We start from the raw sequence: 284,312 nt of genomic DNA, 5'->3' as shown, positions 1-284,312 counted from the left end.
CCACCTGGGTGGCTTCCCTCCTGGCGTTTGTGTGGGTGAGGTGGTTGGGGCAGGGAACCTGGCTGCTTCATTCCCTGTGTGCCCAGCCCTGTGCCGTCGTGGCTGGCATACAGTAAGCACTGAGTGAAATCTGTGGGATGGGGGTAACGCAGGGCTCTCCTTCTCCAAAGCCCATTTTCCACCCTGTTTCCCCATCCTGCTCTTCTGTTTTCCCCAGGGGGGTTGTGGGCTCCTTTGACCAGAAGGAGCTGGAGGTGGCGAGCCTTGGTTGAAGAGGGAAGTGAGGAGCCTTGGTCTTGCGTTGCAGAAAAGGGGGATATGAATTGGGAGGGGAGGGGAGGGGAGGGGAGGGGAGGAATTTGCTCCTCAGACTGACATGGGAACTCCCATTGGAGCTGGCCCAGAAGCCTCCCAAACCTCCTGCAAGACATGCCCAGGCCAGGCCACATGCCTTTTGGATTACCTGCTGACACAGTGTACCCTCCTGCACTCTGCCACTCTGGGGCGGGCTGCCGGGGTCCCGGAGTTGAGGGCCTGTGCCCTGGGGATGTAACTGCCCAGTTACCTCTCTTGGGCTTTGGGGCAAGTGCCAATTTCCAGGGCTCTGTGGATCCAGGACAGGTACTCTGAATGGTCTTTACTGAGAATGTTTAATTATTAAGTAAAGTCAGTGTCCTCAGAAGTCCAAACTCTAGCCAAATTTCCTTGATCCTTAAATACACCCCTAGAGATAAGGTATATGTTTAAGGAGACACAGTTAACTTTCTGAGCCCCTCCACCCCAATCCAGTGGAATTAACTATTGAAGGCTAAAAGAGGACAGTTTTTTAGAGAATGCCAAGCAAATCTCTCAGGCTGAGGTTATTTCAAATTCTACTACATTATAATTATTAATAATGGTAATCTTTTTTTTTTTTTTTTTTTTTTTTGAGACAGAGTCTCACTCTGTTGCCCAGGCTAGAGTGAGTGCCGTGGCATCAGCCTAGCTCACAGCAACCTCAAACTCCTGGGCTCAAGCGATCCTCCTGCCTCAGCCTCCCGAGTAGCTGGGACTACAGGCATGCACCACCATGCCCGGCTAATTTTTTGTATATATGTTTTAGTTGTCCATATAATTTCTTTCTATTTTTAGTAGAGACGGGGTCTCACTCTTGCTCAGGCTGGTCTCGAACTCCTGACCTCGAGCGATCCACCCGCCTCGGCCTCCCAGAGTGCTAGGATTACAGGCGTGAGCCACCACGCCCGGCCTAATAATGGTAATCTTTATTGGGTCCCTAAACTAAGCTAAACTTTGTTTCAATAAATTTATTTTTTGCAGCAATCTATGTGGTAGATAATATTTTAATTCCCATGAGGGAGCTAAGGATCAGAGAAGGTTAGTCATTTTTCTGAAGTCACACAGCATGTTACGGAATCAGGAGTCAAACCTGGTTTGTCTGAATCTGAAGTCCATCTCCTTCATGAGCCTTTATAGTGTCTGTTTTTTTTCCTTTATTCCTAACTTGCTTCCATTCTGATTCCCACTGAGTAGGGGACAGGAGCCAGCCAAGTCTGCCTGACATCTGGTCCTGGCCCAGCTTGGCCCTTGCTTTTTTTTTTTTTTTTTGAGACAGAGTCTCACTCTGTTGCCCGGGCTAGAGTGAGTGCCGTGGCGTCAGTCTAGCTCACAGCAACCTCAAACTCCTGGGCTTAAGCGATCCTACTGCCTCAGCCTCCCGAGTAGCTGGGACTACAGGCATGCGCCACCACGCCCGGCTAATTTTTTGTATATATATATATATTTTAGTTGTCCATATAATTTCTTTCTAATTTTAGTAGAGACGGGGTCTCACTCTTGCTCAGGCTGGTCTCGAACTCCTGACCTTGAGCGATCCACCTGCCTCGGCCTCCCAGAGTGCTAGGATTACAGGCGTGAGCCACCGCGCCCGGCCGGCCCTTGCTTTGCTGTGTGCTTTGCTCTCAGTTTCCCAATATGTCCCACGCAGAGGTTAAAGGTGAGCTGCTTTCTGCAGCAGAGGCCTGGCTAGAAGGGCATATAGCCTGGTTTCACCAACGTGGCGGTGGCAAAGGTGGGCAAGAGAGAGGTGTGGGAGGTGGTCTTCAGCCCCACCCTCTGGTGACAGCACACAAGACACCTCCAGTAGCTAGAAGCTCCGCCCCTAGTGACCCTCACTTGTGGAAGTGCCACCCAGTGCTTGGCATCTGGTAAATTTGCCCAGTCCCACAGTAGAAGTCATCAGCCCCCAGGCTCGAGAGAAACCCCCAGGTACCCAGCACAATTTGGCAGGTTTGGAGGGGCTCCGTGGAGGTGTACTGGACTGCACTGGGCTGCTGGAACAGGCAGGGCCTGGCAGCCTGGTAGGTGCACTATTCGAGGCAGACTGCTCAGAGGACAACGAAAAGGGCAGAATAATACCTCGCAGGCAAGTGATGAGGCCTAACTGCAACAAGGCTATATAGAGTGAGCATACAGTAGACACTACATTTCAGTATAATTATTACTGGGAAAGGAATCCTTGGTCACATGAGCTTGGCAAATGTAGATTCAGCAGAGCTAAGCAGACTTTTTTTTTTTTTGGAGACAGAGTCTCGCTCTTTTTGCCCAGGCTAGAGTGCTGTGGCGTCAGCCTAGCTCTCAGCAACCTCAAACTCCTGGGCTCAAGCAATCCTCCTGCCTCAGCCTCCCGAGTAGCTGGGACCACAGGCATGCGCCACCATGCCCGGCTAATTTTTTGTATATATTTTTAGTTGTCCAGCTAATTTCTTTCTATTTTTTAGTTGAGATGGGATCTCGCTCTTGCTCAGGCTGGTCTCGAACTCCTGACCTCAAGCGATCCTCCCGCCTCGGCCTCCCAGAGTGCTAGGATTACAAGCGTGAGCCCTGTGCCCAGCCAGCAGACTTCTTTTCTGCAGGACTTCTCAGAGCCTTTAATGTGCTGTTATGCCTTGGACAGTTCCAAGAATGGGATATGGAGCATAGGACTGGACTTAACAGATCACAGGGACTCAGGAACTAGATGTCTACAGGGCACCATCGGGCTTCATCCTCCCCTGGTCTTTGTCCCCATGGTGGAATAGAAACCTTGCTGGGTTGGACAACTCTGGGAAAGGCCTTCCAATCTCTGGGCTCTGGTTTAATATAAAACAAGGAAGCTGCATGAGATGCTTTCAGAGCCTTTTCTGGCCCCCTGAGCTTCCGAGTAAGGAAGACAAACTTGTGGACAAGGGTGGAGGCTAGATGATGGAGGCCAAAGCCCAATCTCTTAGGGGGAGGAAGAAATCCAGCCCTGGCTCTCCCACCAGCAAGGCAGGCCAGGGGCATCTCATGCTCTGGACTGAAGTGGCCCCAACAGTTAGCCCCTCGGGAAGGTCTCCTTCCTTTTTTTTTTTTTTTTTTTTTTTGAGACAGAGTGTCGCTTTGTTGCCCAGGCTAGAGTGAGTGCCGTGGCGTCAGCCTAGCTCACAGCAACCTCAAACTCCTGGGCTCAAGCAATCCTACTGCCTCAGCCTCCCGAGTAGCTGGGTCTACAGGCATGCGCCACCATGCCCGGCTAATTTTTTTTTTCTATATATATTTTAGTTGTCCAGATAATTTCTTTCTATTTTTAGTAGAGACGAGGTCTCGCTCATTGCTCAGGCTGGTCTCGAACTCCTGACCTTGAGCGATCCACCCGCCTCGGCCTCCCAGAGTGCTAGGATTACAGGCGTGAGCCACCGCGCCCGGCCTGAAGGTCTCCTTCTTACACCTGCCCTGTGCCTGGCTCTCTGGGGAATAGGAAGTAGAAGAGTCCTGGACTCCCTGTTGCAAGTAGCACCCCTAGTGCAGTAGTGTGGTGACTTAGTAACTCCTGCTTCCCCAGTGGACCAGGACAGGCCAGGGCCAGAGCTGACTCCTAATGCGGCAGGAGCTGGGGGATGTAGGTCAGGCTGGAGAGAGTGCGGGCTGGGGGCGTCGATCATCTTGATGCTGCCTTTGCATAGCAAGCACCCTGCATTTACTTGGGTTGTGTGTGAGTTATTTGAGTGGGTTTGCAGGTGATCGCAGTGCTGCTGGTGGCAGAGAATGTGACTGCCTTATCTTGCCTGAATCTCTTGGTCTTGTACGGTGACTGGGGCAAAGGTGGTTACAGTGGATGGACCTGAACACTGGGTCCAATAAGCTTGTTGAGGGGATTTATTTGGTAGGGAAATTGTCCGACAGAGTTCTCATTAGATGTCTGAGTTAATGAGTGACACAATGAATGAAGATAAGCTTGAATTACGCAGCTGGTGCCATGCAAAACGGTGAAATGATGACAAGGCTTGCCACCTTGTCTTGCAAAGGGGCAGCTTAAGGTAGTGGTTAAGAGCGCGGACTGAGTTCAGAGCATGCCTCTGCCACTTCCTGGCTAAGGTGAGTGGGCAAAATACTTAACTTCTCTGTGCCTTAGTTTCCTTATCTGTAAAATGGGAATAATGATAGTATCTACCTCATAGTGTTGTTAGGAAGCTTATAGCAGGTGCTGTGTAAGCATTTTTGTTTTCCTTTCTGTAACTTCTGGCAGATGATGAGGTTTCTGAGGGCAGGGGTCAAATCCTTTTCCACTTTCACCTCCTCTCCCAATCTGGCACAGGGTATGAGGCAAAGAAGTGCTTAGTGTTTGCTAAACGAATGAATGAATGAATGTTTTAAAGGCTAAACTGTGTAACCCATCATAGGTAGGGGAAATTGGGGGCGGGGGAAGCAGTGAGGAGGCCCCCTGGAGGTGGCAGCTTGTACTGGCCTTAAAGGACTTCAGTGCAGCGACAAGAAAATGGCACAGGGTGTGATTTTGGGCTTACCTGGGAAATGAGGGCCTTGAATGCCAGGATGAGGGGTTAGATTGGATTTGTTTGGAATTAGCAACCATAGGTGGTGGGGCAGGGGCTGAGGAGGGGAACTTGAGAGTGGAGTGTGGCTAATCAGTGGTTAGCTGAGGACTTTCAGAAACAAAGTAGCTTTTTGAGTTGGGCCTTGAAGGGTATGCAGTGTTATCAGAATGCTGCTATATTGTTTTCATTCAGCAAACATTGAGTGCCAGCTACTTGCTAAGCACCAGAGGTTCACAAAATAATGAGACGAACTGCCTACCCTCCACGAGCTCACATGGACAATTTGAATGCCCATGAGAAGTGTTATAAGGGTCAAAGGAGGTCTGATGGCAGGCACTCAAATAGGGCGTCATCATAGGAGGTTCAGGGGACATGGGAAAGCATCACAGAAGAAATGATTTTGAGGGATGATTAGGAGTTTGCTTAGTACACAAGAGGAGGAAAACGTCTCAACACAGGAAACAGCTTGTGCAAAGCTACAGACATGGAAACAGCAGTCGGGGGGTTTGGTGAGGCTGTGACTGGATTTGAAGTGCTCTGTGGTTGAGCAAGATGCTGGAGAAGGCAGCAGGGACCAGAGCGTGTAGGGTGACAGAGGGTCAGTGGGAGACCTGGGCCACTCCGAAGGGGCTATCGGTAGAGGCAGTGGGTGTGTTAGCAAGGTCATTGTCACCACCAGGTGAACACTGATGGTGGCATGAACACAGGCTGAGAGAGCCTGTCCCTATCTCATGTGTTCCACATGTTCACGTGGCTGGATCTGTACTTTAGGAGAGAAAACAGCTGGGGCTACTGTGTGGAGCCTGGACTGGAAAGGAAATGACTGAGGCAGGCAGCCCTGTCAATTCGTGCATTCCTCAAACATTTGCTGAGCACCTGCCATGTGTCGGGCACTGTCCTAGGTACTTGGGATACATCAGGGAACAAAACAACGATCCTTGCTCTCACAAGGTCAGAGCTGAGCTCCTCCTTAGGATGACTCCTCTCCCCTTAAACCCAGAGTAGGGATGAGGGTGTGGGGAGGAGGGAGTAAGGCCTGGGCATCAGAGCCCCCCAGCTGCTGCTCATGGGGGTAAGGAGGACACCAGGCCTCTGACCTTGCTCTGGCCTCTCTCCCAGCACCCTGCCTAGGCCCACAGCCATGGCCATGGCCCTGGCCCAGAAGCTCAGCCACCTCCTGCCCGGTCTGCGGCAGGTCAGCCAGGAGCCTCAGCCATCTCTGCAGCCGGAGCCCGTCTTCACGGTGAACCGAGCAGAGGTGCCGCCGCTCTTCTGGAAGCCGTACATCTACGCAGGCTACCGGCCGCTGCATCAGACCTGGTGCTTCTACTTCCGCACACTTTTCCAGCAGCACAACGAGGCGGTGAACGTCTGGACCCACCTGCTGGCGGCCATGGTGCTGCTGGTGCGGCTGGCCATGTTTGCAAGGACCGTGGACTTCTGGGGAGACCCGCACGCCCTGCCCCTCTTCATCATCATCCTCACCTCCTTCGCCTACCTCTTCTTCAGTGCCTTGGCTCACCTCCTGCAGGCCAAGTCCGAGTTCTGGCATTACAGCTTCTTCTTCTTGGACTACGTGGGGGTGGCCATGTACCAGTACGGCAGTGCCCTGGTGCACTTCTACTACTCCATCGAGCCCGCCTGGCATGCCCAGGTACAGGCCATTTTCCTGCCCACGGCCGCCTTTCTCGCCTGGCTCTCCTGCACTGGCTCCTGCTGCAGCAAGTTCGTCCAGAAACTAGGCCTGCTGAGCCGCATTTGCCAGGAGATGCCCTCGGCGCTGGCCTATGTGCTGGACATCAGCCCCGTGGTGCACCGCATCTTGGTGTCCGCTGGCCCTGCCACGGATGACCCAGCCCTTCTCTACCACAAGTGCCAGGTGGTCTTCTTTCTGCTGGCTGCTGCTTTCTTCTCTGTCTTCGTGCCTGAGCGCTGGTTCCCTGGCAGCTGCCACGTCTTTGGGCAGAGCCACCAGGTGTTCCACGTCTTCTTGGTGCTGTGCACGTTTGCTCAGCTGGAGGCTGTGGCGCTGGACTATGAGTCCCGGCGGCCCATCTACGAGCCTCTGCACACCCGCTGGCCCCACAACTTCTCTGGCCTCTTCCTGCTCACTGCGGGCAGCAGTTTCCTCACTGCGTTCTTCCTGAGCCAGCTGGTGCGGCGCAGACTTGATCAGAAGACCAAGTGAAGGGGGTGGCAGCTGGTAGGGAGGGGGGCAGAGTGGGGGGACAGAGGTCCAGGCTTGGCTTCAGAGGGGAACAAGTCCTGGTAAAGTTGTTTGCGCCTGGCTGGTGCTGACTCTGTGTGTACACCTCAACTGCCAGGGGCAGCACTGGCCAATCCTTGGATTTGGAGATTGGCTGGGAGCTGCAGGGGTCCTCTCCTGGGCCTGCCCCAGCTTCCTGCCCTGAGAGAGGGAAAGAGATAAAGGCATTGGCCGCCCTGGCTTGCCTCTCCTCTCCACTTACTGGGGGTGGAGCTGGGGGTCACCTTGAGTCAGGACCCCAGTTTGGGGCTTCCAGATTGTCTAGGTGGGAGGTAAAACTTAGGTCAGAGTCAGATTTGAGCTGAGAGGCAGGGGAGGCCTCAGCAACCCACCTCTACTCAGATTTCATGGGTGGACGGGGAAGGGGCAGGACTCAAATACGTGTGGGATCTTGCCGTCCCTTGCCACGCAGCCTGCAGCGTTGGAGCTCCAGAGACCCCCAAAGGTAGAAGATTGTGCCAGACGTAAATGATCCCATCCAATGCCTCATACCCCTTCAGTCACTGTCCCAGACAATGAGCCCCCAAATCTCGTAGCTCTGGCCTCTGTGTCCCACACAGCCTGTTCCCAGCTTCTCTCCTGCTTCCCTTGTTCATGATTCAGTTATCTATTCAGTGTTTCCTGCACCTCTGCTCAGAGGCAGGCCGCTGGCTGGGCCCTGTGGATCAAAATGTAGGATGACAAAGGCTTTAATATCTGAATGAACTGTCAAGGGAAGCAGTGAGAGGGAATAATCAAGACTGTCAGGGACCCTCTGTGTCTTCGGTTGGGAAGGATGAATAGGAGTTTGCAGATGGAGGATAGGAAGGGTGTTCCAGGCAGAGGGGGAATCCTGTGCAAAGGCCCAGAGGTGTGGAAGGAGGAGCTCAGTGGGCTAGGGTGGTCTGGACTGTAATATGTCCTGGATGTAGTAAAGTGGTTGTGACAGTAGCTGCCTCTTTGCTCTTTGTCTCCTGTCCCAGGGAGGGGGCCCCCAGGTACAGTATTGGGGGAGGTTTTCTGGAGGAAGCTGGGTGGACACAGGGTGCAGAGGAGCAGTTCTTGTTTTATCTTTGCTTAGGGGTGGGGGTGGGGCCTTGTGTACTATATACATATAGGTGAAATGTGTTTGGCAAGGGTGTGGGGGACAGTTTTATTACTAAATAAATTTTAGGAATAAATGAATGAGTTAAAATATATATAATCCCACTTTATAATTTAATAAAGATTCCATTTTTTGGTTTTTTTTCTTCAATCAAGAAGGCTTTTATATGTTAACTTTTATAATATTGCTTTCTTTATACTATACAAGCAATGTATAGAAAATGAAGGAAAATTAGGAAGATAAGGAAAAAATCCAAATGAGTAAGAAATACCACTCCACTGTTAAATTATCCTGGGGGACCTCCTGAGATATATATGTGTATAATAATGCATATTTTGATATATATTATTAAAACTTATAGATACATATCCATATATTATTCCATTTATGGAGACGGTGGTTAGGGGTGGAAGGATGGTTGGGATGCCAGCATTTTTGGATTTCTGAGGGACTTTCCACACTTGATCGTCTTTCAAATCTAATTTCACACTTGGTGAAAACAGGACTAAAAGCTAGTTCCAAATTTTTACCTAACCTTTCAAAAGTCCTCTTCCATGTAGTTTGTAGTTACACTTAGATTTTCTTTTTTATTTACTAAAATAATTCACAAACTCGAGTGTTTGGTAAGCATTTAGGTCGAGGACCCCAGCTCGAGTCCACAGACCTGATCCTCCCTCCACTGCTTTGCTCTGGCATGATTGCAAAGATTCAGCCATGAGATGAGGAAAGCCTTGAGCTGAGGGTATTTACTATATTTGCTGTAGAACCTCAAATTCAGGCCCCTGTACCCCATGCTCAGCTAAAGCCAAACACTGTGACACTGGTGCTTGGAGATAAAAGTTTATTTAATTTGGCCAAAGCAAGAAGACAGGAGAGCAAGATTTGTCAGTTCCATCTTCTCGAAGAGATGAAGAGGGGAGGTTTTATGCAGGGTAAGAGAAGGGGTTCCAAGGGACCTAGGGTGAAGTCTGTTTCTTCAATCTCAGATGACATCTTGAGCAACTAGACTTCTGAGCTTCTGCAGCTAACTTGCTCAAAGGCATTCATTCCTTCTGCAAAACAAACATACATTTTTCTTGTGACTCTAGAGTTGTCTCTGTTAACTTAAAAAAAAAAAAAACAAACTGCGAGGTTTCTATTTTGTAAAAAGAAGAGCTTTGTATCTCGTGAAAGGTTCTCAACCTGTAGTGGCCATTCTAACAGGCTAGCAAACACTGCTCTGGCCCCAAGCCAGGAGCACAGGTTTCAAGGGAGAGACAAAGGGAACAGGATTTTATAGAGTAGGGAGGCTAAATATACATATTTAACAAGCTATAGGATCATGAATATTTATGAAGAGAGCGTGCATGTGTAATTGTGCTTTACACCTCCCATCCCTTCATGGCTGGGAATTCAGTTTTAAGCTTTTCTCTGGGGTCCCCTTGGCCGAGAGGGGTCCGTTCAGTTGCGGGGGTGGTTAGGATTTTATTTTTAGACCACCTCTACTGCTTGACAAAAACCAGCACACCGGCAGTTAATGATTACTGTGAGAACAAGTGGTACTGGGCAGCAGGAAGCGAATGGGTATCAGGTGCACGCAAATAAAGGCCTAGTCAGAATTTACATCGTGTCGGTCACCAAAAAATGCTGGGATACTAAAATCTCAAGGGGCTCGGTTACATATTTACAGCAAGAAATCTGCAATTCGGCAAAAAGATGCACATTCTTGTCAATGTGGAGAGCCGTTCACACAGCAGTTTCCGGAGTCCAGCTCCTGACCGAGCAGATCAGGAAGAACACCCACGCCCGGGCCGAGCCGGAGCCCCCCACGCGCGAAAGAACGAGCAGCGTTGTTGCTAACGCGGAGGCGTGGCTTAGAGGAGGGGGCGGGGCCCGCGCCAGCGCGGGGAGGCCGCGGCGTAGCTCCGCCCCCGGCGTTGGCGCGAGATCCAAACGGCTGTGGCGGCCGCTCTGGTTGCTCCCTGAGGCGTCGCGAGCCCGGCTGGCCCTCTTGCTGGCCTGGTCTCCTCGGCAGCCATGAGGCGGAGAGGCGCCGAGGAGGAGGCCTGCGGCGTGTGGCTGGACGCGGCGGCGCTGAAGAGGCGGAGAGTGCAGGTGGGACGCCGGCGGGTGGGAGGCCCTGGGGCGTTCACGGCGTGGAGAAGCGGGGGCCAGACTCGTGCAGAGCGCGGGAGAATGGTCACTGGAAAGGCCGGTACTGGGGCCCTGTTACGTCACTCCTGTCGCCTCTGTTTACCTCCATACTGATTGAAGCCCGCAGAACATTAAAGATCATTTAAGGTGGGGTGACAAACTGTGCTAGTGATAGTGGTATGTGTTGTTTGCTTCGTACAGGAAGTATATGTGAAGAAATTGAGCACAAATTGGAAAATTCTAGAGGTCATGAGTCCAAAATCCTCCTTTTACACAGTTTTGAACTGAGACTTGGAGGGGGGATATAAGTAGAGTGAGGTCACAGATGGGTTAGTGTAGGAGCCAAAGTATATCCCAGTTCTCTTTGGTGCTAAGGATGTTTTTATTTTTTAACCGTTGCTTATGAATCACATTTGCCGGCTTGATTTTGTAAGTATAACTAGGTTTGAAAAAAGATTATTTTCTTCTAGTATGGAAACACGAACATCTTAAAACTTCCTAAAACACTCATTCAGTAAAGACGTGTTGAGATCAGGCATGGGGGCTCAACGCCTGGAACCCCAGCGCTCTGGGAGGCCGGGGCGGGAGGATCTCTTGAACTCGGGAGTCCGGGACCAGCCTGAGCAAGAGTGACCCCGTCTCTACACAAATGGAAAAATTAGGTGGGTGTGGTGGTGTGCGCTTGTAGTCCCAGCTGTTTGGGAGGCTGAGGCGGGAGGATTACTGGAGCCCAGGAGTTTGAGATTGCAATCAGCTGTGGTAACGCCACTGCCTTCTACAGAGCTAGGGTTGAGTGTTGTCTCAACAAAACAAAGGGAACAGACCCTCTGACCCTCGGGGTGAGAATTCCTCAAATTTGCATATGCATCCACGTCCCAACATCTCAGCCTTTACTAGAAGCGTTTTGCAGAGACTTAAGCTCCCAAGGAGTCTGCTCAGTTGAACTCAGAGCAAACTTTCCACCCTCTCCCCATGCCTGGAAACCTTGCTTGTCCCTGTGTCTCCATATCCCTTTCAACCTAATTCTAAAAGAGTGGGGGAGGTTTTAAAGAGACAGCTTCTAATATATTTTGCCCTTTGGAATCACTGGAGCAAAGAATGTTATCTGTTTTTAAAATTAAGAATGTGAAATATATAACGTTGTTCAGTAAATACAGAATTCTTTCCCTTCTGTTTAGTAGTTAGAATTTGGGTCACATCAGGAATCTGAAACACATTCTCTACAATGTAGGTATTCCTCAGAGAGAATCTAGCAACTTGCTTTTGTCAAGTATTTTGGGTTAACTAAGCTTGTTAAATCAGCAATTTAAAGTTATCTTGCTTTCTTGGCAGTCTTTTTGTTCTTCTCTAGTTCCTGAGTTAGTATGCAAAAAAGTATGGGCTATATTGTATTACAGCACAGAATGGTAACCATTTTTTCCCTCAAATATAGGGGAAAGGGCTAATCTATGGATGGTAAGAAAATATATATATTTACCAAAAGTGGTCAAAATGTGCAATGGTTATTGAACTAGGAATAAACCTTTTTATGCCATTAGAATACATTCTTGAATGACAGGGGATCAGTGGGAAACCTGTATACCAGTTTAATTTAGAAAGAGGAGAGAAATGGAAGAGTTCAGGAGTTAGAAAAAGGGAATATCTCACAAAGGAGAGGAGAGCCAATATTTGTCTCTATGTCTGTAACTCTTATACCCCAAATCATGCCTTTTTTCCTAACAGTGTTACGGTGAAAACATTTGTCTTTTGATGTAGTGCACGACAGGTATGCAATCCTCTCTCCAGGATCTCCATGCCCTCTTCCTCCTCTGATTTCTGGAGGCCTGAACCTATGACCACGTTCACTAACACCATTTTCCCTTCTTGTTGATTCCCAGAGGCACTTGTTAAAAACTTTGGTTCCTGACTAGTATCTGTTACTCTGACTTTCAGACTTCCAGCTAAGGGTAATAAAGCTTCCCTTTCACAGGATGTAGAAACATGCCTCTTCCTAGAGTGGCTATCAAATAGGTATATAATCCTTTGAGTTTTAATGTTGGAGATGGATGGGCAATAGCTAGTGGCTAGTGATTTAGAAGACATGCCTCTTCCCACATCCCTGAACAGAACTGTCTACTATTTTGGGGAGAATGAGTGGTTTGTAGTTCAGCCAGTAGACGATAAAGGTCTATGTTTGGAGTTGAGTTTGCTTCTCTGCTGGTCTGATTACCCACAGGCATGGCATCTTTGACTTTATGGTATGGAGGATACTAGATTTGTTTTCATTTCTTTTTTATATTATGAAAGTAATATATGTTTGTTAAAAAAAAATCAAATAGTATAAAATTGTGTCAAGTAAAAAAAGGCCTCACTGGTGGTAGCTACTGTTAACAATTTGGTATCCTTTGAGATACTTTGTATATGTATATGAACATATACATATTTTTGTTTCCCCCACACATGGGGAAACACATCAAATATATTGTTCTGCTACTACTCACCTTTCACTAAATATATGGTGGAGAACTTCCCATGTGAGAATATAGGTTTTCATATAGGTTTGTTTTGTTTTGAGACAAGGTCTTGCTCTGTTGCTTGGGCTAGAGTGCAATGTCATCATCATAACTCACTGCAACCTTAAACTCCTGGGCTCAAGGAATCCTCCTGCCTCAGCCTCTCAAGTAGCTGGGACTACAGGTGTGTGCCACTATACCTAGCTAATTTTTTATTTTTTGTAGAGATGGGGTCTCGCCATATCGCTCAGGCTGGTCTTGAACTCCTGGCCTCAAGCAATCCTCCTACCTCCTCCCAAAGTGCTAGGAGTACGGGTATGAGCCGCCGCGTCCAGCCTAATGTGGGTTTTTTTAAAAAGCTATTTTAATTTACATGATTTTTAAATTTTATATTTTAACTTTGCTGCCTGTATATTTATCGAAAAATATTTCTAAGAGAGGTCTTTCTGCACATTAAAGAGGTAAAAAGATTTAGTATATGATTTGTATATTTGCTGTCTCTTGTATTATATTTTAAATGTCATAATTCAAAAAAAATTGCTATTTCTTCTTTACCTTTAATATGATTTAGTTTCATACCCTTGAAATATATAGCAGAGAAAGGAAAATGTAAAGATAACAGAAATTTTGGCTGAGTCACCAGTGGTTTCTGGAGCAGCCTTAGTGGAACGCTACATGCCACTCTGATATTCAGCAACTTTTTTTTTTTTGAGACAGGGTCTCACTCTGTCATCCGAGCTGTGTGCAGTAGCGTCGTCATAGCTCACAGCAACCTTGAACTCCTGGGCTCAAGTGATCCTGCTGCCTCAACCTTCCACGTAGCTGGGACTACAGGTGCATGCCCATAACGCCAGGCTAATTTTTCTATTTTTTATAGAGACAGGGTCTTGCTCTTGCTTGGGCTAGTCTAGAACTCCTGACCTCAAGGAATCCTCCAGCCTCAGCCTCCCAGAGTGCTGGGATTACAGGTGTGAGCCACTGCACCCAGACTTACAATTTTTTTTTTTTTGAGACAGAGTCTTGCTCTGTTGCCTCAGGTAGAGTTCAGTGGCGTCATCATAACTCACTTCAATCTCGAACTCCTGGGCTCAACGATCTTCCTGCCTCAGCCTTTAGAGTAGCTGGGACTACAGGTGTGTTCCATGACACCATGATGCCCGGCTAATTTTTCTATTTTTAGTAGAGATGGGGGTCTCACTCTTGCTCAGGCTGGTCTTGAACTCCTGAGCTCAAGCAGTCCTCCCACCTCAGCCTCCCAGAGTGCTAGGATTACAGGCGTGAGCCACTGTGCCCGGCCAGATATTCAGCAACTTTACTAACATTCAGTCCATCAGCAGAGTCTCTGAATTTTGCCTTCAAATGTATTCAGAATATTATTTCTTACTATTTACTGCCACCACGACCATCTTAGCCAGAGTGACTCTTAGCTTACTGTTAAGTTTAATCCTATCTCCCAGTGAAAAGCAATCTTTTTTTTTTTTTTCTTCTTTTTGAGACAGAGTCTCACTCTGTTGCCCAGGCTAGAGTGCTATGGCGTCAGCCTAGCTCACAGCAACCTCACACTCCTGGGCTCAAGCAATCCTCCTCCCTCAGCCTCCCGAGTAGCTGGGACTACAGGCATGTGCCACCACGCCCGGCTAATTTTTTTTATATATATATTTTTAGCTGTCCATATAATTTCTTTCTATTTTTAGTAGAGACTGGGTCTCGCTTTTGCTCAGGCTGCTCTCAAACTCCTGAGCTCAAACGATCCACCCGCCTCGGCTTCCCAGAGTGTTAGGATTACAGGCGTGAGCCACTGCGCCCAGCCGAAAAGCAATCTTTTTAAGGCCTATGAGACACCGTCTGGCCATATGTGCTCTCTTATACGTTTTAGACCTTGGCTAGTCCTCTTCTCTTTCACTGTGCTCCAGCCATACTGGATGTTCTTTAAGCCAAGTACGCCCCTGCTTGTGGCTTTCTTAACACCTCTGCTTGAAATACATAGGGATTAGATAGTCACATGGCTCATCCTTCATTTGTTCAAAAGTCAATTTATCAGTGAGTCTTCCCTTAACCACCATAAAATAGCAACCTTTCTTTTATCCCCATGCCCCATACTCCCTTACCACCTTATTATTGATTTATTTTTCCTCGTAGCACTTTTTGCTCTCAGATATACTATATACTGTATATTTACTTGTTCATTTATCGTCTTTTTTCTCCTACTAGAATGACAATTCCTTTAGGCAGTTCTTGAAACAGTGTCTGGCTCATAGTAGGTACTCAGTAAATATTTATTGCATGAGTAAATGAACAAATGAACTAATCTATCTGGCCTTTGCTTTCTCTATCTGTTAGATAGGGTTATAATTGCATATTCTTTCTTTCTTGCTCTGTTCAGAGTATAAGTGGGAGAACTTTGAGCTTTTTAGAGCAAAGATTGACCGAGGACCTTTAGGAGAATGGCAGTTAAAGTGTATACTTAACAACCCCCCCATACTTACTGAAATGATTTTCACAAAGATAGAGAAGAAAAGTTTATTTTCATTGGAACTGAAAAGTCTCAATAAAAATACTGAAGTCTAAAATAGCAGCACTATTAAGGTCTGTACTGTGGGACTAATAAAGTTTTGTAAATCTAACTTAAATGTTTATCAGTATGATCTTTCCTTTATGTAGTGGCTTATGGTTGTAAAACTTTTTTACATGTATTATTTCATTTAACCTTCTCAATAGCTTTGTGAGAGGGGTGAGATTATCCCTATTTTACAGATGAAGAAATTGAAGTTCAGAGATAATTGCTCAAGATCACATCAGAGTAAGCGTAGCTCTGAGGCTTAATTCCAGGTTTTGTGACTCCTGGTCCAGTGTGTTTTTTTCATAATGTGTAAGATGTCATCAGACAATAAAAAGATGAGTAAGATAGTTTCAACCCCTACCTAGCATCAGGGCATAAGATAAATAATTGTCAGATTATAAATGCCTTGAAGCATAATGAAATTGTTTTAGGGGCTTAGAGAAAGATGAAATTACATTTTATTATGAGTGGAAGAATGTGGTGGTTTTTAAATATGTCCACAAGTTCTTCAATATCCACTCTTTAAAAGATGGAGCCTAATTCTGCTCCCCTTGAGTATGGGCTGTATTTAGTGATTCTAATGAAAATGGAATGTGGTAGAAGCATAAGTGTTAGAATTCCAAGGCTAGGTCATAAATGACATTGCAGCTTTAGCTTTATTCTCTCTTTGAGGGAAGCCAGCTGTCATGTTGTGAAGACACTGAAGTTTCAAGCTCTATGGAGAGGTCTATGAAGTGAGGAACTGAGGCCTCTTGCCAGCAGTTGTATGAATGAGGAAGTCATCTTGAAAGAGGATACTGCAACCCTGGTTGATATTTTTTTTTAAATATAGAAGCAGGGTCTCACTCTGTTGCTGGAGTGCAGTGGCATAATCATACCTCAATATAGCCTTGAACTCCTGGGCTCAAGAGATCCTCCTGCCTCAGCCTCCCAAGTAGCTGGGATTACAGGCAGGAGCCACCACGCCTGGACCCATGTTGATATTGTGAATGCAACCTCATGAAACTGTGAGACAGAACCACCCAGCCAGGCATCCCAAATTCCTGATGCACAGAAGTTGTGAGATAATAAATGTTTGTTGTCTTAAGCTGCTAAGTTTTGTGGTAATTTGTTATGCAGCAATAGAAAACTAATACAGATTTTGGTCCTAAAGGTGGGATGTTGCCTAAAATGTGGGAGTGGCCTTGGAATAGGACAGTGGAAGGCAGCCAGAAGGGCTGTGAAGAGAAAGCTAGTGAAAGCATGAAGAGCTTTTAAGGAAACTTTCTAGCATTATGATGGCCTTTGAGGAGGCTGTGGGTGAGGATTTAAAGGAAAGTGGGAAAAATCTTACTGGAAACTGGAGGAAAGATCCTTGTTATGTAGTGACAGAAAGTTTAACAACATGGTTGGCTATAGTGAAGTGAAAGGTAGAAAATGTACCTAATGTTACCTAACTGGGTGAGCTAAGGAGATTTCCAGGTGGAGTGCTGAAGATGTTCTCTGGCTTCTTTTTGCTTATGATAACAAAAGCCAGAGGAGAGAGATAAGCTAAAGAGATTTTTGTGAAACAAAAACAGAACCTGGACTTGCTGGTTTTGAAAATTCTCAGCCTCTCCAGGTGGCATACAATGCTAAAGTTGAGAAATTGCTTCTGGGAAAAGATCAAATCCTGGGGACTGTCAGGAATATTTGATTAAAGATAAAGCCAAAATTGAGCCAAGATCTTCTGTTAAGACCTTAGAAAGTTAAAGTTCTGGCCCACGTGGTGGCTCACGCCTATAATCCTAGCACTCTGGGAGGCCGAGGCAGGTGGATCGCTCGAGTTCAGGAGTTCGAGACCAGCCTGAGCAAAAGCGAGACTCTGTCTCTACTTAAAAAAAAAAAAAAAAAAAAAAAAAAGAAAGAACTTAGCTGGACAACTAAAAATATATAGAAAAAAAAATTAGCCAGGCATAGTGGCGCATGCCTATAGTCCCAGCTACTCAGGAGGCTGAGGCAGAAGGATTGCTTGAGTCCAGGAGTTTTGAGGTTGCTGTGAGCTAGGCTGATGCCATGGCACTCTAGCCTGGGCAACAGAGCAAGACTCTGTCTCAAAAAAAAAAAAAAAAAAAAGAAAGTTAAAGTTCTAAGGTGATTACTTAGAGAACTATTTAGTCAAAGCACTGAGACTTATAAGAATCTTTTTTTTTTTTTTTTTTTTTTTTTTTTTTTGTTGAGACAGAGTCTCACTTTGTTGCCCAGGCTAGAGTGAGTGCCGTGGCGTCAGCTTAGCTCACAGCAACCTCAGACTCCTCGGCTCAAGCGATCCTACTGCCTCAGCCTCCCGAGTAGCTGGGACTACAGGCATGCGCCACTATGCCCGGCTAATTTTTTTTTTTTCTATATAGATTTTTTAGTTGTCCATATAATGTCATTCTATTTTTAGTAGAGACGGGGTCTCGCTCAGGCTGGTCTCGAACTCCTGACCTTGAGCAATCCACCCGCCTCGGCCTCCCAGAGTGCTAGGATTACAGGCGTGAGCCACCGCGCCCGGCCTATAAGAATCTTAAGGGTGTAGTTATTTAGTAGAAGCTGAAGGTAAAAGAAGGCTTATTTCTTAGAGGTTTGTGGGTATGACTTTTCATTAAGGAGTATACCCCAAATAAGATTCACAGAGTTTTAAAGAAATTGCAATAGCATTAACACTGCCAGCTTGGGTAGAAAAAGTGATAGGACAAATGAAGTCTTGGGAACTCCAAACTTCTACTGGAAGGAAGCAAACTGAAAAAATTACTCAGCTGCAAACATAGGATGACTTAGAGGACAGAACCAAGAGCTCAGAGGGAGAATTATTCTGTTGCAGGAGCAGGACTTAGTTCTAATCAAGGAACTTTTAGCATTTGCTTGGCTGGATTTGAGAATTGCCATTGACTGATGACCCATCTGTGCTGCTTTTTTCCTCCTTTTTGAACAGGAATGTCTATAGCAGTTATGCTATTCCTGTTCCACAAGTGTAAGTCAGGTATATTGAGGGAAGATACCTGTCTCTAGTTCACAGGCTTATAGATCTAAAGGAACTGTACTTAAACTACACTCACGGACTTCATCTGTACCTGTTTTAGATGCCAGTATCCTCCATTTTGGGCTGATGCTATAAAGAGATGAGACTTTGGTAGGGTTTGTGGAGAGAGTGAGTATATTTTGCATATGGGAGGAATGGAAATAGTTTGTGGTCAGAGGGTGCACTATGATGGTTTTAAAATATGTCTGCTCTCTTCTCTTTAACTTAATTCCCCTACCCTTAAGTTAGGACTGGATTTGGTAACTTCGCATGAATAGAATGTTGTCGGAAGTGACAGTGTGATTTCTAAGACTGTGTCATAAATGGCATTGTGACCTCCTTCAATTGCTCACTCTAGGGGAAGTTAGCTTCCATGTTGCCCTATGGAGAGGTCCATGTGAGGAACTCAGGCTGTCTGCTAACAGCCATGTTAGAGAGCCATCTTAGAAGTAGATCGTTCAGCCACAGTTAAGACTTCAGATGACTGTACCCTGAGCCAACATCCTGACTGCAACCTCATGAGAGACCCTGAGCCAGGACCCCCAAGCTAAGTAGCTCCTGTATTCCTGACCCTCAGAAACTGTGTGAGATAAATGTTTATTGCTTTAAGCTTCTAAGTTTTGTGGTAATTCATTACACAGCAGTAGGTAACTAATACAGATGATGTTAAGAAAGGCTTTGTGAATAACAGTTGGAGACTTAATTGCCCACTTTCAGTTATGGATAGAACAATTAGAGATTAACAAGGAAATAGAAGACTTGAACAACACTGTAAACCAAGTATACCTAACAGACATATGTATAGAATAGTCCACTCAACAACAGCAGAATACACAATCTTCTCAATTATACGTGAAGCATTCTTCACAAATGCTAGCCACAAAACAAACCTCAATACTTTTAGAAAGATTAAAATCATATAATGTATATTCTTCATCCATAATGGAATGCAGCTAGAAATCAGTAACAGAAGGAAAAGTGGAAAATTCATAAATATGTTGAAATTAAACAGCACACTCCTAAATAACCAATGGGTCAAAAAAGAAATGAAAAGGAAAATTAGAAAGTACTTTGAGATAAATGAAAACAAAAACACAATGTACTAAAATTTATGGGATGCAGCTAACATCATGCTTAGAGGGATATTTATAGTTGTAAACACCTATATTATAAAGAAGAATCTCCAATCAGTAACCTAATCTTCCACCTTAAGAAACTAGAAAAAAAAGAACAAACTAAACTCAAAGTGAGCAGAAGGAAGGAAATAAAATTCAGAGTGTAATAAACGAAATAGAGTAAAAAAATTGAGATCAAAAGTTGGTTCTTTGAAAAGATCAACTAACTTGTCAGACCTTTAGCTAGACCGATCAAGAGTAAGAGAGAGAATAATCAAATTATTGAAATCAGTAATGAAAGAAGGGGCATCACTACTGACCTTACTGAAATAAAAATTATATGGGAATACTATAAACAACTGTATGCTAACAAATTAAGAAAACCTAGATGAAATGGACAAGTTCCTGGAAAGTCACAAACTATCAAAGTTGACTCAAGAAGCAATAGATACCTTCCAATGAGAAGGCGGGTGCAAGATGGTTGCGGCGTGTCAGAGCGTGAGGGCTTGGTCGCAGTAATAACCGGAGGAGCCTCAGGCCTGGGCCTGGCCACAGCGGAGCGACTAGTGGGGCAGGGGGCCGCTGCTGTGCTGCTGGACCTGCCCAGCTCGGTTGGGGAGGCCCAAGCCCAGAAGTTAGGAAAGAGCTGTGTCTTCACCCCAGCCAATGTGACCTCTGAGAAGGACGTGCAAGCAGCCCTGACTCTAGCAAAAGAAAAATTCGGTCATGTGGATGTGGCTGTCAACTGTGCAGGTATTGCAGTGGCCATCAAAACATACAACTTAAAGAAGAGCCAAGCCCATACCTTGGAGGACTTTCAGCGAGTTCTCAATGTGAATCTCATGGGTACCTTCAATGTGATCCGCCTAGTGGCTGGTGAGATGGGCCAAAATGAACCAGACCAGGGAGGCCAACGTGGGGTCATCATCAACACTGCCAGCGTGGCTGCCTTCAAAGGCCAGGTTGGACAAGCTGCATACTCTGCTTCCAAGAGGGCCATAGTGGGCATGACACTGCCTATTGCTTGGGATCTGGCTCCCATAGGCATTTGGGTGATGACCATTGCTCCAGGCCTATTTGGCACCCCTCTGCTGACCACCCTCCCAGAGAAGGTACACAACTTCTTGACCAGCCAGGTTCCCCTCCCCAGCTGACTGGGTGACCCTCCTGAGTATGTTCACCTGGTACAGGCCATCATTGAGAACCCATTTCTCAATGGAGAGGTCATCCGGCTGGATGGGGCCATCCGCTTGCAACCTTGAAGGGAAAAGGCAGAGAAAACACGCTCCTCTGCCCTATCTTCCCCTGGGGTACTACTCTCCAGCTCAGGAAGTAGCCATTTTGTAACTGTTCACCAGTCACCCTCTGTGCCTAATAAAGTCTCTATTTGAAAAAAAAAAAAAAAAAGCAATAGATAATCTAAGCAGACTTCTAACAAGTAAGGAGACTGAATGAGTAATTTAAAAACTTTCTGCAATGAAAAGCCCAGATCCAAATGGCTTCACTGGTGAATTGTACCAGACATTTAAAGAACAGTTAATGCCAATTGGTCACAAACTCTTTCAAAAAAATAGAAGAGGAGAGAACACATTCCAGCTCATTCTAAGGCCAGTATTACCCTGATACTAAAACCAGATGAAGACATCACAAAAAAACTGTGCCAATATCCTTTCTGAATACAGACACAAAAATACTCAACAAAATACTAGCAAACCAAATCTAGCAACACATAAAAAGGATTATAAATCATGGCCAAGAGGAATTTATCCCAGGAATGCAAGGTTGGTATAAATTTGAAAACCAACTAATATACCATATTAATAAGCATAAAAGACAACCACATGATTATTTTAGTGGACACAGAAAAAGCATTTGACTAACACCATTTTATGATTAAAACATTCAACAAACTGGAAATAGAAGGGAACTTTTGCAACTTGATAAAAAGGCATCTATGAAAACCCATAGCTAACACCATCCTTAATGAGGGAAGACTGAATGTTTCCACCCTAAGATCAAGGACAAGAAAAGATCTTGCCCCTCTATTTACCATTGTACTAGAGGTTCTATCCAATTTGACAAATAAATGAATAAAAGGTAACCACATTGGAAAGGAAGAAGTAAAACCATTTCTATTTTCAGATGACATGATTTTATATATAGAAAACCCTAAGGATTCCACTTAAAAAAAAATACAATTAGAATAAATGAGTTTGGGCCGGGTGCAGTGGCTGACGCCTATACCACTAGCACTTTGGGAGGCCAAGGCAGGAGAATTGCTTGAGGCTAGGAGTTTGAGACCAGCCTGAGCAAGAGCGAGACCCCTGTCTCTACAAAAAAATAGAAAAATTAGCCAGGTGTGGTGGCGCACGCCCGTAAGTCCAGCTACATGGGAGGCTGAAGCCAGGAGGATTGCTTGAGCCTAGGAGTTTGAGGTTGCTGTGAGCTATGATGACTCCATTGCACTCTAGCCCAAGACAGAGCAAGACCCTGTCTCAAAAAACAAAACAAAGCAGGAAAAAAAAAAAAAAAAAAAACCCAAAAAAACTGTTCTAAAATTAGATTAGGTGATATTTACACAACTTTGTGAATATACTAAAAACCACTTAAATGTATACTTAAATGGTTGAATTTTATGATATCTGAATCATATCTTGATAAAGCAGTTAAAATGAAAAGAAAGAATGGCTTTGTGGAAGAGGTGTTATTTAAGGTGAACCTTAAAGCAAGGGTTAGATTTTGTTAGAAAGCAAGAGGTGGGGGTGGCATTCTAGGGACAGTATGAATAGTGCCACAAAGGCAGGAAATATAAGGGATGTTTGTGAAATAGGAAGTGAAAGGGAGTCCCCACACCATGCTCACTTCTGACACGAGCTGCAAGTTTGGGAGTCCCCACAACCACTCCCAGGTTTCATAATTGGCTACAAATACTTGCAGAATTCACTGAAAGCTGTTATAATTATGGTTCTAGTTTATCACAGTGAAGAGATACAGATGAAAATCAGCCAATGGCATGGGCATATAGGGCAAAGTCTAGGGGAATTCCAAGCCTGAAGCTTCCAGTGTCTTCTCCCAGTGAAGTATTAGACAACGCTAACTGCTCTCAGCAATGATTTGTGAGAGTACCCACAGAGTACTGCCAGCCACAGAAGCGTACCTGAGCCTAGGTGTCCAAGTTGTTATTGAGGCTTAGTCACGTAGACATGGTGGTTGATTCACCTGCTAGGCTGAGCTTTGTTTCCAGCCCTATGGAGGTCAAGCTGATAATGCGTGGCCCAAATCCCTCCCCATAAATCACATCGTTAGCATAGATGATCTGGTGTGGTCCAAGGCTTCCAGGTTAAAAATGACACTCCTATCCAGTGGGACATTCCAAAGATTTAGAGATTGCCTCTCAGGAGTGAAGGGCAAAGTCCAGGCCTTGTTTTGGGTAATACTCTTTACTATATAGAGAGAAATTCAGTTTGGCCAAACTGTAGGGTATATGTTGGGGACTTGATATGTGATTAGGAGAGTAAACTAGTGCCATGTTGTAGAGTTAACTAGTGCCATATTGGAAATTCATGGAAGGCATCTGACATAACGGGAGCTGTCTCTAAGAAGATTAACCCAATGGTGATTATATGAGAGTATGTGGTACTCGAAAGGTAGGCTAGAGAAATTTGGAGGATATTGCTGAAGTTGAGGCAAGAAATAACAAGGGCCTAATCCAGAATACTAGAAGTTGAAAGATATTTAATTTTGTTGGATTATTGGTCTCTATAATCATGTCTGAAAGTGTAGTAATGCTCAAGAAGGATCCTAAATGGGCTTAGTGGGGGATCTCCTAGATGTTTTTAAGCTGTGGCTTTGGTCCCATTTTCTGCATCTCTTAGTGTCTCTTCCCTTTTAAAGGCCCTTTGCATCTTCAGATCTGATTATATTTAGGAGCTAGAAATTGGTACCTGAGTAGTAGAGGATGATTATAGGAAAAAATATAAAAAATATAACTTGAAATAGTATTTGGAAATTGGGAGAATAGGTGTAGTATATATAGGCTGGTTGTATGTATACGTAGTAATACTTCTATTAACAAAGTGAATACTTTCCAGGGGAATTCGGGGATTTGTTCCAGAGTAGGGATTCCTCCTCCAGTGCATTTCCATTGAGGCATTTTCTTTTCCTTCAAAATGAGCACAGTGCTCTTCTTTTATGGGATTGTCATCTGTGCTATTGAGAGGGACACATGTGGCCATTGCTATAATGGAAGTAGCTAAAATAAGGAAGATTTAAACAGATCTTCAGGCTGGGTGCAGTGGCTCATGCCTGTAATCCCAGCACTTTGGGAGGCCATGGGAGGATCTCTTGAGGCCAGGAGTTTGAGACCAGCCTGGTCAACATAGTGAAACCCCATCTCTACAAAAAATACAAAAAGTCAGCCAGGCGTGGGTGGTGTGTGCCTGTAGGCCCAGCTACTTGGGAGGCTGAAGAAGGAGGATCCCCTGAGCCCAGGAGTTCGAGGCTGCGGTGAGCTATGATCATGCCACTGCATTCCAGCCTGGAGGACAGAGCGAGACTGTCTCTGTCTCTAAAAAAAGTCTTCAATAAGTAGTACTCATTAGGGCAAAACTGATGGTAAATGTACTAAAACACTGTACTACAATGACTTCTGACTTGGATGACATCGTTTAAATGAGAAAAATCTCATTAGTAAGGAGCCCCCTTTTATGAGACTTAATAATGCTAGGGGGTATGTATCAGGTCTCCAATTTAGGAGTTGGGGTAGCTAGAAGAAATTTGCTTTTCTCTTCTCCCTGTTGAGTTTTCATTAGGTTTAGATGAAAAACCAGTGCCAGGTGGTTCAAGAGAAAATTCTTGGAATAATTTTCTGTTAGATTACTTTGGGAGGAAAACATTCCCAGTTCTCCGTGGGTGCTTCCATCCCATCTGTGTTCTGGACCTTACGTGTGACATCAATTATAGTGACAGGTGCTTATCTTAGCTTTGATCACAGTACTAGAAAAGCCTTAGTGTTTTTTGACAGCTTTGTTGATGTACTGAAAATATAATGAGTAGATATACATAAAACAGAAACAGGAATCTATCCTTCCTGTATATCTATCTTCTTTCTAAAATATTTATTGAATCGAGTACCTATTATGTGTACTAAGCTATATTAAGTTCTGTGGAAGATAGGAAAAAAAAGTATATGAATCAAATGTTGATCTCAGGATTTTGTAGGATGCTAAATCTTGAGATAGCAAGTGACAAATGGCCATTTCAGAAGAGGAAGAGGCCACACATGGCTGTGGGAATCAGGAATGCTTGGGGGTAAGCTGAAGATTTTGCAGCATTTCGGGGTTAAGTGTGAAAAAGGTCCTTTTGTGTGAGGCACAGAAGGGAGGAAGGTGGAGGCCATGATTGGGGACTGGCATGTAGCTGAGTATCATGTTATAAGATGCGTGGAGGGTTTTGGGGAGTGGAGAGAAAGGTAAGTGGGACTCATGAATGTGCAATCTGAGTCTACACTTTATGCTACAGAAGTAGAGAAATTATTGACAGTTTTAGGGCAAGCTGATATGATCACAGCTGTACTTCAAGATTAATCTAGAAGCTAGGTGTGGAATTGGTTGAAATAGGTAATGAATGGAGGCCTGACTAGCTAAGGCTAGGCAAGAATTTAGGAGATCCTGAACTAAGGTAGTGTGCTATTACTTCTGTAGGTCTGGAGAGTTTTGAAGCAAGTTTTGAATTAATACTTTGTTACTAATTCAACAGAACTGACTTATGTTGTTGGAGATGCTCAATGATGAGAATCTGGACAGCCCTCTTGATAAGACTGCTTAATCCTCCTTAGGGGTGTTTATTAGATAGCATCATCCTTTCAGGCTGACTTGATGAAGCGTGAGAGTGCTGATTGGAAAGGTTTTTCATCCTAAAAGTCATCAAATTAATGCCATGAGTGACTAAGGAGGAAGCGGGGACTTGGTGATGATGCTGTGAGTGACTCCAAAAGTGGGAAGAGAATGATTATGGGCCCTGAGAAGCATAAAGGAAGAGGAAGGATGGCAAAAAATTAAATAGCACTTTCATGTTTTCAAGCTTTGTCAGTGAGTGTGGAAAATGAGACTTCATACACAAATTCAAGACCAGAGTGACCGTTATGAAAAAAGGAAGTTGAGCCAAATTATTTACTTGATTTGAAGGTCGTCATGAATCATAAAAGAAAGAGGGAATTATATTGGTTTGAACAAACTTGTAGATAAATTATCAGAAGAGAGAAAGATAAAATGAGGGCTAAACTGAATTTAAATGCTGCAGAACCATGAGAACATTTTACCAAGGGGGTTGGTCCTGTAGGAACCCCATGCCTCTTAGGCAGGCTTTCTTACACAGGTATACCTCAGAGATACTGCAGGTTCAGTTCTAGACCACCTCAATAAAGCGAGTCACACAATTTTGTTGGTTTCTCAGTGCATATGAAAGTTATGTTTATACTATACTGTAGTTTATTAAGTGTGCAATAGCATATGTCTAAAAAAACAATGTACATACCTTCATTAAAAATACTTTATTGCTAAAAATGCTAACTATTTGAGCTTTCAGCAAGTCGTAATCTTTTTGCTGGTGGAGGGTCTTGCCTCAGTGTTCATGGCTGCCCACTGATCAGGGTAGCGGTTGCTGAGGGTTGGGGTGGCTGTGGCAGTTTCTTAAGATAAGGCAACAATTACGTTTGCTGCATCGATTGACTCTTCCTTTCACAAAAGATTTCTCTGTAGCATGCAATGCTGTTTATAGCATTTTACCCATAGTAGAACTTCTTTCAAAATTGGAGTCAATCCTCTCAAACCCTGCTGCTGCTTTCTTAAGTAAAGTTATGTACTATTCTCTATTCTTTGTTGTCATTTCAACAATATTCACAGCATCTTCACCAGGAATAGATTACATCTCAAGAAACCACTTTGCTCATCCATTAGAAGCAACTCCTCATCCATTAAAGTTTTATTGTGAAAGTGCAGCAATTCAGTCACATCTTCATGGTCTACTTCTTTTTGAGACAGAGAGTCTTGCTCTGTTGCCAGGCCAGAGTGCTGTGGTGTCAGCCTAGCTCACAACAACCTCAAACTCCTGTACTCAAGCGGTTCTCCTGCCTCAGCTTCCCGAGTAGCTGGGACTACCGTGCACACCACCATGACTGGCTAATTATTTTTTTCCTATTTTTGGTTGCCCAGCTAATTTTTAGTAGAGATGGTGTCTTGCTCTTGCTCAGGCTGGTCCTTGAACTCCTGACCTCAAGTGATCCTCCTGCCTTAGCCTCCCAGAGTGCTAGGATTACAGGTATGAGCCACCATACCTGGCCCACGGTCTACTTCTAATTCAAGTTCTCTTGCTATTTCCACCACATCCACAGTTAGTTCCTCCCACTGAAGTCTTGAACACCTCCAAGTTTATCAATGAAGGTTGGAATCAACTTCTTCCAAACTCCTGTTGAGGCTGATATTTTGACCTCCTCCCATGAATCTACGAATGTTTGTTTTTTTCTGTCAAGAGATGGGGGTATCGCTGTGCTGCCCAGACTGGTCTCAAACTCTAGCCTCAGTCTCCCGAGTAGCTAGGACTGTAGGCGTGCATCCCTGTGCCCAGCTAACCATGAATGTTCTTAATAGCATCTAGAATGGTGAATCCTTTTCAGAAGGTTTTCAGTTAACTTTGCCCAAATCCATCAGAGGAATCATCCACAGCAGCTATAGCTTTATGAAATATATTTCTTAAATAATAATAAGACTTGAAAGTCATAATTACTCCTTGATCCATGGGCTACAGAATGGATATTTTGTTAGCAGGCATGAAAACATCTCCTTGTACATCTCCATCAGATGTATTGTCAATTGTCAGTGAGTAGTAGGTCTCAAGAATGGGCTTAAAATATTGTTAACCATGCTATAAACAGATGTACTGCCATCCAGGCTTTGTTGTTCTCATTTATAGAGTGCAGGCAAAGTAGATTTGGCATAATTCTTAAGAACCCTAGGATTTTCAGTATGGTAAATGAGCATTGGCTTCAACTTAAAGTCACCAGCTGCATTAGCCCCTAACAAGAGAGTCAGCCTATCTTTTGAAGCTAGGCATTGACTTCTCTCTAGCTATGAAAGTCCTAAATGGCATCTTCTTTATATATATTGTCATCTACATTGAAAATCTGTTGTTTACTGTAGCTACCTTCATCAGTTATCTCAGATCTTCTAGGAAATTGCTGTAGCTTCTTAAGCAGGACTTGCCACTTCACCTTGTACTTTCATGTTATGGAGACAGCTTCTTTCCTTGAACCTCATGGACCAACCTCTGCTAGCTTCAAACTTTTCTTCTACAGCTTCCTCACCTCTTTCAGCTTTCACAGAATTGAAATGTGTTAGAGTCTTGCTCTGGATTAGGCTTTGGCTTAAGGGAGTGTTGTAACTGGTTTGATCTTCTATACAGACCACTTAGACTTTCTGCTTATCAGCAATAAGGCTGTTTTGCTTTCTTATCATTTGTGTGTTCACTGGAGTAGCACTTTTAATTTCCTTCAAGAGCTTATTCTTTTCATTCATACCTTGGCTATTTTGGTGCAAGAAGCCTAGCTTTGACCTCTCAGCTTTTGACATGTCTTTCTCACTAAGCTTAATCATTTCTAGTTTTTGAATTAAAGTGAGAGACCTGTGACTCTTCCTTTTACTTGAACACTTAGAGGCCATTGTAGGATTATTAATTGGGCTAATTTCATTGTTGTGTCTCAGGAAATAGAGAAGCCCAAGGAGAAGGAGACTGGGGAACAGCCAGCCAGTGGAGCAGTCAGACACGTACATTTATTATTGCCATCATATACGGATGTGGTTAGTGGCACCCCAAAACAATTACAATAGTAACATCAAAGATCACTGATCACAGGTCACCATAACAGATATAATAATAAAGTTTGAAATACTATGAGAATTACCAAAATGTGACACACAGACACAAAGTGAGCACATGCTGTTGGAAAAATGGCACCGATAGATTTACTCAATGCAGGGTTGCCACAAACCTTCAATTTGTTAAAAAAAAAAAAAAATGCTGTATCTGTGAAGCACAGTAAAGTGAAGCTCAATAAAATGAGGTATGCCTGTACTGTATAAAGTACTCACAGATGCTACCTTTATTTTGAGGTATGGATCATTAGCTGAAGGACTTTGTACCTGGGTCCTTCTCAGTTCAGATGATCTGTCCTCACTCAGTCTTAACATTCCACTGAGATAAATAGAGATCCTTGAATCCCTGGGTCTTCTGAGAGAGCTATAACTGGGATATTGTCACTTCTGACATCACTCTGACCTAAGGAAGAAACATCCTTCAGCTAATTGAGGTCTGGTATCCTATAGTTTTCTGTGAAGCTTCTTTACAGTACTTAGCATACTTGTAGTAATTTAAATAATTATTATTGCTCTATTTTCTCTCTAAACTTTACTGGAGCAGTCTGTTTTGTTCATCACTAAATTCCCAGTACCTAGCATATAGGTGCTCAAATATTTGTTGGCATATTAACCCACATTATTTCACATAGCTAGGATATGGCTCTTATAAAATTTAGAGAACCATGTGCCAGCTTGGGCTTCCTTGTAATATGGTGGCCAGGTTCCAAGAGTGAGCATCTCAGGAGAGCAAGGCAGAAGTGCATGGCATTTTATGATCTAGTTTTGGAAATTGTATACTGTTTACTTCTGTCATATTTTATTGGTCAAGGTAGTCACAAAGTTCTTTCCAAATTCAAAGTAACGGAATATGGATTTTGCCACTTGATGGAAGACTGTCATGGTCACATAAGAAGAGTAGGTGAAATGGGAGATCTTGTGTTGGCTATCTTTGAAAAAGAATCTGTTAAAGTTTGTAGTTTTCATCAAATGCCCCAAGTGCAGTGGTGTCATTGTAGCTCACTGCAACCTCAAACTCCTGGGCTCAAGCAATCCTCCTGCCTCAGCCTCCCAAGTAGCTGGGACTACAGGAACAGGCCAAGACACCAGACTAATTTTTCTATTTTTAGTAGAGACGGTCTCGCTCTTGCTCAGGCTGGTCTCGAATTCCTGAGCTCAAGCAGTCTTCCCACCTTGGCCTCCCAGAGTGCTAGGATTACAGGCATGAGCAACCTCACCTGGCCCCTATTTTTCTCCTTACTATGTTCATATTTCCCTTTAAATCCTTGAGTATATTTAAGTTAGCTATTAACTTGTTTGCTAATTTTCTTATCCATGACATTTCTGGGTCTGTTTCTTTTTTTCTTTTTTAAATTTTTTTCAGACTGTAGCAGAAGAGATCTGGGTCTGTTTCTCTTAACAGACCCACCCCCCGCCCCATACACACACCACAATTGTAGATATTTTACTGCTTCACGTATCTAGTAGTTTTTTATTGCATGCTAGACATCATGAGTGCTATTGTTGAGTGTCTGGATATTATTGTCTTTAAAGAATACTGAATTTTGTTTTGGCAAGAAGTTACACCAATCAGTTTGATACTTTCAAAGCTTGCTTTTAAGCTTTGTTAAGAAAAAAAAAAAAGTTTTGTTAAGGCGGATTTGGAATAGTTTTTGCTCTAGGGCTAGTTTAGTTCTACTACTAAAGGATGATTCTTCATAGAGCTCTACTCAATGTTCCTGGTAGTCAAGGTCATTGTTCTACTCTGGCTAGTAGAACTCAAATTTATCTCCCAGTGTGTGTGAGCTCTGGGAATTGTTTAACTTGCAATTCCAGTTTGTAGTTTTCTTGCCTGGCCTCATGGGGTTTCACTTAACATGTGTAGCTTAGTATTCAGTAATGGACTTGAAGGGATCCCTATGCAGATTTCTGGAGGTCTTTCCCAGCCACCTCAGATTCCCCAAATTCCAGTCTCAATCTACTCATCAAAACTGCAGTGCTCTGCTTGGGTCTGGAAAGTGTACACACATTGTGGTCTGGAAAGTGCTTTCAGGCAGAAAGCTGAGGTGATCACAGGGCTCACCTCATTTGTTTCCCTTTTCTCAGGGATCTCAGTTATGTACTGCCTACTATCTGATTTTTTTCTTCATGCATCTTTGATCCAGTTTTCTGGTTGTGTATGGTGGGAGAGAAAGTTCTGTACCAGTACTGCAAGTCTAAGTATGAATTTTACATCCAGGATTTTGTTCTTTTAAGCACTTAAAGTATAACTTACTTTCCAAATGTAAAAATGAAATGAGGTCAACTTTGATCTAGAATTAATAATTTGGGTTCAAGTTTCAGGCCTACCTCCATCTTGCTGCATGAGTATTGGCAGATCTCACTTTTTCTTTGGCTGTAACAGCTAAATTGAGTCGAGTATAACACTATTCTCTGTACTTCTCAGGCATTCCATAACAAGCAAATGGAAGTAAAACAAATCACAATAAATGGATGAGGTTCTATTTATATATAGTTGACAAAACTCACTTCCTAAACTTCCCTTGCCTATCTCCCAGTACCACACTGTGAAGTATAAAAGGGCCTGAGATGAAAGTGTGGCAAGACTGGTGCTGTTCCATTGCCCCTCCTCTCAATAACAGTCAACTGTTACTGAATGCTTTCTATGTGCCAGGAACTGTAAGTCTTTGTATGTGAATTCACTAAATTTGCATAACTGCCATATGAGAGAGGTACTATTATTGTCCCGATTCCACACATGAGAATGAGCCAGAGATTAAGCAATTTGCAGATCATACAACTAATAAGTGGCAGTGGCAGAACCCAGATTGATTTGAACCCCAGCTGTGTGGCTCTGGAGCCATGCATGCTCTCAACCACGATGTGACTATTTGAAAACTACGAAAAATGCATTAACTGCTGCTGATATAGAATCATTAATTAACCTTAAATATAAAGGAAAGCACATCAGCTCTGGAATCCCTTTAACAAATTTTGCTTGTTTAGTCAGCCTGATTTCCATGGGGAAGCAGAAAGACTGGGCTATAGTTAGAATATGTGATTCCTTAAAAAAACAAACAAAAAACACTGTCCGGATGGCAGGAAATGGAAGATGATGTCCAGCACAAACTACCCGAAGAATAGAATATAAATGGAGTCCAAAGGGTCCGGTGTGGTTCCAAGAGGGTCATTGGTGTTTATTGAGTCTCTCTTGTCTGGCAGCTCTTCTAATATTAATAGGTTCTATTATTCCTTTCCCCCCCCTTCTCAGACACATTTAATCAAACCAGGCACCAAAATGCTAACACTCTTTCCTGGAGGAAGAAAGGCTAATACTTCTTTTACTCAAAGAAGAACTCCACCTACAAGCGTTCAACAGAGAAGCATAGCTTCCTTCTTCACCCTGCAGCCAGGTATGGTGACCTGTCTGGGAATACTCCCCGTCTGGGAATACTTCATTATCCAAGGGGCAAAAAAGGAGTATGTTTATTTTTCCGTATTGGAACATTTATGAGACATGGTTAAACTAATGGATTGTGTTAAACTTAACTGACCTGTTGGAAGAGGTTATAAAACACAAGAAATCGCCTTTTGAAAAGCAATGTATACATACTTCTACTTCTACAATCATACTTTTCTGGTTCCATTTTGCTCGGCTTAATATTAAATATTTGTATTTGCTGACAGAGCAGTGAGAAAAGGTGTACTTGGGAGTTGACCTGCCATTAGGTATATGTCTTGAGTTGGCCACAATGAGTAATTTGTATATGGTTAATTGATAATTATTATTTCTGTATGAAGCTTCTCAAATTATTCAAAGATTCAAGGCTGCTTTTTTCATAGAAAAGTTGGCATAAAGTTGAGTTTTGTCTCATTGTTTGGCAGGTTCTTTGCTTGCATGCCCCTGTTCAGGGGAGCAGCTGCCTCTGAGCAGGCTGGGCCTTCCAGAGCTGGTTCCTGCCAGTTGGAAAGTGCTGGGAGGAGTGCTTCGCATAAACCTGCAAAATGCACTCTCCCTCCTCTAAATGAAAACTTAAACACCCTTTTGCTTTATGTAACAAGGACAGATTTTTCTCAAAAACACTTTTCCTACTGACAAATTCTGGTATATTTTAGTCTACATTGAATTCTTAGGCGAAGTTGAGAATTCTCACAAAACACATAGTTTCTGTAGTATAATGCTTGTTGGAGAAGGAAAGAGAAAATCAGTTATTCTGCTTTGTTTGTAATTAGATTTTGGTATAATCTGGGGAGAGTTGGGAATTCCAGATCATTCATCCTTAAGGCAGAACAGGATCCACTCCATCCCTGATAAAATGGACAGGCTAGATACTAGTAGTTGGTTTATTACTGTCCTTCCTACTGGTTAGCATCCTAATTGTGTCTTTACTCCTTTTCCCATGAAACTCATGGGAAGAAGGGAACCTACATCCTTCGTACTATCACCAGAAAGTTTCTCAGAATTGGATAATGTGATCTTTGAGACCTTACAAAACTAGTGTGTTGAGCATGCTTTTTTTTTTTCCTCCCTGATCCCCCCGACACCTGAGCATGCTTCTTTAAGGGTAATATCCAGCAGTATATATTTGGTCAGGATAACTATTTAGTAGAAACCACATTTAAATAAAAAATAAAAGCAAAACTAATGTGTCCTATGTTAAACTCCACAAATGAAAACTCAGCTGGAAAAGTAGGCTATGGTCTGATGATACGCCATGTTTGACTTTATTAGGTAGTCATGGGAAGCATCCATATATTTGAGTAGGGGAATAGAAGATCTGTGTTTTAGAAGATCATTCAGGAGAGAACAGTGAGATTGAAAACCAGGAAGATCAGTTACAAAGTTATGTGAAGAGTCTGAGTAAGACTCTTGCACTAGGTAGTAATAGTAGCTGATATTGATTTCAGAAAAAGCCAACTAAATCCTGCTTGTTCAGGGCACGATTATTCCCATAGAATAATATTTGTTCATTCCTGTTTTCCTAGGAAAGACAAATGGTGGTGACCAGAGGAGTGTTTCATCTCATAGAGAAAGTCAGATCAACAAGGAGTCTAAGAAAGATGCAGCCCAGCTAGACCATCTGATCCAAGGTTTAGAGGATGGTTGCATGGCACCCTCTTTAGCCACTTCAATCCCTGCAGACATCCAAGAATCTGGACTTTCTCCTCAGTGCCTCCAGACTTCTGGCCACCCCAGAACGGGAACTCCATTTTTGTCTGTGTTATCTTTGCTCCAGCCTGATACCCTAAATTGTGCTGGAGAGAGTAATGCCTCACAGGCTTTTTCCTTCACTCAGGACTTGGAAAGTTCTTGTTTGCTGGACCAAAAGGAGGGAGAGAGGGATTCTGCCAGGAAAAGGGAATGGCTTCATGGATCTAAGAAGAACTATCAGGGCATGGAGAAACACTGTCAGCCCTTGGACAAGACTAAATTGGACAGGAAGGAGTCTGCCAAAGAAAACAGGCAGGCCCCTGTTCTTCAACCTTGCAGGGAATCCTGGAGTGGAAAAAACACAGAATCAGTGAAACAAAGCCCTTGTCCTGTTTCTGTGTTTTCCTGGGATGGTGAAAAGGACAAGGACTCCTGGAGTCAGCTTTTTACTGAAGATACTCAAGGCCAGCGAGTCATTGCCCACGACACTAGAACTCCTTTCCAAGATGTAACCAGTAACTGGAATCGGGGCTTAGGGCAGTTTCCTAACAGCCCTTGGCCTCAGCACCAGGATAGGGCAGCAGAGTTAAATCTGAAGCCTGATTCACTCTTTACCCAGGACTCTGAAGGTAACCAAGTTATCAGGCACCAATTCTAAATGTTTTTATGAGTTGTTAAGATTACCTTGAAATGGCAGATAATGTAGGGAATTATCTTATAGCTGGTGGGGATGGAGAGGGTAGTAGAGCGAGTTTGTTTAGGTGGGAAGGAGGGATGGAATGAAGCTGTTGTCATTATTGAGCATTTCTCTGTGTAAATAAAGCAGGTGGTGCCATTGTCAAGACAGTGTGATTGGCATGATGGCTCTGCCTTAAGAAGAAGGTGACTAGTAAATTCCCTGAAGGAGTCTTTGATGAGCGCTGAGAAGGTAGGGTGGGTATTTATCCCTCCGCTGAAGAGCTTGTTACTCAGCCTGCAGAGCCACCTCTTTGCCCTTTCAGTTGCCTGGCTGGGACTTTGCTTCTTGTGGATGTGTTCTTTTAATCTCTGGTTGTAATCTTACCCACTCAACCTAAGCTTGGGATGATTATCCCTGACCCCTTTTGGAATAAGGCAAATCTCCCCACAACCCAGATGTGTGGGAGCAAGTAGAGAGAGAGGTAGAATGGTGGTAGTTATTTTATTTTTTTTGGTAACTGTAGCATTTTAAATTTATGTACTCTATGTTTAAGTATCTCTCCCTAAGTTACTCTTTTCCCACAAGGTGGAACAGCGTAAACTTTTTAAAACTATGATTCTAAGTAAATGTTTCCAAAACTGGCTCTGGTGGTAATTAAAACATTACCAATTTTATTTTTGAAAAAATGACATTTTTTTTTTCCAGTCCAAAAAATAACATTTTAATAGTATATGCCGTCATTGCCCTGGGTCTGATCTGAACACCAGTCTGGTTTGACTTATGTTCTACGCAAGGCATTATCCTTGGCAGTTTCTCATGTTGCAGGTGTGGTATCTAAGAGGCTTAAAAAACCTCTAGGCGGCAAATCTGCAGGTTATAGGATAGAACTTTTTTTTTTTTAAGAGTTTAGGGCAAAACCTCTACAGAAAGGGGGAAGAAACCCCTTAGGGAAGTTTTCTCTTATAAGGTCAGGACCTTATAAGGAAAGAGAGGAAACCAGAAGCCTGTTTTAAAAAGTTTCTAAAATAAGAGGAATCCTGTGTCCCTGAGGGATACTGGGTAATCACAACTCAAGAGATGGACACAGTATATGCATTAAGCTCTCCAAATCCTTCCTTTAATGTCAGGTAGTACTTCAACCCAAACACACAGAGTATACATACCATAGAGAAAGGGACCTGAGGGCATCTGAGTCATGCATGGTGTGGTAGGTACAAACCGTGGCCCAACCCAAAGGAGCAGTCAGGGGCCTGGAAGAAAGATGGTATGTTCTTTCCCCTCCCTACCAGGCTTAAACTGAAGTCCATGGAAGAGAAAGTTTTTAGTCAGTGGAACCAATGAGACCCCCCCAAGGCCTTGGAGGGTAGATTTAGTTGTTCAGTATTATAAAATATGTTTAAGAACAAAACAGCCCAGGCCTCCCAGTGTAGCCCAAGTGTTGGCTGGTTCAGTGGTCCAACCTCTACATCTAGACAGGGAAGGAGAGAGGATGATTGCAGGGCATTGGTGTAGGTTTTTGATGGAGCAGCGTAAGATTTTCCCTGCCTTGCCCTGTGAACGTGTACACAAACATTTAAAGCCCCTTCCGCTCTATCCTGCTCTGCTGCAAGGAAGCCACTGAGAGTGAGTGACAGCTGGGCACAAAGTGTCCAATGAGACCACTCATGGGGTCTAATGCAGTGAAGTCATTCATTTAGGACCTATTTTCACACAGGGATGAGGAAAAAACAGAAACTTCTGTCTTACCCTTTAAAACTGAGACACTCCATTCTACACGATTACCTGTAATAAATCACAGGCCTTAGCTTCTAGGCTTTGAAGTATGGGAAACATATAATCCGGCTCTTCTCTTTCAGTCCAAGCTCTAGCTTGTCAGCAAGACTGTTGCAGAAGATTTCTCATTGAGAGGCAGAAACATCTGCGGTGAGGAAGGCAGCTATTAAAGGAATTCCAGGAGCATGAGACTGAGTTTGCAGGGCCGAGTGTTGTCAGTTTCCTTTTCTACTGGTATCTTCTTCCTTCAGAGCAAACTTCCTCCTTAGGACCTCAGAGATAAGCACAGCAGGGTCTTCCTCCTTCAATAAACTCCGGTTCCTGGAGATACAATAATAATAGCTTATCTTTATTGAGTACTTACTCTGTCCTGGGCAGTATTCTGAGTCTTTGCATACATTATCTCACTGAATCCTCACAGCAGCCTTAGGAGGTAGGTGCTATTACAGTTCCCTTTTATAGATGAGGAAACCAAAACACAGAGAGGGTATACAATTTGCCCAAAGTCACTAGTCACTCAGCAAGTAAATGGTGAATCCAGAGTTCCAAACCAAACTAGATGGTTCCAGATCTCCTCTCTTAACTAAAATGCTTTACTGTTTTCGAAAATGGCTATAAAGCATAGCCAAAGTAAATGACCATCAATCTGTTAAGAGTTGGTCTCTGATGGCTAAACTTTTGCCCCTACCTTTTAGCCCTATCTTAGGAGCATTTCCCCAGTCAGCAGGGGAGGTGACTGATGACACTTGGCCATTCTGACCCTTAATACTTCTGGGGAAAATGTATACTAAGGATTTCCTACTACGCTGTCTCCCGCTCAGCTGAAAGCTTTTTAAAATAAGAGATCCAGAATTATGGCAAAGTATTCAGAACAATAAGGAACTCGTGGGAAGAAAACCAACTCTATGGGGGTAGTCTCAAATTACCCGATACACCACATATAAGAGTCATGGATACCTGTAAAATAGATGCTTGAAATTCTAGTGAACTTACATACATACATCCCCCTGAAGGTGTTTTACTGGTCATTAGGCAAGATATAGGGCCAAGATTGTCTATTAAACCTTGAAAGCAAAAACAAGAGGAATTGCCTTTGGTCTGTTACATTTCTGAATCTATGCTGACTGGGCTACTTTCCCATTCTTAGTCATCAACCCAGCTCCTTCCAGTCCCAGGACACAAGCAAGAAGGGGTTGGCAACAAGGGTCTTTTTTTTTTGAGACACAGTCTCATTCTGTTGCCCAGGCTAGAGTGCCATGGCGTCAGCCTAGCTCACAGCAACCTCAGACTCCTGGGCTCAAGCAATCCTCCTGCCTCAGCCTCCCAAGTAGCTGGGACTACAGACATGTGCCACCACGCCTGCCTGATTTTTTCGATATATATTTTTAGTTGTCCAGCTAATTTCTTTCTATTTTTAGTAGAGACGGGGGTCTCACTCTTGCTCAGACTGCTCTCGAACTCCTGACCTCGAGCTATCCTCCCGCCTCGGCCTCCCAGAGTGCTAGGATTATAGGCGTGAGCCACCACGCCCAGCTATAACAAGGGTCTTGGATCTAATTTGGTCCAAGAGGCTAGTAAGAGAAAGTTTGAGAGTCAATCTATAAAACATTGTGACTGGAAGAAAATTCAGGGAAGACCATAAGCAGTAGCAACTGAATTTGGGAATGTAGGAGACCAAAGAGCTGCAGGTCAGTATGACCAACCTGGTTAGGGCCAGAGAAAGAAGGTAAGAGTGACTTCCTAAAGGAGGGAGCCACTTAGCCTGGTCTAGTTTTCAGTGGGAAATGGGGCCCAGGAAACAAAAATAGATCCTTGCACAGAGTACGTAATGTTCCCTTCAATAGGAACTTCATCAACTCAGGAGAAAAATTTCACCTCCCGGTACCTAGAACAGCTTTGTATCTGTATTAACAAATACACCCTGGGCACTGGCCATCAAGGTCTAGATCTCAAACTTAAATGCCCAAACCTACATTTGAACCAGCTCCTCTGGTGAGTCCTTTATAGCTGCTCAAGTCACACTTGGAGAAACACTGTGCAAGGGGGTGACTCCCTGAGACTTTTCTGCTAAATGAGTTTTTCCAGGTAGGTATTACCCAAATCCCCTCATATGCCATCAGAAAAACCTAGAGCTTCACTCCTTGGGGATTCTGTTTTAGTAAGTTCAAGGTATATTTTTAACGTATCTGAGCAATTCTGATAAGCAGCTAGGTTTAGGAACTACCCATGAGTCTCAAAAGCCTTGTTCTCAAATCCCGGAATTTGCAGAGTTGGTTTGCATAATGGACCACTATATTTTAAAGCAGACAGAAACTCCTAACTTTATGAAATTCTCCTTCTATGAAAAGTCTACCAATTTGAGATACCAAAACACATGTCATGCAACCCCCTACTCTGAAAGGTGGAACATGGGGACACTGTCACTAGCACTATGAGAACTGAAGTGGTAAAGCCACCTGAGGACAAAAGTTGGACTGGATGAGCCTTTTTGTAAAATCCCTACTAGTCTAATATTTGGTTGGGGTGACCTAACCCAACAAATGTAAAATGTTGCTCTTTTCTCAAACCGGGACCCCAGCACTAGCAGTAGGTAGTCAGCAAGCTTTGAGAACGATGTAACATGGCTACTACTGAGGACTTACTATGTAAGTATGTTGCATTAGATCACTGACCATGGGCAACTTAAAGAATAAATAGATCACCAGACCTCATCAAATACTTACAGATCTTGGCTCTGTTTCATCCGGTGAAAGTCCTTCAGGATACCCATCATGTCTGCAAAGCTGCTGGCTTTGGACAGAGAGACGCAGTCATCCTCTTCAGACGAGCTGCAGGTAGTTTTGTGTTCTGGTTTGCAACATTCAGGGCTGGCAGAACAAAGCAGGGGGACTGATGGAAGCTCAGGTACCTCTACCTCTGTCTCCTCGGTGATGTCACTAATGACAAAGGAAGTTGTAGAGTGGAATGAGGATCCAAAACAAGGTAAGGGAGAAGAGACATTTGAACTTCCTGGAGATAAGAAATCTGGCGTTAATGAAGCCGAAGCTGAAAGAGAAAACAACAGGCATGGATGGACATTGGGACTAAAATACAGTTAGCAATATCTTCTCCCCACAGCACTGTCTACCGAATATTCATTTCCTGGGCTGACACCATGACATTTTATAACAGCCAGGATAGTATCTGTAGCTACTACACTTCTCACTCAGGGCCTCAGAAAGATACAGAAATACTGGACATTTCCAGTGTTTCAAGAGGGCCGAAAAACCCAGCCCATAAAGGCCTTGGCTCCTAAAAGCTTCCATTCCACAGTAGGCAATGGAATGACAGCCCTGTCTTAGGCTGGGGCAATAGTGACAGAGTTAAGGCCTGATTTGTCCTTTTCTCTAACTGGGCTTAGTGCTTTTGACTATGCTCCCTTGAATCTTGCTATCTATGAACTAGAACAAGTGTTCTAAGCAAAACTAGAACGGTAACTAAGTCCTCTGAGTTTCCTAAATTTCAGTGGGGAGTATTTCCTTAATTTCTAAAGTTTAAAAAGCACTCTGGGCCGGGCGTGGTGGCTCACGCCTGTAATCCTAGCATTCTGGGAGGCCGAGGTGGGCGGATCGTTTGAGCTCAGGAGTTCGAGACCAGCCTGAGCAAGAGCGAGACCCCACCTCTACTAAAAAATAGAAAGAAATTATATGGAGAGCTAAAAATATATATAGAAAAAATTAGCCGGGCATGGTGGTGCATGCCTGTAGTCCCAACTACTCGGGAGGCTGAGACAGGAGGATCCCTTGAGCCCAGGAGTTTGAGGTTGCTGTGAGCTAGGCTGACGCCATGGCACTCACTCTAGCCTGGGCAACAAAGTGAGACTCTGTCTCAAAAAAAAAAAAAAAAAAAAAAAAAAAAACGCACTCTGATTTTTCATAAACTACTTCTGCTTATCTCTTCAATGACAAAGAAAAGTAGCCAAGAAGTATAAATGGAAAATTTGAGTGCAATTCTTCCATAAAACTTCCATGTGAGAATTAAATACATGAAGATTTCAAAGGGAACAGCATGGTTCTCATGTGCTATACCAAATGATAAGTTTGGAGGCTACTATATGACTTTAAGTCAATGAGGAGTGGAAAAAATGAGGATGGGGGTATATTAGGATAAACCCTGAGCATTTGGGAGAGATCCACCTGTTGGCTGTCCATGCCTCTGGTCAAGGCAGGCTCCCATCAATTTCCAGTGGTTCCACCTTAACAGCAGACAGAAAGCTGGAGGGATAGAGAGGTGATCTCTGGTAGAAAGGCCAAGGAAAGGGAAGATAGGTGTTTATAGGGAATATGTCTCTTAATGGTGGTAGTGGTGAATACTTATTTTTCACATCAAAAAGGAAAGCTGCTTTAGGCTTATGGAAGATATGATCTTAAAGACATTGGAAGAGGGTGTTGGTTTTTGTGGCTAAGGGAGGGAATCTGCCTGAGGCCATAGGTTAAGTGAAGATTTTTTTCCTAAGCAAACCATTCAGTCCAAAATGGCCGGTGGAAACCATCCAAGAGGCACAACAGGCTAGCTAAACCTCAGAAGTCTGGGCCTAAGTCTCTCTAAACCAGGGACCACCATTTTCCTTATCCTTATTCTTCCCAAAAGCCCGAGTTGAAGGGACAGCCTGCTAAACTCTGGCCCTGGCTCAGGCGCTCCTACCTGCATCAGCTGCTACTATCTTGGCAATCTGGCTGCGCAGGTGACTCAGTTCATCCTGCAACTCAGTGGTGCGGCTTAGGGCTGGCAGGGCTGGCTTCTTCAGGGCCAGGAGCCTCTCCTCTGACCCACGCAGGTTGGGCACTGAGGCATTGCGCTGCATGACAATCAGGGGGCTGGGCTTCCAGGTATGCCTCAAGGGGCGTGTATCACTCCTGCACCAGGGAAAGACAATTATGTTAGTCAGAGACAACTGACCACTGCACTCCTCTAAAATTCCTTCCCCCACTCCCAGAGTGAGACACTCAGGTTATGCGTCCCTCTGAGCCCACAGCTCTCATTCCTATTGCCCTCAGCCTCTCACAAGCACCCTCCCTGCTGCCTGCTGCCTGCCACCTATTCTGGAAAGAAGCTCCCCACTCCCCAGCAGACTGGCTAGTGCCTCAACTACCTGACCCGGGCATATGTCTCCTCTTCATCCGCAGCAATCCAAGCAATGTCAGCCAAGGTAGGGACTGGGGGCACATCTCTTAAACACAGGTCAGAGATGTTGGGCAGAGTCTACAGGGAAGCAAAATTCATCAACAAACATTTACTGACACCACGATGAGCCAATCAGAAACTGTGCATAATACATAGGAGGGCAACTTAATCCAGCACTGGGTGTCAGGAAAGCTTCCTAGAGGGGAGCAGAAGTGGTTCCTGGTCAGAAACAGATTGAATAAAAGGCCAGATGCACAAGAGTCTGTGGGATTACAAATAGCTCAGGGTCTTCAGTGGGACTGGCCTCACTTGCCTTTTAATGGAGATGGCCACTATCTAAAACCACCATGCCCTGGGTGAGAATATAGTGCAGTCATCAACAACCTGTTACAGCAACAGGAAATTTCTCCTGACTGGCTATTTAAAACACCTTTATAGCTAATTGGGATCTACATTGTTACAGGAATGTTGTTTTAAGCAAACCTGATAATTTGAATATATTTAGATAAAAGAAATGATTAATTATACAAAAGGAACCATAATAGGATTTCTTAAAATAGACTTCAACCCAAATGAACAACCAAGGAATAGAAATGCTGAATAAATGACACTGTGTTAATGGAAAAATTAGGAGGATTCAATCATACATTGACTGTGATTACAACGAAGTGATAAACATGCATCCAGAGAAAGAAAGGAACTGTATTAGGACATCAACAGTTATTTTGTAATGACTGTGATTATAGATAATTATTTTCCTTTTCAACTTTCTATAATTTTTTTATATGGATAAATTTTAAAAATGATTCCCTTAAATAATATTTAACATAATCTAATTTACAGCAGACATCTAGGGCTAATAATAATAGTTAGTAATAAATGCACACCTACACACGAGTTAAATTCATCTGTTTCTGCTACAAATTGGTAGATGGATCAGGGGTTGACAGCTCTTGCATTTAGTACGGAACCTGGGACTCACGGTAGTTAAGTGATACGCCAAGGTCACACAGAAGAGGACTTCCACTGGCCCAGGAGCTACTACTAAGATGGGCCACTTAGGAGAAGCCTCCATTTTCTTTTCTGGATTAGGTCTGAATGTTCCTTTATTCTTGGCAATTAAATGAGTTGACACATACAAAGTACTTAGCACAGTGCCTGACACAGTATGTGCTCAGTAAGTGTCAGCTAGTATTACAACTACTGCTCACACATACTCCTGGCTCTGTGGGAACCTGTGCCCTTCATTGTCTCTGTCTCTGACAATCTGGCCAAAGGACTGGAGAGGGTACAGGTGAGTGTGGGGGCAACCTCCACAGAGTCAGTCATACTCCCTAGCCAGCTTTCCCTTTGTTTCTGATGCTACTTAGGCAGCTAGGACCACATCCTACCCAGGCCCTTTGGGCAATTCTGGATAACTGGCAATCTGGGTCATGGGACAGGTCTCCCCAACCCTGTTCCCCAACACACACTTCCAAACCCATTCCTGACTCTAATACCAACCCTGACATCTTTTAACTCTAGATGCAGTTCCTACACATACTTTGGAGTTTAGCATCTGATACTCAAATGCAGCTCATTCATTTCTGTTTCTACCTCAGTCCATAGCCTTTCATGCATATATTTCTCTCTCCTTTGTGTAGACACACAGCAGAAGTATTTCTTTGTGTCCCAGCTCCCTAAATGCGGATACCTTAATCATCTAGCCTGGAGCTGGTCCTTAACCATTAGTTCCTAGGGGGAAGCAGCTGGCACTAATAAATGCTACTTAGTTTTCCATTAAGGAAGGGGGGTCTCAGAGACTTGGGCCAGGCAGGAATCTCTGCTGCTCATTGGGAGCTAAAGGATCCCTAGACACAGGTAAGACTGAAGTAGCCCAGTAACGGAGTAGCCAGAGTGGCCAGAAAGAGAAGGCTGAGGAATTATGGCCTCAGAGAAACTAAAAATAGCGGCTAAGTGACCAACTCTTAGGGCCGGTGAAGAAAAGTAGAGTTTAACTCAAGAGTCACAACATTCAGCGTCCCAGGTGGAGACCTGCCAGGTTGCAAGGAAACACCAGAGCACAGACAAACCTAGTATGAGATCTGGTTCAGCAAGGGCCTTTGGCCTGCTCTGATAAACTGGACTGCTACAGCCTGATGAAATCAGTCAATTAGAGGCAACAAAGACGCAAGATTATTAATTTGTGAGCAAATTGGAAATTTGACTTGTGGTCACAGGTTTATATGTGATCAGGAAGGCACAGTGACCAGGATCCATTATAAGCACTTAAATATTTCTTGACAAAATGATAAAGTGACCAGGAAACAACTTGTCTTGGCAATGCCAAGGGGTCCAGGGCACAGAAGCAGCACTATCCCCCCCATACTCTGAGCCTCTACTCCCCTTGCTCTTCCAGCATACTCACCTCGAAAGATGCCCGGGGACAGGGTTTCAGGGGTAGGTTGGTCCCGATTCTTCTCACTACACTTCGAGCAGCCCCATGTGGCTTGTTTTGCCAGATTGGGATAGTCTAGAGCAAAGAGAGACAAAGGCAGCCATAACCTGAGAGACAATGAGTCTAACTACCATCTTCCAGGGAAACTTAATTCCCTAACTAGGGGCAGGACACTCTGAGGTGGGGGGAGTAAGTCAAGTCTCAACTGTGAATGACGGCAGGTCCCCCACTTGCCAGCCTTCATGTTGGCCAGCCACCCAAGGGGACACCTGCTGCTACTAAGGCAGTCAATGTTGGGAGGGCCTCGTGAAAGGGTGAGGGATTAGGTAGGTGTAGGGATCGTTCAGGTTTTCCTCCCCTCTGTACAAAAAGGCTGAAACACACCGACTCCTAAAGTGCCCCAAGGTCATAGTTGGTTCTTCCTGTGGGGAGAGGATGGAAGGGCAGCCTCGCTGCAATTCCAGGCCTCGGGGGAAGGGAAGAAGTAACTGGAGAGTTTCAGAACCTCACAGAGTACACTTCAGCCGGACCAACCTTCCCCACCATACCCCTGCCCTGGGAATGCCCCTTACCACATTGGCTTCCATTCCTGACATTTCAACCAGCTCCTGCACTTGAAGGACAAGGCAGTTGCAGCTTGGGGAGGCGAGAGGTGTGACTCCTTCATATCAGGCCATCTAGAGGAACACCAGCTTTCCCTTCCTGTGAAACAATCCCCACAGTGGGGACTCAATGGTCACCACACAAGCCCCACAAAACCGGCCCCTGCAGAGCCATGACTAACATCAAGTATTCTCTGATGTTTTGCAGGGGAGAAAAACAGCCCAAGAGGCTGCCTTCACCCAACATTGGCTTCACCCAGTCCAGACCCTTAAAGGTTCTGTTCCAGACTTGCTGGGTGAGCTTGGCCAGCCCAGGGAGCCTTCATAGGTCCTAAGGTTTCCTGAGGCAAAATTTCTAAAGATGTAAACAGAACCCTTTGGTAGCTACAAAGCTCATGGCAGAGCCAAACTGTGGATACCCTCTAAGCTCGGGATTCATTCTTGAAGATAAGATGTAAAAGCACAGCATATGCCACCCAGCCTAGCACTGCTGGGCTCCTGCAAGGAGGAGAGATCAGAGAGAACAGGAGAACAAATAGCAGCTCATGCCATTCTCAGTCTACTGGGCTACAAGGAAAAAGAGCCAAAAATTTTTATCCTGGCTCAGCCACTAACTAGCTTTCTGAATGTTGGTTTCTCCATCTATAAAAAGGGGACAAGCAAAGCTGCCATTCTAGGTTACCTTAAGGGTCACCGGGTGAAATGGGGGATTTTGAAGTGCTTAATGAACTGTTTGTTAAAACATGACACAGATGGGTCAATCACTCCTGACTACTCTTCACAATTGCCCTTGCATGGTGAACAGCTGCAATCAACGAATGAGCTAGTCCCTTGTTCATCAAACACCAACAATACCCACTTGTGCCAGGTCTTGTGCTAGGCACGGCGGGGGCTGTGGGAGGAGTAAGACAGAGTCATCCTCTCAAGGAGCGCACAATCCACAGAGAGATAGGACATGAATACAAAAATCCCAGCAAAGGCTGAATATCACCACACCTAGAGTTATACGCCTAGAGAGGGACACTAGGCAGGTGGCCAGATGTGTTCAGCCCTCTGGCCCCAAGGCCCTGTTGTGAGTTAAGAGGGAGTAGGAAGGGAAGAAAACAGGTGCAAGAGCACAGGTCCAGCACAGGCAGGTGAGGGATATGTAAAGAGGAGCAGAGTATGATAAGGCTGTAAGAGTAGACTGGTGGGTCAAGTCATGAGAGCTGGGCATGCCTGGGTGAGAAGTCACTGGGGAGCTCCAGACAGGCTCCGAACACGGCAGGGACTGGACTGACAAAGCAGCTTTTTCTGGAGACCTCCCTTGGAGAGTCTCTTTTCCACTCTTGGGAGCGTTAGGCATCACTTGCTTTATGATGCACACAGGGAAAGGAAGCCGGAGAGAGGAATGGACTTGTCTGAGGTCGCACAGTGGTCATGCCAGTAGAAAGCACCTAAAGTCTGCTGTTGCATGGGCTCCATCTTCTCACCTCAGTTCAAGCCTTTTATCAAAGTGCCTCTGTGTGCCAGGCTCTATGCCAAACATCAGGACGGCCACAAATTCCACATCACAGTGCTACCCTGTGTTTCTCACTTTGGTCTTTACAGCCACCTCCTCTCCAACCTTACTTCCAAAGACTCAGTTGGTCCTAACCTTCACAGAACACCAGAGGGATCTTCCCCAAACACACTGCTAATCATATCGCTCATTTGTTTCAAACTGGCTTGCTAGTGCCAACGGGATAAAATCTAGATTGCTCAACACGGCCTGCAGGGCCCTCCACAATCAGGCTCAACCTCATCTTTCTCTGCTCTCTCTAGGCCAAACTCACTGCAGCCAACCCCCCTGCCGTCCCCCTTGCCCTCCGCCCTCCAGCCACCCTGGCCTGCCTTCAGCTCCCAACACCATCTCTGAGCTCTTGTCTACACTGTTTCCTCTGCTTGAAACACCAGCACCGCTTTTACCAAGCTCATTCTTCATCATTCCACAGCTCAGCTCGAGCATCACCTCCCTTCCCTGTGGCAGGGTCAGGTCCTTTCCTGTGCGCCCACAGCACCCTGCCTTTCCTTCAGAGCCCTCTCCCTAGGTAACTCTGTAATCTGCCCTTTGTCTGAAGGGCTGGGATTGCCCCGCGCACAGCACGGTGTCCGCCTAGGACACAGTAAGCACTTAAATGTGTCGAATTAAGAAACGGAGGGGAACACCAACTTAGCTTTGAACACTCCCCCCCCCCCCCCCCCGCACACACACACACGTCAGTGGTTAAGAGAAGGCTCTTTCCCCAGTTCGCTGGCAGCACTGGCGGGTTCTTACCACCCCTGCGCTCCCACAGCCCCCACGAGGCTGCTGTCATGATCTGTTTACTCGCGTCTCCCTTAGGAGACCGCGAGCTCCTCCAGAGCCGGCCTCGTCTCAGCACCGCTGGTCCCGGGCGCTCCACGGAGGCCGCGGCGCTCAGTGAAACTTTGCCGAGCCCACCAGCGGTCGGAGGCCTGCGCCGACTGTGTCCCCGCGAGGGCCCAAGCAGCCGCGCGGGGGAAGCCGCGGCAAGAACCTGGCCCCTGACGCTCCTCCCCTCCCCCGCAACAGCCGACCCGACCGGGCCAAGGTCGGTCAAGTCCTCGCCGCCTGCCCGGCGGCCCTGGGACCCACAGGCCCAGGATCCGTGTGCGCGGGAGCCTCCGAGCCGGGGCCGGATCTCAGAAGCAGCGGCAGGGCAGCCCGGCCTGTCGAGGAGCCAGGCCGAAACGAGAAGCCTCTGGGTCTGGCTCGGTCACCGTTTGCTGGGTGACTTGGACGAGCAATTACCCCTCGGGGAGTCAGTTTCTCCCCTGGCAAATGAGGCGGACAACAGCAGCTCCCAGGTGAACAGGAGCCGCGGGCTCCCACAGCGCCTCGCACCGAGGCCTTGCGTGAAGCTGGGCCGGAAGAGCGCGATACCACCTCCCAGGTGACCCTATAGCCTCTCTCACCTCAGACTCGGGCTCCGGGCTCTCACCTCACGGCCCCTCCTACCACAGGAGGGCCGCCCAACCTCAGCTGCCCTCACTTCCGCTGACCCGCCCCCCGGAAGCGATCCTTTGCAGCTGCGCACCGAGCCGCGCCCCCACGAGCCCTCGGGAGGCGGTCCTGGCTCGGGGGCGGGGCGAGCAGACCGCCGAATGGGCGGGGCTCTGGCGGCGGCACGCCCAGATCCCGCGAAGGACACGCCCCCTAGGAGACCACGTCCTCGCGGAGGGCCGCACCCCTGGAAAGTGTAGACTGCGCTTGGAGATCCTCCAGGCGTGATTCGTCGTGTCCTCCGCCTGTTGCTCTCCACGTTTAGTCCCATCCGGCTGCTAGAAGCTGAGGTCTGATTGTGTTGACGGCTCAGCCCCTAAAACATGCGACGTCTGCTGCCCCCACCCCTACTGCAAACTTCAGAATCCACACCCTGGCGTTCAAGCCACATATCTGGCGCTCACGTTGCCTCCTCTTGCCTGGGTCCCCTTCGCAGTCGCCTCCCAGCCAAGGCCCTCTACAAGTCCCTCTCCAGCAAGCAGTGGCAGAATGGGCCTCTTGCTCCTCTGACTCCTGTAAGGACGGCCTTGCTGAAATAACAGGAAAATACCTAATCCTGTAATTGTCTCATAAGAACTAAAAATCAATCTTGAGCTCTCCCTACTCATTCTGTTTCTGTCCCAAACTAGCAGGCAACCTGCTGGGGCTCTGTTTTCACAAACACCTGAAAAGAGCCCAGAAAGGAATTGTGACTCTTTCTCCTTACATTAGCCTCAGAGAGTTCCTGAGATGCTAAGGGACACATAGTAGGGGGGTAAAAAACCCTATCTCAGGGACAAAATCACATCCCCTGTGATAGGCCTTGACGTCTCTCGACTGCCCGCTAATTACTTCACAACAATTACTATTTTTCTTTGTCCCCATAAAAGCAGCAAGCCATTTGGCCTGGTGCTGGCATCTCCCTTCTCTTTCTTTGGGATGCCACACCATCGATCTGCTGTCTTACCCCGCTTCTCTCTCTCTCATTTTCTCTGTCCTTCTAAAGGATAAAATTAATTTTACTTATATATCTTAATCTCTGTGTGAGAAATCTTTCTCCACCTGTGCTGTGAGCACCTACCAGGTTTTCCACCTTGACAACTCCTGCCCTCCAGCGCTTTGTAGCTTTCTTTTATTTTAGCATCTTTCTCTCTCTCTCTCTCTCTCTCTCTCACACACACACACACACACACACAAAGTATATTCAGTGCATTTGTTGATTAGATGGGCAGCTTGATGGACAAGGCCCCAGAGGCAGCGTGGGAGACAGCCACATTCCTCCCAGGCTCACTAACCCACTCTGCTCAAACCCTCACTGTCCTGGTCTCCATGGCATCCAGTTCCTGGGTCACATTTCCTCCTCCACCCTCAGCACAGGCTCAGGCTGGGCCTGGCTCCCAGTGTTAGGGTGGAAAGCTTTAGTAGGTGCTCAGGGCGCGGGTGGAGAAATATTTCTCACTCAGAGATTAAGATATAAAAGTAAAATTTATTTTATCCTTTAGAAGGACAGAGAGAATGAGAGAGAGAGAGAGAAGGGGGGAAGAGAGCAGAGAGACAGTGTGGCATCTCGAAGAAAGAGAAGAGGTCCCAGCAGCAAGGCCACATGGCTTGTTGATTTTAAGGGAGATGAAGAGAAAAAAGTAGTGATGCTGTCAGCTGATAACAAAAGCCGGGCAGCAGGTAGATAACAAAACTGCAAGGATGTCAAATTCCAAAAGTTGGTTTCCTGCCTTCCTTGGAGAAGGGATTATCACAGGAGATGTGACTCTGTCCTTTTGAGAGATGGTTGAGGCTGTAGCTCACTCTGCTGTTTACTCAGGAACTCTGTAAAAGCAGATTCTTAAAAAAGAAAAAAAATTTTTTTTGAAAGAGAGATATTTACATCTCTTTTCCATCCATTCAGCTTTCTTTAGAAGTTGTGCAAAACAGAACCCCTGCAGGGTATCTGTTAGTTAGACAACTCATAGGATTGATCTTTCACCATTACTGGGGCAATTGTAGGATTAGGTAGGTTCCTATGTGGGAGTAGGTATTTTCCTGTTGTTTTTGCAAGGCCGCCCCTTTCACCCAGGCTGCAGTTCCTTGGGCCCCAAGCCTGCAACCCCTATCTGCCAGGGACAGGGCCGGCTTCATGGGTGAACAGCCGCCCTATGCAGTCGCAATGGGCCCTATGCTTGGAAGAATCCTGTACTTGGTTTAATGCTCTGCTGTTGTCCTCTTGAAATTATGAATAATTTTTTAACAAAGGGTCCTGCATTTTCATTTTGCAGTGAACCCTGCAAATTATGTAGCTGGTCCTGGCCAGAGACCTCAGAGGTCATTCACCCTGATCCCCTCCATATTTCAAATGATGCAGGTTGACTTCCAGGTCCAGCTCTCTTCATGGGATGGCAAATTATGCTTTAATCATTACTTCGCCCTCCTGGCAATGGCAGACCACACAATCTACACCAGCTGTCTTTCCTGGGTGAGGATGCAGGAAGGAGAATGGAGCCCCCTAACCTGGGGATTTACTCCACCTCCCAACCCAATGACGGATTGATACAAGGTACAAAAAGCTGGTTCAACTCTGTAGTGTGTTTTATGCCCCAGAGTCCTTCCCCTGTGGATCAGGCCAAGGCTAGGCTGAGATTCTGTCCCTGCTCAGCATTCTTCCCTTCCCTCTTCTGCTTCAATCCTTCTTTTACAGGTTTCTCTTAAAGTGCATTTCCAAAAAAAAAAAAAAAAAAAAATCACCTCATGCCTCAGAGCCTCTCGGGCTCTGCTTCTAAGACACGGGTTTAACTGTAGGGTCTTTCTCAACACAGAACACCACATTCTCAAAATAGTAAGTCCCACCACTTGCTCTATCACAAACTTATTTTGGGCAAGTCACTCAAGCCTTCTAGTGACAACTAAGATAGTCCCCAGAAGCATTCCAGTTCAAATCTGCCCCACCAAACTCCCTTGTCCGTCTGCCAAGCCAATCCCAGCAGGGGAGAGAGTTAGACCACAGGACAGAACTGAACCACATCCCACTCAAAGGAAAAGCACTTAGAACCGCTCTGGTCTCTTTAATTTTATTATAGGACATGTCAGGGACAGGGGAAGGAAGTGGCAGAGGGGTGACAAAAGGGCAGCCTTGAGACATGGTGGGGGCCAGGCAGAGGCATCAGAGGAAGATTCATTCAGAAAACCCAAGCAGTCAGCGCCTTACTCGGGTGGAAGTGGAGTCGCCCCTCGCTCCTCCGAGCAACAGCGGCAGGGCCCGCTGGGGCAGGGAGGCTCCTGTGCCCTCCCTCCCACAAGGGGCGGAAGCACTGGTCCCCACAGGACACAGCACTGGCTGGGCTCGCTGGCTCATTCCCCCCCGGGGTCTGGAGATCAGAGGGGAACCAGAGGCTCCAGTTCGAGGCTTTCCTTCGCACCCCAGGAAAACAGGCAGGGAGAGGGTGCAGTGCCAAATACAACACCCCCAAGTCAAGACTCAGGCTTGGGAGTCACATGTGGGTTTGCATCTCAACTCTGCCACTCTGAGTGACCTCGGGCAAGTCACTTCACTTCCCTGAGACTCAAGTTTCTTCATCTGCAAAATGGGAACAATGAACGGCATCCACGTCACAGGCTTGTTGTGGGGACCAAGTAAGAAAATACACGTGGTGTTAGAAGGTCCTTGGACAGAGACGGCGCTTGATGACTGGCTGCTCTTATAGTTGACACAAAATTAAGAACAAGCCTGGCGTGAGAAGGCTCAGCGGACGTTCCCGCGGCAGGCGGGAGGCCTGGCGAGCGAGCACGTGGCTACCTTCCTTCTTCCTCTGCGGGGAGACGGCGAACAGCCAGCCCTGGCGGGGCGAGGGGTCGGGGAGGACTGAGTGTAGGGGCAGGCCTGCCTTCAGGGCCTTAATGACAGGAAGTCCAAGGGCACCTCGTGGGCCTGAGTGGAGGACAGGCTCGAGCTGCCCTCTGAGCACAGTGGGGGCACTGATCCTCTGAGGACTGTTTTCAAAAAGCTGGAAGAGGAGAAGGAAGGGGGGATACGTCTTCCCGTGTGGCAACTGCAAGGACATCAAGCTGGGTCCATCCAGGATTTCAGACCCGGCCGTCATGGGGCTGCTGCCGGGGGAAGCCATTGCCCCCTTCTTTCTCCTCAGCACCGGAGTTATAAAAATACCTACAAACTGTGAGAAAGGCCATGTAAAAACACTTTTCTGCATGTATAAAAAAAAGGACTGGTCAGTGGCTCAGGATGTGGACCAAAGCCCCAGAGTGGCCGAGGAGAGTCGGCGGCTGGTCTGGGGCAGCCCCGGGCGCCGGCCAGGCTGTGTTCTTTGGCTGAGCTGTCCTCCCGCGGGTCGGGGTCCGGGATGGGCGGTGGGAGTGCCCTGGGCCTCAGGGACCCCTCGGGGACCCCATGGCTAAAGGCGGAGCCTGCTTTACGGCCACTTCCCAGACCGCTGGCCCCCAGCAAGTCCTGAGCTCGGCGCTGGGTCCCAGCACTGGGTGAGTGGGGTGGTCTGGGGAGCAGCATGATCTCCACTTCTGAAGGAGGGTCTGCCCAGAGGCTCCAGAAGGCTGTCGCCAGCGGAGACTGACCCCAGCTGGGGACATCAGGCACAGGAGGGCAGCCTGGGTACGGCCAGGAAAGAAGGCTCTAGACAAACAGGAGTGCTGCCCTGGCAGCCCGGCCCCCCCGGCCGGGGCTCCCTGATGTTTTGGGAGCCGGGCAAAGGCAAGGAGAGAGCGGCGGCCCTGTCTTCCCAGCCCACTCCTCTCTCCTGCTCTTTACTTCACAAGGGCCTGGACTATGCGACTGGCGGGTGACGTCCAGGGAAATCACCCAGACCCCGATTTGGGACCGGGTCCCAAGCAGCTTCCGGAGCCAGATGGGTAGGAAAGGCCGATGGTGGCAGCCAGAGCTAGAGGTTGATCCACCCGCTCAGCCCGGGCACCCCCTGTCTGCCACCATCGTTGGGCAAAGCTAGGATGGCCACCCTCAGTTGGCCTCGGACTCCAATAAGGCAGCCCATCAGTGGGGCGGGGGAGGGCAGAGTCTGAAGTGTGACATGGGCCGTGTCCGTGACAGCCTTGGCAGGCTCTCTAGGGCTGGAGCAGGGGCAGGCCGCGCCGGAGTCCCTCCTTCAAGAACTGCATGTAGGTGGCCGTGGACGGGTCTTCAAAGGTGGACGAGAAGCTGAAGACGTTGTTCTCGACGTCCTCGGGCTTCATGGAGGTGATGTCCAGGAAGTAGTTGGCGTTGATGTGGTGGACCTGGGAGAAGGGCTGGGTGAGGGGAGCGGGGTGGGGGGTCCCCCAGGCTCCCTGTGCCCTCCGCCCTCTGCCCTCTGCTCTGCGGCTGCTCGTGCCGTCTCGAGAGAAGCAGCCACTCTCGAGCCTTGGCGTCCTTGCTCCGAGGCAGGTGACAGGCAGGCGGTGCTGCCGTGAACCCGACCCCAGGGCTGCCTCTGGGGCCCCCTGACTCGGGAGCTCCTCTCCACCTTGTCCACTAGGCGAAAACCTAACTCCTTCCAACATCCTTTTCCTCTGCCCCTCTGCCCGCTGCCCCCAAGATGACTTCTCTCTCCTCTGTTCCTGTGACCCCTGAACTCCATACTCACTTCTGTCAACATGCCCACACATGAACGGCCTGATCCCCATCTGTCCCCGCTTCAGTAGCGAGCTCCTTAGGGCAGAGCTGCGTCTTTATCTTTGTGCAAAGAGCCTGGCACAGAGCAGGTGCCCGGGACAGGAACAGATGAGTGAGTGGGCAAACGCACCAACGGGCGAGCGGGGGACTGCGTGTCAGAGTCCCCAGGCAGAGTCCTGTCTGCTCATCTCCGTGACCCCAGGTCCTGGGCTGGCTCGAGCACGGGAGCCAGTGGAGGTGAGCGAGGGGCCTGGCCCTGCCCTCCAGGCCGCTCCTCCCGGTTTCCCGACACCGACACCGTGTCATCACCCTGAGCCCGGGACAGCAGAAGCCTCCTGCTGGCGCCCTTTCCTCTGCACAAGCCCTCGCTGGACACCTCTCCCGTGCCAGCCCCGGCCCCAGCTCCTGGACTGCTCCCTCCCCGAGACCCTGAGGAAGGTGCCCCCCTCCTACAGCCCAGAGTCCCACACCAAGCACGCCTTGCGACCTAAGTAAGGGTTAGGGGCAGCTGCGATCAGAAGAGCTGGAGACCTGCCTCACGGGCAGGCCTAGGTTCAAAACCGGCTGCATTTCTTAACTGTCTGCAGCTTTTGCCAAGCCTGAATCTTTTTGAGTCCCACGTCCGTTGTTTGTGAAGTGGGCATTTGTCCTCAAGCTCCCAAAGCTGCTGTGAGGCCCTAGTGCGTGGCATGTAAGAGATCCATAGGGAGAGATGGGGTCTTGAAGCCTGGTCCTCTCTGTTCCAAGGCCTGGCTCCTCCCTCCCCTTCCATCCCAGGGCTGGCTGTGATGTTCCGAGGTGACCCTTCCCTTCCGGGCCACGTTTCCGTCCACGGAGCCTGTCTGTGTCACGTGGGGATGTTTGGGCCGTGCTACCGGACTACGCTCACTGCTGCCCAGTCCCGAAGCACAACTCCCACATCTCGATTCCTATTTAGAGACGCGATAACTAAGGCTCAACAGGGTTAGGAGACCAGCTGGGGACTTCACAGCCAGGAAGTGTTAGAGCAGAGCGGAAGCCCAGTGCGGCCTGCATGTCCAGGCCCGGCTTGCTGCTCCCGGGGCCGCGGTGCCTGGCCCAGGTGGGGTGAGTGGGGGGCCTACCACAGTGCCATTGGGCAGGCAGATCATCATCTCCACGGGGAAGCTGTACTTCTCCAGGTGCAGGCCGGCCAGCTTCTTGTGGGACACGTTCTCCTGGTTGTTCTGCGGGGACAGTTGGCACACTCCTGATGCCTCGGCCCCCGCACTGTTCTGGCTCTCCCGCAGGGCTGTTCCTGCCCACCTGCCCGCTCACCTGCAGGTCCTCCAGCTCCTTCACGAGGGACCAGGTGCTGATGAAGCTCTCATTAAGGAGGGCGAGGATGGGCGAACTTTCCAGGACTGTCTCCCGGAGAGTCCGCCCCGAACCTGTTCAGGGAGAGGAAAAGACCAGAAGGGTGAGGGGCCCCCACATGTCTTACTAGGAATTTCAACCAGCAATAATCTTGCTCTGGGTAAACCTTCTGTGCTAGAGAATGGTCTCTGCACTCAGGTGAAATAACAGATTCAAAGAACCTGCCATAGATAGAGTAGGTGCTGAATAGATGATGGCTGAAATTAGTATCAATAATATTCTGGCATCCTGGGCTGAGATTTGGGGTAGGGGTTCTATCTGTCCCAGAGACTTGCAGCCAGTGACAACTTCTTAAATCCACTGAATTCTCTGTGCCCCAGAGCCTTTGCACAGACTGTTCCTCTACCCAGAACACTCTTCCTCCTGTCACTTGACAAACTCCTACTCATCCTTCAAAGTCTCAGCTTAAATGTCACTTTCTCCAGGATGACTTCCCTGACCCCCCAGTTGTACACTCTTGTGCCACTCTGGGCTCGTACTTACTCATTCGATGTCTGCCTTTTGTACTACATTGGGTGCTCCCGGAGGGCAGAGACCCTTCCGACATCCCTCCTCAATGTGGACCTGGCCTCCTACTGTGCAGAAGGTTTGTTGATTGACTGGGTGAGGACTGGGGCATTGTTTTACTCACCTTTGTACCCACTGCTGGACACCCAAAGAACTTTGCATTTAGCCAGTCTTTGCTGAATTTTCCCAATAAGGTCATGCAATCCCAGCTTCTGGCACTGTTTTTTATCCTTTTTATTAAGATTAAGTAGCTGTGCCAAGAACGTTGGCACTGTTGTCTCTCTCACTTGTGGATAACACTGTACAGAGTACCAGGCCCTTTCCCGGCCATGACCACCACTCTGGGAGGGAAGCGTGTTACCCCCTTTTACTGTGGACAAAGCTGAGGCTCAGGGAGGGGAAGTTACTTGGTCAGGTGACCAAGCTGGAAAGGGCTGGGTTTGAGCCCAGTCTTCCAGGGCCCTTTCTTCTGCATCCAGTAGCTTCCTCTGGGCTCAGCACAGAACCCCCCGAGACCCCACCCTACGCCCCTGCCGAGTGGTCCCAAGTCTGTCATGGCTCCAACAGGACAGTCCTGCTGGTCTCAGAGCCTCCCGTACCCCACAAGGTGTGGCGTTTCCCCCTGTTCCCTCAGAACCGGCCGGGCCCCTCACCTCAGCAGGACTGGTCGTCCAGGGCCCCCCAGAGCAGGATCGAGTGCACCAGCTTGTTCTCAGCCTGGGCTCGGTCGAAGGCCTCAGCGAACGGCAGGTAGGTGACCTGGGGCCAAGCCGAGACAGTGAAGTTACTGCGAGTGTGCGGTGAGTGTGTGTGCGTGTGTACACGTATGTTTGTGTGTGCACGCGAGTGTGTGAAGGGGGTGATGCTGAGGTGGGGGACACCTCCTCCGAGCGCTGGATGGCAGAGGGGAGGACCAGTGGGCACAGGCTGCGGCAGCCGTGGCAGGAAGCCCTGCAGGTGCTCGGCGCCCGTGCCCACCTGCTGCTCCGCAGCCCCGGCCTCAGCCCCCGGAGCCCGGCTCTGGCCTTCGCCCCTGCCCGGCCTCACCTTCTTGAAGGGATACATGGCCACCTCCAGGCGCCGGGCGGCCTCCTCCCAGCTCAGCTCCTGTTGCCACTCGATCTCCTCAAACACGAACTGGAGGGGCTCACCCGAAGGCAGGCGGCTGTCGATCACGTTCCCATCTTCGTCCAGGATCACGGAGGGCACCGAGGGGCCCGCGGCCTCCAGCTCCATCTGGGCCAGAGGTCAGCGGTGAGGGACGTCTCAGATGGGCAAGAAGCATCAAAGGGTCCTGAGAGGCCCTCGAGGATGCCCCACTCATTGTAGAGGTGGGGAGGTGGGGGCCCAGGGAAGGGGAGGGCCCTGCAGCTGGGCCTACCTGGGTGGGAACTGCCTGCGTGCTCACCTGGGGTATGTAGCCGATGTCCACCTCCATATTGCTGCTTTCACTGGCCCCGTACAGCCACTCCATGTCCACATTCAGGGACCTGGGGTCGGCCAGGGCAGAGCAACATCATCATCAAAGCCCGTTAACCATGTCAGACTTCATCTTCCTTAACACACACAACTGTCCCCATTTTATGGATGAGAACACCGAGGCTTTGCGAGGTAAATCCACATTCTCAGAGCCACCCGGATTCTGGCTGCAGAGCCTGGGCTCTTGCCCCTCCCCAGGCTGCCTCTTCTAACACACTGGAACCACATCGCCCTCCACTGGCCCAGCTCCTCCAAGTCACAAAGGGCTGTCACAGCCACTCTCACATACTGCCCACGACCCTTGAGGCAGAGAGATGGTCAGTGCCTCGCGGCAGGACACAGAGTGCAGCAGGAGTGAGAGCCGGGCACTGCTGCTCCCTCTCCAGCCTCCAGGACAGCAGGTGTCTGGCCTGATCGGTGCGATCTGCAGATCTGCCACACGGGGGCGCCCCAGGACTGACAACCACCCCCAGCCACTGTAGGCAGAGCAGGGCAGGCGTGCTGGGTGCCCTCAGAGCGGGTGAGCAGTCCCCACGGCCTCAGATACAGGCCCAGGAGCAGCTGGTCCAGGGGCTGGTCGTTGCCTCTCTCCTGTCCCATCTAGTCTAGGGCCCCCTCCCCATCTCCCACCCCAACAACCCTGGGTGGGAGGCAGGTGTGCCTCTGTCCCCAGGCTGTCTAGATCATCATTCCCTCCTGCTCTTTGGGTGAAACAGGCCAGGAGTTAGTCTCCCATCTGGCAGATGGGGAAACTGAGGCCCAGGGAGGGCCAGGGCTTTGCCCACAGCCATGCAGCCCACTGGCACATGGCTGAGACTTAACCATGGGCCTCCTGGCTCCCAGCCCAGGTCTTGTCCCTGTACAGGGGTCACTCAGGTCCGCTAGGAGGCCACTTGCTATCAGGAAAGAATCTGGAAAAATGTGAAGCCACAGCCTCCTGGGTCCCCTGCTCTGCTGACAGGTGGCTAACCCTGAGCAGGTGAGGCAGACAGGCAGGTAAGCACAGAGCTGTCCCAGAAGCCCCTCCAGGGCTCTGGGGCCATGAAGGGCCTACTCTCTGGCCTTTCTGTCTGCTGTTCCCTCTGGCTAAGCCCTCTCAACTCCAGGTCTCTGCTTAGATGCCATTTCCTCTGGGAAGCCTTCCTGGACCCTGACCAGCTGGAGTCCCCTCAGCATGAGCAGGCTGTGGGTATGTCTTTCTGGGGTCTGTCAGCAGTATGAGGTGGGGAGGCAGCAGCTTCAGGGAGGGACTGCCGGCTGCTCACTGGGTCCCAGGCACGGAGGGAGGGCCAGGCCCACAGAGTGCCTGGGAGATGCTGGCTGGATGGTGGGGTGACCCCCCCAGCCTGCCCTATGCTGGCTTCTCCTGGGTAGGGTCCCAGCTGGGTCTGGGGGCTCCTGCTTCTGAGCTCCTGGAGCTGGGGACAGGACACATCATGGCAGGGTGCCGAGGCTAGGCCAGGCCAAAGTTTTCACCTGTGGTTGGGCACGAAGAGCCGGAAGTCACGGACGTGGGTGGCATCTTTGGAGAGGATGATGTGGCCGGTGAACTGGCCAGGGGAGAACCAAAAGGGGAAGTCGGGTGGCTCGCTGAGCTGGAACTCGGCGTGGATCCTGCAGGGAAGGGCATCTGCTGGGCCAGAGCCACCACCGTCTCCCCCAAAGCCTGGGGACCCTTGGCCAGATTCCCGAGTGGGGGAGAGGGCAGGGCAGGGGAGGAAGGGGTGCGTGGGCCGGGGAGCAGGCGCGGGGCCCTCCAAATGCTGCTCATCCTTCAAGCCCAGCTAGAAGCCTCGCTTTGACCCTCCCCCGAGTTCCCACAGCTTCTAGCCAGTGTGCATGACCCGGTGTCCCTGCCCCCTTCTGTGTGGATGACACAATCATGGCCACCAGCCCCCTGCAAAGCACAGCTTTTCTCACTGACTCCTCATGTACCCTAGGAGGATACAGCAGTGAGGAAACCGAGGCTCAGACAGCCAAAGCCGCCTGCCCGAGACCACAGGCCGGGAAGTGTTGGACTTGGGGGCCTCAAGCCGGGCCCTCCCTCCTGCCCAGTGTGGTGCCCTTTGTGCTGCCCTGAAGTCCCAGGCCCGGCTGCAGGACCCTCACCGGAACATCACGGTGTAGTAGAAGTTGCTGATGGCCGTCAGGCAGGCCACGGCCCCCTGAGGGGCAAAGCGGGTCTTCACGAAGGGCCGAGGGTGGAACATGCTCAGGAGCCGGTGGATGATGACCTGGGGGACAGAGTGCAGAGCGGGCTGGCTTGCTGGGCCCTGCGGAGCCTGGAGGGGTGGCGCATGCCCAGGGGGAGGTAGGACAGCAGGTGGGGCAGGCCTGGCACTGGGGTCCAGGTGCAGACAGGGAGGGGCCCCTCCTGCGCTGGGGCAGAGGCCCCGGGGCCCATCACGCGGCCCTCACCTCCTTGCCCTTGGGTGGCGGCGGGTAGAAGCGGTTGTTGGACAAATAGCCGGTGAAGACGCTCAGCTCGCTGGGGATGATCCACCAGGGCTCGCCCAGCTCCTGGCCCGGAGGGGGAAGGAAGGGCTGGAAATGGCGCGCGGCGAACACTGCACTTGGCGAGGCTGCGGTCGTCCAGTTGCGGAGGCCGGACAGGGCGAGGCGGGAGACCTGGGGCGGGGAAAGCCGAAGCTCTGGGGCAGCGAGAACCACGACTCTGGGGTCTCCTGTCTCATGTGCCGGGGGGCGATCTCCCTGGAGCCCTCAGCCAGCCCACAGGCCAAGGAAGCAGAGGGACCCTGGAGAGGCTCCTGCCCTGGTGACAGCCACAAGCTTGGAAACATCTTGCCAGACAGTGGCTCATCTCACCCTCTCCGGCCCTGGCCCGAGAAGCAGAGCCTCTGCGGCCCAGCCAGGTGTAGTCCCCCCAGAGCAGCTCGCTCCAGGGCAGGGAACTGAGGGAGGGGGCAGGGGGCCACCCAGGACGGGGGTGGTGGGGCTCTGGGCCTCACATGGTCCTGCCTCCATCCTTGGCTTAGCCGGCCGACCAACCGCGATGCTGCCCCGAGATGCTGCCCCGGCTTCCTGACCCCTCCACCAGCCTTGCTCTCCGCCCCCTCACCCCTCTCTGCTCCTGGGGCCAATGCCCCACTGGTGAGCTCAGAGTCTGGGTCTGGAGCGAAGTCTGGGGAGGGCGGCAGGTAATCATGTTGTGGGTGAGGTCTCTAGGGTCAAAATGAGACCACAGAGGAGGGGAAGGACGGTCACCCCCAGAGAGCCTCAGGTGCAGCCGCCCTGAGCTGGCCGGGCACTGTGGGCCAAAGGCCTTCCCTCAGCCCGCGTCCTCCTCCGTGACCACCTCGCCTCTGTCTGGTGAGCTGATGGGCAGGAGGGCCGGGGCTCAAAAACCGTGGGGCTGTCCAGGCTCCGTCCCCCTTCCCGCCTCCACTGGGCAGGAGCTCAGGCTTGGTGGGAGGTGGGAGGAAGGGTGTGCAGGGAGCGCCTGCTGAGAGGGATTTAACCACCGGGTCCTGCTCTCAGGCCGCCACCCCTGCAGGGGAGCTTCGGGGAAGGGCTTGGCAGGGCTTGGCGGGGCTCTGCGAGGGAGGGCCAGGGCTGGCAGTGCTGCTCCCACCCTGTCCCCTGTGGGTGCACGTGTGCCCCAGGCACCTGCCCTCACTGTTCTTGCTGTGCTGTGCAGGACTCTGCTTGGACAGGCCCGTCACCGCCAAACCCATCTCTACCCCAGACCTTTCCGTGGAAGGTCAAACCTGAGTTTCCAACCACTTACTAGACTCTCCTCTGGACATCCCCCGGGCACCTCGGCTTCACCATGTCCAAACTGACCTCATTCTCTCCCCACCAGGCACCCCACGCATCTGGGCAAGTGGCCTACCGTGTACCTGGTCACCAGCCAGTCCTCCCAACTCCTCCCCACCCCCACTTCCCACCGCAGCCACGCCCTGTCCTTCCTTCCCCTCCAGCACCATTGCGCCCTCTGGGAACTGCTCTTCCTGCCTCCATTTCTCCCCTGCTACCCCCACACTGCCGGCCTGGGAAGCCCAGATCTGATGAGGAAACTTCTTTAAAACTCCGCGATGGTATCCTACTGCTGCAGAACAACGGCCAAAGGCAGGCAGCTTCTCTCCCAGCCCCACCGACCATGCCCCTGCTCGTGTCCCGCGTGACCAGGGTCCCGCCAAGCCAGCAGTCTGGCCTCGCTCACTGGGCTGGCACTTCCTGCCTTCGGGCCTGTGTTCATGTGAAGTGGCCTTTCGGCCGAGGCGGTATGGGCCGGGCAAAGAGAGACAGAGCCCCTGGCAGAGGGAACAGCATGTGAGAAGGCTCCCGGCTGGAAGACAGCGTGATTTGGAAGGCAGGCAGCCGTCCGATGTGGTCGGGACAGGGAAGCCGAGAGGCGAGGGCAGGAGAGTGCACGAGGCAGGCAGGGTCTCAGGTGCCTTCGTCCCTGATGGGCTGCAGACCTTCCCCATGGGGCTTGGGTGGGGGTGGGGGGCAGCAAGGATAGCATTTGCCCACCTCCTACCCCCACCTCCTCAGGACCCTTCCGCACCCTACAGCCTCCACCAGGGACCAAATTTCAGGTCTAGCTCCTCTGAGTTCAGCAGAGCACCTGTCGGGTGCCAGAGGCCTGGGGGAAAGGTGGCCGTGCAGAAAGTCACGATCGTCACAGGGGAGGCAGCTGCATTCACAGGGTCTCCCCGCACTTGCATTTCCTCCCCTCAGAACCCTCCTGCCCCTGCGGTCAGCCCCGCTGAGCCCCCCTCGCCCTGCAGCCTGTCAGATGTCACTCTCTCCAGGAAGCCATCCCAGACCCCCCATCTGGGGTGAGGCTGATGTTTCTGTCTCATGCTGCCCAGACTGTGTGCCTGGACAGCAGGGATGGCCTCACACCCACTTGGACCCTCGGGCCTGGCATGGGCCCCGCTTGATGGGCACACCAAGGGCAGCAGACAGAGGAAGGACAGAGGAACAGAGCACAGACCCGCCCTCGGGAGGTGAGTGCCTGAAGGCGATCCTGCTGTCTGTGGGCCCACCCATGGGCCACCCCACCCCGAACTCACCCCGAGGAAGCCATCTTTGCTCTTGGTCATGGTCTCCAGGAGCAGAGGCTGGAATCGGGCTTCTATGGTGAGCGTCTCCTCACTGGGATCAGGGGGCAGCCCCTCCTCCTCGTAGCTGGCTGCAGGCGTCGACCCTGTGAGACACAGATTACTAGAGAGGCCCTGTCCCCTGCCCTCTGCCCCCTGCCCCCTGCCCCGTGGCTGCAGGCCCTGCCCTCTCTCAGGACATCCACACCAGCTGGCGATTAAGGGAGCCAGGCTTGGAGCCCAGACAATGGCTAACAATCACCAAAAGGATAACCAATGTATCACATTTAAGTTTTACAATAGCCCCGGGAGGCAGATAACAACATTATTACCAACTCATTTTACAAAGGAGGAAGTGGAGGCTCAGAGAAGTGACATCACTTCCCCAAAGTCACACAGCTAGGTAATGGGAAGTCAGGATTCAAACCCAGGCCTGTTTCACTCTACACCCACGATTAACCATGACCCTATCTGGGTCTCCTGGGACTGAGAGGGACCCAGTCAAGGGAATCAGAATAATGAACCAAAGCAAGAAGCAGACTCAGGCTGTCTGTGGTGTCACAGAGCACGGGTTTGGGAGAGAGGGGACCCGCCTGTCTCTGCTTTTCTGGGTAGCTCACCGCCCTGTCTGGATAGGAAGGGGCCTGCTGAACTTGATGTCTCAGATCTCTTCCTGCTCAGAAATCTGACAATCTGTCATCTTTCAAGTGCGGAGGTAGCCACTGTGAAGGTTTAAGGGAGAAATGAAGCCCATTTCAAAAGGGATGACTAATAGACACCAATAAGGGAATAAAGGGGTAGGTCTCATCCTGTCTGCCGCCCCACAGCAGGGTCCAGGTGTGGAGACGACACCTGGCGTGTAGACTCGCTGGCTGGCGGGCTGAACGGATGCATTAGAAGCAGCTCTCAACCAGGCTGTCCTCAGAATCACCCAGGACGGCTCTTTAAACTACAGATGCCCAGAACCCTCCACAGACCTACTGAATCGGAATCTTAAAGGACCAGAGTCAGGAAACAACCCTTTTAATTAGCGCTCTACAGCCGCTCCCAGGCAAATCCCTGTTCTAAAGGTTCACTGTTACTTCCGCATGTGTAAGTAGATGGAGGGAAACTTCCAAAACACCACTCTGGAAATCTGAGAGGGAGGGGGCAACAGGAGTGTGCAGGGTTATAAGTCTGCCTTGCCTATTCAAGTATCTTACTGGCATTACAGATAATTATTAATAATTACACTCAACATTTTATAGCCCTTTGGCTTCCTAATAAGTTTTATTTCCTGACTTACAGGTAACATTTGCTCAATACAGGCAATTTGTAAAATGTTTAAGGTGCAAGGCAGAAAATTAAACGCATTCATAACTCTACCAGATAGAACTATTTGCCTCTATTTCCTGCTTGGATATGATTTTTCCGCCCTTTGATTTCTCAAAACTTGGTCCACTTTTGCACTCATAGCCTCGAGGTAATAAAGGGATTCTTTTCCCCTGATGGAGAAAAAGATTTATGTGAAAAAAATTTCAAGGGCCCCCAAGCCCAGCAAGCTTTGCTAACATGTCATTATGAGGGAACTCTCTGTCGCTGGCCACAAACACACAAAGAGGTGACTGTGCTAAGACGCAGAGAAGTGTTTGCGAATAAGAGGTAAAAGCAAAGCCGCAGGGGCTGACCTGTTCACCCCCCCATCTGCTCTCCCAACGGGACTGCCTGCCACTGAGCCACTGACACACGCGGGTGCATATCCCTCCAGCGGATGAGCAGTTTTCATCTGACCTTCCTTCTCTAGCAGCGACCACAGGCCGCTGGGTTACCCACCGCACCCCTGAAATACAGACGGCCCGTCACCATCTTTGGTGCTCGTGCAGTGGAGAGCAGCTGGCCTCTCCTCCTGCCTTTCCCATCCCTTGACTGACTTGTACCACACAATCTGGGTAACAAGTTGGTGCCCGAGATCATAAGTTCGAGGATGTCACGAGAAGTAGGAGGGAAATGGACACAGAGTTGGGGCGGGGGGATAGTAAGAAAAACATTTTATAATTCATTAGAATGTTTCAAGCCCTCACATTTACCAAAACACACACACACACACACACACAAAAAACCCAAAACAAACACTGATTACAACTAGGCAAAATGAATAGCAAGAATGGGACAGGGCCCGTGCGGTGGCTCACGCCTGTAATCCTAGCACTTTGGGAGGCCGAGGTGGGAGGATCGCTTCAGGCCAGGAGTTCAAGACCAGCCTAGGCAATAGCAAGACTGCCCCATCTCTACAAAAAATTTTAAAAATTAGCTGGGCATGGTAGCTCACGCCTGTAGACCCAGCTGGTTGGGAGGCTGAGGCAGGAGGATCACTTGAGCCCAGGAGTTTGAGGTTGCTGTGAGCTATGATGATGCCACTGCATTCTAGCCCAGGTAACAGAGTGAGACCCTGTCTAAAAAAAAATAAAATAAAAAAAGAACGGGACAGGAATCTGACAACAGCTGACTTTCAGATTTAGTAGTAATTGAATATCTGCTTCATATTGGTCCCTTTGCAGGGATTAGATTTTCTCTCATCCTCAAATCTGTGAGATGGTGCAGGACCCTGGAGCTACAATGCCCAGGTTCTAACCCTGGCTCCCCACCTTTCTAGCTTGGGCAAGTTGATGAACCTGCCTGTGCCTTTGTCTTCCAAACTATAAACACAGGGATCATGAAGCTGTCCATCTCACAGGGCTATTGTGAGGTTTGAGGAAGATACCCACAGGAAGTGCTTACAGTGATGTCTGGCACCTAGGAGGTGGCCAAGGAACAGTTAACTAGTATTATTATGCACAACTGAGGGGAAAATGGGCTCAGGGGTGCTGAAGCAGCACGTCCAAGCCAACAGCTAGAAAGTGTTGGAATGGGGAGGAGCCCAGGCCACAGAGACCCATGATCTTCCCTCTGCCCCAGCCACCAGCCTCTCCTGGTACCTGTCAGCTTCTCAGCAATGGGCTTGAACTCCTCGGGGCTGATGTACATATCCTGGTCAGTGTCCAAGGAAGAAAAGAGGAAAAGGCCTTCTGTCCCCAGGGCCTTCAGCGCAGATTCCTGCTTGGGAGGAAGGGACCTGGGCTGAGCACCGGCTGGATGCCAGCGTCTCCCTGTCCCCAAACAGGCAGCTGCTTCTTGATGGAGCAGCTCCCACCACCATCTTCCTGAGCTCTCTCAATTCTTCCTGGTCCATCTGTCCAAATGTCACCTCTGAACTGCCCCAGAGCCCCCAGTCCCCCTTGCAGACCCCCCTGGTCCCTGCTTCATCTGCTGTCTGCTCTCTAAGCCCCCTCCCAGCCTGTCCCCTCCCAGTCTCCTCATGCCCTTCTGTCCTACTTCTTGGACCCACTGTCTTCTCCTGTCTCCCCTCCCCACTGTCCCGGGCTCCCTGGTCCCCCCCAGATTCTCCCAGTCCCAGCTGCACTCTATGACTTTGTGTCCGCTGTCCAGGTCGGCTCTCTGGACTGCGCCCCCCCAGTCTGTCCCGGCCTCTGCCTCACATTGGCCAGTCCTTTTGCCTCCTCTCCATCAATCCTCCCAACTCCCCCTCTGCCCCTCCCTCCCATCCCCCTCCCGACCTCACCCCCACCCCTCTTACCCAGGCCCCCTCCCCCCTCCAGCCCCCACCACACTCCGGGTCCCCCGCGTCCCCGCCCGGCCCGCCCGGCCCTGACCTGCCGCGCAGCCGCCTGGGCCTCGGCGTGGCGGGCGCAGGCACGGACGGCGGCGGCGGCGGCGGCGGCCAGCAGGGCTCCGAGCAGCGCCAGGGTGCGGGCGCGGCGGCGCGGCGGCTCGGCGGGGCCGGGGCCGGGGCCGGGGCTGCGCCGCCCGCGCTCGCCCGGCCGGGCCCGGCCCATGGCGGCGGCTCGCGGCGGCTCCCGGGCGGCCCCAGACGCGACTCGCGGCCGGCGCGGGCGGGGCCGGGGGCGGGGTCTGCCCCGGGTGGCTCCGCGGACCCGGGCGGCGCCTGGCGCGGGGGCTCGTCCGCAGTGGGCGCCCGTAGGTGCCGAGGCGTCCGCACGGCCCGCGAAGGCCCGCCGGGTCCCTCCCTGCCTCCCCGCGCCTCCTTCCTGTTGTGCGGTTTCCCAGACCTAACCCAGGCCCTGCGGCCCGTCGCCTCCAGCCTGGGCACTGGGACAAAGAAGGGGCTGGGGCCGAGCGGGCAGAGGGCCGCACGTCCTGCGGGGTCCTGCGGGGAAGGCGCCGCAGTGGGCACCAAGGCCTCACCTCCGCGGGCAGGTGTGAGGGAGGCCAGGGGACGGCACAGCCTGTCCTTCAGCCGCTGAGGGGCACTTACCCTCCGTCCTTACCCCACCTGTTTGCTAACATTTCTTCAGTCATCTACAACAAGAAAAATAAAAAGAAATTCCTTCCCGTCGCCGTCCAGTTGGAGGGCCACCTCTGCAGAGTCCTCGATTACCGAGAACTACCTTGCTCCAGGCACAGGTGGTCCTGCCCCCAAACCTTCGCCTCCTGGGCCCCATGTCCTCATCTACAGGGAGGAGTGGGAAGGGGGCCTCCGGGGTGTGGTGAGGCTGCAGAGGCTATCAAACCCCCTCTCCTCTGCAGGAGGGAGCCTTTTGGAGAACACCACTTGCAGGCTTGGAGAGGGGCCTCCGGAAGGAGGTGGGTGGAGTTTGAGGAAATATTTTCATACCTGTCAATCCCCGGGAGCCTTGGTTCCTTGGGGGTCCCCTCCCAGTATCAAGGCCCCTAGGAGCCCCAGGGATGGCTCTGTCTGCACTTTCCCAGGAGAGGGCGGCAGCTGCAGGAGTCTGTAGACAGGAGCTCTGAGCCCAGGGAGCGAGCAGTGCCCCCCACCGCCAGTGCCTGTGCACCTGTCCGGTCTCAGGAGCTGGGGGATCTGATGGGTACTGTGCGCTAGACTTGGACTTGGGTGATTTATGACGTTGTCTCATTTTGTTCTAAAGCCGCCTGCCTGGTGAGGTAAGGATTGCTCGCCTGAGCTCTGGCACCCAGGTACCCAGGTCTGTCTGAGTCCAAATCTCCTGCCATCCTGCCTCTCAGGCCTCCCAGGGATGGCCCAGCTGACTGAGTTGGAGGCAGGAGGTTTGTCTCTATGGCCAATTCCTTCATTTCTTTCTTTCTTTTTTTTTTTTTCTTTTTGAGACAGAGTCTTGCTCTGTTGCCCAGGCTAGAGTGCCGTGGCGTCAGCCTAGCTCACGGCAACCTCAAACTCCTGGGCTCAAGCAATCTTCTGCCTCAGCCTCCTGAGTAGCTGGGACTACAGGTGCACACCACCACGCCCAGCTAATTTTTTTTCTATTTTTAGTAGAGATGGGGTCTCACTCTTGCTCAGGCTGGTCTCAAACTCCTGACCTCAAGCGATCCGCCTGCCTCGGCCTCCCAAGAGTGCTAGGATTACAGATATGAGCATGTGAGCCACTGCGCCTGGTCTATGAATGGTAGTTTCTTTTCTTTTCTTTTGAGACAGAGTCTCGCTCTGGTGCCAGGGCTAGAGTGCCGTGGCATCAGCCTAGCTCACAGCAACCTCAGACTCCTGGGCTCAAGTGATCCTCCTGCCTCCCAAGTAGCTGGGACTACAGGCGCACGCCACCTCGCCCAGCTAATTTTTCTATTTTTAGTAGAGACAGGGTCTTGCTCTTGCTCAGGCTGGTCTCAAACTCCTGACCTCAAGCGATCCTCCTGCCTTGGCCTCCCAAGAGTGCTAGGATTACAGATATGAGCATGTGAGCCACTGCGCCTGGTCTACGAATGGTAGTTTCTTTTCTTTTCTTTTTTTTTTTTTTTCTTTTGAGACAGAGTCTCGCTCTGTTGCCAGGGCTAGAGTGCCGTGGCATCAGCCTAGCTCACAGCAACCTCAGACTCCTGGGCTCAAGTGATCCTCCTGCCTCCCAAGTAGCTGGGACTACAGGCGCATGCCACCTCACCCAGCTAATTTTTCTATTTTTAGCAGAGACAGGGTCTTGGTCTTGCTCAGCCTGGTCTCAAACTCCTGACCTCAAGCGATCCTCCTGCCTCAGCCTCCCAGAGTGCTAGGATTATAGGCGTGAGCCACCTCACCTGGCCTCAATGGCCAATTCTGTCCTTTGGTAGCCAGTGACGACAGCATCGTGCAGGCGGGGCCCTGCCTTCCCAGCGCCGCTCAGGGCTTGGCACATAGTGAGCACTCTGCTGTCTGTTGGATGAATGACTCCCAGGGACCTTCCAGGGTTGTGGGCTCGACCCAGCCCTTGCCCTGTGCTCTGGCCTCATGTCCTCAGAGCAACCCACTGAGGGCCTGACACCTGGTGTTGGCTTCCAAAGGTTTCCAATGGTGTCACTTCCAAGTAATTATTGCTAATGTTTGGGGGCACCCTGCATAGGACAAATGCTATTAGAAAACCAAATTCTGTTCTATCAGGAAGCAAACTAACAGAGCACAAAGCAGGTTAGGAGGGGAAGATTGATGAGCTGAGGCCCCTGGAAAATAAACAAGGGAAGTTTTCTTTGCCAGTTTACTTTTATTTTTACACTTGCTTTTTGTTAAAGACACAGATGCCCCCCTGGTCTCTGCTGCCCAGCCCTGAAGAGATGGGCTGCTGGGGCTTGCTGGGGTGGGGGTGCCTCTCAAAACTCCAGAGGGTGCAGAACAGGTGGGTTTATGAGACTTGGCTCAGGTCAGTGAGGCTCTGGGAAGAGGACAGTCCTGAGGCCTGGAGTCCAGCTTTGAGGAGAATCAGCTCTGGGCACTGGCAGTGGGGCAGGGCCAGGTTCCTGCTGCTGGGCACCCTTCCCAGGAGGGCTTGTCTCCAAACCAAGACCCTGGGCACAGCAGGGCCTTGGGAGATTGGGCCAGTGGGCAGTTCTGGCCAGGGGTGGCCCTACAGAACGTCTTTGGCACCTTTTTTTTCTGGCTCCCCCAGTGGGCAAGGGTGACATTTGGGAACGGGCAGCAGATGGAAACCACAAAAGGTAAGTGATGCATTGGCCACGACCTTGAGGATCTCAGAGGTTAGCAGGGAACTCAACAAATATTTATTGAGGGCCTACTATGCTTTGTGCTGGAGATCAGGGGTCCATCAGAGAACAAATCAGACTTTCTGCTCTTCTAGACGAGTCAGTGGACACCTCCTCCCCCAGGGTAAGTGCTCTGAGGGAGGGGTGTGCGCGGAGGAGGGTCCCCCGACTGTCAGGAGGGCTCGGAAGAGGCTTCACAGAGCGGAGATCTGGCCAGGCCTTGAGTTCAGGAGGCTGCCAGTCACAGTAGCCAGGGAAGAACATTCTAGAGGGTGGGAACAGAAGAGGCAAAGGTCCAGTGGCATGAAACTTGCTGGAGTGTCCATGGCTTTTTCTCTCTCTCACACACACAAACGCCTGCCCGCCCTCTGGCAGCACCCTCTCTCCTGCCTCCTGTCTCCCTGGGGCACACTCGCTCCTGCAGGGGGCGCTGCTGCTCTCCAGGGAGTAAAATCCAATTAGGATTTTCCACTCCGACTTTACCAGGGACAGGCTTAAGCCAGGGGGAGGCCCACGTGTCTCTATTTTTTGTGTTTCTCTTCATCTGGGACCCCGGAGAGGCAGGTGATTTCCGCAAACCCAACCCCTAACATCTTGGCAGCCAATACAAGGATCAGCATTTGGGAGCAAAGGGTCACCTGGGGAAACTGAGGCTTCTGGTGCCACTGCAGGAGTAGCTTAAGCCTGGAGCACGTGGGCCTCTCAACGAACTAATTCCCTCCTATGTGCCAGGAGCTATTCTTGGCCTGGGAACACAGGAGTGAAGACAGACAAGGAATGTCCTCTCTTGGGGCTGAATATTCTACTAGGATGAGGGAGGTGATAGACACAAACAAGGGCATTTCAGAGCATCCCAGGCAGAGAGAAGCAGGAACAGCAAGTGCAAAGGCCCTGAGGTGAAAACAAACTTGGGGTGTTCAGGAAACACAAGCCACAGTGAGCTAAGGAGAGAGTAACAGCAGAAAAAATTGGTGACAGAGGCAGGGCCATGGCATGAAGAATCTCGCAGGCCACAGCAACAAGCTTCATTCAAAATATGTTGTGATACCATTGGAGGGTTTTAAGTCACAACATGTGACTTTTTTTTTTTTGACTAATCACGTGCAGTCTTGAGAAGGGGGGAAGTAGTAGAACAAGGAGTCTAATCTGTAACTGTGAATAATCAAGTAATATAACTCACTACCTTTGCACTGGCCAATGACTTTTTTAAAAAAAAAACAAAACCTTTCTGATAGCCCCAGAGCAGAAATAACCAAAATCTCCAGTGATGAATGGAAAAACGAAATACGGTATATCCACGCAATGGATATTAGTCGGCCATACAAAGGACTGCTGCTTGGGTGCCCGCTAGAGCCGGGATGAGCCTTAGAACCCTTAGGCTGAGTGAGAGAAGCAGACACAATGACCACGTGATTCTGTTTTCGTGAACTGTCCACAGAGGCGAAGCCACAGCGGCAGAAAGTAGACCGGCAGTTGCCTGGGGCTGTAGCGGGAGGGGGGCCAAGGGAGCTGGGGAGTGACTGCTAATGGCTGTGAGTATTCTTTCTGGGGTGAGAAAATGTTCTAAAATTAGATTATGATGATGGTTGCACAACTCTGTGAATATACCACAAAAATATGAATCGTACATCTTTTAAATGGGTGGATTTTATAGCATATAAATGGTATCCCTGTAAAGATGTTTGGCGTTTGTTTGTTTTAAAAGCCTTTCTCGTTTCTGGGGAGAGAATAGACTTGGGGCAGCGAGAGAGGAAGGAGGGAGGAAGGAGGCTGGTGCGGTCTCCCTGGCCTAAGGGGACAAGGGGAGAGAGGTGGGACTCGGCAGGGATGGACGGGGCCAGAGGCAGGACTTGTGGGTGGGTCAGAGGTGGACGGCGAGAGAGCTCGGGTAGCTGGTGGCACTGTCCTGAGACAGGCAGCCTGGCGACTTGAGATGGCCGCGAGCTGCCCTCATGGAGCCGCTGCAGCGCCGTGTCTGGAGCTGTGAGCTGGGGGGAAGGTGGGGCATGGGCTATAAATTTGGGAGTTGCCAGCCTAAAAATGACGTTTAAAGCCACAGGATTCAGTGAGATCATGGAAGGAGAGAGAAGAGAAGAAGCCTTTGGCCTGTGGGCCACAGATGCGCCTGTGCCTTGCAGTACTGAGTGGCTTTGGCTGGATTCACAGGCATGGGGCTGCGGCTGCGATTAGCCAGAAAACAGATTAATTTTCGAGGTCGTGACAGGCTTGGCTTGGCGCTCATACTGTCCAGGCTGGAGAGAGATTTGTTTCCCGGGGTCAGGAAATGCCCCTGGGCTTCTGCCCAAATGGATGGCTTTATTCTCGGCATCGTGGGTGCAGAGGCCCTGGGCCATCTCGCCTGGCTGCCCACTGGTCGCCTGGGGCCTTTGCACCAGACCAACACCCAGGGCCAGCCCCCAGCTGGTCGCGGAAAGAGGGGCATTTTTACAAGCTCCTCTGTGATTCTGATGCACAGCCAAGATTGAAAGAATGCAAAGACAGCCGAGTTCCACACGAGCTACAAAAAATAAGTTTGACATTTGAGGACCTTCAAACGGTCAGCGTTAGGCCCAGGCAGATGGCGCTGGATGAGCTGCCCTGAATTCTGCTCCTCTAGTCTTGTGTGTTCTGAACTGGGTCCAGGGCCAGGGCGATCAGCCTTCCTGGTCTGCTGAGGGCCAACGGGGCTTCTAGGGTGTGGGATGCTCGGTGCTAAAAGCGGGAAAGTCAAAACCAGGATGAGCCGGTCCCCCACACAAGGGAGGGACGTGTCTAAGACTGCATCTGAAATGCTTTATTTCTTAAACTCTGACCTTAGCTGTGCACTTTAGAGATTTTAACCACGAATGGGTGGAAGAGGGCTTCATGGGCTGGGCACAGTGGCTCAGGCCTATAATCCTGGCACTTTGGGAGGCCGAGGTGGGAGGATCACTTGAGCAGGCCAAGAAATCAAGACCAGCCTGAGCAGTATAGTGAGACCCCATCTCTACAAAAAATTTAAAAATTAGCTGGGTATGGTAGCATGTGTCTGAAGTCCCAGGTACTCAGGAGGCTGAGGCAGGAGGATCCCTTCAGCCCAGGAGTTGGAGGTTGCTGTGAGCTCTGACAGCACCACTGGGATCCAGGTGCCCAGAGAGATTTAACAGAGGCAGAGGCAAAATCTCGGGGAGCTGAGGTCCATGACACCAGTGGGCGGTGACAGTCAAGGCTGTTGGGGAGGTCCCCTTGGTGATCCGGTGAGCTTTGGACAGGGAGGGTGTCAAGGCACAAGGTGATCATAGGAGGGAACCGTGTGAGAGACGGAAAGGCCCGGCAGCCGTGCGAGGTCAGCATCCTACCAGAAGCACACAGAGAACGACACAGCAAAAGGGGACGCGGCAGGGTGGGCTTAGAGAGAATCAGGCCAGTGGGGGACACTGATGGAAGATCGTCTCCTGGTCGGACTTGCCCATGGGGGACGGGTGGCAGTGGACAGAATAGAATGCTTGAGCATTTGCTTTCAGTAGACCCAGAACTCACTGCCTTTGTACCTGCCCCAAATCCAGAAGGTTCCAAAGGGGAAAGAAAAGAAGGCCCTAGACCCCGTAAACAGCCTTGGCTCGCACGCGCTGGTGAAAGGGAAGGGCCACGTTAGGAGGCAGCTTCAAGGTTTTAAAAGCACGGCTGGGCCGGCTTGAAAGGAGCGGGGAGAACAGGGCAGAAGGCCGGAGGCTTCATGCGCAGCTACAGGCAGAAGGGTCAGAGGAAAGGTCCCGGGTGCCCTTGAAGTCTCCTCGGCTACTCAAAACCCAAGGACAAAAGCCGAGGAGAGGCCCAGTCGGAGGAGCACAAGCAGAGGGCACTTGGTCCTCCCTGCACTCTGGGGGCACGGGTTTCAGAAGCTTCCTCGTGGGACTCTGAGAATGGGTTTCTACTGAGACGGGTGTAAGGGGAAAGAGAATTCCTGGGTCTCTCCTTTCAGAAGTCAGAGGACACTTTCCGAAATGTCACGTGGGTCATCTCATGCCCTGCTTTAACCCCTTCCTGGCTTCTTGGTGCTCTCAGATTAAAATCAAACTCTGTCTTAGTCTGTTTTGTGTTGCTATAACCGAATACCACAGACGGGGTCATTATAAAGAAAAGAAGTTTATTTCTTACAGTTCTAGAGGCTGAGAAGTCCAAGGTGGGGGTGAGGGCTTTGGGCTGTGTCGTCCTGTCGTGGCCAAAGACAGAAGGGCAAGCGCGTGTTAGGGAGAGAGGGGGCAAGAGAGGGCCAGACTGGCTTTTATACCAACCGTCTTCTGCAACGACAGTAACCCGTTCTCGGGGGCCGGGCCTCATGGCCTAATCACCTCTTAACAGGCCAGGTCATACTTCTTCTTCTTCTTCTTTTTTTTTCTTTTTTGAGACAGAGTCTCACTCTGTTGCCCGGGCTAGAGTGAGTGCCGTGGCGTCAGCCTAGCTCACAGCAACCTCAAACTCCTGGGCTCAAGCAATCCTCCTGCCCCAGCCTCCCGAGTAGCTGGGACTACAGGCACACAAGACCATGCCCGGCTAATTTTTTCTATATATTTTTAGTTGTCCAGCTAATTGCTTTCTATTTTTTTAGTAGAGACGGGATCTCGCTTTTGCTCAGGCCGGTCTCGAATTCCTGAGCTCAAACGATCCACCCGCCTCGGCCTCCCAGAGTGCTAGGGTTACAGGCATGAGCCACTGCGCCCGGCCCAGGTCATACTGCTTGATACCATAAATGTCATTTCCATTTCAACATGAGTTTTGGAGGGGACATTCAAACCACAGCAAACTCTCACCCTGGCCTGCCAGGCACTGCGGGACAGAGCCCCTTCTGCCGACCTCCTCTGACCCACAGGACAGCGCCCTCCGCTGCCCACTGCCTTCCTGTTCCTCAGAGGCACCAACCCTTTCCTACCTCTGAGCCTTTGCACTCACTGTTCCCTCTGCCTGGAAGGCTCTTCCCACAGACTGTCACAAACGTCAGCTCACTGGGGGCCATCTCTGACCTCCCCATTTCCTGGACTCCTCCAGGCACTGTCACTGTCCCCACTGTGGCATCCCCAGACTCACCTCCCCAGCACTCATCTTGCTGACATGCTGCATTTCTGGTCCTGGCCTCCCACCCTGCACTAGCCCAGAAGCCCCACAGGGCGGGACTCCTTGTCTGTCTCCCTCACCGCTGCGGCGATAGCGCCTCGCCCACTGCCTGGCTGAGAAGAGATGGTTAATGGTTACTTGTTGAGTTACAAAGGCTGGAGGATTCCAGAACGGTGGTTGGGCAGCAGCAATGAGCCCATAGCTCAACCTCGAGAACTTGCTAAACAGAGAAATGCAAAGGGAAGAGCAACAGACAGTCTAGTGAGTTACATATGTGGGGTCCCCTGCCCGTGGTTGGAGGCCGTGACCCCAGACAGGGCCCAGATTCCAGGGTGCCAGGACCTGGGTGCAAAGAGGACCTAGATATTACAAACATGTGGACTTGGCGCCTGGAGAAGGTGACCCAGGTGGGTCCTAAGGCCTGGGAAAGTCACAGTCGGAATTTTGTAAATTGTGCAAGAGGACAGAAGCATCCCTAAGGCCTCTCTCTTGAGAAGCGGCCCCCTGGGACAGCTGAGGCCCAGGTCTTCTCCTTTCTCCGCCCTGCTCACGCTCTGCCTCTGCTCTGGTCCCTGGATGACAAGGACATCATGCGTCTGGATTATACGGGTTCCGGGAGCACCTTTTTGCTGAGACAACTGCCGGAGGGAACGGAGTCTGCTTGTAGTTTCTACCCTCAGGCTGGTGCCGGGATTCCTCAGGTCCTATCGAGCGAGACTGTGGAAAAGCAGGGCGCTCTGGGGCTGTGAGATCAGGTTAATTCGCCAGTGGAGGAGGTGAAAGGGCCACACCAGTGACGCAGGAGCCCGCCCAGGAGGCAGCTGCGGGAACGCTGGCGTTCGAGGGGCTCTGATGCCTCAGGAGCCCCCAGTCGGTTGAGCAGAATGAAAATTGAGGAAGGGTTTGGACGTCAGTTTCTTTGGATTTCAGTTTTCACTGTGAAGATTTCATTGTGTACTTAAAAATTTCTTCTGAGTGGAGAGTGTTCCTATTGTTCAAAAGTGGGGCAGTTTTCCTTTCTTACCTGGTTCGTTGCAGAACATCTGGCGAGCCAGCCGAGGGGGAGGCCGGAGTCCGAGCAGTAGGCAGCAGGCCCGGGGAGCCGCCGCCCTGTGGGCTGGGTGCTGGGGAGGTGGCCCAGGGAGTCAGTTACCGACTGCTGCATCAGAGTCGCCTGCAGGGCTTGTCAAAGACACAGACCGCAGGGCTGTCCCAGAGCTGCAGACGCAGCAGGGCTCCTGTGGGGCCTGAGAATCTGCATTGCCAACAAGCGCTCAGGGGCTGCTGGGGCTGCGGGTTCCACACTCTGAGAACCGCTGGTGTCATGCTTGCCCGGTCCCGCATCATTCTGTGTGGGTCAGAGCAGAGCTTCCCACCCCGGGTCTCAGGGGACGTCCCCAGGGAGTAGTGACCGGGTGGTGAGAGGCCTCCTGAGTCAGGGCAGGTGGTCTGGACGCGTGGCTGGTCCCCAGGTGGCTGCAGGGTTGGCCGGGAATTCCAGAGGCGGAGAGAGGAGAGAGGAAAGTCGAGGTGCGAGTGTGCATTCGTGGCATGTGTGAGTTTGCACATGTGTGTGGGTATGTGCGTGCGTGTGCATGAGTGTGTGTGTGCGGTGTGTGACCCCTTTTCTTCACTGCATCTCAGCTCCTGGACTGGGGAGATGTCACACCCACTTGGAGAGTGACAAGCGGGTCTGGCCTGTCTCCCCGCGCTCTCCACGGGACGAGGGGGGGGACTCGTGGTTGGTAAAGTGGGCGAGTCCTGACAGCCCCACTGCATTCGCCAGCGGAAAGGGAGTCACTGGTCTGAGAAAAGGCGACTTTACGACTTGCACTGCATCTCTCTGGGAACTTCCTGTCTGTTAGCGGAAAGAACTCCCCTCCTTCCTCCCCCTCACTTTCTGGAATCTTCAGTCAGCCCACAGACCAGACCAGGACAGCCCACAGAGATGCTGCAACAAAACTATAATCATTTTCCCCACCTGGTTCCTCGTGTCCACTCCCAACTGGCTGCTGTGCGATTAATCCTGAGCCTTCAGCACAGATATTTATTTCTGTCTCTAACATGTTGGCGACACAAAGGTGAGAAGACAAGGTTCCAATTGACCAAGAGCCCTCAGTCTGTGGAGGGGGGGGCTCATGCAAACCTGGGTTGGCCCCAAGGATGGCAGGAGCCCGGGTAAAAGGCATTTTCTGTTGTTGTTGTTGTTGTTGCTGTTTACAGACAAGGACTTTTTCTGTCGCCAAGGCTGGAGTTGGTGGTGTGATCATAGCTCACTGCAATCTCGAATTCCTGAGATCAAGCAATTTTCTTGCCTCAGCCTCCCAAGTAGCTGGGCCTACAGGCGTGGCATCATGCCTGGCTAATTTTTTTTTTTTTTTTTTTTTCAGTTTTTGTAGAGACAGGGTCTCACGATGTTTCCCAGGCTGGGTAAAAGGCATTTTTAAGCCTGTGTCAAGGGAGGGCAGGAAGCAGTCAGGGAAGTCTTCCTGGAGGAGGTGACATTGAGGGCAGCCTGCAGGAGTGAAGAGTACTTTGGTAAGCTTACCTGGGGGCAGAGTCTAGGCTGGAGGCATAGCACACAGAAAGGCATGGAGATGTGTGAGAACATGGGGAGTTTTCAGCTTGGCTTCTAAAGGAAAAAATCTCTGAAATATTTGCATGTTTTTCCAGGCTGGGTTTTTCCATTCCCCAGAGCACTGAAGGCTTCTAGGAAAAACATCTCAGTTATCATTGTTTTCACTTAGACCCGGGGTTTGGGGGTGGGCATATAATTTATTGTCCAAATGGGGCACTTTTCATTATTAAAAGGGGATACTGTTAATTATTATGCTGGAACAAGAAGTTAAAACTAAACTGTCATGAGCAAATGTCATGAGTGGGATGGTCACCCTGGACTCTGGGTCATCCACACGAGGGTGGGGTAGAGGAAGGGTGTGAGGAATGGCAGGGAGTCCCAGGCAGGCCTCCGTGGGGGCTGCCCACACGCCAGGAACAGCCGTTTGACCTCAGCAGACTTCCTGAGGCCTTAGTTCCCTCGTCCGTAAATGGGGGTGCTATCTTTTCGTGCTCCCCTAAAGTTGTAGGAAGGATTTACCAGGGAATCTGTGAAGAGGAAAAACGAACTGGACCTCAAATATCCCCCAGAGTAGAGGTGCCTCTCTGCCAGATTCCTGGGCAGGCTCTCAGCGTCTCCCTTCAGCCCCTGGCCCTGCCCAAGTGTCCCCCCTGCCCGCACCCCCCCAGCAGGCTGGTCCCTGGAAGACCTTAGACAATCAACAAATCTTCATCCCAATTTCCGTAGTTGCAGGGCTAACGGCAAAATGCTCGCTCGATGGGAAAAGCAGAAAGCGTTCAGATTTATTGCTTGGAGAGTTTGGTTTGTCTCCTGGGCCTGGTTGATGCAGTTTCCTCCAAGTTTCAGAGCATTTTGTTTAAAAAGAAAAAATTTTGACAGTAGTATTTTGCCTCACATTTGTGCAAGGTTTTATAGTTTACAAAGAGGTTTACACAGGAACAATAACAATTGTCGCTACTATGTATTGAGTTCCCACATGGGGTGTGGTGCTCAACCCTTGAAACCACTCTCCCTTTCCACGGATGGAGAAGCAGAGGCTCAGAGAGGTTAAGGGGCTTGCTCAAGGCCACACAGCCCAGGGAAAGGGCAGGACAGGTCCATCTGATTTCAAAGGCGCCACTCTGCCCCTCTTGCCTTCAACCTGACCTAAAGCACACCTAGCTGCAGATAAACAGTGAGTGAGAAAAAACAAAACAAAACAAAAACTTGAGGCTTGTGCTGAAAACAGAGGCTGGAATGAGTATAAAAATAACCAGGTATGGTCAAGGGAATCTTTGAGTCCCCAAACAATATATTTTGTGCTAAGATTAGTTTTGTAATGATGCAGGTGGTGGAGGGTCTGGTGAGGTATGAGCAGGGTACTCATTTTCTAAGTTCTAATTCTTGATGTTCAAAATGGCAGCCAGGGCTGAGCATGGTGGCTCATGCCTGTAATCCCAACACTTTGGGAGGCCAAGATGGGACGATTACTTGAGCCCAGGAGTTTGAGACCAGCCTGGATAACATAGTGAAACTCCATCTTTACAAAAAATAAAACTAGCTGGGTGTGGTGGCATGCCTGTGGTTCCAACCACTCAGGAGGCTGAGGCAGGAGGATCGCTTGAGCCCAGGAGTCTGAGGTTACAGTGAGCTATGATCAGGCCCCTGCACTTCAGCCTGGGCAACAGAATGAGACCCTATCTCAAAAAACAAACAGACAAAAAACAACAAACAGAAAAACTCCAGCAGCCAGTAACTATACATGGCTATTTAAATTTAATTAAAATGAAATAAAATTTAAAATTCAGTTCCTCTGTTGCACTTGCCACATTTTAAGTGCTCAAGATCCATATGTGGCCACCGTACTGGACAGCATTGTGTGAAGCCACCAGCAGGCTGCTCTTGTCTTATCCTGACTGTCCTGGAGGAGAGGAGCCATTGACACAAGTGATAGACACACCTGTTTCAAGACAGGCCCCTCTGCAGTCAAGGCACCCATAGATGGCATCCCAACACCTGTGACCCTCAATGTCACTCTAGAGCAGTTACAGCTCCAGGGAGGCAAATAAAAGGCAGAAGCCAAGGCGTGGCCACTCGCCAAGGCTTTGCTTCTCAAAATGGGGCCCAAGGACTGGCGGCATCAGCACCTCCTGAGAGCTTGTTAGAAAAGTGGAATCTCGGGCTCCATGCCAGATCCGCTGAATACGGACCTGTATTTTAACAAGATCCCCGGGTGATTCCTGGGCACATTCAAGTTTGAGAAGCTCTGACTTAAGAGACAGGCTGAGCAAGAACAAAATATTGCTCCAAATATAGGAAACCAAACATATATTCAGATCCAAAAAATAGCATCACACCCCCCCACCCCATAGCGCATGATTAAGCATTAGTCACAGAGCTGAGCGTCTCTATGCCACGTGATCAATGACCATTCTTCCAAGGACAACCCCCAGGGGGAAAACGGGGGGTGTCGGGTAGCAGGGAGCGAACTGGCCCATCCTCCAGCTCCAGCACCTCCTCAAACCACAATGGGGGTCACCCTCCTGAAAGCAAAGTGAGCAGAACTGAGAATCACATCTTGGATCTCAGGGTTGCCACCTGTAAATCAGATTTTCTACTTTTGCTTTTCTTCCCAGTGCCTTTGGCCGGTCTGAACAAACACAATCATTTAAAGGGTGGCCACTCGGAAAGGACCGTGTCTCCCCCTTCTCTGGGGCGTGATGTTCCGCAGGCCTCAGTGCCTGGAGCCAGGTGTTGAGGAAGCTTCTGGGAAGGAACCGGCACCTCGCCCCTCTAAGTAGGAAACAGGTGCAAAAGGTGGTTCCATCCTCAGTGAGGGCGAAGACGGGGCTGAAGACGAGCCTGGCACGGCCGACCCCCAGCTGGGGAAGGGGAGGGCTGCTCCAGGGGGAAGTTCGGGGTTCGGCTTCTGTGGCTTGCTGAGCTCTCTCACCTTCAGTGAGGATGACTCATCCCTTAATTCCTGTCTCCTCTCAGCCTACCTTGGGTCTTACTTATTTTTATCCCTGGAATGGAATTAAGTTGCCAAAAGGATGATATTTTTCCACCTGCAAGGGCCCTCCTGGAGGATAAATTTTAAAATATTCATTTTTACAATTTCCTCCTAGCAATAAAGCAGAGGATGGGAATGCTGGGGAGGGCGAGGGGAGGGGGACAGCGACATGGGCCCAGCGGCGGAGCCTGAGGCCACGGAGAACTGCAAAGTGGCTTTGAGAGGGAGAGACATTCTAGGAGCTGATTCTAAGGAAATACTGGGCAAGGGAGAAAGGAGGAATGGTTAAGTATGCTTTTCATAACTCTGTAATACTGAAAAAAAATCAAAGCAAACTGTAAACAGGCCTGCTGTTTTGCCTATCCAGCCTGTAGTTCCCTTATTTTGGTAACAAACTTCATTTTTATCCTCCACGGAACAGCCAGTGGCCCGTTGCACGGGGTCTTCGTGGGTCTGTCAGTCCAGATGCCCGGTCCTGCCCTTGGCTGAGGTGGGCACGTGACCCAGGCTGGGCCAAATGGAAGGGAGACCCAGTAGGATCTGGAAACATCTGGATTCAGCCATCCTGATGGGGGTGCCTAGCGGGGCTGACCCCCGGTTCCAGCAGCATCCCCGGCCGAATCCTTTCTAGTCTTTCTTGAGGTCTGGCTGTTCACGCGTGTCAGTAAATTCTTTCTGTTGTTGTGGTTGCTGCTGAAGTCGACAGAGTTGGTTTCTATTATTCGTAAGTAAGATCCCAAATGGACACAAACCCCAAGTGCCCAGCCCCGACAGCTCGGATCAACAAAGCACACGTGCAGTACGACGCAAGCAGGTACAGCGACGAGAGGGTATTTGTTGACGTGGAAAGAGGCTCACAACATAGAGTTAAGTGCAAAAGCAGATTATAAGAAAACAGCATATTTGGCATATTAATACTGCGTTTACAAAATATATATATTCTATATATTCACAGAAAAAGGCCTAGAAGAAAATAGAACTACTCACTCTGGAGGGCAGGATGGCGAGCGATTTTTCTTTCTGCTTATCTTTACTTCCTGATCTTTCTACGATGTTTGCGTGGTGAGTTTTGCTGTTTCTTTTGCTCCTAAGTGAGTGCAGTGGGCCGTGGGGCTCACGTCCACGCTGCCCGTCAGGATGCAGCGACTGTCTACTGACACCACGGTCCCTGCCACCGGGCCGCTCACCGACACCTCTGCTCAAGAACCCTCTGGGGGTGTCTGAGTCTCCAGAACAAGGAGGACGCGCCTCCTGCACCCAGGGCACCAGCAGCAGCCACTTGCTGTCACAGCAACCTGTGGGGCCGAGGTTCTCCCTCTGCTGATGGAAAAGAGCCCAGAGAGGTGAGGTGACCTGCCTGGGTTCACACAGCAGGGATTCAAAGCCGGTCGCCTGGCCCAGAGCCCCAGGGGCTACTCCAGGAACAGAGCCAAACGCAGCCTCTGAGCACAGGGCAGGGCTCAACGTTCCCCTGTGGCTGCAGCTGTGTGGACAAGCTGCCGATCCACTGGGTTGAGGGGAGAAGCTCCCGCGTCAGTGCTGGGCCTGAACTCCCTGCTCTGCACACGGCCTCCGGGTTCCAGGCCTGTCCCGGGGAAGCAGGCGGTGGCCCTGCAGGGTGGAAAAGGGGGCCACATCGTGCAGGCCAGGCGTGGCCTCCTGCTGGACACTCTTCCTGCTGCTACTTCGTACCTCCTAGGTCTTACCTTGAAGGTCACCTGCCCAGAGAGGCCCTCCCTGACCCCCTGAGGCGGGCCCTGGCCATTCCTACCTCAGCCCCGTTTGTCTGTTTTGTGGCATTTCCTACAAGGTGCAGCCACGGCACTTACTGTCAGTTTACTTACGGCCCGTCTCTCCCCACCGCCTGCAGGCTCCTGCCTGTCCCGCTCTCAGCTGCGGCCCTGGCCTCCAGCCTGGGCCCTGGTCCGTTGCAGGCACTTCCCGAGTATCTGCTGACGGATGGAGCAGATGCACGCGCAGCTGGGTGGCAACCGCAGGGGCCAGGCCCGCCTCTGCCTTTTACCGGGTGTGTGACCTCAGGCAGGTTGCTGCTCCAGGGCCTCTTCTGAATCTCAGCCCAAGCCCACCTGAAGGACTGGCCTCGTGCTTCCTGAATAGGTTAGGACCGATTTAAGGGAAGGTAATAGAAGTTGAAATTGTTTACTAAATTATACCTTAAATCAACTGTGGGTTGATTATTCTTTCTGATGATAACATCGCAATGGTTTCCCCAGGAATCACTGATGTGCAATGAGCCCAATCATATTTCTTATTCAATAAACTCTTTTATTCTGGTTCACAGATTTCTCCATTACAATAATGAAAATAGCACTAGTGATCTGTAACACTTAGACCCAAATCAAAGGGGAGCCCCTCCTCAAATTAGAAAGTAAATGACACATAGTTGGACATGGAGTAAATGTGGGGCAAAAGGCATTTAAAATATAGATAATGGGGTTAAGATTTTGTGTGTATGGATCAGGATGACACTGTTGTAGAAAGCACATGATTTTGAAAACTATAATTGTGATAAAACTCAACTATAGAGAAAAGACAAAATCAAGCAAAAACAAAAACCCAAAAACCAAAAGGAAGCAAATCGAATTTATGTGGGTAGATATGCAAACCTTCGGTCCCTTGGCCCTGGAATGGCAAGTGAGTGGGCTTCATAGAAATTCTCCATAGAAGGAATGTCTGGGCCTGGTGTGGCCATGGCCCTTGTCTGACATCGCTGCGTCTCCAAGTCCTGACTCCTCACAGAGGAAAAGAAGTTGCTTGTCTGACACATCTGCTCGGGTCTGCCCGAGATGGGGCCTACGTTCCCAATCCCTTTGAGAACAGTCCCAAATCCCGAAAGGGCAAGGCATCCCCGTGGCGGCCCCAGGAGCGGCGGAAAGCTGGGGTCAGCGCCTGTCCTATGTCCTGCCGGAGCTGTCTGAGTGGCTCACTGGGAGCGGGTGGGCCTCGGTGTTGAACACCCAGTCTTCCAGGGAGAGCACGTCGTCTTCAGAGAACAGAAGATAGAGATACCTGTGCCCCGGGCCGGGCGGGGAAGCAAGACACAGCCTATCAGTGCCCTGGGGAAGAAGGGTGGACCACGGGGAACACATCTCAGGGCCTCTGTTATGGGCCTGAAGCTAAAGCCAGGGGGCCCGAGACCCCAAGACTGCTCGGAGGGCTAGTCCTGGGGAAGGACGCTGTGGATGGCCTTGAGCTTTGGGGTCAGAGCGACCTAGTTTAACCTGGCTCTGCCCCACGCCTCCACCCTCTTACTGCTTCACCTGCCTGGCCCTGTGCGAGAGCCCCGCCAGGGGCTACATTCTCCTTCCTTGCAGAGTGGCCTGAGCACCGCACGGCCACCTCCACCCAGGAGCCCCTCCTGCCAAGTGCATGTTTGGGCGCTAACACCAACAGGGAGTTGTGACGCCAGCACACCAGTGTCCAGGCCATACAGACTTTTTTTACTGGAAGGAACTGACCATCCCAACCCATCCTAAAGCGTTAAAGCACAAAGGGCTTGCTTGGGGGAACAGCAAGGAAGTGGGGTAGCCACCTCCCACCCCAAGAAAGCAAGGGAGGGATGCAGCAGCAACACTGCCAAGGCCACAGGAGGGAAACCATCGCTGTGACCACTGTCCCCATTTACAGATAAGGACACAGTTGCACAGAACTTAAGTAACCGGCACGATCACACAGTTCCCACTCAAGGGAGTTGGATTCTAGCCCAGCCTCACTCCCTGAATGGTGACGCTGGCCAGCCCGAGGCTCAGCCCTGGGTGCAACCCTCTGGATCCCGAGCCCTCCGTCCCTCTTGGGCTCCTGTCCTGTGACCGCAGGACCTGGCTGTGGGGAGGGGAGGGACCACTTCCCTGCGCCCCACCCCCCTCCCTAGCAAAAGCCCACATCGCCCTCTGGAAAGACCAAGTCCCAACTCACTTTAGCGTCTCCGCTAGAAAGAAGCTCTGCTGCTTGTTGTCGTGGTTGGGAGTGCTGTTGTACACATCTTGGATCCCAGAGAAACCGGCTTCTGTCCGACAGTGTTTCTCCAGGGCCTGAGGGAGAGGAAGGCCGCCTTAGCAAGGAGAGAGGAAAGGCCCCCCAAGACTAGTGCCTGCCCGGTGGGCCAGAGCTCGAAAACATACAGGTCCCCTGGCCCCGTGGCTGGGGACCCTGTTTGTGGGAGCAGAGGCCAAGCTGTTCCTTCCGGGCTCAGCCACCCAGTCCCTCCACCCACTTCCGAGAACTCAGTCCTGACGGGCTGCCTGCCTCAGGCGCTTCACCTGGTTTGGACTTAGGGAGCTTCTAATCGGTGGACAGAGGTCAAGGAAGGCCGCAGGTGAGCCTCACGGCCTGGGACTTGGGGAATGGGCTCCGCACACGGAGGGATTCTCTGAAGACTTAGATCTGGGGGGCACAGGGGCCACCAGCTGTCTGCCCTTTGTATACAAATGCGGTTTTTACCCACTGAAGGGTCTCTGGGCTGCGCACAGCAGTACAAAACACTCGGCCTGCGAAGGCTAAGAACCAGGGCCTCAGGGAAGCAGGCAGACTCTGGCCAACAGCCTCGCCAAGGATCTGAGCGGCCCCCGGGCCCTGCTGGGCTTGGCGCTCTGAGCGTGTGGCTCCCAGGACAGCCTGTGCTTCCCAGAGCAGGCGGTGCCTTGTCCGCTTGAGTGTGCATGGGGCATAGGGCATGAGAAGGCTCAGCATCCATCAAGGAAGCTTCTGGAATCCCCACACCCACCTTTGACACCTACCCCAAGGCCATGAGATTTCCAGTGAGGTGTTGGGGGCTGAGGGGAAGGTGGGCCGTGAGGGCTAGTAGGGACAGGGTGGTGGGGGGGAGGCGAGGGTAGGCTGCTGGCATCTGAGAGGAGAAATCCCAAGTGATTTATGAAGGCTTCAGGTCAGGAAAGCATCTGCGGGGACAGTGGTGGCCACACGGTGCTCTAGGCAGCTGCCTAGCCTTTGGCCCCCTCCATTTGCTGAGTCTTGGGCGCTGGCCCTAAGGCCATGGCACTTAGAACCCAGCTGGGACCCTTGGCACCCTGAACTTTACCCAGAGGTCAAGCTCGCTTCGCCTTCCTCTCTTTACCCGAGCTAGGGGGTTTGGGACCCTGTCTGTGTGTCCTCACGGGTACCGGGCCACCCGCCCTCTGGGCCCACTCACCATCACCACTTCCCAGCCCCACTCCCTGTAGATGGGGTCGTGGGTCTGCCGCCACAGGTACATGTAGCTCTCGACGACCTCGGGCCGGAGGATGTAGTAGCTCTCGCTCAGGTGGGTGGCCACTGCCTCTTTGCCGGAGTTAAACCAGAAGGCCTCGGGCCCAAGTTTGGTATCTGCGGAAACAGCCAACCAGAAGGCCCGGGTCAGACCTTCCACCTCCTGCTTTAGGAGAGATTTCAGTTGCCTGGAACCTGGCCAGGGCGATGGTTAGTGATGTGTTAGGAGGGGGTAGGCCCTGCTGGCATTACCCCGTAAGGCTGTGCCGGGCCGACGCACAGCTCCTCTCTCGGCCTGGGCTGGCCAAAGCAAGACCCTTGAAGCCTCAAGAATTTTGCAGTTTTGGGCTCTGGGAATGCAAATGAGCTACTCAGCGGTCTGGGAAGACAGAAGTTTGAGCAATGTTCCACAATTGTGTATTTTGAGACACTAGCTTTGCAAGACATAAGCCAGAACTCAGCCAAGAAAGGGTTTCAGATTTAAGTGTTTGAGGAACAGTGGGTTAAACAAAGTGATATGGTCTCATGTCTACAGGACTTATCAGATCCTTTAATATGCTAATGTGCAGTGATGCTTCTCCACAGACCCCCTTTTCTTAGACAATTGCTTTTATCCTCCCAGACAGCCTTCCAGAGCTGACAGTTTGGGAAACTGCTGAGGTGGAGATGAAGGGAAGACTTGCCCAGGAATGCACTGGATAAGGAAGGCCCACCCCATGAGGCCTTGGTTTTGTTGTTGTCATTGCTATGTTGGTCTTTGGACAATTTGCTGCCATTCTTGTTTTCCGCATGACCACGATTATAACCACCACTGCAGCCACTACTTATGATTTCAAGGGGTGTGCTGGGTGCTTCACATACATGATTTCAATCCTTAAAAAATGGTTTTTTGCTATGGTAGATGCTATTATCCCTTTCTTATGCATGTGGAAACTGAGGATCAGAGAGGCTAAGTAACTTGCTCAAGGTAACACGGTGAGTCATGGCTGAGCTGGGATGTGACCCTGGATCTGATGCCCTTTCCCTGGGCTGGGTGCTCATGCGCACGCTGTCTCTCTCTCTCTGCCCCACCGGGGTCTAACCCTCTGGGTTTAACATGTAGGGCATGTGGACCAGATCTTCCTCTCTTTAATGCCTGCACATCCTGTCCAGGTCACTTGAGTACCCAGCTCTGTCCCTAACGTGTGCCCTCACCCTCCCACGAGAGTTCAGAACCCTGAGAGGCCCTGGGTTGCTTTTCCTCGTGCGACAGGGGCTGAAACCTTGGAAGCCATCCCACTGTTCCATGGAGGCCTTCATGGAAGAGGAATTAGCTAGACCCTGGCCCCTCCAATCTTTGCAAATGGTGCAGTGGCTCCTGGCCACCAGAAAACAGTCATTTTGCCAAGTGGCTGATGGGGTGAGGGCAGGAGCGACCGCCGCAGCCGTCCTCAGGATGAGCCGGGCTGGCGGCAACCATACGCTCTATTAAGCGGCTGTATTTTATGGCCTGGGCTGATTGTCCTAGACAAATAGCGAGCTTTTTATTATTCCTGAGATTTCTTATTTGTTTATGGTCCTGGCAGAGCGAGCTCTTTGAAGAGAATGGAAGACCGGTTTTAAAGACCCATTGCAATTCTCTGACTTCCTGGAAACAGCTCCAGGAGAACCAGCTTCAACTGGAGCGGGCACAGACACATGGCCGCGGCTGCCAAAGGACGCCCGCCGCGCTGCTGGCTGGAGGCGGCTGCCAGAGTGTTCTCACGGACCCTCGGCCTCACTCTGGGACCCCTGCCTTGTTATTCCCATGGAACAGAGAGGAAAACAGAGGCCACCCAGCTGGTGGTGGCAGAGCAGCACTTGAGCCGGGGTACTGACTGCAAACCTTGGGTCTTCTCCTCCAACCAAGGCTGGGGTTACAAGGGCGGTGGGCATCTCTGGGGGCCGTGGAGGGCTGGGGATCTTCCTGAGGGGCACTGCTGAGAGGCAGCATGTCGGGAGGAACTGGGCATCAGAAGGCCGGGGCTCTAGCCCAGACTCAGCTACTCGTGTGCAGTGTGACTTTGGCTATGTCACCTCCCCTCTCCAGGCTGACTCAGTTTCTGTGTGTAAAATGAGGAGTTGGGCTCGTGCTCTCTAACGCGACCTCTGACTCTAGCATCTGACAATTCTGTGGTGAGCCCTGAGTGGGTTGGCCAAGAAGCTCCCAAGCTTCCTGGTGGTCTTAGGTCCAAAGAGGGTGACTGAGCAGGTGGTTCCAGGAGGTGGAGAGGTGCCCCATGGGGTGGGGGGATCATGCTAGGCTCGGGAGGCCAACATCTCTGCCCCAGGGGCTGGACGACCCTTTGCTCTGTGCCCCTGTCATGGGACCTGGGCTGAGTCATCTCTGAGCCTCAGTTTCCTCATCTGTGCTGTGAGGTTCAGTGATGATGTGAGTCAAGGGCTGGATAGCACCTGGCACACACAAACTGCTTGATACATCTCACTATGTCGCCTTCAGTTTAGGGCACAATCTCGGGGCCTGGAGAGCACATACCTCATTCATGTCCTACATGACTTCCAAGGAGATTTCCCTACGATTATATGCTCCCTTCACTCACTGCCACTCTGCTGGTCTTTCCAGTTCTTCCTGGTGTCTAGCCTCAGTCTTTCCTGCTGCCCCTTCCCCTTGCAGGGTTACCTGAGCGGGCGTATGACTCGTGGCACGTCTTGGTGATCTGGGCTGCGAGCTCGCGGTAGTGGGCCCTCTTTTCTTCCTTGGCATCCTCAGCGCCGAGGGCGATCATGCCCCCGGAGAAACAGGCCAGGTGCCCCATCTTGTGGTCCAGAATCCCCCCTCGCCACTCAGCAATGTAGGTCAGCCCCTCGGGAGAGACATTCAGCAAGTAGGTCTCTATTGCCTGGGAGCAAGGCGGGAATTGGGCAGGGAGAAGGGGCACGGGAGGGCACAGAGAAGGGAGGAAGAGGATGGAAAATGAACATTTTGGAGACAGCAGCAAGCGCAGCTCTGCTGAGCCCTCCATTCCAGGCAAAGGAGGCCCGTTAATCTGTGCTGGCGGAGGTGCCCGACGGGCCACCGGAGGCCCTGCCACTTGCTGAGCAGAGTCTGGTGCCCGCTGGGAGGCTTGGACAAAGGGCAGCTCCCCAGGGCGAGGCTCTCACATGGGCTTTAAATTCTTCTACATTTTAAAAAACATTAAAATAAATTTTAAGGCCGGGCGCGGTGGCTCACGCCTGTAATCCTAGCACTCTGGGAGGCCGAGGCGGGTGGATCGCTCGAGGTCAGGAGTTCGAGACCAGCCTGAGCAAGAGCGAGACCCCGTCTCTACTAAAAATAGAAAGAAATTATCTGGCCAACTAAAATATATATATATAAAAAAAAAAAACTAGCCAGGCATGGTGGCGCATGCCTGTAGTCCCAGCTACCTGGGAGGTTGAGGCAGTAGGATTGCTTAAGCCCAGGAGTCTGAGGTTGCTGTGAGCTAGGCTGACGCCACGGCACTCACTCTAGCCCGGGCAACAGAGCGAGACTCTGCCTCAAAAAAATAAAATAAAATAAAATAAAAATAAAATTTAAGATAATTATCATCCCCCGTTAGATCCTCTGTTAGGAAGTCTTAACTTGAAGCCCAGTTGGTCTGTGGATGGGTTTCAGGGGTTCAGAGCACCCTTAAAGTTGAACCCAACACTTCTGTGAATGTGCACCTTTAAGGGAAGAGGGTCCGTCTATTGTTACCAGATTCTCAAAAAGGACCTGCAGAAAAGTAAGAGCTGTTCTTTACAGGTACCGTGTCGTACGTTTCCTCATTTAATGTCCATGGCAAGCCAGGCACCTGGGCCGTGGTGCCCTACACAGACGAAGGGGTGGAGTGGCTTGTCCCAGGCCCCCCCACACCAACCAGGACCAGGACCTCCACTACCTGACAGCTGCTCCTTCTGGCGGGAAGAGCAATGCTGTTGGTAAAGACTCTGGGATGTCAGGGTGTGCGGGTGTCAGGCCATCGTGGCCCCAGGAGCCCTGGAGACCAAGGTGATGGAGGAAGCTGCTCCCACAGCTGCAAGGCCAGCCTCGATGGGCCGCTGGGCTGGACCATGGCCGGCAGCCTCTGGGGCCCTCGCCAGGCCTCTGTCTCCACCCTCACCCCTCCAATCTATTCTGCAGGGGGTCTCTGCACTGGGTAAATAATGAATCGGATCATATGACCTGCCTGCTTAGAACCTTCAGTGGGGTCCAAGTGCCCTTAGGTGAAAGTCCAGCAAGACCTGCAAGACTCCATGATCTGGACCCTGAGGTTTGACCTGATGCTACGGACATGGCCCCTGAGCACAGACTCCTCAGGTTCAAATCCCATCTCTACCTGTTCCGACCTGTGTGACACTGGGCAGGTTATATGTTCTCTCTGTGCCTCAGTTTCCTTGTGTGTAAAGTGGGAATAAGAGCATTAACTACTTCATAGGGTTGTGAGAATAAATGAGGTATGTCTGCAGAGCTTGGCATATTTCCCAACCCAGAGAGAGTCCCCAGTATATGCTGGCTCCTCTAATTCCTCTCTGGTCTGTCCCCTGCCGCTCCCTGCTCACACCCCACCCCAGCCACACTGGTACCTCCAACTCCGAGAATATTCCTTTGATGCCAGCATTGTGCTGGGCACTGGGGACACAGCTGTTCTGTAGGGGGGACATGGCTCTGCCTCAGGGAGCTCCCCCAGGAGTGCAGAGACTTCCCAGCAAAACCACACACAAGGTGCAGTTCGTGATCAGCATTTTGAATGAAACAAATGGAGGGTGTGAGATTAAAAAAACTGGAGGGTGCCCCACTTTGCAGAGCGAGGTCAGAGGAAGTCTCTCTGTGAAGGTGACATTTGTGCAGGCTGCATTTTCTTCCAGTCCAGGGGCTTTGCCACTTCTGTCCCTCTTTCCCGAAGGAGCTGTACCCTGCATGTTCCAGCCCGACTTTGCTAACTCCAGCTCGGCCAGTAGGCCTCCTTCAGAACACCACAGCTTAAGCCAGCACTGCAGCCCCGTCACTCTGTTGACTCCTCACCTCTCTACAGAGTGACATCTGCACTTGGCATATGTTTCTGTTAAATGTCTGTGGACTCTGGGTGCCGTGTGACAGCAGGAGCCACTAGCAGCAGCCTCCATCGAGTGCCTGGCACGTGGAAGATGCTCTGATAATATTCGCTCCTTGGTCTGTGTCTTCCTTTTCCCTCCCCTGCCAGAGCCCAGGGCTGGTGGGCTGGCTGCAGGACCCTCATGGAGTGGCAGATGGGGAGGCACTGACAACAGGCCATGCCAGAGCACCTGTGCCAAGGCGGGGGCAGCGCTGAGGCCTGCAGGGCCGCCTGGCTGCCAGGCCTCAGTCTGCTCTGGGCCTGGCCTGGCTCCTGGGCAGAGCTGGGTCCCCGGCAGCTGCTTGTATCTCCAAGCATGTGGCGCAGAGTAGGGGTGTCAGGGCCCAGAAGCCTGGTTCACAGTTACTAGTTGTCAACATTTTGGAGAGAACACAGACATCTGAGGGAGATCCCAGAATGCCTCGCACCTCCCACAGGTCATTTCCAGCTGGGGTTAGCCCCAAGCTAAGCAACTGTAGCAGAGAGGAAATTATAAACCAGTGCCTCTGTGAGGATACAACTGAGACAAGCAGATGCAAGGACAAAAAACAAGGCTTTCTAAAACTCTGAGCACAACACAAGACAGCACAGGCTGGGGACCGACTGGTAAAAGGTTTCAGGGGTGGGGAACCTGAGACCTCCAGGCTCCTTAAGTATGGCCTTTTGACCGAATCCAAATCTTACAGAATAAATCCTTTTAGTAAAAGAGCAGTGCAAGGAGCTGAGTGGGGAGTCAGAAAGCTTGTTCGACTTAGCTCTGCAATTTAAGAATTGGGTGACTTTGGGCAAGTTACTTCACTTTTCTGAAGATTCACTTTGCTTATCTGTAAAATGGGAGTAATAATTTCTGGAATGGCTATGAAGATTAAAGGAGAAAGTATTCAAAGACTCTGGCTCCGTGCCTCCTGCAGGAACCCCATCCCAGGAGGGATTTCGGGCCAGCCAGGCTCTCCTGTGATCTGGCTGTTGCTAAGTGGAGGCAGGCACGCTGGATTTGGAGTCCAAACTGGAGTTGTTTGTGTACTGGCTCTGACACTTGTTGCTGTGTGACCTTGGGCCTTTCTGGGCCTCAGTTTCATCATCTGTAAAATGGGTGCTGAATAATACAAGGCACTTAGGGTATGTGCCCGGAGGAGCCAAAGTGACTGAAGTGCTCCTGTTCTTCATCTTATTGTCCCTCCTTCCGTGGCACTCAGGGCTGTGTGAGCCTCCCACGCCCACCCCAGCTGGACACTGGTCTAACCTGGCGGTTTCCAATCCCAGCTGCCCATCACAATTGCTGCAGGAGCTGGGGCAGGGGTGGGATGGTGGGGTGGCTCCAGCACGGGATTTCTAAGGCTCCCAGGTGACCCTAAGGTGCAGGCAGAGTGAGCATCTTTAAGACGCTGTCACGGGGCACGGGGCCCTGAGGCTGTGATATAATTAGTCAGGGGTACAGCCTGGACATCAGGATTTTACAACTCCCTAGGTGATTTTAACAAGCCAACAAGGTTGAGAACCACCAGAATATTCTTCAAAGCCCCAGACTTGCCAGAGGCCCAGCCTTTACCCAGGGTCAGAACTGCTCAGGCTCTTTGCTGGGGAGATCAAATGTGGGGAGCAAAGCCTCTCCTATTCAAAGTTCTCCCCTGTTCAATCAAGTGTTCCCAATTTCCTTAAATAATTCATGGCCATTTCTTCCCTTGAAGCCTCAACTACAGTGTGCCCTGAGGGCAGGGAACCGGCGCTCATTAACTCTGTGTTTACTCCGCAAGGGAAGGCATAGAGGCCCCTCTCACAGCACACCCTGGCCGCTGGCTGAACGCTAATCCTCGGGGGCTCTGGTCTGAGCTCGGCTGAAGCCGACAGTCAGCTGGGGACAGAGACTCAGACTGAGCTGGGACTGGAGTCCCAGAACCTGCCCCATGACTGAGGTCTCATCCTGGGGAGCTGGGCAGGTGGGGAGGGAAAACTCATTGCCAAGCCCACAGTTTAAAGGATCCGTGGCTCTAGAGGCCCATTTCAATGTGTGTCTTTTAAGCACTACCATTCCTGGCCAGATTCATGTGATCAGAGGGGAGAGATCATCTAACCACCCACCGAACTGCTCACACTCATCCCCCGTCCCCCCTGTCCACCCAGCTACCCATCCGCCCACCCATCCGTCCTTCCCTCCCTCCATCCTTTCAGCATCCAGGCATTCATTCGTTCACTTGTTTACAAAATAGCTACTGATGCCTGTTGTGCCACAGGCACTGTTTTACAACCAGGGTGAACAAACAGACAAGACCCCTGATCCTGGATTTCTCACATTCTATTTGGGGAAGACAGATGATGAACGAGTAAACAGATCTGCGCACATGACAATTTCAGATGCTGATAAAGGTGTGGAGGAGAATGCGCCTGGGCGTGTGACACGGAGGCTGGGCATCTTAGCTGAGCAATGACCAGTACGTGGGCCCAGGCACGTGAATGATATTCCAGGTAGAGGGGACATCAAGTGCAAAGGCCCTGGTGGGAATAGGCCTGGTGTGTCTGAGGAAGGGCAGGAAGGCTGCTGCTCAGAGCCAAAGAGCAGAGGGAGAGGGCTGGGGACAAACTTGGGGTGCTCACAGGGCCCAGATCAGGAGGGATCTGGTGGGTAAAGGAGGAGTCAGGTCCATTCCAGGTGCTGAGGGAAGCCAGGGAGGAGAAGGACAAGCGTTTCTAGTTCTGGCTGCCTCGTGGAGAACTGACTTACAGGGCAGGGCAGGGGGAAGCCAGGTTAGAGGAAATAAGGAGGTAGTTTAGACCAACGTGGTGGCAGAGTAGATCCAACTTGCTCTACTTACTTTATGGGGAAACTGAGGCCCAGAGCCTGCCCAGTGCCTTTTCACTAGTTGGGCTCAGAGGTGTCTGTTGATGGGCTGTGGGATTCCCTAAGCCGCTTCCCAACAGCTCCGCCTGACTCTCCTGCTGTCCTAGTTTCCCCTGTTTGGAAGGACTCTCAGTCTACCATCCCTTGTTCATTCCATAACCCAGGGACAGAACAGCACTGATACCAGCTTTGCCAGTTCTGTGCTGTGTGGCCTTGTGCAAATGCCCGCCCCTCTCTGGGCCTTGGTTTCCCTCCACATAAAGAGAAGGAGCAAAACTGGATGTCCCACAGAAGGCAGCCTCTCCCAGCTTGAACGTGCTCATTAGGTCATCATCTCTGGCTTGGCAGGAAGACAGCTGAGGGTCTCACTTTGGTAGCCTCCCCTGGGGGGCCCAGCCCACAATCTGGCTGCCTTCTGGGCTCTGATATATTAACTGAGACACAGACACCATGGGGGTGGTGGATTTTGAGCCATGGTTTCTGAATTGACTGTCACTTCCTATGAGACCTTGAACAAATGACTTAACCTCCCTGAGCTTGGGTTTCAAATCTGTACAACATGGTACTGACACAGTCCCAACTTTAGAGCATTCAGAAGTCATGAGATGGGGTGTGAATCATCCGGCTGGGAGGGGACTGTCTTGTCATTCTTCTCACTGGCTCACCAGGAGTGGGATGGCATGAGCCGGCGTCTGCCCATCTGGGCCCTGCTGCCCCCAGCACTTGGGGCCTGCAAGACAGCCGGTGGCTAAAGGCCAACGGCCCATGAAGAATCAAGTGCTCATCTTACCTCCAAGGCTTCGTAGTACATATTTTTAGCCTCCATATCTGTCTTGGCCGACATCAACCAGGATTTGATCAAATATTCATAAAAACTGTCCCCGAGTCCTCCAACTGAGACGTGGTCTGTGAGGGAAAGAGGAAAGAATGTGATCTCCGTGGCCACGGTGCTGTGTGTGGGCATCTGACCAGCAGGCACCAAGCCCGTTGGGGGCTGAGAGGAAGACTCAGCCTGCAAGTGGGAGAAACCGGGGCCGCCTTGAGAGTGGCTGTCCTGTGCAAAAGTGCACGGGCCCTGCCGGTGGGGGCCATAAATCATCGCGCTGCAGCAGCCTGAGGATGCCAGGGCCCCTGGTTATTAACTGTAAATGAGTTGCATTTCCTTAAAAAGATAATCCAGTGGCAGGGAGTTCAGAGATCTTTATTACCCACTCACAAACATGGTAATTAATGCTGGGCAGCTTCATAAAAGGCCACGGACAGGAGGAACAAGAGCCTTAATGTAGTCAGCCAGATCCTCAAGTAAAGAGCCACTCTGGAAGAACTGAGTTTAAATTTAGCAAATTGGGATAAATGGAGTTCAAAGGACTGGGGCAGGGAAGAATTGAGTTTGAAGACCTCTCTCTGCCCTGGTGGCATCTGCCTGGTGGACGGTGGTCCAGCCACGCTGCCCGGAGTCACTCAAGGAGAGGGCCTTTCAGGCAGTGGCTGGACGAGGGTCTCTCCAGCCAGGGCTGTCCCAGGAGAAAGACGGGGAACACTTAACTGCAGAACCAAGATGTGGAAAACACTTCACTCACATGCTTTGAAAATTAACAAGGAAACATAAAGGCATTTAATAGATTTAACAAAGCACAAACCATCTGTGTTCTGATTCACTTAAGCAGAGAGACAGAGGGGAAGGGAAGTGGGGGGAACTGCAGGTACAGTGCGGGGGTGGGCAGTGTTTTCAACTCCTCTGCAGGGGCGGGTAGAAAGCACGTGGGCAGGGAAGGGAGAAAGACACAGGATACATCAACAGTTACCACGTACTGAGTGTTTCTTGTGGGCTATGAGCTTTGCTGTATTATTTATAACTTATCTTCCTGAGCACTGTGTAAGGTAAGCACTTGATTGACCCCATTTCCCAGATGGAAAAACTGAGAGTGGGCTTAACAGCTTGCCCAAGCTCACCAAGGAGGTGAATGGTAAAGCCCCAGCTTCCTGGAGCTGTACACGGTCAGAGAGTGCAAACAAGGAGGCACAGAGAAAGACAAGTGTGTGGGCACAGGGACCAAAAGATAGGACAAACACAGACATGGGAGCCAGGAAACGGGGCTGAGAGGAGGCCAGTCACACAGTGAGCCAGCCCTCTGGCCCCCTCCAGCCCTGATCCACAAATAAGTCCTGGCCCAGCAAGGGTTCCGGCATGGAACACACACCTGCAAAAATTGGAACAGACAAGATAAAGCACAAGCTTTGGGAGCACCTGGGAGGGGCTGTGTGGGCTGGACTTTGCGCTGGTGAGCAGGGAAGAGAGAACCAGCACCGTGGTCCTGCTCTCTGTCGTTCCTAGGTGCCAGCATACAGGGGCTGGGCCAGGCCTGGCATGTAGACGGCGGGTCTCTGGCTGGAGCAGGTCTGTGCAGGGGGTTGGGGGGAGGCTGGAGGTCAAACTGGGTTGGACTCTGCTTAGAGCCCTTCTCCTCCCTGCTGCCCATAGAAGGGGCCCCTGTCACAGGCAAGGCACTGTCATATCCAGACTCATCTCCTGCCCTTCTCACCTTTCTCCCTGCCACCCAAATACCCCCAGCTGCCAGCCTTTCCTGCCTGACCTCTCACCTCTGCGCCTTGGCTTGCGCCAACCTAGGCCTGACGTGCCCTTCCACCTTGCATGGCTAATGCTCCCTTACCCGCCAGGCCTTGGCTCAGGTGCCTCTCCTCAGAGAGGCCCTCCTTGCCCCTAGGTCCAGGTTACGGGCTCTCCTCGGCGTTCTCATAGTCCTGCTCACGGTCCCTCCATGTGGGGCAGCCACGGGGAGCGAGTGAGATAAGGCACATGCCACACCCGAAGCCCTTGGTGGCAGCTCTCCCTGCCACGGTAGCACACGCCTTGGCGTCAGATGCTCTGAGTGTTAGTGCTGTGTTACAAGTATCTGTGCATGGCTCTGCCTCCCCCACGAGACTGTGCTGCGGGCTTTTTGTAGGGAGGGACCACGCATGGTTCACTTTCTGTGTCCAGTACCTGGAAGGCACACAGGGGTGTCCAGGGAATGCTGGTGAATGAACGAAAGGTAGGTCTGAGCTGCACTGGGAAGGGCCTCGAATGCCAAGCCAAGCAGTTTGGACTTCCTTATGTGATTATGGAGCGTGTGTGAGCCAAGGCCCAGGGCTTCCTCTGGCAGGGGCATGCAGGAAGGGGCAGCCAGGACATCTGGGTTCCATGGTGTTTGAGACACAACTGCCTCTTGGGTATGTGTGGATAGCTCTCAGGGGGACTTAGGTGGACCACTCTCGTGTGGAGGTCCCACTGCCTTATGGCATGCGTGTGTGGGGTATGCTGGGAGAGGCACAGCAGTGGGAATCAGAACATGTGGACCTGCATTAGCTCAGGGCAAGCCTCTCAGTCTTTGGAGCCACAAGATGCATAACGGGGGAGCAGTAGCCAGTGTTGTGGGCTCCAGAGCAGAGACGGACTCTGCTGGTCCCAACTGTGTCACATTCTCATCATATCTGGCAGCGGGACACTGAGCCACAAGCCTGGGAGTTGCTGGCATGATGCCAGGGCAGCCACCAGGCTGGAGCTCACCCCTACACCCACTAGGGAGATCCGAACTTGCAACCTCCCTCCCACTGAAGAAAGCATGGGATTCGGGCAGTGGACAAGGACAAGTTACTCAGGGGCACGCAGAGGGGCTGGTGAGCCCTCTTCAGCAGCTCTCTGAGCTCTACGTGGGTTGTCTTAGGCTTGTCTCCATCTGTGTTTGGTGCCACCTGGAGCTGGTGGGTTTTTCCTGGGTGTGAAGTCTTAGCGGCAGGAGGGTCTTGGGTCTCCTCTATTACCTGGAAGCTCCACTTCAAGGAGGAATGGGAGGCAGGCAGAGCAGAGGCCTGGATAACTGGGGTGCGGCCCTAATTCCTCCTGTGCTCTCTAAGCTACAATTTTTGCTGTTGCAAATGGGCCTAGCAGTCCTTGCCTACGGGCTTGTTCTGAGGATTCAAGGAGAGAAAATAACATGAGTGCACTTAAGCTTATGCAAGGTGGTCTGTTAAAAAAATACACACGTACCCCAAAACCCAGCAAAAACCACAGGAAACCTGAGATGACCCCGGGCGCCAAAGCCAGGGGAGGAGGAAGGCAGGCGTCCAGATGAGCAGGGCACTGTGACCTCCCCTCTGCTCTTTGGCAGGCTGCAGACTCATATTTTATTAATATGAAACAATTTCCCATATGCGGCTGACTTTGCCCAGACCTGCAGCCCCTGGCACAGGCTGAGAAGAAAACCACAGTTCCCAGCGGGGCGCCCCTGTCATTTGCCAACGTAACTATTTAGCTGGGAAGCCAACACCCCTTTTGCCTCTTTTTATGGGTTTTGCTGCATTGTCCTGGAGCAGCTCAGGCCAGCAGAGTAGTTTATCTCCTTGCCCAGCCAGGCCTTGCAATTAAAGGCAGTAACAGTTATCGAACTGTCTCTTCCCATGGCCATAATCTGTAATTCGAGCCTTCATTCTCACCCTGCACTTTTGGATTTGGCAGTGTGTTTTGGTTAAAAATATTTTGCATTTCTGTAAGTGGTTTCTGCAGGAGGCCACGTGGGGTGAGGTCATCCCTGGGGAAAATTCCTGGGTGGGATTTTCTGGGCCTCCTGGACCTGCAGATGGCAGGGGCTCGGGTTGGAAGGAGGGACCTGGCATCTCCGCCACAGGACCCCCGCCACAGGCCGGCCCTCCAGACCTTGCTGGCATCATTCCCCTTTTGGGACAACCCAGAACATCTTTAGAAGATGAAATCTGTTTCCCGCAGCCTTTGACCATTGTTCCTACACCTGTGGCATACAAAGAACGTATCTCACTCTCTTCTCCCATCTTGCAGGACAGGAAACCAGGAAGGCTCAAAGACATAAAGTGAATTCCCCTCAGCCACGCTGGAGTCAGACTCTCTTCTACTGTGCCCCTGAGCCCTCGCTGGGGTCGGAGGGGAGGGGGTTCTTGTGTGGGCAGAGGCTGTGGAGGTGGGCTCTGGGCAGGCCTCGGGAAGGCCCTAGAGGCAGAGCCAGGGAACCTGCCACCACCAATTCCTGCTGACTGTGACCACAAGAACCTCAGTCGGGAGGGCAAAGCTGGAGCCTCAGCCTGCCTCTGCTTCCCAGAGCTGGGCTTCTCAGCAGGGGCCACATCCCAGGGGCCCGGGGGACCTGGCAGCACCCTCACACCTGCGCCTCCTCCCCAGGCCCCACCTTTTCAGGGGGTGGGGCTGGGGGCTGTGAATGCTGTTCCATGGTGACGGTGACCGACAACTGCCTGGCTGAGAATCAAGTCTCTGAACAGAACAAGTGAAAATCCTGGGACTGATTCTTGTAGGTTTAAGATACAAGGGTGAATTTCTACACCGCTCTAGAATTTCTATATTGCTGTATATTTAGGCCTTGCTTTAAAAGTTGTTAAAATTAAAGTTAGACGTGGGGAGCCAGATCAAAGGGGCTGGGAAAGGATGTGTGGCCTCTGGTGGAGCCATTCCCAGAGTGCATGACTCTACCAGGGACACTCCTGCAAGTCCGGCGGATAATGACAGAGGCTTCCGTGGCCCCATAAGAGACAGAAGGCTGTGGCATCGACAGGGGCCGGAGAAGTCAGGTTGGGCGGTGCCCGGGGCAGGACCTCGATGAACAGCAACTGTGGCAGAGAACAACAGTGGGCAAATCCCCGGGAGGCCTGGGGAGGCGGGTGGTCGCTGGCTATGTGGCTCTGAAAAACGCATCGCTCCTCACGCGGCCCAAGCACTAAGCACAGGCCCGGGAAGCCTGGACAGGAACCAGCTGAGCGAGGGGCAGCGGCATCTCTATACTCACGTTGCACCCAGTTCCCGCTCACTGGGCTGAGGAAGTTGGGGTAGAGGCCGAAGGGCTTATCGATCTTCCTGAGGACCTTGCGGATATTCCTGACCTGCCAAGAGATGGACAACAGATGCGCCTTCACTTTCCCGAAGAAGCCACTGACTCTCAGCCCACTGAGGACAGGAGGCGGCTGGTTCAGATGCACAGAGGAAACTTTACCACGAGGCAGGGAGGGGGAGCTGTGCAGGGAACAGCAGGCTCCAATGGAGGTGGTCAGACGGCCTTGCCCTTGTGCCACGTGGAGGACGTGGCCAGGCGTGGCCATGGTGGGGCCTGATTCCCCATCTCCACCGACCCGCTCTGCCTGCCACCAGGCCAGTCTTGCCCCAGGCCCGCTGCCTGCCTACCTCTCGACCCCAGCCTCAATACTTCCTCACTACATGCTGTTTTGGGAGATCCTTTTTGGGGGAGCCCTTTTTTACGGGGTTCATAAAACTGACAGTAGCTCATTTGTAAGTGTTAGGTAAAATTGCCTTTTTAATAGGTCGAAAATGGTCAAATCCAGCAATCCCACTACTGGGTATATATGTCCAAAGGAAATGAAAACCGTATGTCAAAGAGACACGGCTGCACTCCACGTTCACTGCAACACTATTCAAACAGTCAAGATATGGATTTAACCTAAGCGTCTATCAACGGATGAATGAAGAAAAAATGTGGTATATATACACAATGGAATACAATTCAACCTTAAAAAGGAAGGAAATCCTGTCATTTGCAACCACATGTATGACCCTGGAGGACAGTATGTTAAGTGAGACAGGCCAGGCCCGCCCAGACAGACAAGCACTGCGAGATCTCCGATACGGTCCACATTCCACTTGTCTGTCCAATGCAACAAAGTCGCACCTATGGAACAGAGAGTAGAACAGTGATTACCAGGGTTGGTGGGGAGTCAGGGAGATGTTGATCCACGGATACAAAATTTCAGTTAGACAGGAGGAATAAGTTCAAGAGATTTATGGCACAACATGCTCACTAGTTAATAACAATGTGCTGTATTCTTGAAAATTGCTTAGTGCTAAGTGTTGCTAACTTTAAGTGTTCTCACCGCAAACAAAATGATAAATATGTAAGGTAATTTAAAAAAAAGGGTCAAATATTGGCTATTTCAAATGGCTCAACTTAGTAATGTGTTATTTTATCTGACCCCTTGGAATCATTTCAGAGGAGAGGCCTAGGCTTCTGAATACCCCCCAAGCCCTAATAGGCATCTCAGGGTTTTAACAATAATCCTAATAGCAACAACAACAACAGCTGTTAACATTTCTCAGTTCCTTTGAGCCAGACCTGTTATATACTCTATCTCCAACCCTCATAACAACCTGTAAGGTGTTATTATCTCAGTTTGACAAGAAACTCGAATCCCAGCGAGGTCTGGTGACTTACCAATGGCCACCTGGTTCTCACATGGCAGAGCTAGGTCATGACCAGGTCTGTCTGACCACACAGACCACACGTACTCCCTGCCCTAAACAGGCCCTGGGTCCAGCGGGGATCAGGGCAGTGACCACACAGCAGAGGCTGTCCCCAGTGGAGCAAAAAAAGGCTGGATTTGCAACCTTTGGGGTTATGAAGGGTGAGAAGTGGAATTCAGGAAGGCTTTATCCATAGGCGTCTACTCCCTGGCCCTGTCCCCCTGAGAGAAATCTCCCTGGGGACCACACTATAGCATGATAATAGATTTATCTGTCTACAAAGCCAGGAGCTGTGAGAGCAGCCTCTCAGCTGTCAGACCTTTCTTTCCAGGGGACAGCACTTGGCTTTGCCACATAAGGTTTCATATTCATTTATGTTAACAGAGTCCATAAAGGGGGACAGGAATACGCTTGTACCTGAGTTATTCTCAACTGTCCTGGTGGTGAGCAGTAAAGCAGGCTAAATTAGCTCCCCCGGAGGGTACAAGCGCTTCTAGAATTTGGGCCAATTTGTTGACTGCCAATAATTGCCTCTGCAGGAGGCATGACTGGGGGATGAAAATAATCAGAGTATGTAAATGTAGAGAGAGACAGAGACAGGCGGACAGACTCTAGAGCAAAAGCCTGCAGCCTGCTGTAATAATCCGGTCTGACTATTCTGGTGCCGGAGAGTCCTGGGCTTGAATCCCGGCTCTAACATTGACCAGCTAGATGACCCAGAGCGAGTTATTCCACCTCTCTGAGTCTTAGTTTCTACCTCTGTGAAATAGGGACACCAGAAGACCCACCTCGTGGGGCCACTGGGAGGATCAGAGCTACTCTAATGTGCTCAGCACACAGCAGGTGCTCAGACGGTGGCATCTATTATTCCAGACTAACCAGGGACCAGGGTGAGCTCCTTGTCCCACTTCATTCCGGGTCAGTTAGAACCTTCCTAGAGGAGTTTGGCTCAAGAGCAATAGAAGGAAGCAGGGAGGCCGGGGGAGGGGCTTGAGGTGGGAGAAGCATCAGCACATGAGGGCTATTGGGAAGTGGGATTAAACTCATGCCAAGAGCCTTCAAGGTGGGGCAGTTCCAGGGAGGCAGAGTCCCTCTCAATGTAAGGCAAACGTTTTGCAGGAAGGGTTGTCAGTGGGATGGGCTGTTTAAGTGAGCTCCATGGCAGAGAGAGTGATCAAGACGTCTGAGAAGCTTCTCGAGGACACTCGGGTGGATTCCTACACTGAGTAAGCAGCGGTCCCAATCCTGGAGTCAACAAGCATAAGTTTACATTGAAAATGCACATGCCAGGGCCTGGGGTGAAGCCCAGAAATCTCTCCTCACAGCTGTGCTAGGGGATGCTTTGAGGCTAGCTGGCAACAGGAGACTGGGAGCCGTGGGGCAGATGTGTGAATCTGTCATCTCTCGGCTCCCCTGCCGGCCTAAGAGGCTGGCATTCCCGGGGGAAGACAAGGCTTTGGGAGTGGGAGGCCTCCAAAAGGTTCTCCTTGGAGGGCTCTGGAGGGCAGGGTGTCTGTCTCCCCAGGCAGTCCTCAGGGAGGGACCACACAGCCTAGCACTGCCTGAGGGTGGTGTGTGTGCACTTCCCTTCTTTGGGTTTAGGGTTAAAACCTACATAGACATTTCCAGACAGTAAGGACTGCCCAGGGCTGTGGCACTGAGACACGGCCCCTCCTGGGGGGCTTCCCAGCAGGGACAGGTACTGGCAGCTGGACAGAACTGGACAGGGCCTCTCAGCACCCTGGGTGGCCTTGGACAGCCTGGGAACAACAGGAAGGAACAGCTGTGGGCACCTGCTGTGGAGTCGCATTGCTTTGCCAGCCCGCTGACAGCATGAGCGAGATACACACGTGGAAGGAGAAGGCAGGCAGATCATACATGGAAAAGTTAAATGTCCCTGGAAAGGGGACTTTTGCACCGGGTGGCCAATTCCTGCCAATGCAAGGTGGTGCCTAGATTTCAGTTGCACTTTCTCCAGATTTCACACGTGGGTGGTTGCCACTGAGCTGACGTGTGGCAGCGAGAACCTTCTCCCTGGCAGAGTTCTGTCTCTCCCCTGCCCTCTGTAGAATCCTAATGATTCCTTGCAATTACCTTCCCTGTCACCTGTTGCTGGGGCACAGTTAGGTCTTCCACAAATTGCTATTTGCTACGTTAGCCGAGACTTGGGGGCTCCTGGGTCACCCACTCGCGCTCCTACTGGTCTGAGGGAGGACCTACTTACCTCTGAAAATGCCCAGAAGCTCATCCCTCGCTCTCTGTGGGGAGAAGAGCAGGGAGCTGTTTTGGGAGGGAGCGGGGGCCGGGGGAGACTTGCCTTTTCAGCGAAGACCTGGTTGCCAGAGAGCTCGGTGAGGTGTAAGAATTCCAAGTGCAGGGATCCAAACTCCGCCAGGATGCTGCTGCTGCCTGCCGTGGCCCAGCCCCAGCTCCTGCTGAAAAGACAGAAGCAGCCATGGCCGTCAGCTGAGAGTAACAGTGGCTGCTCATGGGGTGGGGGGGTGGCACCTGCTGTGTGCCAGGCACTGTACTAGGAGCTGTTGCCACACAACCTCTGTCAATCCTCCCTGGCCCCATTTCCTGATGAGGACACTGTGGTCAGTGATGTGGCTCGCTGAAGGACATCTGAACCCAGGCCGGGGTCATGATGTTCTGTTTCCATCATCAAGCGGCCCCTGTAAGACCTGGGGGCTCTAGACCTGGCACAGAGCTATATTAAACTTACAGGTGGCTTCAGCTATGCTGTCAGGGGCCACAAAGACCCTATGGAACACCCTATGCCATCCCCCAGCTGAAGGCTCTGCACATGGAGGACAAATAGTGCAGTGGCTTGGTCCAAACAGATGAAAAGCAGGGACCCCACCCAGCCCTTTCCCTCTCCCCACGCTGTTGGTGCTCCCCAAGGACACACGATGGCCCCAGCCTGGAATTGCACAGAACTGACACATGACAGGCAGGCAGGTCTGTATGACCACACACCTGGAGCTGCCAGACGCTGGGAAGCCTGGGGTTAGGACTGAGACAAGCTGTAGCTCTTGGAGAAAAGGGTTCCTCACCTGTTAGCCAGGCACTTCCTGTGAATACCCCAGAGCGAGTCAAAATCGGTATTTCCAGCGTGGCCCTGCAACCTCACTCACCAGAGAAGACGCTCAGATAACCACTTCCAGGTTCTGGGTGTTTTCGGAGAGGAAGAGTACAGGGCAGGATCTCAGTTCATTCTCACGTCTGCCCCCCTTACAGATGAGGAAAACAAGGCTCGGGACAGTGATGTCCCCTGCCAAGATCACACAGCATGTGCAGCAGCTGGGACCCAAAGTGGGCTCAGACCCCGTAGCCTGGGTGGCCTGCCTCTCTTTTGATCACATGGTAGTAAACAAGGAGCTCTCGCTTAAAATCTCCCTGGGATCTGGAGCCACAAGGGGCAGGTTCAAGTTGTCAGCGGGTGACCTGGGGCAAACCATTTAATCCTGTGCACCTTAGTTTCTTCATCGTAAACCAGGGTAAGGACAATACCGCCCATCTCCTGGGCCAATGCCTCCTCCTTCCTGGGCTTTTGTGGGGGTCAAGAGAAAAGGAGGGTACAGAATGGGGGTGGCCTTGGGCAAGCTGCTTCCCTTCCCTGAGCCTCTGTTTCCTCATGTGTATTGTGACCGTCTTTCCTGTGGGATATCTGGGACAAGAGGGGGACAGGGTCTCTGCAGAAGGTTGTGCAGGATGGAGGTAGGGACACAGCTGGGTGGAGTGACCTCCTCCCATCCATAGGGGCTCCATGGAACAGTTAGGATAGGGCAGGCTGAGGGGCTTCCTTGTTGGGGGATAGCTCTGGCTCCCCAAGAACTGGTCTCTGTCCAGGAGCAGGACTTAGAAAGACAGGTGTGGGGTATGGAGGTCACTGGTTGCCATTTGAGGAGCACCACTTTTTCTAGGGTGGGGCTGGGGCTCCCCTCACGCTGCCCTTCTCTTCTCTGAACTCCATTCTTGGGCCAGGATGTGGTTTCCTGGAAAGCAGGGATGCTTCCCAGTCTCCTGGGTTCTGGAAGCAGATGGAGGACCTGGGTTTTGAGATCTTCTCTGGGGTCAGAAGATCTCAGCAAATGAAGACACAGCCCCCCTGCCATCTTATTTCCTGGGGGTTTCCCCGACGTGGGGCAGGGGGAAGGTGTGGGAGGGATGGGCTGCACAGGAGGGGAAACTTGGCTCCTGGGCAATAATAAACACAACAGCTTCCGTTTATTGAACCGCTACAGTATGTCAGGCACTGTGCTGTTTGCATCATTACTTCATTTAAAGCCCACAAGGTGAAGCATCATTAATACCAATATGCAAAGGAGGAAATTGAGGCTCACAGAGGCAAGTGAGGTGTTCAAGGTCAGAGCCGGGAGGTGGTGGAGGGGTCTGCTGGGCCTCCCACCCTAAGATGCTCACACTCACTCAGAGGGAAAGAGGGAGCTGTCCCCTCCCTCTCCCCCCTAGGCCAGGCAAGGGGTCTCTCTCCTGCTTGTGATCTCAGTGGGATCCTCAGTACCCACAGAGGGTTTCCTGGATAATTGATTCTTCATGCACTCTCAGGGAAGTTCAAGGTTGAAAAAAAAGCTACCAGGCATCCCCCCCCCCGCCCCCCCAGCTGTCTTTTGTTATCATTTCCGCACATGCTCACCTTTGTCTCTCCTTCCTCTCTTTGTCCCACATGCTGGCCCTCCCAGGTGGGGCTTCCTGGAGTGTGGACACCCTGGCAGAGGCAGGCAGGTGTCTGTGCGCCTCGCCTGTCTCCTGCCTGCCTCAAACGCTGGCTCCCCAGGGCCCAGCTAGGTGACCCCAGGCAGGTTGGTTAACTGCCCTAGATCTGTTTCCACATCCCTGAACGATAGCACCCATGCTTCGTAGAGTTATTGTGAGGTATAAATTGTGCAGGTAAGTACTGAGTTTTTATCATTATGTAATTGTGTGCATGTAAATGAGGTGCTGTTACTGTTGTTATTAAGTTCCTAATATGTGCCAGGCAGTTCTTGTATCTTATTTTACCTTCACATCCAACTTCAGAGGTAGATACCAGGATCTTTATTTCACAGGTGAGGATACTTACAATCAGAGAGGGGGAGACACTTTTCCAAGGTCACACAGTAAGTAGAGCTGAATCCAAATCCAAATCCTAGGTACTTTGTGCCCCAGTGCATCTGCTCTGGGCAGCATCCCAGAGACCAGGAAGTCCTCGGATCAGCCCCGTGAGCCACTGGGCCAATGGAAAGCTCTGCCCTCCCTCCAGCCTTGTAAGTGCAAGTGGGCTCGCAGCCTGTGTCCTCTCCTCTGGCACGAGGGGCTGCTCCACAGTGGCACCCCCCCCCCCCCAGCCGTAGCTTCTATATGTGTGCACGCCTGTGTGTGTTGTCATCTTTAACTTTGGAGTCAGAGAGACCTGGATTCTAACTTCACTTGTTGTTTTGTGACCCCAGGTAAGTTACCTCACCTCTCTGAACCTGTTTCCTTTTTATAAAAATTAATTTTTCTGAGACAAGGTGTTACTCTGTCACCCAGGCTGGAGTGCAGTGGTGTGATCACAGTTCACTATAACCTCAACTCCTGGCCTCGAGCGATCCTCTGGCCTCTACCTCCCCAGTAGTTAGGTCTATAGGTGTGTGCCACCACGCCCAGCTAATTTGGTGTTTTTTTTGGTACATCTGGGGTCTTGCTATATTGCCCAGGCTGGTCTCAAACTCCTGGCTTCAACTCCTGCCTTGGCCTCCCAAAGTGCTGAGGTTACAGGCATGAGCCACTGCACCTGGCCAGCCTAGACTGGTAAAATGAGGTCCCTGTGGTTGCTGTGAGATTGGAAAGAGAATCCATGTCACGTGCTCACATCATGCTTGACACACAGTGTTTATCAGATGTTAGCAACTGTGAAGACGTGTATATTTGTGTGTGGCAGGAGCACGTGTGTATAAACATTTTTGTGTGTGAATGTGTATGGCTGTGTGCAGATTTGAGAGCGTCTGTGACAAAGGCCAGCTTGTGTATCTGGGCTTTATGATTTGTAAAGGTGGCAGTAGAGTGTTTATGTGTATGTGAGGAGGTATGTGAGAAGGCACCAGTGAGAGGGATTGGTTCAGCTGCAGAGGTCCTTGGACTGGCCGCTGTCACTCTCTCAGATGGTCCAGTGGTCCCTACAGGTCCCAGGTCACGCTGGCCCTGCCCTTGCCTGTGCAGACACCAGGGAGGAGGAATAGCTCTCTCCAGCGTGGGCACCACCTGGCCTCAGGGTCCTCCCACCTGGAAGTGCTGGGGCAGGGCCTGGTTACCTGCCCCTCCCGTGGGGACTAAGTTCTCACCCTCCTGTCAGGGCTGCCCACAGGGCCAGCACCAGTGGTCTGGCTCCCACCAGGAGGCCTGTGCCAAAGAGCAAACTTAGCGCCACACAGGCCATATACAGCCCTGTCACTCTCCCTGGTGGAACGTGGAGGCATTTTTAGCAACAGACTCTTTACTCAGAAAATGAAAGGGAGATGCTGCCGGGAAATATGCATACATATACACGAGCACACAGCGCCAGCACCTCACAAGCGGCCTAAAAGCAAACACACTTCCTTAACCGGAAATGTCAGGATCTGTGTCTGATCAGGTCTGTGCTCTGAGGGACACGGGCAAGGCAGATAGCCAGGGCCGGGGCACAGAAGAGGGAGGGACGCCCCTGACGAGGTCCTATCCCAGACCCGGGGAGAGGGAGCCAGAAGGACAGTGAGTTTGTGTCTCGGCTTCACAACAGCGGCTGTGTCTCTCCAGTGTTTGTGGAAAAGGAATCTGAGCAGAGATCCAATGTCTGGCTCTGCGGAATCAATCCTCGCATTGGGAACGGGATTCCATCGGCCCCTGAGGGCTCCTACCTGGCCTCTGGTGAGATTTCGGTGAGATCACATGCTGGGAATGCCTCCCGATCACAGAGGACAGCCGACAAAGACCCTGAACATGCCAAGTCCTCTCTTTGCGAGACTGGAGAAGAGTGCTGAAGCCACTGAGGCCGACATACATGGTGCTGCCTCCCCAGGACAGAGACGGAGCTGTGGGGCCTCTAACCAGAGCCCAGGGCCCTGCCTGCCCTTCCCAGGGGAAGCTCTGGTGGGCCTGAGAGCCCGAGATGAGAGATCAGTTCAGGTGATGGGAACGGGATGGGGTTGTCGGAGGGCCACGTGCCTTCTGCTAAGTCTCCCAGGGTCTGCCCCACACAGCACAGGGACAGCGCTAGGGCTCCTTGAGAGCAAGGCTCCCGTGTAGGAGAGCCAGGGTCCTAAGACCTCCTATCAGGTCTGGGGACCTCCCCCTTGGGGGAGGATATGGTGTGCCCGCGGGCTCCCGAACCCTAGCTGGGCGGGGGTGGTGTCTGGGCCAACCTGGAGGGCTCTGAGTCAGGCGGTGCCGTGGGATGTTCACAGAGGAACAACTGCCTCCTCCCACTGTGGGAAGATAAGGCCCAAACCCCAGAGCCAGGTCTGGTGACAAACAGCTGCCCAGGACAGTCCTCGGCTAAGGCTGGTTTTCACTGTGCCACTGACTCGCTGTGACTCCCAGGGCAGGTATTGTTCTCACCCTGTGCCTCGGTTTCCACATCTGTAAAAGAATGGGTCTGACAAAGGTGACCGCAAGGGCCCCATTCCTGCTTGTCTGCCAGCTGCCCTTGAGCTTCCTCACCAGGCGCCACCCGGACAAGACGCAGCTGAGCCCCGTGGGGGCGAGAGGCCCCTACCTTTTGAAGCTCACAACGCCCTTTGGGATTCCTGTGGGGGTGTTGAAGGCTGGCAGGAGTTTCTCTCCGAGCTTGATGGCCTTTATTCGGAACACCTGTAAAGGAAGGGTCAAAGGGCACTGTGAAGCCACACTAGGTGGGGCAAGATCACGCCAAGAAGCTGCCGCTGGCAGGATAAAGCCGCCAGGGCTGGCCAGAGCAGGAGGCAGCAGCGCGAGGGCTCTGCAGAGGCACTGGCTGGGCACCTGCCCCTCTGACCGCCGGCTCCCCAGCCTTCGGTGAAGCACTTCCCCCAGTCTCAGTTCCTTTGTCCCCAGCATGATGCCATCACCCTCCTCAGAGAACTGGGGTGGGGAGATGAAAATGAGATAATCACTGGGAAGCATTCACCACAGTGTCAGGACTCTGTGACAAACAGAATTGTGATCTGGTGACCACTGGGAAGATGAAGGGAACAGCAGGCAGGGCTCGGGGGAGGAGGCCACTTCTAAGTCCAGGTGAAGACCTGGCTGAGACGGCTGGTCCCCAACAGGCAGTGCCTGCCCACACCGTGGCCCAGGATGTCACAGGTGGGGGATGTGGGAAGCAGGCAGTGCCGTCTGCGCAGAGTGCAAAGATCACTGCTCAGGGGGCCAAGACCCCCGGGATCCAGAAACCACCACTGCCCTGGGCGAGTCCCCTTCCCGGGGGCAGGGCAGGGCTTTTCCTTCTCTGACACGCAGATCCCACCACTGTTCCCGTTTCTCAGATGGGGGTGGGGGAGAGGGTGAACGGCTTACCCCACCCACCCACAGCACAGCCAGGGAGCCACAAAGGGGTCCCAGGCCTCACACCCCTGCTGAGCTGCTGATCCCCTGGAATTGTCCTTCTGAGATGCCCGATTAAGTCAAAAGCACCTCTGACTTTCTTACTCAGCAGTTTCCCTCACAGGAATTTATTCTAAGGAACTACATAATCAAGACTGTTGTAAAGATTTAATTTTATGGGCGTTTATTCCAGCATTGTTTAGAATCGTCGGAAAAAATAGAAACACTCTAAAATATCAAACATAGGGAAGTGGTTAAATGGCGGGTCATCCGCACGATGGGATACTGTGCAGCCACTCAAACAGTGCTGCAGGGAATACTTAAGAGGAAGGAAAGGGTTTATGAACTATTAACAGAAAGACATTTCAAAACAGAGTAACTCAACTTTTAAAAAAATTGGATGGATGCATGAAGAAAGGAAGAAAATACACCAAAATATGAATAATGGTCTTCTTGCAGGGGTAAGCTTCTGGATGATTTTTATTTTCTTTTTGGGGCTCATCTCTATCTTCTGTGTGATTTTTATAATAAAAATGAAGTTTATTTATTTATTTATTTTTGAGACAGAGTCTTGCTCTTTTGCCCCAGATAGAGTGCAGTGGCATCATCAGAGCTCACAGCAACCTCAAACTCCTGGCTCAAGCCATCCTCCTGCCTCAGCCTCCCGAGTAGTTGGGACTACAGGTAGGTGCCCCCATCCTGCTAATTTTTCTACTTTTAGTAGAGACGGGGGTCTCCCTCTTGCTCAGGCTGGTCTTGAATGCCTGAGCTCAAGCAATCCTCCTGCCCCAGGCTCCCAGAGTGCTAGGATTATAGGTGTGAGCCACCATGCCTGGCCAATGTTATTTGTTTTTAAAGCTGAGACACAAGCCACTAAACAACTGCTCCAAGTGGGACACACACAGGTCTTTTTGCTTCTGGAGCTTGAGGGTGATCCAGTTTGCTGACCTCCTGTGGTTGCTGCAAAACAGAGTCTTCCTGAGACCTTCCCCAACCCCAACGATTACAAGTTGCTGAGGCAGCTATTTAGGGAATGCAGACGCAGACGGAGAGGAATTTCAGGACACTTTAAACTGGGATATGTACTTGGGGCCTCTGAGGGGTGGTCTTCTTGCTGAGGGACGGAGGGAAGGGCTGTGCTGGGATGGGCCAGAGAAGATGAGAATGTCCACTGTCAGACAGTGGGTCCCAGCAGTGGGCACTTCTGATCATTTCAGCCACATCAGATCCCTTGGGGAGTAGGTCTAGAACCCAGGTTCTAAAGCCTCGAGTCACCCCAGAACAACAGATTTGTTCTCCGGGGTGTCTTGTGCACGGCCAGGTTTGGAAGCCACTGGTTTAGCAACAACCAGGGCTGTCAAGGCCCTGGGTCTCTTCTGATGCTCCTGACATATTCACCTGCCCTCTGGGAGGCTGACCACAGAGGCACAGAAAGCCGGCCCATGGCGAGCAAACGAACCCACTGGAACAGAAATCTGGATGTTGCGACTCCAGGCAGCTGTCTGGCTGCCCTCGGCCCTGAGGAGCTGAGCCAACTCTTCCTAAATACTCCTCTCTGCTGGTGAGCCATGTCTCCTCCCTTGGAGGCCCAGAGAAGGCCCTGCACCCACGAGCACCACAGGAGGATGCTGGGAGAGCGGTTTGGAGAGGAGTGTCAGGTGTCTTATGTGAATTACCTTCAGTCTTGGCAACAGCCTTGTGGGGAAGGTGCTGACCCACTTTGAGGATGAGAAAACTGAATCTCAGAGAAGCGACTTGCCCAGAGTTGCCAGTAAGTGGCTCTTATCCAGAACAACAAACTGCCTGTCCAACACAGGGACATGGCCTCAGTGGCCACCCTTCCAGAATAGGAGTGAGAGAAACCAGCAAGAATGATATATTCTGTAGGGTGGCAAGGGTGGGGCTGGGAGTCAGCGCCCATGTTCCAATCCTCTCCCTTCGCAGCTGTGTGACCTTGCGTGGGCCGTACACTGTCTCTGATGCCCTGGCTGCTTCACAGGGTTTTTGTGGAAATCGAACGAGAGGATGTATGTACGTGAATGTGCTTTATAAACTGCGAAGTATGGTGCCAAGACCACTTGGTGCAGCTGTGGTTATGCCTGCTGTCCTCATGGGGGCTGAGTGTCAGTAGGACTGGCCTGTCCAGCAGGGGATCCCCCTCCTGTAGCTTCCCTCTGGGGCAGAGAGAGGCCTCAGCCCAGGAAGAGGTTCCCAGTATTCACTCCACAAACATTTGTGGGAAATTGCAAGCAGGGAAAGACCCACTTAATAGGCCCCCACAGCGTGTGAGCTCCAGGACTAGAGAGGAGGGAGGCCTCAGTCGGTACGGCTGAGCCCTGGTGACAAGCAGTAACTCCGGGCCAGGCTACAACCCAGGCACATGGTAGAAAGGCCGCAGGGTCAGGAGTCAGGCACAACACAGCCTGCAGAGACCGTGCAACCCGAGCAAGTTACTAAGTTTCCATGTCCTCATCCACAAATTAGTCAAAACACCCACCTGATGGACGACCGTGCACGTAGGGCATGCGGTGCACTACCTGGCACGGGGAGGTGCCTGGGGGCAGAAAGGGCTCACGAAGGTGTGTCTGTGGGCAGGGGCTGCGCTGGTAGACTCAGGAGCCCGCCTGCCCAGGGGTCCTGGCCATGCCCGCCTCTCCTTGAGCCCCTTGAGCTGTTTCTCCAAGTCGGATTGCTGGTCTCTTCTAGGGAGTCCAGGCCTCAAAGCAAGTTCTCAGAGCCACAGACACCCTCGGGGAAGGAGGGGAGGAAGGGAGGGGAGGAAGGGAGGGGTAGGGAAGAGCGATGGGTCTGAGAAGCCACCAAGTCGTCCCTGAACTGCTGACCCCCAAACTGAGCCCTGTGAGCCCGAGCTGCGTCCTTCCTCCCCTTCCCTGCATCCCATCTGCCCCGACCACAGCCAGGCTGGGCAAACGCCGTGAAGAACGTGGATGACTTCTTTCCGCTCCTTCGTTTTCTTGCCTGGGGTTCTCAAATGAAATTCATTCAGGCTTTGGGTGGTTCAAAGCTGAGGGCTCCCATCTACAATTATTTGGGGACAAATTGGTACAAGCTGTAATCTCTGCAGAGGAGATTATGCTGGATGGAGAGAGGCCCAGGCAACTGGAGAGATAAAGCGCACGCCTGTTGCGCTAAACCCTTGATTTCAGCCTGCGCGGCCTGAACAGCAGAAGGGAAGGGGAAATGACTTTCTAGACAGCAGCAGCGAGGTGAAGAGGGATTATTCCGCGGTTTGCTCGCCTCCCCTCCACGGCTCCCTGGGCAGCGGAGGCGGCGTAACTCTTCGTCTCTGGGTGGACAGAGCCAGGGCCCCACAGCAGCCCCTCTGAGTAACGGGGAGCAGAACTGACAGATGTTTTGGGACTCGGCCGACCTCGCCCCCAGACACTCCTGCTGTACTTTCACGGAGGCTCCTGAGGAGGGATGAAGAGGCCGCCCGCGTCCTCTGTGGTTTCTCAAATGCTCTGGCAGACAGCAGAGTATGGGCTGTGGAGCCAGCAGCCCTGGGGTCACACCCTTGCCCTCCTGCCCCATTTCGTAAGAGCTCGTTGAGCTTAGGGGTACTAGGAAAGGAAGGAAAGGGTGGGAGGAGGGCCTTGCCCAAGGCCACGAGCAGGGAGCGTGCTGTGGGGCTGAGGTCCAGGTTCCCTGACAGCACCTGGCTCTGCCTTCTTGTTACACACCAGCCTCCAACCTCCTTCTGGAAGCTGACGCAGCTCACCTGGGGGCAAGGCCCGGTGCTTATGTCATGTGACCAGCCGAGGCTGCCCCATCTCCCCTGCTGCGCCCTGAGACCTGTCTGGCTGGGAGAAGGCCCAGGTGGGGGCAGCTGTGGAGGACACCGCCTGTGGGCCTGGGGTGGAACTGCTGAACATGGCCTTGGCTTTGTCAGTCCCAAGAAACAACACCTGTGAAACTCAGCCCAGACACTTGCTGGGAGCTGCGGAGTCTGAGTGGATGATGTGTGGACACGGCTGTTGCTCTCAGAGAATTTACTTCCACCTGTGGGAGCCAGCTGGGCTCACCTGTGCAGCAGAATTGAGGCATCCGAGAGAAGAGGAGTCTTCAGGTGGCACTTGGAAAACAGGCCCTCATGGGGGGACAGGGGTGGCCTGGGAAATCCCCTGCTCCCGTAAGGCCCTCTGCCTGTTGGTGGAATGAGCAGGAGGGCTGGAGCCTCCAAAGCCCTCCCCAGCCTGGAGAGTTCAGGGGCCTCGAAGCACCAACTCACCTCTTCCCCTGTCAGGTAGAAGGCCGAGAGGAGCCCTCCGATGTAGCGGATGTTCACCTCAAACAAGGATGCTTCTCCGCTCTGTAGGACAGACAGAGGAGGGAGGACAGTGGGGACACCTGTGAGATGCCTGCAGGGCTCCCAGAGGCAGCTGGTCCCTTCAGACAGGTCACCCTGGCCCCCAACCTGTGCCTGGTTCCGGGGCAACCCCAGTGGGCCAGGCAGCAAACGCTTGGTGGCAGTTTTCATAGGAAAAGTCAAGAGGAATCAGCACCTGCCTGGCGGTGGGTGGCTACTGCACATTTACAGGGTTCCAAGCCAATGCTGGCTTTGGCTTCCTTCCCCAGCCCTTGCCCGAGGCCATGGGAGCAAAGTTATGCCTGGCTGCACTCCAAGAAGCTAAAGAACCTGCCTGGGGAGCTGCTGGCTGAAGCTCAGCCTGAGACGAGGCAAATCCTCCTGTAGTCCGGCCACCTGGCGGAGCCCCCACCGCTTAGCAGGAGGCCGGTGAGGCCCTTCCCTGGGGGGAGGGGCTGAGCAGGAGGGTGCCAGGCAGATGCTGGTGGGTAACCAGCAACTTCTCAGGCCCCAGCTCCGGAGCCTGCAGGGCACGCCCACAGTTGCCTTCATCATTGCTATTTTCTTTCCAAGTTGGGACTGCCCATCAGGGGTGTTGAGTCATCATGCCAAGGACCAGATCTGGATTAAAATCCCACCTGAGCCACTTACTTGGCTTCAGCACTTTAGATAAGATACTTAGCCTTTCCCTGTCCGAGTTTCTTCACCTGCAGAGCAGGGCTGACAATGCCTCCCAAGTGGGTGCATGTGGGACTTAGGGGTGCTGCAGGTGAGAGGCCTTCCCAGAGCCTGCTGAGACCTGCCTTGACCTGGAGGGCTCCCCAGCCTGCCCTCCGCATCCCAGTCTTTATTACCGATAGCAACAGTGCTCATCCGTCAGTTTGGGAGAAAGCAAGGTTCACTTTCCTTTCTTCCAGGGCCATTGCCTAACCTGCCCCAGCCTGCCTGAGTGTTCCCAGGCTCCCCAGTGACCCTGGGCAGCTGCCTGATGCCCACTCTCTGTCCAGAGGGGCCACTGTCTTCATGGGGGGGATGAAGAGGGGCTATGAAGACATTCCTTCCCTCTGCTGCCTCTACCCTTCCCCAGCTCAACAGAGGACAGACAATGGGAACATTCCAATTGTCCCTGGCCTCACACAAACTACCAGAAGTCATGACAGTCTCAAAGTAATCCCAACAGCTATCGATGATGACGACACCACTTTCCATGTGTGTCGGACTTCACGGTGTTATAATACGCGTTGACAGCCCTCCACTGTATTTAATCCTCACAATGAGCCTACGCTTCAGGCATTATTACTGCTGTGGTCATCATCCTGGTCATATAGTGGAGGAAATTAAGGCTCAGGGAGGTTAAATGACTTTTGCAAGTGGCATGTGACAGGCAGGACTGAGTGGGGCCTCTGCTTTCCTGGGAAGCTCCCCCGAAGTGCTGCCTTCCCAGACTCCCGGGTTGTCTCTCCGCCACGCTCTGTGCTGGCAAACTCTCTGTTTCTCACGGGGGCAGAGCCCTCACTTCTGCCAGGAGCCCCACACAGCCCTCAGCACGTTTGGATGCCACCCTTCCTCCCCTCCCATCTTGCTTCCGTCTGGGCTGAGAGATTGGTGGGGTGGGGCCTGCTGTTCAAGGCTTTTGTGCCATCCAGACTCATTACTCTCCCCTCCGCAAGGCCCTTGTCCCTGACCAGGCATGCCTGTGAGGCTGGAAACCAAGAGGGTTCTGGGCCTGGTCATGGGTCTCTAAGTAGATGCAACACCCCCCTACCGCACCCCTGCCCCACAGCCATCTCAAGAGGGCAGCGTGGGGGCTCAGTGCTGGAGCAGCTCGGAGCTACTCCCCTCCACAAGGCCACTTCCCCCTTGCTGCTGCTGCTGTTGGCTGCTTTGTGTGATAGACCCAGCCCTAGAGGGCTGTCCTGGGGGTAAGCACTGCAGTGCCTGATCTCTCGGGGAGGAAAGGGATGGTCGTGGCTGTCTTCCCTGTCAGAGGAGGACACTGGGCTGGGGGAATGTCCCCACTTCAAGGCTGGCCTTAAGGGAGGGACTCAGTACAGAGGGCACTGCAGCCTTGGTTCCGGAACTGCTCTGCTGTACAGCCTTGGGTGAGACCCTAGACGTCTCTGGGTGTCAGCGATGACAGGGAGGAGCTGGCTGCTAGACCTGTCCGGCCCCTTCTGGCCCCAACACCCAAGGGCCTCTGACTCACCACATTCAGGTGGAAGCTCTCTTCAACCCAGGCCTTGGCCTCCTGGAACTCCTCCTTCAGCTCCATGAGGTAGAGGGTGTCAAGGGAATCAATGACCGTTGCCCCGCTGAGGCCTCCTGCAGGCACAGAGAATCACAGGTGTGACCCAGGGTCACTCTTATCCCTTCCATCCCCCACTAGACAAGCCATCATCCCCCAGACCCCTTCTAGTGCCTGGGCAGGCTCTGAGGCAAAGGCTGGACCCAGGCACAACCCGGGGTAGTCTGGTGCCACCAGCGAAGGCAAGGCTGGGACCCAGTGTACTCCCCGTGGGCTGTTTCCTCCTCAGGGCAGCAAAGAGCAGCTGGGGAAAGCGAGCTCCCGGGCTGAGCCACTTCCCAGACCTTGGCCCACTCTTTCACAGTCAGCGAGTCAACTATCGGTGCCACTTGGGTGCCTACTTTTTCTCTGCTTTGGCATACAAAAATCCTAACAACTGTGCAAGTCCTCCTACCCTTCAATTCTATTCCTCATTTTATTCTAAGAGAAAAAAAATAAAGATATTCATACATATTTAATCAGGAAGATATTTGTTGTAGTATCATGTCTAATGGGGGAAGGTTGGGGAAAAGTCTGCAAGTCCAACAATAGAGAATTAGTCATATAGGCTGGGCATGGTGGTTCACACCTGTAATCCCAGCACTTTGGGAGGCCAAGGTGGGAGGATTGCTTGAGGCCAGGAGTTCGAGACCAGACTGAGCAACATGGAGAGACCCCCATCTCTACAAAAAAATAGAAAAAGCTGGGCGTGGTGGCACGCGCCTGTAGTCCCAGCTACTTGAGAAGCGGAGGCAGGAGGATCTCTTGAACCCAGGAGCGTGAGATTGCAGTAAGCTGTGATGATGACACTGCACTCCAGCCCAGGCAACAGACCCGTCTCAAAAAAAAAAAAAAACAAAAAGAGAGAGAGAATTAGTTATATAAATTGTGGCTTAAACATTAAGATAGGACACTACATAGCCATTCACACAGGTGAGATAGACTTGTGTTTATTTACTCGATGATATATCCATGGGATCCATTAAGTAAAAAAAACAAAACAAAACAAAAAAAAAGTAGGTTGTAAAAAAAGTGCCTTATATAATTTCCTTATTGTAAAGCAAAATGTGAACTGTCAGAACTAGTCTGGAAGGATGTGATCTGGTGGTTATCTCTGAGTGCTGAGATGACAGGTGCTTTTTGATTTCTTCAGCTTATGTTTTTTTTTTTTTATATAACCAGAAATTTATTTCCATTTTTCAAAAAAGTAAAGAAAGTTGGGCATAGAAACCAAACAAATGCACAAACCAAAAATTTCATGGCCACTCTTCCTAGGACAGTGAGTACGTGAAGAGCAGGCTACGAGGCCTGGCCCCTGCCACTGGGCATTAGACTCTTGTCCTGGGACTAAAAGCTGAGATAACTGCAAAACAATAGTTTTTCATACCGTGAAGTAGTAATGAGAGCCCTCATCTGGCACATCCAGAGCCTGGAGCTGTAGAGGACTGTGAAAGAGGAGGGGAGGGAGAAAGAGATGTGCCTGGTGCCATCTGGAAGGCTTCCTGGAGGCAGTGACTGCCTCCCATCAACTCCTTACAGAGTCATCGCTGGCAGCAGCAATTTCCTTTAGAGACCAAAGTGTAGCTCTAGGAGGAGTCATTGTTCCTTCAGTTTAGAGGAACTCAGAGGCTGGCAGCACAGAGAGGCACAGGCTCTGTCTTCCCCCAGTGGAAGCTCTAGAGCTTGCTGAGCCCCCTTGAGTCTGAGGTGTGGGCCTTGCCAGCACCCTCTGAACTCAGATGAGGCCCTTAGCGCCTCACCTCCTTAATTAGTGCCTCCTAACTGCTCCCTTGCCTGACTTGGCAGGCAGAGAATCCTTCTGGAGCTCAAACACTTGACTACCTCTCGGCCAGGCAAGGTCTGATAAAGGGCACTGCGTGGAGAACGGAAGAGAGACGGGGAGGGAGGGGAAGCTGGGAGCAAGATAAGGCTGGGGGTTAAAGAACCGGTTACCAGAAGGGAGGGTTGGCAAGGAGGGAGGAGAGGGCTCCCGACCCAGTCACGAGTCCTGGGATGGCTTCCGTATTTGGGTTGAATTTCCAGACTGTCAGCCCCTCCCATGCTGAAGGACTGGTAGGAAAACACATCAAAGCCAAACAGAGCTAGAGTTGGTCCTTTCCTGGTTTGTCCCAGCTGCTTCCCCATAGGTGGCAGGGCTGAACAAAGTTCCCGGGGACGTCTTTGCCCTGTGGAGGAGCTCAGGCAAGGAGACAGAGGACGGCTGAGATGTGCCCAGGCCACAGGCTGCTAGCCTGGCATCCGCACTCCTGGCTCTGTGACCCCATAGCTTCATTTCATAGATGAGGAGCCCGAGAGGGGAGGGGACGCACTCAAGATTAGGCTAAGGGAGGACTGGCCCAGCCCCGGGCCGGCCGAGGGTAATGTGTTTTCCTTGGCAACTCGGGGCCTTTCAATTCTCTGTGAAACTTCGGATCTGATGGCTAACCTGACCCCACCTGCCCCGCTGTGCATCCTTCAAAGCCAGGGGGGAGGCGGCCCCTGGTGTCTGATTTCTGATCCTGCCCTGGGCTGCCTGGTGTTTCACCCCATGGGCCCTCCTTCCTCTGGGCCAGGCGGGAGGGCAGCCAGGGCTCCTCGTGACCAGCTCTGCCCGTGACGTCTCTGGGGACGCTTGATGCAGCTAGCTAAGAAAGCCGCTCACTAAGAGGTTTGCTGGCAAGGTCTTGCCCCTGCTCTCCAGCTCCTGAATCCATCTCTTGGTTGGCCTCCTGCCCCTGCCCCCACCTGGCACACAGCTGAGCTGCAGTCCAGCAAGGGACTCATTAGAAAGCCTTTCATTCCAGGCCAGAGGGTTACCCAGTGGCCAGGCTGGGCAGAAGAGAAGGTCCTATCCCGAATTCAACCCTATCTGCACCTGCCGCCACCCAGGGGAAAGAAAAACTCCCTGTTCCATAAACAGCCCCATGATTTATATGCAAAGAACCAACAGGGCACAAAAAGTCACACAGCCAGCTTGGATGCTTCCCGGGGGCTGCCTCTGAGGTGGGTTCCATGTTGATTTACTCTCCTAGCTCCAGCTTTGAACCCCTAGAGTTCACAAAGGACACCTCCCCATTACTGCCAGGGTAGGAGGCAGTGAGGTGTGTTAGGAGGAACACAGGCCCAGAAATCAGATAGCCCTGGGTTCAAATCCCAGTATGGGCCAACAACATATCTGCTCTAAGCATCAAAGTGCTCATGTGTAAAATGAAATTAAGACCACTGGGTTAGGGCACTGGGGAGCCACTGCAGGCTACTGAGCAAAGACAAATACATCATTTACATACCTGGCCTAAATACAGCTCTACCTGTTTGGCACAGAATAAGTGCTTGATAAATCAGCTTACTGTTATTTCTGGGGTCCCTTAGCTCACCTTGAAAGAGTGGTCTGGCCAGGGAGTAGGGAAGGGAGACTCCTCTGGCCCTTCCCTGTAGGAGGGTAGGCGTTGCTCCCACCCTACTGTTCTGATCTTTGGCTACTGAATAAAGCCTTTGCAAGGCAACCTCACACAGTGGCTACGAGGCTGGCTTTGGTGTCAGGGAGATGCATGTTCAAATCCTGGCTCCATTACATAATAACTGCGTGCAGGGGCAGGTCATTTTACCTCTGAGCCTCGTTCCCCTTATCTGCAAAACGGGGATGACAGTAGGATCAACCTCAGAAGGCTGCTAGGAGGGTTAAATGGGGCAGTGGATGGACAGGGGTTGGCAAGATGTTGGGTACGAGTGGCCCTCATTGCCCCCAACTGGCTCTGGGCCCCTCCACAAAGTCTTCCTGGGTCACTGAGGGATTGTTGTATTACTACATTCTTGACCTTCTCGCTTGCCCTGTAGGGCAGTGTGGGCATGAGATTGCAGCTTACAAAGCCCTTGGCCCAACTTAAAGAAAAACTGCCTTATGGGTCCCACCTGTATCTGCCACTGAGGCCATCACTACCCCTGATCTGGGTGTGCAGCTGCCTCCAAAAGGGTCCTACTACCTTCAGGAACCCTTCCCTTCACCTATGATTCACCCTATACATTGTTGCCTGACCTGTCTTCCTGAAAACAGATCCAACTGTGTCTCTCCCCAGCTCAGGAACCTGCAATGGCTCCCCAGCACCCATGCAGTAAGAGTGCATACTCCTGCTTCCATACCTTTGCATGTGTGGTCTCCTCTGCCAAGAAAGCTTCTCTGTGCGTCTTGGCAGGTTCAAAGCCTACACATATTTCAAGGTCTGCCTCCCAGTGGCAGCCTTCCCAGTTCTACTAGTTAACCAGAGAGTGCCCACAGTGCCTTCCTGGGACTCTGGGTTGAGTACCCACTGCTCCCTCCCTGTACTGTGGGGCTCTGTCTCCTCTCCAGATTGAGAGCTCTCAGAGGTCAAGGGTTCCCACTGCCTCTCTCATACCCCCTCCCCACCAACCTTTCAGCCTTGTCTCTAAGTAGCTCCAAAGGCCAGAGCTCTCCAACCCCAATGGGCCACTTGTCATTCCCTGTGGCCTCCTCATACATCCCTACTGTTGTGACTCTTCTCTACCTCTGCTAGGAATTCCCTTCCCCATTCTACCTTCCCATGTGGGAATCTGGAGTCCACTTCAAATGGCTTGTTGCCCAAGAAGCCATTCTGGTCTCCACCCCACGGTCTACACGAGATCTCACCTTCTGACGTCCGGCTTGGATGCCTCCTCCTCTGAGAGGTCTGCCCCGCCCCCTAGAGTGCCACCCTCTGTGCCTGGCTCTGTGCACCTCCACCTCCCACACAAGCTCCCCCACGCTTACTGCACGCTGAAGGGATCATCACTGTCCTGTCCCCGTCCCTTCAAAATAGCAGGGTTCTAGTCTGCGTCTGAGTCCTCTCCATGCTCAGGAAAGGGCTGCTGAGGGACGCTGGGAAGGCAATGGCTGGCTGGCAGCATGCATTTGTTCTCCAGGCATCACGGCTGCTGGCCCATACAGGACCTTGGCCTTCAGGACACCATTCTTCCTTTGGGTCCTTCTAACTCTGTGATGGCTTCTTCCCAGGCTCCTTGGGTGGTTCCTCCCCATCTCCCAACCTCCAAAGACTTGGGTGCTCTGCGGCTCTGTCTTTGGGCTTCTTCTGTCCTCTCTCCTTCTCTTAGTGACTTCAGCCGGCTTCAAACCTTAGAAACCAGGCACCTGCTGATGACGCCCAGATTTAAATTTCCAGCCAGGGTCTTGTCCCTGAGCCCCAGACCCACTTATGCAACTTCCTCCTCACATTCCCCCGTGGAGGGCCACAGGCACCTCACATTTCACTTGTCTGAAAGCAGCCTGCTCCTCCCAGTCTTACTCATTTTGGCTAATGCCAATTCCTCCTCTCCACTGTGGCCCCAAACCCTCAACTGTCTCTCACCCTTCATCTGGGCCCGCAGCAAATCCTGGTGGCCCTACCTCTGCAAGGCTTTGAGATCCTACCCATGTCTCACTTCCTCCATGTAACCGCGTTGGTCCAGCCACCTCTTCTCTCTCAAGTTTATTCCAAGGGCTTCCTAACTGCCCCCCTCCCCCTCCCCCAGCCCGGCATCTGCCCCTCCCCCACTCCACCTACTCCATCTGTCCTCAACACGCAGCCAGAGGGATTTTTAAAAACTGCAGGTCATCTCACGCCACTCCTCAGCTCAAAACCCTCTCATGGCTCCCACCTGACTTGGAGTTAAAAGCCGTAGTCCTTACAGTCCCTGGTGAGGCCTGTGACCCAGCCCTGGTTCCCTTTTGGCCTCTCTCCCTCCCCTTCAGCCACATGCTGCTCCCCAAGCCCTCCGAGCCTACTCCCTGCTTGGCCCTGGCAACTGTAGGTTGCTCTGCTGAAACAGCACCCCCCAGTCACCACCCCCTTAGCCTCCTGATTTTTCCTCATCTCCTCATCACCAGGAGCATTATACGCAGACCTGCGCACCTGTTCACCGTGAGTCTTCTCCTGCTGGAGTGTTGGCTCCTGGAGGGCAGAACTCTGCTCGCTGCCATCCCCCACTGCCTAGAACACTTTCTAGCCCACCACAGGTGCCCATAAGTATTTGGGAATAAAGGGCCCCCTCTCCTGGGTGGGGAGGGCTTCAGGGGGGCTGTGGCTCATTCACAACTCCCCATCCCTGGCTACATCGGACACTCAGAGGCATTAAAGGTAAACGTGTTGGGCTGAACAAATTGAGCCCACCTCGTGGGCATCTGTGGTGACTACATCCAGGGCAAGGTTAACTGTCTACTCTAGGGGCTGCTGCCAATAGACAAAGAAGACCCTGTCACCAGGCTGTGGCCAGATTGGCCAGGGTGACTAAGCGTGCCCAAACCATTGCCCTGTTAGAAGCTTTTTGTTGAGAGTGCGTCACTCTCTACAAGGGAATGAACCCCCAGCTCCCGTAACCTCCTCCCCAGGAACACGCCTGCCCTCCTGGATCATGGTATATATCCCACTCTACTGGCTCTGCCATATTAATGGTGATGAGGTTTTTATGCGATATTATAGCAAAGAGAAATGGGTCAGGTTGGCAGCACACACTCCAGGAAGAATATTTAGGAGGAAAAAAGTTACCCAAGGCATGGCCTATTACCACAATATCCCCAGAGCCACACACTAATGGTTGCATTTAATTTAATGATATAATCCACAGAGACTTTTCTCAATCTGTAAAGAAACAACGCAAATGTTTTTCTCAGCTTCCGCAGAAAAACCCATGTGGCTGTGTGGCAGATCATATTTTCCCAAAGATGGCTGCCATGGTATATCCCACCCCATAGGAAGAATGAAGCTCTTCTTTTGACATTCACACTTCTCCGATGGCTCCTCCCTTTGAACCTGTGCAGGCCACTGTGATTATCTGGACCAACAGAATAAAGCAGATGGGATGAAATGCTATTTTCTAAGTACAGACCTTAAGAAACCGGTAGCTTCCACATCCTGCCTCTTGGAATGATGGTTCTTGGAACCAGCCACAATATTGTGAGGAAGCCCAAGACAGTCCCCAAGGAGAAAACACACTAAGAGGCCACATGTCAGTTTTCTGACTGACAATCCCATCTGAGGTTCTAGCCAATAGCGAGCATCAATTCCAGACACGTGAATGAAAAAGCTCCCAGATAACACCAGCCCCCAGCTGTGGCGTCAGCTTCAGCCTCTAAGCCTTCCCAGCTGAAGGCCCATACAAGGTGGTACAGAGATAAGCTGTCCCTGTTGTGCCCTTTCTGAATTCCTGACCCACTGAATTTGTGAGCATAATAAAATAATTGTTTCAGGCCACTAAGTTTTAGAGTAGTTTGTTATGCAGCAATAGCAACTGGAATGTTCTGCCACATGGGTTTCTAAGAAGATTAATTAAAATGATATCCCCACTACCGCAAAATGTATTGTTTAAGACCACAGCATCACGTATGGCAAGGTCTTCTGGTTGCATAAAACCCTTTTAGGGATTGGGACCTCTCCATTTCTATCTGGTCTGGGGTTTTTGATTTTTTTTTCCTTAATTTTTTCTTCAGCAGTGATATTTTCCTTGAATATTCCCACAATGGCTATTTCCTGGGTCACATAAAGTTGTGCTCAGAGCCTGAGTGTTTCCAGGCAAAGGTTTCTTGGAGCCTCTGGAAGGAAAGGCATTTTTTAGGAACTATTCCTGGAACCCAACAGAATGCTCTTACTTGAGGCTGATTAATAAACGATGAGCAGATCTGATCGTGTCAATGATGTTTCAAAGTCCTTAATCCCTCCCTCCCTTCTCCAAGTTCAATCTCCTGGGCACAGCATGCAGTCTGTGGTCCAGGTCGTGGTGAGCATTCCAGCCTTACCTCTCTCCTGCTTTCTCTGCAACAAACCACTAGCAGCACCCCAGAACTCCTGGGGTATCTGCTGACGTGGGTCCCCTGTGTGGGATGCCTTCCTTTTCAGAGTTGGCTTGGGACACACTGATTTATCTTTCTGGCCTCAGTTCATGCATTAGGCCTTCTCTCAAGACATTCCTGAGCCACCAAGCAGACCTGACCACTCCCTTGATACTCGCCTGGCTCTGCTGCGTGTGACTTTCTCCCAGCACTGCTTGCACTGTATCATATATCTTTGCTTACGTGCCTGTGAATCCCAGGGGCAGTGACTGGCTCTAACTCTTCCCAGTGGCCCCAGCATCTGTCCCTAGGCCAGGCACAAAGAAGGCGGGAACAAGTGGCTATTGAATAAACGAATGGCTAGTGGAAAAGCCAACAGCACTCTCTTGGGGATCTCTAGCACTTTGCCAGGCCTCCTGGCCCTGGAGAAGCACAACACACATAGCAGTGGCCGGCTACGGAGGAAATCCCTGTTGGGGGGCAAAATGGGCAGCCGCTGATGGCAGGGTCCTGGCAGAACTGATGGGTTCCTCTGCCCATCCCAAACTGATGCCGCGCTTTGCTGCCACTGAGGCTGGAGAATGTTTGCGGGGGGCTGACTGCTGGATGAGGTTCCCTGTGACAAACAGCCAGACACGGTCCACTGAAGTAGGATGTTGGACACGACTCCCCTTTGGAAAACAGGCTGTGTTTATAAAATGTTAATATTTTGTTTTTAAACAAGAGCTGCAGGTGCTCTTGTTTAAAGTGACCTGGACACTTGTGTTTAAAAACCCTCCGACCATGCTGTAGAGCAAGCTGTGAACTGCTTTTATCTCTTCGGAGGGAAGCAAAGGGCACATGGAGAAATTGCAGCCCAGAATGCTGCAGTGATGCCTCCAAAGTCACACAGCTCAGGGCAGAGCTGTGACCAGAAGCTGCCCTTCAGACCATGTGACCTCACCTCGGTCCCTCTGGGGGAGCCGCCAGCTGTGTTTGACAGAGCCAGGGGCTCCTGGGTCTGTGGGCGGGGGTCACAGTGCTTTCTCGGGTATACATTGTGGCCACACAGAGCCTTGCATTGACCATGGCAAACATGGCCTGTGGACCGGAGCCAAGAGGCGCAGATGCGTGGCCCTGATAACAAGATGAAGGATGATTATTGGAAAGGGGGAAAGAAAGGAAATCAAAGATGCTCCATTCCCTTGAGGAACATAAAGAGATGGCAGAGGCAGTGCCTGGTATGGAGCGGAGCCCCTGGGAGGGTCCTCCTAGTCGCTGGGTTGGCAGAGCTGTAGGCAATGGACCAGTAGAAAGGACTGAGCCCTGGAGCCACAAAGACCCAAGTTTGGATCCACCACTTACTAGCTGCCTCAGTTTCCTCATCTGTACAGTGGGAGCAACAATGCTTCCACCTTGCAAAGCATCCTGAGGGCTAGAGATCACGAACAACGCTGGACACAGCAGCTGCCCCAGCTGGCAGTCGCCGAGCCTGAGTGGAGAAAGATACTTTTTATTCTTTTTTTTAATTTTTATTTCATGCTTAATTTTAAAGAATTTTAGATTTTCTTTCTTTCTGGTAGAGATGGGGTCTCACTCTTGCTCCGGCTGGTCTCGAACTCCTGATGTCAAGTGATTCTCCCACCTCAGCCTTCCAGGGTGCTAGGATTACAGGCGTGAGTCACCGCGCCCAGCCAAGAAGACGCATTTTAAGTCTCACAACAACCTGACGAGGAGAGTACAATTCCTGCCCCTGTTTTACAGGTCGGGAAACTGAGGCTTAGAGAATCTTGTAAATTCCCAAGACTGATGAACAGGGAGCCAGGACTCATCTCAGGTCATCGGCCTTAGTGGCTCTGCCCTTCACAATTGTGCCATCCTGCTCCTGTGCCTGGTACAGAGGGCCTCAAGACCCCTGGCCACCTTCTAAGGGCCCCCCAACATGGCCTGCCCCTACTTCCCACCTCTAGGCTGGAGTAAGGTACCCTCTGCAGCAGGTACTGCCTCTCCCTGGGGGCCTGGGCACCCCCTGTGGGAGCCTCACCACAATACACAGACCAGCCTGGCACTGCTGCCTCCACCAAACCTCCCAGCTTCCCTTAAGGGTGGGGGCGCTTCCTCCCTCTGCCATTCTGGGCCCCCTGCTGCTCTCTCAGCCCAGGCTGGCTCACAGGAGGGTCTGTCTTGGTCTCTTTCTCTGACAGAGGAGCCTGGAAAGCAGAGATCCTGCCAGATTCATCTTTGGAACCATCAAAGGGCCTAGCATGATGCCAGGTGCACAGTAGGTTCTGAGTAAATGTGCACTGAATTCAACCAGAGAGAGAACTGAGAAGGAGCCCTGAGCAAGCATGACCAGAGGCTGGACCAGGTGGCCCTCTCTGCATCAGAGCCCTGAGAGACCCACCTCCAGCATCCGGTGATGAGGAGGAGACCAGCTCACCCTCATCCACAGGCCAGCGGTCTTCCCTTTCTTTGGTCCACAGGCCCTTCCAGAATCTAACAGAAGCCACTCTACCCCCTCCCCTTAACTGGAAAGATACTCGCACACATTTTCCATGAAAGGCTGTCAGCCTCACCGGTGCTGATCACCTAACAGAGAAGGAGGCCGGGTCCAGGATGGATTTCCTACAGAGGACAAGGAAAGGTGGTTACTTTGGAATCAGGCAGACTTAGAATCAAATCTTCCTTTGCCTGTTACTGGCTGTGTGACTTCTGTCAGCTACTTTACCCCGTGAACCTCCTCTGTGAAGTAGGGATAAGGTACGTTACTGCAGCAACTGCTGCTAGGAGATGCACAATGGGGTGTTTTTATTTTTTCATTTTTTTCCCCTTTAAATGTATAGTAAATGGGCTGCAGGGGGTGCCTGTGAGTTGCCTTTCATTTGATTTTCTTAGAGGCAGCAGTGCTAGTGGCAGAAGCACAGGCTTCTAGTCCAAACATGTGAGCCTTGTGCCCACACCCAGGTGACTTAACCTCTCTGAGCCAGCAGGGCGCCTGCCTCGGTCAAAAACCACCCGTAGTGCCCCTCGAAGATGTGGTGGCTTGGATGAGGTGACGGGTGCTGGAGGGTCAAGGGAGAGCCCCCTCCCTACTCGCCCATGCCCACTGCTCACAGCCCAGCCAAGCCTCGGCCTGGCCGCGGCAGCCCTGAGCGTGCTTCCTGGGCAAGAGCTGCCTCTGTTTTAGATCTTGGGGCCAAAACAACTCACAAATGCAGCAAACGTGCCACGGCCTGGAAGACAGCTCTCTGCTTCAGAGAAAACACACAGTTCAATTTCCCAAAGATCGAACCCCAGGAGCATTTCAAGGCTTTCCCGGCGAGAGCAGTTCTCGGAACTCAGGAGGCACTACCCTTGTGTGACTGAACAATTAAAGCCACGGGTATTTGTCATTCTCAGCAAAGGTTTTAGAGGACGGCAGAGGAAACCGAAAAAAAAAAAAAAAAAAAAATCTGATTTTGGCAGCACAGTTTTCAGAAATATATGGTAATCCATTTTTGTCAATCCATGGAAGGCACGGCTCAAATCATTAAAAAGCCATCGTCCTTAATCATGCATGGAGAAGGCCGGTCTATGCCTCTCAGATCATTTTCAAATGGTTTCAGGGTAACTTTCAAAAACTGACAGGCAAGCAGGGAGGGGATTAGGGCAGACAATAATCTGAGGAATTTTTCTTTCAGGTTCTCAGAGGGCAAGGGATTTATCTGAGAGAAAATCACCACCCAAACCTTGGCCTTGGTGGGTGGGGGCCAAGGGAGACCCCAGGGTGGATCAGGCCTGACCTCTGCCCTCAGGGAAACTGCTGCTGCTTTCTCAGAAAGACAGTGAGCAAATTCACAGCAAAACAGCCAGGAAACGAATAACTGTGAGGGATCATGACACGTGCTAATAATAGGCAGAAGTTTGTGCAGTTGCTAAGGCTCAGCTGTGAGCCACAGGGACCTGGGTTTGGAACTTGACTTTGCCTCTCACTAGCTGTGTGGCCTCACACAAGTTCCTGCACTTCTTAGAGACCTGGGCTCCTCATCTATGAAACGGGACGCCCACCTCAGAGGCTTGGGAGAGAAATGAGTTAACTCCTAGGAAGCCTTTATTACAGTGCCTGGTACATAGTAAACTCTCAGCAAACGCTGGCTGAGCAGCTACCTCTGCTGAGCGAGCAGCACAGGTGGCTTTTGATTTGGATCAGGGAGGATGAGGAGGAGTCTGCAGGGTGAGGAGTTGGAGGAAGGACACTCCAGGCAGAGGACACAGCATGTGCAAAGGCCCTGAGGTGAAAAGTTGGTCAGGGACGTGTGCAGGTATGTGGGGAGGGGCTGGGGGAGGCAACACCGCCAGCTCATCTGGAGCCCTCCTGGGGAGCACTGTGGATGCAGGCTAAGGGGAGCCATGGAGGGGCGTCAGCGGGGCTGGGCCTGTGAGCAGCAGCATAGATGAGAAGCTAACTAAGGAGCAGGAGGGAAGCCGCAGAGAAGACTAGAACAGTGTTTGGGGGTCTGGGCTCCTCACAGGGTCCAGGGCATCTTCTTTCTGGTCTCACACCATTTTGGGTCCTTGTTGACTCTTAGGTGTCACCAAGAACTCTCATCCGGGGTCCCCAGGCCTTGTTTGAGGGAAACACCCTCTACTATGCCCAGCAAAGGTTCTGCTCCCCTCCCCTTCCTTGGGGCAGAGCTGTTGTGGGCAGATGGCTGCCCAGGCAGGGACTGCATCTCCCAGCCCCGCTGTGTTTAGGTGGGGCTGCAGGACTGAGCTCTGGCCAATGGGATGTGGGCATAAGTTCCATAAAATCCACCCGTGGGATCCTCCAAGGCCACGGGGACCTTAGCAGTCACAACCTGAAGATGATGGTGCCCCTATCACCCTGGGTCCCTGAGACACCGTGAGGAGCACAGCTGCCCCCGCCATCAATTTCACTTTACAAGAGAAAGAAAGAAAGTCTGCTGCCTCAATCCACCAGTCTCTGGGGTGCCTGTCACAGCAGGTAGCTTTACCTTGACCAAATGCACCCAAGAGCAGAATGGCCTTGAGCATCTTGCTTCACCTCTCTGAGCCTCAGTGTCACACAGATTGTTGTGAGACAGTGAGAGGACAAATGTGAGTGATGCTTTGCAAGCAGGAAGAACCACAGAGATGCCATTCATCACAGGATTGTGAGAGCCTGAGGCTGAGGCTGCTGAAGGGAGGGGACTCTGGACTCCCTGCTGAGGCAGAGGGGTGCAGCCAAGGGCCGGAGAAGCTCCCGGCAAGCAGTCAAGGTCCACCAGCTGGTCCTGACCCAGACTGGAGGCTCTCACTCTGGGCTTTAGTTCCACCTCTAGGCAGAGATGCTCCCCAAATAGCTGAGCCCCCTGAGGGAGGAAGCTGGGGCCTGGCTTCCATCTCCTGGCAGCTCCCCTGGGAAGGAGTCAGCCCAGCCTCCTTCTGATAACTTGCTCCAACCTCTCACAACTCATTAACAGGAAATTGCATTCCCTGCCAGGAAGATGCATGCCTGATTCTTCAGACACATCAGGTGGACTGTCATCAAAACGCTGTCATGTCTCTGCGCAGCCCCCACACGCTCCTGCGCTGCTGTCCTCTGCCAGGCTCTGTGCTCAGAGCACATGTTGCCTTTGGAGATCTAAAACCCTGGTGTGGTTAAGTGATCTGCCTGCCCGCCTGGCCAGGAGCAGGGGTGGCGGAGGCTCAGCCTTACCCAAATCCTGGGCACCCCACACTTCCAGCCCAGGACTGGGGCTGAGACCCCAAGAGTGGGGCAGAAGGAGGGCATGAGTGACATGGGACGTGATGAGCTGTCTCTGACCTTTGGCAACTCTCACAGGACCCCAGTCATTCCCTGTCCTTCTGCTGAGGGGGTTCCCCCTGCCACAACACAGGGGTGGGTGTGGAGAATGCTCACCCATAGCCTCTGGAACCTGGAGTCGGGGTGAGGCCACCTCCTCTTCCACATATCACCCACTGTCCCATCCTCTACGAGGGACGGTGCCGACGCTGCCCTCTTCTATCTCCCAGGCTCTCGCCTCCCTTCCTGCTGTCCTGCTCTTGCTAGGGGCATGTGAGTTCTCAGATCACCTGCACGGTAAAAACCATCAACGTTCTGGACTAAGGACATAAGGCATCCACTTCCAGTGTCCTTCCACACACAATAGTTAACCTGCATGCTCCTTACGCTCACCCTGAGGGGTGCCCTTATTCCTGTTTTACAGAGGAGGAAACTGAGGCTCATAGAGATTAAATGACTGGAGCCAAAGGTCACCCAGCTAGTCTCCTAGGCAGTAATTTGAGCTGGGTCTTGCAGCCTCCAAAATAATCCTGGTCACTTGTTTAATATATTCCAACTGCAAGTGCCAAACTGAGAATTTTATACTTAATCTTCATAACAACACTAGAGCATAGGTGGTTGTATTATCTCCATTTCCACATGACAAAACTGAGGCTCAAATAAGCTAAGCAACTTGTTTGAGGTTGCACAGCAAATAAGCAGGCGCCGTGGCCTGAACACCTACGGTGTTGGGGCTCTTTCTCCCCACCAGCCTCACAGGCGAGAAAGGTCCCACCCGGGGAAGGCAGAGAAAGAGTCTTCAAGATCCTACCAACCAAGAAAAGCAGAATATAAAATTACACAAATGCTGGTCGCCATTCCATTAAAAAGTGTGTGTACATGGATCGCATAGGGCAGGATCTGGTAGACGACAGTATGTCTCAGAGGGAGGCAGGGCCTGGCCACTTCTGTTAGCGCATGGCCACCCTTGGCCACCCTTGGCCGAATTCTTCCTCGTAAGGATGGCTAAGGGTTCAGGTGATTGGGAACCAGGCCGTGCAGGTGTGCTGGCTCAACCTTTCCTTGGCCCTGGAGGCAGGTGTGGGAGATGTCCTCCCTCCCTTTCCCCAGGTGCAGGAGCCAACTGGCCAGGTAACCTTTCCACCCCACCACATTTCAGGCCATGGTCTCAGGCCGAGATCGAAGTAAACCAGAGACCACTGCCCTGAGCACTCGCAGCTTCTGAGAAAGCAAAGGCTCGCAGGAGAGGGACTGAAGCAGCAGCCACAGCCCGGCAGTGTGAAGAGGCCCCATGCCTGCTGTCCCCATCACAGAGGCCAGGGCCAAGGAGCTGGTTTGCACTGCCATCAGAAAGGCCCTGCCCAGCTGGGCAGCTCGTTGCCCACCTTTCATTTCATGCTGCATACAGTCACACCCAACTCAACATGCCACACCACCAAGCATCTGCCCAGGCTGTCCCTTCTGCCCTAAATGCCCTCCTTGCCCGCCCCCCTCCCCCCGCCAGTCCTCGGCTCCAATGCGCGCATCTGTTGTTCTCAATTGTCCTGAGCCCACCCCCAGATTTAAGATGGTTCCATTTCCCTCAAAAGTTATACACCATCAACTTCCATTAGAACAGACGCTTTAGGAGAATCCTCAACTCTGCCCAGAGGGCAAAGCAGCAGGAGCAGGAACATCAGGGGGAAGAAAGGAACTGAAGAGAGAGGCGGGAAGCCCAAGGCCACGCTGCGCACTCCGTTCTGAGAGGCCCTGGGATGGCCCGTGAGGCCCGTGGCAGCCTTGCTCTAGTTGCCCCTGCATCGCCCCTGCACTCGTGCACCACCATCCCCGAGACGCACTGTGCCCTCACCGGCCTGCTCTGCATGGAAGCAACGGCCCCTTCTTCAAAGCCCAGCTCAAAGCCACGGGCTCTGTGAGGTTCCAGAGGAGTCAGCGGCTCCTCCCTCTGTGCCCACAGCGTTCTGACCTCATCATTATGTGAGGATCCCTCCCTCCATGATTAGAACTCTTGTGGGGCAAGGGACTTGGCCAGCTCACCTCTGCATCTCTAGCATCCAGCCCAGAACTGGCCTAGAAAGACCTTACGAATGCATGGATGAATGTGGATGAATGAATGAGCTTCCTTTCGCCAAGTTTCCAAGACGCCTACTTCCCCATCTCCTGTGGGGCCCTCCCTCTCCAGTCACAGGAGGAGCAAACTGCGCCCTTTGTCTTCACCCCACATTGGTATTGACCAGAGTTGGGTTTTAATGGTGCTTTGACAAAAGGCAGCTCCCATGTTCATTTTCCTTGGCTAATTACATTTCCCAATTGAAACGCTTATCTCTGGGCTAGTGTTAAAGACATAATCAGTTTCCAGAATGGATTCAAAAGAGGTGAGAAGCAAGAAAATAATTAAGCCAACTTCTGATTGAATCAAATAATTAAGCGGATTTAATCAGCTGCCTGTGATCTACAGCCCCAGCCTGGGCCTGGGGAGTGCATTGCTCTATCACAGTGATCATTTCTGATTGTTTTAGAGATGGGCAGCATTTCTTCTGAGAAGTAAAGGAGTGACTCTTTCAAATGAATGCAAATCAGAGTGACAGAACCCCAGGTTCCTTACTTAGGCAAAATATTCTGGGTTTGGCAGGAAAAAAATCGACGGCAGGGGGCACTCTGTTGCAGAGCCACGCCTAGGCACCCATGGTCCTAATTCCTTACCCCTTCCTGCATTCATGCCCTCTGCCACTGAGTAGGATGTCTCGTCCCGTCCTCTTCCCCTGGGCTCAGCCACGTGGGACTAACTTCAGCCAATGAGAGCAAATGTGATGTGCACAGAGGCTTGAAAAGGCACTTGCATGTTTCCATTTGTTTTCTTGGCCCGTTGCCATCTCCATGAGAGCACACCTGGGCCAGACCTGAAAAGGAGAGAGTGTGGAGCAGAACTGTTGCCCCAGTTGTCCCAGCCACAGGTGCCCTAGATCAGCCGACAGTTAGCTGACCCAGACACCGGGTGAGCCCAGCCAAGATCAGCAGAATCTCTGAGCCTGCCCAACCTGGATCAGCTGAACCCCAAAGACTCCTGAGTTACCCACACACTTCTGTGTGCCAGTGAGGTTTACATTTGTTTGTTATGCAGCACTCTTGTGGCAACAGATAACTGATGCAATATCCCTCAGCCTGGGTCTGATTATTCTTCAGCTCTGGCCTCTAGAAGGTACCCTCCACCCTCAGCCCAAGTATCACCAAGAATGGACAGTCATACACCCTGTGGTTTGAACAGTAAATCTTCACACAAAAAATCATCTGATCTTCACAAAGCCTCCTGGGCAGATAGCAGGACAGGGATCACTTATCTTATTTTACAGATGACGATGATGAGGCTCAGGGAACCAAACCTAAGAGCCAGAGACTGTGGTTAGAGATGGTGAGTAGAATAGATATATTTGCCTCTATTTCCCTCATAAACTCCACTAGAACAATACCAGAGTTTTTTTTAAAGAATGTATCAATCCACAAAGATAGAACAACCAGGGAGAAGAAGATAGTAACAAAGTTTGACAGCTGGAAAGGAGAGCAACTTGTAGCATTGACTTAGAAAAGCCAAGAAAAGGCTGGGTCCGGTGGCTCACGCCTATAATCCTAGCACTCCGGGAGGCCAAAGAGGGAGGATCACTTGAGGTCAGAAGTTTCAAGAACAATCTGGGCAAGTGTGAGACACCCCACCTCCCAACCCCACCCCCGTCTCTACATAAAAATAGAAAAAATTATCCAGGTGTGTGCACCTGTAGTCCCAGCTACTTGGGAGGCTGAGGCAGGAGGATCACTTGAGCCCAGGAGTTTAAGGTTGTGGTGAGCTATAATGATGCCACTGCACTCCAGCCTGAGTGACAAAGTGAGAGGAAAAAAAAAAGAAAAGAAAAAGAAACGCCAAGAAAGCAGAATCCTAGGCCATGATAGTACAAGCAAACAAGCACTCAGGTTTGCACTAGAAAGCCCCAAAGGCTCTAGGATTGGTGGCAACACCAGGTATCCCTGAAGGTGGAATGAGAGGCTTTGTTGAAAGTCAGCTTAAAAGGCAGTAAAACCCCTAGATCCTTTTCCTACCTCTGCCAAGAAAATGTCCCCCTCTCATCCCTGCAGAAAACTAGAGGTAGAGTCTCAGGAAGGAGTAAGACAGAAGGCCACTGAACTGTGGGATGCTCAGCAGAGGCAGAGGGGACCATCCTGAGAGCAGAGAGGTTAAGTAAAGGTTTTTGGACTGTCCCACGTTGCCTCTCTTGCCCACCTGGATCTCAGAAGGCTGCCTTCAGGAGTCCATTCTCTAGGTAGGAGAATGGAGGCATCTTCTATGCAGACTCACACCAGCCCTGGAGAGCAGATCCCCACACCAGCAGTGCCCCAGCTGGATCATCCTGCCTCGAGGCATCCGTCAGTGGAGCCCACTCACCACAGGGAGCCCCAGCCATCTTGCCTTCTGCCCCACATTTAACATGAAGACACAGCCAAGGGGCCACAGACATTTGAGGGAGAACTAATGTAAGAGATAGACATACAAATAAAAGAACACACAGGAAGAGTAACTTGGAGGACAAAGAAACTCTGTAGAAGGAAACTTCAAAAACAATGTATCAGTGAGACAAAAGAAAATGGTACATCCATGAGACAAGAACAGGATGCACAAAAAACATTCACAACATAAAATGGAGCTCCTACAAATTAATACACAATCCGGCAGCAGAAACGGCAAACTCAATGGAAGAGTTGGAGGATAAACGTGAAGAAATTTCCTAGAGTAGAACTGAAAATAAAGAGATAGAAAATAGAAGAAAAATGATAAGAATATTACAGGACCACATTCAAGTCTTATATCCAAACTGTAGGAATTCCAGAAATGAAAAAAATTGGAGGGAAGAAAATAATCAAACAAATTATTGAAGAACATTCCCAGAACTGAAGGCACGGATTTCCGGACTGAAAAGATCAACTAAGTTTCTCAGCACAATGGATGAAAAGAGACCCACACTAAGGCACATCGTCATGAAATTTCAGAACACTGAAGACAAAGAGGAGGTCCTATAAGCTTCTAGAGAAAAAACAGGTCATATGCAAATGATCAGGTATCAAGATGCCATCAGGCTTTGCATGGGCAATGTCAGGAGTTAGAAACAATAGATCAATTTTAAAATTCTGAGGGAAAATGACTTCCATCCTATAATTCTTTATTCAGCCTAATTATCAATTAATCATGAGAGTAGGATAGAGAGAGTTTCAGATTTCAAAAATTTCAAATATTTTATTCCTCCTACTTGTATCCTTTTCCAGGACGCTACTGGATGGAGCCAACCAAAAAAGAGAAAGACAAGGGGATCCATCAAATGGGGGCTCTAAAACAAGACAGACTCACTGCTAACACCATACTTAACGGAGAAAGGCTGAAGGCTTTCCCCAGGGAACAGGAACAAACAAGGGTGTCCGCTTCTATTGAACACTGTACTGCAGGTTCCAGACAAGGCAATTACGCACAAGAGAGAAATAAAAGGCATCTACATTCGAAAGAAAGAAGTAAAATGATTTCTGTTTGCAGATGACATATCTTATGCATAAAAAAATCCTAAGGAATCTACTAAAACATTATTAGAACTAATAAATGACTTCAGCAAAGTTATAGGATACATGAATTATAATTTTGTATACTAGCAATAAACATTCCAAAATGAAATTAAGAAAACAATTCCATTTACAATAGCATCCAAAAGAATAAAATACTTAGGTATACATTTAACAAAATCATTGCAAGACTTGCACACTTAAAACCAGAAAGCACTGCTAAAAGCAATTTAAAAAGATCTAATTAAATGGAATGACATTCCATATTCATGGATTAGAAGACTTAATATTAAGATGGCAATACCCTGCAAATTGATCTATAGATTTAATGTAATCCCTATAAATATCCCAGCTGACTTTTTTTGCAGAAGTTGACAGGCTGATCCTAAAATTCATAGGGAAATACAAGGGTCCCAGAATAGCCAAAACAATCTTGACAAAGGACAAAGGTAGAGGACTCACATTTCCTGTTTTAAAAACTACAAAACTACAATAATCGAGGCAGTGTGATACTGGCATAATAATAAACATAAAGATCAATGGAATTGAGAGTCCAGAAATAATAGTTTGCTTATGGTCAACTAATTTTTGACAAGGAGGCTAAGACAACTCAATGGGGAAAGAATAGTCTTCGAAAAATTATGTTGGGACAATTGGATATCCACATGTAAAAGAATGAAATTAGAGTCCTATCTCATACAAAAATATACTCAAAATGGGTCACAGTCCTAAAAGTAACAGCTAAAACTATAACACTTTTAGAAGAAAACATAGGAATTATCTTTATGATTTTGGGTTAGGCAATGATTTCTTATATATGACATCAAAAACACAAGTAACAAAAGAAAAAACAGATAAATTGGACTATATCAAATTAAAAACTTTTGTGCTGAAAACTATACTATCAAGAAAGTGAAAAGACAACCTACAGAATGGAAGAAAATATTTGCAAATCATATATTCCATAAAGGACTCGTATCCAGAATATATAATGAACTCTTACAACTCAACAATAAAAAGACAAATTACCCAATTAAAATATAGGCAAAGGATCTGAATATATATTTGAATATACATTTCTCCAAAGAAAATATACAAAGGGTCAATAAGTACATGAAAAGATGTTCAGCATCATTAGACATTAGGGAAATGCAAATCAAAGCCATTATGAGCTAACACTTCACACCTATCAGAATGGCTACAATAAAAAAAGATGATAGTAAGTGTTGGCAAGCATGTGTAGAAGGGAGAGCCCTCATACATTATTGATGGGAATTTAAAATGGTACAGTCTCTTTAGAAAACAATTTGGCAGTTCCTCAAAAAGTTCAATGCAGAGGTCCAGTATGACCCAGCAGTTCCACTCCCGAAAATACATACCCAAGAGAAATAAAAATATATATTCATATAAAAGTTTGTATACAATGTTCATAGCAGCATTACTTGTAGTAGCCAAATAGTCAAGATAAACCAGATGCCCATCAACTGATAAATGGATAAATAAAATATGGTAGATCCACAATGAAATAATATTCGGCAATAAAAAGAAATGAAATCCTGATGGATGCTACAAAATGGATGAACCTTGAAAAAATTATGCTCAGTGAAAGAAGCCAGATACAAAAGACCACAGATTGTACGGTTTCATTTTTATAAAACATCTGAAAGAGGCAAATGCACAGAGACAGAGGTCGATGGTGGCTGCCTGGGGCTGGGAGGTGGGAATGGGAAGTGCCTGTAAACCGGGCACAAGGTCTCTTTTTAGGTGACAGAAATGTTCTAAAATTAGATTGTGATGATGTTTATACAACTCTGTAAATATACTAAAATTCGTTGAATGTACACTTATAATGGGTGACAATAATGGCATGTAAATTATATGTCAATAAAACAAAACGAAACAAAACAAGAGAGTGGTAAAAAGATCCCCAGAGACAGGAACTGTGCAGTCGGCGTGGGGCTCAACACTCCAGAACAGAGCAGGTCAGATGGCTCCAGCAGAGACCTCTTCCAGAGGATGACACGGATGTGATGCCTAATGCATTTGAACACGATGGGAGATTCACATAAGCAGGGGAGAATGTGGAGACAGTGATAAACATATAACAAACTCAGTATCCAACAAACAGGACAATTATTAACTCCAGAGAATACAAGTAATTATGTAGGAAAGGGAAAGAAATCATACTCTATGAGTATCAGACATGAAGAGTGTATACACAGACATCATGGTGTTATACCATGAATAGCCAATATTTTGATGTAACTGTGTACAAGGAAAGGAGAATGGCGAGAGAGAGAGAGAGAGAGAGAGAGAGAGTCAGTACATGTGTGTGGAAATAAAGCTACAGTGAGATAAAAACACACATCCACTAGAATAGCTTTTTTTAAAAAAAAGACTGATTAAACCAAGTGTTGGTGAGGATGTGGAGCAACTTGGAACTCTCAAACCCTGCTGGTGAGAATGGAAAATGGTACGTCCACTTTGAAAGAGACAGCTTAGCAGTTTCTTACCAAGTTAAACATACAATTAACATAGGACTCAACAGTCCTACACCTAGGTATATACATAAGAAAAATGAAAACATAAAGCCACACAAAAACTTGTACATGAATGTTTAAAGCAGCATTACTCATAATAGACCCAAACTGGAAACAACCCCAAAGTCCATCAACTGGAGAACGGAAAAAACAAACTGTGGTATATCCACATGGTGGAATACTACTCAGCAATAAAAAGGAGCAACTACTGATACAGCAACATGGATGAACTGCAAAATCATCACGCCAAGTGAAAGCACCAGACACAAGAGAATATGCACTGTGTGATTCTACGGAACTCTGCAAGGTTCAAACTAATTTAGAGTGGCAGAAAGCAGATCAGTGATCACCTGGGGCAGGATTGACTGCAAAGGGCATGAGAGCACTTTCAGAGGTAAAAATGCTCTTATATCTTGATTTTGGTGGTATTGAAATACATTTTATTGTATTAAATTATACCTCAATATAGTTGAAAGTTAAAAAAGGGTAAAGCTACTGATTCCAATTGAGTTTAAAACCAAGGAGGCTCCAAGGAGGAGGTAATCTGTAAGCTTAGTCTTTAAAATGAATGTGAGAGACATACGGAAGAAAGGACAGGGATCTGTCAGGCAGAGCAAATAGTATGAGTGTAGCCAAGTTTGCTAGCTGTCCCCCAATATTCATTCTTTGATTTCTATGGAAACAGAAGGTTCAATTTTAGCTGAGCACCTGGCCATGGGCATAAAAACTACATATCCTAGCCTCCCTTACAGCTAGGAGTAGGCACGTGATCAAGTTCTGGAGTAGTGCTAGCACCTAATGGGGTAGGGGCCAGGGTACCATCAGATTGTGGCATTAACTCCATTTCCTTTCGAGTGTAGCTGACTCTGAGAAGTCAGCTCAAACAAGGCTTCATTGATTCTACCTGGTATGTGACATTGTAAACCAATCTCACATTATCAGCATTGCAAAAATTCCCCTATAAAAACACAGGAGTCTAAAATGTTAATCTGAGAATTAGTGGACATTTATCTTCTTTTGGATCGGTATAATTTCCTCCCATTTTTTTTATCTGCTTTCTGAGCCACCTCATTTATCTAAGCTTTCAAAAGCTCATGCAAAACACATAATGCACTTCAGCTACAAAAATCAATGCTTGAGGATGCATTTTTACAGGATTGCTAAGGAAATTCTTCTACTACTTCTCAGAGGCCTTACTGCAAACATTTTTATTCATGAATAAGAGCCAGAATAGTTTTACTTATAAACAAGGCTGTTCCCTAATTATCAAATCAAGGAGGAAATGTCATTTTAAAAAAATATACATTCTTTATTATTTTTGAAGGGATACAAATTTATATTAGCTTGGGCTTCAAGCCCCTCACCTCCCCTAACCATCCAGGGCAATGGACTGACTTTAATTAAAGACCATTTACCCTGGGAATGGATTGCTGGCTGCAATTTGTACTGAAGAGACACATTTGCAGACAAATGGATTGCAGTCCTTTGATTTTGCCCAAATGACAAAAGAAGCGATTATGTTCCCTCGTCACTTCCTCACTCTGAAGAACTCTATTAAGAGAATAATTTGAACTGACTCTCTGCTACTCTGCATTTTAAAGTATGATCTATTTCAATGCCACCAACATTTTTTCCCCTTTTAAAAATGAGTGGTATTTAAGGAAAACTGCCAGCTGGTGTCTATCTGAGGAGGGGCTGCAGGAAACACGAAAGTTGATTTAACTCCCTCCGAGGCGAAGCTCTGGTTGCCTGCAAGTGCACGAGTAACCTGTAGCCTTGGTTCGCAGCAGCAAGTAGCAGGAGACATAATCAAATTCACAGGATGGCTCTGGACACCTTGTTCTACTTTTTCATTTCCTAGCTGCTTAGTGCCAGAGGGGTTTGGACCCGGCTGTCTAACTCCAGAGCCACAGAGTTTAAATAGGACTGTTGGGCCCTGAGGTTTCCTGATTTATATGAGGTCTCAACAGAGGCCCATGGTTCTGTCTCAGTGTGGGGCTGAAGGAAGCTCAAACTGTAGGGCGGCCTCTTGTGTTGTGTTAAAACGAGCCCCAGGAATGCCTTCTCTGTGGTTCTAGGATCACCTGTGCAAGCTGCATTATAATGACTTGTGTGTCTGTGTACCCTAGGCTGCGTCTCCAAGCCCCAGCCATGGCCCATTACCTGTCCGTGGCCTGTAAGGAAATGGGCTGCACATCACAGCCTGAGCTCCGCACTACACCCCCACAACACCCCACCACCCCCATCCCCAGCAGGTGGAAAAATTGTCTTCCATGAAACTGGTCCCTGGTGCCTAAATGGTTGGGGACCACTGCCCTGGGGGACCCAGCAGGGGTTAGTGTGCCACCTCAGGGCTCAGCTCAGGACCTGGCACACAGTGGTGCTCAATAAATGCAGAATGAGTGACTGAGTAAAAATATGTCCTTTAGTTCTGTCCATTTTATCAAAAGGAGCTGAGTTCAGCACCAACAGTGACTGGGTACCTGGTTAATTTATCCCAAATCTAGGAAAGGCAATGTCTGGCCTAAGAAGATGGGAATGCAACCTCTTTCTCCCACATTGATCCATCGTGAGCTATTAATACTTGATTTTAGCGATGTTAGAATGGGAAGGAATCTGAGTGTGGTAAGATGCAAAATTGTGCCTGATTCTCCACCTCTCCCTGTATTCGTGACTTTGGCCATGTGACTTAGCAGGTGCTCCTGTCAAGAGATGGAGTCTATCTCCTCACCCTTTGTGTCCAGGCTGGCCTTTTAACTTGCTCCGACCAACAGGACACAGAGCTGTGCCAGTTCTGAGCCCAGGTCTTAAGAGGCTATGCATACTTCCACCTGTTCTTTCGGACTTTGTTTCTGCCATGAGAAGAAGTCGGGTCCACAAGGAAAAGAGCCAGTCATCCAGCCAAGGCCATCCCAGACCAGCCGGTTCCCAGGTGACCTGATAGCTGACTGCAGACACAAGAGTTAGCCCAGCCAAGATCCACAGACTCATGAGAAATAAGTGTTTTTTTGTTCTAAGCCACTAAGTTTCAGGGTGGTTTGTTACACAGCAATAGCTAAGAGATACACTGAGTTCAGCATTCCAAACAAGTGTGGACTAGAACTTCCCTAACACCACACCTGCCAATGTAAGAGTCCAAGTATGGATCCACTCACCCAGGGCCCTTCCAACGATACCAAACACTGATCTTTCTTCAAGAACCCATTTTTTTCCATCTTTACTAAGTCATCAGCCTTCAGGTTCTGAGCAAAGGACAGGGGCAGGTTACCTGAAGGTCACTGAGAAGCCATAAAAAGGTAAAGTGTATCTCATTAGTTCCCAACTTGCTATCTCTGAGGTTCTAGAATCATGGTTTTAGAAAGCCACTGGGTTCCTACAAATTGTAACCATGTATTTTGCCGTGAAAATCAAACCACAGTGGCCTTTTCTCAATTTATAAAAAATTATGGAAATCAATAGGATTTTTAGTATTAATAATAATCTATAAAAGGCACTTAAGAACAGTACTTGGCACACAGTACATGTTCAATAAATGTTAGCTATTGTTATTAAGTTCTTCTCTCACATATTTTTCTTAAACCTTTGGTGCCTGTTACCATTTGTCAGCCAGCAGGCGAAATGAATGAATAATGACAGTTGCAGCTAATGTTTACTGAGTGCCTGTGTTGGCCAGGCCTTTTACACACATTCTCGCTGTTCATCTTCACAACACTCCTTTGAGGTACCAGCCCCATCTTACAGATGAGGAAACTGAGGCTCCGGGAGATGAATTTGCCCAAGGTTAACAAAGCCGGGAAGAGGCAGAGCAGGATTCCCAGCTGTCTGACCCATGCCCCTGGGAGAACAGGCCATGATTATTCACCTCTGTTCTCTCTGGTGCTTAGCATAGAGTAAGGACTGAACAAAAATGTGGAATGAGCAAATAAATAAATTTTAAAGAGTTTATTTCTACTAGAAAGGCTAAAATTAAAAAGATTAACAACATCAAACATTGGTGAGGATGTGGAACAACTGGAACCCTCATCTACTCCCTCAGCCCTGCCACCCCAGGCCCTTGTACTTGAAAGGACATTTCCAGTAACCAGGAGGATGGGGCAGCAACACAGTTGTGTCTGAGTCACCCAGCTGCAGAGGGCTCACAGAGCCCTGGGTGAGAGCATGGGCTCTGGAGCTGGGCAGTTAGGTGGACAGGCATGTCCGTGTGCTGCCTTGAGAATGCCGGTTTGATCCAGCACTGTTCCGCCCCATGGGACGCATCCGCTGCTTCCGCAGACATTCACTGAGCGCCAGCTATGAGCCAGCACTGAGGGCCTGGAGCTGTTGTTGTTATGACTGCAAAGTAAGTAGGTGGCCCTGTTGGATTTTCCTCAGCTCAACCAGCTTGCTTGGTCTTGTCACTTTCTCCACCGGCTGTAGCAGGTCCCCGAGTGTCCCTTCCCCTTGTGCAGGAAATGCCACCTATAATCTAAGGTGCCTATAATCTCCGGCATCGAGGACTGCCGTCCATGAACCTGCCTTTCATCTCTCAAGTAGGAAAACCTATTCGCTCCCTGATGACCTTCCCTCCCCTCCAGGCCTCCCTTGCTTAGCACCCTGGGGTTACTTTCCGTCCAGTAGGTCTCGACTGCTGCGTGGCGGACATCAACTGTGTTTCATTCCTGCGGATGTGTGGATTTCCACAGCTCCTGGAGCTGGGCTCAAGAAAATGCAGGTGCCAAAGCCCCACATGGAGTGGAATGAGTATGAAATTTACCAGGGACTTTCCAAGTCAGTGGAAACAAGTTAGAAACTTTCCAAGACAGTGGCCTTTTGGTACTGACTTGGGATTAAACTCCTGCCACCTCAGGTACTAAGATCTTATATGCAGTTGTCTAATGCTTTATATTTTAAAAATACTTTTTTATGAGTCTTCTTATTTAATCCTTCTAACCCTAACCCTTTGAGGCTGGCCAGAGTTAGGAACTAGTCTCCTCATTTTACAGATGAGGAAACTGAGGCCTTTACAGATGAGGTAAATTACTTGCCTGGGATCACACAGCCTCCTGTCTGACTCTCAGTCCAGTGCTCTTTCTGCTCTCTCTCATGTTCTCACATAAATGAGGTGGGTGTGGGGAGCAGAGGGACAAAGGATTAGTACTACAGTGTGCTAGGCACAGGTAGGAGCGTTTGTGTTACCTCATTTAATCCTCATCACAATCAGGTGAGATGGCAACATACCCATTTTACAGATGAAGAAACAGATCCAGAAAGGCCAAGTGATTTGTCCAACACAATAGTAACAAATAGCAAAGCAAAATTCAAACCCAGGTTTTGAATCTTCACAGCAGCAGGCAGAGACCTACTTGCAGAGTTTATTAGGGTCCCAGCCTAGTGGATGACAACAAATTAGGAGGACGCAATAGTGCACGGTTCCGGCACTGGTTCCTGAAAGCAGCTCTCACATAGGAGGCTAGAACGGCTAAGACTGGGCGGCACTGGGGAATATGAGCTCGCCTCTCAATGGGGCTACCTTGAAAGAAACGAGTCACTTATATTATTTCAATAGTTTTTTTTTTCCTTAAAAAATATGTTTTGAGATCAAATAAAATGAGACTGTTAGTCTGGAAGGATGAAGGGCTGGCCAGGAATTATGGCTCCAGCTCATTTTGTTATCTCAGGCCATGCTCTTGGATGCTGCCCAAAAATACTGAGTTTGCCTGGAGACCTTCACCCTCACCTCCTCCGTGTTCAGGGGCTATAAGTGGTGTTTGTTACTGGCCCAGGGAAACAGGAAGAATCCAACAGAGGTACACAGTGTAGCTATCACCAGTTCCTGGGACGCCTTTTCCAGCAAACATACTATGGCCCACCCCAGTCTGCAGTATCTGAACGCTTTAGCCCGAAATGAACCAACAGCTGCTCCTCAACGGCCAGTTCAAGACTTCAGACAGGGTCCATCCCAGGGGCCCAGCCCAGTCACTCCCAGATAGGAAACAGAAGCCTCACTCTTTGCCCCATGGCAGCTCACCACACAGTGGCTGAACAGGCCTCTTCCTTTCTACTCTTCTACCCCCAATACTTGCTTCCCACACTTCTGTTTTAACTGTTTGCAGCTGTCCTCCCGGGCGATTACAAGCAGTGTAAGGGCAGGGTCCAGGTCTGGTTTCTCTCTGAACTCTCCAGTGCCTGTTCCAATACTTGGAACTCTAGGGGAGTTCAACAGTGGCTTGTTGAATGAACAAATGAATGAATGAATGATACATCCGTCCAGTGCCGGCTTCTCTGCACCAGGAACCCAGCTGGTGGTGATGACCATGGTGATAGTGATGGTGATAAGGAGGAAGAGAAGTTGTTCAAGGTTATAGCAAAGTTTGGAGCAGCAAGAACAGAAGCTGACCTTTCCAACCTCGAAGCCTGCAGTAGCTTTTCCCAGTTGAGCTACACTCTTTAAAACCCTCAAATGCATATCTCCTCCAGATCAAGTTACTTTAGAGGCAAACCAATTCTCCGGTTAAGTAAAAAGAATGTGAGCAGATTATCTATTGATTGCTACCCTCTCCAGGGTTTTATGGATAAAGCCCCCCCACCCGGGCTCTGCATGGAGCACTGATGGGCCAAGTGGCAGCCTGATGGGAGGTCTGGGGCCAGCACTCTGAATGGCCTGATTTTAGTGCTTCAGAAATCTCTGCCTTGTGCCGATGGCTTTATATGTTGGCATTTCCGCTCCCTGGGTTTTAAAGAATGAGAAATCTGTGGCTGATCACATATTCTGCAACCAAGTGCACTTATTCGAAGACCTAAATTGCAGAAATAACTTGTGTGATTAGTTGAATGAATATGAGTCTGGATCATCAAGCTCAATCTATGGATAAATCGGGAAGAGATAACTGGGCCAAGCGGGGGGCAAGCCCTCCCCATTCCATCTCTTCTGCTGGGACTGACGGTCCCTGCAAGGTGGCCAAGGTAGGAATCCTAGTGCCTCTGCTCCTTGGAGATGCTTTGCCTTACTCTGCCTATGTACTAGGACTGGCCACGCCCTGTCCCCCTAGCTCCATGGCAGAGGCAGCTGGACTTCTGGTTATCCCCAAAGGGCAGAACCACTGACAAAGAGCAAGGCCCAGTGAAGGTCACGAGAAGAGGGTCCTGGTCTTACCTCTGGGCTGTAAGCCTGGTTTAGGGTCACAGGTGAGTTAGACCCTGCAAAACAGGTGGTCTACTTCAGGGCTCTGGCCTTGGGTTTGCCCAGTCTAGTAAATTGCCCACAGCCCCTGTCTGGAATCTGTGTCTCACTCAGCATCCTTCATTTCCCAACACACTCCCTGCTGAGGGCTCAAACTCCCAGGCTGCCTTGTACAAGCCCAACTCTCCCCAGAGTGGCCTACAAGGATTACCCTTGAATCCAGCCAGTGCCTAGTCTCTGCAAGGAATCTGGCCTAGGAAGAGCACAGACTCTGCCAGTACAAGCTTGCTCAGCCCAGGCTGCATCTGGCCCTGGGAGACACGCCCACAACTGCCCTAAGGTGGGTCTGCAGTGGCCACATCTTTCCGGCCCTGGATGGTTCCCTGGAAGGCACCTGCTAGGGACTGAGAATCCAGGAAGGGGGCCTCAATGCACACCTAGGTCACGTGGGAAAATGCTTTGCGATCCTTCAGGATGGCACAAACACTGCCAATTCTTCCTTTCCTGGTCCTGTTATGCAACTGTGGGTGTGTGAGGACTCCAGGAGACCAGGGCTCAGTCCAGCCAGTAGCCATGCAGTAGAAGGCTAAACAAACCTGACCTTTTGCATCAGAAGCTTCTGGGGTCAAAGAGCTTAGGGTCCAATCGTGGCTGTGCAATTTGCCAGCTGTGTGACCCTGGCCAAGGTACCTAACCTCTCTGTGCCTCAGTTTCCTCATCTGTAAAATGTGGATATTTCCACACAGAATCATGTGTAGCATTCAATAGATAATATATTTAAAGCACTTAGCAGAGTGGCACATGATAAATGCTTGAAAATGTTAGGTAGTCCTATTCTAAAAACTTATCCTAAAAAACATTAGAACAAGTGCACAAAGATTAGTGAACTAAATTACGAAATTCATCTCACCATTGCTCAGAATGGCAAAAAATGAGAAACAACCTAAATGTCCAGTAAATATCATACATAACAATAGTCCCTCCTTCTTCCTTTTTCCCCCCAAAATACATATTTATATCTGTTCATTTGCATGGGGACATATCTGGAGGGATGCATGGTGCTAGAATGTCAGGAACTTCTCTTCCTGGTTCTTATTTGTAATTTCTGATTTCTCTATAGTGGGCATAAATTACTACGTTTATTGCTTTTTTAAAAAGGAAGAAAAAAATGGAGTAATTTTAAGGGTAGAAAAGGATTTTCACCCTCAGATAATTCTAACACAGATAAAGGGATTTGTTCAAACTTTATCACTCTCTGACTGAGAAGAAGCACGAAGAACGGCAGCCTTAAGAAGAGGGAAAATCTCACACATTTAAAGGTTTTGCGTCTGAGGAGAATGGCTTACAAATGAAAGTGTCTCCAGCCATCCTCTTGCATCCTCTACTGCTCCATCCCACAGGAAACCAACCTTGAAAATCAGCAACAAACCAGATATGAAACATGCCTTCCTCCCAGATAATGGTAAATCAGAGCATCAGGATAACAACAAATTTCTATTTTACCTGGCAAAGAGACCCTTCCCGCTGAGACGAGAAAATCTGGGGCACAAATCAGCTCTCTGGAGGGAGGAGAGACATTTTAACAGGATCAACTGGAGGTCGGGGAAAACTGCAAAGTCTAAACATTCTTCGTGCCATAACTTTGTCAGCTGTGTTGAAGTTGACAAGATGCTTACCCAGCACCTCGAGACATATGCCAAATTGAAGTGGTTAAATGTGTAAGCCATAATAACTATGGGGATTCTTTAGCAAGCACGTGCAGAGCGGCTGAGCCCTGATGCCACAGCCTGCCTGTGTGTCGCTCAGGCTCCTGTCTTCCCCCACGTTGGGGGCCACACAGCCCCACTGCCCCAGGACTGGGTCTCAGGACAGGAGGTGGCTTCATTTACTCAGCCACTCATTCTCAGCACCTGGGCTGTGGCTGGCAGCACTGGGCTTGCTGGGCAGTCACAGGCAGCGCTGGCCTCCAGGAAGCAGTTTCTGCTGCAGAGCTGTTCTTCAGAGAAACACAAGTCCCATTTACTTCACAAAGGCGACTGGGGGCAGGAAGGAAGATAAAGGGGCTGGATGGAGAGAGACAGGCTGTTCTGCCACTCAGTTGTGGGAGAGAGAGAGCACAAAACACCATGGAATTGCTTCCTGGCTGGTTGCTATTGATCAGGGCAGAGGAGCGGAGACAGGATGAAGGGGCAGGGAGCCAGGCCTGGGTAGTGGGATGTCTGTTGGTGGGCTGGGCAGTGGGGTCAGCTCGGGCAGGGAACTGGGCAGAAAGGCCCTGCCAGTGCCCAAGGACATGAGCCGCTTGTGATTCTTTGAGGCTTGTCTTATCCAAAGCATCCCAAACCCTCTCTGGCTATGCAGAAGGTACCCCTATCCCCTAGCCCCTTCTCAACCATACTTCAGAAACAGTATGAAGGAACATGGAGAATATTCTGCATCACCAGAGTGGGATTAGCCCCCAAGTATCACGTGGCTGGAAGGGACCTCCTTTCACAATTGTTCTACCTGCCATTTGCAAATGCCACGCCCACCAAACATCTGCTGAATGAAACCCCTTAGATGTGTCGGATCCACCCCAGCCACACCGCTGTTCTCCAGGCCACCACTGCTTCCCTGCAGAATTGGTGGCCTGCCACACCCAATAAAGAGGGACACCCACCCAGGCGGCAGACTCAGCACCCACAGAAGGGGCAGGGGCTCACCCTTGCCAAAGCACCAGCTGAGCTGACGGGAGTGTGGGAGGGGACTGATCACTTCAGGCCTTACCTGTTTCTGTTAACTGTGGGTCCTAACCTGGGCTGCGTGTCAGAACCATCAATGGAGACTCTATTTTTAATGCAGATCCCTGGGCGAGCTCCAGACTCACTGAAGCAGAATTTCTGGGGATGGAACCCGGAAGTCTATGTCTGCAAAAGCCCTGAGGGTAATTCTGATGCTTTCTCCTGGCTAAAAGCACAAATTCATCCAAACTGCTTATTTCATAGATAGTGAGACTGAGTCCCAGGGAGGGGTGGGGAAAGTGATATGTCCAGGGTCACACAGGCAGTCACTGGCACAGCAGGGATGGGGCCCGACTCTCCTGCTTCCCTGGACAGCTTTGACAGTATTAGTGATACAGATGATGATGGTGACGACGATGATGATGACGATGACAGCACCTACTATTTATTGGTACTATTCTAGGCCTTTCACAATGTATTAACTAGTTGAATTTTCACAACCACCCCATGAGGTAGGTACTACAATTCCTATTTTTTCAGGAGAGGAAACTGAGGCACAGAAAGGTTAACTCACTTGCCAGAGGTCACACAGCCAGGAAATGGTGAACCAAGCACACTGGTGCCAAAGCCTGTGCCCCTGACCAGTTGCTTTAACTGCCTCAAATCCCCAGGATCCTCCCTCCAGGGTTTTGCTTCCTCCCCAGTCAGCGGTCGAGCTGTAGCCTCGGATGTTTCTGGGGACGGTCCCTGAGGAGCTGCCCAGCTTTATTGGAGAAGGAGGGAGAGCCGTGGCCCTGACTCAGCTCAGAGAGCCCAGAGAGTACGTCTCTCCATTGGCTGTGGGTCTTGCTCTTGTACTTACATCTGGATCTGGCCGAGTTTCACATTCTGGGAAATCAAGGCCCCCCAGGTGAAACCACACTGCCAGTGGAAGCAGGGACCTCGCTGTTCATTTTGGGCAAGAACGGCAGGGGAGCCTTCCCTAGACCATCTGGGTGCTGCAGGCCCGCAGGGACATCCCCTTAGGCTGTTGGGATGTTTGGGACCTTATCTTGCTTGGTTCAGGAAAGGTAACTAACTGTTTTGGTTTTATTTTTAAAGTCTAACACAGGGAAGAGGGACGCAAGGGACCAGGGCAAGCAGGGTCAAAAGAACAGAACACAGAGACCCTGCTTTACTGTCCACTATAACCCCCAGACACCCCAAAAAGTGCCATCTGGGTGGCCACGTGGTGATGCACAAAGTAGGTTAAGTGGGACGTCCTGTCCCTTGGGAAGTTTCCAGTCCCTGAAACAGAGGAAACAGGGAGCACGTGTGGGCTTTGGAGGCAGATAAACCTGGGTGTGAGCCACCGCGCTGCCTCTTTACCAGGCGTGCTGGCTCGGCAAGTCACCCTTACCCGAGTCTCAGTTTCCTCATCATGATGACACCCACTAACGAATAACTGACACTCACGGGAAGGTGCCTGCACTAGCGGGGGGGGGGGGGGCCACCCACAGCTATGCCCTTCCCGCCCAGCACTGACAGAGACAAAGAACCCGAGTTGTTAGCAGGTTTATTTGCCACCTTTTGTGACAACAGTGAAAAGAAAGGGGATCCTCCCATGGAGTCTGAGCGGGTGCAGGCTTTCAGGCCCCTCGTGGTGAGGAAGACAAGGACCACGAGCAGGGCTGTATGGGGACTTCTCTGGGCCCCAGCAATGTTGTTTGTGGGCCCTTTCCTTCATAAAAAAAAAAATATATATATATATAAAATGACCTTTTACAATTGTGTTGGTAGAAAGATGGATATAATGTAGGCTGGATTCATTATGATATTTGCTTTTTTCTTCTGATTTTAAAAGAAATTACAATTAAAAGATTTTTGTGGACCCTAGGTCCTGTGCAGGGCCATCTGGGGCAGTGCCTGGCTGGTGCCAGATGCCCAAGAGGCCTCTCCCCTCCAAGCCTGCACCTCTGGTACCCACCCCCACCTGTGGGGCTGACACCACCCAGCACGGCCTCTTGAGTTTGGTTTGTTCTGCCCTCACCCGTGACAGAGTTCACTGATGGCTGTCAAAATTTGCCACCCAAGCAACTCTGGCACCCGAGAGTCTGCCCCTCCTGCACCACTCAGTTCAAATGCCGCCATCTTCAGGATTGCCCAGCAGTGAAATGTGGGGAGCTTCATGAAGATGTTTAAAAGGGTCTTGGGAACTCGATGAGCACCGCTCCTTAGATATTTGCTTTCTCTTTTGTAGACATGTCCCTCAGGTAGACATTCTGTGGCAGGCACAAGTGGATGGCATCTGTGTCACCTCCAAAGAGCCCACTGTGTCTTGCTCATTTTACACCCTCTTCCCCACCGCACTCCCAGCTCCCAGCCTGGCATAAAGTAGGTGCTCAGTATAAAACTGCGGAATCGAAGGAAGACTTAAGAAATAACTCAACCTCTTCACATCCTCATGCACAGTCAGTTACTTGCTGCAAAACAATCTCCAGACGCATTTCTGGGCAACCGTGATTTCAGGAAGAGTGTTATTTGGGGAGCCACACTCTGCCTGCTGGAAGTAAGAAGAGGCAGAGGGCCTCCGCCACGGCTCCCTTCCTCCCTGTCCTAATCGTTTGCATGGCCATCGGAGGGATTAGACAACAGCAATTATCCCCACAAGGCCTATTCCCAGAATTCAAAGTTATTGGGGGAGAAAATGCAATTGTGCTTTATCCAGTCATTAAAAACAAAAACAAAAACAAGGGCAGTGGATTTGAAGCTGCCTTTCAGACTTGATGAAAAGAAAAACAAACTTGAATATTAGCACCAAATTGTGCTGACAACATACTTCCGGGTCTCTTTGTCTTACACCAGGATCTCTTTTCAGAATTTTCAACAATTCCTATTGATCCCTGCATGGTTCTCAGGCTCACTGTTTATGCTTGGGAGCACAGCCGTCTGTGGAGCTTGGAAACCAGTCTGTCTGCCTCAGAGGCCTTGAGCAGTAGTGGGAAGTGAAGCCCTGGCTCCCACCTTCGGGAGTGGTGGCCACAGCTTGGTCCCCACTCCCTGTGGGGCCACCTCTGTCTCCATCACTGACTGCTCACAGATGGTCTCTTACCACGTCCCCACCCACTCTGGTCACGCTGAACATCTTTTACACCCCAAGGGGTCAAGGTTTTGCTCCATCCCCCCTCCGGGCCTTTGCACATGTGTTTCTGTGCCATGCCCTTCCCCCTCACGCATCCTTTATTCATGCTTCTGGCCTCAGTGTAGAGGCTCCCTCAAGAAACTGTTTTGAAGCCCATCCCTCCAAGAATGAATTAAGCAGCCCTTGGGGTGAGCCTGTATCACATAGTGCTCACACTACAAGTTCATGCACCCATCTCCTCACTAGCTGGGGAGGTCCACGGAGCCTCTATCTTGCTCCCTGCTGCAAGCTTTGTGCTTAGGACAGTGTCTGGCACACCACAGGTACTCAACAATCATTGACAGATGAAGGAACGGTCTTGTGTGATCTCATCGACAATCCTATGAGAGGGTGTTACCATGCCCATTCTACAGGACAGAAAACTGAGGCTCATAAAGGAAATGCAATTCCTGCCCAGTGAGTTAGTGGTGGAGTCAGGATTTGGAGACCCCAAGTCTCCTGACTCTCAGGTCAACACTTTCTCCACTAATACCCTTTTCCTGGCACAGTCACCAAACTGGAGAAGTTCTATTTCATGCCATTGTACGCCTGTCAAGTCAGAGCTGGGGTGGACTGGGAAGTAGAGAGGCCACCCCATGGCACTGGGAAGACAGCATGGGCAGAGGGTAGTGAAGGAAGACTTTGCCAACTACCCCTTCTGCTGCAAGAAGCACTTGAGAAAGTTAGTGTGGGAGGCCCGACTCACCCCTAAGTTAAGGCAGGAAGAGCAGGGAGGGACCCTCTCCAGACCAGGGCAGAGCAGGCAGTGCAGGACAGCTCTGGGAGCAGAGGCTGGGAAGCTGGGGCTTTGAACATGGGCGGCTTGGTTAAGAGAGAGGCAGCATGCAGCAGAAGGTAAAGTTAAGCACACTGACGACAGCAAGCATTGGCAAGGATAACGGAGCAACTAGAACTCTCATACGCAGCTGGCAGGGCTACCAATTGGTTTAACCACTTTGGTAAACTGGCAGCATCCAACTAAACATACTAATACAGTATAACCCAATAATTCAAATCCTGGGTATATCCCAACATAAATGACTGCTTATTTCCACCAAAAATCATTGTGCAAAAAGTATTCAATAAACACTGCTGGTGGGATTGTAAAATGGTGCAGCTGATACGGAAAACAGTCTGGCAGTTCCTCAAAAGATTACATGTAGAGTTACCATATGACCCAGCAATTCCACTCGTAGATATATACCCAAGAGAAATGAAAACCTATGTCCATATAAAAACCTAAACATGCATGTTCATACAAGTGTTATTCATAGCAGAAAAAAAAAAAGGAGAAACAATCTAAATGTCTATCAGTTGCTGAATGGACAAATAAAATGTGGTTTAGCCATACAGTGGAATATTATTCAGCAATTCTGAAGAACAATGTTCAGAATGAAGTACTGATGCATGCTACAATGTGGATGAACCTTAAAGCATTATGCTTAGTGAAAGAAGTCAGTCACAAGAGACCAGCTATTGTTTGATATCATTTACGAAGTGTTTAGCATAGGCAAATCTACATAGAGACAGAAAGTAGTTTAGTGGTTGTTTAGAGGGCTGGGAAGGGGGGAAGGACAATGGGGAGAAATGAGGAATAATTGCTAATAGTACAGGGTTTCCTTGGGGGATGATAAAAATGTTCTAAACCTGATTGTGGTGATGGTTGCAAAACTCTGTGAATGTACTAACAGCCACTAAATTGTAAATAAGCAAACAAAAAGTGCTCATAGAAGCTTTACTCATAATTACCAAATACTGGAAACAAAAATGTCCACAACAGAATGGGTAAACTTGAAAAGCAATAAACTACTATTCATGACATAATCATGAATGATAAAAGCAAACCATAAAAGGGTACATATAGTTTGATATGAAATTTTAAATCAGACACTACTAATCGATGGTGATAAAAGTCAGAATAGTGCAACCCTTGGGAGGCTACTGACCAGGAGGGGTCCGAGGGGACCTTCTAGGGTGAGGGAAATGCTCTCTATCTTGTCCTGCATGGTAGTAACACAAGTATATCCATATGCAAAATCTACTGGGCTGCTCATTTAAGATTTGTGCATTTTACTGTATGTATGTTATAAGTTACACCTTAATTTTTAAAAAGTAATTAAAAAAGAAAAAACAAGTGGAGCTTTGAGTTAGAAGACCAGGGTTCAGATCCTGGCTGTCAGGCCTCAGGTAAGTCCCTGGCCCTCTCAGCACCTGGTTCCCCATCCTCAGGCAATGGACCACACGGCTACAAGGAATCCAGTTGGCACTGACAGTCTGAGATTCTAGGAATCCACACACCTATTTGTCACAGAGTTTGCTGAGAAATTTGGCAAGTGCTTGCCATCAATGCGGTGAGAAGAAAAGGAGGCTGGTTGCTGTAGGCTCAGCCTTGTTTCCAAGGAAGGAGAAATCTTTGGAAAGTGGGCGAAACACGCTGCCACCAGGAGGGAATGTCAATTTCAATATGAATCATCTTCTACATCCCCAGCAACTTGCTCTGGGAATAGACACCCTGACTCACTCCTCTCCTGACAGGAACAAGACTTGTTGCTCAAATTTCAGATTCCAAAAGGACCAGCATTAGCCCAAATACCCTCTCAGAAATGGAAAAAAGAAGAGAAAACAAAAGAAAAGAAAAGAGAAGAGAAGAGAAGAAAAGGAAAGAAAAGAAAAAAGAAACCCACCTAGTAACCAGCAATCAGGGCACATTGGGCAGAGGGCGGCGGGGGGCCCTGAACGCAAACCCCTTTGTGCTGATGAAGAGATGAGGCCCGAGGATGCCGCCGGGTCACAGGGCTGCTGGCGCCAGAGCTGGGACATGGACCCAAGGCTCCCAACCTCCAGTTTTCTTTTTACAACAACCTGCTACTGTATTTTCTAGAGAAATAAATTATGCTCTGTACTGGTGGGAAGTCTTTTAAAGAAAAAGAAAATGGCCAAGATACATCTTAATTAGAAACTGCTTGGCAAAAAAAATCTTTGAAGGAGGAGGTGCGGAATACCAAACCACGAGTGGTCAGTCAGCAGCAGGACAGCAGGACAACCCAGCAGGCTAATTTACCTTTGGTAATCACCCAGCGACCCTAGGGATGTTTTGGTCATCAGCAAGTGGCCAAGGAATTGTGGATGTGCCATTCAAGGCCATGGGGAGACCACCATGGGGCAGCAGCATGTGTCTATGAACCGCAGGTCTTCTGCCTGTCCTTCAGTGTGGGGGTTAAGATTTTCATCCAATTATCCTCCTTGTGCTAAAGGCCTGGCCACCAGCGACTGGTGCTTCTAGGCCATTTCCTCTGACTTTTACAGTCTTTGGCCTCCATATGGAGCATTCAGGGCTCCCAAAACATGTGACTACCGGGAAGGTTTGCTCACTGCCCTTGAGCCTGACCCATGCTATCCAAGGAATTGCAACATCACCACTTGCAAAGCTGATGACAGCTCTTTCTCAAAACAAACTCAAGGCCGGGGTCAGGATTATGCACCCTGGCCTGCCAGAATCAGTGAGCAACACAGCCTGACACTGATTTTCCAGGAACTATGGATATTTTCTCCAGAAAAAAATCAACTCCAAAAAACAAAACATAAAGTGATTATGGTGTTTTTAGCCAGATAAGTCAAAATGCTGTTACCCAACCAAGGGTAAGAAGAGAAAGGCACTGGCAAGGGTGCGTATACACGCAGGGAAGGAAAAAAAATCTAATGTTTGGTAAGGACTTACTATGTGCCACCCCCCATTTCACAGGTGAGTAAACTGAGGCTCAGAGAAGTTTCTGACTTGCTCAGTTTCAGTCAGTTGGTAACTGCTGGGGATGGGATTTGAATCCAGGAGTATCTCTGAAGTCAAAGCTGCTACTTCCTAGAAACAAACTCAGAGCAGGCAACATGGAGATCCATGGAAAACCAGGGAACCAGGTGCTTTTCACAAACTATCTATCCAGCAAAGTCTGCAGTTCCCAACAAAGCCACATTGGTGGAGTAACTCTCACCCCCATGAAAAGACCCAGCAAGACTGGGGTGTGTGTGTGCACAGGGGAGTGTGAACGGTTTCCAGAAGGTACTACTAAGTCATATGCCAAAAAGCAATTGTAAAAATGACATCTTGGGGCCTGGATTTATTCCCTCTTCAACATCGTATTTGCTCCGTTTACAAGGCAAAGATGATTTTTCTCTGTGCCAAGGCCGAACATTCCCAGCCTGTGATCTGAAAATCATGCTGTGTTCATTTTGCCTCTTAACTCACCCACGGCCATAAATCATCCCTCCAAACTGGGATTTGGTTAGCAGTTCTATCCGGGATTCGCAAGGCAGAAGCAGAATCCAATTTGGGGCTTTCACGGTCATCCTGGGGGCAGCTCAGAGCAGGGGGACGTTGCTTTTGGCCATACAAGCACCTCCAACTTCCACAGAGAAGATGCCTGAAAATCACATCTGTTGACTAAGCAGGGCTGCTACTTTTGCAGGTCTGTTTGGTGATTCTAAGTGCACTTTGTGACGGGAGGTCAAGGCAGCTGAAGGGGATCAGAGGAAGTGAGAGCACAGCAAGACCCAGCCCTTCCCCAGCCAGACCCAGGCCGGGGGACGTAAGGGAAATGCAGCAGGCAGGGACTGCAGCAGGCCGTTGATTCATTCTACAATGTCTATCAAGAGCCTACTATAAGCCAGGCACTGTTTCTTTCCTTGGACTATAATTACTCTCATTATTACTTTTTAACAAATATAATAACGACAGCAGCTTACATTTAATGAATGCATATGGGCAGGTACTGTACCAGGTGTTTCACACAAACCACCTTTACTTAATCCTTACAACTGTTGGGTGAAGTAGGTATTATCCTCATCGTACAGAAGGGGAAACTGAGGTGTGGCAAGGTTAAGAAACTCACCCAAGGTCACATAACTAAAAAGCGGCAGAGACAGGATTCAAACTCAGGCTGGTCTCAAATCCATGCTCCTCTCAGCTCATCACACTGGTGGCCAATGGTATGCTTTGCGAGTCCAGCTGACCCTTGAACAACGTGGGTTTGAATTGTGCGACGGTCCACTTATATGAGGATTTTCTTCTGCCTCTGCCACCCCTGAGACAGCAAGACCAAACCCTCCTCTTCCTCCTCCTCCTCAGCATACTCAGCATGAAGATGATGAGGATGAAGGCCTTTATGATGATCCACTTCCACTTGATGAAGAGTAAACATTTTCTCTTTCTTATGATTTTCTTAATAACATTTCCTTTTCTCTAGCTTACTTTATTTTAAGAATATGATATATATTAATAATACATATAACATACAAAATATGTGTTAATCAATTGTTTATGTTTTGGTAAAGCTTCTGATCAATAGGCTATTAAGTAGTTAAAATTTGGGGGAGTCAAAAGTCATAATCAGATTTTCAACTGCACAGGGTGTCGGGATCCCTAACCCCCACCTTGTTGAAGGCTCAGCTGTAGATGTTTTTATGTTATTGGGCAGGGATAAAAGATTTTCCTATGATAGAAGAAAAGAGGGAAATCTGAGTCTTTTGTCTGAGCCCTGAATACTCAGTTGAGGTCCAATAAATAATGATGCCTAGAGATGGGAGGCTGCAGACTCTGGCCATAAATCACATGCCGTCCCCAGGTTTCCGTCCAGGCGGCAGAGTAGCAGCTGCAACACACCAGACCCTGAGACCACCCTCTGTCCCACTCTCTTCTCTGTGGCCACTGTATGTGGTCACTGGGGAACAGGGCGGCATGGAAGTTCATGGCTTGGGTTTTGCAGTCTGACAGTGCTGGGATTAAGACACCACAAGTCCTGAAACTTTCTAAGTCTCAGTCTCCTTATCTGTGAAATGGAGACAGATAGGCAAGCTGTGTATGCAGGGAGAGGGTGGGATCTTGGGTCTGAAATCACATGATTCCTAAAAGACAGTCTGCCCCGCTAAAGCTCTGAAGATTTCTAGTTGCTGGTGGTGACTTGGCCGATAGTAGGCCTGTGTTTCGGCAATCTGGCCGTGGACAATCTAGTTGATCTCACAGTGGGTGGTGCAAAGAGCACTGGGCTGGGACTCAGGACACCAGAGCTCCAGTCTCGGTCCTATAGTTAATGTGTTATGTCACCCCTGGTAAGTACCTTTCCCCCTCTGAGCCTCAGTTTCCTCAAATCTAAAATGAAAGGGCTAGATTCACCACCAAAGTGCCCCTCTAGTAGTGACATCCCAGGATTCTGTGCCCTGTGACAATTTTCCCTGCTGCCAAGGGAGGATGAAGTTCTCACAGATTGCTCTGACTTGTTAGATGTTCATTAAGTACTTTCAAGGTTGGCCAGCTGACACCGAATGTGAGGTATCACTTACTACCTGCCCAGAACCCTTATGTTGGCAGGAAGCTGATTTATTCCAAGGCCTTGAATGCTAACTTTCCCCTGCCTCTTGCCTGTAAAAAGTTCCGGTGTAAGCTGCTTAAATGAAGGGGTGAGAAATACACTGCCTACTGATGAGCTGCCCACCCAAGATTTCTGCCATGGGCACTTGAGGGCTGGGGGACCAGGGCAGGAGGGACCAGGGGTGGGTTCCTGGGTCCAGAGGACTTGAGGACGCCCCAGTCAAAATGGGAGCAGCACACATTGTTCCAAGGGCCTTACATCATTCTCACAGCAGCTGATACTTGATGAATGCTTCCTATGTGCCAGGCATGAATATAAGCACTTCGTGTGTATTAACTCATTTCCTTTCAGGATAATCCTATGAACGAGGTACTATTATTGTCCCCACTTTATAGATGGGGAAACTGAGGCCTAGATAGGTTAAGAAACTTGCCCAAGGTCACGCAGCTAGTAAGCGGCAGAGCAGCACGCAAATGCAAGCCATCTGGCCCCGGTGTCCATGTTCTTCAGCTGGCTTATTTCATATTCCCCCAGGTCCTAGCAGCAGGGATAACATCTGCCCCGTTTTACAGGTGAGGAGGCTGGGCCTCAGGGGACTGAGCCACTTGCTTTATGGCATCGTGGCTGCCACTTTATGTTTGGTTCCCCCCACCCCCACTGCAATCTCCCATGCATTCCTCAAGCTGAAAACTCACCTCTGTGATTTAATGCAATAAGAACATCCTCAATCAGGTGGCCACTCTGCCCTGGCACGAGGCTAGGCCCGGGGCATGTCTCCTCTCTAATCCTCACCACAGGCCCAGGAGGCCACACAGCTGCTAAGTGGCAACGCAGAGGTTCCACCCAGGCCCCTCACATCTAAATACAAACTCTATGTTCTTTCTGCCCCCCGGCTGGACACTAACTGTCCCCTTCGGCTACCTCTCAGAGGAGGGGAAAGAGGCAGATATCTGCTTTGGCCTGGGCCACAGGCGAAGAACAGGCTGTGTCCTCTTTGCTGCCGGCCTCTGCAGTTTTGGGAGCATATTCTGACAGGGCCTGCTTAGTCGGATGTGGGTGAAAAGGAAGCTGCTTTGATAATGAAGTGCTTAGGACACAGAAACTGGCCTGAGAGACGCCTCACCCAGAGGTCTTGTCCTCAAAGAAAGAATAGATTTGGGGAGGGGCACGGGGCAGCTGGGAGGGGGATTCAGTTTGGGGAAATGCTGCCCAGGGAGACCAGGCTTAGGCATCTGACTGCCCTTGCTGCAGCTCTTGTAAATCTCACCAAGCGAGGCACCAGCAGAACTCATTACCCTCCCTGTGTGCGGCCCTGCCAGCCCTGCAGGCCAGGGACCAGGCGGCTGGAGCCCGTATCCAAACCACGTGTGGGACCGCTCAGGGTCTCCCTGTGCATCTGACTCAGCCAGCCAGGCACAATAGGATGGGCACTGCCTGCCACCTGACCGCTCCCGAAGTGTCCCTGCAGGCTGAGCCTATAGGAAGGTCATCGATGACAGCAGAGCCCAGGAACGATGCAACCCAGCAGTCCTTGTGAGTCCAGAAAAAGAAGTGGTGGTGTGACAGGATGGTTAATTCAGGCCAGTTGATCTCCTTCCATCTTTGGAAATAGTATAGCTTCAAAGCCCCTCATGGGTCCTCCCCAACTAGAGCTTCTCCCGGGCTCCTAGAATGCCCCTCAGTCCACATCCTTTGGGTGTGTTCCCAGAAGCCTCTGCATGCTAAGACCAATGTGTGGTAACAATCATAGCTACTGCCTATTAACAGGTTCCATTTGTCAGGTAGGCCCTGGGCTGGGGGAAGTTGATGTTACCATTAGCTCCACTTTACAGAAAAATTCAGCCTCAGAGAGAAATGACTTGCCCAAAGCCATACAACTAAGAAGTAGCAAAGTCTGAATTTGAACCCAGGTCTGCCGGGCTCCAGAAACATGAACCTTCAGCCAGTAAGGACTTTTCATGTCATCACCTGTGATCACGTCTACTTGTCCCTCTCTCTGAGAGCACCTAGACAGACCCCAGAGAGACTCCTGGGAAGGGTTGCTAATGCATGTCTTGGCAGAGTTGGTGGAGCTCTCACTGTGCCATTTATCACTGTGTCCCCAGAAGTCAGCACCAGGCACTGGCACCCAGTGAGCATTTGTTGAGTGAAAGAGTAAATAAATCAAGACAAGCTCTCCCTGCCCAGTGCCCAGGTCCCCATGCATCCTCCTTTCCCAGGAGCCGGCCGCCCACTGTGGCTCATTTGCCGGGTGCAGAGGGGAGGCTCTGCCTCATTGCTGCAGACACTGGGTGATAGGGCTCCCTTGGCCCTGCCAAGGCTGCTCCTGGGAGACAGACAACCCAGGGGACCTCACGGACCAGCATGGGCTCACTGAGGCCACTGCCAACCTCGTTTATTATAGCAGAAATCATAAGTCACTCATATATACCTGGCCCTTTCATATTCATACATACTCTCACTTGTATCACCACAGCAGCCCCAGGACGAAGGATAAACAGAGGCCCAGAGAGACTAGGTGACTTGGACTTGGCCACACAGCTCAGGACAGAGTGAGGACTTGTGCCCACGTCTTTGGACTCCAGAGCCAGGTTCTTTCCAGCATCCCAGGCAGCCCACACTCCACCAGGCTCAGTGATTGGAAGGGGGCCAGAAGGTTGAGACTTAAATCCCAGGCCCTGAAGAACTTTACAAAACAGAATTTGGTTTAGCCCAGTCCCTCCCAGAAGTGTCTCCCGTGACAATCTGAGCAACAGTCATGCTCAGATCATGAAACGATGTGCAGTTTCAGAAATCAACAGCCTCCCCTGCACCGCCCCCACCCCCAACTCTGACCAGCAATTCGCTGAATATTTGCCAACTGTTTAGAGAGAAGGAGAGAGAAAGCTTTCTGGATCACGTTCCTGTTTATACTAGTAGCAGAAGCTCCAACAACTTTGATGAGATCTATACTAGCAATCTCTCCCCAGGGCTGATGTAGGATGTTTGGGGAAGGTGTGTGTTCTAGGCAGATAGGGAAGCCAGGATCCTAAATGGGAATCAACACATTTCACATCTGAGGTTAAAGAAACATCTCTCTTCCTCCCACTCGACTCAGGAATTCCTCTCTAGAAATCTATCCTGAGATAAAATTTTATGCACAAAGATGGTAATTCCTGCTTTAGATTTAACAGTGAAAAATTGGAAACACCATTGTCCAACATTGGAGGGATGGTTAAATGAATGATGGCGCATCTATACGATAATTGAAACCATCAGAAACATTCTTCACGAAAAAAACTTTAGATGACTTAGGGAAACACTTATGACGTAACATAAAGCCAAAAACAAAAACAAAAACAAAAAAAAAAAGGAAAGGACATAAAATCGTATATAATGGGGAAAAAAGCACACAGAAGAAAAGATTGAAAGGAAATGAGTCAAGATGGCAATACAGGCTGCATATCCACATGGCAGAACAAGTTTTTTTTTTTTTTTTTGCCTAATTTATACTTTTTCTGATATTTTCCCTTTCCCCCTACATTCCTAGAGTAGTCATAAAAACAAATACACAAAGCTACCCAAATCCATATACCCTCCCCCAAAAGGGGAGTAAATTGTCTGAACAGCCAGAAAGGTTATGATGCAGACTGGTTAGGAGGAGGAAGGTAGATCCCTGTCACCTTTCCCATCACACGAATACCCCTGACAGGGCCAAACCCATAGGGGCCAGCCCTTGTAAATTTGCCTTTAAGATTTTCTTGGGAATTTCCAACTCAGACTTGGTTCTTTAGCTCCTGCCTTCAGGAGCCTTTATCTGTATGGGGTGAAGATTGCAGGTAAGGAATTTCCTTTCTCTAGACCCACACAGCTCCTGTGTCTCAGAAGGGAGGAAGCCAGTCTCTAGCATCTTCTCATGTAAAGCCCTGCTGTACACGAGAGGGGAGCTGGCAGCTCGGGGGATGTTATTTTTGGAATCTGAGGCTGTGCCCACAAGTAGGTACCTTGTAGGCTCCCCAAAAAGCAGAGAGAAGCTCCCAAGGCTCTGGGTTACGAGAATCCTGTGCCCGGGAGAGGGCAGAGACAACAGCAAGACAGGCTGTGGCTAGAACGCAGCAAGCTGCCAAGAAGCAGCCCGTGCTGCTACCCCTAACGCACAGCTCTTCTATTTGTCCACCCGGCAGCATGGGAGAGACAAACCCCCACGACTCTAAAGGCAGCCAATGTATCCGCTTCATTGGATATGTGCTCGGTTTCTCTTATAACCCACACTCTGGAGGAGCAGACTTAAGCTCAGCCCGCTGTGTCCTTCGAGTCCTCAAACCATCTCTGTGGAAACACAGCTCCATCCACACCATCCCTACTCACATGTCCAAGTTTCTTCACTCTAAGAAATAAATGATAACTACGTGCAAAGAGGTCTGTAAGGTCAGAAGCATATGGGTTTCCCCCGGTCTAGGAGGGCTCAGAAGCCTGAACAGCCCAGAAGGAGCACAGACGTGGAAGCCCCCAGGTCTGGAGAAATAGGGACACAGGTTAGAAGGTGAAAAGCCAGAAGTAAGGTTCCACTCAGCCACCAGGAGGGCGGTGGGTCTCCCTGACATCAAGGTGGTTTAGATCAACTCACCGAACATGTTACCCTCGTAGCCGTCCTTCGTTAGCGGACGGAGCTCGTTTTTCCCCATTGCATAGCGCTTATAGCTCTGCCAGGCAAACTGCATCATCTGCAAGAAAAAGCAGAATACAGAGAACCTCAGTGGTCAATTTCCAACAGTGTGGACTGGCCGCCTGGCTCTGCCCTTTACAATAGGATTTTAAACTCCATCTAAATAATACTCTTCCAAATTAAACAAGGTGACTTCCTTTCACTATAATTTTAATCGTACAGTCACAACTGCTGGGAAAGCCATTCTCCTCAGCCAAATCCACGTGTCCAGAGTCTACCCGTAGATTTCCTAGAGAAGACACAAAAGCACTAACTAAATTCTAGCCATCTTTCAGTGCTGAAGTGAAAAGCCACTTCTTCCACGAAGCCCTCTCTGTTTTGCTCTGGCCTAAAATGATGCTCTCATGGGAGGGAAACTAACACTTGCTGAGTCAGTGCCTGTTACAATCTGGTAGAACAATCCCCCCGAGCAAGGTATTGTTAACTCCACTTCATAGGTAAGGAGACAGGTCCTAGGCCTGAGGTCCCTTGCCCAAGCTTGCCCAGGTGAGTCAGTGAGAGTGCTGGGGCTAACCCCATGCCCTCTGGCTCTGAAGCCTTAGGGGACTGACTCTAAGGCCTGTGTCTCCTGCCTCAGCACCTGTCTTTCTAGAACATCTCCACCTGATTCTCCACGCTCAGCTGTCCTGGGGCTCACTCTCAGAAGCTGTCCATCTCTTCCAGGCACATCTGGACAATAACCACGGCTCTATCCCAAATGTGCAGACCAGAAAGGCAAACCTGACAGGTCTAGGCTGGGACTCTCCATGAAATGGCAGAATAACCTAGTACCACCCTCTGCTTCACAGGTGATGAAACTGAGGCTCCGAGATGCAATGTGGTCAGAGCAGCACAGCAGCCAGGTGGGAATCCGGCTCACTCATCTCCCAGGGCAGCAGACCCCACCCCATGCTTGGCCTGACACGTGGCTTCCCATGTGACACACAGGCAAATGTCATGGTAACACATGCCAAGTGCTTGGCATAGGCCTGGAGTCGTGGTTCCATTCCTCTGTTATTTTCTACTTATCTTGAATTGGCAATAACAGAAAATAATTGTTGGGTATGAGGGCTGGAGGAGGACTGGCCTTCTCCCTCGGTCTCTCTTATCTGGGGCTCCTTCTATTAAGTCAGTGTGAGGGGAGGGAGGGCAGGTGGCTGGGGGCGGGGGAGAGCAGCAGGCTGTTAAAACACAAACGACAGCAGAGATTTGGAGGGGGCACATTCCACCCTGAAAACTTCCCCCGCCTAGAGAGAGAAGTGGGTGTTCAGGAGTAATTACGAGAATCACAGGCATCTACATGTTATCAAAGAAGCTGTCACTGCAGGAACATGGACACATTTGGAATGTGGCCCATTCTCGCAGTCGTCCACATGAACAGAGGGAATGAAGGCACAAACGGTCCTCGCGTCACTCGGGCCTGGATTCAGAAGGCAATCAGAGCTACCTCTGTGTGCAGACCCTCAAACGCACATGTGCCTCCTGACTCAGGCTACAGGGGGCTCGGCTTGGTGCTGGATGAGCAGGGGATAGACACCCCCCAGCCAGGTGATCCTTACCTCTCTTCCTAACACATCCTAAGCAAGCACCAAACAGGTGTCCCGTCCCGTGTTCGGCTGCAGTCGTGGTGGGAATGCTTTCCCAGCCCCTACCCTCTTCCTTCTGGCCAACTGTTCATCTGCCTTCAGGTCCCAGCTGAAAGAGTACTTTTGCAGGGAGGCCCCTTTCCCAGCCAAGCCTAAGGTGGGCCCCTAACTCAGACTCCCACCCCTACATTTCTGATGCACCGCCCTATGGTAGCCGCAGTCAAGCTTTTATACCTGCAACCGTAAAGCCAGTCCCCCACCCATTCACTGCTGCACGCCCCACAGTGCACCCGGGGACTGGAGTGTGGAAGGTGCTTGTTAAGTATCTGCTGAATGACTGTAGAAACAAACAAGAAAATTGGCTCTGGAGCTTAACATACAGCTGGGAGACTCGATATGGACCACACACATCACAGGTAAGATGCGTAACAGGCAAACAGGTCAGAGAGCAGGGGCTGCCGAGCAACAGAGGTGCTCAGAGGGGGTGAGCGCGTATCTTAAGGGAAGCCTCCTGGGTACCCAAGGGTTCTGACGGACAGGTAGCATTGTCGGGGCACAAGAACAGGATGACCACAGACAGGCTGATATTTTCGCTCTGGAACTGGTGATATGTGCCGTGGGCAATATCTGTACTTGGCTTTAGAGATGGACAGTCCCTGACTTCATGCTTAGGCAGTTCTAAGACCTCCAAGGTCACCCAGGCCACCTTCTTCCCCATTGAAGTTCCTTAATAGAGGATTAAGAAGACTCTCTTAGACTCTCTCTGGCAGACTGTCACCACTCTGCCAGACAGCCCATGCAATTGCGGAATTTCACAAAGTCCTTCGTTAATCAGTTCAAATCTGTTTTCCCCTGCAGGCAACAGGGAAGACAGTGCATCCTGCTACCACATCACAGACCCTCAGCCACCGGGAGCCAGCTGTTGGCCAGCTGAACAGCCAGCTCCTTCAACAGTTCCCCTTGTGGCAAAGCTCTGAATCCCCTGTACTCAACCATGATACCCTCTGAAACTGCAGACCCCAAGCGACATAACTTCTTCCAGGTGCCCCAAGACTTTGTCACCCATGTCTTGTGGCGGGCTATTCTTTTGGTAATGAGCAGAGACCAAAGTGCAGACTCACCCTGGTTACATCTGGACCAGATCCTGTAGGGGTAGACTTGCCATCGCCTCTTATAACTTCCCTCTTGTGGGACCCTGCCTACCATTCCCTGCTGTCAGGATCTTTCTGGAACCAGATCTTACGGTTCGGCATGTGTGTCTGCCTGCTTTGGGTAATCTGCAGACTTGATGGGATGGCCATCTGCATCTCCCCCCAGGTTTTGGACAGAATGTAAACCCATGGGCGAAGACAGAGCTGGGGAGACAGTAGCAGAAGGCTCTCTCCTGGACCCAGCACCGTTCTTTGATGTCACCTGTAAGCAAGTGAGGAATTCACCAAGCAATCAGTACAACCATGGTTTCTCCATTTTTGTACATGAAGATATTGTGAAAGGTGCGACTGAAACATAAAAACACCCTATCCTAATACAACTAGTATAGAAAAAATAAATTGCTTTTTTTTTTAAAGGAAAATATGGGGTTAGACTGGCATGATTGTTCTTAGAGAACTCATTTTGGCTCCTATGGATCATCATATTTTATTCTAAATGCTTGCAAATCACTAACTTAAAAAACCTATCAGTCCCACTTGGATGGTTATAGTAAAAAAGGACAATAAAATGTTGGCCAGGATGTGGATAAATCGGAAGTCTCACAAATAGCTGGGGGGAATGAAAATGGTTCAGCCACTCCGGAAAACAGTTTGGTAAAAAAAAGTTAAATATGGAGTTATGTATGACGTAGCAATTCCAATTCCAGGTATATATCTTCAGAGAAGAGTTAATATGGCAGGTCTCAGACTTCTAGCCTCAGAAAGTCCTGCTTACAAGGTTGGCCCTCCTCCGGCATCTGGGAATTTGGTTTTCCCATCATTCTCTAATTGATAAGGGTGGTCCACTATATACCTAGACTGTTTGTACAAACAATGTAGCTTATGTTGAACAATGACTTTCCTTCTGGGAATCTGGAATTATAGACATGTTAGGCAGAGGGTTGCCTATGAAACCAGCCCTCAATAAAAATCTCGAGCACTGAATCTCTAAAGAACTTCCCTGGAAGAAAACACCTCACCTGTTGTCACAATTTGATGCCGCAGGAATCAAGCATATCCTATGTGACTTCACTGGGAGAGAACTCCTAGAAAAATGCACCTAGTTTCCTCTGGACTTCTCCCCCTGAGCTGTTTCCTTTGCTAATTTTGTATCCTCTGCACTAGATCAAAGCTGTGAGAAGGACACAGACTACGTGCTGAGTCCCGTAAGTCCTCCTAGTGAATCACTGAACCTAGGGATGGTCTTGGGGCTCCCGACACACACCCAAGAAAGATAAAAACATATTTCCACACAAAAACTTGGACACTAATGCTCATAGCGGCACTATTTGTGACAGCCAAATAGGGGAAACAACCCAAATGTCCATTGACTGAATGGATCAACAAAATGTGGTCTATCTATACAATGGAACAGTATTCGGCCATAAAAAGAAATGAAGAACTGATAAATGCTACAGCAAGGATGAAGCTTGAATCAATATGCTAAGTAAAAGAAGCCAGACACAAATGCTACCTACTGTATGAGTCCATTTATATGAAATGTCCACAATAAGCACATCCTTACAAGCAGAAAGTAGATTAGTGGTTGCCTAGGACTAGAGCAAGGGAGAGATGGGGAGTGACTGCTATGGGGTCTTTTGGGGGCAATGAAAATATTCTAAAATTGTGATGATAATTTGCACAACTCTGTGAATACACTAAAAATGACCAAATTTTATACTTTAAAAAGGTAGATTTTATGGTATGTGAATTATATCTCAATAAAGCTTTACTTATATTTTAAAACAATTATTAGTGAGGACAAATAAATACCATATGCCCCTGATACAACACACTGAAAAGGACAAAACACCATTCCAGTAATATTTCTGCCAAAAACACATACTCTGAACTGATCCATGAGGAAACAGACAAACCCAGATTGAGAGCTACCTATAAGATCAATGGCCTTTACTTTTCCAAAACAACAAAAGGAAAGAAAAGGAAAGGCCAAGGTTTTCCAGACTGAAGGAGACTAAAGACACATCAACTAAATGTAATGAATGATCTTAAATTGGATCCTGGAGCAGAAATAAGAATTACCCTTATTGATGTAAAGGACATTATTGAGATAATTGACAAAATTTGAAGGGGGTATAGGGATCAGTTGGTACCATCATATCAATGTTAATATTGTCATTGCAATGGTTTTACTATAATTACATAGAAAAGTATCTATGTTATCTTTTTGGAAAAACACAATGAATTACTTAGGGGTAAAGGACATTATATTTGCAACTCACTCTATATAGTTCAGAAAACAATGTGTATGTACATGTGTATTACATGTATGTGTATATCTATAGAGAAAGAGCACAAACGAGAGAAAAAGAGAAAGCAAACAGGTTAAAATGCTAACATTTGAGGAATCTGGGTGAAGGTAAATCTGAGATCTTTATTAGATTTTTGCAACTTTTGTATGAGTCTGAAATGATTTTTTTAAAAAAAGGAATCATTAGGAAATTTTGCTGGAGGTTGATGCCATTTTCACCCAAATTTATACATTACAGAATTCTATTTCCCCCTACTTTTTATAAGTTATGACAGAATTTGGCCCATTTGCCAGTCTCCCTGCAGTTCCTCTTAGCCCCTGGTTCCTCAAAGGCCTGGCTGGGTCCTCGTGTCTGTCTCACCAAGCCTGTCACCCCATCCTGGGCAGAGGATGGAGCCCAGCCAACAATTGGGAACTAGCAATTTTGGTCTCTCCTTTTACAGTTATATTAGCACGTTCAAATGAGGTGCCCATTCTTCCTCTGTTCTTCCTACTCCAAAAAAAAAAAAAAAAACAAAAGGCTCCTTTTGTGGTTGTGAGAATTTTCAAGAAGTTTCAGCTCAATTCGAGCTTCAGCCCCCGCCATGCCCTCTTCTCCCACTTCTGGGTCACTCCTGTCTCTCAAGCTCAGTTTTGTGCCCCCTACTTCTCTCTTCTGCATATATCTTTTCAGATAATTTTAAAAATAAGGTTGATATCTACCTATCAATCTACCTTTTAATGTACCAAAGGTACACACGCTCACTGTAGAAAAGCAGACAGAAGGAAAACAACCCCTCAACGTTCAACTCTAACCACCATTCCCATTTTGGTGTCTTCTTCTTCTTTTTTTTTTTTTTTTTTTTTTTTTTGAGACAGAGTCTCACTCTGTTGCCCAGGCTAGAGTGAGTGCCGTGGCGTCAGCCTAGCTCACAGCAACCTCAAACTCCTGAGCTCAAGCGATCCTCCTGTCTCAGCCTCCCGAGTAGCTGGGACTACAGGCATGCACCACCATGCCCGGCTAATTTTTTCTATATATATTTTTAGCTGTCCATATAATTTCTTTCTATTTTTAGTAGAGATGGGGTCTCACTCTTGCTCAGGCTGGTCTCGAACTCCTGAGCTCAAACGATCCACCCACCTCGGCCTCCCAGAGTGCTAGGATTACAGGCGTGAGCCACCACGCCCGGCCGTGTCTTCCTCTTTATTCTTTTTTTCCACCCATATCTCTTTGTTTCTTCCCATAATGATGACATAAACATTTTCAATTTTATGACAAAGCCTTTGTAAACATCATTTTAATAGCTATATAACGGCCTAGCAAGTAGATTCATCACCATTTAAACTCCCTTCCATATAGACATTTTGGCAATTTCTATAATAGTTTGGGGCTACTGTAAATAATGCCTTAGTGAACATCTTTGTGCACAAAATATTGTGAATAATTTCCTCAGACCAGAGTCTCTAAAAAATGGCTGGAAAAAAAATTAAAAGTTATTAATATGAGCCAGGCGTAGTGGCACATGCCTTGTAATCCCAGCTACTCAGGAGGCTGAGGCAGGAGGATTGCTTGAGCCCAGGAGTTCAAGACCAGCCTTAGCAACATAGTGAGACTACATCTCCAAAAAAAAAGTTATTAATATGTACACGCCCTTTAAAAGATTACAGCTGGATAGCTTGTTTTGCCCACCACTGTGCAAAACTTGATGAACAGGGAAGTGTATAACAATTTTGTGACGATACAGTAAATAAGTTCACTTGGGGAGATAAAACTAACATAAACAATCATTGCTTACATTTGCACAGCTCTTTGCATTCTTTATCTCATTTGATTTGGGGACTTAATGGGCTTGACAGGATAGATATTTTTCCCATTTAGAAATAATTATACAAGGGCTAAATAAAGTCTGAGATGTAGAGTAGAATATTAAAAATTATGTTTACAAATGTTTCGTGATAGGCAAAATTCTCACTATATATTATTAAGTGAGAAAGCAGAATACCAAATTATATAGTAGGAAATTCACTGGTTGATCTATGTATGAGTGTTTAAAAAAGAACTGAAAGGAAATACATCAAAATGTTGACAGCAGTTATGTCTGATAGTGAGAAGTTTGGTGATTTTTATTTTTTTTTTCTTTTTATTGACCCATATTTTCTGAATTTTCTAATTTTCTATAATGAGTACCTAGAAATGTTTGTGATATGAAAACTAAAGTCTGTTAAAGTGAAAAACAAAAAGAAGAGATGGTATGGTGCTATCCTTAAGTCAAAAGGGAGTGCGTGGGTGGCTGGCCATGGGGTAGATGGGACCGAGCTGGGTTTTGGTTAAAAAGGGGAAGGTCTTTACAGCAGGGGTCAGAGAGAAGGCCACCCAGCAAGAGAAACATCAGCAGATGCACAGATCCAGAATTCCAGAGTCAAACAGAACTTTAGGGCCACAGACACCATCTATTCCCAAAGCCATATTTTACCAGAATTATGTGAGACTCAGAGAGGGGAAGTGACTTGCCATGACCAAGACACACAGGGATGATTGTGTCCCTAGGAACACGGGCCAGGGGCAGCTTGAGCTACAGCAAGAGATATTCAGGACAGACTCAAGAACATGACAATAGGAATTAAGAGACATGAGGACTACACTCCAAGGGAAATTGTACCTCTGCCCCCACCGGGTTCTAGGAATATACAATAGACAATCACTGTTTGTATGTATGTGTCTATGCTAGAGTGAGAGGGTGGCTCTAGATGGTCTCTGGAAGCCCCTCCTTTCCTGCAGTCTGTGATTTATAGATTCAAAGAACACCTAACAATAGACCACAAAGCCTTCCCTTCACCAGAGTCCTGCAAAGGCTGAAAACAAAGCTCCAATGATAGAGACACAGGCAGAGCAATCAGAGCTGAATCCTAGGACATCTTCAGTTCTTTCTTCAACAAAAGATGTCGTCTACCCAAACAAATCAAAATGACATGAAATCTTAAAATGAAAAATATTTACTAGTTTGAAGCAGACATTATTAAGATTTTCTTGCTACCTATCCTAGAGCTCGAGAATTCTCTCCTGCAGAAAAGCAATTGCCCAGGCACAGATGCCCACCCAGCCAAGGAGCCCCAGAAGGAGGGGACCAAGAGAGAAAGGGTGCATTTCAGGAGGGGAGGAAATGTGGATGGTGGTAGGCTGCCTCCAGAGTGGAAAACTAATAGAAAGTTTGCATTGGAAAGTTCTTTGGGGGACAACTAGGGAGGAAGTGGGTGAGAAATGAATATTGAGACATTCCCCGTCTTTTAAAAATCAAACACACACACACACACACACACACGCACGCACGCACACACACAGAGGGCCAGGTCTGGCAGTGACCCAGAACCACAGTTGCTACATTCAAAGCTGCCAAGATGGGAAATGGATTTTCCCAGTCATTAAAGACAAGTCCTCACACCATGATGCGCATCCTTACCAGCATCTCCCAGCAGTGACACCTGGCCTCGTTTGCAGCGGCTGAGTGGGAAAGGATTTGGTCTCTAATGATTCTGGGATCTAATGACTGCACAGATAGATTAGAACATTGAGTTGATTTTTTTCCCTCCCACTTCCAACACAGCCCAAGGAAACAGCTGACAGCTTGGTACCTGAAAACCATCCACATTAGATTTCTTGATCCATCCCCTATCCATCGGTGCAACATGACATGATTGGCGATTGCTGATGAGGCACCTGCAAACACATAAACCCTGGTCTAGTGTTCAGAAGTTGGACGTGGGTGGGGGGAATAGAAGAGAAGGAGCTGCCTCCCACCCTCTCACTTTCGGGTTTGCTTGGGCTATTAAAAGGCAAATGTAGGAAATGAAGATGTGCTATGACTCCCAACTTATCTAAGGTCCAGACAGCGCTCCCACATCCTGCCTGTGGGGATTCAGATTTGCACAGTCTCAGAAATCTCAGCCCATCTGTAGCTGTTTCTAAGGTATCACGGCTGAGGGAGTGTGCCCTGGAGGCAGATAGATCCTTGCTGCTCAAAATGGGGTCCAGGAACCAGGGACCAGCAGCTGGGCACATGCAGGGAGCGTGTTAGGAATGCAGCATCTCGGGCCTCACCCCAGACCTGCTGAATCAGAATCAGCATTTTAACAAGACCCTGGCCACAAGGAGCAGCAGGAACAGGTGGGACACTTTCCTAGTGTGGCACCTTTACGGTCTTGGTGCAGAGTCTGCACACAGGCAACAGCACCCAGGTATAGGAGCAAATCAAAGCCCTGCCACTGCACTGAGGTGGTTCCCTAACTGCTTGATGCTACCATGACTGAGTGTCAGCTGGGGGACGAAGATTGAGTGACAGTGAAGAAGACCTCAGTTTACCTACAAGTGAAATTCCAACAAGAAATTGTTCAACAAGACCCGCTTAAAGAAGTGTAGTACAAAACCTATCCTCATGCAGGTATCTCTACCATTTCCAAGGTGCTTTGTCTTCCTCGTTTGAGCCTTATGGTCACCTGTTAGGTAGGCAAGGTGAGGTCATCACCTCCATTTTACAGAAAAAAACTGCACTTCCGCATGCAGACATTTACGGAACATACCCCGCCAGGTGTTTTTGCATACATCACCATGTGCAGTTGTCACTACACCTCTGGGAGGTGCTCGTAAGGAGGAGGGAAGGCATCGCAGTTAAGGTCTGGCTTTGGATCCCAGCTCTACCTAGCTGTGTGTCTTTGGACAAAATACTTAACCTCTCTGTGCCTCAATTTTCTCATCTGTTTAAAAATAATTATATTGCTATATTACACTTACCCAGTGTTTTCCATGAGTCAGTGCTCTACATATATATTAACTTATTTAATCTTCAAACTAACTTATAAAATTAGTATATTATTACTCTCATCCTCAGATGAGGAAACTGAGGCACTCGCCCAAGTGTCACAGTGAGTATGTGGCAGACCCAGGATATGAGCCCAGGCGGTCTGTGCTCACTGCCACAATATTCCACCGCCTGCCTGGAATGGAACAATTAGCGTACCTGCCTCATGTGGGTGTTACATGGATTTGTTACAGCGCAAGGCCCTCAGCACAGCACCTGGCACACGGAACACCCCTGCTAAGTGTTACAGGGGCTGCTGTGTGTCCCGGGCTTCATGTGCATCTTCCCTGCGTCAGGAGACAGCACCACCATCCTGCTGGCTGCTCATGCCAGAAACCTCTGTCCTCCCCAGCCTCCTCTTCTCCCCACCTGACATCCATCTCTCACTCGCCTCCTCCCCGCCCAGCCCACCCGGCTCTCGCTGGCGCCCAGCGGCCATGGTCTCCAGCTGCTCTCCTGATTCCTCTCTTGCCCCACCTCCCCCCACCCTTCCAGCCATGCCACCAGAGCAATCCTTTGAAAATGCAAGCCATTAAGTGTCATTCCACTAAGAGCATCCAAGATGCGGAGCAACACCTGCCTCCCTGAGCTCTCCCCGGGCTACTTCCCGACTCGCCACGCTGCAGCCACGGGTCCTTTGCCCATCACCTCCAACACACACAGCCCCTTCCCACCTGTGGTAGGCGGAGCAATGCTGCCCACAGGTGCTGACAGCCTAACCTCCAGAACTCGTATGTCAGGTTACAGGGTAAACCGGAACTAAGGTTGCTACTCAGCTGACCCTGAGAGGAGGAGATTATCCTGGTTATCTAGGTGGGCCCAATGTGGTCATAAGGGTCCTTATAAGAGAGGTGGCAGCAGAGTCAGCGTCAAAGTGATGAGGTGTGAGGAAGACTCCCCAGACCGTTGCTGACTTTGAAGATGGAGAGGGTGGCCGTGAACTGAGCCAAGCCATGCCAGCGGCCCATGGAAGGGACTCTCCCTGTGACGGTTCATTTGAGGAGTCACCTTGACTGGATTAAAGGATGCCCAGAAAACTGGTAAAGCATCGTTTCTGGGTGTGTCTGTGAGGGTATTTCCAGAAGAGACTGGCATATGAAGCAGAGGACTGAGGGAGCAAGACCCACCCTCACCCAATGTGGTAGGTACCATCCAATCGGCTGAGGGCCTGGACAGAACAAAAGGTAAAGGAAAGGCGCATTCTCTCTCTCTCTCTCTCCTGGAGCTGGAACATTCTCCTTCTCCTGTCCATGTACACCAGAGCTCCAGGTTATCCTACCTTTGGATGCTGGGACTTGTACCAGATATACCCCACAGGTTCTCAAGCCTTCAGCCTTGAACCAAGAGTTATACCATCAACTTCCCTGGTTCTCAGGCTGTCAGACTTGGACCCAGCCATGTTCCTAGCATCCCTGGTCTTCAGCTTACAGATGGCCTGTTGTGGGACCTCTCAGCTTCCACTGTGTGAGCCAATTCCCCTAATAAATATCCTCCTAGGCAGGCACAGTGGCTCACGCCTGTAATCCTAGCACTTTGGGAGGCCAAAGTGGGAGGATTGCTTGAGGCCAGGAGTTTGAGATCAACCTGGGCTACATAGCGAGACACCATCCCTATAAAAAATAGAAAAATTAGCCAGGCGTGATGGCACACACCTATAGTCCCAGCTACTCCAGAGGCTGAGGCAGGAGGATCACTTGAGGTTCCAGTGAGCTATGATGACGCCACTGCACTCTAGCCTAGGCACAGAACAAGACCCTCTCTCTAAAAATAACCTCCCTCCCTCTCTCCCCTACTGGTTCTATTTCTCTGGAGAACCCTGACTGATACAGTCCCCTACAGCCTACAGAAAGGAAGGCAGCCCGACCAACTCCCTGATGTTTAGCCCAGTGAGACCTATTTCAGACTTCTGACCTCCCGAACTGTAAGAGAATAAATCTGTGTTACAAGTCACTGAGTTGATGTGATTTGTTACTGCAGCAACAGGAAACTAATGCATCACCTCAAGACCTTTGCACTTGCCAATGAATAACTGAATGAACAAACTAACCCTCTAAATCTCAATGCACTTTCCACTCCACCATAGCACCTTTCTACGTAAGAAATTCTGATACTCTGGAGCATTCTGGAGTTCCCTGTTCTACAGTCCCTTGCCATCCATCAATGACAATGCTTAGCACCTCTACAGGACAATAATTTCTTTCCTGTCTGCCTCCCCTGCTCTTGAACACTGACCTATTCCCCTCTGTATCCCCAACCCCTAGCACAGAGCCTGGCCGAACAAAGGGAGTCAATGCAGCACATCAGTACTGACAATGGCACACGCGTTACCTCTATCATGCAGGAGTGGGTACCCACTCCTGTGGGCTCTGACTGTGTGCCTTGCACTGGGTTAGGCCCTTCACGAGCATTTAACCCTACACCAACCCTGCAAGGTGGGTTACCATTATTATTCCTATTTTATAAGATGAAGCAATTGAGTCCTGGAGTGTTAAAGAACTTGCCCAAGGACACAGAACAAATAGTGGCAGAGACAGGCAATGGATGCAGGAGGATAACTTGGAGCCGGCACTCTTAGCCATGATAGCAAACTGTTTCCCACCCAACGACCCTCAGAGGTAAGATTAGTGTCTCCTTTTCCCAACATTTGGGCTATGCAGCTGGCAGGTGGCAGAGCCAGTGTTTGAAGCCAAGGTCTGGCTGATTCAAAAGGCTGTGTCCCTTCCATCTCACCAGGCTGCTCCACTGTCCAATGAACCAACAAAACATCGACCCAGCACCTCTGGACAGCATGTGGCACACAGAGAATCAAACGAAGACTGGCTGCTGCCTAGTGGCTGGGCCAAGCGGCCCATCCTAATGTCTGCTTCTCTTTTGAAAACGAGAAACGTCCAAATCCCCGCTCCCTGAAGGCTGTCTGCTGAAAGGAATGCATGGCTTGCTTTCAAGCTGCCCCAGCAGAGCCTGGAGCCTCTGGAAACATAAAATAGGCTGAACCAGTTCTTTTGCCCAAACTTTAACAATTTAAAAGAAAGAAGGAAAGAGATTTACGTGAAAACAAGGAAAATATTAAGCAAGTGATAGATCCTGCCTGGAGTAGGGAACACAGTGATGTCTACGCACGGGTTTCCCAGGGAGGTGAGGCTGGTGGGGATCTGGAAGTTCATCCTTGACAACCACCGTCTCGGGACTGCTTAGTGGCATCTCTGCATCAGCAAGGGTCCTAGGTGACAGGTTTCGGGACCTTTGGGGTTTACAGGGAGGCCCTGGGCTGAAGATGAGAACAAAGGCTCCAGGAGGGAGGGTAGGAGTCTTGTTTTTGAGCCAGTGTTTCCATCTCTGGAGAAACCAGCTTTGGGTACAGACTCCTTGGGAAAGCCATGGTGAAGAATCATGTGGAATCGTCTACATTTTCTCCTGGTTCTTCTTGGAGCCCAAAGAGGATCAGCAGAATTCTCCTCATTCCTGGTCTCAAGAAGGAGGCCTGAGAACTACTGGACATTCACAGGCAGTTGAAGGGCCTGTCTCATGTCCAGTAAAACCATGTCAATTGAGGCTTGGAGAATGAGCCAGTTTTACTGAGCACCTCCATGTACCAGCCCCCCTTGTCACGTGTGATCACATACTTTATCTCATTTAATCCTCCATCGCTCCTCACAGAAGCAGTATTAAGCCCATTTTACAGATAAGAAAACTGAGGTTCAGAGAGGTTCAATAACTATTCAAAGGGCACACAGCCAATAAGTAGCAGGCTTGGATTCAAATCCAGGTCTGTCTGATTCCAATCTTTGCCACTTAACTGTTCTTTTCTCAACCTCCCCCACCTGACATCTACTAAGAAATATTTGCTGAGCATCTGCCCTGTACCCCATGTTCCGGTACACACAGCAGTAAACGAGACGGACAGCGTCTCTCCCTCGCAGCGTAACAGTCTAGTGTGGGAGGATAGTAACAAACAGGAGAATTCTGAATGGTAAGAAGGACTGTGAAGAAAAGCCAAGCAAGGTGAGGCGGTAGAGGGTGACTGAGTGGGTGGCGGTGGCCAAGGAAGGCCTCCAAGATGATAGTTGAGCTGAGACTTTAATTTATGTCTGAAAAAATCTGCTCCTCCTGTTTCCCATTTATGGCCTGAGAAATGCATTAGGCTCTTTTCTTTGTTCCTCCTAGGCCCCAATCAGCAGAGATTCCAAAGTACATATTTTCTTTTTTCGGCTAGAAAAGCTTGCAAAATCCACTGATAAGGTTACCGGTTCACACCAGGAGAGAGAATTCCAAAGCAGTAAACAGACGGCTGGGCCTTACAAATACCACATAAAATGACTCACGCCCTGGACTCATTCATCCTACGAAGCCAAGTAGCTGGCACCCCATCAGCACTCCTTGAGTTTGCATTAATCAGACAGCTCAATGTAGGTTTTCTTTTCATTTTTCTAGGTCTGTGATGATGGATGATATGCGGTAGCACTTCTGGATTCATAATAAGGGGTTAGTGGTGTTTTTTCACTCCTACAAGACTGAATTTCACGGGACACTTAGGATATTTTCTTTGACAGCGCTGAGCTGAAGCACCGTGCTCTTGAAAGGCTTATTGCAGCCATGTTATAAAAGATAACCTAATCACACGGGAGAGAGTAAAACATCAAGCAATTTGATTTCAAAACCTTGAAATAGAATACCAAAGAACAATTAACTATGAAAACCAAAAGGCTTTAATTGTGATGAACTAAGGGGGACAGACTAGGAGAGAGAAAACTCAGATCTTCAAGTTTCACTGATTGTTTGAACAATGATCAGAGTCAAAGTGCACCCGCCCCTTCAGCTGGCCGGGTGTTGAACCTTCTCCTCCCACCTCCCTCAAGCCCATGGGTCCCCCTCGCAATAACTGAATGCACCTTCCCCAGCTCTGCTGCTCTGGCTTCTAACAGAACCAGGATTTTCTCTTTCCTCAGCTGCCTCCAGACCTGGGACTTCCTGCTGCAGCTGTAAACCTGCTGCGGGAAATGGCAGCTCCTGCCGAGTGGGCAAAACAGACCCTTCCACAGAAGGGAGCCACGTGAACTGACGGCCAGTGACAGATGATTCGACAGAAGCTTCACAAAATTCCTCCCCCCGTACTTGCTTTTGAGGTACAACTATGGGAGATGACGGCTCATGGGCTCTTTCATACGTCTCAGAGACAGGCCCTTTCAGACACTCCCCATAGAAGAAAGGCCTTGGTGAGATTTCTGTCACTGACAGCTGTATATTCTGTATAAAGGAGGAAACCATTGGGTTTTCTCAGTTCTGAGCACAGTGGGTGAAGAAAACCATTGCATAAAGCAATGCCCGTTCAGCTGCCAGTGGGGGTGGGGGTGGGGGTCCTCACCGGCTGCTGTTAATAAAACACCATCACAGCCCCATTTCCTGAGGGGGGGGGCTTCAGTGCAACCTGTTGACCTGAGAAGCTGCTCTTTTTGTCTTTCTTTTTCTGAGCAAGAGGGAGAAATTCCTCTCACTTTTACTATGGGCTTAGTGTTCCATTTATAAACCTGAAAAACATGTGTGTTACCATTTGCTCTCAGATTTGACTCCAGGTCTAGCTGGGACCACTTAAAATAAATAAAAAGATGGGGCTCATTAGCTGGAATTGAACAGCCCCCCTTCCTGGATGCAAAGTTGCCAAGTGAGAAAGGGGGTCAGGGATGGAAATGATGCAAAAAGATGGAGAATTTAAAAGCAAAAATGTTTCCTGAGTGGTTAGCGATGGCTATTTAAACCATCAAAAGTTTAAACCCTCTTGAGGTCAGGGAAAGAACCAGAAGAAACTCAGTGGCACATTTCCTCTCTTCCCATGAACCCAGCAAAATTTTAAAATGCAAAGTATCTCTAAACAGCTATTTGATTAGGGTTTTTTTTTCCTCCAACTAGGCTATGATAATTAGCAAATGCCTGGAGATGAGATTTAAATATGCCAATCAGTCCATCTCAAGAGTTTAGCATGAACAATGCTGAATGTAATTATCTTTAAGTGATAACCACTTTTGTGGAGTTACAGCCATAATGTGAGATCCGAAACCCAGTAGATGACCTCTCCCCCATGGCCAGAGCAGCTGCTCTCCTGAAAAAAAAAAAAAAAGCAATGCCAAGTATTATCTGAAAATTCCACCAGTGTGACCTTTAAAGAGAATGATTTTGAGTACTTCTGGTGATAACTCTGCCACCAATTCTTCCACTAATGGGCAATTTTGAAAATCAGCAGGATGATGGAGATAACCCGACTTCACAGAGATACAAACAGACTCTACCTGCAATACCTAATGCCCTATTTTCTCCACCAGTGATCATTTCTTAGGTTGGAAATCGTCAAAGACCTAAAGACTCACAACTTCTCGTGTCTCATGTGGCCCGTGGGGGTGTGCAAAATGGGTCCCACAGTAGAGACTGGTCTGTAATGGGACAGAATGTTATCCGAAGAAGACAGCAGAAGGCATTTAACTGTTTGGAAGCATTTTCCTGTCCTGCTACTGGGGAACGCTTTATTGAGAAAAACCATTCTGGTTAAAATTAAGTCTTAAGAAGTCGTAGGCTGTCATCACACTGAGTCCATTTTTCACCCTATAGACTGGGCTCTCCCAATTCTTTTTTTTTTTTTTCCTCCCAATTCTTAAAATAGCTTTTTATAAAATTATGATGGGAAAATGGCCAAGAGAGAGGAAGCTTTCGCTTCTTCAGGCTGCAGCTACAGAGACATGTGTGTCTTGGACACAAAAGAATGTTACCAGGCAACATTACAGAAACGAATAACATTGATAATCCATTCCATAGTAATAGCTTCTATAATTAAAGATTATTGCAAATTCAATAGATCCCAACACAAACAGGAATAATGGAGAGATATGGCCATTTCTCTGCCTCTTTGTCAGAAACTGTCTATACGTGGGCCAGGTACCTCCAGGGAAATGGAGAGATCTGTAATTAACCACCTGCCAGGGTCATCAGCCATAACTCTAACCGGGCCAGCACTTTCTTGACTAAGTTCTCACAAGTGATAATTAAAGCCGCCAGCCTCACTCGTGAGGTCCACTCACAACTGAGCAGTACATATATTTGTTGGCATATCTAACAGCGACAGATCCTCCAAGTAGCACTGGCTGGTGTCGGGGCTGCCACCACATCCAATCATGAGATAAGTGTCTCCTTTGTGAGTGCCTTGAGTCACAGCCCCTGCCCCTGAGTCTTCACCTTTTCTTTTAATCAAACAATGTTTTGCAATTTCAGCTCCATCTATCAGACGCTTCCATTGTCTGCTAATAGAGTTTACAGAATCCTATTCCCCAGTCTACAGCCAGGGCCAAGAAATCTTCTGTTGTTCCTGTATGTCCAAGAACATTTCAGGTGCACTATAAACAGAAAGTGAACATTGTCCACCACTGGCTGCTGAGCTGTGTAAGTGCCAGCAAGGGCTTTAATTCATAATTAGATGTTGGCTAGACAAAAGACCTGCCTATGATACCTCTGCCTACCACTATCGCATGGGAGAATAATGTTCAATGTGGGCATACACGGAAAGAGAGAGCTCTCCTGGGAGGAAATGTTTTGCAAAATCTATTTCCTTGACAACTGTTTTCCAAGCAAATTCTAGTACTGTAGGTTTTTTTCCCTATGGTTTTGAACTGTTGTGGTATCTAAAAATCAACATTATCAAATATCCTATGTGGAAAGTTGGGATTAAAATTTTTTAAAATCGAGGTTTTAGAGTTGAAAATTTTAAAATCCAGGATTTGCCACCTTTTTTGGGGGAGTGGATGGGCAGTAATGAGCAGCATCAAGGAGCACTGCTAGGGTTTAGTCCCCCAACACGGGTGACCAGCAGAGGGGCTGCCATGCCAGGCCCCTCGACCCAGACCTGGAGGACTAACCTAGCCACCATGGGGACTGTAGCCTGGGTCTGATCATCCCCTTCTGGGAGTTGAAAGAAGCTCCAAGAGCAACCCAGTCAGTCTCAGGAAGGACTAAGTTACGTTCCTTTAAAATCATGTAATCCCTGATTTTCTGACACAGGCCCAACTTCAAATATTCTGCCCCCTGATCAGACAATGTGTCAGACACCATGTTCTTTTTCTCTGGAAAATGGTCTTACGGACCTGGTGGGCCTCCTGGGTGTGGGCAGAACCACAGTCCTAGGGCCAGGACAGACCAGTGGCATAAGAGTGCTGCCACTCTCTGCTCAAGCGACCCTCTCCCCTAGACTTCAATGGCATTACTAGCTCAGCTCTGTATAGGTCACAGCAAACCAGGACACTCTTTTAAATGCCCGTCTACCCATTCTTCTTCTATTCATCCACCTGGTACAGTAGTCCTCCCTTAGGTTTCAGTTACCCACTGTCAACCGAGTCCCAAAATGGATGAGCACAGTACAATGAAGTATTATATTTTGAGGGAGGGAGAGAGAGACCACATTCACATAACTTTTGTTACAGTATATTGTTATACTTGTTCCATTTTAATATTAGTTGTTGTTAATCTCTTATTGTGCCTAATTTATAAATTAAACTTTCTCATAGGTATTTATGTATAGGAAAAAACACAGTATATATAAGGTTCAGTACTATCCACAGTTTCAGGCAACCACTAGGAGTCCTGGAACATATCCCCGCAGATAAGGGGGGACTACTCTGTTATACGTTGAGTACTGCCTACATGCCAAGAACCAAGTGGGGCACAGAGGAACAGGATGTGTGTCTACTATGGAGAGCACATTTTTAAAAGCAGGGTTCTTGATGCTGAGTTTATGGATGGGCTTTAGGGAGCCTGTGACACCCTTGAAACTTAAAATTAAACATACTGGATATATCAGTCAGTGTGTACATGTGAGCACACCATGAGCACTACTCTGGAAAGCAGAGCTTATAGTTTTTACCAGATTAGCACAGGGGTCTGTGACACAAGAAAACGTTAAGAATTACATAAAAGCTGTAATGCAAATTGCTGTGTTCTGTTCTAGAGATCTATCCATAGAGAAGGGGTAAAAAAAAAGGCCACATCATGGAGGTATTGTCTGGGCTGCACCTTGACAAATGCAGGAGTTTGGCTTCACCTGCCCCATGTCAAAGAATGAGGGCTCGTCCTCTAGGATGCCCCTGAGGGCTCTCACCCACACCATCTCCCCCTTCCATGCTCATTCCTCCCTTCCTGAGTGCCTCCTTGTCCAGGCCCTGGGATCAAGACAGACATGGGTCCCTGCCCTCCCAGAGCTGACATCCTTATGGGAGAAACAGACATCAATCAAATTACACACACAGATGTAGAATCAATCAAATACACACACAGATGTAGAATCATAGACTGAGGTCGATGCTAAGCAGGGGGGAGAACAAAGAGAGGAGAATGGCTACCTCCAGGGGCCTGATGATTCTGGAGAGAGGGAGGAGGCTTCTGGAGCATTCTGACCACTGTGTTTGCTGGCCAAAGATCTGGATTATAAACTGCCCCATGAGTTTGAAAATTTCTCAAGGGGAGAGACCACAGATCATTCAGCTTTATAGCTTATAGAGCTCGCAGCACCTGGTGCAGGGTAGGCACTTGTATTTGCTGAACAAACAGATAAATGAATGAGCAGGCCATCCTGTGGTATTTCTTATATTAAATATTTTTAACTCCTTTCAGGTGGCAAAGGTTTCATCTTAGATTCCCTTTAACCCCACACACAGCACTGAGAACAACTAACTAGACTGGGAGGAGGCATCCCATTTTCACAAACTCTAATTAAACTGGTTCTGCTTCTCTCTTCCTGGCTCTCTCCCCTGAAGCTGGGCATTCATTTCAAGGTCCCAGCCGTGCACACACGACTCTGCTCAGACCCTGCCCTTGAACTGAGGCTTGTCTCCTTCAGTGTGAGGTTGAAAGATGTGACCACAGTGGAGGCAGAGCTCCCACTTAGTGGGGAAGATCAAGACACAGAGGGGAGCAATTGTGTGCTGAAGAAGAGACGGAAGAGTTTGATTTTTTTTTTTTTTTTTTTTTTCAGAGACAGGGTCATGCTCTACTGCCTGGGCTAGAGTGCAGTGGTGTCATCACAGCTCACTGCAACCTCAGACTCCTGGGCTCAAACGATCCTCCTGCCTCAGCCTCCCAAGTAGCTGGGACTACAGGTACACACTGCCACAGCTGGCTAATTTTTTTTTATCTTTTGTAGAGACTGAGTCTCACTATGTTGCCTAGCCTGGTCTCCAACTCCTGGCCTCAGAGGATCTTCCCGCCTCGGCCTCCCAAAGCTCTGGGATTACAGGGCATGAGCCACCGTGCCCGGCCTACAGTTAACATATTTATTTATTTTATTTATTGTTCCTTTCCCTCCACTAGAACAGAATTTATATTTGTGTCTGTTTTGTGCATTGCTGTGTCCCTGGTGCCTGGCACATAGTACACACTCAATACTTATTTGTTAAATAAATGAATCAGTGAACAAAAGCGGACTCGGGCAAGATAGTCAAAGGACACAGCCAGAAGCAAAGGCATGGCGGTGGTAAAATACACGGGACCTACAGCAAAGCTGTATCCAGTGGTGTGTTGTTTAACAACCAGCTCTCTGGGCCGGGCGTGGTGGCTCACGCCTGTAATCCTAGCACTCTGGGAGGCCGAGGCGGGTGGATTGCTCAAGGTCAGGAGTTCGAGACCAGCCTGAGCAAGAGCGAGACCCCGTCTCTACTAAAAATAGAAAGAAATTATATGGACAACTAAATATATATATATATATGTATATATATATATATATAAAAAAAAAATTAGCCGGGCATAGTGGCGCATGTCTGTAGTCCCAGCTACTCGGGAGGCTGAGGCAGGAGGATCGCTTGAGCCCAGGAGTTTGAGGTTGCTGTGAGCTAGGCTGACGCCACGGCACTCACTCTAGCCTGGGCAACAAAGTGAGACTCTGTCTCAAAAAAAACAAACAAAACAAAAAAAAAAAAACAAAAAACAACCAGCTCTCTGAATGTAGTTCCAACAGGAATATTGGCTGATATTTTCACACACCTTAACAGGTAAGACAAAAATGAAACAACAAAAACATACCAGAAATTCATTTGTTTGTCAATGATGTAAGCAACTTCTTTGCTGAACTGGATGGTCAGTTTTTGAATACTGGAAGAATTTTTTTACAATTTATTGTACCATTTACAATGACACACTTTTAAATCTAATCTGCACTATTAACATTTATTCCATCACTAAGACTTCCATTTCTAAGTCTACACGATTATCAAAACAATAAATCAAATCCTGATTGATAGTGTTTGCCAATTCCTGTGGTGTAAATATTCAGGCTACCAACGTGATGTCACCAAACACAGATTTGGTGTGTGCAGTGGCATACCATTATAGACAGATATAATAGATGCATACAGATAAATAATAAAATGTGAAATAATGAGGAAGGGATAAGTTTTGAGTATTTGCTACTCTTGTTTTTAATTTATTTGATTGAAAGTTTACATAGTTTTTTTGGTTGTTAGTTTTTAAATAATGGCTGTTTTTAACAATTGGATCATAAAATTTCTCAAAATTTAACAACTGAGTCTCATGAGTCAGGTCTAGCACATCACTGTGTGCATCCAATGGGCAGACTAAGCCTTGCTTTGGGCACTGGCAAGGCTGGGTCACAGGAAATCCAGCTTCAATGGACTCACCCAGGACTGTGCAATTAGAAAAGCTAGAAAGAAGCTCTATCAATGTTAGTACAATGTGTAACTTGTGTTACATAAAAATTTTAAAAAACAACTTGTTTTGAATTGTATCTTTGGCCCCGTAATCTCCCCTGGATTTGGGGTTTCTAAAAGACACACTCTAGCCCTACCCTAGGCCTGCCCAATTCCCGGAGGACATGACCTGCCTCTCAGAGGCTTGAGAAAGATGTGGCCCCACTGTGCTTTTTGCATAGTGAAGCACATGATGTGGAAAACTATGGCCTGAGTGAGGAACAAACTGGAAGCTCTGTGCAGGTCAGCCAGCTGAGGGATATTTCTAGGTCTGAGGCAAGGGTGGAGGACAGAGCTGGGGTGCTACAGAAGCATACCCATAAGCTGTGTTGACTCCAGGGGTGTGGGGTGTGGGTGACAGCCCTGGAGACATGTCATCTAGAACAAAACAGCCCTGACTTTGTATTTTTTGTTGTTTTGTTTGTTTTTTAGAGACAGTGTCTCGCTCTATCACCCAGGCTGGAGTACAATGGTGTGATTGATCATAGCTCACTGTAACCTTGAACTCCTGGGCTCAAGAACTCCTCCCACCTCGGCCTCCTAAAGTTCTGGGATTACAGGTGTGAGCCACTGCGCCTGGCCACAGCCCTCACTTTGAAAGCTGTCCATGGCGCTGGCTCAGCAACATGACAAATCAATCCCCAATCCATGTCATATCGTAGTCCCAGCTGGGTGCAGTTGTGGTTAAATTAGGGAACATCTGAGGCAAGTGGGTGACTCGGCAGCTCAACTCCTCCCATCAGGCACTGGGAAGGAACACCCTCGGCCCTGCAATGGCCTCTCAGAGCCACCATGAAGATGCACAGCCTATGGGAAAGGCCTACCCACACAGCAGTCACTGAGTTTTGGCCTTGCATCACTAACATCTGCTAGGCTGCCCAGAGTGGGACCAGGGGCTCCCAGAGAGCAAGGAATGTGGTCTCATCTTCAGACAGGCCAAGGCCTGGGGGATAGGGCAGTGGGCAAGGAGACCAGTGTGGAGCACTTTAGGGGCCTGGTTATAAACATTCCCTCAGTGACTGGGCCTGAAGGCAGGCGGCTATCCAGCCGGTGGATCGGGCTCTGTGTGTGTCCATCCATGTCCATGCATCCAGAGGCTGGCCACGACAGCCCGCACTGCAGGATGGGTGACTGGCTGTTCAAGAGTTAAACGGGTGTTTTCATTTTGGTGTGGATGATATATACAAGGCGGTGGTAGCCTGCGATAAGTTACTGAGGCCAAAGCCCCTGTGTGTAACAGGGCATAACACGAGGTTACCATGCTCCCGGGGCCTGCCTTCTCGTTTTTCTAAGGCTCTTGCTGTATCAATCTCTTTTTTGTGTGTTTGTCAAAGGGCAGCCCCCAAACCCCCAAATGGGACATAAATAGAACTGAAGTACAACGAGCTACTATATTCTCAGCACAAAGAGTGTAAGGCCCTTAGTCTTAAAGTGACAGATGAGTAGGAAATTGTTTCTTGCTAAAGAATAATGAAGAGCATAAATTGCTTCTATGCACAGATGATTCACTAGAAGGTAAGCACCTCTGGCTGAAAAGGGAAGGCGCCACCACTGTAAGCGTTGGGGCCCTGCTTCATGGCTTTGTTCCTCTACCTTAAGCACCCCCACCCACCTGCACTCCAGCCAGGCTGACCTTATCACCCTTGCTCCTCCTCCTCCCCAGCCTTGGGACACAGTTACTAAGAAAGGCATGTGTGGCAGGTGGTTTGCTCAGCCTGAGAGTTCCTTGACTCCTAGAAGAGGGGTTTTGGGACATAAAGCTGTGCACCTGGGTGATGGTGAGCACGGCTGTGACAGGCTCTCCTTAGAAGGTTGGGGGCCTGGGATCCATTTTCCATCTGGACCCCAGGCAGGGGACCTTTCCTCTACCTGGTTAAGACCTGGGTTGGTCTATCTCTCCATCTCTGTCCTCTCCGACTCCTCCCTGACAGCAAACCTAAACAGATAGCAAGGTGCCAGCTTGGGCAGGACCAAACAAGTGTCTTCTCCTTTAATTTGCTGCTTCTAACAGCACTTTCAAAGGAACCACTACAATTAAGTAGGCATAAGCACAGCCTGACATACAACAGAGAGACACACAGAGAATTCACTGCAGAAGGTAGAGACCCTAGAAGGAATTTAACATGCACGCTTATTTATTCCAAACATGAAGCTGACCTTATAAAATTGAGGAAAGTATTTTAGCTAACATGCAAAGCACTATTAAAGCTGGCAAATTGGTACCCCTGGTGAAGGTGCCAACTATATCTGTAGCCATATTATGAAATAGTATCTTTTAAAAAAACAGGATACTTCCAACCCAAGCCCCCACATCGGCTTTGGACTGTCTAACCCATTTGGAGCCCCCTGAAAAGAGGAAGCAGCTCCTGAGGACCCCCAGTCCTTGGCCTGGTCTCTCTCTCCCACCGGCAGCCCTGGAGGAGCTATTCCACACTGTCAGGCTCAAGGACAAAGTTTTTTTCCTTAAGTCAAACTGCAACAGGAGAAATTGAGGTTTTGGGGCAAAAGTGAATTTCTTAACACTCTCCTATTAACCCCTAGAACAAGTCCCTGAGCAAAAATTGGCATTTTCTGGAGGGTTTTCAAGAGGAAGAGATTTCATCCAATAGACTTGGAAGTCAGTACCCCGATCAGAGGCCGATAACAGACACAAGGAGAGAAAACGGGAGCTGGAGAGGGACGTAGGAGGAAGAGGCTGCCTTCTAACCAGCTACACTCAGCTCCGGACATCGATCATCCTCTATCCTCAGGGGCCAGAGGAAAGAACCAGAGAACAGTTTTCCATTTGTACTTGTCAAACTCAGCTCACTCCCTTGAAGCCAAAAAAAGAGATCTAAACTACAAGTGTCGGCCAATTCCCTGTAACTAAACTAGTCATTTGGTATTTTGAGAGTGTCTGAGAGTCGTGATTATGGAGGTGAGGAGAGGGGGCCATTTCTTTAGCTCACCTACACCTTTCAGAAGGGGCAATTTTAACCCCCGAAGAGCAGTATTAGACAATGGTTCTTTCTCTGAGTTCCACGGGATCCAGAAGCTGAGTGAAGGCGGCAGGAAGGGGATTTGGAGATCTAGTTTTGTTCCCACATTTTATAGATGAAACTCAGACATGGACAGGTTAAAAGAACTTGCCCAAGATCACGCAGTAAATTATTTCCTTAATTCATGATCTTTGGGGATGAAGTAGGTTGAAGCCCTCAATTGGAGATACGGTCTAAGTTTTGTTTTTGTTTTAAAATAGCCTAGCTCACAAGATGGTTTGTTTCAAACCAATAAGGCCTTGCTTTGTTTTAAGCCACTTCAATTATCAGAGGACAGCATGTGTTCCGGTGAACTCCACAGCACTTTGGAACCACGGAAAATTTACAGCCTAAACGTGAGCAGATTACATTCCACAGCATCTGCCATAAAGTCGGCCTTCCCAATGCAGCCACACACAGATTAAAGCAAAAGCTTGCTAAGCATAAAGAAAGGACAATTATTTGAAGAAGAGAAAAGCAGCTTCAGCAATGGGTAAGTCCTGGGATGTGACAGAGCTCGGGGGTGAGCCCCCTCTCAGCCGTGGGACAGGGTTTCCTCAACTAGGAGCCTGGATCCAGCTCCACAGTGGCAGCTCCATGGTCCCCCCGAATACAATTAAGAACTGCCTCCCTTCTACAAAGCCTTCCCCTCTGGGAGGAGTCAGGTGCCTCATGAATCAGTATAACAGCCTGGGGTCCCCTAAGACAACAATCTCTATACAAGACTTCAAGTCTTTGATAGATCTTCTCTGGAAAGGCAACCCCCAGTATCGCTGTGTGTAACAAATGAAAACTAAGGCTCAGAGGGCTTCATGAATTTGTCCACAGTTACAGAGCACATAGGTAGGGATAAGTGAATCTGGGTTTTTGGGCTGGGGGACATGTGGGGATGAAGGACTTGGGCAGATCCACCTGGTGATGCTGCTCCTACAACCCTGGGAGTCCCCAAGCTCACCTTGCTGCCCAGATGGAACAAATCAGTGTTTCTCAACTGCAGCACCACGGACATTTTAGGCCAGATAATTCTTTGTCGTGGGGGCTTTCCGGTGCATTGTCTGGTGCTTAGCAGCTTCCCTGGCTCCTACCTAGATGCCATAGTATCCCTAATGTGACAACCAAAATGTCTCCAGAAGTTCAAAGTGTCCCCTGGGGGGCAAAATTACCCCAGATGAGAACCACTGGAGTAGACGGATGGCAAGTTTCAGAGAGTCCAGCCCGCCCACCTGGCTCTGTCCTCCCAAACATGCCTTATCCCCTGCCCCCTAGGAAAGAGCTGGGCCACTAGGCAAGTTTCCTGCAGGAGCCAGACTTGGGGGAAGCCAAAACCAAGGCATAGCAACCTAGTTTGGGGAAAGCAACTTTTAAGACCAACACCCTCTTTGACATGGCCCCTCAGCTCAGGACACTGACACCCACTGGGTCCAAGAGGGGGTCAGAAAAATTAGAGAGTCCATGGAGCTCCCCATCTGAGAAGCCAGGGGACCCCATGTAGGGTGGGGTGACAGGATACCTTATTAGCAGGATCTGAGTACACAAGTAGTCACAGCACAATGCAAACAGATGGTTTCCTATAAGGGCCCCTTGGAGAGCTGGGCTGTGGCCAGCACTGGGAGATGGTCAGGGTCTCAGTAGAGGAGTGACAATAGAAGCTAATATTTATTAAACACCTCCCACATGCCAGGCACTCTGCTGAACTCTTTATGTATACTCTAACCCCGAGGATGGTCTCATCATCACCTATCGTGTAGAAAAGGAAATCGAGGCAGTGGCTAAGTTTCACTGGAGCCCCACCGCTGATCCTGAGTGCTGGTGGGAGGGCACCCACGCTCTGCTTCAGGAGGAAGCAACCTCATGCCAGTGCCAAGACCCACAAAGGCAGGAGAAAAGATGGCACAGCTTGAGGCAGGCAGCAGGCGCCAGTCTTTGCTAAACAGCCGTGTGCCAAGTGCTGCCAGCAACTCGGCCCCATGCCTGAGTGGGTGCTGGGGGCCTCCAGCCTGTGGGGCGGGAAGGGCTGACTCCAGCTGGAACAGAACCTGAGAACATGTTTACAGAGTCTCACTTCCCAGGAGCGCATGACTGCCGTACTGAGCAGACTCCTTTGGCAGTGAGTAGGACTTGCAAGAGTTCCAGTGTCACTTGCAGAAGCCATTTGTTTCCCAACAGCAACCAGGAAGGTGGCAGCTGTCCTGCGCTGGAGTCCTTCAAGCTGCCCAGACCTCTGGTCACAGAGGCCTCTGCCGGGTGCTACACAGGCCTTCAAGCCCTGACACACGGCGGTGGGGTTGGGGGGTTGGAAGGCTCCTCAGCCACCTTGGGAGAAGAGTGTCTACAAGTGTCCTCAGGAAGTGCCTGGATGCCTTTGGGTCACCTGGTCAGACTTTCAGAGTCAGGAACTGCCATGAAGGGTCTCATCAGAAAGATCAAGCACCTGGCTGAGTGGCCGTTGCTGGGCAGCAGGACAGGCCCACTGGGTTCCCAAACTACTCAACAATCCCAGCTCAGCCCAGCCTCAGGCCCTGCAGGGAGGCACCAGGGTCTTCCTTCCCCCTTTGTGAGCAACTGTTACATTGATGTGGGACCATGTTGCTAACATACTCCAGATGGGGCAGGACTTAGCTACTTTTCTAAATCCCACAACCCAACAGTCTGTGGAAACACCTAAAATAAGCCTAATATAACCTCTAAAGCACAGATTTTCCCCATGGGGAACATCTTATTTTCTTTCTGACATTTGACCTCAGGTCATGGCCAGGGTGAGGATTACAACACCCTCCAACAGACCAGAAGGACCCATTTGTGGTTAAAGAATAAGCATAATTCTGAGCACCTGCTTGGTACCAGGACAGAGGGGCACACCACTAGTCTCTCCCTGCAGAGAGCATCTTTCCTTTAGAAAAGGATTTTCATCTTGGGTCATGGCCCCTGCGACAAAAGAAGGGTCAGGCGCTTCTTTGAGGAGTCTCAGTCCACAGTGCTGGGCTGCTCTCTCCCACCTGCCGAGAAGCCCACTTGCAAATGACAAGGGCAGAATGGGAACAGGAATCTGTCCAACTCATACCACTTGCAGGGCAACAAGCAGCCCAGATCAACTATCCCAGGCGCCAGGAATGAGGCAGGGAGCCCAATCAGAGGCTTAAAGCACCGCTAAAGAGCCCAGCAAGCTCAGGCAAGGCTCAGGCCTGAGAGCACCAAGGGCCCTACTGCCTCTCAAACTGGGTAGTTTATCCTCTGGCCCACTGAGCCTGGCAACTGTCAGCAGCCTCCAGCAAGGGCCAGTCTGCCCACTTCCCCTCTGGGACAGAAGGAAGGATGGGAGAGGATTTCCAAATGGCACTCTAGAATTCAGCAGCATCTGGCCCCCAGTTCTCAGCACTCGCTGATTTCTAGAATGTCTGCTCAGTTGGTCAGTGGACCCCACTCTGAGTCTCCACCCAGTGAGAGTCTCTCCAGCACCAAGCTTCCCATTTACTCATCTTCTCCCTTTCTCCTAAGCCAACCCCCTCCAGTTCTCCTGGCAGGGGTGGGGGACTCTTATTTACTGAATGAACAAGTAAAAGAAAAAGTGAGTTTAAAAACAAGTTCGGATAAGAGTAATAAAGCCTTTGAGTTATTAAAACTGATTTGAAATAGGAGAGCCAGATTTGCCAGGTGAGAATTACAGGGTCTGTGGATTAGGGAGACAACCAAGTCTCCTTTATTTTCCTTCTGTAAGGACTAAGTTGATAATTACTCACACAAACCAAGAGCAAAAGGGGGCAGCTCTCCTAACAGCCATTTGTACATCCAAGTTTGGTAGATTTATCAGAGTTTAAAACAGCAGAAAGAGAGAATTCAGGACACAGTATGTCAAAGCGAAGCTCCATATTGTCCCAAATAGTGTTTACTATTGTTAAAAGCCCCTGTCCCTTGCTAGAGAGGAGATTCGGTTAGGCCATGGAGAGGCAACAGAGTCAAGCAGGCAATGCCTGACTTGCCCTCTTTGGGGGCAGGGCATGGGGTCATGAGCTCACAACACAGGCCCTAAAATAGGCTCAGAACAACTTCAGAAGCAACAACTACATGGAAGGAGTCTGGAGCAGTGGTCACCTGCAGAGGCCTCAGCATGGCAAGTGCAGGGCAGTGATTTGGTAACAAGAGGCTGTGAATTCCTACAGAGTTGCTGGTGGGATCCCCTCAGCTCTTGGTCAAACTTACACATGTTCAATAAGGTCACAACCCAGCCACGAGCCAGAAGCCTCCTCACCAATCCCTTGAGGGCTGAAGAAATAAATGCTGGGTCAGAAACACTATTGAGGGCCTGATTGACAAAAGCAAGAAAGACACTCTGTCTTGTGGCAGGAAAGTCCTGCCTCATGCCCACCATAAGAATAGACCTGCAGGCTCCCATCAGGTGAGCAGAGCTGAGGATGGGGGTGTCCAGCATTTATAGCCCCTGTATTGAGAGTCAGAAGCTGGCTCTGTACCCCTACTTTGGCAATTCAGCCAGACCAGTGGCTAAAGGACTTCTTAAGCCACGGACAAGAGGGAGCACCCTTGAGTTTTCAACATTCAAAGCAACAAGGCTGGAATACAACGCAACTCCTATAGTTCACCCTGTGTCCTCAAACGGGAAAAGGTGTGTCCTTCAGAGGCAGGGCAGCTGAGGAAGTGCAGCAAGCAGGCTCTCGGAACCCCAAGAACCAAGAGATCCCCTCGAGAGGCAGGAAGTCCAGCCTTCTGGGGACCCTCCAGCCCAGAAGCCACATGTGTGCTGGATACCAGGCATAGAAACATGCATATGAACAAACTGGCCTCTGAAGCCCTGAGACCATCTCTTGGCTATGAACCTGACAAATGATCCATGAACTTGAACTTCAGAACCGTTAAGAATAGTTACCCATGGGCCGGGCGCGGTGGCTCACGCCTGTAATCCTAGCACTCTGGGAGGCCGAGGCAGGTGGATCGCTCAAGGTCAGGAGTTCGAGACCAGCCTGAGTGAGACCCCGTCTCTACTAAAAATAGAAAGACATTATATGGACAACTAAAAATCTATATAGAAAAAATTAGCCGGGCATGGTGGCGCATGCCTGTAGTCCCAGCTACTCGGGAGGCTGAGGCAGTAGGATCGCTTAAGCCGAGGAGTCTGAGGTTGCTGTGAGCTAAGCTGACGCCACGGCACTCACTCTAGCCTGGGCAACAAAGTGAGACTCTGTCTCAACAAAAAAAAAAAAAAAAAAAAAAAAAAGAATAGTTACCCAGCCCCCAAACTGGGGAAGGCCAGAGCAGCCCAATGATCTAGTCAAAAGATCAGCCAATATAGACCACGGATCCTCTCAGAAGTGGCTGGAAAGGTGCAGAAATACGAGGACTTCTTTGCCCAAAGAGAGGCTCAGCCAGGAACTCAAGAAGACAAGTGAAACAGAGCGAGGTGGCGCCCCGACAGAGGCTGGGCCGGGAAGGCAAGAGGCATCCAAGGGCCTTAGGGCCCTGGGGGCCTTCTCCATGTTCTCCACACTCTGTGGGTTTATACCACTCCTAGGAACACGTTTCGGGTGTCTGACATTCAAGGAGTGCCTTCCTAGTGGCACGTTCTGTATGCTGTCACATCATGCACTTGTCACAAAGACAAAAACTGAAGCTCTGGTGGAAAACACAAAGCATCTTCAGAAGACCTGCACAGCTGCACTTTCTGTAAAGAAATGGTGCCAAGAGTCCTTCTGAGACTTGAGTACTCACAAGTGGCAGGTGCTGGACTAGACAGTCCAGGGAGGTACACTTTTTAAGCATCTAGGTGAACACTCAAAACAAGGCGACCCTTCCTGGTACGTGCCTGGCATAAGGGTTAAGAACAACGCTTGTGAGATCCCTGAGGAAGTGAGAGACCCACTCCTGCACACTGATTTGGCTTCCACTGTTAAGTCGCTGACAGGAAGTAGGAGACAGGTAGTCAGGGAAGAATGACAGTTGGGGGATTAGTGTGATGACAATTAGCTAAGTTCTGCTCTGCTTCTCTTTACAAAGAAAACTTCCCTTCTTTTCACTCTTGGCATGCCATGTTAGAAGAGAGACATTTCCATGGCAACCACATACACATTTAGTGATGTGTCACTAAATCTGTGTGTGCACAACGGCACATTAGGAGATTTTTTGAATGTGGTAAGAGAAATAGATTTTCATAATTGAATGTTGCCCTCAAGTAGAGTTTACCATTTGCTGAAAGCCTGGGCTACGGCGAGGGTGCTAACTGTGCTACTGTAGCATCGAGGCTCAACTTGGAAATCTCTGCAGACCTCAGGCAAGGACTTGTCTCTTGGGGAGGCTGCCACCCAGAAAGGAGCCTGGACAGATGGGGCAGAGCCAGGGGCCAAGATAGCCTTGGCAGAGCCGGGCAATCAGATCCACGTCGTGTTCATTTGGCGTCTGGGTGAGAGAAAGCCCCCTGCCTGAGACTCAGACCCTGACCCTTGTCCAGGTTCTCAGCACCTCATGACCCCCAAGACTGTCATCTGCTCTAACAAAGAGAGTATAAGAAAAGATCAGCACCGATATCAGAGAGCTTCCGCCAGGAGGAGCACAACAAAAAGAATGCTGAATCTAGAGCCAGAAGTCCCAGATGTGTGTCCTAGTTCTGTCTCTTCCTAATTATGGGACTTTGAAAGCCCCTCTTTTTCTACGCCTCAATCTGTAAACTGGGAATATGCCTCCTGATTACCGGATGCTTCAAGTAGGCAGCGAGTGTAGAAGCAGCACCAACAAATGGCAGCACCACTGAACTCTAACACTGTTTATGAGGCGGCACTGACTTGGCCCACGTGCCCCAAGGTGCCAGATGCAGGTGGGACTCCCAGAGCTCAGGCACAGCAACATATGCCCACCCAGCACCACTCGTGTTGGAGTTGGGGCTGCTGCAGGCTCATGGTGGCTCCAGCTCTCCTCAACAAGGGGAGCGAGGACAGCCCTGCAGCACCTGCCCAGCCCCAGAGGCTCTCATGTCAGCCCATCTGGTCCTCCCCGACCTCCATCCCTGCCCTAGGTCCTAAAAGCCAGTCAGTCAGCAGCTGGAAGGCCTGGGGAGCCCCATCACACCTACATTTAACTCACACATAGTCGATGCTACCTGTCTGCCACTCCCCCACTCCCAATCCCTTTATTCTCCCTCTCACTCAGTCCCCATCCAAACTAAACCTTGGCCTCTACCACCCTGAAGATAGAGACCCCCACCACTGACAAGCAAACAAAAGAAGCCAAATCTTGGCTTTGGCTTTGACCTTCCAAGGGACTGGGTCCTGGCAAGGAGATATTTTCTTTTTTTTTTTTTTAATGACCCTCATATGGACACAGATCAAGGAGAGCCTTTCAAGGGTAGTTTGACCAGGTGTGATGTCACCTCACGTGCTTGATGCAGAACCTAGCCGCATGTAAGAAGCAGTCAGTTCCCTTGGCATCGGGAGAGGGGCACTGCTCGGGGTAAAGACACGGCACCTCCATACTGGAGGGCAGGGAAGCACCCCACGCCCATCACCACGTCCCATCAGCCTCATCTGTGGGCTGGGCTCAGACCCACCTCTTCCTTCAGACTTGCAACCTGTCCTCCCCAGGCAGGCCCACACTCTGCCACTACCCCAGGCCCAGCTCACACCACAGGTATCACCTGGATCAGCCTCTCAAGCCCACCCACGTCACCTGCCTTCCCATCACAAGCTCCCACCAGACTGGAGAGGCTCAGCCACCCCTGAGGGCTGGGCCCTGGCCTGCCCAGCCATGCTGTGACTCCCCAAGTTCCCAGACCCCATGCCCCCACCCTGCTGACTCACAGGTCCCCGAGACCCTGACCCTGCACTGAGGCTCACTCCAGGGAACTGCTTTGATTCATGCGAGAGAGGCTGACACGCTCGGCTTCCACAATCACCACCTCCCCTCAGACACTGCTGATGAGAACGTGAAGCGGTGCAGCCACTGTGAGAACAGCAGGGCAGCTCCTCAATAAATTAAACAGAGTCCCCATGAGACCCAGCAACCCGACTCCTAGGTATGTACCCCAAAGAAATAAAAACATTTGTCCACCCAAAAAGACGCACACAAGTGTTCACAGCATTATTCGTAATAGCCCAAAGATGGAAATAACCCAAATGTTGGCCAACAGATGAAAAGATAAACAAATGCGGTATATCCATACAACGAAGTACTATTCAGCCATAAAAAGAAATGAAACTCTGACACAGGCTACAACACAGATGAACCTTGAAAATGTCACAAGGCCACATATTATATGGCTCCATTTATACAAAATATCCAGAACAGACAACTTCAGAGACAGAAAGGAGACAGTGGCTGCCAGGGACTGGGGTGGGGGTGGGGGTGGAGCGCAGGGAGTGACTGCTTAGTGGGTACAGGTTTTCCGTTTGGAGTGATCCAGAAATAGTGGACCTACATGATGGTGATGGTCACATAATACTGTGGATGTACCTGATACCACTGAATTGTGCACTTTAAAATGGTTAAAATGATACATTTTGTGTCATGCGTATGGACGGTGGTGAGGGGCGCTGGTTCCGAGCAGCCCGTGCTGGAGCCGGCAGGGAGGGCGCACTGCAAACGTGTGGAGTCAGGAAGTCGGATGCTTTTCAGCATTGCCAATGAGAGAGCTATGGGGCCCTCTGCCAGCACAAACCCTGCAAGGGCGGACATGGACTCAAGGACAGGAACTCATGGTAGCTTTCTGCACGTCTCCAAGGAGGCTGAGCAACCCAGCACCAGCTGCTAAAAACACGGTGACCACAGAGGAGAACGTACCACACACTTCTCAGTTCCACAACAGTGAACTGGAATTGACAAGCGCTGGCCTCGTCTCACCTGCCACCCCTGGGGGCCACGCAGACCTTAACATTCATTTTTCAAGATGCCCAAACCACTAAAGAAAAAGTCAGAATGACCTGGGCAAGACTACTTGGTTGCCATAAACAGGACCGCTCTGGCAGCAGAGCTTTCAGGATTTCTCCAGACACGCAGCCCAGGCTGGGGCGAGGAAGCAGGATGGCTTCTGCGGCAGTGGTGAGGGCTCGGATACCAGGAGAAAACCCGAACGGTGGCTGGGGTGAGAATGCCACTTACACATCCCTCGATGGCAGTTTCAGCAAGGACTTTGCCAAGGACTCTCCCTTCAAAGGGCACAGGCTTAGTTTCAAGTGAATTTTACCATTCAAACGGAGGATTCCAGCCACAGGCTGAGAAGAATGTGGTGCTATCTATTTGGCCACTGCCTGCTTGTGGTCACTGGGTAAAAACAAAATACCTCTTCGCCTCTCTACAATTTCTTCCTTTCCTTGACAGCAATGAAGATTAAACTATGCCTTCTCTGAACACATGCAGCCTCCTCTTTCCTGATGAAGGAGCTGGCCTACAAATCTTTAGTGTGTGGACGGCCCAGAGATGCACATCCCGCTTCCAGAAAAGAGGTGGAGGACTGGCTCTGAGCATTCTGCTGGGATAAGGAGTAAGCTAACAGGCTGGCTCACCCAGCGATGGGCCAGAAGAGTCACGTGGAAGTCAGAAAGCAGCTGGCTCAGAGCACCCAGCTCCTCCTAGCAGAGTCGGATGGAGAGTCCTGACAGGTCATCTGAAAATGCAGGGGATAAACAGACTTTCCAATCCCTGATGCCAGCAAGCAAGGAACGCTCAGGAGTCTGTGGCCAGGGGAGATATCCCCAAGTAACAGGGAGGGACGAGGCGGAGAGGGAGCTTGGGGCAGGCCCCTCAGAGGCTGCAGGTGCTCGCAAGGCTCAGTGGGTAACCAGGCTCTGCAGAATTAGCGAGTAAGAGGGAAAAGGAGGCTGAACATGATGCTCTTGGTCCCTCTGCCACCTGACTCTACCTTCTCCCCGATCTCTGGTTCTTCTTTAAACACCAGCATTCCCAAAGGCTCTGAGCCCTCTGCCTTTCACCCCAGGTTTTCCTGGAATGGTTCTGCGCTCAAACCTTTGACCCCTGACGTGCCCTCCGATGACTTCTGAATCTGCATGTCCCCATCGCCCCAAGCCCATATTTCCAACCACCATTCATTAGATGTGCCCACCCAGATTTCACAAGCATCTCGTTTTTATAGTGTCTAGAATTAAACACGTCTCTGCCTCCTGGGGTCTCTCACTGTCCCCCACTTCCTCATGTCACCACCATCTGGCCCAGGTAGAAAGGGTGGCCATTCCAAACTTCACCTCCCACTTCCACACCTGCAACACTCCACAACTCCGCACACAGAGCTTCCTGCTATCCCACTTGCAAGCCCACTGCCCGCGGTACCGTCCACATTTGCCTGAAGGCCATTCTTTTCCCCACGCCCATAGCGCACATCATCTTGAGGTGACCCCCCCCGTTCACCTCTTTATTTGGTACCCCCCATGGTATACAGCGGTGTACCTGTCAGACCTTTCCATCCTCAGCACGTAGGGCACTGCCTGGCACACAGTAAGAACAAAGTAAGCGCCCTGGAAAAGTTGAACTGGAACAAAACGGATAAGCAGCAGGTAGTTAATATTCCCCTCACTGCGTATCAGTTCCACGACATTATTTCATAAAGTCTGGTTTGGACCTGCTTGACAACTAGATTTCTGACACGAATCAGCTCTCCGAATTCTAGCAGCCACATGAAAGCAGTTTTTAGGACAACAGTGATGGGGGAGAAACAGCAGCTAAAAGGAGGCAGGGCTGGGGACTGCATCAACACAAAATGAGGGGATGAGGGCAGGGGAGGGTGAGCCCAAAAAGCCCCCAGTAACCCAGGGGTGGGGAACCTGCGGCCTTCTGTAAAATTTGGACTCAGGCAAAAGGCCGCACATGAGGCTTTAAGGCCCCAGGTCCCCCAGCCCTGCAGCCCAGTCCCTCTCCGGCCTAAGGAATGGTATCCACCTGGGAGAACTGGCAAAGACGGACCCATGCGGAAATGCCTCAGCATCTAATTAAACATTTTAGACTCCATTGCACACGAGAAGGGAACCTACATCCCCCACAGAACCCTGACAAATGAGTCATTTCCAATCAATCCATCACCATAGCATCTGGGTACCTCAGGAAGATGAAAATAAGACCAACACATAAATGAAAACCAATATACAAACAATCGTCTCCCCACACAGGCCTCCAGGAAACCACAGCTACAGCCATCTGCCAAGCTCCATCCTCGTCACCGCTTCCTGCAGCCAGCGGACTCGGAACAAGCATGGTTTAATATCAGATTTAACAGAGGGAAATTTCTTCTCTGAAGTCTGACTCTCCGTGGATGCTCCGAGGCTAAATGTCTACCCCTTGAAGCTGGAATAAAATAAGTTTGGGACAAATAGGATGTGCTTTACAGGCTGTATCAGCCAAAGGATTTGCTAGAAATAGTTGGGGCAGATTGAAGAAAGATTGCATGTTGGCAAAGGTTGAGAATTCACACATTTCTGGCACAGAAACAGAGCTCTCTACGAGACCATCACTAAGCCCTGGGGAGGACACTCACACTAATCTATAGCATATTCTCACTTTCTGCAGCTTCTGCCAGAGGTGGCCTGGACAGATTCAATCTGCTCAACCCAGGTCAGCAATTCTCAGGTTAAATCACATCACAGGTTAAAGCACAGCACAGAGGATAGAAAACAGCAGAGCCCTGCTGCAGTGAGGCTCAACACCCGGGACTGGGTTTTCCGCTCTTTCACTTCTTCAATATCTCCTTTTGCCTGAGCATCAGTCAGTCACTGGATTTTGCAGATAACAACTAGCTCTGCTGCCCTTAGGACCTCTGTAAGGCCCAAACAGCGGCAGGGAAAGGCTGCTCTGTTAACTGGAAGGCAGCAGAGGCAGCCATGGGAGGGAGGGCGATGGCCTGTGGGGAAATCCACTTCTGGACAAGCAAATATTTTCATTTCAGCTGTTTATATCCTGCCTGCTTCCCAAAAAAGATTTAGGTGGGACAGGCAAATATTTATGCAACTAAGCAATGTTTCCCTACCTCTATGCATCTGTGTATGGTAGAAAATGTGTCAGGGATATGAAAATATTGCACCATCAAATTCCTTAAAGCCAGAGACTCATCTTTGCTTTGCCTTCGACTCACTGTATGTAACTGAGACTCAATAGATAGTTGGTGTTTTCAATATTTTCCTTAAAGTTTTAATAAATTCATGGCTTCCCTTGATCGTGTGAACACTGTATGCTCTTAACTCTGGAAAATTTAGTTTTAATTGAGTCTTTTCCCCAGTTTTTTTCTTGCCCAATCCTGGTATAGGTCTTAATAAATATAAAAAATTTCCAACTTCTCCTGTAAGTGGGTAAAAGGGAACCATAGCTGGACGGGAGATATGGCCAAGGCTAAGACAACACTACCATAGGTTAGTTCTTACATTTTTCAATCCCAGTGATCAGGCTGTACTCCAGACCAATTAAATCTGCATCTCTGATTAAATTGGAAGAACTTGGGAATCAGTATTTACTAAAATCCCCTAGGCGATTCCAGACTGCAATAAAGGTTAGAAATCCTGTTCTAAAGATTCACAAGACCAGTTCTTCTGAGTGCCTACCAAGACTATATGGCAATTTCTACTTTATTCCAACCCAAAGTGAAAACTCTTCCTCTACATTATCACCCACCAGCCTTCAGATGACGTCACAGAAACTGCATCAACCTTAGAGTCAGGAGAGGAGGTTTAAGTAGGTGTGTCACAATTTAAACTGGTGAGACCTGGAGTTGGTCACTTCCCTTTTCAGGCTCTTACTTCTCTCAGCTATAAAACAGGATTATAGTCCATGCCGTATTTGCCGCTAGGCTGTTGGGCGGATCAGCTAAACTCTTAATGGGATGTGTGGGCTCTACTAAGAATACCACACACACAGGGAATTTTTGACCTGATCTGTCCAGGATGGGGGAGGGCATCAGCCCAGCCCAGCCCCAACTCCCTTCAAAGCAGACTCCCTGGAGATTCTTGCATTTAAAAGACAACAGGTGATACAGAGAGTCAGAAACCCCTTTTCTAACAGGCAAGTAGACTTCAAATTCCAGGGCTGACAAACTGGAATCCTACTCACACTGGTGGCAAGTTCAAGAGCACTTTACTCAGAGCACAGGGAACCTTGTTACGCTATAATCTATTCCAGTGCCTAATCACAGGAAACACCTAATGTTTGTCTTCCTCGGCTCGACCTGGATTGATACCCCCCGGGTACCATTCTTAGCTACTCAAGGACCAATAATCAGACATAGACCTCCTAGCATGATTACAGGGAGGTTATTACACAACACCACCTCTGAGAGCACATCAGTGTGAGGTCTCTGCCCCTTATGTAATTACATGTCCAGAAAGGCCTGTGTCTGAAACTGCTAGATAAGTCTCTAGACTGAACAGCTATTTTTCTGCCAAAACATGAACCTTTTTCTATAAAGTGTTTCCTTATACTCTGAAGGAGCAAAATTGATTGTATTTTATAGGCTGTTCCCTAAAAGGTCCAGTTCTGAAAGGAAGAAACTAAAGTCTTCTTTTCTCATTGATTCTTATAATTAAAAACCAAGACTACTCCAGAGCTCTGAAATGTATGTGACAGACATGGAGAATGGCTTCTGAGAGAGTTGGAAAGGAAGAAGATTTGCTGATTTAGGTCAAAAACCTAAATGCAGGAAAAACAAAAAAGGTGCCAAAATGTCTTCCTAGGAAATCAGCATTTCCTTGGCAAAGTTTAGGGTTCAACTGTGAAAAGCTCTTTCCACGGGTTGGGATGGGGGAGAGGGATCTTAAATAAGAGACTTATAACTTTAATTCAACACCTTCACCCATCTCAAATGAAACAAATGAAATTAAAGGCAGCCTTTGCAATGAGATATGACATTTACTTCATATTGAACTTTCCTGAATGAGGGGAGACAAGAGATCAGACCTCACATACTGCACCTTGGAAATTCCTCCAGCTTCCCTCTGATCAGTAATTCAGCAATTTGGCTTACGTAAATGATTCTTCTTTTTTTATTATTGTTTTTTAATGTGAGGATTTACAAACCACGTTTTAAAAAGTAGTCATTAGACTTAAGGTAAAGAGCCCAGAGGAAAAAAAAAAAAGAGCCCAGAGAAAATATTTGACAGGTTATAGAATCCTGAGAGGAAAGTCACCCCCATGGAGGCTGCCGGAACATTACGAATACCAACAAACATTTCTTCCAACATCTAAAAGCAGATGACCAAAAAATGCACAAATAATTTTAGATGACATCAACCATAAATTAGAAGCCCTTTTGAGAACTGTTGTCTGTATTCAGGTCACAGTTTCAACACAAAATTATATTTCACTCATCCAGTGCCAATTACAGAATATGAATAAGAATCTTTAAATATCTAAACTATGCTAAGATCTGTATATTAAAGTTTGTGCATTTGATTCAGGAATCTTTATAGATCTACTCAAAGTCTGCTTATTTGTACTTTACATATAATGCTAATGAACTAGATTAAATGGTTTTCTGGCCAACTGCAGATTAGAAAATAACAAGATGGGAAGAGTAGAGAATAAAGCAGCCAGATACAGGTATCCTGGCAACTATAAGAAGTGGCAGCTGACAGCCTCACAGAGGGGAGAAAAACTGTTTCAAACCAGATGAATCTAGAATTTCAAAAACGTGGCATCCACAATGTTTGGCATAATACAAAAAAATGGCTAAACACATTAAGATACAGGAAGATGTAACCCATGAGCAGGAGGTAAATTAGTCAATGGAGACGGCCAAATGATGACAAAGATTAGAAATTGCAAAAAAAAAAAAAAAAAAAAAGACTTTTTTTTTAAGCTACTATAACTATGCCTTAGGATTTAAAGGAAAATATGGAAACAATGAATGAACAGATGAGAAATCTCAGAGAAATCAAAACCATAAAAAAGATCCAAATGGAAATTCTAGAAATAAAAATTACCTGAAATAAAAAAATTCACTGGGTGGGCTTAACAACACACTATACACTACAAAAGAAGTTTTAGTGAACCTGAAGATAGGTTAAAATAGGTTAAATAAATTATCCACACTGAAGTACAGAGAGAAAGAAGGACTAAAAAGAAAGTAAGCAAACCTCGGTGACAGCCAGGATAATATCAAGCAATCTAGCTTACGTGTAACTGAAGTTCTAAAAGAAAAAGAAAGAGATTGGATGGGAAAAATATTTGAAGAAATATGGGCCAAACTTAAAAAAAATAATAATTCACAGACAAAATAAGCTTGACAACTCCCCCCAAAAGATAACAAAGACAACCGTGCCTAAGTACAGCATAGCCAAACTGCTGAAAACCAAAGATAAACAGAAAGTCTTAATAGCATCTAAAGGGAGGGGAAAGACATTATCTACGGTGAATATCCTCTAATTTCTCATCAGAAACAATACAATCTACAAAACAATGGAATGACATCTTTGGTGTAAAGAAAGAAAAAGTCAACCTAAAATTCTATATTCACCAAAAATATCCTTTTAAAATGAAGGCAAAATAGAGACACTTTCAGATAAACAAAAGCTGCAAGAATTTGTCACCAGCAGACATACACTACAAGAAATGTTAAGAGAAGTTTTTCAGACTGAAGGAAAACAATACCAGACAGAAACACAGACATATAAGAAGAAATGAAGGACACTAGAAATGGTAAGTATGCAGGTGAATAAAAAGTCTCTAATTTATTAATTTCTGTAAGATGACTGTTCAAAGCAAAAATAATACAAATATATTATGAGGTTTATAACATATAGACAAGCAAAATATATGACAACAACAGAATAAAGATTGTGAGAGGGTAGATACATATTTTTGTAAAGGCTTTATATTATACATGAAATGATACATTATTTCAAGGGAGATTGTGATATAGATTAAAATTCTAATCATTAAAACAATCATTGGAAATATGTGTATCTAACAGATTAAATAAAATAGAATCTTAATACTTGCTCAATCCAAAAGAAGGCATGAAAGGGAAAAAAAGAAACAAAGGATATATGGGACTAATAAAAAATTGCTACATGATAGATTTGGACCCAACTATATAAATATTATGTTAAATGTAAATGGAATAAAGACTAATGAAAAGGCAGAGATTGTCAGACTGGATTTTTAAAAAGCAAAACCCAATTATGTGCTCTTTATAAGAGATATATTTTAAATACAAAGATACAGATGGGTTAAAAAAATTAAAGGATGTAAAAATTTATACCATACAAACACTAATCATATGAAAGCTTAAGAGGCTATATTAATCAGGTAAAATACACTGCAAACATTAGCTGGGCATAGTAGTGCATCTCTGTAGTCCGAGCTACTTGGGAGGCTGAGGTGGGAATATAGCTTGAGCCCAGGAGTTAAAGGCTGCATTGACCTATGATTGCACCACTGCTCTCTAGCCTGGGTGACAGAGCAAGATCCTGTCTCTAAGAAAAAAAAAATGGGCCGGGCGCGGTGGCTCACGCCTGTAATCCTAGCACTCTGGGAGGCCGAGGTGGGCGGATCGTTTGAGCTCAGGAGTTCGAGACCAGCCTGAGCAAGAGCGAGACCCCATCTCTACTAAAAATAGAAAGAAATTATATGGACAGCTAAAAATATATATAGAAAAAATTAGCCGGGCATAGTGGCAAATGCCTGTAGTCCCAGCTACTCGGGAGGCTGAGACAGGAGGATCGCTTGAGCTCAGGAGTTTGAGGTTGCTGTGAGCTAGGCTGACGCCACGGCACTCACTCTAGCCTGGGCAACAGAGTGAGACTCTGTCTCAAAAAAAAAAAAAAATGCATGCAAAAAATTATCAGAAATGAAGAAATACATTTATAATGTTAAAAGGTCAATTCATTAAGAAGATACAACCGGCCCGGCGTGGTGGCTCACGCCTGTAATCCTAGCACTCTGGGAGGCCGAGGTGGGCGGATCGTTTGAGCTCAGGAGTTCGAGACCAGCCTGAGCAAGAGCGAGACCCCACCTCTACTAAAAATAGAAAGAAATTATATGGACAGCTAAAAATATATATAGAAAAAATTAGCCGGGCATGGTGGCGCATGCCTGTAGTCCCAGCTACTCGGGAGGCTGAGACAGGAGGATCGCTTGAGCTCAGGAGTTTGAGGTTGCTGTGAGCTAGGCTGACGCCACGGCACTCACTCTAGCCTGGGCAACAGAGTGAGACTCTGTCTCAAAAAAAAAAAAAAAAAAAAAAGAAGAAGAAGATACAACAATCTTAAATATGTATATGCCAAGTAACATAAATATAAAATACATGAAGCAAAAACTGACAGAATTAAAGGGAATAGTGGAACAAATTCATAATTATAGTTTGAAATCAACACTCTTCTCTTAATAAAAAATTTTAAAAGTAGACCCAAAAAATCAGTAAGACAGAATTTTGAACACTATCAACCTATCTGACCTAAGTGACATCTATAGAACATTACATCCAACGACCATACAATATACATTCCTTAAGTGCATGTGGAACATTTGCCAATATAGCCTATATACTGGGCCATTAAACAAGTCTCAGGTTTCAAAGGATTAAAATCAGAGTGTGTTCTTTGAACACAAAGGAATTAACACATTAGAAATCAATAATGAAAAGATATCCAGAAAATTAAATCCAAAAATCAGTTATGAGTCTCTACCTTAAAGAAGCTAGAAAAAGATAGTGAATTAAGCCCAAAATAAGCAGAAAGAAAGAGTGAAAATCAGTAAAATTTTAAAATCGATATTAAAAAGACTAAAAGTTAATTCTTAGAAAAGATCAATAAAATTGATGAACTATTAGCAAAACTATTTTTAAGAAGGAAACAGAGAAAGCAATTGCCAATATCAGCACTGAAAGAAGGAACACCACTACAGATCCCATAAACATTAAAAAGAAAATGAGGGCCGGGCGCGGTGGCTCACGCCTGTAATCCTAGCATTCTGGGAGGCCGAGGCGGGTGGATCGCTCAAGGTCAGGAGTTCGAGACCAGCCTGAGCAAGAGTGAGACCCCGTCTCTACTAAAAATAGAAAGAAATTATATGGACAACTAAAATATATATATATAAAAAATTAGCCAGGCATGGTGGTGCATGTCTGTAGTCCCAGCTACTCGGGAGGCTGAGGCAGGAGGATCGCTTGAGCCCAGGAGTTTGAGGTTGCTGTGAGCTAGGCTGAAGCCACGGCACTCACTCTAGCCCGGGCAACAGAGTGAGACTCTGTCTCAAAAAAAAAAAAAAGAAAAAAAAAAAAAAAGAAAAAAAAAAAAAAAGAAAATGAGAATCTTAGGAACAATTTTATCACAATAAATTCTAAAACTTGGATGAAATAGAAAAATTACTTGAAAGACGAATGAACAAAACTGACATAAGAAAAGGAAATTCTTTGAGTATGAGCTATTCATTAAAAAAGAAGAAGAAAAAGAAATTCTGAGTATCCCTATATCTGTTATATAACCAATGATTTAAAACTTCTCACCCATCCCCCTAAATCTTCTAGGCCTCTTATCAGGCTTTGCTGGTGAATTTTATCAAACATTTAAGAAAGGGATAATAGTAGTGTCCCATAATCTTTCAGAAAATAGACAGAAGAGAACACTTTTCAGTTTATTTTATGAGGTCAACATAATGCTGACACCAAAACCCAGACAAAGGCTTTACAAGAAAACTATAGACCAATATCCTTTATGAGCATGGATGCAAAAATCCTTAACAAAGTATTAGAAAATCAAATGCAAGTTTGGTTTAACATTCTTTTTAAATCAATGAATTCACCACAGTAACAGAATTAAAGAGGAAAACTGTACCATCATCTCCATGGATGCAGAAAAAACATTTGACAAAATTTAATCCCACTCCTGATAAAAATTTTTGGCAAACTAGGAATAGGAGGGAACTTCTTTAACTTGATAAAAGGTATCGACCAAAAACCTACATCTAACATTACACTTGATGAAAGACTGAATGCTTTTTCTTTGAGATCAAGAACAAGGCAAAGATGTCAGTTCTATTTAACATTGAACTGGAAGTCCTAGCCAGTGCAATGAAGCAAGAAAAAGAAATAAAAGGCATATAAATTGTAAAGGAAGAAGTAAAACTGTCTTGACATAGACAACATGATTGTATACATAACAGAACCTAAGGAATCTACCAAAAAAAAAAAAAAGATCTAATATATGAATTCAATGAGGTCACATGATTCAAAGGCAATATACAAAAAAAAAAAACTTACTGTATTTCTATGTACTAGCAACAACTGCAAAATAAATATTTAAAAAATACCATTTACAACAACATAAAAACATAAAATAGAGATATAGTTAATAAAAGGTGTTCAAGGCTGGGTGCGGTGGCTCATGCCTGTAATCCTAGCACTCTGAGAGGCAGAGGCGGGAGGATTGCTTGAGGTCAGGAGTTCCGGAACAGCCTGAGCAAGAGAGAGACCCTATCTCTACTAAAAATAGAAAAATTAGCCAGGTGTGGCTGTGCATGCCTGTGGTCCTAGCTACTCAGGAGAAGGATCACTTGAGCCCAGGAGTTTGAGGCTGCAGTGAGCCATGATGATGCCACTGCACTCTAGCCTGAGGTGGCAGAGCGAGACCCCGTCTCAAAAAAAAAAAAAGATGTTCAAACCCTCTTTATTGAAAACTATAAAACCCTGTGGAGAAAAATTAAAGAAAATCTAAATAAATGGAGAGAGATACCACATTCATAGATTGAAAGACCCAACATTGTGAAGATAACAATTCTTCTCCATTTGATCTACAGATTCAAGGCAAATCCAATCCAAATCCCAGCAGGATTTTTCATAAAGTGACAAGCCTGTCCTCAAATGTACACAGAAATGCAAAGGAACTGGAACAGCCAAAGCTATTTTGAAAAAGAAGTTCAAAGATGAAGAAATCACATTACCTATTTTCAAGACTTACTATTTACAGCATCAAAATAACATGGATGGACATAAAGATAAATCAATAGAACAGGAGAGTCCAGAAACAAAACCACATATATATGGCTATTTAATTTGACAGAGGCATCAAGGCAATTCAGCAGGGAAAGTTTTTCAACAAATAGTGCTAACCGACTGGACATCTAAATGTAAACTAACGATCCTCAGCTCCTACCTCACATCATACACAAAAATTACTTTAAAGTGGATGAGAGACCAAAATGTAAAAACTAAAATGATCGTGCTTCTGGAATGAAAAGATTATTTTCATGACCTTGGGGTAGGCAAAGATTATTTTTAACGTAGGCACAGCACTAATCAAAAAGAAAACACTGATGCATTGGATTTCATAAAAATTTTAAAATTCTGCTCTTTGAGTGACACCACTGAGAAAATGAAAAGAGAAATCATAGACTGGGAGCAAATACTTGTAATACATATACCTGACAAAGGACTTATATCCAGAATATATAAAGAATTCCTACAACTTGATAAGATGATAAACAACTCAATTTTTTAAATTAAAAAAAGGGCAAAAGGTTTAAACAGACATTTATAAGAGAGATACAGAAATGGCAAGCAAACATATGGAAAGACGTTCAATTATCAATAATTAACAGGGAAACAAAAATTAAAGCCACTACGAAATATCACTACATACCAAATAGAATAGCTAAACCTAAAAAAGTTGACAATAACAAGTGTTAGCAAGGATGCAGAACACTCACATATTACTGATGGGAGTATAAAATGGTCTAACTACTTGGGGAAAGTGTTTCCAGTTTCTTATAAACTCAAACATATAACTATTCTATGAGCCAGCAATTCTACTCCTAGTTACACAAAAGAAATTGAAAACATATGCCCACACAAAGACTTGTACACAAAATGTTCATAGCAGCTATCTTCATAATAGCCAAACACTGAAAACAACCCAAAATTCCAAAAACAGATGAATGGATAAACAAAGTGTGGTACAGTCATACAATGGAATACATCTCAACAATAAAAAGGAATGAAGTACTGATATATACAACATGCGTGACTTTCAAAAACAGTATCCTCAGTGAAAGAATCCTTATACCATAAGGCATAGAATGTACTATCCCACTTATTTGAAGATCTAGATCAGGCAAAACTAGTCTCTGCTAACAGAAATCATGACAGTAGGCCAGGCACAGTGGCCCATGCCTGGGAGGCTGAGGCAAGAGGATCGCTTGAGCCCAGGAGTTCAAGGTTACAGTGAGTTATGATTGTGCCATTGCACTCCAGCCTGGGTAACAGAGTGGGACTGTGTCTCAAAAAAAAAAAAAAAAAAATACAATGACTGGAGGTAGATGACAGGTGGGTGATGAGGGAATCAACTAGGAAGAAGCAAAGGAACTTTCTGAGGAGATGGAAACAGATGATAGATGATGAGGCTGTAGTTTACATGGTCTTTGGCATTTCTTAAAATTCAGCAAACTGCGTATTTAAGATCTGTGCATTTCACTATGGGTAAATTATACTTAAATAGTATCTACATCACAAAGTTGTTGTGTAAAAAAACAAGATGGGAACACAAAGAGCAAACATTGACAGTCAAACAGTCTTAGTGATACAACTCATCAGCCTCTACTGGACATTTCTGTATTGTGCAGTGGACATTATGGTGACCTCGAAGGCAACAAGAATGCTTTGTGTTTAGTATGATGCTTAGAAAGACGGCTAAGGTGGAAGGAGGGGAGAAAAATCTCCTATTATTCAGCCACTGAAAATGGTTGCTATTTAGTGACAACTGTTTGCCTAGAAGGTTTACCTTTAGAGCAGCTGACTCCCAGAAGATGCCAGATAAAAGCACAATTATTGATCATCTATTAAGGAGGGTACTAATCAATATGCCGAAGTTTCTTCTGTAAAAGTTACCACTAAAGGCACTGCACTAAAACAGATGGAAAACTCCCCTGGTTTTAGCCTTTAATTAAAGAAGATTCAGAGTCAAGAGACGTATTCAGACCGTCTTGTGAGTAAGAGCTGTTATGACCACCTGCCTGCCAAGTGTAGGGAGCTCTCAACCCAAATCTTAGAAAACAGCCTTCTCAGGGGAGAAAACACCTGCAACTGGGTCACCAATGAGGTCTTGTAGCTGTGTCTCGGTGGCTTCTGTTTTCTTTGCAGGTGGAGACACCAAAGCAGGTCTGACTTACAACAATTTCAGCTGCTTCAACTCTACATTTAAGAGAACCAAAACTATGCTGTCTGAGCTACTACTGACTAGTTCTCAGAGTGAAAGGGGAGTGGAGGAGGAAGAGGTGGGAGCTCAGGTCCTTTTGTCCTTGGAATTCTTTGAAGAGTCTCCAATTTGGATTCTTACCATCATCTGCCATGGAAATACAGAGTTAAGAAAACCTGTTTTCTTTTCCCCAAATTATGCAAACACTTGTGCATAAAGGCCTTGGCCCAGAAGTAGTGGGAAATCAAGAACCACTGCTTATTGTTTGATAAGCCTGGTCTTTTGGGACTACAGGTGCACAGAACTGAATAATCATCATCCTTGGCACATGACACTCATCCCTGCTCCATGCATGGCCCCTATTTCCAAGTAATGTAATAAATACCCATGAGCTCACCTGAGGCAATGACTCTCCTGAATCTTATTCCCATCATTACCTTGTAAAGGCATTCCTAATTTGGCCAATGAAAGCAAGGCAGGGAGAAAGAGAATTTCCTAAAGCTCTCAATGCCTCCCCTAACACAGACTCAACTTAGGATACAAAGAGAGGTTTCTTCTCTAAGCCAGAGCCAGAACCCACAAGGCTGGGTGCCCCCCTAGATTACCAGGCAGCTTCCCTACACAGGCTTTACAATCTGCAAGCCTGATTTATTTTTTTCAATAAGAGAAAAGATGTAAGTCCCTTTGAGCAAAGTATGCCTGATATATATCACAATATTTATTTTTTGTGGAGTAGTGGATCAGTCTTCCGGGAAAGCTAGAGAAAAGGCATTTCTTGAACTTGGATGTAAATCAGTCACTCTAAAAACCACAAGGGAATCTATATTCTTACCCCCCTGCTAGCTGTACTGTGAAATAAGTAGCTGACTTTTAAAAGTCGTCATTCTATTTGTTTTTAGCCCTAACACTAAAGGCCAAGTTAAGAATGTGAGGCCTGAGAAGCAATTGCTCCTGGAATGCCTAATTCCCCAAAATGATGGTGCATTTCAAAATGAAAGCAGAGACCCAACCAACCTGTGGGTGTTAAGCTGTATACCTGCTAGGGACAAGTTCTCAATTTTACTCTAACTGTAGCACTTAATCCTAAGGAAGAAGGAGGAGGTGTGTGTGACTGGGCTTAGGATGTAAGGGTCTTCCAAGGGACCTGTCCAGTTATTATAGGCCAGTCTCCATCTATGTTAAATGTTTGGTAGAGCAGGTCAAGAGGGAAACTGAAGGACAGGAGAAGAAGAAAAGGATCTTCGATGGATTTGCAACTCAAACAGAGCTCTTCGAAGCAAAGCTATTTAAATCTGAGCTGTTCCTAATATTAATTATCCTCTACATCTCACAGGCTCAGATCTACATGCTACAAAGAACACAAAGCCTTTTAATTTTCCTACCTGTCCTGGGCACCAGTGACGATAAATCAGACATACAGAGAAACCACACATGACTGACGAACTAGCCCATTAATGGGGAGCAAAGATCATTTGCCAAGATGACTTATTCAGACACTCTCACATATCACAGCCAGCAATATTCTGGAGGCTGAACATAGCAGGCACAGAGGGCAAGAGCTAGGGCACTCAGACTAACTCATGGGTGCCACCTCCCCACTCCCTTCAAGTTAGACTTGCACTTGGAATATTACTACAACTTCTAAAACGCGTCTTGGGTGACTGAGCTGCTAAAGCCCCAAACCTAAATGTAGTTCCTACTCTGAGCCTCCTTAGAATTCCAGGTAGCCTCAGGGAGAAGACCCAGCCTTTGGGCACCAGCAACTTTAACAGTAAGTTGTAGATTTTTAATATAGCCATTCATTATTAAAGTATCTGAGCTCCAACTAAATGTCAGACCCTACTCTAGATGCTTGGGCAGATCCATGAACAAAACAGTAAACAAGTAGAAGTGCAGGAGAGACGAGAATCTCCTAAATGCCAGCCTCGTGGTTTTACCATGAAGACAGAGGCTCAGTGATAAGCAGGAATTTCCCTCCAAGGTCAGAGTCGATGGAATAGCTAGACTTGAACCCAGGTTGGATTCTTAGCAGGACTACTGAACACAGCAAGGTATAAAAGCGCTGGGCAGACAGCACAGGGAGGGTGGTGAAATTCAACCCACGTTCTTTTCGCCCAGCCCTGCACTCCAAAGTGGAGCTACATCTCTCCAGAGGAAGAAACCCTTCCTGTAGTTTGCCTGAAAGCACCATATGGGCTAGGGGTAGCCCCAACTCCAGAACCACATTCTCACTGCCCCAGATTGCCCAATTCCCTTTAACAAAAAGCCGCCTTCACTGGAAGGGACAACTGAGGTTCCCCAAATCAGCAACCAACCATCAGTAGGACCCACTGAAGAACTTTTTCATTGGGATATAACCCTGACAAGCTATACATCCCAACTCATGATGTGTGAGAAAAGTCTGTTTGAACTTGAATCCATAAGAAACCCACTTATGGACGATGTCCCCCATTTCCTGTATTACCCTCAGATCTGAAAGGAAAGGCTGCTGCCAAGCCTTCACCCCTTTACATTCCAGCCCACACCTTTCCTCTTCATGATCCCAAGCTGAGGATCTGTCACTGTTTAATCCCATCTCCAAAGCTCAACATGGGTGACGGGAATGATTAACTTATCAACTATTCGAATATCCACTCTAGGCTAGGTGCTAGGATACAAGAGTGACCATCACCACCAACACCACCACTGCTACCACACCACTGTCCCTGACTTCATGGAACTAAGATATGTTGAAAACAGAGCTGGGAAAGCCCAACTGCTGAGGAGTCACTGACCAGACTGGCAGTCCACTTAGTGGCCAGGGCTAGAAACAAGAATGTCTATGCCCTCCTTTCCTCTTCCTCACCTCATTTTACAGGAAGGTTCAAGAAGGAGAGGAGGTGGCTTGTCCAAAGTTAAACAGTTTAACAGTTGAGCTGAGGCACCAATCCATGTTCTCTGGGTTTCCTCTCTCTACCATAGTGCTCTCTCCAGTGTTTGAAAATTGGGAAGTGAGGAAGAATAGTTGGTTCTAGTGACAGAGTGTTTCCTGATGCATGTGTGCCCAGAACCTGCAGCTTCAACCCATCTTATCAGCACAGACCTTGTGCCTGTGTCCAACTCTCAGGATGTTCATAAATATACTTTGTTGATCTAGAGCCAGAGTGTCCAGTTTTCATTCAAGCTCATTTATCTTGCTCTCTGACTTGCTCTTGAAATTCGCTTTCACTTTAAAAGCCTCATCTTACAACAACAGGACCTTTTTTATCTGATGCTAGCTCCCCCTCTGCTCCTCCGGTCTAATCAATCCATGTCTGGAAATAAACAAACCAAAGAGGAAAGCAACAGTACTTTTTGTGAAAACAGGCACCTTTCTAAAAATGGTCTACCCCTGGGCATGACGCAGATAGAAATTTAAATGAGAAGGAAATAAAGACACCCTCCAGCAATAGTCATAAGCATTCCTCTTCAGGTGGGAAGATGGGACGGTAACTGTGTTAACAACTAAACCAAAAACTCTGTTCCATATTTTTCAGGCTGTAGGTGGGGAGGTCAAACCCAAGAAGCCAGAAGAGACAGTAGGTTTCAAAACAATGGTGTATATAACCCAGCCCCCTCCATTCTGAGGAGCTTAAGGTCTTCAAGATAGTAAGAGAGGGCTAGATGAACAACAACTGCAAGTATATGCAAGCATGCCTCCAGCAACTACGAGGGGCATAAGGAGATGCCAGACAGAAAGATCCAGCCATCTGGCAACGAAACTGGACCTCCTTCCACCATGCTATTTTACACCCACCTGAAAGCACAGAATCCTCACACCTCTTCCCACTCCCCAGGTGTGCCAGCAGGTCATCACCCCCAGCCTCTGCTGGCAAAAGAGTCTGTCTTTTCATAGCGGGGGGAGAACCAAGTTCCCCACTAGCCAGGCCACCCCTCTGGCTATGGCTCTCAACCCCAGGCTTTCAGAAATGGGCCACCTTCTAGATGCGAATGCAGAAAGCACCTCTTCTGAAGAGATAGATCAGTAGTTAATTCTTAATCCTTTTGAAAGTCTGATGACAGCTCTGGACACCCCACAAAAAACTGCACACATGCAGTTTATATGTAATTTCACTGGGGGTTACTGCCCTCCTTGGAGGTCAAGAAGGGCAGAAAGAGCTACTATGCTCAGCAAGGGAGCTGCGGGTGGTCCAGGTGAGTATTCAACAACACCGTTCCTTAACAGAAAGGAGAGAAATGCATGCCCCTTACTTAGCTACTGCAAGTCCCAGCCCTCAATTAACCTTTGGATTTCAACAAGAATTTGGAAACTGAGAGCACATGTATGTGCACAGGCACATACCCCAAGGACTTATCTTCCCTGTGGCTTCCTATCTTGACTTCTCAAAATGTCCTGTGATTGCTAGTTAAGACAGTCTCCAGACAGGGCTTAGCATAGGACGGCTGAGTAACAGCAGAGATAAGAAGTAGGTGAGAGGTGGGTTTTGGGAGGGAAGATAGTTCAGGTAAGAAGGAGACAGCCAAGCTCTCCACCAGCTCTCAGTGGGTCTTGTCAGGGCAGGTTCTGACCCTTGCTGCCTGTGCTCCCTGGAAATTAGGGCAGACCTGCTGACTCCTTTGCAGCAAACCTAGCAGTCCAGACAGAGCAGCCCTTTCCTCCTGGGGCCTGGGGAGGGGAGAGCATCCTCTCGTTTCTAGGGAGGAGACCCTGGCCCACAGATTGCCCACAGCCCCCTCGTGGCCTGGGGGTGTCACTGCAGCCCCCTCTGCATGGCTGGGCGCAAACTTCATGCAGGCAGCTCTAACAGTGGTCAAGCGGAATATTTAGTCACCAGTGGCGACTTGGCAACCATCCTCAAGCCACGTGAGGCTTCGTTTGCTTTTGATTTCTTAAACTAAGACTCAGACTTAAAGTGATCCTTCATACCTCTCCCTAGTACAATCCCTATAGGGAACTTGTCCAAGATCTGCTTCATTAAGCCAATAACCTCAGTGCTTCTGAAACATTACCACTGCCTTATTGATCATTCCTTCCTGCATCACATGCAATTATGTACAATTGTTCCAAAGCTCAATAGAAACAGTTAGCAAGAATACACAACATCCTCCAGTTTGTAGGTTGCTGACTAGATTACAAAATACTTGCAGGACACCAAATACCCGCCAAATCCTGGGTTTCCAGGTAGCAGGTCCTACAGGGGTTTTGGACTTAACCACACACAGCGAGAAAGAACGTGACCAGTGGTTCTGTGTCTACAAATGCAAACAGAGGGTGCCCATTAAGGAACCTGAACTCCACTCTCACTCGCAACTCCACAAGGGAAGGAGTGGAGTTCACCTGGGCTGGGGACTGGACAAGAAGGACCAGAAAGTCTGTGGGCCCAGGGGTGCAGCTGCCATCAGTCAGGGTGGGGACGAGTAATTGAACCCAGTAGTGGAACAGTGGGCAGGCAGGAGAGAGGGTGGGAAGTTTGGGAAGAGAGAGGAAGGTGTAGAGTGTCTGAAGGGCCTAGAGCAGAGCAGGGACCAGGAGGCACTGGGGCCAGGGGAATGGCATGGGAGTGCCAGAGGGTCTTTTCTTTGATGGGGGGCCCTTACCTCCTTGATTTTCTCCCGCTGTGCTCGCACTCGGCTCTGGGGCTCCTCACTCTCACCGGCCCTTGTCCCCAGGACCGGGTGGCGGAGGCGGCTCCGGAAGGCATTAAAGTCAAAGCTGAACGGGACGATCTCCTCCTCCCGATGCCCTGTGGGGCGGGTGCGCCGCAGCCACTCTTTCCTGCGGCCCCGGCTGCTGGGGTCGTGCTTACCCGGGGCCGGAGCAGCGGGGGCCGGGTTGGGGGGCGGCTCCTGCTCGCGGGCCCGGGGAAGGCCGGCAATTTCCTCCACCATCTCCAGGCCAGGCTGCTGGGTCCGGGGGGCCAGGAAGAGGCGCTTGAGGCGAGAGGAGTGGGGCAGCAGGAAGAGGGCTCCGAAGCACAGGGTGACAAGGCCCGAGAGGAAGAGAAGGAAGAGAAACTTCTGTGGCAGCCGCAGCCCCCAGGGGGAGGCCGGGACGAAGCCCGGCACTTTCCTCAAGAGCATCGTGGCCTGGCAAAGGGCTGGGGACAGTCAGCTCCTTCCGAGGTCCCCCGAGGCCCTTGGAGCCCGGGCACGTGTCCGCCGGGGGTTCGGCGAAGGGAAGGCGTCCAGGAGCGCTGCCCGGGATGGGGGGGTCCCTGGGCCGGGCTGCCAACCCTGAGAGTTTGGCCGCTTCGGGGACTGTCCCCGAAGTTCAGGGAGTTTTGAGAGAGTGCTCCTGTGCGGAGGCGGGGGCACAGCGGCCTTGGCGGGGCCCGGGCGAGCCGGGCTGCACAGCTCCGGGCCCGGGCCCGCAGCGGCCGGCCGCACGCCGCAGCCTCCCCTCCGGCCTCCGCGCAGCCCCTCCCTGCAGCGGCTGGGCCCCGCGCCTTCCCGCGCTGCGGCCGCCGCCGGGGCTGTCACAATGCCGTCCGCGGCGCCCAGGCTGTCGGCGCCCAGGGGCGCCCGCAGGCCCGGGCCGAGCGGCGTCTCCGTCACCCGCGCTGAGCCGCCCTCAGCGTCTCGACCTCCCTCCCGCGCTCGTCGGCGCCCAAAGTTTCAACCTCAGAAGCAGTTTCCAGAGGGGGCTGGCTCGGGGGCGTAAGGTGGTGGCGGGCTGGCGTGTCAGCGCCGCTCCGAGAGTGCGCACACCCGGCCAGACCGCGACAGCACCCTGGCTCGGCTATCGGGACACGTCCACAACTTTGTTCCGCTGCGGAGCGGGAGCCGGGAGAGGGGAGAGCCCAAGGAGCGGGAGCAGGCACTTCCGAGTCTGTGAGGACTGGGGACCTCAGGGCCGCCGGGAGCTGAGAGATGTCCGAGCCCGGGTCCAGAGGCGGGCGCCGTCCGCGACGAGCCGCGGCTGGGCGGCTGCAGCTGCGCCCAGGAGCGCGGGCTCCCGCCCAGCCAACTCGGTAGGGCTCCGGGTTCCCTCTGGGATCACCTGTTCCCGGGAGCCGCCGGCTCCGCGGAGCGCGCAGCCCCGGCTGCGCCTCCCCCGCTGCAGCTGGCGTCCTCTCAGCGGCCGCTCCAGACGGGCCGCCGCTGCCGAGCCTGCGCCCCACACGCGCGCACACCCGCCCGGACGCCCGCTCCGCCGCCGCCGCCGCCGCCGCCGCCGCCGCCTCCGCGGCTTGCTCGAGCTTTCACTGCGACAGCGCCCGCGGCCCCGCCTCCCGCCGGCCACGCCCTCAGGCCACGCCCCCCGGCGCGCGCCCCCGCGGCCCGCCCCCCACCACACCGGCGGCGCCGCAGTCAGGCCAATGGCCTCGCGCCGGGGTAGGGGCGCAGGGGCTGCGCCCGGGTAGGGAGCGGAGACCAGATTCCAAGCCACGCCCCCTCCCCAAAGGGCCAGCGTCGCGCACACCCCCCCATCCCACCAGCACCAATGGTCCAGCTGCGCGGGTTGGCGGGGGCGGGGTGGAGAGCGGAGCTAGGTCATTGGCTGCCTCGGAGGGATCCCCCGTTGGGCCACAGTCGCCCATTGGTTACTGCCCAGCGTTCGCTGGACCGGGAGCGACTGAGACCACCCCCTCCGCCCGCGCTGCTCGGGTTGTAGGTTCCCCGGAGCTGGCAGGAGACAGGGCAAGTCCGGAGGGCTCTGCCCACCATTGGGTGACCTCTCGCCCCTCGGTGCCAGCCCGGGGTTGTCAGGGAGCTGAGGTCCGCGCCCTGGGCGCTTCCCGGGGTTCTCAGCGCTTTCGCCGGAGCCGCGGAGATGCTGCTCGCCTGCAGGCTGTGAGGGAGGGGTGGCTGGAGCTGAGCCAGAGAGCTGTGGCCCCTTCGGGTCGGGCTAAGGCAGTGTTTCCACTGGTCTCCCTCGGACCACTGCGGTGTCTTCCTTTTCCCACAACCCCAAACGGGGCAGGGAGAGACGCTAACCACAGCAGTGAGAAGCAAGGAAAGGGAGAGAACCCTGGGCACGTGCACAGAAGACCACACGCATGTGACACATATGTACCTAGATGCCTACGTATGTTTATGTGCACATGTGTGCTTCTATGCGTAGATACAGAGACTGGCATGTGGGTGTGTACTTGCATGCAAACGTACATTTAATTTAGGTATGGACACCCAAATGATTGTACTAAAGTATACATAGAAATATAAACACATTAGTACAAATATAGACATGTGCGCACACACACCTACAGACTCAAACAACAGATAACCCCCCGAAACATGCACATATACACACTGCCAAGCATATACACCCAGACACGCGTGTCCTCAACCCCAAGGCCCTTACGTCTTCCTCCTTGGACTTTCTGTCTTTCCTTCCTATTAAACCTAACCTAGGGCAAAGCAACACTGTGCTGTGTGGGTCTTTCATGCAAAACACTTTATAGAGACAAATAACAGCAGAGGGAGAGACAAATTAAGAGGTGTAATAGGCAAGAGGGAAAATATCTGCTTTCAGCTGCAATTTAAAATGAAATGCAGCATTGAAGAGACAGAAAATACTGCAGGGAGGCCCTTCCCAATGGAAGCAGCGGGCCAGGCATGCTCTCACCTCATAAATCTTGCTTCTTCCCTGAGGCCTGCTGCGGATGGGCCGCTGGGACTCAGTCATCCTTCTACCTCTGGCCAGGCCACTGACAGCAGACCCGCCCTTGATGCTTAAATACTCCTGGCATGTAAATTTCTGTCAACTGAAAATAAAAGACAAAAGACTGCTATGGATAACAGGTGCAAATATTTTGGTCACTGGAGATGAATAATCTCTCCAACCCCACATACACCCAGCTTAAATATAAAATTCTAATGTAGATGTTTCAGTCTCTCGTGAGTTTGTCTGGCAGGTGTCGGTTACCTGCAGCCAGCTGTGAAATACAGGAGTAAGCACTTGGATGCAGGAGCCCAGAGACCTAGCCTGGCCTCTCCTATGTCTCCAATGCCCGGGCATCTCCTCACTGGGTCCCATCTCAGGCAAGGGCAGCTTTGTCTCTGGAGAACCAGGCAGGGACCCAGCATTTGTTAGAGATGCCTTCTGCATTTTTCTGCATTGAGAGTGTAGGAGAACCACCATTCAGTCCCCTGAGAAGATAAGATCCAGAAGGGGAAGAAAGTAAGACTGAGTCTCAGAGGGGAATGTCTGAACGAGATGCTCACTGCGATGCGACACTCACTAGTCTCTGGCGTGCTCTGTGAGCCGTGGTAGGAAGTGAGGCCACAGCAGGACTGACGCGCCTTTCCAACCCAGGCCATGAAAATGAGATGCCACAGCGGGCAGCTCCATTCCAAACTGATGCAGTGTTGGTGATTACACCAAGTTGGTGATGCCATAACCTTCGCAGTCTCCCTTCCAAGCTCCCTGAAACCCTGGAGATCCCCTCACCCCGCACCCCTAGCGCCCGGAGACCTCACATGTACTGTGGCTCTCCTCCCACCGGGTTTTTGCTACCCATGGGCTGTTCCAAAGCAGATGCTGAATTCCTCACCTTGCTTAGCCACAGTGCCTTGCACGTGAGCCCTGTATTTGCTGAATGAATGAGTGAGTGGATACTCATTTCACAGATGTGGAAACTGAGGCTCAGGGAATGGAACAACAGTGAACTAACATATTGCCTCATTTACTTTTCAGAACACTCTTATGTGGTAGATATTATAAATAGCCCCATTCTTCAGATATGACTACTAAGGCGGTTAGATCAATAGGGTGACTATAGTTTACAGTAATCTATTGTATATTTCAAAATAGCTAGAAAAGAATAATTCACATGTTTCTAGCATAAAGAAAAGACAAATATATAAGGTGATGGATATCTCAGGCATACTGATTTGATCTTTACAAATTATATGAATATATTAAATAATCACATGTACCCCAAAACTGTGTACATCTATTATTTATCAATTGAAAAAAGAAAAAATGTAAAAAAAAAAAAAAAAGAATACTGAGGCTAAGAGAAATTTGAGACAAGTTAATAAGTATCCATATTCGTCAGGGTTCCCCAGAAAAACAGAACCAACAGGAGATGTACAGGTGCATAGAAAGAGATTTATTATGAGGGATTGAGTCTCGTGGTTATGGAGGCTGAGAAGTTCCACAATCTGCTGTCTGCAAGCTGGACGCCTAGAAAGCTGGGCTGTAATTCCAGTCTAAGCCAAAGGCCCAAGAACCGGGAGTGTTGATGCCCAAAGGCAGAAGATGTATGTCCCAGTACAAACACAGAGTGTGAATTTGCTATTCCTCTGCCTGTTGTTCTACTTAGGCCATTGGTGGATTAGACGACGCCCACCTACACTGGTGAGGGCAGATCTTTACTTGGTCTACTGATTCAAAGGCTAATCATGGAAATGCCCTCATAGACACATCAGAAATAGTGTTGCCAGCTATCTGAGCATGCCTTGACCCAGTCACGCTGACACAAAAAATTAACCATCACAGTATCTTTCTCAGTTTAATTCAGAAATTCAAGTGGAACTGGAAATAGAAACAAACAGCTATTTCTAAAAATCTATTCTGTCGATAAACATTTATTCAAATTAGGTGCTAGGTATCGCACCAGTCTTGGGTTGGACACAAAGGTGAACGAAGCATGGTGCTCTGTTATTATCGATTCATTCATCCAGTAAAGAACTTTTTACTGACCACCTACTACATGCCGGGTGCAGAGGGGCTGGAGATACAGCCCTGATGCAGACATGGAGCCTGGCTTCAGGGGTCTACTTCTCTAAAAGGCAACACAGTCAGATTTGGCCCATCAGGAGGGAACCACCGGGCACCAGCCACAGTGCTAGAGCTTCACCTATATTCTCTCCAACCCTCACGACAGCTCTCTCTGAGATAGATCTTGAGATTCCAGTTCAGCAGGCAGGGAAACTGAGGCTCAGGGGTGTGATATGACTCGTCTAAAGCCAAGGAATAATTTGAAAATATGAGAGACAACCAGGCTCATCTAATTCCAGAATCTATGCTCTGTTAATAATATTAATAACTACCAAGATTAGTAGGTACTTAACTATGTGGAAAGCCCTTCTAAAAGCATGTTATAGAAACTAATTTATTTTATCCTTACAACTACTCCATAAGACGGGTACTATTAAGCACAGAGATGTTAAGGAATTTACCCAATGTCACACAGCTGGCAGAAGGCAGATTTGATGGTCAAGGTGTAGAGCCCTCTGTGTTTTTCAGAGCCTATTGCTCTCCATCTTGTGATGCTATGAGAACAGGAGCTACAGGAAATCAGAGCAGGGAAGGAGCACTGGCCTCAGGCACGATCTCCATGGGCTTGTTGGAAGGATTATATGAGCTCATTCAGTCATTCAATAAGCACATATAAAGCACCTGCTACATATATATTTTATTTTTTTCCAGGCAATACACTAGGCTATAGGGATATAATGGTGAGCAAAAATAGATACATTGCTCCCATGATGGAGATTACAGTCTCATGGGGAAGACAAGTTTAAACAACCCCCAAATAAGTATGTGAGCTAAGAGCCAGGAAGGAGAGAGAAACATATAAGAACATATAGTAATGGTTCTGGACCCAGGCTCAAATTGAGTGGCCCAGGGAAGACTTCCCCTAAGGATAAGTGGAGTTATCTAGGCAAAGAGTGATAATGAGAATGCCCAGGCTGAGGGCATATGCAAAGGCCCTGGGGTAGAAGGAACATGGTGCTTTTGAGAATAGAAGAAGTTAGTGTGTCTGGAGTGGAGAGAGTGATAGGGAAAGACAAGAAGCGACACTGAATAATTTAGGGCAGGAGTAGGAATTGGGGGAGGAGGTGGGTGGGTGAATTCAGATTAACATTTTCAAAGGCTACTCGAGCAACAGTGTGGAAAACAGAAAGCAAAGCAGGAGTGAATAAAGTGGGTACCTTTCAGAGGATATTGCAAATGTCTGTGCTGGCTTGGACTGGGAAAGTGGAGGATGGATAGCACCAGGGGATCCAAACCATATTCAGAAGCTGAAATTGATAGGATTGGGTGATGGCTTGAAATTGGGCACTGATGGAGAGGAAAGCATCTGCCAGGTCTCTAACATGCCTGCGGGGTCGGGGTGGGGGCGTTAGATGAGATGGGAGCAGTGGACCAGGCCGTAAGGGACTCCCTGTCAGCTCCTGCACTGAGAAGGCAGCTGGGCAGTTGGTGAGGAACCTGAACCTCAAATCGTCATTAGTCTCATTTAGAATCAAAGACTAGAGACAAAGCCATGCTCCAGCTGAGAGGTAACCATTGGGCAGCTTCCTTAATGGCCACCAGACACTGATGACTGTGGGGAGGGGGGGGCTGCCCCCGGGACAGCACACCAGGCTCACCCCAGCAGGCTGCAGGACCCAGTCCATACCTCGCTGTGCAGTGGGGGCCAATTTCAGGGCCACAGAGCCCAGAACATGTCCCCCGCACTCTTAAAAGAAGAGCATGAAAGTTTCCTTTTAACCCTTCTTGCCTGAGTCTCCCATCGGCTGGGCTTTTGCTGTGGGTCCTAGCACTGGAGACTCGGTGGTTACAGCAGCGGTTCTCAACGGGGGGACATTTTTCCCTCAGGGAACATTTGGCAATATCTAGATAATTTAGGTTGTCACAACTGGGGGAGGAGTGCCACTGGCATCTTGTGGGCAGAGGTCAGGGATGCTACTAACCATTTAATAATGCATGGCACAGTCCCCCACAACAAAGAATTATGTGGTCCCAAATATCAACAGTGCAAAGTGCAAAGGATGAGAGACTCTGGCTTAGAGCCAAGGCTTTGAGGTCAGAAAGGCCTGGGTCCCGGCTTTGCCACCACTGGCTTGTTGATCTTGGGGAACTTGTTTGACCTCTGTGAGCCTCGGTTTCTCCATCTGTCAAATGGGGACAGATAATAGTACTACCTCAGAAAGATGATATGAGAATTAAATGAGATAACTGATTATAAAGACCCATGTTACAGTCACCCTTCAGGTGAGCAGGGCCTGGGTGGGACGTATTCTAGATCTAATCCCAAAGCCAAGTCCTCGGAATGCTGGGGAAGGAAAACCAGAGTGGTAAGAATGAGGACCCTGAATTTAGAGTGCCAGCTCTGAGCCTGGACTCAGTCACCTACTGGCAGTGAGATGTTGGGCAATTGCTCATCTTTGGATGCCTCAGTTTCCTCATCTGTGAAACAGAGAACGTAGTACCCACCACGTAGCGTGGTTGTGAGGACCAAGGAGCTAAATTGTGTACATGTCTAAGCACAGTGTCTGGCACATAGCACTCAATCAATGTGAACCAATGTCACAATAGACAAAAAGAATCAGTGCCGCCTCATTTCCTATTGGCAAGCTCAAGACAGCAACCCAACCCAAAACTTGCAACTCGAAATTTCCAGGGAGGCTCTAATTTCAAATGCTCTGTCCATGGTCCCTATGAGAACTCTCTTGTTGGACCGCACACACCAATTTGCATTTCAGAAGATATGGTCCCTGTCTGGATGATACTAGTAGTGGCTGGTTGTGAAGTCCTATTGTGCGAAGCACGACTCAGAGGAGCCCCCCTTACAAGGAGTTTTGCGATCACTCAGCCCCATGGTGGGGTGTTGCAGACGTGCAATCTAAAGATCAGAGCGTGTGAGTAACTTGCAGTTCGAGGAAGAGCAGCATAGGCAGGCATCAAGGGTCACAGTCCCGGGTTATGTTTACCTTGCCAACATTGTGGGGATGCAATGAAATAATCCATGTTAACGTCTTAGCAGAGTACCTGGCATATAGCAGGAACTGAATGTTAGCTGTTATTATTTATGGTACTGGCACTTTTTAAAGGGCATGTAAAATAAATATCTTTGAATCTCATAAAACTACATTTCCAAAAGCTTACATCAAGCCTCATAAAGCTAGAAATAAAACAGTCTCTTTAAGATGCAACCCTGACATAATTTAGTCACCTGGTTCTACTTGCTAATATCAAGGAGTTTTTGTTTGTGTGTGTGTCTGTTTTTTTAATGTCCATGAGTCAAGGCTCCAGATTCTAGGCAGAGTCTCAAAGTATCTGCCCCTCTAGGTAAGAAGTACCCGGGGCACCAGGCAGGAGTTGCTGGGTGAAGACCACCTGGACCAAATCATCATGGGATGTTCCCTCAGAACTTACCCTTACGTCATTCAAGTTCTTTCTAGAACCAGATCAATAAGCCAGAGTGGCAGAAGGGCATTGTGGTTGTGGCTTTGATTATCATAGACCTGCATTTGAATCCAAGTTCTGCTTCTTAGGGACTACGTAACTTTGGCAAGTCACCTCATCTATTCAAGCCTCATTCTCCCTAGCTACAAAATGGCAAGGATATTAGTACTAAACTCAGCATACGTTAAATGTTAGTGTTATTAAAAGAAGTAAAGAATGGCAAGTTTAAGATTTGAGACGATGAATGAAAGAGAAGAAATAGGGGTTTGAAGAGGGAGTCCCATTAGTTATCATACTTGTTCCCAAATCCCATCTCTGCCACTTGATTGGGTGATGTGGGCAGGTCACTCCCCTCTCGCAGGCCAGTTTCTTCATCCCTGAAAGGGCCCATAACAGCCTGAATGAGACACCAATAGGCAAGTGCTTTGTTTGGGGTAAAGCAAAAAAGACATGTTCATTATAGCTATGATCCCTTTTCAGAAAGAATTTTCAACATTCCACAAATATTTATTGTGTCTCAACCATAATTTTAAAAAATTGAAAATGTACCCTAATGTTTAAATTTTTTAATTAAAAAATTTTAAATGTACCATATATCCTATTTTTTCTATTATTCTTTTCTGTGTATTTTAAAGAAATAAAAAAGTTGAACTGAGCTAGTCATTTGCCCTGTTTGCCAAATATTTCTGGGTCTCTGTACGCTGGGCACCATGGGTCTGCCCCGCCTCCTGGTGGTTGAGTAAAGCCATGTGACTGGTTCTGGCCAATGAGCTGTGAGCAGAAATGACCACTATCACTTCCAAGCCAGAGTATTTAACTGCCAGCGCCACACCCTCCAGAGCTCTGGCTTTCCCACTAGCATGATGATGACAGTGCTTGAGATGACAGCTGCTCATCGGTCAGGGTCCCTGTGTGAGTCTGACGAGCGGAGCCTTCTGAGGATCTGCATTGGCTGCATTGGCAGGGAGCTTACATTAGAGAACAGTGTGTACTGTGTTGGCTTCTGGGTTTTGAAGTCACTGAGTTTTTTTGTTTGTTTTCGTTTTTGTTGCTGTTTTTTCCAGACAGGGTCTTGCTCTCTCACCCGGGGCTAGATTGCTATGGTGTCATCATGGTTCACTGCAACCTCAAACTCCTGAGCTCAAGTGATCCTCCTGCCTCAGCCTCCCGAGTAGTTGGTTCTAAAGGTGCTCACTACCACACTCCGCTAATTTTTCTATTTTGTGTGTGGTGGGGGGGTGGTCGGTCTCTCTCAGGCTGGTCTCGAACTCCTGGACTCAAGCGATCCTCCCACCTTGGCTTCCCAAAGTGCTAGAATGATTACAGGTGTTAGCCACCGTGCCTGGCCAGTTTTTAACTTTTAAAACGCTTTTTATTTATTTTTTTTAAATGCTTTTTAAAGGTGAAATTAATTTTAATACTACATTTTATTTAACCCAATATATTCAAATTATCCTTTTAATCATTATTTTTAAAATCATTAATAAGATGCGTTATATTCTTTTTTACACACCAAGTCTGCATAATCCAGCGTGCATTTTACATCCACCGCACAGCTCAATTCAGACTAACCACGCGCCAAGGGGGCCACGAGCCCCGAGTGGCGAGCGATTACTGAAGTGGATAACACCGCCGTAGTGGCTAATGACCCTCGGTTTGAAACACACTGTTCTCAGGTATCCTGAATACATCAATCTTTGTCCTTGTCCAAAGGATCTTTAGAAAAGGAAATTCAGTGTTTCTTAAGGCAGGCTATGGCTAGATTTCAGACCCAGTGTTCCTTATTCATCTGCAACAGGGAAATTTTCCTTTCTGCGTTACAACTGGCTGCTATCTCCCTCCCTTTGGCTAATCCACTCACCCCCTACTCGCTCTCAAAGACCAAATAAAAAAATTAGACCTTTCAAGAGGCCCATGTTGGAAGTAAAAACTGTGACATCTAAAATGTTCTCGTTACCCCCAGTAGTCCAGGAGTAGAGATTCACGAAACCCCAGGCTGGGGTGGGGGTAGGGATGCAGCTGACACACTTTCTCCTCCACAGGATGTGAACCGAGGGCTTATGAAAGCATGAAGGATGGGGGTGGGGGGGTGGGGGAGGATGGGTTTGAGGCCTCAGACCTTGAACTCATACCCTGGGGTAGATAGAATTCCTTCCGACTGGGGAATTGGGACTTGTATGTTGAGGATCAAAGGTGGCAGGTAAATGTTACTTCTCTTTTTTTAGTTTTAAAAGTATATTTTGTCATCTGTTGAGTGTGCCTTTTTAGTTTTTTCCAATTTAAAAAAAATCGTGGTAAAATATATATAACATAAAATTTACCATCTTAACCACTTTTACGCACACAGTTCAGTGTTAAATACACACATAAAGCTGTGCAACCCTCGCCTCCATCCATCTCTGTAACTCTTTATCTTAGAAAACTGAAACTTTATACCCATTAAACATCAACTCCCCATTTTCTCCTCACTCCACCCTGGTAACCACCATTCTACTTTCTGTCTCTATGAATCTGACTACTCTAAGTACCCTCATATAAGTGGAATCATACAGTATTTGTCTTTTTGTAACTGTCTTATTTCACTTGGCACGATGTCCTCAAGGTTTGTCTATGTTGTAGCACGGGACAGAATTTCCTTCCTTTTAAAGGCTGAATGATACCCCATTGTATGGATGTACCACATTTTGCTTATCCAGTCATCCATTGATGGACACTTGGGTTGCATCCTCGTTTTAGCTACTGTGAATAATGCTGCCATGGACGTGGGCATACAAATGCCGATGATCCCTTTTTAGTTAACTTATTACATATTTGTGTGTTATTACTGTTCAGATGGGACTGTACCACACTTATTGCTTAGGAAATCTGCTTTTCCAATTTACTAATATGTCAGGAACATTTTTCCATGAAGTTAAATATTCTTCTACCACATCATTCCGAACAGCCAAACAGTATTTCTTAACTGAATATGCTGTAATTTATTTACTCAACCCGCTATTGTTGGACATTTAGGTCATTTCCAATTGTTAATTACACTGGACAGATAGTTTATCACTCTCATAATGCCTCAGCTCTGACAGAATGCCCAGTCAGAGGACACGTTCAGATGGAGGAAGGTGTGACCACCCCAGCACATCCTTCTGTCACCTGGGCTTTCACCACGCATAGGACACCAACTTCTGTGGAGGTGAAGAGGTTGCTGCCTTCTCTGGAGGGCTGCGTACAGCTGTGAAGAGTGTCTGGGCCAGAGGGCTGTGGGTGGTACCAGGTCCTGCCACGCACTTGCTCTGCGACATCCTCTCTGAGCCTCAGTAAGGAAACTGCCTTATTTGGGTAATAATAATGACCCCTTGGTATTATTTATTTTTTTAAATTGACAAATAGAAATTGTATGTGTTTATGGTGTCCATGATGTTTTGATACGTGTATACATTGTGGAACGGCTACACAAAGTTCCCATCAGGAGTTAAAGAAGGAAAACCTTCCTTTCACAGGGCAAGTTTGCAGGTGGAGGAAAAAAATAAGGCCATTTCCTCCTGGTACCCCATCAATTCCAGCCTATTTGATTCATTCATTCAACACATATTCACTGAGTGCCTACTGTGTACCAGGTACTGTTCAATAAATCAATGGAATTACTATTATCATTTTTCCTCTTGTCTCATTTAATTGAAGAGGAAAACCGAAGTCCAGAGAAGTTAGGAGAATTGCCCAAGGTAACACAGCAGGTAGATGGTGGATCTGGGATTAACACCCGGTATATCTGGTACCTGATCCCTGGCTCTTTCCTTGTGGGACTCTGTAGAGGTACCAGGCATTCTGAGTAAGTGAGGCACGGAGAATGGAAGGTAGTGCAGCCCCTCAGCCATCACCTAATATTACTATTTTATCTGCTAAATGGCTCTGATCTATCTACTCTGCTCCCCCTTAACCACCAATCCCCTAGCCCAAGCCACACTCGGCTTGTGCCTTAACAACAGCAATAACCTCCAGGCTGGTCCATCTCTCTGGCTCCCTGCAGTCTGTCCTCCATGCAGCCAGTAGGAAGATCCGTGTGAAAGGTGAATGCGACCTGCCACCGTTGCACCCCAAACCTTCCACAGCTCTCCACTGCCCTTGGGATAACACAGAACTCCTAACCATGGCCTACCACACCATCTGCCTCTGCGGACTGCTCCAACTTCACCTCACTTCCTCTTACCTCCCTCTGCCTGTATCAGTCAGTGTTTTCATTATCCTTTCCTACATAACAAATCACCTCAATACTTAGTGCCTTAAAACACCTGTTTTATTATCTCTTGTGATTCTTGGGGTTAACTGGGCTCAGCTGTGTGGTTTTTCTGGGGCTGCAGCCATCTGGAGGCTTGACTGGGCTGGCCTTCCAAGATGGCTCACTCACCTGACGGTTGATGCCAGCTGTCCACCTGGGAGTTCAACCTGGGCTGTTGACATTTGGCCTCTCCATGTGGCTTGGGCTTTTCACAGCATGGCAGCTGGGTTCTGAGAGAGAGTATCTCAAGAACGAGCATTCCGGTAGCTCTTAACTTCCAGGCCAGGCCTGAAATATTTACAACTTCATTTCTACCACTTTCTTTTGTTTAAGAAGTCACAGGGCCAGCCCAGATTGAAGGGAGGAGAAATGAGCTCCATTTCTCAAGGGGAAGAATTTGTAGCTCTCTTTAATATACCACAGTCAGTCTCAGCAGATCACAGAAATCATTACAGCTCATTTAAGCAGAAAGGAATTTGATACAGGGGGAAAGGTGCTTACACCATTTTTGCATAGTCTGGAGAGGCTGGCTCTGAGCTGAGCTTCAGAAATGATCCCCAGAGTAACACTGCAGAATTGGCCACCAAGGGAGCAGCAGCCTCTGCCACAATCAAGAAGCTGTGGAATCGGGTGCCACCACTACTGCTGGCTCCAGGACAATGCTCTGTCCTGATCCCCGCAGAGTACGGGTGACCCACTCTTCCCCTACAATCACGACACACAGATCTAGGTGCTGAGCCCTCTGCAACAGTTGCTGCAGAAAAACAAATAATAGCTCTGTGACCCTGCTTGCCCCCAAACCGTAGAAGAGTGGCCTCGGCCTCACAGCGCTAATGTCCATGGTACATCTGACTGTTAGGGCCTAAATCACATCTACACCCTTGGCTTCAGAGACAGGCAGAATTCTTTAAGGCAAAGAGGCAGCCATTAAGGAGAGGAAGCCATCATAAGGAGGGACTTGGGTATAATTGTTGTCCCCACCTGCCTTCCCTCAGCAGCCAGGGCTCAGGGAAGGGAGCCTCAGACCCCAAAGGATCATATTTGCTTAAAAAAAAAAAGTATAATATCTCCTCAGTTCATAAACAGCAAATGGCAGCATCTGCCTTCCCTAAGCTAGATCTGGGAATTCCTGGGACAGAAGAACAGCATTCCCTCTTCCCTGGCCACCACAACTCTGGTCCCTCTAAAGCCAGCAGGTGCTCGGCAAAGAAAAACGACAAGACCCAGAAACCTGAGTTCTCACCCTACTTACCTGCTATGTGACCTTTGGCAGGAAACGTCTCCTCCCTGAACCTGTTGCCTTGTTCAGAGAATGAGGGCATTGGATAAGAACAGAGTTTTAAACTTTTCTTAGCAGCAAAACCCTTTGTTCAAGAAAATCTTACATACTCCCGTACTGAATAGGGACAGAGGGACTCAGAGGCTAGACCATGCCCAGCCCCCTCCTCCATGCGGCCCATCTCCTTGAGTGGAAAACCATTGACTACAATGATGTCTGAGGATGCTTCGAGCCCTGCCATTGTAGAACTCCATGCATAGTTTTGGGAACTGGAGGACTTAGTTTGGGAAAGAAAAAGTTCCCCATACTGTGACTGGCTCACCCTGCGACCTTGCTTAAGTGCCTTGCCCACTCTGGACCTCCGCTTTCCTATGTAGAAACTGCAAGCTCTGGACTTGGTGGTCCCCAGGCCTCTGCCCTGGTGAGGTTATGGCAAAATAAAACCCATGGCAAGGAGGAGTGTATGGGGGAGAAGGGTCAGGGACAGCAAGAATAGGATGACTTTCAGAGATGCCATCAGGGACAACCCCAGGGGCACTTCAAGGAGGACTGAAGCTTGTAAGAGGCAATAAGACTCCAGGTCAGAAATCAGTTAAAGAGTTCATGGCCATGGTTTCTTCTTCAGAAAGATTAGGAGAACTAGGGGGTCAAGATGGTAAGTGCAGGATGGATGGATTGTTGGACAGATGGGTGGATGGATGGGTGGATGGACAGGTAGGTAGATAGAGGAAAGGGTGGAGAATGTTCAGGACAGTGGTTGGGTGGAGAGAGTGGGTACACATATTTGGCAGGTGGGAAGATGCTCAGGTAGATGGGAAGGCAGATGGGTGAGTGTGTAAGTAATGGATTTGTGGATGGGCAGGCACAAACAGATGGGTGGGTGTGTGGACAGGCAGGTAAATGTCCAGGTTGTTGGATGGGTGGGTGAGAGGGTAGGTTTTACAGTGTAAGGGGAATGAGAGAATAAAACTTGATTGAATCATTTATTTGGTTTTCTTAGCCATCTACCTCATTTCTTTTCCATACCCTACTCCCATTCAGTCAAAGACACCTGAAAAGTTTACAGCGAGTTTCTGTTTTTTTAAGAGACAGAGTTTCTAAAAGAGATGCAATCATAACTCACTGCAACCTCAAACTATTGAACGCAAGCTGTCCTCCTGCCTTAGACTGCTGTGTAGCTGGGACTACAGCCTTGTGCCAACACACCCAGCTAATTTTTTTTTTTTTCGTTGTAGAGATGGAGTCTCACTATGTTGCTCAGGCTGGTCTTGAACTCCTGGATTCAAGTGATCCTCTTGCCTCAGCCTCCCAAAGTATTGAGATTATGGGCATGAGCCACTGTGCCTAGCCTCTACAGTGAGGTTTCTTCACGTGTGGAAATTGTACCACTGGTTGTATGTAAGATTATTTTGTGTAGTTACCGAAATACAGTAATCTTAGAAAGAACCCAGACATGCCTTGAAGTAACACTGAATCACAGAGCAAATAAGATACTCCCTTTTGAATCCTCTTTCAATCTTTTTGATTTCTTAAGTCAAGGAGAAAGTTCCATCTGGTGCTACGTGTATTTTTAACACCTTGTGTCTTTAACACCTCGTTGACACTTGTTAATCTTTCTTTGCAACAAAAGAAAGTAGACTTTGGCATCAGAGCCTTAGACGGGCCATGGAATTACGAGGCAGTCCTCGACTTACAATGGCTCAATTTGTGATTTTTTCGACTGTATGATGGTGTGAAAGTGATACGCATCCAGTAGAAACCAAACTTCGAGTTTTGAATTTTGATCTTTTTCCAGGCTCACGATGTGTGGTCTGGCACTCTCGTGATGGTGGGCAGTGGCTGTGCAGTGAGTCACGTGATCAATCACAAGCATGAACCACCGATGCTCTACAGCAGGCTGTTCCACGTCGCCAGATAATTTTGCCCAACTGTAGGCTGATCTGAGTGTTCTGAGCACGCCCAAGGCAGGCTAGGCCAAGCTAGGCTGCTTGCGGGGTTAGGGGTATTAAATGCGCTTTCAACGTAACGATATTTTCAACCTATAACTTAACCACGGTAAGTGGAGAAGCATCTGTGTTTTGTTTTCGTTAGGTTTAGTTTTAACGGTTCCTTTGTGTATATGACACAATTAGGGTAGCGTTACAAAAGGTTTCCTTTTTACATGATGTATTCAAGTAAAGTGATTCAGTTCTAAGTAAAATATTAATATTAGCGAATAATATTTCTCACTGGGATAAGCGATGCCGGATATGGCAAACTTCCTCAGGATTGTGAATGTTTAGAAAACGCTGGTGTGCTGGTATATGATCTGCACGTGTCGCTTCCAGGCTTAAAGGCCACTCCAGACCCCCCGTGCGCCGGCCTGCCCAGCTCTCCCAGTGTCTCCCCACTCTCCTGCTCTCCCCACTCTGACCCGGACCCACGAAACTTCTTTGTGTTCTGCGACTTTCCAGGCTCTCTGCTGCCTTCAGAACGTTGCCCCTGCACGTCCCTCTGTCCAGAGCTCTCCCCTCCTCCCTCTTTAGTTGGAGAATTCCTACTCAGCCCTCAGAGCGCGGCTAGGATGTGGCTTCACCCATGAAACCTTGTCATCCTCCCCACCCCAGTGGGTTGCAGGCTTTTCCTCCCTGCGCCAGGGCACCTGCATCACGTCACTCGCCCGTGCTGGAGAAACTGCCGGGCACACTGCCCACGCTGCCCGTGACAGGGGAGCTGGCTGAGGACGGGCCCCGTTTTGCTCAGCGCACGTTTAAGTGCCAGGCACTGTTCTAGGCGCTGGCGGTATAGCAGTAAGCAGAACAAACGTATTTATTTGTTTACTAAAAATAAAAAAAAGAAAAATAATTTCTTTCTTTTGTCTGACTTCCCCTCTGGAATGAAGAGGGAATTAGAAAAGATAAATAAATAAAATAAAAATACATATCTATCACATATACAACTTCTGCTTATAATAAGCCCTTTCAAGAAATTAAAACAGGGTTAGGGGACTAAAAAGGGGTCAGCAGTGATGGTGACAGTGGCTGCTATTTTATTTTATTATTGGGTTTTATTTTTCAGCATATTCATCCATGTGGCTGCTGTTTTAGATTGGGGTCAGGTAATGCCTCTGTGAGGTGACATTGGCACGGAAACCTGAAGCAGGTGAGGGGAAGGGGGACAACAGGGAGAGCTGGGGGGAAGCCCCCAAGGTGCAAACCAGTTTGGCGTTTAAGGAGCTTCTGTGGGGCCAAAGCAGGGGGACTTCCAGAAAGCAGCAGGCTGGGGCCGGCAGCCACGCTGGGGTCCAGTGAGGAGGCTCCCCTGCCTGAGGACATGCTCTAAGCAAACAGGAAGGAGATGCCTTCCTCGCCTGCGTGCCTGCCTGCCCCGAGCCCAGCCTGAGAGACCCCCAACGTTTGCAGAGGTACTTCCTGTTAACATTTACCTTGGCGGGTGTTTATTCATCGAGTCTATTAATAGACCTTTTTCCTTCCCTTTCCTAAGGAATAACTTCTAGAAGAAGCATTTCTCCCCAGTCATGCCCTGCCCTGCATAAGGCTTCAGGTTTGTAAATTGCTCTTCTATCCTTCTCTCTCTATCTATTCATTTCTTTGTCCAAGCACACATACCATTACGGAGCAGGGAACAAGACGCACTCAGCCCCTGCCCTCATGAAGCATATATTTTTGGTAAGAGAGAAGTCTAGAGCAGCAGTCCCCAACCTTTTTGGCACCAGCGACCAGTTTCATGGGGACCACAGGTGTAGAGGACCCTGGCGGTTTGTTTTCTTCCTGCCGTTGGTAGCTTAGCAGGGTTGTCCCGGCTGGACCCAGCCAGTCGAGGGGATTGCTAGCATCAGCTTTGGCGGTATCAGTGTTCCTGACTCTGCAAGCCTCTCCTGGAGTCGTGGGCACGCAGCCCTGGGCCTTCGTGTGCTAGGATCTCCAGAGACACAGAACTAATAGGAAATACAGAGAGATATATAAGAGGAGATTTATCATGGGAATCAGCCCACGCAGTTATGGAGGCCGAGAAGTCCCACGACCTGCTGTCCGCCAACTGCAGAGCCAGGAAAGCCAGTGGTGTCACTCGGTTTGAATGCGAAGACCCAAGAATCAGGAGCTGTGATGCTGGAAGGCTGGAGACAATGCTGTCCCAGCTCAAGGAGACGGAGAGAGAATTCACCCTCCCTCTGCCTTTTTGTTCTTTCCTAATTTTAGGTTGAAACCAATTCTCTGAATAGCCACTACTCATCCAAATTCAGCTTTCAAAAGTCTACTCCTTTTTCTCCCATCAAGTCTTTAAATCCATGAAGATTGGCTGTCCCTCAGTCTTTCTCTCAGAAGTACATAATAACCCGGCCGGGGCGCGGTGGCTCACGCCTACAGTCCTAGCACTCTGGGAGGCCAAGGCGGGCGGATCGTTTGAGCTCGGGAGTTCCAGACCAGCCTGAGCAAGAGCGAGACCCTGTCTCTACTAAAAAAATAAAAAGAAATTAGCTGGACAACTAAAAATATATAGAAAAAATTAGCCAGGCATGGTGGCACATGCCTGTAGTCCCAGCTACTCAGGAGGCTGAGGCAGGAGGATCACTTGAGCCCAGGAGTCTGAGGTTGCTGTGAGCTAGGCTGATGCCACGGCACTCTGGCTCGGGCAACAGAGCAAGACTCTGTCTCAAAAAAAAAAAAAAAAAAAAAAAAGGAGTGGGGGAGATGACTAAGTGCCATGGGAGTAACCTAGGACTCGGGGATGTCACAGACTGGGCTCTCTGGAGGCAGAATCCGAGGTGGAGGCCAGCCTGCAGGTGTGTCCTCAAATCAATATCCAGGGCAGGGAGGGGCAGGAAGCGGGGGTGGGGGAGTCAAGCTGAAGTACAGGCCCAGGTCAGTCTCAGCTGGTCCCATGGGGACTCCCGGAGCTAAACAGCAGTGCTTCTGAGTTGTCCTGAGATAGTTGGAGACGGGCCGGGTCTTTGAGTCCCCTCCCCCACCCCCTTAGGTCATCGGTCAGTCACTGGATGTGGGAAGCCCTAAACAGGGTGACGGCTGAGGGGTGAAGACTTCTGCCAACAGCAGCCCCAGACTTGGGGTGGCAGGTCCTTCACCGAGGGGGGACATGGGTGGTGCATCTCATGTCCATCACCAGCAAGGGCCACTTCGTCTTGGGGATGGCAGGTGCGCAGGATGAAGAGTGGCCCAGGCAGAGGGGAGAGCGTGATGCCCCCAAAGGGCACGCTGAAGGAGCTGCGTGACCCAAGACGAAAGCAGGTGGACCTCTTTTAAGACAGAGAGACAACCTCAGCGAGGCCACTTGACTCATCCAGAATAAGGATACTAGTAAGTGACACAGCCTAGAACTGAACACAGCTGTGGACTCTGCGGCCACAGCTCACAGCCAGCCTGGAGGCCAGTCCTCGCTCAGCCGTCCCTCTCTTTGGGTGGCCGTTTCCAGCTCCACCTTCCCGGCCCGTGCCTTGTGCGCAGGCTCCACAGATCGCTCGACGAAACACGACCCTTCTAGTTCCAGCATAAATCCTGCCATTTAAAGGGATCTTGGGCTCCCATTTGGGTGAGGTTTGAGGTCAAGGGTTAGTTTGTTGTTAGGAAATTAGGGGTTAGATTTTGGTCACGGTCCGTAGTTCAGCCAGAGACTGAGGTCAGGGCTGAAGTTAAAGGTGAATCATGACAGAATTTCCGATCAGAGTCAAGGTTTAGTTGAGAGCCAGGTTTAGGGCTCAGCCTGGTACCAGGGTCAGGGCCCATCCTGAAACCAGGAGTCGGACTTAGTCTGGAACTATGGTCAGGGTTAAGCACAGAGCTACGGTCAAAGCTTAGTTGAGGGCCAGGTTTGAGTCTCAGCCTGGAACCAGAATTGGGGTTCAGCTCGGGCCTGGGCTCAGGGATGTGAATCTACCTCTGAGAGTGGGTTGAGGACCATCAGGTTCTGCCTTCCCTGGTCAGGGCTCCCAGCTGCTCAGGCCTGGAGCATGAGCTGTGCCTGGTGGGAGCAAGGCAGGAGGAGCCCAGCTACAGCAAAGACACACCCACCTCAGCCCCAGCAAAGGCTCCACCCCTGCCGCAGTGCTGTGCTCCAGAGCTTCTAACTTATCGGCCTCCCCAGCCCAACACGCTGGTGTCTGCAGGGACCGGTCTGCACAGCTCAGATGGGGCCCCAGGAGAGCCCGGAGATGGACAGATGCAGGGAGGGGAGGGGGCTCACGTTGCAACTCTCCACAGCCAGCCTGTCCTGAGAGCCCCAGGGCTGCCCATCTTCAGAAGTCTGGGCCTCTGCAAAAGCCATCCACACTGCCCACCATTAGTCCCCTGGGGCTGGCATTGCCCAGACCCCTGGAAAGATGACAGCCAGGTGTAGGGGGAAATAGCCCTGGGCTGGATGCCAGGAACCTGGGTGCCACTGCCTTGATTCCCTTGTCTAGCCATCCATAAAATGGTAATAAAATTAAGAACAGTGGGTATTAGACAAATGAAGAAACTGATGATCGACAAGAAGGAAGAATCTGGCTCAGGGTCACACAGCCCAATGACGGCAGTGTGGGGACTTGAACCTGGGCCTGCTGACACCTAGGCACCTATTTAATACTTCTCTTGCTGATTGGGCCTTCTTTGTCTCAGAGAGTGATGCCATGCCCTGCCCCTATGCAGGCTCCCAGCAGAAGGTAGAAGAGGAGAAGGGGGTGGGGGCGGGACAGATGCCCCTGGGGTCTGCTGGGATTGGGGGGCACAGAAGGGTCAAATAGGCCCACAGGCCAGAACTGTCCTGTGCTGGCGAAGCTCTAGCTCTGGACCCAGGTTCAAATCCCAGCTTCCCTGCACACCTGCTGTGTGATCTCAGGTGCATCACCTCACCTCTCTGAGCAAGCTGCAAACCTCCCTGTATGAAAGGGGAGAATCAGAGTCATCTCCTCTCATGATTATTAGATAAGAAGTGCAAAAAGGGTAAATGATCTATACGTGTTGGTGCCGCCATCGCCACCACCAGCCTCGTCTCTCACCACCGCCCCTCAGTCTCACCGCCCCAACACGCCAGCCTGGCCACCTCCCCAGCGTGCCACACTCCTTCCCGCTCCAGGTCCTTGGGACATGCGTGCTCTTCTCTTGGTCTGGTCTGCCCCACAAAAGCCACTTTCTCAGGCACCCAGATGGGGTCAAAACATTCCCTCCACCTCCCTTGGTAGCATTAGTCAGGACTGCCATGTGAGGCTGGGATTATACGTGTAACGGTATCAGGAGGAACTTTTCCATTTGCCCCAGAATTGATAACTGGGTACAGATCTGGGGTGAAGAATTGCTGAACACCCCAAATTCTGAAAAGAGGCCTCAACAACCAGGGCCGGATGCTCCCTCTAGGGCTTGCTGAGAGGGCGAGACCAGCCCTCTCGCCCCTCCACTTCTCGAAGACCGGGCTTGGGGAGGGGGATTGATTCCTCGGGGATGGGAAGCTTCAGTCTCATAGGGAAGCTGTGGATTTTTCTCCCCTTACCCCTGAGACCCCTCCCAACCAAGCCCAGTGGGAGAGGCACCAAGAAAATCACGTGTTATATGGAAAGGGGAAGGTCCCTGCTGGGAGGCAAGACTCTCTCTGGGGGACATGTGCTGGTGCAGCAGACTTGTCCTGCCCCCTGGGCCCTGAGCAGGGGAGGCGAGCAGAGAGGAAAGGCAGGGTGGAAGGGGCTGGCAATGGGGCAGCCTGCATGCCATTGGCTGAGGGTCAACCGAGATCACAGAAAAGAGCTGAGCTTGTACCATCTTTTTGTTCCCACCCAAGAAGGTGTCCACCACACAAGGGCCCCAGCAGCAGGAACCATAGGGCAGACTGCGATAGGCAGGATCAGGAGATGGGGGGCGTTAGAAGAGGTCACTGAGGAGCTAGAGACCCCATCAGGGAACTGTGGAGGCTGGGATCCCACAGAACCCTCAATGAGCACACACGTGCCAGTGGAGAGCCAGCGTTCAGACACCTGCCGCACTGAGGGCATGGCCAGCTGGCAGGATCAACCCCCACGGAGGAGCTCAGCTGCAGGTGCATAAACAGGGAGTCGCTGTCTGTCCAGCCCTGTTCTCTCAGCCGCTACACCAGAGAAGCTAGACCTTAAAAATGGAGAGGAAGCAATGAAGTGCTGACACCTGCTACAACATGATGGACCTTGAAAACATTATGCTAAGCGAAGGAAATCAGGCACAAAAGACCACATATATTTTATGAGTCTGTTTATATGAAATGTCCAGAATAGGCAAATGCATAGAGACAGAAAGCAGATTAGTGGTTGCCTAAGGGAAGGGACCATGGAAGAGGATAGGATAGGGGTTTCTAATGGGCAGGGGTGGAGCAACCACAAAAGGTATAAACGTGTAATGGGGATACCAGAGGGAGAAGACAAAGAGAAAGGAACAGAATCAATATTTGAAACAGTAACTGAGAATTTCACCAAATTTATGCCAGACACCAAACCACAAATCTGGGGTGGGGGGGGAAATACACGTAGGCATATCATTTTCAAACTTCTTTATCAAAGAAAAAAAATCCCAAAGGAAGCCAGAGGGGGAAAAATACCTTACCTATAGAGGAGCAAAGATAATTACATCCGACTTCTCAGAAACTGTGCACACAAGAAGAGAGTGGAGTGAAATATTTAAAGTGTTAAGAGAAAAAACACCAACCTAGAATTCTATACACTGTGAAATTATCCTTCAAAAATGAAAGAGAAATAAAGATTTCCCCAAACAAAAATGGAAGGAATTTGTTCCCAGTAGACCTGTCTTGAAAGAAATATGTGTGTGTGTATATAAACATTTTTTTTTATTTTATTAAAAAATTTTTTTAGAGACAGGGTCTCATTCTGTCACCTAGGCTGGAATACAGTGGTGTAATCATAGCTCACTGCAGCCTCAAACTCCGGGGCTCAAGCAATCCTCCTATCTCAGCCTCCAAGTAGCTGGGACTATAGATGTGCACCACCACACCTGGCTAATTTTTCTTATTTTTTTGAAAAGATAGGGTCTCACTATGTTGCCCAGGCTGACTTTGAACTCCTGGCTTCAAGTGAGACTCCTCCTTTGGCCTCCCAAAATGCTGGGATGACATGGGGTGAGACATCATGCCTGGCCACAAGAAGTATTTTTTAAAAACATTCTTTAGTGAGAGGAGAAATGAAATAGATCAGAAACTCGGTTGTATGTAAAGAAAGGAAGAGCATCAGAGAAGGAATCAATGAAAGTAAAATAAAAACTAACTTTTCTAATGGTTAGGGAATTTCTTTGGGGGATGATAAAAATGTCCTAAAACTGATTGTAACACTGTGAACTAAAGAGCATTGAACTGTACACCTTAAATGAATGAGCTGTATGATACGTGAGGTATATCTCAATAAAGCAATTATTTAAAATAGAGGGGGATTCAGTTTAAGATGATGAGAAAGTTCTGGAGATGGACAGTGGTGATGGCTGTACAACAATGTGAATATACTTAAGGCCACTGAACTGTACGTTTAAAAAGAGTTGAAATGGTAAAGTATATATTTTGTATATTCTACCATAATTTTTGAAAATGAATTTGAAAACAGAGGGAGAGAAGTATCCCAGAACCAGATCATGCACCCCCAAATATTGGAGTGAAGAGAGCAAGAAAGCACCAGCCTCTGTCAATGTCTGATGAAAGAATGAAGAGACTCCCCACTTGACAGAGAAGGAAACTGAGGCTCCGCACTGCCCACGGCCACACAACGGGGCAAGGGCAGAGGCCCAGACCAGAGCCCAGATCTCCACCTCCCGTGGCCGGCGCTGGGCGGGGCTGGATTTCACCAAGAGCCCCGTCCGCCAGCTGCGCACATCTGTCAGCCTCAGTGGGATGAGGCAATCGCCCAGGAACTTGGCCAAGGACTCAAACATCCAGGACAGAACAGGAGGTGCTTCCAAGGGGCGCAGCTGGCAGCCTGGTGCTGAGCCTGGGCCCCCCCGCAGGGCTGCCCCCTACTGCCTGGCTCTGGGAGCTGCACTTCTGAGGCCAGACCCCTCACCGGAATCCTCCTGGTTGGGAGGCAGGAGTGTCCCTGTCAGTTACTGCCTGGGGGATGAGCTCAGCCGGTCCCCGCCCCTCCCTGGGTTTCCTTTTCCCCTTAGTGTCGTCATGCTCCATCCAGCTGTGCTCCCACTCCTGGGGTCCGCACCACTGTGGCTGACAGTGACGTCTTTGGAACACTCAGCCCTGCCTTCAGGCGCCCCCAGTCTGAGGGGGGAGATGGCCCTGCCCTTGGAAGCCTAAGTCTGCAGTGGGACACACAGCCCTGGACACGGGAGCTCCTGGTACGTTGGAAGAGACGTAGCTCCCTTGAGGAGCCCCCAGTCTGAGGAGGGAAATTACCCCGGATTCAGGAACACCCTGTGTGATGGGGGAGACCTGAGCCACCAGCAGGAGACCCCTGTGTCAATTCTTGGGCTTTGCTTGGCTTCTCATTTTTTCAGATACCCCCTTCTCTTCCCCGTCCTGGGGCCGGGGCTTCCACTTCTCTGTTTCTGACGACTCAGCTTCACTCCCAGTTTACACAGCAGTGCGCCCACATGGGACTGCTGGCCGCAGCCGGCATCATGACACTCTGCCCAAGTGCCAGGGCAGGACAGAAAACGCACTGTCCAAATACACCATTTGCTTTTGTAAGAAACTCTCTGGCCCCGCTGTGGCTGCCACAGTCCCCAGCATGACACCGCCTTGGTCCAGGACCTGCCCCAGGGAGGCCAAGAGCAGTACCGTCTACAACTGGGACGTGCTCAGACTGGACAGGCTCTTCCTGCCTCTACCAAGGCCCCCAAACCAAGGTCGGACTAAATCTGGGCAACCCCTCAAGAAGCCTGGCTCTGAGCCATCCAGTGTCCAAGGTGTCCAGCCCGGTTCTCACAGCACCCCAAAAGTCTGGGGTTATTACTGATGAAGAAACTCAGAGCCTCTTCGCCACCTATAAAATGGGGCTGATAAAAGTAACACCTCTCACAAGACCATTGTGAGGATTAAATTGAAATAATGCAGTCAAAATATTAGTACAGTCTCCAGCCAAGGTGAACATTGGCTGGTTTTTTTGGTTTTGCTTTTGTTTTTTTCCTGTTCAGCATTCAAACCCCATCCTCCTGGCCTTTTTTCTTTTGAGATAGGGTTTCGCTTTGTCTCCCAGGCTGGAGTGCAGTGGCACAATCATAGCTCAGTGTGGCCTCAAACTCCTGGGCTCAAGTGATCCTCCTGCCTCAGCCTCTGGAGTAACTGGGACTACAGGCGTGTGACACCATGCGTAACTAATTTAAAAAATTTTTTTGTAGAGACGGGGTCTTGCTATGTTGCCCAGGCTGGTCTTGAACTCCTGGCCTCAAGTGATCCTCCTGCCTCAGCCTCCCAAAGTGCTGAGATTACAGGTGTGAGTCACCACACCCAGCCCAAACCCCTTTCTTATCTGGGTACTACCTCATGGGGTGAACCTTAGATGGGGACAGCTCTGTCCCCCACTGCAGAGCTGGCGTTCACCCCAGTCAGCTGGGAGCAGACGTGACGCCTGACTGGACCAATCAGGAGCTTGCCCTGAACCCAGGGAATATGCAGGTGCTGCAGGGGACAGTTGAGATCATTTGTCGGGGGGCAGTGCTGAGGTGTGACGTCCAGTGATGGCGGCCCCAGCCGCAGCTGCAGAGCCAAACGTTTTCTGTCGGGGCACCTTGGCTGTGTCCTGAGCTGCCGGCCTCCTCGACATCTGCTCTGTCCCTGAGCCCACTTCTCCAGTCGATGGCATGAGCTCCTTGGTGTCCTTCCAATAAGCTCCTATTCTGCTTAGATTAGTGAGAGTCACTTTCCATTGTTTTCAACCAAGAAACTTGACTGGTTTGGAAATTGGCCTGAGGGGGCGGGTTTCAGACAACACACCCTCAGGGAAAGCGGGGAGGTGATTATCTGGTCTAGCTGGGCTGAAGGTGGGGTCAAGCCAGTTAGTGTCGGGCATGAGAATCTAGCAGCCTGTGGCATGTAGTGGCAAAACAGCTAATTAAGTTATATTAATTAATTTAATTATGGCCTGTGGCCATCTCAAAAAAAGTGCCATTAAAGGTGGAACTTCGAGGGCTCGAGTTGACACTGCCATTAAACACACGAATGGCCCGAAGATTTCCAAGATGAGGTGGCTGCTTCTGTGGCCCCGGACAATTAAAAGGAAAAGGATAACAAGCTCAAATCCCTAAATTCTTGGCTCAGGGCATAGACTGGAGCCTAGCAACTTTCTATAACTGGGCTAAAAATTCTCTTTTATGGCAGCGGGATGGAGTTTGTGGAAAACCAAATGCGAAGTCTGATTCTTTGTGTTGCCAAATGACAGTGGCAGTTGAGCCACAGCCTCCTCCTGCTCTGCCTGCTGCATAAATGCTAACGGTGCCTCCAGCCTGGCCCTGGGTCCTGCAGCCTGCGGGACGCATTTGGCTGCAAGTAACAGAAAACTGCGCACGTGGAGGCCCAGAGCTGGGCGACTCCTGGCTCCGCGCGACCTGCTGTCAGCGCACAGGTGCTTTCCTCGCTCAGCTCCACTGCGCTTGGGGTTGGCTCGAGCCGGCTCATACCGGCTTGCAAGAACCGATGTGTGTATCCTAACTCACACACAAGTGATGTCACGTGGGTAGCTTGAAATGGGCCCTGGTGGGCATGTTTACACTAGGAATCAGCAAATGCTACAAATCAGGGTTGTTTTTTTTTTTCTTTTTAAATTGAAGAAGTGGTGGCACAGCAGCACACCACATCCTAGGTCTGGTTCCCTAAAGGGGTGGATGGGACTCCTGCTGCTTTGTTTACGTGCCCAGGAGAGAGGGGGACAGAGGGAGACAGGGGACCAGGTCAAGCCCTCCAGCCTCACTGAGTGCCAGCTCCAGGGGACAGCATGACCAGGGGCTTAGTCTCACCTGGATCCCCTCTGGAGCTGGGGTGCGGGGTCAGCTGTCCTGGAAGAGCAACGGCTGTGCTGGGGACAGATCTCTGAACAAAACTGGGGTTTTTCAGGGAAAGAGAAAAGAGGAAATGGAGGTGGTTGGGTGGCAGCGGTTCCGCCCTACTCTTTGGGTTGGGGGACGCTCACCCGCACCTGCGGCTTCACTGATGACTCTCCCAGAGCCATGTCCCCAGCCCAGACGACTCTCGGAGCTCCTCAGTGGTTTCACTGACCACTGACGGCTCCACTTGCACAACAGTGACACCCGTGACAGCTGCACACACGGCACCGGCTGCGTGCTGGGTACTGTTCCAAATGCTGTGCGTGGCGCAGCTCATCCGATCCACACGGGAGCCCCGTGAGGTGGGCTCCTACACTACCCCCATTGACAGAGGAAAGCGAGGCTCGGAGGGGGGGCTCCAGGTCTCTGCTCCGAGCCTCCGCCTCACCCTGTCCCCCAAGGTGCCGCAAACACCACCTTCTCCCCCTCACCTGCCTGAAGCCCTTCCCCTCCTCTCGGGGCCTGGTGGCGCTGCCCCGCCTTCCAGGCACACGTCCTGGCAGCCCTCCCCCTCCCGGCTGAGCCTCCTCCATATGCTCAGCACGGATCTCCTCACTTCGTCCGTCCCTCAGCCTCCTTCCGCTTTACTCTTTTATTAAGATTCTAATTAAATAATTCTAATTAAATGTAATGAGCTGAATCGACAAACTTATTGCAATAAAGCAGCGTTCGGGACGTGCTCCCCCTGATCTCTCTCAGGCAGATGAAGCGGGTGGCACAGGACTTTGTGGCCTGGAGTGACCCTGCGGGGGTGGGACCCACTGCCACTCGCAGGGACATCACTGCTGGCAGGAACCACCGGCCAGACACCATGGCCCAGCTGAGGCCTCCCCTGGCAAGGCCACCCCGCAGCCCCCTGCTCCCAGCAGAAGGCCCTCTGCCCTTAGAGACGGCAAGCACCGGCCCGGACACTGTGGGTCCTGATGCCACTGCCCGATGGCCCCGAGTTGCCTCCTCCACACCGGGAGGGCCCAGATGAGGCTCCAGACCCACTACGTGGGCTCGCTGAGCACGTCTCTGCCCTCATCCTGCTCTCTGAAGAGGAGAGAAGGCCCAGACCTGCAGTCTGTCCCTGCCCTTCTGCATGGCCTCAGTTAAGTTGCATCCCAAGCTGGGCCCCACCTCAGTTTCCTGGCTGTGACCCGGGGCACATCGCTTCATCTCTCTGAGCCTCAGTAGCAACAGCCACCACTGACCAAACACCTGCAGAGTCAGGAACTCTGCTTGATGTCTGCTGTCTCATGCTGCTGCTTCCAGAGTCAGACTGCCTGGTTCAAATCCAGGCTCTGCCCATGCCCCGCTGAGTGACCCTGGGCAAGTGACTCCACCTCTCTGGGCCTCAGTTTCCTCTTCTGTAAATTGGGGATAGTACCCACTGCAGAGAGTTGTTGGAAGGATTAAGCGAGGTGATTCATGTAAAGCGCTTAGCACAGTGCCTGGCATATAGTAAGTGCTCATTTAATCTCACACTAAGCCCATGGGGCAGGTCCCCACCCTACAGATGGGGGGAAACTGCACAGCAATTTGGCTAAGGTTATGGAACTATTCTATAAGTGACAGAAGTGGGATTCCAACCCAGGTCCCTCTGACTTCTAACTCTGCGCTCTTTCCACAGTGCTGGAGTCCTTCCTGTCCCCAAAGGCCCCAGGTCTAGGGATCTGACTCTTACTCAGGGCTGGCAGGGCCCAACCATTATACAGTCTTCCTAAGGGGGTGGTGACAGCCCTGGTCCAACGAGGAGGGGCTCTGGATACTGCATCTGCCCAGAATATTCTGAAATAAAAACAAATAAATAAAACCACTGCAACTGTGGGCCAGGGGCTTTGAGTCCTCCCTATTTAAGCTGTCAGAGACCTAGGGGGAGCCCTCAAGCCAGGCCCCCAAGGAGCATGCCCCTACGCTGCAGGGTCCCAGGGGCCAGCTGTTTTAATTCCTTATAAAAACCAGAGCTGAGTTCTATGGAATGTGGGATGAGCAGGGAGCCCAGACAGTGACAGGGCCAAAGTCGAAGACACCCCCCCACCGCCCCCATGGACAAGCAGGTACCCACAGACATGCACAAAGAAATACATAAGCTGCTTCCCCCCAGTTCCTGTGCACATGCTCACGTTCAGGTACACACGCCTGCAGCACACACAGACCCACGGAGCTGACACATGCTCACTCTTACACACCCAGAGAAATGACACAACGTGCCCGGAGGCACTCACTGCATCCCAGCCTCACTCACGGCTGGCAGGGGCTGAGACACCAGCCCTCCACATCACCAAACCCAGGCCCCTGGCCACATGTCGCTCTCGTAGACTAACCTGGATGCCCTCAGACCGACAGCAGCAGGGGAGGAAAGGCCGCTGCCTTTTCAAGCTTCCACCTGCCCCTTTTCAAGCCTAGAGGCTGCTTTCTCCTGGGCCCGACCAGGGATGCCACAGCCTCCTGGAAGTCTCTGCATCAACCCTGGCCTTGCGGCCTTTGTGTCCTCACGACCCCACATCAAGCCCTGCAATGACTCGTCTCACTCTGAGCCTCGCCATGGCCTCACGCCCCCAACCCCCGCCCCTGCTCCCCCACCTCCTCCCTCCTCTCCAGCCGCACGACCCCCCTCCTGCTCCTGGCAGCTGCCGCCAGCCTCAGGGCTTTGCACTGGCTCTTCCCTCTCGATGCTCCTTCTGGGGAGCCCTGAGGTTGGCCCCCTCCTTCTTCTAGGTCTCGCACACGTCCCTGACCACCCCTGTGAAGCAGCACTGCCCCAGAGCCGCTCCCGGCCCTGCCCTGCCTTTTTCCCTTCATGGTGCAGACACGCACCTGCTATTTACACACATGGGGACGAGGATTCGTTTGCTGCCGTGTTCCAAGCACCCGGAATGCAGCCTGGCACGTGGTGGATGCCCAGTGGTGGCGATGAGGGACCCTCGATGCCCAGCCTGGCTCAGAGAGCAGCGGGGCAGCCCCAGCCCATGGGCAGACAGCCCTGGGGTCCCGTCCTGGTTTCGTCCCATCTTTATCAGTTCACCTCTCCCACGGTCTCAAGTGGCTGTCCTAAGGATTCCTTAGGATTAAATGACAGGTAACATGTGCGAGCTGTCAGCAGAGCACCTGACACACAGTAGGTGTGGCCTCGAGGTTCCCTGGACTAACCAACCAGCTCCTCCCACCCTCCCCCACCCCCTGAATGTGTCAGAGTAGGGGGCCGCCAGCTGGTCTGGGGCCATTTCCCTTCCCCTCCACCGGCCCTCCTGTCCCTCAGGGGCTGGACGCCCGCAGACCTCTCCCCCTCCGCCACGGCCTTTGCCAGCCACGCATCCACCACTCGCCCCAGACCCCCAGCCCCTGCAGGGGGCTCTTCACACCCTGGCCCTTCCAGGGCTTTTGTGAGCTGATTCTCTTGATTAAATACTTTCCTACTTGAAACAGCGAAGAGTGGAATGTTTTCCTGACAACGAAGTTTGTGGTATTTCCTGAGGGCACAATTTGGGGGTGGCAGGGGCCAGAGTGTGCGCCCGGGGGCATCATGGTGGAAGCTGGTAGGACGTGACTTGTCTCCCCCCAGCTCTGCCACCTTGGGTGGGACTGGTCCTCCCCACCATCCCCATCCTCCCCCCACCCCCAGGCAGCCCCCAACAGCAAGAATAACCACAACAGTGACAGCCCGGTGTAAGGTGGTCCCGGTACCTTGCAGGCACGCAGTCATTTGTTAACTCATTTGTCCCTTACAACACGTCCGTTTGGACGGCACTGTTAGCCTGTTTCAAGGGCGAGGAAACTGAGACACAGGATACTAAGTCGTTTACACGGCTAAGTGGCCAATCTGGGACTCACCCGGCCCCGTTTGCTGTGGCTCCAGAGGCCGCGCTCCCAATTACAGCGCTGCGCTCTCGCTTCCGGGCGGCCGTGCCAGCAGCGCGAGCTGCAGATGAGACTTCGGGGCCCTTGAGGGCAGAATGAAGAGACGGATGATGAGTCGATGCTCATTACGTGCTTGAGAATTCACCAAGGTCCTTTCTTCAGCCTCTTCTTATCATAATCACTTCCACTTCCCCGCAAGCCCTGCAGAACTCCAGCACGCGGCCCCTTTCCGGCGAGAGTGGAAGGGACATCTCTCCACGGGGAGGACAGAGGACTGGCATGGCATCCGAGGGGAAGATGGTGCCAATCCCAGCTCCGTCAGCTGCTGGCGCATCCCAGAGACGTCTTGTGCCCTCTGCAGGCCTCAGCTGCCATCTGTAAACCAAGTGTGTGGGCTGGGGACCCTAGGGGTCCCTGCCATGCTGACATTCCAGCATCTCACTTTGAAGACAGTTTGAAAACCAAGATCTTTGGCTGGGGCAGAAGGGTGGACCACACAGCATGTTTTATCACACTGGGCTGGGCTGGGTGTGCCAGGCCACCAGCTGTGTGGGACAGAGGCCCAGAGTGCCTAAGCCCAGTGCGCATAGGGGAGTTTGTTCCACGATGGGTTTGAAAACCTGCACAGCGGACCATCGGCCTGCTGCCCCAGGGCTGCCCCTTCTCTCAGCAGGTTCCCGTGGGAAGCCAGGCTGGTTCTCCCCTTGTGATGAGCTGACTCACAAATGGCCACTCCTTGCCAGGCGCCATGCTGGGCACTGAGGCCATGGGGCGAATGAGACAGGCCTGGCCTCAGGGGGCTCCCAGGCTGGCGGAGACGGTTTCCAACCATTCTGCCCTTCTTTCGAGGCCCAGCTGGAACACTCCCCTCTTTGGGAGCCCACCCTGGCTTCCCCAGCCACCATCCCTCAGCTGACTTCCAATGTCCCACTGGTGTGCTGCAAACCCAGCCCAAGCCCAGGAGCTTTCCATGATCCACAACTCCTGGGCCGTGAGGGGTCAAGGGCAGCTGTGCCTCAGCCTCCTCCAGACAGGCCATGCTGGGGTTCGCAGGTGCAGCCAGGATTGTTGTCTGGCAACAAGGACTTATGACCTGGCCCGTATCTTCCCAGCTGGAAGCAAAGGCACCAATATGGTCTAGCACTTGTGTGCTGCACACGGGGCTAAGGCCACCCTTGCTGGGTTCAGAACCTCCTAAGAAAGCAAGGTCGCCATGTTCTGCAAATGTTCCAAGTGGCCTACGAGAGGCAGGGCCACCCACACAGGGGAGAGAACACGTGGCTCTGAGTCCCTAGCCTGCCTCTTGGCGGCTGTGTGAGGCTGGCAGATCATACAGCCTCCATGGGCTTCAGAGTCCCTGTCTCTAAAATGGGATAATAACACTAGCACAGTCACGGGGCAGCAGCGTAAACTAGCTAGTGTGTGTACGCACCGCCAATGCTCCAGTGATGTTTCCATCCTTCCCACCCTCTCCGAGGCTGGCATTCACCTCCCAGAGGAGGCCTTTCTCCTCTAGGAACGCCAAGGCTCACTCTGGGCCATGCTGCTGGGGGCAAGATGGGCACCCGACGTGCTGAGACACGGCCCTGCTGAGTCCTAAACTGGGCAGTTACTGAGCAGCCACCTGGGAAGAGGTGGGATCTGCTGTGGCCAGTCTGTCGTCGGCCCCTGCCTGCCACTCCGCCTGTGGAGGCACCTGCTGGCCAGCATGCTCTGTGGTAGCTGCGCTGCTAGCAAGGGAAGGGCATGGGCAGCTCAGCTGGGGTTTGCCCTTTGCTCTACACGGAGGGGCACAGTGCAGTGGAAACGCTCTAGAATCAGACAGACCAGGGTTCGAATCCCAGGTTCTCCTCTTACTGGATGAGAAACTTCAGTCAACTTGCTCATCTTCCCTGCCCTCACTCCGTTGCCTTATCTGGAGAATGGAACAATGACCACCTGCCTCATAGATGGCCATGAGGACAAGTATCACTGACATTAGGTGTAAGGGACCTAACAAGGCCAAGGGGCACTTCTAAGAAACAAACAGGCCACCTGTTCTAATCCGTACGCGGGGAGTGGTGGAGGGAGGAAGGTCGGGGGAAGACCAGGCCCCAAACCAGCATCCCAGACACAGAATCTGCCCAGATTCCCTATCCAGGCTCGTCCCAAAGTTCTTGGAGAGATTTAATTGGGTTGGTATCTCCTCCTGGGAGAGAAGACCCCAACATCTACCCAGTGAAGCTGAAGGTCACATCAAATCTGAAAGGCGACTTTGTTCTTCCTGGCTTCATCCGTTATGCATGAAGGAACAGACGGCGGGTGTTCAGGATTCATAATTTGAAACATCCGGAGACTAAAGACATTGGCCAAATTTAAACTGAAAGATGAACTTGTTGGGTGTCTTTTCAGATTAGGGGGGAAAGAAGAAAGGAGAGAATTTCTTAGTCATCTGTGATCTACTCAGAATTCACAGGGAGTCCACCCAACGGCTGACATCAGAGGGCTCTGCCTCTGGGTTCCGGACACTTAAAATATCACTGTTTGAAAGGGATAAAGAGACAAACGCCCAAGGAGACCCCCACAAGCCGCAGTTGAGGGGCTGAAAGAACCTGAAGAGCGTGGCCTTTCTGTGAAGGTCCCTACGCAGATCAACAGGCCTCGGGCAGCACAACCAGACAGGCTCCTGGGAGGCCGGGACGCACAGGCGAGGGTCCGAGTCTGGGCTGTGCCCTGCCACGCACTGGAGTGCAAGTGCCTTCCCTGCTAAGCCTGGCGCCCTCGGCAGCACCAGGAGCTACCTGCACCTGGGCGCAACACGGCCACTATGATGAGACAGTTCAGAGCGCAGCACGGCCCTTAGCATATAGTAAGAGCTCAGTTAACATGAGTTGCTATTAATTATTATCAATTTTACTTTGACTTTCTTAAACGTATTTGGTCCAAACTGCCTTTTGCTGTAAGATAACCTCTGGGCCGCCTGAGCATACTATCAACAATGTGATAATGGTCACCTCTGGGTCACACAAAACCCAGGGAGTTAGAAAGCAGGGAGGTGGTTGTACCCTTTTCACAGATGCGAAAACCAAGGCTTGAGGGAAGAGGTCACTGATCAAGTGTCACAGTTCTCCAAGTGGCAGAGCCAGAGCTAGACCTTGGGTCTCCAGTTCACCAAAACACTTCCCACCATCCCCCATCACAGTGAAGCTGCATCCCGAGTCCGCCTGGGCCTCCCGGACGCCGTCCCCATACTGCGCCCCAGGCCCAGCTCCCATGAATAAAACGTCGAGGCTGTACGGGAGCACGTGATGGAAATGGAGCACACACCCCCACGGAAAGCCCACGTGAGTACACGCACCGCCTCATATACACTGCAGGCGTCCACAGCCCTCTTCCGTGCGGACACACTGGATCCCTGGTGGGGCCTCGATGAGTCAACCAGAGGTGACCTCATCACACACAGCCCCATCTGCTGGTGAAAAGGGGGCCCACTGGGCCTTCACCCTGGGGACCCTGAGGCCACCCCCCCCCCACTCAGCGCTGCATCGGGGCACATGGCCTGACTGGTCACTGCTGCTCCCACCACTAAAGGGCAGGAGCTGCTGGATGCTACACTCTTGGCCACCAGGACTCTCCACCTTAGTGCTACTTACATTCAAAAAGAGAACATTTATTAGTTTTTTTCATTAGAACTTTCTTTATAGCATCACAGAGTAAAGCACAATAAAACCTATCTGCAGATGCACAGGAAACACACAGACAGCTCGCCGACAAGAGACCGAGACAAAGGCTGCAGCGCGGCCTTCGCACAAACACAGCGGTCCTTCTCAGGCCCCGACCCCCTGGGGCCAAGGACGGCCTGTGTCATGGCCGGCCTGGTGCCTTGTGGCAAATGCAGAGGCTGAAACCAAGGAGGCCTGGGGTGGGAGGGGGCCGCAGGGCTGGAGAAAGGAGTTACTCTCACTTTCTGCCGAAGACCTGACAATCCCACCCCACCCTCCCCCAGACTCTCCCATGGACTGTGCTCCGATTCACATGCTTAGTAGGTAAGCCCAGTCTGAGAAATGCTGTGTGTCCCGGGGCTCCTGAAACCTGCTCCGCCAAGCCAGGCCACTGGGAGGCACCTCAGGATGGAAAAGATGCTCGCAGCTTTGCTGGGCTTCAGGAGGCCGGGAGCCCCACGGGGTAGGAGGAGGATGGAGAGAGATTCTAAAGACAGACTGTTGCTGCTGTGTCCCGACGGGGTCACAGTGTCAGGAAAGAGAACAGCGTGATGCTTGCAGAGTTTGGTTTTGTTTCACCCTTTGAATTAGCAGACTTCAAACACTTGCATTTTTATGGAAATCAACAGCAAGACAGCTAGCAGGGCACAGAGGCTTATGCCAGTTCTGTGTGGAAAGGCACCAGATGGTTTGTTATGAAACACATTTTGGTCAGAAAATAGCTGGGGTTTTTTGGTTCCTGGGAGGACAACAAAGCTAGAAAAAAAGGAGGTGTGAGTTGTGAGAGGTGGAGGCAGAGAAAGCAGCTTTGGCATCAGATCTGGGGTCTACTCTTGACTCTACCCCTTCCATGCTTGTGGCCTCAGTTTCCTCATCTGTAAAACGGCCATAAAATATTTCTAAATGAACCTAGGTGTTAGGTTTCACACACCACCCCAGAAGTATGGGGGGTGGAGCTCAGAAACACGCGCAGACACATGGACAAAACAGGAGCAGGCACGACCCTCGGGAGGGGAGAAGGTAGGGATGGGGACCGTGACGGAGGGCACAGAGAGGGTCCCCACGGTTGCAGTCAGACTCTGGGAGTCGTGGCCAGGCAGTTACGCTGGTTCCCAGTACTGACAGGGACTATCCACAGGGACTTTGGGCCCTTTCTTGCGAAGGAAGGGCAGAGAGAAAGCTCTATTCAATGCAGCACCATCGAGGAGCCCCCGGGGGCCACACCTGCTGTGTGTTTTAAAGTGCCAAGCTGTGTGCTGTCTTTGGTCAGGAGCTGCCCCTCTGTCTCTGAGCCTCAGGGTCCAGGGGCTCAAGCTGGGCCTGCTGGGCCCTGAAGAAGGTGAGCATGAGGACTGTCCCCTCCTGAGGCTGAGGGTGTCCTCCTGTGCTCAAAAGATGACAGAATCTGACTGCTTTCAGTAAGGAGCAGGGATGTCTCCACAGAAATTGGGTCCTTGGAGAGAAGGGACAAGAAATGCTTTGGTCACTGTCCTGACACCCACAGCCAGAGCAGAGCTTGCTCGAGAAGAGGAGCAGGAGCCGGATGCGGCACTGCACACGTCACACAGCAGGCGCCGTGCCTGACGCAAACTGGCTTCTGAGCATACACCAGAAGTCACTGAATAAATATTCAAGGCATCTTTCAGTTCTTAGAGAAATGGCAGGGATTAAAAAAAATCTCTTTCCCCTGCTTGACTGGCTGCAGCTTTGATCTGCAGGCTGACGGTGCCGTGGGCCCGGAGAGGTGGCTGGCGGGTCCTGGAGCTGGCTCCCCCGCCGCAGATGGCTTTGGTCCATCACATGCCAGGGCCGGCTGTGTCCTGCTGGGCCCGGGTCCTCAGAAGCTGAAGAGGTCATCCTGCTCTGTCAGGCCGCTGTCAGGCTTGTCCCAGTCAACAGGCGAGAGGCACTGGGCATAGTGAATGTCCTGCGCTGTCAGCCCAGTGTCCAGGACCTGAGGGTTCGTCCGAGACTGGGCAAGCCTGGAAGGCAGAGCTGTGTGAGCCCAGACTGGCCACGGGGCTGGCGGGGCCTGCGGAGCCGGTCCAGCCTGGCCAGCCCCAGGGTCAGACGTGAGAGAGCATGGGAGGGAAATGGCAGCGCACAGGGCAGGGCCCAAGAAGAAAGTCCCAGGTGCTGGGGGAGGCAGAGCCTCAGAACAGAGCGCCTGCCCTGCAGGGTCACATGGCTCAGACGAGGGTAAGGCAGGCAGTGGGCGCTCCCACCCCCAAGAGAGGCCAGAGCACCCACACCACGCCCGGCTGTCAGGAAGTGCCCAGGAAGGAGAAAGGGCAGTGCTGGCGGAGGGCGTGGGCGGGCGAGCTGTCAGGGGGGCTGTCCAGCTAGAGGCGGCTCTGGCGTGACTGTGTTCAACACTGTGCTGCCCAAAAAATAAACTTGAAAAGGGAGACAACCTAAATGTCCAAAAGAATAGGGGGAAGTTAAGTAAATGACAGCCCCTGTCCTTAAGCGATTGTTGGGCAGTCAATGAAAGAAATGAAAGAGGTGTTTACGAGAAGCTTTTAACAGCCTGGAGGGAAGCTTCTGACACATCAATGTTAAATGAAAAATCACGATCCCAAAATGCAAATATGATGTGCTGATCAATGCAAAATAATGTATATGTATAGATTAGCATGAATTAAGCCCAAAAGTCTGGGCTGTGGGATTATGGGATGGTGTTGTTTTCTGTTTAATGCTTTGCTGATTTTCAAAATTGTTCATGAAGGGTACAAGATACTTGAATAATCTGGAAAAAGGAAATGGAAGATTTTCCTCAAACAAGGGGTCCGTAGTCAGCCAGAGAAGCAGGGAAGGTGCTGAACAGAACATCTCTGCCTCCACAGACGGGCCACACATGCTGCCCCCGCCCCAGGCAGGACCAAGCGGTTTCCACCAGGCTCCAGTGGGTGGGGGGCAGCCAAGACGGTGAGGCCCCTGACTGTCTGTTCTCACATGACGGATGACCGCCAAGAAAAGCCTCTGAAGCGGGAGGGCTGGAGGGGGCTGCGGAGGGTGTCCTGAGGGAGAATGCATGGAACCCTGAACTGCCCAGGCCTCTCAGATGCAACCTTCTCGGTGGCATATCCCCAAGCTGAAGGTAGCCATGGCTACAGGGACAGCACCTGGGAAAATGGGGAAATGCCACCACCCTCAGGCTTTACCAAAATACCTTCTCATCCTGCCCAACAGCCCCCTCTGTGTAACACTCTACGGGCTTAATTAAACTTTGCCTTCTCCCTGCCCCTTTTCAAAAACGCACAACTCTGGAGGGAACAAAGCCCGCAGAAGAGCCCGTTTGTGGAGGCTCCAGCAGGTGTAGGAAGAAGAAATCTGCTTGAGCTGAGCTGCTTTGTTCAGCTCAGACTGTGGCAGAGCAGCCACCAGGAATAGTTGTGACTCACCAGTCAGAGCTTTCTAACAGGCCTGCCCGAGCCCAGAGAGTGAGCTCCCTGCCCCTGGAGGTATTCAAGCACAGGGATGGGGATTCTTCCCTGGAGGTCAGAGTGGCTCATGTTCTCAGACATGGCAAAGGGCCCCAGGAGGAAAGGGCAGACAGGGCCGGCCCACGCATGCGAGGCCCCCCCACCCCCAGCAGGAGGTTACCAGCTAACATTACCTGGAGAATGCTTCGTCTAGGCCGTCATCCAGCTCCTTGGGGAAGACAAAGCAGAAGTGACCCTTGAGCTGGGGGTGCCCAGGCTCACAGCCACGGCTGCTCCCAGGGTAAGCCACCGAGACTCAGGACACAAGTACAGGGCGGGTGCCTGGAGGAGCCGGCTCAGGCAGGCCTCCCGCCTGGCTGCTGCCACCAGCATCTCAGCCTTCGAACCCAAAGCTGGGGAGGTGGGGCAGGAGAAAGGGATGTCCCAGGGTGTCTGGAGACATGGGCGGGTTCGATTCCCTGCTCTGCCACTACTGGCCCATGAGACCTTGGGCAAGTCACTGCTCCTATTTGAAACTCAGCTTTTCCTTCCATAAATTGAGGGGGCTGGACCACATGATTTCTATGGTTTTCAAATTCCAAAAGGAAGACGGGAAGGAGGTTTTCTTGCTTTCATCCACTTCCAAAAGCCAAGCCAGAATTCCAAGCTCATGAGGGATAACTGATGGCAGGAATCCCATGGTCTCAGTGGAAAAATGACGGGCCTCCCATGAGGATGGGAGGTGGCAACGGTGGTTCCCAGACTGCACAGAACAGGTTTGAGGGACACCTGGGGAGCCCCCAACAGCCAGAGGGACTTGTAAGTTTTCCAAGTCTCTCCATGTTCCAGATTTTTAAAAATTAAAGAGATATGACAAGTTAACATGCGATTTTGCAATGGATCCTGGGCCAGAAAAAGAACAGTGGAGGGACAAGTGGAGAAATGCAAATAAGTTCTACAGATTACACAATAGTGTGGCATCGGTGTTAATTTCCTGATTTAATCACGGTAACATGGTTATGCAAGATGGGAATCTGGATGAAGGGTGAATAGGAATACTTTGCACTATTTTTGTAACATTGTCTGAAATTATTTCCAAAGAAAAATTAAAAAAAAAATATTGAGGTTCCTCTGAGAGATTCTGTGGGCAGAGGCCATCACCCTCATTGAGGGGATGAAAAAGCTGAGACGGAGGGGTCAGGGGGCTTGCCCTTAGTCACAGAGCGAGTCAGGGGCCAAGCTGATGACTGCCCCAGTTTCTGGCTCCTCATTCAGATGGCTGAGGGGGAGGGTGTCGGCAGCAAGCCCTGCCACGCCAAGAACAAGGGTGCCTTTGGCTGGCCCTGCAGTGGGCAGAGCCGGGCATGCCTAGGCCAAGAGGCTGGGCATTGTGAGGAGACAGCTGTGCTGGGAGTCAAGCCTGTTGGGGACGCAGCCCCAGGTTCAAAGGGGACATTGTTCATCCCCTATCCTGGGCCTGGGCACTGCTGGGCTGGGTCTGGTCCTCCCAGAGGCCCACAAGTCAGGGGTGCCAGGGCCCAGCCCTGGAGCAGCCTCAGGCTCGTCCAGAGATCAGGCCGAGGAGCACCGGATCTCTGTATAGGTCCCCGGCCATACGCCCACTCACCCAGACAACACTGCTGTTGCTCAAGGCTTGAGGCCGCGGAACTTCGTCCATGTTAGTGGTGTTAGCGCTGACCGTGGACAGCGGGGCCTTGGCTGTCTCTTCCAAGTCCAGCAGGTTCCCAGTGGCAACCACTATGAGGGGATCAGTCAGGTGTGTCAGGGGGAGATGAGCCTCTTCCTCCTTCCTGGCCCCATGCTGGAGCCTCCTGGGCTGTCCTGGTCCTAATTCCTTCCTCAGACACAGCCATCACCCAGACCACGCAGGGCACCGCCCTCCCTGCAGCCGGACAGCTGCACACAGGGTGAGAACCTGTCTCCCATTGGTGGTTTAGACTGCAATTTTTATCTTCACAATAGTTAAGTTTTTTAAGAGAACACACAACAGGATTTCATGTATTTAGGGATGTACACATATATTTATATATTTGCATAGGGACATATCTGGAAGAATATGCACCAAGTAATTTTTCCCCTTTATCTACATTTTCTAATTTATCTAGAATGAATGAATATTATTTATTTAACAAAACAAAAATAAAAAAACAAGAGTCTTCCCCAGCCCAGGCAGGAGTGGAGCCCCCTGGGTGAAGGGCAGACCCAATGCCATGCAGCTAAATCCGGCCCCAACCCTTGCCCAAGACTCACGGCTCTTCAACGAGGGGGTGCTGTCACGGCGGGCCCCCGGGACATCCCCTCCCTCCTGGTTGGCTTTCTCCCTCTTCTCTTTCTCTGTGGGACCAAGGCACAGCACGTTGGAGCCTCAGACCCCAGCACTCTGGCCCCGCAATCACTGGGCAGGCTGTGGCCAAACTCAGGTGGTAGTTTCAGGTCTCCAGCAAGGAGGAAAGAAACCCTGCAGATGTCATTTAATCCTCCCAAGCACCCTGGGGGAGGAAGATGGCTGTTCCCATTTCTCAGATGGCAAAACTGACACTCAGAGAGCAATCAGTCCAAAGTCACGAGCCAGGTAGGTGATTAAGACGGGAAGTGGTCCAGGGCTGACTCCAGGCCTTTATCTGCCTCCCTCCTCCACCCACAACATCGATGAAAAAGACTCACCTTCCTTGGATACCTGCCAAAACTCAAAAGCGACTTTGAAGGCCTGGGCTACGGTGAGGGTGACAGCCTGCGCCTGAAAACAGGAAGTGGGGGTGGAGAGGGGTGCAGTGTCAGCCAGGGCAGAGCAAGTCTGAACTGGAGGGCTGGGGACCCTAGGCCAGGCTCCCCGGCTTCCTCCCTGCAGCTTCTTTGGGCTCCATCCCAGGCCCTGGAATGCCTGCTGAGCAAAGGCAGGGTCCTGGCCCCTTCTAGGTCCCCCAAGCAGCCAGGGGTGTAATAAGACCACACCCTCGCCGAGGCAGGGGCCCTATCTTCACTACTTCCTGTAGCCCTGCCAAAGTTCTCACTCTCGTTCTAGGGCCCCACCTTTGCAATGGCTGTTCACCTTCACTTTTTTCCCTCCCCCTTTGGGCCTCCCTAAATTCAATGAACCGTGAGGTTTACTTCTTCCAAGAAGTCCTCCCTAATTACCTGAGGACTTCATATGCTAACTTAGGCCTTGGAATGGGAGTACAGAAAAGCCGGAGTTGGAAGGGCCCAGCTAGTGCCTGAATGAGCCACGGCCAGAGAGGTGAAGGGTAGGCTCTGGTTAGGACTATGCCGGTGAGAGGGGTTTATAACTGGATCCCAAAATGGGAGTAGGAGGCTTATCAATTTCCTGGCCGGAGCAAGATGTCAACGAGTGCCCGGGGACCAAAACCATTCAGTGCCATAACCCACCTGTAAGGAATGGCCACACCTTAGCCTTTCACCCCTGGGGACCTCCCATCCACCCCTTCAATCCCAACTCAGATGTCACCACCTCTGTCCTGTTACCAGCCCTGGGATCTGACAGCCCTCCCCACCTCCCTCTGGCATCGTGCATATGAAAGCATCACTAGCTCACATGCCTGTGTCCCCCCAAAAAGCAAGAATCAGTCTGAACATCGCTGCCTCTCGGAGCAGGCCAGAGCCTCCCAGAGGTGGCACAATGCTGGGTGAACTGCAGCTGTCCAAGGGACAGGCCTCCTGAGGCCTCATTCCGGCCAGGACCCATCCCCAGCCCACATTCATCTCCACATCTCCTCTCAGTGATCGACTGCAGGGTTAACGAGCTCAGCTTCTTCGTAGCTGTCTCCGGAAACAACACCTAGCTTCCTGTGAAAGCCCTGGCCCAGAGAAGAAAGCATCAGGCCTAACCAGCCTCAGCCCCGCTCCCTTCCCTCCACCAGACAACTCAATTTAATTGAGAAATGAATCGTGGCCACTGCCTTTAAAGCTCTTTTTAAAAAATATTTAAAATTCCTAAACAAGCTGACGGACCTGTGCCAATTAAACTTCACGAAGTATAAAATCTCATTTGAATGTCTCCGTCATTTACATTTTTGATGGAAGTACAGGCACTTTATGGCAAAACTTAAATATGGTAATTAAGTATGAAACTCTTCACAGCTGTTTACAATTTAAGCTGTCACGTCTGAATCAAGTTTAATAGACCAGTTACCATTGAGAATTGCCCATGAACTAAAAATATGGGCTAATTATCAGCCCGAGTCAGATCACTATATACCAAAGAAAGGGCTGGTCACCCAATGTGGCAGGGATACGGAAACACCATTATTTGTGCCTGGAGGAAATCGGGGGACATAAGCTTATGCTGTTTTTGCATAAATCTGCTTATTCATTTGCATACATTCCCACCCTTTTGCCCTGAAGTCCCAGGCTGTAAGTTAAACCAAACAGAACCCAAGATGCCGATGTGTGCAGGCCCAGGCTGGCGGAGACTGGCAGGGGGTGGGCCCTGCTCCCTGGGGCGGCTGCAGGGCCAGCACCAGCACTCCACAGAGGGACGGCTCGGGCCTGCCTGCCGAGGAGCTCCCTCCTCAGCTCCCCAGCCTCCCACCTCTCCTCCAGGTGCCTCTGGCCTCTGGGTCTATCTTACTGCCCTGACCAGGTTCTACCTCACCCAGTCTTTCGTGTCCCTGTCTTGTTCCTTGTAACCAGGCGTTAAAAGGGGGCCGGGAACTCAGACCAAGCCAGGCCACGTGCCTCCTGGCAGCCCTGCTGCCCTAGAAGTATAAATCCTTGTACAAGGATTACTCCAGGAATGCCAACACCATGTGAGCCTGGCTCACACTGCCCTGGAAAGACCTGGGGGTGTCACTTTGCCATTATCAGTCCAGGCCCAGCACCTGCACTACAAGTCTGGGCTCTCACCTTCACTTCAGAGCCCAGAGGCCTCCTGGTTGGGCAGATGGAAACGTTTCTTTGTAGACAACCTTATCCTGGCCGTGCCCACAGGACCAGGGAAGGGAGGCCTGGGTGGCTGCACTGCCACAGGGTTGAACTGAACTGGTGGGTGACCCAGAAAGGAGACCCTGCTCCCCCAACCCTGGGTGAGTCGCAGGCTTCTTCCTCACTCAGGTGGCCAAGCAAGAAAGAGTAGGGACGTGGAGCCTCTGGGCCCCTGGCCATCAACATCCCAATTCAAGGCCCCTGCAGGCAGACTCTGCCTTGACACCCACCCCCAATGCCAGTGATATCTGAGTCCCCAACCGCCAGTGGTAGCATTTCACTTTGTCCCTCTGTGCCTGTGCTGGCGTGCACTCACTTCTCACCTGGCAAACTCTCAGTCTGGCAAACTCCTACTCATGACTCAGCCTTCAAAGACCCACTCGAGACGTCTCTGTCTCTGGGAAGTCTGCTGACCTCCAGTGAGATTTAATAGCCTCCCCGCCAGAATCAAGCCCCTGTGTTCCCGTTACTGAAGCAGGGCTCCTCTCTACTGACTTGTCCGTCTCCCCACAGCCAATCCCCCAGGGCCCCAGGGCTCAACACAGGGTTTAGCCCAGGATGGGCAGCACCAAACCTCTGTGGAGGTAGCTGCCAGCAGGTGCGGAGCCCATGGCCCCCATTTTATCTTCTGCCTCCCCCGAGAACACTTCCACTAAGCCCCGAAAATCTAGGATTTCCAAACACGGCCAGGCCACGAGGCCATCAACACGCTGCCAGCTTGGGCTGAGCTAAGTAAGGCCTTGGAGCACCAGGTGATGTATTCATACCACGCTGGGCTGGGCTGTCTTTTGGAGAGGGCTCCCCTGGGGCACCTGAAGCGGGGAGCCCGGACGGCAAAGGGTGGAAGAGAAGGATAATGAAGAATTTGGGTATCTGGCAGGAGCCCTTCCCGCTGCCCGATCAGGGCTCTGCTGTCAGGGGCCAAGCAGTGGCCCGGCTCTGTTTTCCTTGGCAACTAACCTCATGGCCTGGGGGCAGGCTGATGTCGTTCAAGCCTGTCTGAAGTCCTCTGGCCTTGGGTCAGGCCTGCCCTGGAACCCTGGGCCAGCACCCTCTTTCTCTTCCTCCCAGGCTGCCTACCCCAGAGGGAGCCTCTGTCTCCTGGAACACCCCTCCCACCGAGGGCCCACGCTGCAGCAATGGCTGTGGGCCAGCTGTCCCTGCCCGGCGCTTGCACCGGTCAGTGGGGAGGAAGAGATGAACAATGGGGACACAATGAGCTTGTATTTTTAAGTCTGTGAGGCCTAATAAAAGACAAAGCCTAGAGTCACTGTCTGTGGGAACAAGGCTGTCACGGGAGATGCCACAGCAGCTCAGGGCCCTGGGGCATCACGGGTGAGCGGCCGGCGACACTGAGTCTGCAGAAAAGAAACAAGGTGTACAAAAGCAACCAGGGCCTTTCAGAATAATCCTGGAAGTCACGGAGGCGACCTCCTCATCCTGCTGACAGGCAAGCAGCCCGGAGAAGGGTGGGATCTTAGCCCAGGTCACACAGCTCCTCAGCCAGGATCAGACCCTCAGTTTGTCTCCTCCCGCAGTGCCCCTCCTGTGATACCTGTGTGGGGCTGAATCACGCCCCCCAGGAGGTCCACACCCCAATCCCTGGGACCAGTGAACGCTGCCTTATGCAGCAGAGGGCTTTGCAGATGCGATTAAGCTAAGGATCTGGAGATGGGATTATCCTGGATTACCCGGTGGGTCTGAGTGTGATCACAAAGGACCTGGACAAGGAGCAGGAGAGGCAGAAATGACAATGTGACAGAAGGGAAGGGAGACTGGGAGACGCTACAGTGCTGGCGCTGAAGACGGAGGATGGGCCCACAAACCAAGGAAGGCAAGTGAGCTCTAGAAGGTAGAAATGGATTCTCCCCAGAGCCTCCAAAAAACACAATCCTGCTGGCCTATTTTAGACTCCCAACTTAAAGTACTATAAGGGAATAAACTTGTGTTGTTTTAAACCACTAAGTTTGTGGTCATTTTTACAACAGCAATAGGACACATATACAATATCTAACATGTGCCCTGAAGGGCAGAGGAAGGGGGGCCACAAAGACTGTGATGTCCTTGATGACGGGGGAAGGGAGAAGATCGTGTCTCCTTGGCGCTAAGGCCCCTAGGACATGGGGACAGGGCTCTGAACTGTCAACAGAGGTTAACAGATGCCAATACCAAATCAATAGGTCAGGAACCACCTTAAAGGGAGGACAGTCAGATCCTGGGGGCGTCAGTAACAAAGCTGTAGCCAAAGGTTGACCCACTCCAGCTCTTGGCTCCAAAACTCAAAACCAATGCCCAGTGACCACTAAGGTTCCCACTCACCCCCGGCGGATGTGGTCTAGGGGTGGCCTGGAAATGGGACAAGAGCTCTCAGCTCCTCAGTCACACACGGAGGGGAACATGGGCTCAAACCTTCACTCTGCCCTGGCTGCTGTGTCATCTCCAGCGAGACAGCTGGCCTTTGGGAGTCTGTTTCCTCATTAAAAATGAAAAAGGAAAAACCAACGGAGATAGTAATAGTTTCTAGCTCGCAGAGTTGTTGTTGTGAGGATTAAATGAGAAAGTACCTTAAAGCCTAGCACTGGAATGGGCACGTAAGAGGTACCAAAAAATGGCCACTTCCCTCCCAACTCTGCCTACAGCAAGCCGGGTCCTGTGAGAGCTCTCGCCTTTGCCTTCCACCCCGGCCTCCCCACCTCCGCCCCTGCCAACGTCCATGTCCGAGGACTAATCCCTACAAGGCCCTGCAGCCCACAGACCGCACTAATGACAGGAGATCCAAGATAATCTCAAACCCAACAAATTGCGTTACAGAGAGGAAGGGACCAGGGACTCACTGGGGACATGAGCTAGTCACTGCTCACAGCCAGGCTGACCCATGGGTCACCTGCCTGACTGCAGCCCTATTAGGTACCTTCAGCTCTCAGCACCCATTTGGGATTCCCAGGAATGTCACCTTTTTTTAAAGGTGACTGTCACTTTTGGGTCCTGCCTCCCACACCAGGCAGACCCCCAAGAGCAGGGCTGCCAAGGTAAGGCCTGCCCCAGCCCAGCCCTCCCTGCTGACCATTTTCCGCTTGGCGCAGAGGAAGGCGTGGCACTCGAGGTTCTCGTTGTGCTGGCTCTGGGCGATGTATGCAAACACCTTGTCGTGCATCTTGTCTGCTGTGCAGTAAGAGATCCTGAAAGGCAAGTGGGAAGTGTCGCCAGACCTGGCACGGGGGCCTGACAACATCTGGGATGCCCTTTAGGGCATCTTCCTCGAGTTCCAGAGAGCCTGGTAACCCCACTCCACCAGGGCATGACTTGGGAGATCCTGCCTTGGCCATCTATCAGGGAGAGACTCGGGCCAGGCATTAAGGACTGGGGGTACAGACTGGAGGAAGGGCACTTCCCCGTCTCTCCCTCCCATACCACACCGAGCCATACCCTAGAATAGTAATTGCTGAATCCTTATCGCATACCAGGCAATATGCCAAGAGCTTTCTAGATATTCCTCATTGAATTCAGAGCTGCCCCTGAGATGGGTTCTATTATTATCCCCATTTTGTAGATGAAAAAACTGAGGCTAAAGGCCTGAGACCACACAGCTAGTAGCAGAGGTAGGACCTGAACTCACCTGTGAGACTCCAGAGGCCATCAATGCCATGCCACCTCTTAATGCTTTGTGCGGACAGGCAGGAGGGAAGCCAGGACACTGCCCTGCCCCGCATGCCCTTCACCTGGACTCCCTGTTCTTCCCACCCTCCAATCCATGCCCCGGCCCAGAGTTCACATGAGAGTCAGGCCTCTCTCTCTCAGGGTGACTGGGACCATTAGCAAGTCTCCTGCAACCGTGGCCAGGGGTGGAGGAGCTGGGAGTAGGGGGCTGAGGGGTGCGAGGGGACCCGACAAGGAGCCCCAGTGGGCCTGGGAGGGAAGACACAGCAGCTCCATGCATGGAACACCTTCCCCGCCCCCAGTCACCATCCACAACCTCCTTGCCCCGAGCCCTCATCTGTCCCACCCTCCCTCACTGCCTGATCCCTCCACGTTGCCTCCAACCATCCTCCCACCATCCTCGGAATCTCAGTCAGGAGGAGCTGGCAGCCCAGAGCTGTGGCAGGAGCCCAGTAGACTCACCCTCTCACCTGTGCGGCCCCAGCTTCAATCACAGACCTCAATACCACTGAAAACCCCCAGGTAAGCAGAGGGTGGGGGCCCCAGGTCCTCGCAGCCTCTTCTCCATCCCAGGGGCCCCAGCCTCTGGCTCTAAACACCCCTGGGTCCTTGGTATCTATTAATAGCAACTAGATTCTGCTATTCTTCAAGTCCCAGCAAGGTGCCACCTCCTCTGGTAAGCCCTCCCAGATTTCCACAGGCAGACTCCTCCTTCTCTGCCCTCGGGCAACACTGCACTCATCTGCTATTTCCTCCCCTCCATTCCCTGCTAGACTGGAAGCTCCTTGAGGGCTTGGGCTGGGTCAGATTCCACATCTGGCACAGACCTCAGCAGAATAGGTACTTGGAAAATGCTGATTAAAGGAAGGCAGGTAGACACACAAAGGTAAGAAGATACCAGCCAAAAACTCTGAAATCAACACCTGCAATATACATCTACCCACCCCTACTCCTGGCTTGTGCTCCAGCTGGCTGAGCCACCTGCCTAGAGACAAAGCAAGAAGGTGGAGGGATGCCTGGCCGACAGGGGCCTGCCGGACAGAGCTCTGGCCTGGTGTCCTGGTCCCAGTTCAGCCAGTACCGCCCCATGCAGCCTTAGGCAACTCCCTCTCTGGGCCTCAGCTTCTCCATCTGTAAAATGGACCTGGGATGTCTCTTCCAGTTCTGAAATCCAACAACTGACCAGGTAAGAGAGAGGTGGGATAGCCTGAGGCTGCAAGGGCTGGGCCCTGTCTCCCTGGGAAGCCTGGCGGGAAGTCCAGAGCTGAGCTGCTGCAAAGGCAGTGACTTCGCAGCTGCAGCTCTCTGCTCCTGCCCGACTCAGCAGCCTAGTGTTCAGCTGTCTTCTACACCTGGTGATAACAGCAGCAACTGCACTTAGCCAAGTGCTCGTTGTGAGCTGTGAGCTCGGCACTCAGTGCTTCGCAGCAGCACTGTGAGGCCGGCTCTGCTCCCAGCCCCATTTTACAGATGAGGAAACTGCAGCTCCACGGTCACTCAGGTAGGAAGTGGTAAAGCCTGGGTTCAGCAGGACGCTTCACCCACTGCCCCAAGTGGCAGAGCGGATGTGGGCCACCCCCCACACTGAGCGTACCTGTAAATGGACACGTTCTCAATGAGCTGGTTGGTGAGGTGGTCAGTCAGGATAATTCCCCGTGGCGACACCTTGAGCGTCACCTTCTGCAGCTTCTTCCCGCTGGCCTTAGCCTTGGGGGCAGACATGGGTTAGAGGAGCCTGCCTGCCTCAGTTGGGACCCTCCCTTCATGGGCTACACCTAGCTCCTCCTTGGTCTCAGGGGCGGGGCCCATCTCAGCCCAGGTGACTGGCCAGCCCCCTCTTGTAATAAAGACACCCGCTGTCTGTCAAGCACTGGACTTCGAGTCATACTCACAGGCAGGAGGAGATGGACTCAGAGAGGCTAAGAGACTTGCCCAAGGACACACAGCCAAGAGGGACCTGAGACTAAGCACTGAGTGGCCTATCACAGCCCAACTAGATGACTCCTAGGGACTTTGTTCCACCCACTGCATCTGCCAGGGCCTGAGCTGAGGGGTCCAAGGCCTCCAAGGGAAGTGAATTTAAAAGGCCCATACACACCTGGAGCTTTGGAGGGGCAATCTGGTCTCTAGCCAGAGCCGTCTCTCAGGCCATGGGCAAGTGGTTGAGTGACAGCTACTTCCCCACCTTCCCTAGCACTGGGAAGTCACCATCCAGGATCCTGAGCTGGGGAGGGGACGCTGGAAGAGGCCACGGCCCTAGTGGCTGGAGGGAAGCCACTGACCACAACCCTGTGAGTCCAATGGCTCCCCTCCACCAAGCCCCTGAGCCGGATGCGAGGAGACGCAAGGCCAGGCCAGGCTCAGGTACATCCAATTGGAGTAACAGGCTGGGACAACACCCCGAGAGAAGCTGGCCTTTGGCGCACGGCTCCCCTGACCCCTGCTGGCTGGGGTGCTCACCGTGGCCACGATCCTCTTGACAGCGGCGGCCGACAGCTCCTCGCCCTTGGGCTGCTCCACCAGCGTCATGCCCAGGTACTTGAGGGTGAAGAGCATCCCCTCGAGCAGAGTCTCCCGGGTGTCCGTCCAGTTCTCAGGCAGCTCTGGGGCAGGACAGGACAGGCGCTCAGACCCTGCGGGGCAGGGCCCACCACCAGCCACAGCTCTCACCTGCCCCCATTTCCTAGGAAAATCCAGCAAGGGGCACTGGGGTCCCCCCCATTATTTTTGCTTTTAATAAAGAGCTAATATTTTCCACTGCATACCAAACACCATACCTGTAAGAAGCTTTATGTAAAATGTTCTCATTAATCCTCACAAGAACCTACGAGGTAGACAATTCTATCATACCCACTGAGAGACAAAGACACCGAGGCCCTGGGAGGCTGAATCACACACGCAAGTCCATAGAGCCAGTACCTGCAGGAGCTAAGCCTCGAGCCACATCTTCAAGGTCAGAGCCCAAACTCTTAACTTCAACGCTAACACTTGCTGAGGCAAATCATACCATTTCTTACTGAATCCTTCGTACAATCCTGTGAAGTGGTTATTATTCCCATTATACAGATTAGGAAACTGAGGTTCAGAGAGTCGCAGTCATGAGACAAAGGCCACATGCAATGAGTGAAGGTCAGAATTCAAACCTGGGTGTTTCCCACGGCCCCGCCCTGCACCACTTTCCTGTGTGTGCACATCCGTAGAGACCAGTGGGTGGAGGCAGGGGGACCAGCCAAGAGACAGTAGCCCAAGGAGGGTAGAGGTGGGATGAGGGTCAGTGGGGAAAGGAGGAGGTGACTTCTCAAATCACGTCACACCAATCTGGCAAACCTGGGTCCGAATCGCAGCTCTGCTTCCCACGCCCTGCATGGTCTCAGGGAAGTCACCTCTCCTCTGAGACTAACCGTACCTGTCTCTCTGGGCTGCAGCAATGACAGAGGAGGGCACATGGAGGGGTCCTCTAAAAACTGATCACAAAGTCGGGAAGGTTGGGAAATGAGGGGATGAGCCTGGGTCACGGGTGGGGAAACAGACCAGGGGGAGAGTTGGAAAGAGGTCCCCACCTGGCTCACCCACGAAGGAGAGGGCCCCAAGGAGGCAGAGGGTCATAAGGGAAGTGCCGTCCTCATCAGTGGCTTTGACCATCCCCAGGGTTCCTCCTCAGGAGCTAAGGCCCAGAAGCCCGTATCACTCAGCCAGGAAGCAATGTGGCCAGGACAGGAAGGGAGGTCTCTGGGGAGTCCTCCAAGCCCCCGTAACTAGGAGGAATGAGCACCCCACACTCCTGCCAGCTAGAGCCTCTGCCTGCCCCTTACTACCTCCTCAGATGCTGCACTTGCAGGAGGTTTTCATTATCATTGTACCCATTTTACAGATGAGAAGCTGCTCTTCAGCCTCATATACAATCTTGTTAAGGATAGGACAGGACCCAGACAGGAATCAATTTCCAGGGCCCACCAGAGAGGTGGCCAGGGCCAGCTTGCCTAGACCATTACTGGGAGAGGGCTGTTCTAGGGAAGTGTTGTGCCTCCTCGCTGGCTCTGATGGGAAAGCCACAGGACCAAAGTTTAGAATTGGGTATTGCTGGTTCTGGGGCTGCTGGGGTCCTGGCAGGGCTGTGGGCTCCCCCTACAAATTCAACCTGGCTCCAGGGTTCCTGCACTGTCAGGAGCAGAAACCCAGGCTCAGGTGGCACCAAAAGGTCTCCTACCCAGGCTGGGCCCCAGCTGCCCTCCTATAGCCCTAGGCTTCCAGGGGCTCTGTCTGCCTGCTCCACAGCCAGAAGGAGCCTTGTATAACCGAGCCTTCTCTGGGTTTGCCTTGAGCAAGCCACTGTCCCTGAAGCTGTTTCCTCCTCTGAAAGAGTGTGTGTTGAGGGTGGCAGAGGCACACAGTAACTCACAGGTGTACCTAGTTCCCACCACCACTGAGATCCAGGTGAACAAGAACTTATTGATCAGTCATCCAGAGCCTGGCATGCAGCTGGTGCTCAATATTTGCTAAGTCGAGGAATGACAGGGACAACTCCATTACCAGCTCTGACCTCTGGCTCACTGCCCACCAGCCCTCATCCCGAGGCCTTTACACCAACATGAGGCCAGGCCCCCACTGAGATGACCCCACCCTCTGTCCCATCAACCATGAGTCTATTCCATTTGATCCTTCAAAAAGATTCAGAAAGTCCTCGAGTTGTCCCTGGTCCTGGGCTGGGTGATGGGGGCCCTGGAGCAACTCAGACATAGGCCCTGCTCTCAAAGAAACCAAGAGTAACAGGCTGGGCACAGTGGCTCAAGCCTGTAATCCTAGCACTTTGGGAAGCCCAGGTGGAAGGATCACTTGAGGCCAGGAGTTCAACAACAGCCTGAGCAACATAGTGAGACCCCATCTCTACAAAGACTAAGAAAAATAAGCTGGGTGTGGTGGCATGCACCAGCAGTCCTAGCTACTCAGGAGTCTGAGGAGGAGGAACCCTTGAGTCCAGGAGTTTGAGATTGCAGTGAGCTATGATGATACCACTGCACTGTAGCCCGGGCAACAGAGCAAGACCTTGCCTCAAAAAAAAAAAAAAAAAAAAAGCTAACAGAGGTATCACATAACAAAGATGCGATAACAATAAAGCTGTAGCTATCACCATTTCCTCTAACACTCACCACTACCTTGCAAGCAGGCATTCTTTCATTCCCAATTTATAGATGAGGACACTGAGGTTCAAAGGACTGACTCTAAAGCCCACGCTCCTGACCATTAGACCATACTAGACCATACTACCTCATCAGGAGGCAAACTGCCTTAAGTCTAGTAAAAGGTCAGGGAGAGGTTTTGGAGCTGGAAGTATTTCCTCCCACCTAGGATTAGGTATTCCTAACACCGGAGGCTTCCCCTCTACGGGCCAAGATACCCAGACCACCACTTTCAACCTAGACCTATCTAAGCAAGGATGGCCAAAAAATGCTGTTGTGCCTACCACCTGTGTCATTGGCAGACATTGCTAATAGACTGCAGCTCTATTTTCCTCTGATTGTTTCTCAGCACAAGGCCCCAGGCAGGCAACACCAATCAATCAAGGGTGGCCTTGTTCATCTAATCGACTATTCCTGCCCTCCAGCATTCTTCTTCCCCCCCATTTTCATGTCCCCACTCTCCCATTTCCTCCTGCTTAGCCTTTTCCTGGCCCCTTTCCAAAGCCACTTCCGCTCCCTCCATTCCAAAGGGCCAAAGCCTGCCAAGGTCACTAGTGATCTCTTTGCTGTCAAAACATTCCCTGGTCCTTTTTGACCTCTGAAATGTTTGGCATTTTTCTGCATTCCTCCTTCCCTAGCCTGACCCTTCCTACCCTACCACCTCCTTATAGACTGGTTGCCACTCATCAGCCTCGGAGACCCTCTGCCCAAATCTCCCACTTGACAAATGATGCAACTGAGGCCCAGATAGGGATGGGCCCTGTGCAGGGCCACACAGCAAGTCCAAGGGACCCCCAACCCCAGCTCCCAGTCCACCACAGGCAATCCCCACCATGACTGTTGGGCGAATTTTGAGTTCCCCCAGTCTCCTCTCCCGTAATATTCCTATATACACACACCCCAGAAGCTCCAACCATGCAGAGCTTCTTCCTTATAATGTAACACTCACTTTCCAACTTCTGTGCCTTTGTTCAAGCAGTTCCCTCTATCCGAAATGCCCTTGTTCCCTTTGCTTGATCAAAACATCCACACAGGCAGCCTCTTCCAGGAAGCCTTCTTTAAGGCAACATAGCCTAGTGGTTAAGAGCAAGGGCCCCAATGCTAGAATACCTGTTCTGGTGTTTCATGTCTGAGTGATCTTGATTGAGTTAATTAACTACCCCGAGCCTTAGTTTTCTAGGAAACAACAGTCCTTGTCTCACAGGGCTGTTGTGACCCTTGGATAAGATGACAAAATGAGACAATAAAAGGCACTTAGCAGTGGGCCAGGCCCACGGCAGGTGCTCAGTGCGCCTCCTGATGGGGCCTCATCCCTCCCGTCAGTGGGCTACTCATGCCTTCTCTTCCTCCCGCAGACACACCACCCTCCACCTCTGCCAAGCAGCGGCCTACACACACGTCTCCCCCTCGAAGGACATGCCATTCACGTTTGCCTCCCAGGACTGCTATGCACTCCTGCCCAACATAGCTGTCCAGTCTCGCCCTGTTCCTCCCTCGTCCCCCCATCCCTCTCACCCCACCTTCCCAGGCCCAGCTGAGATGTTTCTTTTCCTCTAGAAAACGCTGCCTCCTCTCCTGTACTTCCGTGCATGTGACTTCTCTCTTCACCGAGGTGTAAGGTCTCTGGTGCCCACACCCTCCCCACAGAAACCAGCACCTGGGAGCTCTCAACACAGACAGGCATGCAGGGTTTAGCACCACGCCCGCCTGGCTCATCACCCAGCCTCCTCAGATGGGAGGCAGCAGGGCTGTGCACCAGCCCCGAGGCTGGAGGCCACATGCTTCCTCCCAGGAGGAGCCCAAGGCTTCAGCAAGAGCTCCCAGAGGCACCCGGGCAAATACAAGCCTGAGTCCACAGCCCCGTTCTGGTCCTGGTTATTTTTGGCCCTGTGGTGGGTAATGACTGTGCTATTTTAACGTTGCAATTTTACCGATGACCTGGTGCCAGAGTTAGCTGAGGACAGACCATATGCCCAGCTAACGTACAGCTGTGAACATGTGCTCTTTTCTCATTAAGGCCCCTACCCAGGGGTCAGAGCTGGGCAGGGTGCCCCTGTGCCCCTTCTGCTGCCCTGGGAGACCCAGCCTGGCCGGAGTCTGGAACATCAGAGCCACAGCCAAACCCACGGATGGCGGAAGCCTCTGACCAGGACCCTGGCCTCCAGCCTCCTCCAGCCTGGCGGGGAGATGGCCTCAGAAGCCACAGAGTAACGACATTTCAGAAGGGGCCCCAGGCTCTGCCCTGACCTGGAGTGTGGCTGCTCCTCTGGGTTGCAGACTCTTTATCTGACAAATGGGTTCAGCCCCTCAGGAGCAACTCAGAAAAAGCGTCCAGATGTGAAAAGTGCTAGGCAAATTTCAGGAGTTAAGGCTGTTGAGACTGCTATCAAAAGAAAATAATTTTTAAAATGATAATTACAGCAGCTACTACTTCCTAATACCCTTCACTTACACTGTAAGAGAAACATATGCTACGGGCTCCGGAGCCAGGCTGTGGGGTTCACAGACCTTCCCAAGCCTCAGTTTCCTCACTTTAAAATACGGACCCCATAGGGTTGTCACGAGGCTAAAATGAGTTCACACCTGCGGTGAGCTTAAAACCTTGTCTGGTATATACCAAGTACCACCTTGGTGTGAGCTACTGTCATTACCAATGGTCAAGTGCAAAAAGCTTTAATATATCCACAGCCATTTACATATTTTATGGGAAGAGTCACGGATATATCAATGTTCCCATTTCACAGATGAAGAAGCTCAGAGGAGTCTAACCCCGGCCCATAATTGACGGCACTGGGACTCCAGTCCTACACCCCCCTCCTGCAGCCCACCTCACCCCTTCTAACGCAAGGCAGGGGTCAGGCAGAACTGAGCTGGGCTGCTCAAAAAGGGGTGTCTGACCCTTAGTGGGCAGCGGGTGACCTTTAACTCCTTCAAGCCACATGCCCCTCCTGCAGCCACCAGACCTGTGAGAGGCAGAGTCCCAGGCTCTAGGTAAATGTTGCCTGCACTTGCTGTTCTCTTTGGCTAGAACATTCTTCCCAGATTCCTCCCTCCTGGGATCCACCCAAGTGTTCCAAGTCACCTTCTCAGAGAGGCCTTCCCAGATGCCATGAGCGCCCTACCCTTGTCCCCTCTGCGTGTACCAGTCCCCTGCTGCCACCTGATGCCAGCACCCACCACTCTGGCCTGTGCTGACTGGGGAACTCAGATCTCCTGTCCCAGCAGTCCTCCCACAAGGCTGCGGGGGACACCTCTGAGGAGCACATTCCACACTACCTCCCAGAGTTCCCAGCACGGGATTAAGCCGCAGCAGCCGACAGTGGTAATGTGCTTTATAACGGCCACTTTCAGGACTCCTTTCCCTTCTCACATGTCCTAACAAAATACTTTCTGTGATCTCTTCCCAAATAAATGACTTGTACTCAGATCACTGTCTCTAGAAGAACACAAAGACACCACCCTATCTAAAACAGCTGTCCGCATCACTTCCTCACCCCGCTTTATTTTTATTCATAGTATTACACTGTCCACAACCACACTGCTTATCTGCGTCCTTGTCATTCTGTCCGCCTCCTCCACCAGACGGGAAGAACCATCAGAGGAGAGACTCAGTCTCCACAGATTCCCCAACGCCTCTACCTGTGCCTGACATATAGTCAGCACTCAAATATTATTGTTCGGGCATTATTTGTAATGTCTTTCATTATAAATATTACAAATAGGAATAGATCTTCCCTCGCCTACCACCACAAACCACCTTTACTGGAACCCCCACCTCATATTTCTTCACCCCTTCTATTTGGGTTCTCTGACAGGTTTGCACAACTCACGAAGGAGCCTGAGGGTCAGAGTGATTCTAGTACCTTTGGGAAAAAAGGCATGGAGGGGCCAAGATGAGCAACCCTTCCAGGTAGCTGGAAGATAGGAAAAACCCTGGCCAGGGACTGAGATCCAATATTTATGGTTCCTGAAGGGATGGGGGAAAAGCCACATGTGGGAGAAGGGGAAAGCCCTCTTTCAAGGTCAGCACAACTGGGAGACAGGAGGCCTGGGGCTCAGTGTAGGGAAGCCTGGGCGCTGGCTTTGCTGTGTGACCTCAGGCAAGCTGCCACCCTTCTCTGGGCTTCAGTTTCTCCACAAATAAAACAATATTCATGCCGATCCCAGCTGAGGACCTTGGGTGGGGGGCAGTGGTGAGGAGCTGGCCACAGCTGACAACAGAGGTCAAGTCTAACCTTAACTCCACTGGCTTCAGTTTGGCCTCCAAAACTCAACCACAGGGGCTAGGCCCAACGCCTGGCTGGGTCACAACCCTGGTCAAGGCTGCCCCAGTACCTGCCACCCTGACATACCCACAGCTTCCCTTTCTAACCTGCAAGTTAGAAAGCTGCAGCTCAACCTGCAGCCCAGCCTGGGGTGGGGCCTGCCCCCAGTGCCTGCCATGGCCAGAGTGCCTGAGGCATGATGATAAGCCCCCTGGGTGGGGAATTTGGAGCTCTACCTCTGAGAAGCTCTGTGTCTGGGGCCAGTGACTCCACGTCCCTGGGCCTCAGTTCTTCCATCTCTAAAATGGGTCTGATGGTAAGAATCCTCTGTCACCTCACAGGAGCAAATGAGATAACGGAAGCTAAAACACTTTGTAAAACAGTGACAAAAGCAGTAGTTACCATTATTGGACTCTTCTACGCCAGGCAAGATGCAATTTCATTTAATCCCCACAAAAAGTCTGAGGCAGGTACTACTGTTATTTGTGATTTATAGATGAGGAAAGTGAGACTTAACAAGGGACAGGTGGGGCTGTGACCCAGCTCATCACAGGCACTGAAGGCTCCAGGACCTCACTCTGGCCTCACGGGGGGCTGAGGGCAGAGGAGAGGCTCTCTTCTCCTTTCCTCTGAAGGTGCAGACAGGCTCTGAGCCCCCAAAACCTGTTTCACCACCATAATAATGATGTTGAAGCTCCACAGGATAGGCAGGAGGAGAGTGGGCAGAAGGAAACCACCAATTAGGAGGGAGCATTATTATCAATAATCTTAATACCCCTGCCAAGTAAGGGCTTTTATCCCCCTCTTGCAGATGAGGCAACTGAGGATCACAGAGAGGACACGTGACTTGCCCAAAATTGAAGAAGGCAAGAGAAACTCTTTTCCACCACCCAAAGTGGCTACCTCTTCCCTTCCCCAGATTCAGAGGTGCTTCAAGGCTCTCTTCCCTTGCCCAGCCCCCCTTCCTTCACAACCACGTTCCTGGGGGCTGCCCACCACTCCCTCTCCCTCATCGCTAGAGAAAACCCGCAGGGTTGTCCCACTGGAACAGGTCATTCTAAGTCCTCCTCGAATCTCACAAATTTTTAAAGGGGCTATTTTGGGAGGCAGTAAGTGTGACAGATGATACATCTCTGGCCTGGCCAGCCCAAATGGGTCTCTGACCCTGCCCCCACCAGCAGGCACTGGCCCACGTTCCCAATGCCAATGCCAGCCTCAGCTAAGAGGCGGCCACAGCTGGAACAGGGATTGGAGCCAGAGGAGGGGCAAGGCAGGCTTTCTAGGCCCAGACACGCTGGCACTCCTGGGACCAGGGAACTCGGGCTCCCCTGGTGGAGCCCTGTAAGTCAAAGAGGGAATGAGGGTGGGGGGGAGACTGTGCTGTCAGTTGTTTCCTGGTGTCGTGAGAAGCCTGTGGTTGAGGTGGGTGGAAATGTGCAGGAGTCCTGGGCTTTGGCTCCAAATCAGCCAGGATGGCCCACGTAACCCCAGGCAAGCCACTCCATTCCCCCTCTCCAAAAAGGAGGGACCTGTGATAGGTTTCTCAGGCCTCAGGGGAAGGTGCCAGGTGACAGGTCTCCTGAGCAAAACCTGCGACGGGGAGAGAAGGGGGGCAGGCTGAGGCCCCTCCCAGCCTCCTAGACACCCCAGGGAGAGGTGGTGGCAAGTCTGCCCTTCCCCTGGGCGCTCAGGGACTTTGGAAGCCCGAGGGGGAAGATGAGAGAGAAAACAGCTTTCAAAAATAGCTGGGACGCCAGTTGGCCACCCGAACCGGGCCAGAGAAGGGGACGCAGGGGTCTCAGATCGCCCGGTGTTGGGACCTCCTGAGACACTCGGCCGGGCCTCGCTCCCAACTTTAAGTACCTGCGACCCCGGGCTCACACCTGAATGGGTTTCCAGGCACCCGGAAGAAACAAGTTGACCCCATGGGCTGAACAGGGGCAACGGGTGCCCGCCGCTGCTCCCGGGCATCTTCCCAAGCCCCTGCGCCCATTCCCCCACCTCTGGCACTGACGCCGAGCGCCCGCCTCCCCCTAGCTGCCCAGGGCGGAGGGGTGGGGAGGTGCCGGGGTCGCGCTGGTCTCTTCTCGAGACCTGCAACTCCCCACCACCCCAGCCTCGGCCCACTGCCGCCCACACCTGGGCACCCCGACCTGTCTCCTCCCCCAGCTCTGCCCCTCCTCCCACCTGAGCGGGGCGGGGAGTGGGAGCACGACCTGACCCCGCACGACCCCCGCCCCCGCAGGGCCGGGTAACCGCCGCGCCGTGACAAGAGCGCGGGTCAGGCCCAGCCTCCCCGCCAACTTGGCCAAACTCCGGGCGCCCGCGGGAGGCCCAGTACGCCTCGGCCCGACCCCGGCCCGGCCGGGCTGACGCGCACACACTCACTGCGGTGCCGGCCGCCGCCCCCCCAGCTCTGCTTGGCCAGGCTGGGGCTCCGGATCAGCGCCCGCCCCGCGGACTTGAGCGCGTCCATGGCCCGCTCCGGCCGCCACCGCCGCCGCCACCAAAACTCCGTCAGGAAAAACTTTCCGCCCGGCCAGGCGGCGCGCGGGAGGCGCGCTCCTCCCCTCCCCGCCGCGAGCTCCGCGGCTACGTCCGAGGGGGGCGGGGCGAGGGCGAGAAGGCCCCGCCCACGGGGCCACCCACAGCCTTGCCCCGCCCCTGCCCCAGGCTCAAGCACGCTGCTCTCCCCGAGGCTGCCCGGACAAAGGCACTCGAAGATTGTGAGCTGACAGCCCTGGGCACCCCTCTTTTCCTCCCTCTCCTAGTCCATACCGCGTAGAGCCTGTGGAAGCCACTGGCCTGGGATTTATTTGTAAACAGGACAGACGAAAGGCACTTAGAGACCATTTTACACTTGGGGAGTCTGAGGCCTGAGCTGGGAAGATTCTTGTTCTGGGACAAGAGAAGGGGAGTGCCCAGGGCAGTGGGAGGCTTAAAGGAGAGAATGGAGGCTGTAAAACTGTTAGGAACAGGGCAAGAGTATAAAATTTGCCCTTAGCCAGACCAGCTGGGCATTTTAGGCTGTCGCCCCTGCCCTCCCCACCTCCAGGTGGCCTCAGAGATGGTATGTGGGGTGTTATGCTCTCAGGAGTGGGGGAAAGAGGACTTAGCGTCTGACACTGACTTGCTATGTGGCCTCAGGCAAGTCCTTCCCCTCTGAGTCTTTATTTTTTATATATAGAGACAGGGTCTCTGTCACTCAGGCTGCAGTGCAGTGGCACAATCATAGCTGACTGTAACCTTGAACTCCTGGGCTCAAGCGATCCCAAAGCGCTGGGATTATGGGCGTGAGCCACTGTGCCTGGCCTTGGGTCTTGTTCTTTATCTGTATGTAAAAATGAGATCTGCGACCCTATCTCTAAGTGACCCTTCCAAGCCTGCCAGGGCCAGCTCCTGCATGACCTTGACACAGACCCCACCCTGCTTCCTAGGGGGCACTTCAAGGGCAATCTGGACCCTGGAGTTCCTCAAGCACAGATGTCCTAACTCTAGGATTTGAGAGCTTCCTGTGCCTTCCCCTCAAACTGTGCCAAAAGGAGTCAAAGGGAGAGTACATTTCTCCAAGCCACAGCCTGGCTTCTTCTAGATGAGGCTGCCTCAGGCAAGGCGAACTTCAGCCTCTGTAATGACTCCAGGCTAAGACTGGGGCAGTCCTGTCTCTGTGCTGGGAGAAAGACAGTGCTGTGCTGTCCCCAGCTAGATGTGGAGGCCTTGCTGACATTCTACTCTCTGTTTATAAACGACATGCTTTTTTAGCCATTCTGTCCTTTGCTCCTCCCAGCAACACTGCTCACGTGGATAGTGCAGCCTGCGATAGACCAGATAAAAGCCCTGGGTGTGGGGGAAGCACTCACTGGGGGTCTCAGAGAGTCAGAGGCTGCATTCAGACTCAGGCCCCTCAGCCATAAGCTAGAGTACAGTGTCAGCGGTTAGGGACCTAACCGTCCTTTAGGTGGCTGTGAACTCACTTTTCTGAACCTCATCTGTAAAACAGGCAATAATACTATTCCACAGAGCTGTCTTTAAGGATTAAATATTACAACAGGAGTTAGAAAGGCTGAACCTGTCCTTGGGAACCCACCTTTAAAGTTGCCTCCTCCAGGAAGCCTTCCCTGACTACCACCCATAGATTAGGTTTCCCCTTGTGGGCTCCCACAGTCCTGGACCTTCAGCGTCACAAGTGTTGCTGCTGCCTGATTCTATTCTTCTCACCTCCCCTGGACTTTGTACCCTCCAAAGGCAGCAAGTTTTTCCGATTCATTTCTGAAGCCCAAATGCCCAGCAAGGGGTCCAAATGGAGTTGGGGTGCAGTCAGTGCTTCTGTCGTCCCCCCCTTTCCCCCTGCTCTCCGCTTCACTTTCCACCACACCAGGCTGCCTTCTCCCACAAAGGGCTGTGGCAGTGGGTAGGTGGCGCCACAGGGCGGAGCCCCCCAGCTCTCTTACCCCAAGCTGGGTCCTGGCACAGGAGAGAGAGCATTCTGGAGCGGGGAGGAGAAGCGGTCACCCCGGGCTGGCTGGCCAAGGGCAGCTGGTGGTGTCCGGCTGGCAGGGGGCACCATATGGGCGCGGTAAGCAGGCAGGCCTGGGAATGCTGTGCGTGCAGCGAAGACTGTTTACCGGCCTTCACATCCTGCCGGAGGTGACTTGCTGGGAGCTGTCAGCCATGCATGCCCTGCAGAGGGGCAGCCTGCCAGTGCCCCTTCTGCTGGCCCCAGAAACAGAAGCAGAAACAGAAGGTCAGAGCTGTGAGGGGCCTCCTCTGAGGTCACTGTGCCCAAACCCTCATTTCACAGATGAGGAGCCTCAGGCCCAGAGAGGGGCGGGGATTGCCCAGGGTAACACAGCAACCCAGGACCAGACGCCAGGTCTCCTGGCCTCCCACCTTGGCTGCGTATGACAACTGGGAAGGAGCAAAGAAATCCTGAAACTACACCAGTATTCAAGAGGAAGTTTTAAGGTGATTTTTCTTTTCTTTTCTGTTTTTTTGTTTGTTTTGGTTTTTTGTTTATCTGCTCTAACTTTGCAATTTCTACAATGATCATGTATCCTTTTAGTAGTCAGGAAAAAAAAAGCAATAAAAGGGGAAGGGGAAGCTCTCTGTGGGAGTAACTGGATTTTGTCTTTAGTAAAATGGCATCAGAGCTGCAATCTTACTGACTTCTCCCCCAGTGGGCCCATGGGACCCCAATGAGATGTGGGTGCCAGGGAGCTGGCAGGGGTCTCAGCCTCCCCCCAACTGTCCCTTGGGCTTGCAGTGGGACCAAGACAGAGCCCAGGCTGGGATCAGAAGCCCTGGTTTCCTCAAGTGGTCTGTACTCCCTACTCCCCTGAGCCAACTCCTTCACCTACTTTTTCATCTGTAAAATGGGAATTATGGTGTGTGTGTGTGGGGGGAAGACAGCAGAGCACAGCAGTTAAACACGTGGATGCTGGAGCCTGGGGTCCAGGCTCCCCCACTTCTTTACTTCATGGCCTGAGGCAAGTCATTTAAATCCCACATGCCTCAGTGTCCTCAAAAATGTAAAATTGGTGCAAAGGACTAAATGTTTATGTTCCTGAACTTCTTAGGTTGAAATCCTAATCCCCAAAGTGATGGAATTAGGAGAGGGGGGTCTTTGGGAGGTGAATGGCATTAGTATAAAAGAAAGCCCAGAGGTCCCTGCCCCCTTCTGCCATGTGAGGTTCTAGTGAGACGATAACCGTCTATGAACCAGAAAGCGGGCTCTCACCAGACACAGGATCTGCCTGCGCCTTGATCTTGGACTTCCCAGCCTCTAGAACTGTGAGAAATACATTTCTGTTGTTTATAAGCCACTGGTCTATTTCATCGGAACAGCCCAGACAAAGATGATGAGAATTTTGTCTCATGGGGTTGTCCTGAGGATTGAAAGAGTTAATGTTTGTGACATGTTTAGAATTATGTCTGGCCTATAGTAAGTGCTATATATGTTGCATATTTTAATAACACTGAAGTGACTTTCCTAATTGCATGAACAATGAAGATGAAATGGCTGGAGTGGTTATTATTATCATGATTCTTGGATAGTCCCCAGGGAAGGAAGCTCTTTCTTGGGATTGGAACCAGCCTGGCCCAGTCTAAGCTGGGGGAAGTCCAGCCTCACCCCAGGGCGCCCACTGCACCCTCAGCGGGCAGGGCAGGGCTGCCCCGCCCTTCCTCAAGCCTGAGTTTGCGACAGCCCTCCTCCAGGGAGTCAGAGGGAGCCGGTTACTGGTGAGTCAGGGGCCCCGGGCCTCCTGCTTAGACGTGGCTCTGGCTCTGACCTACCCCAACTTCAGGGCCTTCCTGCCTGCTGTGGCCACTGACTTGACCAGTTTCCTCTGGACCCCTTCCTCCCCAGACCCTTCCCACACTGCTTTCTTTTCCAGAAACATCCAGCCAGATTGCCTCCTCAACTCTCTTGGCCTCCCTCCTTTGCCCAGAACATCTAGTTGGCCTCCTCCCCAAACCCACAAGCACAGCCCACCGGCACACCAATATTCTCTCCCCAACACACACACACACACACACACACACACTCCTAAGCAACAACTGTTTGACCTTGGAGTTCCACATACCTGGGCTTTAAAACCAAATCCTCCACGTATGTATATGTAACCTTAGCTAACTCCGAGCCTCGGTTTCCTCATCTGTGCAATGGGCATGATACCCATCTTAGAGGGCTTTGTAAGGCTTCTGTGGGATAATATGTGGAAAATGCTTAGCCCCGTGCCTGGCACGTGGCAAGCGCTCAGTAAATGGTAACTCTTGTTATCAGTCATTTTACGGTTATTAGTGAAGCCATTTGCCTCTCCCGGCGGCTGAGCCTGCCTCAAGCAAAGGGGCTGGGAATCATCATTCACCCCAGGGTCCCCTGGAGCAGCTGGCCCCCAGCGCCTGGCACAGAGGAGGCGTCCGGCACACCCACAGGCTTGACTTCACCTCTGTCCTCTGGTTCTCAGAGTGTGTCTGGCAAGTGGGTGACCCTCTGCAGTTGGAGGAACAGCAGCGCCTAATGGGGCGGTGGGAGGTGCTCCTGGGGGGCCCCTTGGCCCCTACCCCTCCAGTCTGTCCTTCTTGGTGGGACCAGTAGCTGTCTCCTCCCCCTGCCTGGGCAACCACAGGGAGAGCTCTGGGCTGTGGAGCCCTGAGCTAATTAAGAATGACAACGCACCCGTGTAATTGCCAGCAATTGATGAGTCCCCTGCCTTTTCCTGCCCCTCCTTCCCTTACTCTCCTTGGCACTGTCTGGCCTGGAGGTCACTGCACAGACATGAGGCAAGCAAGTGCTGTGACTGAGCACAGGCTGGTGTCAGGAGACCTGGGGGCTGGCCGCCTCTGCCACCCTCTTGCAGTGGGACTCTGAGCAAGGAACTTCGTTTCTTAAATTGGCTTCATTTCCGCTTCCCCATCAGCAGGGATCTTGACCTTGTGCTGAGAGGAGGTCAGAGGAGGGACAAGGTGAAGAGGCCAGGCCAAAGGGGCTCTGCTGAGGGACTGGGCGGCCCCTACCAGACTGGTGGAGTATAAGAGACAGCCCCAGGTTTGCGTCCCAGCCCTGGCTCAGCGGCGGTGTCATCCTGGGCAGGCTACCTACCTGCAGTCTCTGAGCAGCAGGGTCCTCCCCTCTAAAATGGGATTCGTTTAAGAGCACTTAGCTCTTACTAGGACAACCTGCCTTTGTCCTAAATCTGTGCCTGTGCCAGAGACCCCTGGATAAGCCCAAACCTATCAAAGTGAGTACAGACACTAAGGGTTGAAAACTTGTAGAGCAATATTTTTTTCCTTTCTATAATTAGTATTAGTGTCTGTAGAGCAATTTGATAAAGTAATTTTATGCCTGTTGAATCTCATTTAAAAAATTAGACTTGTATTGGTCTTCTTTTTCGATTTTATTTTTCTAGCAATTCATTTTCATTGTATTTTACAAAAGTGTTGGTCTGTGGTAGATCAGAAATTGTTAAAAGACGGTCCCACTCCACAGATGCTTTGAGAAGCGCTACTTTAGGGGACTTCTAAAACAGACATGGTAGCAATCTTGCCATAATATTTATATAGTTCTAGGGTTTTATTTCCAGGAACTTTCAACTTCTGCAAAGCCTGCAGGATAAACACCAGATCACCAAACCGGCTTTCAAGGCTCTTATCACTAAAATCCCAAGAGACCGTCCCATCTGGCCTCCTCCCCAGCTACCCACCCTTGCGATACCACACTGCTCTCCCTTCCCCCGAACTTTCTATGTCCTCTTAGCCTTGCATGCTCTTGCCTATGCTGCTCCTTCTACCTGGAATTCCCTCACCCACTTTGCCTTCCAACTGCCAAACTCCCATTCATGCTTCAAGGCCCAGAATAAACGTCAAGGCAGCCTTTCCCAGTGCCACCCCCGCACCCGCCCTGGGCAGCGTTAGTTGCCCCCTGCTCCACCTGAAGTGTGACATGTGGAGGTGGGAGACATTGCAGCGGTTAAGGCTCAGGAGTCAGAACGGTGTGGGTTTCTGGCCTGACTTTGCCAGCTTTGTAATTCCAGGCAGGTGACTTGACACTGTGGAGCCTCGTTTTTCCCACCTGTACAGTGGAGTCTAGAGATGATGTGTGAAAAGTTGCCAGCACCATGGCACATAGTGGAGACGTAAGATATGACAGCTGCTGTTAATAGTATGCCTTTGGTTCATAACCTTCTACCTTGTGTTCCTGTCTTCCTACTAGGCTGGTTGCTCCTTGAGAGCAGGGACACTTGAGAGTGTCTGACTTACCTGGATGATTTTGGTGCCCAGCCAGGGCTTGCACAGAAGTGTAGGTTGCATGTGAGTCCCTGGCTGCTCCCTGCCCCACAGTGCTGGTGGCTGTAGCTACCTTGTCAGTAAAGTGCTGATTAACCTGTTTTCCGGAAGAAAAAACAACCATTATCCTGATTTGTAGTGTTTGCCAATTTCCATGGTGTAAATACACCCACTGTGGCCAATTTCAAGTTACCAAAATTGCAAAATTCCTGAATATTCAACAACCTGCTTTTGTGAGCCACCCGGCTCCTGCACCCCGCTGGGTGTGACTGCCGTGAACAGAAGAGCAGCCACAGCAGGACTGGGCCCCCGTTGAGGGACAGGCTGCCTCCCATGCCCTCTGCCCAGCCAGCACATGGAGGGCCACCCAGGGAAGGGCCAGAGGGTCAGCCAAGCCCCACACTGAGGTCCTCACTCATCCCCCTCCCCCAAGCCTCCAGCCCCTTTGTTCTCTGGCATGAAAGTCTGTGAAATTGTTCATCTGTCTCCTCCCTTGGAAGGAAGAACAGAGGCCGAGGTAACAGGCCTGGCAGATCCATCCATCAGTGACTCTTGGGGGCCTGGGCAAGGGGGGCTACCCTTGCAGCCGACAGGGGCCAATTTGCAATAGCCCTGTCCCCACAGCTGTTGCAAGCTAATCAAGCTAAACCTGGTCACAGTGTCCCTTGGTCGCAGTGGGGATCAAAGAAAGCTCATGCAGAACCTCCCCTGGCCTCCTTCCCTCCCCCATGCTCAGAAGGGCCCCGTGTTTTATGTTCTGCCACCACCGTCCTGCAGTTCTTCATAATTCTGTCTTTGAATCTGTGTTTTGTAGGTGAAGTCTGATGGGACAATGGAGTCTGCGCCAGGGACTTGGAGCCTCAGCTGAAGTCTGTCCCAGCTCTGCAGCAATTCCCCACCTGCTGGCATCTCAGGCCCCACTCAGCCTCCCCCGCCTGCCCTCACTCCACAACTGTGCTGTCTTCTGTGCTTGGCAGAACCCTGGGCCCAGGCAGAAGGGTGCGGGACATGGTCTGGGATCGGGTGCAGGCACCCTATATCCTCCTGGGCAGGGCACGGCAGCAGCTGTCCCCACCCTGGGCTGGCAGCACCAGAGGCCACCTCTCAGTGGGAGAAACACTCCCATCCAGGCTTAAAGACCCTTGGGTGTGGCCCATCTGCCAAGGGCTGGGGCAGTGGACTTGTGGGAAGGAGACGCCTGGCTTGACTTCTGCAGACCCCACCCACATCCGGGTTCCCAGGCATCAGTCCAGTGTCTGGCCGGAGGGGGAACTTGCCAGGGGAACTTGGCCTGTCGGGCTCCAGAGAATGGGTGTGTCTCCTGTTGTGGGGCTGGGCACCTAGGAGGGTCTTTGCGCTCAGGACACCCGTGTCCCCAGGAGTGCTCCCTCACCTGTGCAGGGGGCATGGTTTCTGCCTCCTTCCAGTCTTCCTGGGTCTGGCTTATGTTGTCTTTTCTGGCCAGCTTTAGCCATCCTCGGGGATGAGCCATGACATACAAATTGTGTAATTTCTGTGATGCTACATACAAGTTAAATGCTTTGATATTTGCATTCAAAACTGAAATTGCATAATATAAAGATGAATGGTAAGCCTCGTGCTACTAATTTACATTTTTAGTTTTTCTTTCCTTAGAATGACATTAATGGCAAATAAAAAACACAGTGACAAGTCAAGAGAGAAACCTCAGGAGAAAGAAAAAAATCACACATGTACCTTTAATGGCTCTTTTTCTCTTCTTTTTGAGCAAGGAGTCCCACGTTTTCATTTTTGCCCTGGGACTCTGCGAAGTATGTAGCCAGCCTTGTCTCCATCACTCCCAGCCCCCCTTTTCCTGTGGTTGTTTTGTTTTAAATAGCATTGATTGCATCCTGACGCTCTGTATACCAGCACATAGTAGGTGCGCAGTACACATTCAGGAGTATGGAATGTGTGGGTGTTATCTGGGCCCACTTGGGCACAGTCCCTCTGCTGCCCAGCAGTCTGGGCATCAGTCCTGTCCCTGTGCTTTGTCCGTTTTGGCTCAGACATTTCCAATCGGAATGTGGGGGTCCCTGCATCCCTCCCAGGCCTCAGTGGCTCAGCCCTCCTGCTTCCTGCCAGCCCCAGGACGTGGGTGTGTGAGGAGGCGGCTGCCCTGCCAGCTGCAGGTGCTCACCAGGCGCCGGACCCCCAGGCTTCCCTGCTTCCTGGGATTCCTTAGGTCATTTCCATCCATTGTCTTTGGCTGCAGCTTCTTGAATTAATCTTTCCACCTCGGAAAGCTTCTCTTGCTGTTGTCCCCATCTGTTTCCAGTTTTAAATCCTTTTAGGCTTTAAATCCTCACTTGGGGTTTCCTCGGCACCTTCCGCCTCTAACAGCCAGGGGGACCCTGGGCAAGCCAGCCACTCTCCTCTGGGGAGGCCCTTGTGAAAGGGGGGTAGGGGTGCTCTGCCCTGCCTTCCTTCCAAGAAAGAGGCCTGAGTCCGTTAGGGCTGTGGTCCCCACCCCCTGGGCTGCGTACCGGTAGCAGTCCAAGGCCTGTTAGGGACTGGGCCTCAGAGCTCTGCCACCCTCCCCCCAATCCCCCATCAGTGAAAAAATTGTCTTCCATGAAACTGAGGAAGAGGGGAGGGAGGTGCACAGCAGGAGGTGAGCAGCTGGTGAGCGCGTGAAACTTCACCTGCATTTACAGCTGCTCCCTGTTGCTCCCTTCCGTGGAAAAATTGTCTTCCATGAAACTGGTCCCTGGTGCCAAAAAGGTTGGGGACCACTGCTTTAGAGGAACAATGCTGGGTAAAACGAAGGTGCTTCCACTGTACGTGAGTTGCTGCCAGCAGTTGCACCCCTGCTGCCCCATGGCCCCACTCTTTCCCCCTCCGCTTTAGCAGAAGAAACAGCTTCACAGCAACTGCAGTGGCCACTGACTCATTCTGCGCGCGTGCTGGGACAAAGCTTGAAACGTGGGACTAACTCCAGACTCCACTCCCCCTTTCTGCTAAAGAGCATTCTGGTTTCAACTACTTGGAGAGCTTCTCTCCTTCCCTGCTCGATTACCTGGGGGTAAGATTAACCTGCCAAGACGAAGGGCCCCCAGTGTAGCAGCTTAAAGAATACGGAAGTGTATTTCTCTTTCACAGAACATCCCTGGGGGAGTTTCCAGGTCTGGAGGGCCCCTCGGCTCCACGCAGTCATTCAGAGACCCAGGCTCCTTCCACAGTGTGACTCTTCCGTCCTGCAAAGCTTGATGGTCACCTTGATGGCCAGTCTGGGTTCAGCCGGCAGGGAAGAAAAGAGGACGCCCAGAGACTCAGAGCTGAGGCCTGAAGAGGCTTCCATCACTTTCATTCACATTCCAATGACAAGGACTCTGTCTCCGGCCATTCCTGCAAGGGAGGCTGGGAAGTGGAGTCGGGTGGGGGGGGGGGTGGAGTGGTTCTGCAGACAACCAGCTGATGTGCAGCACCTGTCCCCTCTTTCTCTCAACGGCCAGTTTGGGTTTAGGCAACTTGGTTTCCAGGTTTTGTGTACCAGGAGGGAGAAAATGGATAAAGAGGGCCTGTGAGAGGAAAAAAGACAGAGACACAGGGAGGAGGATTTTAAGAATAATAGAGAGACACAAGTAACAGATGGAATTATTTTAAAATTACTTTTGGTTAATGGTCTGTGTCCTATTAAATGCCCTGCCACATGGTGCTGAGACTGGACCCCAAGGGGTCCCAAGACATGTGGATTATACATGCACAGTGCACTTACAAGTGACCAGCCCGTCCTGAGACCCTGCGCCACACAGACATGGTCTCTGCCCTCAAGGAATTCACAGTCCAGCTGGGGAGGCAGACAAAGGCTACAGGCCAGTCCAGCTGCTGAGACATTGAGGAGGGAATGACCTCTGCCCTGGCGGGGGAGGGGAGGGGAGGGGCAGGCAAGAAGGAGCATTGGCCAGGTGAGGTGGCTCACGCCTGTAATCCCAGCACTTTGGGAGGCCGAGGCGGGAGGATCCCTCGAGGTCAGGAGTTCGAGACCAGTCTGAGTAAGAGCAAGACCCCGTCTCTACAAAAAAAAGTAGAAAAATTAGCCGGGTGTGGTGGCAAGCACCTGTAGTCCCAGCTATTTGAGAGGCTGAGGCAGGAGGACTACCTGAGTGCAGGAGTTTGAGGTTGCAGTGGGCTATGATGACACCACTCCCCTTTACCTGGGGTGACAGAGTGAGACCCCATCTCAAAAAAAAAAAAAGTGTAAAAGAAACATCATATTCTAGATCTGCTTCTGCCTATGAGGAATGCCCAGTTCCCCAACATATTTCACTAGAGTGATAAGAAGTAGAAGAATCATAAATATAAAATAAAATAATAAAGAATCAAGAAGCGTGGGTCCTGGCCCTGCTCTGTGTGTTCTAGGGTGAGTCCCTGCCCTTTTTTAATTTCCTCACAGGGTCCACAGGGCTGTCACTAGCACATCTGACACCCTTGCTGGAAGTACTGAAAGGTTCCCTCACCAGTGGAGAAAATATGAAAAGGTGCCCCTTCCCTCATGCTCAGACAGCGTGGGGACAGGCTGGCTTTCAGCCACCCCTCCTAGTTTCATGCCCTTGTGCAGTGCACAACCCCCACAACTGTTTGGGCTGCAGTCTTTCTGACCAGCCTCCTGGGGATGCTGTATTTTCCCAAGGTGGTAACTGCTGTGAGAATGTCTCAGAGCCCCAGTGACCCCCAGAACATCCTTCTAACCAGCACGTTTTCATTCTCTGGGGTTCTGCGACAGGACTGGGACTAGTGTGAGGCCTTGGGCACAAAAGCCCAGGAGGCACTCATTTTCAGGGGGTCACTGAGGATGAGGGTGCTTTCATAAATTTTGCACACTAGGCAGCTGACTGCTCTCACCTTAGTCCTGGACTGTTCTACGTGATTCCCAACAGATATAGGAGGCGGCGGTGGTGTTTTAAAGGAAAGTGCCAGAAAACAACCTCAGATGCACTAAGGGCTTCTCTTAGCAGCTGGGAGCCATGGAGAGGGCTGAATCTGGAAGGGGAGACCCAGGGCAGGTGAAGAAGCTCTGTGTCCGGGAACCTCCATCTTACCTGGAAGAGCAGGGGGGTCTGCAGCTCACAGGAGGGGAGGGAGAAGCAGAGCCAGAGAATCAGACCCCTATTTGTGATCCGAGGGGTTTCTGGGAAAAGCCATGGGGAAGGGGGTGGGGAATAGAGAAGGCCCCAGCAGACCCAGGCCCTGCGGGCCGTGCTCCCACTCTGAGGAGGACGCAGCGTCAGGGGGACAGCCTGAGGCCCGGCCTCCGCCCAGGAGCCAGCCGTCTTGGCCACCAGCTCCCCTCCCCACTGTTGCTTTGGAGACCGGGAGCCTGACACCCGGATGCTTCTCGAGACAAGGACTCCGCCACCTGTGAGTCACTTCCGACTTGTCAACACCAGGAGAAAACCAGGACTAGACCGCATCACCTCCCTGGTCCCAGAAACCTCGGGCTCCGAGTTTCCCAAACCTCTGACATTCCAAACCACTTTCACTTTTGCCTGTACTGACAGCTGTTTGGTGTTTTTTGAAAAATCAACTCATCTTTACTCAAATCATTTGTTTTCAAAGGCAACTCCGTAAATGGGAAACAGCATGATTGCCATAAATGTTACAGGCGCTACGCTGTCGCCCCAGCGGTGCTATCAACTTCTGGCTGGATTCTGTGCCTCTGCGTTCAAAGGGGCGGCGAGCAAAGATGTTAGAAAGATGTCAAAGATGTAGAGTCCCACCTGAGACTCGCCTTCCTCGTCAGAAATGGAATAATTTTCTTCATTAATGTGTCATCTGCCCACCAACCCATCTCATGAATGTGTCCACTGCTTGTGGAAAACGTCACCCGGGGAGTCCTGCCATATGACAGCAAGAGCTACCTTATGTGGTTGGGGGAGGGGGCCCTGGCTCTGGGCATGGCTGGGCCCTGAGCTGCACCCTCAGCCTCAGGCTGGCCACCCCTGTCTTTAGTGAGTCTGGGCCTGGCAGGCTCTCATAACCTGAGGTCTTCCGAGGCATTTTTTTTTTTTTTTTTTTTTTGAGACAGAGTCTCACTCTGTTGCCTGGGCTAGAGTGCAGTGGCATCAGCCTAGCTCACAGCAACCTCAAACTCCTGGGCTCAAGCAATCCTCCTGCCTCAGGCTCTCTCCCGAGTAGCTGGGACTACAGGCATGCGCCACCATGCCTGGCTAACTTTTTCTATATATATTTTTAGTTGTCCGGTTAATTTCTTTCTATTTTTTTAGTAGAGGCGGGGTCTCACTCTTGTTCAGGCTGGTCTCGAACTCCTGACCTCGAGCGATCCTCCCGCCTTGGCCTCCCAGAGTGTTAGGATTACAGGCGTGAGCCACTGCACCCGGCCCTTCCGAGGCATTTTGACATGAGATCATCTGAACTCAGCAATCACAAAAGTCCCCCTGGGTATCTACCCTGTCCTCTGCTGGGCACTACAGTAACAAGACCCGAAGGAGGCCCAGGGCTCTGCCCTCAGGGTCCAGTGGGGGTCCCAGGATGGGGCAGCCCCCTGCAGGTGGCATTGATGAGTGAAGGAGCATGAGGCCCCTGGGCAGGCTGGGAGGGCCCTGGGGGCCGGGCTGAGTGCTGGGCGGTGGGGAGGGAGGGCAACTGGGGTGAGCAGGTGTGGGGGGGTTGGGGAGGGCACAGGGGAGGGACCCCTGGCTGGAGCCGAGGGCTGAGACCAGCAGGGACGG

At 50.2% G+C, this 284,312-nt stretch overlaps 6 protein-coding genes and 1 pseudogene across 13 annotated transcripts; 3 read left to right on the top strand and 4 right to left on the bottom strand.

The window, feature by feature from the left end:
- The first annotated feature begins 5,991 nt into the window (after nt 1-5,991).
- PAQR7 (progestin and adipoQ receptor family member 7) lies at nt 5,992-7,038 on the top strand. Its single transcript, XM_069477479.1, has one exon. It carries the CDS (start codon nt 5,992-5,994, stop codon nt 7,036-7,038), a length of 1,047 nt encoding a protein of 348 aa, XP_069333580.1.
- A 3,077-nt stretch (nt 7,039-10,115) lies between these two features.
- On the top strand, nt 10,116-36,368 carry AUNIP (aurora kinase A and ninein interacting protein). Its single transcript, XM_069479601.1, has 4 exons — nt 10,116-10,294; nt 31,700-31,841; nt 33,415-34,209; nt 36,116-36,368. Exons 1-4 carry the CDS (start codon nt 10,217-10,219, stop codon nt 36,184-36,186), a joined length of 1,086 nt encoding a protein of 361 aa, XP_069335702.1. The 5' UTR covers nt 10,116-10,216; the 3' UTR covers nt 36,187-36,368.
- Nucleotides 20,000-20,905, top strand: LOC138389247 (3-hydroxyacyl-CoA dehydrogenase type-2 pseudogene; annotated as a pseudogene).
- Nucleotides 34,940-47,263, bottom strand: MTFR1L (mitochondrial fission regulator 1 like). Of its 2 annotated transcripts, XM_069479603.1 has the most exons (7): nt 47,190-47,263; nt 44,205-44,309; nt 43,603-43,707; nt 41,164-41,273; nt 40,716-40,927; nt 38,756-39,077; nt 34,940-36,353 (listed from the first exon to the last, which is right to left on the bottom strand). In XM_069479603.1, the coding sequence occupies exons 2-7, from the start codon at nt 44,226-44,228 to the stop codon at nt 36,248-36,250; spliced, it is 879 nt and encodes a 292-aa protein (XP_069335704.1). In that variant the 5' UTR covers nt 44,229-44,309; nt 47,190-47,263; the 3' UTR covers nt 34,940-36,247. The 2 variants fall into 2 exon arrangements, with proteins under 2 accessions (XP_069335704.1, XP_069335705.1); XM_069479604.1 differs by lacking the exon at nt 47,190-47,263 and having other exon boundaries at nt 36,178-36,353; nt 38,756-39,041; nt 44,205-46,444.
- A 3,044-nt stretch (nt 47,264-50,307) lies between these two features.
- Nucleotides 50,308-65,204, bottom strand: SELENON (selenoprotein N). 2 transcript variants are annotated; one of them, XM_069477476.1, is made up of 13 exons: nt 65,022-65,204; nt 64,287-64,404; nt 63,656-63,760; nt 61,306-61,439; nt 58,682-58,891; nt 58,373-58,497; nt 57,740-57,877; nt 56,193-56,274; nt 55,832-56,020; nt 55,438-55,543; nt 54,179-54,291; nt 53,986-54,087; nt 50,308-52,506 (listed from the first exon to the last, which is right to left on the bottom strand). In XM_069477476.1, exons 1-13 carry the CDS (start codon nt 65,202-65,204, stop codon nt 52,336-52,338), a joined length of 1,776 nt encoding a protein of 591 aa, XP_069333577.1. In that variant the 3' UTR covers nt 50,308-52,335. The 2 variants fall into 2 exon arrangements, with proteins under 2 accessions (XP_069333577.1, XP_069333578.1); XM_069477477.1 differs by lacking the exon at nt 63,656-63,760.
- A 16,074-nt stretch (nt 65,205-81,278) lies between these two features.
- On the bottom strand, nt 81,279-214,243 carry MAN1C1 (mannosidase alpha class 1C member 1). 6 transcript variants are annotated; one of them, XM_069479610.1, is made up of 12 exons: nt 212,691-214,243; nt 160,298-160,394; nt 114,507-114,622; nt 112,223-112,303; nt 107,168-107,262; nt 101,753-101,870; nt 97,973-98,066; nt 92,935-93,050; nt 86,875-87,058; nt 84,160-84,332; nt 82,926-83,041; nt 81,279-82,066 (listed from the first exon to the last, which is right to left on the bottom strand). In XM_069479610.1, exons 1-12 carry the CDS (start codon nt 213,171-213,173, stop codon nt 81,934-81,936), a joined length of 1,806 nt encoding a protein of 601 aa, XP_069335711.1. In that variant the 5' UTR covers nt 213,174-214,243; the 3' UTR covers nt 81,279-81,933. The 6 variants fall into 6 exon arrangements, with proteins under 6 accessions (XP_069335711.1, XP_069335709.1, XP_069335707.1 ...); XM_069479608.1 differs by having other exon boundaries at nt 86,875-87,094; nt 101,753-101,867; XM_069479606.1 differs by having other exon boundaries at nt 81,279-82,019; nt 86,875-87,094; nt 101,660-101,870; nt 212,691-214,242.
- Nucleotides 214,244-247,297: 33,054 nt separating this feature from the next.
- Nucleotides 247,298-271,371, bottom strand: LDLRAP1 (low density lipoprotein receptor adaptor protein 1). Its single transcript, XM_069479600.1, has 9 exons — nt 271,204-271,371; nt 261,834-261,976; nt 260,968-261,080; nt 258,781-258,895; nt 253,443-253,515; nt 253,029-253,112; nt 252,385-252,515; nt 250,952-250,986; nt 247,298-249,314 (listed from the first exon to the last, which is right to left on the bottom strand). Exons 1-9 carry the CDS (start codon nt 271,289-271,291, stop codon nt 249,170-249,172), a joined length of 927 nt encoding a protein of 308 aa, XP_069335701.1. The 5' UTR covers nt 271,292-271,371; the 3' UTR covers nt 247,298-249,169.
- Between the last annotated feature and the right edge of the window lie 12,941 nt (nt 271,372-284,312).

The sequence above is a fragment of the Eulemur rufifrons genome, chromosome 8, assembly GCF_041146395.1.
Source record: "Eulemur rufifrons isolate Redbay chromosome 8, OSU_ERuf_1, whole genome shotgun sequence".
NCBI classification, from domain to species: domain Eukaryota; kingdom Metazoa; phylum Chordata; class Mammalia; order Primates; family Lemuridae; genus Eulemur; species Eulemur rufifrons.
The sequence above is the reverse complement of the archived record's forward strand: the minus strand, read 5'-3'. Positions and strand labels throughout refer to the sequence as shown.

What these genes read in the sequence shown, in the direction of transcription:
- MTFR1L (XM_069479603.1), bottom strand. Translation starts at nt 44,228, where the DNA reads ATGTCAGGAATGGAAGCCAATGTG. An exon ending in CAGGAATGGAAGCCAATGTG is followed by an intron (nt 43,708 to 44,204) that starts GTAAGGGGCATT and finishes TCTTTGCTCTAG; the next exon opens with ACTATCCCAATCTGGCAAAA. An exon ending in GTCCCCGGGCATCTTTCGAG is followed by an intron (nt 41,274 to 43,602) that starts GTGAGTATGCTG and finishes GCTTCCCTGTAG; the next exon opens with ACTCTGCCCAACATCTCTGA.
- MAN1C1 (XM_069479606.1), bottom strand. Translation starts at nt 213,173, where the DNA reads ATGCTCTTGAGGAAAGTGCCGGGCTTCGTCCCGGCCTCCCCCTGGGGG. An exon ending in GAGCGGGAACTGGGTGCAAC is followed by an intron (nt 93,051 to 97,972) that starts GTGAGTATAGAG and finishes TTTCCCTCACAG; the next exon opens with ACCACGTCTCAGTTGGAGGA. An exon ending in TTTCTAGCGGAGACGCTAAA is followed by an intron (nt 82,020 to 82,925) that starts GTGAGTTGGGAC and finishes CCCGGGGCACAG; the next exon opens with GTATCTCTATCTTCTGTTCT.
- LDLRAP1 (XM_069479600.1), bottom strand. Translation starts at nt 271,291, where the DNA reads ATGGACGCGCTCAAGTCCGCGGGGCGGGCGCTGATCCGGAGCCCCAGC. An exon ending in TCAAGAGGATCGTGGCCACG is followed by an intron (nt 261,081 to 261,833) that starts GTGAGCACCCCA and finishes TCTGCCCCCAAG; the next exon opens with GCTAAGGCCAGCGGGAAGAA. An exon ending in TTGGCAGGTATCCAAGGAAG is followed by an intron (nt 253,113 to 253,442) that starts GTGAGTCTTTTT and finishes TTGGTCCCACAG; the next exon opens with AGAAAGAGAAGAGGGAGAAA.
- PAQR7 (XM_069477479.1), top strand. Translation starts at nt 5,992, where the DNA reads ATGGCCATGGCCCTGGCCCAGAAGCTCAGCCACCTCCTGCCCGGTCTG.
- AUNIP (XM_069479601.1), top strand. Translation starts at nt 10,217, where the DNA reads ATGAGGCGGAGAGGCGCCGAGGAGGAGGCCTGCGGCGTGTGGCTGGAC. An exon ending in TGAAGAGGCGGAGAGTGCAG is followed by an intron (nt 10,295 to 31,699) that starts GTGGGACGCCGG and finishes CCCCCTTCTCAG; the next exon opens with ACACATTTAATCAAACCAGG. An exon ending in CTTTACCCAGGACTCTGAAG is followed by an intron (nt 34,210 to 36,115) that starts GTAACCAAGTTA and finishes CTTCTCTTTCAG; the next exon opens with TCCAAGCTCTAGCTTGTCAG.